This window comes from Anabrus simplex, chromosome 2, assembly GCF_040414725.1.
Source record: "Anabrus simplex isolate iqAnaSimp1 chromosome 2, ASM4041472v1, whole genome shotgun sequence".
Lineage (NCBI taxonomy): Eukaryota > Metazoa > Arthropoda > Insecta > Orthoptera > Tettigoniidae > Anabrus > Anabrus simplex.
The window spans coordinates 831849545-832137902 of NC_090266.1; the positions used below are offsets into that span (position 1 = coordinate 831849545).

General features: G+C 39.6%; 1 protein-coding gene across 1 annotated transcript; it reads left to right on the forward strand.

Annotated features, from left to right (window-relative positions):
* Positions 1-37263: 37263 nt before the first annotated feature.
* Trp1 (translocation protein 1) lies at positions 37264-231793 on the forward strand. Its single transcript, XM_067141537.2, has 8 exons — positions 37264-37422; positions 60509-60632; positions 147709-147814; positions 164771-164945; positions 165022-165209; positions 184526-184712; positions 201235-201362; positions 231485-231793. Exons 1-8 carry the CDS (start codon positions 37387-37389, stop codon positions 231621-231623), a joined length of 1083 nt encoding a protein of 360 aa, XP_066997638.1. The 5' UTR covers positions 37264-37386; the 3' UTR covers positions 231624-231793.
* Positions 231794-288358: the final 56565 nt, after the last annotated feature.

Genomic DNA, 288358 nt, shown 5'->3' on the forward strand with positions numbered 1-288358 from the left:
CAGTCTGCTCAGTGAAGATTTTTGCTTTAATTGGTTGGAGAGAACCGATACGTCTGTGGTGTTAATTTCTGCGGGGTTTGTTCCCCTGTTGCTTTACTAACTTCTGTATTTTATGGGGAGTTGTATTTTACTTAGTCTTTAAGAGTTTTTAAATTTGGTATGTGAGCCCTCCTGCAGCCCTACCTTGCCTCCTACCTCCACGCCCGGCGCGCTGACCCAGGATTGTCTCCCTCCACCTTGACTCTTCGATCTTATCGGCTCTTGTGAAGACAAAACTGCTGGCCTTAAACTTGAATGTTTCAGCATTATGGAGGTTCCATCTTCGCCGTCGCTCCGTGAGAAGGGCCCCTCATGTGGGCGTGTTTTGGCATGCGCTGACTGCATCGGCCGTCTTCCCGGGCCGTTTTTCTGCATGTTGTACGTTCTGCGCTGACTAGCATCCGCCGCCAGTTGTGGCACGCATCGTCCATCTGGCTTATTGCATCTTGGTGTGCCTGGTTGCCGCGTGTTCGGCTTTCGTCATTCATTTTGAGCCATGCCAGTTTCGTCGTAACTTGGACTTGCAAGCCGGTAGCTCGCCCGGCGATTCTACTCCAACTTATTCTAATCTTGTTATTGAGATGTTCATCTTGAAATATGGATCTTGTTATTGAGATGTTCATCTTGAAATATGGATTCTCACGGACTGGCTTTTATTGCCTTTGGCCAAGCTAAAAAGTGTTAACCTAATAAAATGTTAGGCCAGTTGTTGGTGTATCCTAAGCAAAGACTCTTTCTCCAAGTGTTTTTTAAATTGCTCAAGCAAACTGTTACTTATTTGTTTGAAAAATGAACCTTTTATCAAGAGCTCTTGTGGTGTCTAAGTAAAAGAAGAAAGACTTTTTCCAACCTGGTTGGAAACTTAAGGAGGGAGGTCTGTACTAAGAGGAACTCTCCTTCGCAGTATTCTCTTAAATCTTCAATTGATACAGATCGATCTGCGTATATTGCATATTTGTAGTTAGTATGTTTTTCCTTGTATCTTAATAAAATACACATGTTGTCCCGTCCCCCTTATGGCCCCAGGGAAAAACGAAAATTAATTTCCTCCCTGGTGGCACCTTCCATATTATGTTGGCAAGCCTTCCTCCGCCCTGCGCACTTGTGTTGACGCCCCACCTTGCCCCTCCTCTCCCCTGCAGAGGGAGGGCGCGGTGCTGGGTAGTTCTGAGAGAACTTGGTTCAGTTCGCTTGGAGCGAGCAAGCTGCTTAGTCGCCTAGCCGTGAGCGTGGAGGTAGGAGAAATGCTTGTGAACCAACTTCAGGCTTAGGGAGGGAGTTGTTTAATATTCAGAATGTAACATATTTGTTCTCTTGTCAGTAGAGGCTAAGCGCCTCGTAAATAGTAAGAGGGCTTATTTCTGAAAAGGCTAATGTGTTAACTTGGGTTTTAAGTAATTTAGTATGTTGCCATTAAAGGACATTTTTCCCGAGGCTGAGCCTCGATTTGTTGGTAAAATGAGTGTAGCCCTCATGATAGTTGAATCGGTATGTGGCCTAAGGCCCCTGTAATTGCTAAGACTCGAGAATTGTAGTATTTGAATTGTCGGAGGGCAGGTCCCCCAATGAACACGAACTTTAATCTTGTTCGCACTTACTACTGTAATAAATGTTCGGCATTGTACACGACTCGGTTTTCACTGACTGTGTTATCGCTTCCCTTGCTCGTTACTGGTATTCAGCCTTCGGTCTTAAAGCATGCACCTTCCTTACTTCCATATCGCTGCCAATCCTTGGTGCAATAATAATAATAATAATAATAATAATAATAATAATAATAATAATAATAATAATAATGTTATTGGCTTCACGTCCCACTAACTACTTTTACGGTTTTCGGGGACACTGAGCTCCCGGAATTTAGTCCCGCAGGAGTTCTTTTGAATGCCAGTAAATCTGCTTACAAGAGGCCGACGTATTTGAGCACCTTCAAATACCACCGGTCTGAGCCAGAATCGAACCTGCCAAGTTGGTGTCAGGAGGCCGGCCAGGCCACTCAATCTGGCGAGAAAATCTCTTCTGTGTCATCAGCTCAAAGAAAATAGGCGTAGTGAACAAGCGATTGCGAGAAATAGTGTCCTAATTTAGGTTTCTGTACAATCCCCTGCGGCAACAGTATGGCCATAAGAAGCTTAACCCTTTTGCTCTCAGGCTATTTTCACCGGTCAAGCCCAAAACACTCAGGCCATTTTTCATGATTATGCATGTTAAAATGTAAAAAATTGCCGTATAAAGAAATCCCCAGTTACAAAATTGAAAAAAATTGCAGTAGTACACTATTTAATATCGTTTTAGGAAAAAAATATCCCAAAATTGTTCATGGCATATTTTACTTCAAAATAAATTTTTAAATTTGAAAATATATTACAAAAAATAAAAATCTGTTTTTAAATACTAAAAAAGTAATATGTTCTTTAGTGATATTGTTGTTCAGTCATTCTGAAAATAAGAGCATTTAATTCTGTATAACATGATATAATTTTGTTTTTTGTATTCTTATTTAGTCATGAGTTATAGCACCTGACGTAAAGAACTGTGCACGTACCTACCGGAGTCAGCATTTGTGTTTTGGAAAACATTCTCCTATCATCAGTACCTGTAAAATCCGAATCACTTCTTCTTTATCTACAGCTTTTCCCACACCTGTGGGGTCGCGGGTGCGAACTGTGTCGCACATGTGGATTTGGCTGGTGGTTTATGGCCGGATGCCCTTGCTGACGCCAACCCTATATGGGGGAGGTAATCACTATCGCGTGTTACCGTGGTAGTTTGTAGTGTAGTGTGTTGTCTGAATATGAAGAAGAAAGTGTTGGGACAAACACAAACACACAGGCCCCGGGTCAGAAGAATTAATCAATGGCTATTAAAATTCCCGACCTGGCCGCGAATCAAAACCGGGCCCTCTGAACCGAAGACCTCAACGCTGATCATTCAGCCAATGAGTCGGACTGAAATACGAATCAATATCGGCTATAACGTCACCGTCATCGTCTAAAGCATCTAAATAATCCAAAACATCGGAATTATTTAGCCTAGAACTTGGCCCAGCCATGTAAAAAAATGAGGCCTAATCGTGGCACAAAAATCTAATAACACGAAATGTTAAACTAAAATTCACTTGAGAACACTGATAAATGTAGAATATAAACAAAATATAATTAACAATAATCTATTATTAAAATGGAAACAATAAAACGAAGGAAAACACGTATTTTGAAGCTTAAATGACACTGTACTGGCAAGCAGCACACTTCAACTCGTCATGCGGTGAACATACGCGGTTTGATAACTTCATTTATTCCAAACAGGTGAGCTTAGTGTCTCTATCTCTCGAGAAAAGTGTAAACTAAATCCAAAAGCTACTATTAATGTCTTTTCCTGACACCTGGGGGTCCATTAAGGTACTTATACAGCCATCCGAACACAAAGCCGATAGATCGGCACGCTGAGTGTTTTAAGCAATACCACCCGAGCCGATAGATCGGCTCGCTGAGCGTATAAGAGTTAATTTCCTCCTTGTTTGTTCGGACACGGTTTTGATCTCGATTCCTACCTTTCGTTTTACTAAACTAGGTTTAATGTGCGATTTCCTGCTCGGCATCTTTTGTCTGTTCAGCTATGTTCTGTCATATCTCGTCATCAAAAAGTAATTAAAATATTTCGCTCAGTTTTGTTTTCCCTAAAAACACTCTCTTTATATCGCGATGGAAATTTGGATCAAAGTGGGAATTTCTTTGTCCATTTTCAGTATAAGTTGATGAAGAACTTGCAATGGTTAGATTGTAATCAGTATTATCGTCACAACTCTCACTGTCATGATCGCTACTTGAACTGGAATCGAACATGTGTTGTCTCTGTTGCGACTGCTGAACATTTGCATCAGCTACGCCCAAACACTGTATATTCGAGCCTGCAGTACTCATTCCAGGCAATTTTCTGTCACTTACGAATTCCCCTTCGGCAGAACTTACTTCACTAATACCACAATTCTCGCCACTAAATTCCAACATTTCGTTTATCATGACCCGTAAATCATCTTCCTCTAACAGTGGGGGCCGGTAATTCGTTATAGATATTTTAGCGGAAAAAATGTAAGAAAAAGGATCAAATAGAACCCTGGTCTCAGCAGTTTGTGAGGAAATCATAAAATATTACGGATGCGTACGATAATAAAATGTCTTGTAACTCGCGATAAACACACACTCCAGTCGTGAAGGAAGGGGATAATAAATCAGGTCACAGTTCTAAATTGCCAACAGAGATGTCTTTTCAGTGTCATAATCACTAGAAATCCCTACAATAGCAATATTATTACATCCAAGGGACGATTACACGATGAGCTAAAGCTTCAGCGCGGAGCTATTAGGCCTTAGGTCGTTCTTGCCCGAACGTCAGTTGCGTTCTTTATGTTGCAACTCATGGATGACACATTGGTATTGGGAGAACATAGTTGAAAAAATTCACATCGGAGGGCAGACTCATCCGGAATACGCTGCAGAAAAGAAAATAAACTTTTGCAGGCAGGCAACTGAGAAAAAAAATATAATTTGAATCGGCAGATATATCCGCGTTCCCCACCGAGCAAGAGACTTGTAGCCGCGGATCTCGCCGCATCGCCCACCCAACGGGTTAAAGATGACAAACATGAAATTCTATGTGTAAGGCTCATCTCTAAATATAATAGGCAACTTAATGTCTTAGGAGTGTACAGACCGGGAAAGGGTAGCGCTGACGCAGATTCAGAAGTATTTGATAAGATAATCAGCTATGTGGGGAACGATATGGAAAGGAACGTGGTTGTAGCGGGTGATCTCGATTTAACAAATGTTAATTTGGAAGGTAATGAAAATGACAGAAAGCATGCCAACAGATGGCAAATAAGTCAATATGGGAAGGGGTATCTGATTCAGAAAGTGATGAAACCAACTAGAGGGAAGAATATTTTGGATATGGTGCTGGTAAAACCAGATGGGCTCTATAGAAAAACCGAAGTAATAGATGGCATTAATGATCACGAAGCTGTTTTTGTGGTAGTTAAAAATGAATGTGAAAGAAAGGAAGGTATTAAAATTAGGAATATTAGCAGTACCATATGTCTGAAAAAACAGGCATGAGGGAGTTTGTAAAACGTAACTATGATCGGTGGAAAACGGTAAATCAAAATGTACACAGACTCTGAGATGGGTTTAAAGCAATTTTTGAGGAATGTGAAAATAGGTTTGTACCTTTAAAGGTGGTAAGGAATGGTGTAGATCCACTATATTCTAACAGGGAAGTAAGGAGACTAAGAAGAAGGTGAAGATTGGAATGAAATAGGGTTAGAAATGGCTGTGGATGAAAGGAGAAATTGAAGGAACTTACTAGGAAATTGAATATAGCAAAGAAGTCAGCTAAGGATAACATGCCGGGCTGAGTGGCTCAGACGGTTGAGGCGCTGGCTTTCTGACCCCAACTTGGCAGGTTCGATCTTGGCTCAGTCCGGTGGTATTTGAAGGTGCTCAAATACGACAGCCTCGTGTCAGTAGATTTACCGGCACGTAAAGAACTCCTGCGGGAATAAATTCCGGCACCTCAGCGTCTCCGAAAACCGTAAAAGCAGTTAGTGGGGCGTAAAGCCAATAACATTATTATTATTAAGGTTAACATGATGGCAAGCGGTCATGCAAATTTTAGTGAAAAATGGAGGAGTATGTATAGGTACCCGTACTTTAAGGCAGAAACCGGTTCCAAGGAGGACATTCCAGGAATCATTAATGAACAAGGGGAGTGTGTATGCGCTGATCTTCAAAAGGCAGAAGTATTCAGTCAGCAATATGTGAAGATGGTTGATTGCAAGTATAATGTCCAGATAGAGGAGTTTACTAATACTAAAGAAGTATTGAAATTTACCTATAACAACAATGACTTTTACAGTAAGATACAAAAGTTGAAAACTAGAAAAGCTGCTGGAATTGATAAGGTCTCGGGGATATACTAGATAATGGGTTGGGATATAGTACCATATCTGAATTACTTATTCGAATATTGTTTGGATGGTGGAGCTATGCCAAATGAATGGAGGGTTGCTAGAGAAGCCCCTGTGTATAAAGGAACCGGTGAACGACATAAAGCTGAAAATTACAGGCCAGTCAGTTTGACATCCCTTGCATGTAAGCTTTGGGAAAGCATTCTTTCAGAAAATTACGGTAGTTAAATTGATCGGCAATATTAAAGGGAAGTAAGGTAAACTTTACGTGTGGAATGGAAAGATATTCAAGAGGGCGAATTCGAGTGCAGCCGTTATTTGTATAGATCGCTGTCAGAATGGATCTGGTACGTCTTTTCTCATGTGAGTAGAAATTGAACTATTATAAAATGACTTTCAATTACTATAATAGGGAATAAACAGGTTATAGGGAGGTTGATTTAGAGAACGTATGAACATGAAATTTAGAATGTTTGGGCTTCTTCTTCTTATTTTCCTTCTCTGCGTTTTTCCAATTCATCAGGGATAATTGTTTAGAACTAAACAGCTGTTCTGGAAAAGAATGTATATTTTTCATACAGACTGTGTATCAGTATTACAAATTTGCTAAACCTGGGTCTAGAATCCGTAAGATATGATTGATAAAGCTTGATTAATCCCTTTTAATATTAGGGTAAGGTGTTGCTTGAAACTATTATCAATCTTCTGAAAAATTATTTATTGGTATGTTCTCCATTTTCTCACACTTGCTTTATAATAATGAATACAATTGTTAATACGCTATTCCAGAATATTCTGACAATATAAAGTCCAAATAAAGCTCATTAAATTGTTGTCAATCTTAGTCTGTATTAGAAAACGCTGATCAAAATAACCGTTTAACCATGATATTAAAAATTTTTCAAGTGCTTTAGGCCTACTTTCGACTTCCTTTATTTTCTTTCTTGTGTAAATCATGGTGCTCATGTTAGAGAAAAATTAGAACATACTCTCAAAATTGATTTGCACTCAGATAATGTAAATTCCCTTTGAGTTTGTAAAAGCAGTAATATTTAAGAAGCTAATAGTCTATTACGGGGAGGGTTTTATATCTTAAATTATAACATTGCTACTTAAGCCTAAACAACTCAGTGAAACTCCAACTAACCCTAGACATTTATTTTATTTTAGGAAATACACAATAATGATTAGCACCATTGTAACGAATCTCAGGCAGCACTTACCTAAATCCAAATCACACAGAAATGATAATTTAACTTCTACTCATCCAATTACGTTATTTCATATCGAAACCTATCCAAAACCCATGGCACAACAGGCCAGAAAGCCATGGCATACCAAGCGACAGTTACTCAACCTGAAGGCCTTCACATTACGTAATGCGATCAGAATGACGAATCCTCTCGCCTGTTATTCTTGGTTTTCTAGACCGGAGCCGTTATCTCACCAGCAGATAGCTCCTGAATAGGGATGTAGGCAGAGAAAGTTCGCGCCAGATAGCGTTCGTGTACTACTGGGTAAGCGCAAGGCGATTGTCTTATGTTTCTCCCAGTCAGCTGCGAGTAATGTATAGAATGTGACCGAGTTTTCTGAGCTAAAGCCGATTGTATCTTCTTTAATTTTACTCCAAGACTATATTAATTAGTTGTATATGTATATCCTCTAGTATATTACGGAATATTTTCAGCGTTTAAGCGTTAAACGGCTGCAAAATGAGCTACGGACCAGAGACGCTAAAACTAGCGGGAGGAAGGAAGAATTAGTAGGTACGGTACAGCGGAAATTAGAAAATTATAACACGCTTTATTATCCAAATAGTGAATAGGAATCAGCATGTCTTTTCCTAAATATTACAATTCAGTATTTTACATTGATAAATATATAAAATATACCTCCACAAGACTTAAATCATAAATAGAGATTTAAATACGCACTTTCTCCCCTTGCTTATAGACTTCGATTTTTGTATTTTTTTAAGGTTGAAGGCTTTCACGAAATGGCAAATACAGCTTTGTCCACCACCAAAGGCATGTTAATTTCTTGAGTTTCCCAGTGCCGGTTCCTTTGAAGATTTGACCACCAACCATAAGGTGAAGATCATTATCACAAATTGCATTTGATGGATTATTTCGTATATAAAAATCGGAAAAAGATGGAGCACCTGTTTCCAACTACAAATGATTGTGTTATGCTAGATACAGACTTTTCAGTGAGAAGTTTGTTTTCTTTATAAAGGGTTAATTTCAATCGGGTGAAATTCTAAAATGCAGTGCTGTGAAATCCGAGTACAGAAAACATGAGACCTATAATTTGAAGCTTATTTTAGGAGTACCTGGTGACATTATAGGAGGGGAATATGAATGTTTTGCTGGAGCAGGCCCCAGGGCATGTTGTAAGCATATTGCAGATGTAAGCTATGCATTAGAGCATTTCCCCAAGACTATTATTTATTGTTCAGAAACATGCAGCCAAAATTTATAAACTTTTCAGTGTCTCCCTACCAAACGGTTGAGGCCAGTTAGGCCTATGAAAGTGGAATGTTTGCCCTTGGAACATGTTTTGCTATTATAATCTAATTTGAACCAGTTATAACACTAGTCGAGGGGTATTTCTGTCTAAAAACAAGGGGGCTGTTTTCAAGGACATTTTCTCTATCAGGCCAAATTTTCAACTGGCAGTACATGAAATGAGTCAAAACATTAAATATTCTCCCAACAGTAGTTTTATGGATTCCGAAGTTAAGGCCTAGTTCCTTGTCAGATTTGTCGGTCCTTAGCTTTATAACTGTCAAAAAGAAACACAGTCTGGATTCGAGAGGGAATATCTGTAAATTGTATCTGTTTTCTCCCAGAACAGCAAACACCAAATTACAGTTTTAGACGCCTACAAACCCTGTAAAAAGCAATATGGCATCAGAATTACGCATTGTTTGCTCTACAACCAAATTACCTGTAGTTTTGTTTGAGTGCTGATGTCTTTGAAAATGGGAGTCACAAATGTTACATTCTTTCTTCGGGTATAATTAATTATTTCTTCCCGTACTTCAAAGAATATGATTTCTGCAGATTCCGATATTGTAGGCTTATCTTGGTAATCCGGCAATTTTCTGGTGTATGGCCTCTTCCTTATTTTTGTTGTGTTCATGGTACACGGAAAAAGCGATGGAACAGCGCCTGGTTTTAATCTTGCTCTCTCATCTTTAAATACAAACGCATAAATTCGGTGGTTGTTATCGAAATGCCTACTCAGTTTACAGGTAGAACATAGGAATTATTTCCCTTCGTAAGTCGCACTTACCCAACAAAGTTTTCGTGAAGTCACCGGGTTGAAAATAATGGGAACACACAATATTTTCCGTCAGATTCTTCTCACCGAAATGTTTCCTTCTAATAACATTTCTCTATTTTGTGGAAACTGGTGGAACGAAAATGGGCTTCCCTGATTTTTGCAAAGAGGAACACTGCAATGGCTCGGCATAGTCACGAAAATAACAATTTAAACAACTTAAATTCGTGGTTATTTAGCGGCATGAGTACACAGGAGACAAATGAAGAGCGCATTGCGCTTACCCAATACAACAGCAGTGCGCTCTATCGGTTCTAGTTCTTTACATCCCTATTGTAATCACATAGGCTGAGTGGACCTCGAACCAGCCCTCAGGTAAAAATCCATGACCTGGTCGGCATTGAACCCGGGGCCTCCAGGAAAGAGGTGGGCACTTTACCCCTACACGGCGGAGCCGGCATTTCATATTCAGAAAATTTTAAAAACGTATCTGGATTTCTACAAAGATTTCTGCAGTCACGCACTTTTAAACCAATCTGTCCATGCCTAAATGGTTAGGGTGCTGGCCTTTGGTCTCAGGGGCCCCGGATTTGATTCCAGGAAGGGTCAGGAATTTTTAAACATTCCTAGTTAATTCCACTGGCACGGGGGCTGGGTGAATGTGTCGTCTTCATCATTATTTCATTCTCATCACGACGCGCAGGTCGCCTACGAGCATTAAATCAAAAGACCTCCACCTGTTGAGCCGAATATGTCCTTGGACACTCCCGGAATTAAAAGCCGTACGCCATTTCATTTGAACAATCAGTTCATAGAATTGAGTAAAATTTGCTCTCTTGACTTATTAGAGAGGAATTATAAGCTATGAACCTTCCATAGAAAGATTTTACACTATTTCACAGATTTCCTTTTTGTTGATATTGAAGATTATTGCTATCAATACTGGAGTTTGTATATATTTAATTAATGTGTTCTCCAGTCTTCTGAGAGACGGCAATTTTTATCTCACGGTATGTAATCATACTTAAGTTGTAGACTGTTGTCATTTGAACATGTATTCCTATTTTCAATACCAAGCTAAAGTGTAGAGCCTGGATTTCAATTACTTGTATCTCTTCCGAATTTTCAAACATATCAGTTATACAAACATGCCCGTTATATTAAAATGAGCGACATGATTATTTTTGAGGTACCGCTAGGCCTATATACTTTTCTGTTCTGTTTTCGGGGACTGAATTTCAAATATGTGTTTATTTATATAATATTTATTTTTGTTGGTAGTGCATTTTTCTCTCTCCTTATTCAGTCTGCTAGAGTTCTCTTTATTTCATTTTTCATTTTTTATGTGCGCTATCTAAGGGATTTGTGTAGAGTGTTCAGTACCGGTACAGTGCAAAATGTGTTCAGTTTGTATACATAAGTATCTTTTAATATTACCATAGTCTTTATATTATGCAAATTCATTGCGTGTGTACACAGTAGTAGCCTTAGGCTGACATTTATTTGCTAGAGCGGGTGTTTTCATATGTACGAAATGTAAGTTAATGCTTGAATTCCATACGATCTCCTCGTGAAGCTGAGGAGCGCCTACAACATGGCGGAACGCGCATGGACATGTCTTCCCCATTCACACGCTTCTGCGCAGCCAGCGGTGTGGGGCCTTGTATTAGACATGTTTGAAAAATGAATCATTGTTAGAAGGCAGTTTGGGTTTAGGAAAGGTTATTCCACTGAAGCTCAACTTGTAGGATTCCAGCAAGATATAGTAGATATCCTGGATTCAGGAGGTCCAAGAGTCTGTATCGCGATTGACCTATCTAAGGCATTTGATAGGGTCGATCATGGAAGACTGCTGGAAAAAAATGAGTGCAATTGGACTAGAAAAAATGACTGAATGGGTGGCATGTTTCTAGAAAATAGAACTCAGAGAATTAGAGTGGGCGGGGCTTTGTCTCTTCCTGTAATAATTAAGAAGGGGGTCCTCGAGACAGTATATTGGACCTTTATGTTTTCTATATACATCAGCGATATGTGTAAAAAAAGTGGAATCAGAGATAAGGCATTTTGCAGATGATGTATTCTGTACAGAGTAATAAATAAGTTACAAGATTGTGAGCAACTGCAAAATGACCTCGATAATGTTGTGAGATGGACAGTAGGCAATGGTATGATGATAAACGTGGTTAGAAGTCAGATTGTGAGTTTTACAAATAGCAAAATGCCCTCTGTTTTAATTACTGCGTTGATGGGGTGAACGTTCCTTTTCGGGATCATTGTAAGTACCTAGGTGTTAATATAAGAAAAGGTCTTCATTGGGGTAATCACATAAATACGATTGTTAATAAAGGCTACAGATCTCTGCACATGGTTGTGAGGGTATTTAGGGGTTGTAGTAAGGATGTACAGGAAAGAGCATATAAGTCGAGCCCAACTAATGTATAGTTCCAATGAATGGGACCCTCACCAGGATTACTTGATTCAAGAAATGGAAAAAATCCAAAGAAAAGCAGCTCGATTTGTTCTGGGTGATTTCCGACAAAAGAGTAGCGTTACAAAAATGTTGCAAATTTGGGGTGGGAAGACTTGGGAGAAACGAGACGAGCTGCTCGTGTGAGTGGTATGTCATATCAATATTTGGTAATGAGACAAATAAAAGTCTCTCATAGTGCATTGGCACTGGCGGTGGCTCAAGTAGCTTACGCAGTGGCCTCTACTGTATGCACTAGCCATGCGTCTTGGTAGGTGTGTTATTTACCAACTGATGAGCCCAACTTAGTATACTGGGGAGAAACGCTGGCAACCAGGAATGAGTTAGCTGGAAAATTTATCATGTCCAATAACGCACCATTTATCTCGGTATTATAAATGTACTCATTCGAGACAAATATTTCAGGTTCCCTATGGGAATCAATATCTGTATCATGTGATGGCCAGACAGGCATCAATTTTTGGTAATGACACAAAATGTCTCATAGTGCCGGTAGCTCAACGTAGCCTACACAGTGGCCTCCACGGTATGCACTAGCCATACATCTTGGTAGGTGTGCTATTTACCAACTGATGAGCCCAACTTAGCACAATGGGGCAAAATGCTGGCAACCAGGATTGAGTTAGCTGGAGAATTTATAATGTCCAAAAACGGACCATTTATATTGGTACAGTATTATAAATTTACTCATTCGGGACAAATATTTCAGGTTTCCTGTATCATAAGTGGTATGTTTCGAGCTTGTGATAGTACATATATCACACCCCAGAATTATATGTAGAAGTTAGAGATATTACTGTCAGTATTCGATTTATTATTATTATTATTATTATTATTATTATTATTATTATTATTATTATTATTATTATTATTATTATCAGCATTTCATTTGTATATTTTGCCATTTATATTGGTAAGCTGGAAGATATCCACATATGTAGGTATGAGTAATTTGTTTTGCATGAGTGGGAAAACATTGCTGTAATAACTCTGGTAATTTGAATGAGTCATCTGGCTACCCCAGTGTGTGTTGTGATGTACTAGTGTCAGGAAATTCCATTAGTCATGTATATATCCCAGCCTGATGAGATGAGCTTGTTGTACCAGGGAAAGTTTGGTGATTCATGGAATATACCCCAGAATTTGTTATTGTCTTGGGAGGAAGAAGTAGTTCAGGGCTTGGTCTTGACAAGTGGTTCACTCATGATTGGTGGGCAAGCACCAATCCAGACGTATCATCTGAGAGGAGGGGGATGTTGATGTCTATAAAGGTTGATCATACGGCGGCAACCAGGGACATTGTGAAAAAGACATGGTATGAGACATTGTAAGGGTGATTGTAGAGGTGATTGTATAGGAACGAGAAGGAAGATAACTACAACTACAACTACAAATGAGGCACTGTACGGGAAGGAAGTAGTGCTGATACACGGTACTGGAGTGACACGGCAGCAATGGACTGGACTTCAAACGTTCGTGGAGCGTAGTCTTGTTATGTTCGTGGAAAGTGACTGATTGTGGAGAGTGTTTGCGCATTAAGTATTGTAGCACTTGTGGCGGCCTAGCATTATATGTTGGTGAAAGCTATCTCAGACTTTCCATAATTTATGTTGAGGATCGACAGACGTGTGTATATATCTTTACAAGTGTTAAAATATGCGAACACAGTAGTACAAGGTACAGTATCTGTGTGATGTGATAACTGCCGATTATGAGAATCGGTAAGTCGAATTGATATAGAGACAGTGAAGGGTATTTATCTTCATACATGTACATTGTTCATCGGACTATTTACAAATGGTAACTTAGTTCTCGCTTTCGTTTTCCCACGATTTTCATTATTGTTGTTGTTGTAAATATGGAGTCTTCCAGCAATATTTTATGTGTGTATTATATGTATAATGTTGTATGTTGATGAGGTGCTCATGCACGGAATTTGTTCAGAATATAGTTAGCTATTTTAGAATCAGTGTTATTGATAAACCTAGGTGCAGTTCCTACCTAATTAGTCGTTTTCAGGAGGTTGGGTAAGGCCTGCAGCAGATGTACCAGTACGCAGCATTATGTACACGCCCTGGGATATAAAGTTTATCATGCTCTTATCTAAATTCGAGGGATCCATTCTGGTGAGCTCTGGCGCCCATACTACGGACATTTTGGTTAATTATGCTTATTAATTTTATTAAGTTTTTGAGTAATTTTATTTATATATTTTATTCATGATTTTATTTATTATTATTATCATCAAAATGTTACAATTGGCTTCCCAACGTGTGGCTGAATGATTGGTACATCTGTTAGGCTTATTAGCGTAGGTGCACTTGTCAGGTGTGGTTGGAATTCTGCGAACTATGTCAGTGAAGTGTTTTATATGTACGTGATATGTATGTTGGAGTATGAAGAAATGTTGTAGCGAGTCGAGTATTATAAAATTAAGAAATAGAGAGGTTTTTAAAGTTGCTGGTACTAAGAATCAGGAGAAGAGAAGGCAAAAGAATCCCACCACATTGAGTTTATCTAATTTAAGTGAGAGTAGCAAAATGGCTGATAGTAGGAAAGATCAATCGGCAACGATATGTGAGGAACCGAGTAACCCGTCTCAAACTCAGAATGTAGGGGATCAAGACGAGTCTTCAATGCTCAGTATGCTTAAATCGCTACTTGATAGTCAGAGTAAAGAGTTGAAGAGTGAATTGAATTCCTTAAGTAATGAAATATGCAGTATTAACAGTAAAATCGATAATAATAATGTTGAATTGTCCAGTAAAATCGATAATAATAATAATGTTGAATTGTCCAGTAAAATCGATAATAATAATGTTGAATTGTCCAGTAAAATTGATAATAATAGTGTTGAATTGTCTAGCAAGGTTGATAGTCAGAGTAAAGAGTTGAAGAGTGAATTGAGTTTTTTAAGTAATGAAATATACAGTATTAATAGTGAATTAAATTCAGTTAGTACGGAACTGTCCAGTAAGATTGAGAATCAGAGTAAGGAATTAAATTCAGTGAGTGTTGAATTATCTAGTAAAATTGATAGATTAAGTAGTGCTGTGAATGGTAGAATAGATGAATTAAACCAGAAGTTTGACCATCAAAGCAGGGAAATTCAGGAAGTCAATATTAAGGTAGAATCTCAACGCTTGGAATTGACTGAGAAAATCGAATGCCGATTTAATGTAGTTAGGAAGGAATTTGTTGAAAACAGCAAGGAATGTGATAAAAGAATAAAAATAGTGGAAGATAAAGTCGAAGAAATAGATAGAATTAAAACCAGCCAGAATGTTTTAGCGAAGCGAAGAGATGAAAAGACTGAGAAACTGGAGAAAGACCTCAAGTCAGTAGAAGGAAATGCCAGAATGGTAGTTGAAGAAGGAATTAAAGCATGTCATGTGAAATTAAGGCAGGAGATCAGTCAAATCCAAGTAGGTAGCAGTATATGTAATAGGTACATATCTTGTACGAAGGACTTTGAATTACCCAAGTTTAATGGTCGGCAGTTTAATCCGATGGAATTCTTGAAAACGGTGGAGAAACGGTTTTCCAAGAATCTTGACGATGGTTTGATCGAGTGGAGTATGGTTGATGAGATGTTGGATATTGCATTTGTTGGAGAAGCGAGATCCTGGTTTCAAGTTTATAGACAGGGTATTTCGAGTTTGGAGGAATTTAGGGAGAAATTTAGTTCTAAATTTTGGAGTGATGCTATTCAGGGAAGGGAAAGAGATCGCGTGCTATTTGGCAAATATAGACCTCAGGAAGGTGTGTCTATGACGGAATATTTCTTAGCGCATGTTCTGATCAGCCAGAATATTGAAGGTCTAGCATCGGAGAGAGATACAGTCCGCCAAATGTTGAGGCATTTTCCTGAGAAGGTCGGATTAGCTGCATGTATGCAGAATATTGTTACGATCAAGGAATTAGAGCAGCTGTTAGAGAGGTTTGATGCTTTGGAAGGGCAGGGGAGGACTACGCAAAGTGAAGGTAGGAATTACGGGGATAATGGGAGACAAGGTAATCAGCTAGGGGGAGATAGGAATAATCAGAATTTCAGTCATTCTAGGCAAGGGAATCAGGGTGGTAATTCCGGAAGGGGAAACAGACAGTCTAATCAGGGAGTTAATCACCAGGAATATTATGGCAGAAGACCTAATCAAGGGGAATCAGAAAGTAGGGGGCGTACGGATCAAAGACCTCCAGATCAAGTGCAGAGACATGATAATAGTGAACAGTCCATGTCAAGTAATTTAAACCGGAATCGGACTTCTTAGTTGGGTCAGATAGGCAGTCCGATACCGAAATTCCTATTCACGCGATGAAACAGGTAAGTTACGAGGTAGACGTGAAAGAGGAATTATTGTATGACCATGTGTTTTGTGTTCAGGGAGATTTTGAGAATAGGGGGCGTGATGAAGGTAAGAAAGCTGTGTCGGATGACTTACTTTGTGCTAGTGGTGATGGTAATAGCGGTGTTGCGATCGATAATCTTGTAGAAGTTTCTGAAATTGAAAGTGAAGTTTTTTGTGAAGTTGATGAAGGTCGTTTAGTAAGTGTAGAGAGTTTACGGAGTATACATCATGAGGATGTTTTTGTTGATTTAAGTGTACGTGAGGAGAGTAAAGTTAGGTCCATTATGTGTGAAAATGGTGACTTTAAGAGTAATGAAACTTCTGATAAGAGAGTCGAAAGTAGCAGTGTTGTTGGCATGAAAGTGGTGCAAGTGGGAGCTGATATGGAATGTGGTGAAGATGGATTAATTGTTGGGTCATTAAGTAGTGTATTATGGTAAGAATTTCAGTAATCGAGTGAGCGTGAGTGAGAATGAAGTGCGTATGTTTGACAAGCGAGTGCGTAATGTTTTATTTAAGTCTGAGACTTGTGTGAATGATTTGAATGACGTGCTGTGTGATATCGATGTGGAATGTGTGAAAAAGTATGTGATCTGTTTGCTTGCATTAATTATGGTTTTGTGGAAGAGTAAACCTAGTGAGATCCCCGCGCATTTCAGAAAGAGGGATTTCCTTTTTATGAATGTTCCGAATGAAAGTTTGTACAATTCTTGTGTGACTGGATGGTATGAATGTTTGTGTGTGAGATAGAATGTATTCTAGAAGTAGTTAGATTTTATTGCGGTACGCATTCCTCGTCTATCGATGCCAATCTTAAGTTAATGTATAGTTTTTTCATTTATATTAGGGTCCGTATACTGTGGACAGTAGAATAGGCAAGTGTGCTTATAGGCTCCTAACGGCTGAAAATAAGGTTCTTGGGACATTTAATATCTATAGCGTTCGCAGATATAAGAGATAGGATCTGCACCTTGGATGCATATATTATCAATTTTAATGTATGTGTACAGTAGTAAGAAGGGATTGTGTTCAATGGTATATGAAACAATCAGAGTTTTGTGTATATAGCCATATTATTATTATTGTTTGGACAAATTGTATTTCGTGTGTGCGAATACAATGCAGTAGACGCAATGTATATATTATTATTACAGTAAATTATGTGTTCAGTTATGTCATTATAAGGTTATGTATGAAGTTCTGTTTTATGGTGAATCATAATATGTGATATCATCGATTCACCAAGGGGGCGTTATGTGATAGTACATATATCACACCCCAGAATTATATGTAGAAGTTAGAGATATTACTGTCAGTATTCGATTTATTATTATTATTATTATTATTATCATTATTATTATTATCAGCATTTCATTTGTATATTTTGCCATTTATATTGGTAAGCTGGAAGATATCCGCATATGTAGGTATGAGTAATTTGTTTTGCATGAGTGGGAAAACATTGCTGTAATAACTCTGGTAATTTGAATGAGTCATCTGGCTACCCCAGTGTGTGTTGTGATGTACTAGTGTCAGGAAATTCCATTAGTCATGTATATATCCCAGCCTGATGAGATGAGCTTGTTGTACCAGGGAAAGTTTGGTGATTCATGGAATATACCCCAGAATTTGTTATTGTCTTGGGAGGAAGAAGTAGTTCAGGGCTTGGTCTTGACAAGTGGTTCACTCATGATTGGTGAGCAAGCACCAATCCAGACGTATCATCTGAGAGGAGGGGGATGTTGATGTCTATAAAGGTTGATCATACGGCGGCAACCAGGGACATTGTGAAAAAGACATGGTATGAGACATTGTAAGGGTGATTGTAGAGGTGATTGTATAGGAACGAGAAGGAAGATAACTACAACTACAACTACAAATGAGGCACTGTACGGGAAGGAAGTAGTGCTGATACACGGTACTGGAGTGACACGGCAGCAATGGACTGGACTTCAAACGTTCGTGGAGCGTAGTCTTGTTATGTTCGTGGAAAGTGACTGATTGTGGAGAGTGTTTGCGCATTAAGTATTGTAGCACTTGTGGCGGCCTAGCATTATATGTTGGTGAAAGCTATCTCAGACTTTCCATAATTTATGTTGAGGATCGACAGACGTGTGTATATATCTTTACAAGTGTTAAAATATGCGAACACAGTAGTACAAGGTACAGTATCTGTGTGATGTGATAACTGCCGATTATGAGAATCGGTAAGTCGAATTGATATAGAGACAGTGAAGGGTATTTATCTTCATACATGTACATTGTTCATCGGACTATTTACAAATGGTAACTTAGTTCTCGCTTTCGTTTTCCCACGATTTTCATTATTGTTGTTGTTGTAAATATGGAGTCTTCCAGCAATATTTTATGTGTGTATTATATGTATAATGTTGTATGTTGATGAGGTGCTCATGCACGGAATTTGTTCAGAATATAGTTAGCTATTTTAGAATCAGTGTTATTGATAAACCTAGGTGCAGTTCCTACCTAATTAGTCGTTTTCAGGAGGTTGGGTAAGGCCTGCAGCAGATGTACCAGTACGCAGCATTATGTACACGCCCTGGGATATAAAGTTTATCATGCTCTTATCTAAATTCGAGGGATCCATTCTGGTGAGCTCTGGCGCCCATACTACGGACATTTTGGTTAATTATGCTTATTAATTTTATTAAGTTTTTGAGTAATTTTATTTATATATTTTATTCATGATTTTATTTATTATTATTATCATCAAAATGTTACAAGCTGTCAGTGGAGAGATGGCGTGGAATGATATCAGTAGATGAATAAGTTTGAGTGGTGCCTTTAAAAGTAAGAAAGATAACAAGTTGGAATTCAAGAGAACAAATTTGGGCAAATGTTCGTTTATAGGAAGGGGAGTTAGGGATATGTTCAATAAATTTCCAATTTCTTTGAAATGATGTAAGAAAAGGCTAGGAAAACAATAGATAGGGAATCTGCCAATTGAGCGACTGCCCTAAATGCAGATAAGTAGTGACTGATTGAAAAAACCTTTAGGTGAGCCTCCGTGGCTCAGGTGGTAGTGTGCTGGCCTCTTCTATTATGTAACAACTACCACCTCTTGATTAGGCATTATGTACTATACAGAAGGGAATAAAGGCTTTTTTGCTAGTGGCTTTACGTCGCAACGACGCAACAGATAGGTTTTATGTGACGACAAGAATAAAGGCATAGGTATAAAAGTCGGTACTCTATGCTTATAAACTTAGATTAAAAGTCACTCTCCAGTACATTTGCGTATTTTTTGAACATTGGAATGATTTGCTGCAGTGGAAATTGTTCAACAACAAGAATTTCTTAAACTGGCCAGTTTGGCTGGAATAACATTGTCACCGAAGATTTTGAGGATAGTTTTTGAACTGTTGGAGCTCAATGCTTATCCAGTTACGGTGCATGAACTTCTACACAAGATATTGAGTCTTCAGAGGAGGAGTAACCGGAGCAGAGACTCCTCCCTTTCGGGTAACACTTGCAAATATTACCATTCTTGACAGGAAGTAAAGAACACTTGAGTATAGGAGGGAAGTACAATATCAATTTCGCTACGTAGATCGTCAAATAAATGGAAGGGTGTGTTTTGTGTGTTATTAGGCCAGTAAGCATCTTCGGATCTAAATCATACATAGTAAATCAAAGATTAATCCAATTAATGTGGATGAAATTGTTAAGAGGTCTTGGCGTTTCACTGAAAATTTGACAGGAAGTAAAGAAGAAGACTATGCAGCAGTCTTTGTTATTGTTATGGTCCGAAGCTTGGAGCTAGTGTGTATTTGTGTCAGAATTGAAGTGGAGAGTGGATTGTATTGGGTTTAATGTATCGATCATGCATAATAGAAAGATATCCAAAGATATGTCACTCCTGGAAAGTAGTTTCTTTATGCACTCATCTCGAATCCCCAATAATCATTTAATTTCCTCTGTCATTCATTAATCATTTGCCCAGAGGAATGTGACGAGCTTCATCAGCCGGCGCAATTCCGATCCTCGCCGCTAGATAGGGGCTTCATCCATTCCATTCCTGAACAGCTCGAATGACTGGAAACAGGGTGAGGAATTTTTTCATTCTAAACTTTTAAGCAAGGCGTTGAAATGTTTTCTGCGATGCCGGAGTATGTGAGCAGTGAGATTGTCAATGGAGTGGGGAGCTTGCCTGCAGCAATTTCTGAAGGTCAATGACAAAAGTGGGGATTGAGGAATTTATCTGGACGTCAACTCCGACTAATGAAGTGTCCAAGTGACGCCAGAGATCTTTGAACAGATTAAGAGCTTCCAAAGTGAATGCACTTTTTGTACCCTCTGGGCGAAACTTAGGTTAGAGTTCGAACATGCCGCGGACGCCACCTTTAAATGAATATAAAATTTTATTCAAGTATGCTATATGTAGCATACACCAATTTTTTAAAATTTTCTTCAACAGATTATTTTAACACCGTAGATGGATCTTACGTGGATATTTCCTCCCTGTCAACATAATTAGGAATTATGTACGTACCTAACCTCAAATTATATTGAAAACTCAGCCTATATAATCAGTACTATCGATGAACATGAGCGTACGAGTTCGGTAAAATATATATGGTAATCATGCAGAGGAGAAAATAACATGGAAATCTTAATCTATCTGCAATGTCACCGTTATTTATAAATAGGGTCATTATATTAATCGTGTTCTTACAGTTGGACTGGATAACATAATACATGATATTCTATTCTATTTGGTTCGTTACGACACCTGAGGATCACGAGTGACTTGTTCGGCACGTCTTATTACTTCCCTCTTCATCCTCTCACTCCTCTTTCTCTCTGCTTCCGTGATCTGAATCTGAATCCTGGTGTCCGTCCATCTGTGACCTCCCACAATCTTTATGTATTTGGACCTATCCTGTACAGTCATCAGTGGATATTTTTCCTTTATGCCAATAGTCTCCCAATCTTCTCTGAGGGGCCGATGACTTTCGATGTTAGGCCCCTTAAAACAACAAGCATCATCATCGAGCAATCTTCTCTGATTTCCTTCATCCACTTATTTCCAGTTAAGCAGGTTGCATTCCATATCTTCTTCGTCAACCTACTGCCATCCATCCTCATGTGATGTCCAACGAACCCTAACCTTCTCTTTCTTATCACACTTGAGGTTGGTTCTATACTCTCATATAGTTCCTGCCTTGATCTGTGTACCCAGATTTCACCTTGCTTTTTGGTGCCCCATATATGTCTTAAGATTCTTCTTTCCTTCTTCTCCAATTGTATGCATGCCCTTTTGCCCAATGTCAGCGTTTCAGTTGCATACAATACAGCATTACTGATGGTTATCATGTAGTGTCGCAGTTTGGCGTTCCTCGAGAGGTTCTTCTTTCCATATGTAGTCATGGCTGCATATCGTAGTTTCAGCAGCAGTTGAGCTCTGTCCGTGGTACTTTTGTTGCTTTGTACTTTACCCGTCATTTTCTCACCTAGGTACCGGAAGCTGTCAACTCTCTCTACCACTTGGCCTTTCACATTCCAATCGGCCTTCGTATTCAGTACCTTTGTCTTGTTGTAGGCTATTTTTAGACCAACCTTTGCTGCAGTCTCGGCTAAATTTGCTAGTGCCAACTTCGCGTATTCTTCCTTCTCATGTAACAACACCATATAATTTGCGAAGGCAAGGCAATCTACTATGACATTGTTTTTGATCTTATATCCCATCTGTACACCTTCAATTCCCATGGTTCTATTCAACTGTCTCCACTGCTTCACCACTTCATCCAAAACTAGGTCAAATAGTATTGGCGACAGACCATCCCCTTGTCGGACTCCTGTCTTAGTTTCGAAGCTGTTTGACAACATACTCCGGTATCTTACTCTAGCGGTTGTAGCCTTCAATGTTTCCCCCACCAATGCATGTGTCGCGTAGGATGTTCAGTAGTGTGTTCCTGTCTATCGAGTCGTAGGCTTTTGTGGCGTCTACAAATGTCACTATTGTGTCCTTTCCTTTCCTGTGTCTGTGTTCTATGATTCTCTTGAGTTCAAAGATATGTTCTACGCAGTTTCTCCCTTACCGGAAACCACTCTGGTATTCTCCTATGGTCGATTCAAGCTGTGCTACCACTCTGTTCAGCAATAATCTTGAGAGTATCCTGTACCCACTTTTTAGCAGTGAGATACCTCTGTAGTTATCCAGTATTCTTTTGCCTTATTTCTTATGTTCTGGTATAATTATGGCTTCTTTCCAGTCGCTACGTATCTTGTTATTTATCCAGATGTCTATTATTATTCTGTACATACTTTCTTCCATTGCAGGACCACCCTATTTGATCACCTAGGCGCATATACCATCATTACCTGCCGCTTTGTTGTTCTTGAGATCCTTGATTGCCTTCACAACTTCTGTTCTGTTGGGTGCTCGTCCGTGGTTGATGTCTCTGCTGTATTGTAGAGTCAGATTCCCTGTGGGTGCTTCTGTGTTCAGTAGATCTTTGAAATATCTTGCCATTTCCTCGCATACGTTTCACCTATTTTCAACTCGCCATTTTGTCCTTCCACAATAGGTTCTTTCACCTCATAACCCTTTATCGTGCTCTTCATCTCCTTAAAGAAGGGTCGTGATTTGTTTTTCTTAAATGCATGACCAGCTTCTTCCAGCCTTTCACTCCACCTTTTCCTTCCGGTATTCCTGATCGTCTCGGCAGCCATCCTTCTCGCTGTCTCAAATGTTGGCAGGTCCTCTTCCTTCTTGGTAGTCTGCCACCTTACCCACATCTTCCTCCTGTACTCTACCGCCTCTTCACATTCTTATATCCACCATTCATGCTTCCTTCTCTTGTTATTAGTAGCCAATCCTTTGGATTCTTCCCTAACCTTGCCCTTTAAGTTTTCCCATTTACTCTCCACTGTCAGGTTCTTCATGTATTGATCTCTGTTTTTGTTCAGCTGTTCTCTGTCGATCTGGTGTGAGTTTGTGTTCGTGTTTCTCCTAGTTCTGTTTGGTATACATCTACATTTGATTTCAGTGAGCAAGTGGTCAGACTCCATTCTGCTGTTTTTCCTTACTCGGGTGTTCATGATCTCCGCATGGTTTTTGTCTCGGATCGCTGCGTGGTCTATCTGCCTTTCACCAATTCTATTGCCCGGACTTACCCAGGTTGTCTTTTTACTCGCCTTGGTGTTATAGTGTGTGGTCATGATTCTCATATTGTGTCTTTTGCACAAGTTCGCAAAAATTTCTCCATTCTTATTTGTTCCCTTGTGTGCAGTGTAACCCCCTACAGGGCCTTTGAATCCCCTTTCAGTGCCTAGATGTGCATTGAAATCCCCCAGCAAGATCGTGACACCTCTCTTTTTTTTGCTTCCGTTACTACCTTATCCAGTGCGTTTCAGAAGTTCTCTGTCCCTGCCTTGTCTTTTTTGTTCTTATCATTTGTCGGGGCATGGGCATTGTCAAGTGTATAAGATTTATTGCCAATTTTCATTATCAAATACGACAGCCTCTAATTTCACACCCCTCCAGTCACTGATACTACTCAAGAAGCTTCGATCTACTATAAACGCCGTACCAAACCTAAATGGCTGTTGCTTCATCCTGATAGACGGTTTTCCCTTCAATATTACATATCCTTCTGATTCCACCGTATTTTCATCTCCGAATGTCGTTTCCTGTAGAGCCAGTAGCTGTGTAGTGTATTGTAGCGACTTATTAGAAATTAGAGTGCTTATTCCATTATTTTGAGTAGTCTTGCGAATTTCAAACTTTAATTGTAATTACCATTTCAGTTTGTGCTTAGTAATAACTTGTTGTATTATAATTAGGATACGTCTGAACATAGTCTAAATCATTGTAGAGTATTATAGTAGGTATCTTATTATAAATTAGTGTGTTTATTCTATTACTGTGAAATATTTGTGTAGTATAGTATCTGTAGTATCTATAGTATCTGCTGTATCTGTATTAACTCTCTTACTAGAATTCTGTTGCAGTAATTAGGGTAGACTTAACTGCAGTTTAGAATTGTGTAGACCTAACTCTTGTGTATTACTTTCGGTTTCCAGTAATTAACAGCAATTTTCATTCTGCTAGGGTGTTGTAGAAAAAATCGTACAACTAAGTAGTATTGTAGTGTAGTAGTAGCTTATATTAATTACCTTGTTGTTGTGTGATCTTTGTGAACTATCCTAGACAACATTTCTTTCCTTTCACTTTTATTTGCACAGAATAAGTTATTTTATTTTTCCTTTTCTTCCCATTATTCCGTAAATAATGGCTACGCAGTGCAAGTGTAGGAACTGTGGGTGTGGTCAGGCGTCAGGAAGGTAAGTAGGCCTCCCTCAAATAATGTACAGGACACAGTAGATGTAAAGGAGGTATGGGAAGGAAATGGGGGAATTGTAGAAGACAGGTGGTCTAATGTTTAAGGGGAAGGAGATTGCAGGCTAAGGGCTCTGTTCAGGATCAGAATTCAGGACAGGTGTCTGTGAGAAATCGGTACGAGTCACTGCAGGTAGAACAGCCGAGGGAAGATGTGGAATAGGGAACCGTTGCTGAGATGTGTGGAAGTAGGAGGAAGGGAAAAGGTAGGAAAGAGAAATGTAGTGTAGTGGAAAGGAAAAGACAGGTGGAACAGGGTCATGGGGTGGAGAAAAGGCAGGAGGAAGTAGCTTCTGCAGCAGTGAGAGAAGATAGGGCTGACCAAGAGGAGAGGGGTTCATATGAGGTGGGTAGAGTTGAGGCTCTGGTCATGGGGGATTCCATCGTTAGACATGCGGGGAAAGTGTGTGAAGGAAAGGGAACCAGGGTAGAGTGTTAACCAGGAATCAGGTTGAGGCAGATGTTGAGGAAAGTAGAGGAGAAGGAAGAGGGAAAGGAGAAGGTAGTAGTGTTTCACGTTGGTACTAACAACGTAAGGCAAGCACGTGTAAGTACCAACATAGTTGGGGATGTGTGGGATCTGGTAAATGCAGCACGCATGAAGTTTACGGAAGCGGAGATTGTTATCAGTGGAATACTGTGTAGGAGGGATACTGACTGGAAGGTGATTGGGGATTTAAATGAGACTATGGAGTGGGTATGTGGGAAACTGGGAGTGAGATTTCTAGATCCTAATGGGTGGGTAGTAGACAGTGATCTGCGCTCAGATGGCCTTCACTTAAACCGCAGTGGTACATATAAGTTAGGAAACTTGTTTAGAAGGGTTATAGGCAGGTACATTCAGGGAAACAGGGTGGCCTAGGGAGCGGTGTTAAGGGAACAGGGAACTGGAAATCAAGTAGAGATGACATAAAAATATTAGTGCTCAATTGTAGAAGCATTGTAAACAAAGGGATCGAATTAAGTAATTTAATAGATATATACTTATCAGATATTGTAATAGGAGTTGAATCATGGCTGAGAAATTATATTGTAACGTGTGGGTGGAATAAGTGAATAATTGAGTACAGGACCTGGTAGCGTCCTATTTCTAAGATTTATTAACTTAGCACTACAATTACATATTTACACTCACACAGACGATAGCCGAAATTAAAACTTACACACGTACACGTTCACACACTTACACTGTTCGCGCGCTCTCTCTCTTAGTTTCTCTTATGTTCCATCTACAATGACACACACTCAAAGAGTCATCGATTACGTACACCACACTCACACAGCCACACTCGTTAGCGCTGTCACGGTCCACAGCCTACCCGTCAGTCTCGCAGGTCGGGATAGTATCCGCTGTTCACTCAACCCGTCGAACTCCGTTTGTAGTCGGCACACGTAGGCACCCAGCGTTCCCTTCGCTCTGCTCCAGAACACCCAACGTTCTTCTCCAGCAGCCGGCTTCAAGGGACACACACACACACACGACATCAGGGAAACAGGAACGAGTCCTCGGCTCCAACAGGCAGATAATTCATCAGGCTGCACTCTCCCAGGCCATCACTGACTGCGCTCCAGCGAACTCAATCTCGCTCTCACTCACTCTTACTCGCTAACTCCGTCTAACTCTCGCTGACTATCACTCCAAGTTACTCCTCTCCTTATATACCTGCTCTGGGCCTTCCAGAACAGTCCGAATGCTAGATGTATCCAGGAACATCGCGAGATGGAACACTCCAGATTAATAGTCGAGTAATTCCCATCGTCTCAAGCGGTGCGACCACGGATAGAAGAGAGAAGGGCCGACCCAGCTCTTAAATGTTGCTCGCGATTGGCGCGTTCGAGCGTAAGGGGGCTGGGGCGATGGGTGACGAACTCGGCCCACAGCCAGTTAGCATGGCGGACGCTATAACCATTACAATATAATGGAAGTAGGAAAGATCACAGTATGAAGATAAACTTGGTATTCAAGCGGACAAACTGGGGCAAATATTCGTTTATAGGAAGGGGAGTTAGGGATTGGAACAACTTACCAAGGGAAATGTTCAATAATTTTCCAATTTCTTTGCGATCATTTAAGAAAGGGCTAGGAAAACACAGATAGGGAATCTGCCACCTGGGCGACTGCCCTAAATGCAGATCAACAGTGACTGATTGATTGATTGATTGATTGATTGGTTGATTGATTGATTGATTGATTGATTGATTGATTGATTGATTGATTGATTGATTGATTGATTGATTGATTGATTGATTGATTGATTGATTGATTGATTGATTGATTGATTGATTGATTGATTGACAGTATGCCAATTCCATGTTCTTTCATTGCATCTAGGACTTGTTTCAGTTTCGCCACTGTGTGTTGATGGTTCCTAATTTAAAGGTTCTCTTGAGTCTGATCTTTTGTGTCCGGTGTATTGAGGACTTTGATTTATTGGGGAGCTCCGACTCTCCCTCCGCACACGATGCAGGTTTCCCAGAATCCGACAACCTGCTTGCGTCGACCGATGTCGACGGAAGATTAACCCCCTGGGGTAAAGTAGTGATTATCATGTGCTCCATGGTTACTTCACAAGCCGAAGTGTTAAGCCGGGCTACCACAGTATCGGTAACTTTGTTACAACTGAGACAATGCGCCCCAGAGTGCATTTTATACCTTCTGCCAGGATAATGTTCACCCCAGTTGGTCAGGGCTGGGAGTAGGCATTTCCTCCATACCCACCCATAGCTATGGTTTTCCCGCCAATACTCGGGTGGCTGACTGCAGAGGTTTCCCACTGGGCGATGGGGTCGCCACATCCCTACGCCAACATAGTACTTAATATGTATGGTCGAATAATAATAATAATAATAATAATAATAATAATAATAATAATAATAATAATAATAATAATAATAATAATAATAATTGTTACGGAGCTTTCCGTGGTAGGTAGAGGTGAAAGAAGGTGCGGGTGTGAATAGGTCTCCAGCTACGAAAGTAAAATTAATTTAAAATTTAACAAGGTTATATTTTCTTTTCAAAATAAGGAGATAACAAGCATGGCAGGTACAAAGTCGCAAGTCAAAAGGGTAGTTACAATATTTACAGGATTTGGGCTTCGCGCCCTGACTTCACAATGCTTGGGCAATCAGCTCAGTTTTACCCCAAACACAAGTTTCAACAGAGGGGCAGAAAACCCCATTCATGCCTAGGAGCCCTTGCTCCAAATTACACTGAAAAGCCTCCACGAGGCATACAACACTCAATTTTCAAAAAGAGCCACTCGCTCTCAACTCTAAGCCTCTCCCAGGCCACACCAAACTCCACCTTCAAGTTGTCCTCACTGGACATAGACACAGGGGTAAAATACCCAACCTACTGAGGTCTATTAAATGAAAAGAAGGTTGATTACATGACCTCCAAAATAATAATTTGAGAGGAGGCGATCTGCACTCCTAATACACTTTGTTTTTAAAACCTACTTGGCACTAGGCCATTAATACAAGGGCTAATCCCATACTACAGAGGTGACTTCAGGAAAGAACAATTTACATTATATTAACGAAGAATAGGTTGAGAAAAATAAGTTCACCTCAAAACATTATGATTGGGAGCTCGAGAGGGTTAAGCACTCTCTATCCCGATATGCAGTTCAAAAGATGAAATAGATACAAGTTTCTTTACATTTTAAGGAGGGTTACATAATGGAAAAAGCTTCGGACCCGCCCCGAGAGTTAAACTGCTGAGCAAGCAAGAAAATAAGTAATTAATCGGCCATTACCTTGTTGTTGACCGCCGCCGAAGAAAGAGGCGCTACCCGCCCCCTGCTATGTACTTTACACACTGAAAGATGGAACAGAAGTGGCACAGAGACCCTAAAATCAGCAGTTTATATACTCTCGCGGAAGGTTCTAGGCGTTAGGGGAATGAAAACACCCGCCCACAATCACTTTATTGGAGAACAAAGAGAAACCCCTACACAAGATGAAGAAGAAACACATTATTGGTGGAAAATTAATTTCAGAAATTCGGGATTGGCTAGATTTAAAACAAGGGGAAAGAAAGGGGTAATATTGCCAACGTAACCAATGACTGAAAGAAATTTAACAAAGAACAAACTTTTGAAATAAAATTTTCTCCAAAGAACAGTTCTTTTTCTTCGCACTAGGGTGCACTATTGTAGTTCTTCAGTAGTGTCCTCTAGAAGAGAAAGTTCACACTTCTTACTTCAAGCAAAACAAAAACACATCAAAAATGACACAGTTCTAAAACTCCAAAATTTACAGGTAGTGACATCTTCTGAGAAAGTAGAAAATTAATACCGTCAATCAAGTTCAGACTTCCTCCAGCAGAGGAGTTTCAACTGGCGCACCTTTTGAATTAGCGGCGTGGAGGTGTACCGCCCGGTACAATAATAATAATAATAATAATAATAATAATAATAATAATAATAATAATAATAATAATAATAATAATAATAATAATAATAATAATATATGGCATTTTTGCCGACTATTGCCGCCATTCCAATAGTTAAGTTGAATACTGAAGCGACCGATGGCACATACAAACCACACCTTTAACTCGCACGGCTATTTCTAAACTAGATACGCCTTACCGTTCCTTACAAGCATTCCCTTTGCTTTCAAGTTATGCAGCGAGGAATCCTGCTGGCCGATTGTTGGACTCGTATACGCTAATATATCAACTTCACGTCACCGAATAGATCCGTTGCCTACGAGATACACAAGGCAGGGAAGTGGACCGATAAAAATGCTGGTCGCAAGTACTTTTACGAACGTCCGCTAGAGGTCTCAACATTGTGCTATGCTGCTCCCGCGATATACATTCAATTAATAGTATATGTTGGTTTTAAAGAAGTAAAACACTACAGATAATGAAGTTAGGACTATCTAAATGAGATTTCGAGTGATTGGATGTAAAGTAAAACATATTTAAGTGGTATTTGGAATTATTTTAGGCGAAGTCAAGTGCAATAAATAATAACAGTAATACATTAAAATGACTTACCATGATCACTGCTCGTATCACTCACATTTTTAAGATCTTCCAACTTAAAGGCTTTGTCCTGAAGTTCTTTTCCAAATACAGGATCTGTAATTTTATGAGCTTCATTGTCGAGTATTGGTTTTAAAAGTTTTGTAATGGGAGTTACAGTCAGTACTCTGTGATCACGCTTGTCACATTTGAATGCCTCAATGAACTTTGGAACATCAAAATCGTTAAGTTTTTAAACTAAATTCGTATTTCTCAGATAATGTAATGAGTGACGCATAAAATTCAGCATATTTTACAGGAAGTAAACAATTTTCTTTTGAGGGACACGGTAGCGTAATGCTCCACGATCTTTCATTCTAATAGCCGGCCATACACGGAAAGGAATTCTGACAGGCGAGGTCTTTTGTGACGCATACCGACAGGTTAGGGCTGCTCGTTAGTGAGCAACAACGAGCTAGAATAACATAGAGGGGCTGTATACCTGACATCAGCGCTCCCTGCTTGAAGCAAGTTGATAAGGGGCAGCCATGTTATCGGTTGTCAAAACAAAGCGAATTGGCGCGAGAGCGTATGTTGAGGTGACAGGGAGATCGTGCTTGCCAATTTAATTCCCTAAGTTTTAAGAAGTGAAAAGATAGATTCTCGCTTTCAAGAATGCCAGCCGTAAGCTCAGTGTATGGTTGTACTAATCGGAGTAATAAAACCAAGGATATGTCGTACTTTAAGTAAGTATTACTGAATGATAGCCGAGATTCCTTTTTGTAATAAAATCCATTTTATTGTTTACTTAGCGAAAGTACGGATAGCCACGGTAATTATTTGTCGAATTTTGTTTCAGATTTCGTTTAAAGAACAAGGAATTAACTGAACAATGCGTTGTGAGGGCGAAAAGAGGTAAATGGTATCCCACTCAATTCAGTTGCTTATGCTCTGTACATTTCCAGCCCTATTTAATGTTCATTCACATTTACAAATAAAGGAAATGGAACGCCCACCACAAACAATCACTTATTTCGTTCAAACGTACACCAAGTATGATAAATACAGCATTTTACTGCTATTTTTGAAATGTATGCAGCCTTTATTGTAGATGTCTGTTGCCTTGGTTTTTAAAACTACGCCACACTTCATAATGGACAACTTTCAAGCTAGTAATCCCAGTATGATATGGTAATGGGAGAAACATGATATCCCCCCTTATATTATAATAAATAATTACACTAAACAATTATTGTGGTAAAGTATTCATGGGCCGCCTCTGTGGTGCACTGGTTAGCGTAGGCAGCTGACACCCCTGGAAGCCCGAGTTCGATTCCCAGCTCCGCCACGAAATTTGAAAAGGGGAACGATGGCTGTAACGGGATTCTATCAGCCTGGGGAGGTCAACTGAGTAGAAGTGGGTTCGACTCCCACCTCAGCCATCCTCGAAGTGATTTTCCGTGGTTTCCCACTTCTCCTCCAGGCAAATGCCGGGATGGTACCTAACTTAAGGCCACGGGCGCTTCCTTCTTCCCCCCACAAGGCCCCTGTTCAGCATAGCAGGTGCAGCCCTCCCTCACAGTTGTATCCCCCGACCCAATGTCTCACGCTCCAGAACACTGTCCTTGAGGTGGTAGAGGTGCGATCCGTCGCTGAGTCCGTGGGAAAAACCAACCCGGGAGGGTAAACAGATTAAGAAAGGAACACAGTACTCATGAGGATGCAATAATTTTAAAAATATTAACAGAATGAGGTTGTAACATATTATAGGTCCCTATGATTTTAAGGTTTCCTGTCATAAATATTTATGTCCCTCGTTTTTATTCTAATTTACGCTTAACCACAACAGCCAAGCAGGGTAACGCTCTTGTTCCGATTTCGAGGCCTATTCGTATGTCACTGTGCGATGATTTCGAACTACCCTACAATCAACTGATCGTGATGTTGGCCCCGTGCCGCAATATGATGAAGTGGCGGTATTCGCTTTCATGCTTCAAGCTTTCGGCAACGGACTTTAATTCTCCCCCAGCGATTCTAAAAGGCGCATTTTCTACACTTTTCGTCATTTAAAGGCCATGCCCCCTTGCTTGTGTGACAACAGGAAACATGGCGGACGTTCGTTCTATTAGGTTCACCCAGGCAGCGCTTCCGCCTCTCTATGTTATTCTAGCTCGTTGGTGAGCAAGGTCAGTTTGAGGCGTTATCCGCTACAGACCAGATCTGTTGTCAGCACCTCAACGGAAAGACCTCGCCTCACAGATCAAGCCTCCTGTAAGGAAAGCATGGAGTGGACAAAGGCACTGCTAGGGAAATTTATTGAAATGTACAAAGAGCGGCTGTGTCTCTGACAATTAAAACATGAGGTGTCGCAATCAAGCGTTCTTCAGTATCCTCCTTTCCTCCTTCTTCAGCTTAGAAGCTACAATATCCACAGTAAATACGCTTTCAACTAGACTGTTCTCCAGTAAGAGCTACGCAAAACAAGTCATTTTTTTACTAGTGGCTTACGTCGCACCGACACAGATAGGTCTTATAACGACGATGGGATAGGGAAGGGCTAGGAGTTGGAAGGAAGCGGCCGTGGCCTTAATTAAGGCACAGCCCATAGCATTTGCCTGATGTAAAAATAAGAAACCACGGAAAACCATTTTCAGAGCTGCCGACAGTGGGATTCGAACCCACTATCTCCCGGATGCAAGCTCACAGCTGCGCGCCCCTAACCGCACGGCCAACTAGCCCAGTAAACAAGTCCATTATGTATGTGTTATGTATGTTTGGTATTCAGTTCGAAGGCTGGTCTGATCCTCCACAGTTATGCCAACAGCTGTCATAGATAGCCTAGGCATCACTGGAAGAAGCGTACTAGGGAAATGAGGAGTGAGATAGCTTCCCGTTGCTTTCCTCGCCGAGCCAGAAGTTGCTTGCATATCAGTCTGCCAAACCCACTGAAATGCACGCACCAGCTGACCCTATGCGTGATATTTTCATACCATTCATAACAGGGACTGGCTGCATAAGGAATGGTATTACTAGCATCGCTCGTACCTCAGTCACTTTCATATTGTCAAAGCCAAGGATAAGACTGAGAAGGATCAAACATTTAACGTAATAATGAGAAAAATCCATTCGTGCTTACCTTTTTTTTGCTAGTTGCTTTACGTCGCACCGACACAGATAGGTTTTATGGCGACGATAGGATAGGAAAGGCCTATGAGTTCGAAGGAAGTGGCCGTGGCCTTAATTAAGGTACAGCCCCAGTATTTGCCTCTTGTGAAAATGGGAAACCACGGAAAACCATCTTCAAGGCTGCCGACAGTGGGATTCGAACCCACTATCTCCCGGATGCAAGCTCACAGCCGCGTGCCACTGACCGCAAGGCCAACTCGCCCGGTATATGCCTACCTAACATCATATCATAATCGCTGTGGTCCATTCGCAAGTAATTCTTGTAATCGTCCGGTTCATTTTCTCTCAGGTGTTGTATCAGACTCATGTGACTAAAGCTGTCTCGCTGTCCTATCCATGATTTCATCCACTTCGATCGATTTTTTTTTTGTTTGCATGATTTAACATATAGCAAAATGCACATTCCAACAGTCCCAACAGCATTTTTTCCCCTCTGGACACTGTCTGCTTCGATGTCCATCGCACAGTTCTAAGTTCGGCAGACCCGACCGGCAAGGATTTCAAACTAGTTTGAAAGGCCAGCGGATGAGGCTTGGCCTGCTGAGAACAAAGGGATCATTCCATTAACGAGAGGGTCTGGAATGTTGACAGATTATGTTGCACAACACGACAGGCTTGGTGTCACAGTTGATGGCGAGCAGCGGGCCGGGTCTCTGAAGGTCACGCCTGGCAGGCGGTCTGTCGGATCTGGCCCCAAAGGCGAGGCCTGCCAAATAATCTGTCCGTGTATTGCCAGCTAATGAGGCACATCAGCGGACTGTCAGTACTGGCCGAGGATATCTGTTCCAAGCATGATTCATAGTTGGAATTTTCTTCCGCCACTCGAACAAGATAACCACCTATCATGGCCAAGGAAGACAACTCCAGAGTGACAGGCTTTTCTGAAAAGGCATGGTGTCATTCTTAATATCAATAACGTCTAAAATAATATGAAACTTTCAGATATTTTAGCCTATTAAAAATAGTACATCTGAAAGAAAATACAATCATCGCGAATTGATTACTTAGCTCACTTTCGAGCGTCTCATCAAGTATTTCCAGAACTGTTGTTGATCAGGATTACGATTGTAGTGTACTCTGGGCTTGATAGCCATTTCATCTATGATAAATGTTTCCAACGTTTCCTCCACGCATATCAAATTCATGGCTTCGTAATGGAGGTTTACCTTAATGAGGTGGTGGTGGTGGTGATTATTGTTTTAAGAGGAAGTACAACTAGGCAACCATCCTCCATATAACGCTAATCTGAGGGGGAAAATGAAGGGATCCGACACTTCGAAAAATGAAGATATCGGCCAAAGAAAGACAAGGGCCACGAAGGGCGTGAAAATGAAAGACTCTCTAGGCCTGGGGATCCTTATACCGTCGGGGTCGGAAAAGAACAACAGTTGAACAAGAGAAGTCGGATAGGATAGATGAAAGTGAGGAGCCTAGCACAACTAAGTGGAAGCAATGCCATGACTCAGCTAAGGGCCCCATGGTCGCTAACACACGCTCCAAATTTCAGAGCCCTTGCGCCCCTTTTAGTCGCCTCTTACGACAGTCTGGGGAAACCGTGCGTGTTATTCTACCGCCCCCACCCACAGGGGATCTTTAATGAGGTATGTTATTCTAGTCTTTTTCCATTCGAAAAGCCAATATAATTCTTAAGTGTCTTTTGATGCGGTAGTCGGAGGCAATGAAGTGATCTAATGAGTCTGCAGCCCATAATCTGAAGTCTCAATATTTAAAATGTAAATAACAGACTCTAGATGACGTCCCAGGCGACCAAAGCGAACTTAATTTGCCCCACTCTCCCTGTCTGGATGTAGCAATTATCCACTTCTCCTTTAAAACTGGATCGGCTGGAAATGATTGAAAACTCCAGTTGTTCTTCTTTCTTTGACGAATTGGACTTACAGTACGATATACCATATTTTATAGTGTATATCAAATTTACTTGGAGTTCATTTGAACACTAACAATAAGTGAAATCTATACGTAAACGTATTAAAAACACTTTTCTCCATATGTTAATACACTACAACACATGCAAACTATAGCACGATGTTGAGACATCTGGCGGCGGTACCGTTAGGCCTACTGCGAACTTATTTGGGGACGGTTTTTATGCTCAGAACTAGCGCACACTTCCTGGCCTTGTATACTCGTAGGCAACGATAGATCACAATCAAATAGCATACAAGGAAGTAGGCAATTCAAAGAATATTTATCATACTGGTTTCTAACAGCGTTAGCCAGGAGTGGTTAAAGTGTATCCGGCCGCAAAAATTGAAACCAAGTTCCTGTGAACCGAAGGCAACAACGTGGACATTGGACATTTTCAGCCAAGGAGCTGTATATAAATTATAAACAATCAATAAAAAGAATGAATAACATTTTATTAAAATTAATAAATACAAATTAAATTATAATGAATGTCGTCGTAAAGCTCATTTCAGAAACTTTATTTTTCCTAGGTGTACGCTTATTTTTTGGCCGGCATTGTATTTGTATTTCCTTTATAATATCGTCCATATGTAAAAAAACACTAATCGTCGATAAAATAATGTTTGAACATTATTTTGTTTACTTTTCTTCTGATGTTTACTTTCTGTATCTACTTCATTATTGGCGAACGTCTGTTCATCTTATCTTCAGTGGATTTTTAACTATGTAATTAAATAACATATCCGCACTAGACGCAGTAGGTATATCTGAATTACCTGTTTGGTAATCGTTCCGAAGAACATTTAGTAAAATTTGTAGCGTCGTAAGCAGTGTTCTGAAACGCAGCACTATACGGGTGTTTGTGCGTACACAGTAGTGTGCTATCACAGTATCACAGTTTTCCCACTTTCCAATGAGAGGCAATTCCGTTGCAAGTAAATGATTTGACTGACAAGGGGGCATTCCCTACATGTCACCACCGATTTCGCTCAAATTTATAGAACATGCAGGGCTTGGCTAGAAAGGAAAGTACCCGAAGTGGGAACTCCAGATGGCCAAGCGTATCGAAAATAAAAATGTTGAAGTGGCTCTCGCACCGTATAAGCCACTAACGTAAGTGCGCACGCCGAGCAGTAGTTCGCGTAGCGGTAAGAGCTGGGACTGGTAATCGGATGGTCGCTGGTTCGACACCTCGTGTGGAGACTTTCTTTATTCTATGGAGACGTTGAAATAACGATTTGGTTGTAAAATGCGGCGTTCATGACTTGTGCTAGATGCAGAACTAATTATTGTTTCCCCTGTTTCTACGATAAATATCATCCCGACATACTGTATGTAAAGCATCGAATGTCAATGAATAAAGTTTTGAATTTTCATGTACAAAGTCTTTTCGTACGCGCTTTAATTACAATCCTTTGTTGAAAAGTCTGATAATAAAATCCCAAATTTTTACCCGTTCTATGCCTTTTGAGTATAAATAAATAAATAAATAAATAAATAAATAAATAAATAAATAAATAAATAAATAAATAAATAAATAAATAAATAAATAAATAAATAAATAAATAAATAAATAAATAAATGTCCGCCTCTGTGGTGTAGTGGTTAGCGTGATTAGCTGCCACCCCCGTAGGTCCGGGTTCGATTCCCGGCTCTGCAACGAAATTTGAACAGTGGTACGAGGGCTGGAACGGGGTCCACTCAGCCTCGGGAGGTCAACTGAGTAGAGATGGGTTCGATTCCCACCTCAGCCATCCTGGAAGTGGTTTTCCGTGGTTTCCCACTTCTCCTCCAGGCAAATGCCGGGATGGTACCTAACTTAAGGCCACGGCCGCTTCCTTCCCTCTTCTTTGCCTGTCCCATCCAATCTTCCCGTCCCTCCACAAGGCCCCTGTTCAGCATAGCAGGTGAGGCCGCCTGGGCGAGGGATTGGTCATCCTCCCCAGTTGTATCCCCGACCCACAGTCTGAAGTTCCAGGACACTGCCCTTGAGGCGGTAGAGGTAGGATCCCTCGTTGAGTCCGAGGGAAAAGCGACCCTGGAGGGAAAACAGATTAAGAATAAATAAATAAATAAATAAATAAATAAATAAATAAATAAATAAATAAATAAATAAATAAATAAATAAATAAATAAATAAATAAATAAATAAATAAATAAATAAATAAATAAATAAAATGGATTATTCACCTCTTTGCTTAATTGGAAAATGAATAATATAAAAGTGGAGAGGAAAAAGAGAAGTCTCTACACGGGAAGTCGACCTCACAAGCACCGAATTATTAGCCCGAGCTATTACCGATACGCCAACTACTAGTCGGCGTGCGCACCTACGTAAGTAGCCTATACGGTGCGAGAGCCACGTCAACATTTTTATTTTTTATTTTCTATACGCTTGGCTATCTGGAGTTCCCACTTCGGGTACTTTCATTTCTAGCCAAGCCCTGCACGTTCTATAAATTTGAGCGAAATCGGTGGTGACGAGTAGGGAATGCCCCCTAGTGAGCATAGATGTCTGATAACTTAGCGCAGAGATAAGTATTCATTAGTTGGCATTTTGTTTCAGCGGCAACACGTGTTTTAACTAAAACGTCCAGATTATTTTGAGACCTTCGTAAACATCTTTGGAAAAATTGCTTCGTTCATTTTCTACATACGATTTAATACTTATCTTCTTTGACTGTTCGGTTTGACAACTGTCCACGATTATTTTGCGGAACTGGATGTGAAGGCCCAGGAACTTCGTTGTCGGTATTTGTCAACGGACTTAAGTTAAATTTGACGTGCGTAGTGAATGTGAAGATGGCTGAGAAGAGGAAGGGAAAGAAGCGCAAGGAGGTTTGTTGATGGAAATATGACGTTTGTTGCTCGTATTAGGGTTAATACGTTAATTATTCGGAAGCTCCAGTTCGTTTTTCGGTTGTAAGATATAACCTTTTAGGATTCCTGTGACAGTGACGTAGGCGAGTTTCGATCAATTAAACATTCCTCATTTGAACATAAAGAGCGTGTCTTAAATGCGTAAGCAAGGTGTGAAATTCTAACATAAGTTGCATTCTTAACTGCTTTGTTTATAAGTCGATCAGTATTCCGGTTTCAATGCTGGTGATATTTTGTGAAGTTGGCATGTATGACTACTTATGGTACTACTGTTTATTGGCTGTGTGTCTGTAACAGTGTGCCATCTCTGCACGTTTGTTTACGTGCAGACTAAGGAGGTGCATGATGGCAAGCATAATTGGCAGACATACAAATTTTAGTGAAAAATGGAAGGGTATGTATAGGTACTTTAAGGTAGAAACAGGTTACAAGGAGGACATCCAGGAATCATTAATGAACAAGGGGAGTGTGTACGCGAGGATCTTCAAAAGGCATTTAGTCAGCATTATGTAAACATTGTTGGTTACAAGGATAATGTCCAGATATAGGTGACTAATACTAATGAAGTATTAAAATTTATCCATGATGATAACAAAATTTACAATAAAATACAGAAGTTGGAAACTAGAAAAGGAGCTGGAGATAAGATTTCTAGGGATATACTAAAGGCAATGGTTTGGGATATAGTACCATATCTGAAGAAGGCCTACTTATTTGATTATTGTTTACATGAAAGAGCTATACCAAATGAATGTTAAAACTCTTTACTATGTTCTTTTATGATTCGATCCATGGCAATGATGAACAAGAATTGAGACAAGGAACTTCCCTGCTGGAGTTCTCTTTTGGTTTCAAACCAATCTGATCTTCCATCCCCTACTTGGACACAGCTAAGGCATTTTTGATAGAGCATTTTTACTTTATCAATCAGGAAGTTTGGCACACCTATACCTTTTAGCCATTCCCAGATTATCTCCCTACGCACACTGTCGTAGGCCTTCTCTATGTCCATAAAAACCATCATTAAGTTCTTACCATATTCCCAGTGCTTCTCTGTTAGCATTCTGATGGCAGATATCAGGTCTGTAGTGTTTCGGCTCTTCCTGAACAAGTGTTGGTCCTCCTCCCATAATGGTTCTACTACTACAGTATATTCCTGATTCTTCTTTCAATTATGGCTGGCCCTGTGGTATATGGGTAGCGCCTGCCTCTTATCTGGAGGCCCCGGGTTCATTTCCCGGCCAGGTCAGGGATGTTTACCTGGATGTGAAGGCTGGTTCGAGGTCCTTTCAGCCTTTGTGATTATGATTGAGGAGCTCTCTGACGGTGAGATAGCGACCCCGGTCTCAAGATAATACAGATGTTGATTCCCATAGATCCAAGCATAACGGCCGAGAGGATTTGTCTTACTGACCACTCATCACCTCGCAATTTGCAAGCCTTCGGACTATGTACTGGTCGCTTGGTAGGCCAAGGCCTTTCACGGGTGGTTGTGCCATGGTGTTTGTTTGTTCTTTCTGTTGTCTTCTCCAGAAGTTTGAGTGCGAATGTAGAGTTATGCCGGTATAATTTCTACATTTCTTCCTGTTTCCATTTTTATACAGGGGAATAATGATACCTTTCATACAGTCCACTGGTATTCTGTTCTCTTCCCAGATTACAGAGAGTACTCTGTACAACCATGGTATGCCTTGTGCTCTATCTGCCTTTATCATATCAGCAGTGAGGTAATCAAACCCTGGGGACTTACCATTTCTGGATGGTATAATACAGAATATGCAAAGAAAATTACACTACTTATGAAGGCACCTAGGAGATGTAGCATAGATAAAGGGGATGTAGCTAGGAACAAATTTTGTGGAAAAAGGAAAGAATACAGAGACATGTTAAAAAGATGAATTTTGAGTGGCAATAAAAGATGGCTACAGACATGAATAGAAACTGTAAGGGCAACGATAACCAGGAAGTGTGTATGTGTGTTTAGTTCTCAGCCCGAAGGCTGACTGGATCCTCAACAGCTCCGCCATTAACTGTCATTTGGTGGTAACTCACCTGAACAATTACAATCACCAGAATGTGAAACTGAAAAGACAATGCAGATGTTTACATTCTGGAAAGAGAAGTAGTTGATGCGTTGAATGTTAGCATTTCACCGAGCTCGATAGCTGCAGTTGCTTAAGTGAGGCCAGTGTCCAGTATTCGGGAGATAGTAGGTTCGAACCCCACTGTCGGCAGCCCTGAAAATGGTTTTCTGTGGTTTCCCATTTTCACACCAGGCAAATGCTGGGGCTGTACCTTAATTAAGGCCACGGCCGCTTCCTTCCAACTCCCAGCCCTTCCCTGTCCCATCGTCACCATAAGACCTATCTGTGTCGGTGCGACGTAAAGCAATTAGCAAAAAAATGTTAGCATTTCTGCTATAGACCCTAACATATTCCCCCTTTAATGAACTAGCAAGATAAGAAGCACGAGAAGAAAACAGTATGTAAAAGGAAAGGTGAAAGAATTTGGAACAAGTTATATACAAGAAACATCTTCAAAACTTTGCAAAGTGTATAATGTAGATGGTGCAGAACCTGACGACATTGATGTGTGCACGCAATGTGATGTGTGGTTTCAAAACCTAAATACAGTGGTCTCAGCAGTCATTTACCCTGAGAAGGTACAATTACTGAGAATGTACCAGACAGCTGCTCCAATCAGCAGTTACAGAAATACATGCCCACTTCTCACATTACTTAATTTCAAAAGCCTGTAAAATAAAAAAGGAAAAAGGTATTTGTGTATGCCTAGATTCCTACTGTGGACATCCATTGCAGGATGATACTCTTAATGCTGCTCTGGAATATTCCCTGAGTGATGACAAAGATTATAGCAGGCAAAGCTGTATTCAGGCTGATGTTATCTCTCTAAGTGAAAAAGATATGTGACAAGATCAGTAAGAGAAACATATCTCTTAATATAGAAAGGAAAACCCAAATTTAAAAATTCGTCTTGCAAAATTCTGCTCCTTACAACCAAAATGGATAAAATGACAGTCAGTCAAGGAAGTATGCACATGCATTCACTGCATGTAACAGTCTCCTTTATGGCACCACATGGTCCAGAAAATGCTTTCAAATGTCCATCATCAGTGTGCAGTTCCCATTTTTCAAGTGCTGCACTTGTTGGATCATCCTTGTCCACATGCAAATTCAGCATGGCTACACAAGTTCATTGAGGAGCAGATTTAAGAAAAGAAAAGGAAAAAAAAAAAGAAAAATCATCTGTTTTCAGCAGTGCAGTGGTGATACAGTGAGCCTCTTTCAGCATACTTCTTATCGAGTAGTTATAAAATACACTCAGAGTAAATGAATCTTGGACAATCAATTGATTGCCTAGTAAAGTTTACATTTCAAACCTTGAACCAGTGTAGGCAATTCCAATTCATGGAATGTCATAAAGAAATAAAATCAAGACAAAAGAGAGTAAAAATTCGTGAAAAATATCAGAAACAGAAAATTGCGTGAAGCTAACATATTTTCTATATCTAATTTTGTTATAAAATGCTTCAACAAAATCAGAAATTGTTTTTCTACTCACTTGGAGCACTGTAAAATATACTTATTCTGACTCAGAAATAAACATTTTGCATTACATTTACTCAACATCAGCAAACATTTTAAGTACTTAAGTACCCATGTTTTTTTGACTTTGATTGTAGATAGGCCTAACTTAAAAATATCACATATTTTGCACAAAAAATATTGCCCACTCTGATTATACCTTCTATAATTACAGTGACCAAATAATATCTCTTACAGATTTTATAATGTTCAGGATGGGGATATTAGATAAAATAATACCTAAGGAATCGAAAAATTTCAGATTATCTCATTTTTATGTAGAAACATTTTGATAATTAAAGTTTCCCAGTTATCATTTCTCAAGACAGTTACCATCCTATGACTGTTCATATTTTCAAAACACAATTTTGAAGTTTGCAAAAAGTTACAAATTTTCTTATTTTGTTTTTCCAAATTATGATGACAAAAAGCTCAGAAGTGTGTATATGTCAATCATATCTGATAGTATTGTGAATAAGGTTTCTATTAAAAATAATTTCTGCGCGTAGAGGCGCACGGCTGTGAGCTTGCATCCGGGAGATAGTAGGTTCGAATCCCACTATCGGCAGCCCTGAAGATGGTTTTCCGTGGTTTCCCATTTTCACACCAGGCAAATGCTGGGGCTGTACCTTAATTAAGGCCACGGCCGCTTCCTTCCAACTCCTAGGCCTTTCCTATCCTATCGTCGCCATAAGACCTATCTGTGTCGGTGCGACGTAAAGCCCCTAGCAAAAAAAAAAAAAAAAAAAAAAAAAATTCGGATCTCTATTGCATTTAGTTTAATTACAATTTTTAAAATTTCCCTTCTGTTAAGAAATTTTCACAAATACCCTAATTTAGATAGGCCTATAACATTTTTAACTAATCAACAGAAAATGAAAATTTTAATTTTTGGTAGACCTTACATGGAACTTCAATGTATATATATATATTTATTCAGCAAACTTTTGAAGTACTGATGACACATTCATTCTTCGTCTGTTTGATTTGAGGTGAAATCACCCCCACACATGTACGACACGCAAAATTCTGACTCAGAAGTGTAGAACTGTATTAAACTCAAGACAAAAATGATTATGGTTGATAATAATTATACTTTTAGTATCTTGTTTGATGGTTCGTTTTAGCTGTTATAGGAATTTGTCTAATACTCTCTCCTCTGTTTCTGGTGGTCCAGAGCTGGGAGAGGGGAATATTCTATTATACTTATTCTTTCTTTATTCGTGTCAGAAGTATCAACTTTACTTACAGATATTTAACAAAAAGCAACAAGATATCTACATTCCTACTATACATATATACAAGTCTATTATACATCACAGATAGAGCAACAATATTCGAGATCTAGAAGATGATGCTTGCCCAGTTTTGGGCGACGTCAATAGCGTTGGGGGAGGCTGCAATCAAGTCTTTTATAGTGCACATTGAAGGTCATAAAACACACTGACATAGATGTTGGATCGTCTGCTGCTCTCCGCAATCACAAAGTGATGATTCACTTGAGAAGCCCCACTTCCGCAAATTTACTTTTGTTCTGCCGACTTCCGTACGGAGTCTGTTAAGGGCTTTCCATACTGTCCACTTCTCCTGGTGTCCACATGGAAGACTTTCCTTCGGCTCTATCCAGTTGGAAAGGTGGTGGATTCTTTCTTTCCACATTGTGACTCTAGCATTCTCTGCTTTCCCCTCAAGGTTAACTGATGTGCGGAGAAAACTTTTTCCACCGGGCGAGTTGGCCGTGCGCGTAGAGGCACGCGGCTGTGAGCTTGCATCCGGGAGATAGTAGGTTCGAATCCCACTATCGGCAGCCCTGAAGATGGTTTTCCATGGTTTCCCATTTTCACACCAGGCAAATGCTGGGGCTGTACCTTAACTAAGGCCACGGCCGCTTCCTTCCCACTCCTAGCCCTTTCCTGTCCCATCGTCGCCGTAAGACCTATCTGTGTCGGTGCGACGTAAAACAACTAGCAAAAAAAAAAAAAAAAAAACTTTTTCTAGATTTTAGCCTCTGTGTGGCTGGGTGGTATCCATAGAGAGGATGTGATTCTGAAGATGATGACTGGAGCCTTTCTTTGTTAGCTGCTACCTCCCTACGAATCTCACAGGGAGCAATACCAGCTAAAAGTTGGACCTTCTCAATGGGTGTAGGTTTCAAGCATCCAGTAATGAATGATCCTGCAGCTTCGTTTAAAGTGATGTCGACCTGTTTCGCATGAGCTGACCTGTACCAAACCGGGGAGGCATATTCTCCTGCAGAATAGCATGGAGCTAGAGCTGATGTTCTAATTGTGTGTGGTTGTGTTCCCCAACTTGTTCCTGATAACTTTCGTAGAATGTTGTATCTGGCAGCTATCTTTTGTTTCAGGTTTTGGCAATGTTTCTTATATGTTAATGTGCCATCCAGCATAACTCCCAGCTGATTCCTGCTCGTGGTGCCCCTGCATAGGTACCTGGATTAAAATTCCAGTACTGAACTGAACGTCAGCATTCCAGAAGTATCTACCAGTCAATATTATACTTATTGAAAACCTTCAACCTGTTTTCCAGTCATTGACTGGGTCAGGGATGTAATGAATGAATCATAGATAAGCTATTATTACAATGGGGTCGCCGCTCGCAAGGTGATCATTAATGTCTGATAAATGCTATGAAACGATAATGGAGAGTGTTGCTGGAATGAAACATGACAGGGAAAACCGGAGTACCCAGAGAAAAACCTGTCCTGCCTCTGCTTTGTCCAGCACAAATCTCACATGGAGGGACCGGGATTTGAGCCACGGAGGCTACATTCTACTTATTGCGATGTATAAAATAAAAAAAAGTGGGTTAGTTGCTCTAAAGTCATCTGTATGAAATACTAGCTCAGGATCTCTGATAGAATATTGTAGGGACTGGGCTGAGTGACTCAGACGATTGAGGCGCTGGCCTTCTGACCCCAACTTGGCAGGTTCGATCATGGCTCAGTCCGGTGGTATTTAAAGGTGCTCAAATACGTCAGCCTCGTGTCGGTAAATTTACTGGCTCATAAAAGAACTCGTGCGGGACAAAATTCCAGCACTTCAGTGTCTCTGAAAACCGTAAAAGTATTTAGTGGGACTTAAATGAAATATTATTAATAATATTGTAGGGAGTTCTTAAGATATGTTGTTGTCATTGCACAAACAACATTTGTTTTACATTCATACAATGCATATAGAATTATTAATGATTATAATTTTGGTGGACACTCACAGTAGACTATAATGCCATCAGGGTTCAGTCTGGAAGCCTTTGTGTGTATACTAAGCATACCATAATCCTTACTGCATAGCTAGTGTCAGGACCTTTGCTGTTTCTGTGCCCCTTACCTTGAAATCATTCAGGTCGGTTCTTAATGATATGTACGCTACTTGAGGTCAGTATTTCTCTGACAGTATCATCACCTAGCAGTCTTTTCAGATCCAAGGATGATATGTACACTATGTGATCAAAAGTATCCGGACACCTGGCTGAACATGGCGTACAAGTTTATGGTGCCCTCCATCGGTAATGCTGGAATTCAATATGGTGTTGGCCCATCCTTAGCATGGATGACAGATTCCACTCTCGCAGGCATACATGCAATCAGGTGCTGGAAGGTTGCTTGAGGAATGGCAGCCCATTCTTCACAGAGCGCTGCACTGAGGAGAGGTAGCGATGTTGGTCGGTGAGGCCTGGCACGAAGCCGGCGTTCCAAAACATCCCAAAGGTGTTCTATAGGATTCAGGTCGGGACTCTGTGCAGGCCAGTCCATTACAGGGATGTTATTGTCGTATAACCACTCCGCCACAGACTGTGCATTATGAACAGGTGCTCGATCGTGTTGAAAGATGCAGTCGCCATCCCCGAAGTGCTCTTCAACAGTAGGCAGCAAGAAGGTGCTTAAAACATCAATGTAGGTCTGTGTTGTGATAGTGCCTTACAAAACAACAAGGGGTGCAAGCCCCCTCCATGAAAAGCACGACCAGACCATAACACCACCGCCTCCGAATTTTACTGTTGGGCACTACACACGCTGGCAGATGACGTTCACCAGGCATTCGCCATACCCACACATCAGATTGCCACATTGTGTACCGTGATTCGTCACTCCACACGTTTTTCCACTGTTCAATCGTCCAATGTTTACGCTCCTTACACCAAGCGAGGTGTGTGGCTTATGGGCAGCCGCCCGACCATGAAATCCAAGTTTTCTCACCTCCTGCCGAACTGTCATAGTACTTGGAGTGGATCCTGATGCAGTTTGGAATTCCTGTGTGATGGTCTGGATAGATGCCAGCCTATTACACTTTACGACCCTCTTCAACTGTCGGCGGTCTCTGTCAGTCAACAGACGAGGTTGGCCTGTACAGCTTTCGTGCTGTACGTGTCCCTTCACGTTTCCACTTCACTATCACATCAGAAACAGTGGACCTGGGGATGTTTAGGAGTGTGGAAATCTCACGTATAGACTTCTGACACAAGTTACACCCTATCACCTGACCATGTTCGAAGTCCGTGAGTTCCGCGGAGCGCCCCATTCTGCTCTTTTAATGACTACTGAGGTCGCTGGTATGGAGTACCTGGCAGTCGGTGGCAGCACAATGCACCTAAGATGAAAAACGTATGTTTTTGTGGGTGTCCGGATACTTTTGATCACATAGTGTATATTTCAGGTTAGCAAATATTTTTCTCCCTATTTTTGCTATCAGTGGGTTTTTTCTACCTAAATAGCAGTGGCCATCTTCTTCTTTCGAGGCTTCATTGCCTAAACTGACGTAACTTACATCATTGACTTAGAATACATTCCATTAGTTTTGTTTTAGATTTATTTTTTCATCTTTTACTTCTTCGTGAAGAATGTGCATATCAGATTCTCTGTACTAGGACAAAATATCTGACTAATTCTTTCTGTATAATTTCTTATCTTTCATGTCCCTCAAATGTTATTATCACTTGCAGTTTAGATAGTTATACAGACTGTGAGTAAGCACTCTTTGTATGTTCTTGATTCCAGTCCCCTTCAAAATCAAGAGCTTGAGCCAATCAGCATTATCAAATGGTTTTTCCAGATTTACAACTACCAATTTTGCATGTTTGCTTTCATGACTAACAGTATGGAAGCTGCTGAGGTCTGGGGTGATGCTGAGTAATGACATTCAGACTAGTGCATGACTAGTGCATCTGGATGTTATGAAAGGTACTACTCATTGAGCTGCGATAGCAGTTCATGGCCCAGTGAGGAATGCAGTGGCAAACCACCTAATATGATGATATACATGTTGATTCCCATAGGGAACCTGAAATATTTGTCCTGAATGAGTAAATTTATAATACTAATATAAATGGTCCGGTATTGGACATTATAAATTTTCCAGCTAACTCATTCCTGGTTGCCAGCGTTTCGCCCCCCGTGTGCTAAGTTGGGCTCATCCGTTGTACATAGCACACCCACCAAGACGCGTGGTTAGTGCGTACCGTGGAGGCCACTGCGTAGGATACTTGGAGCCACCGGCAGTGCCAGTGCACTATGAGAGACTTTGTCTCATTATCAAAAATGGATGCCTGCTTGGCCATCAGGTGATATAGATGTTGATTCCCATAGGGAACCTGAAATATTTGTCCCGAATGGGTAAATTTATAATACCAGTGTAATTGGTCCGTTATTGGACATTATAAATTTTCCAGCTAACTCATTACTGGTTGCCAGCGTTTCGCCCCCGTGTGGTAAGTTTACTTATAACTGCATAACTTTTAGTTGTGCTTTCTGAGGATGAAAGGAACGTCCAGCCTGAAGGCTTACAGACTTTTTTGTTAAGTATTTAATTAATAATAATAGTAATGTTGGTTGTATGTCCTAACGACTTTTATGGTTTTTGGAGACACCGAGGTGCCGTAATTTAGTCCCTCAGGAGTTCTTTAACATGTCGGTAAATCTACCAATATGAGGGTTATGTATTTGAGCAGCTTTAAATACCACCGGACTGAGCCAGGATCGAACCTGCCAAGTTGGGGTCAGAAGGTCACCATATCAACCGTCTTGAGCCACCCAGACCGGCTGTTCAGTCTTTGATCAGAAGTAGTCATGTTGGGTGGAAGTTCGTTGTTCCCCCTGGTTATTATATATATCTTAGCATGCAGTATCTTATAAATCTTTCTTCATAGGAGATATAGAAGAGATAGAAGTGTTCATTGCCACTGCAGAGGACCCACCACCCTGTTCTAAGAAGTAACTTTACTCTTACAGTGAAATATAATGAAACTGCCAACATTTTCAGAAGTAGGTGGATGAAGAAACACTGCTATTGGCTTCTTTATAGCCCGTTATTGCATTACTCCCATAATTCATTGCAACTACTTCCTAGATTGATGTCATTGCCAATTACAGCACCCAGGAGATACTGGAGGCTTGTATGCTGCCTTGCGGCAGCTAAGCCGAGTGCATACTCCCCCCACCAGATCTCCTTTGCTTTCCACAGGATTTACCTGCATATGTGGTAGCATTGTCTCAGCAAGTGACACTCCAAGTGATATAACCCCCTAAGAAAGTGTGTTGTCTCCCACGTCCAGTGCCGCACGCTCTGCTGCGGTGCGATACTGAACTTCTGCCTCAAATTGCTTTGCATATTCCTGCATTTTTTTGGGAATCATATGTGTAAGAAATTTACTTTCATGGAATGCTAGACCAATTGTTAGTCTTCACACATGTCGGTATCTGCTCTCTTATGTGTAGGGATGTCAGTGTCATAAGAACGGTCTTATGGGCATGTAGGTCCTGGTCCAGGAGGTTTTGAGACTTCCTAATCGACCCTGACCTACTAACTGCAAGACCTCTCTTACAACGTTAGTGATGGCTATGAAAGCAATTATGGCTGTTATTGTGATAACATTGTTTCAAGTATTAGATAGCATTTAGAACCATGTTCATCCCGACTTGTGCCACCGCTGGTACATGATTTAAAGAAAAATTACCTTTCAAAAATTGCTTTGTATTTAGCATTGCATTCCTTAAAAGAAGACATTGAGTTTTTATACAAACAATGTTGTTTTTCACATGAAACCCCTTTATCTTTGTAACCATTTTAGAGAAATTTTACGCAGTTTATTTTGTGGCACACAACGATATTTGGTGAACATGTGGCAGTCTCATGCCGTCATGCGCCACTGTTGGTACGTGGAATTTCATAGTCGTTGAAGTAGATTTTGATGCTTTGTAATTTCCAAAAGTGCAAGCATGGATGCAACCACTTTAATAAGTAATCAGAGAGTGCTCTTTCAATGTATCTGTGCATCTCTCATGTTCAACAAATATTGAAACGATTTACTGTTAATTTTTTACGGGTTGCATTGTTTTCGTAGGCCTATAGCATAAAACTGTACGTTTTGCTGGAACAGTTTTAGAAAGAGTAAAACCACAATCGTATTTTAATTTGTGGTAGGCTTAAATATTAATTATGGATCCTGATGAGATTGATGAAATTGTAAATGAAGACGTGTGTTTATGAACTTATTGATGTATCAGTGTCTGGTAATGAATATTTACCATCAGATACCAAAAGTGATAGCGACCCTATAAGTGTGGTAGAAGAAAGTAAGAAAGAAGGATGTGATGCAGGAAGGAGTGGCGGTGAGCCAGTACAAATGGTAGTAAGTGCTATTCATAACGTTCACGTAAATAATATTTTAGTGTGGACTGACTTGAAAGCCACGTGCGGTAATTTCCTTTTTCTGGACGGCCAGGGCTGCAGTATAATTTGGATGTAACAGACCCTTTTACAGTATATAAGCAGTTTTGAGATGATGAAATCTTAGATGCAATTGTTTTAGAAACCGACAGATATGCAACGCAATACGCCACCTGTAGAAGAGTAAAAGGACTCTCACCAATGGCTGATTGGAAGGACTGCACAAAAGACTAAATGAAGAAGCTGCTTGAAGTTTGCATGGTCACGGGCATTTGTCCTTTTCCCCAAACAAAAATGTACTGGTCTAACAATCCTATGTATGGACATGAGGTTATAAGGAAACTACGACAAGGGACCGATTTGTTAGACTTTGATTTGCAACTGCTTTCTTTTCTTAAACATTTTATTTTTGTCAAACCTGTGTATTCTTACTCTCTGAAAGTTAATTTGCATTGGAATGTAATAAACCAACCTCATTGTTATAACTATATGCAATTTTGTAATCTTACATCATGTTTAAATGGATAAAATGCTGGGTTTTCGTAATTTAAGGAGGTTATTGAATAACCGTTATTTAAAAGTTTTGTTATGCACCAATTTATGTTATATCATGTGCCACCGGTGGTACACAATGTATACAGTCCTAATAAAGCCAAAGCATTACTCTATTACCTTGCACAAAACGCCGACTGCAATATAAAGCGATATGTATCTTGAACAACATTGTGTGCCACCGATGGCGCACGTCAGGTTTCATAAAAGGACAGCTTGTGCCACCGGTGGCGCACATTGGAATTTAGGGAACTCGATGGTTGTTCACCGTCGGGCTGAATGTGTTAAATTGTGCCTTTTTTTTTTTTGCCTATTGTGCATGCATATTGAATGCAGTAGCTGTACTATGCTAACTTATCCCTAGGCAACCAGTAATCTGTGGACACTGAGCAAAATTGTCTGTGCTGTATGGTTTGTGTAGCTGTAAGTAACATTGTGTGCCACCGATGGCGCACGTCAGGTTTCATAAAAGGACAGCTTGTGCCACCGGTGGCGCACATTGGAATTTAGGGAACTCGATGGTTGTTCACCGTCGGGCTGAATGTGTTAAATTGTGCCCTTTTTTTGCCTATTGTGCATGCATATTGAATGCAGTAGCTGTACTATGCTAACTTATCCCTAGGCAACCAGTAATCTGTGGACACTGAGCAAAATTGTCTGTGCTGTATGGTTTGTGTAGCTGTAAGTTTGCTTATAGCAAAAGGAGAGTTCAAAAAACACTATCGGCAGTCCTGAAGATAGTTTTCTGTGGTTTACTATTTTCACACCACAGAAATACTGGGACTATGCCTTAATTAGGCCACAACCTCTAGCTTCTTGGTTCTTGGCCTTTCATATCCTGTCATTGCCAAAAATCCTTTACGTGTCAGTGCAACATTAAACATAGCATCTCATCAGCCACCATAGCTGCTTCTCATCCTGGTACTTTATCATGTACTTCTTTCCCTTAACTCTGTTCCAATGTGTTCCTGCATTGCTGTCTTTAGTCATGGCCTGGCCCACACTATGTAGCCACATCACACAGGGAGTTGGTGGCTGTCCTACACAGGCACAGCTGTGGGGATATAAACATGATAAATTCAAGACCCAGCTACTTGTATTTCAAAACAGTGATGAATGATTGTAGACCTATATCACTGTCAACATTGCACTGTACTTTTAAACATAATATTTAAGAAGTTCAGTCAATAAAACATACACATACAATGTCATTAAAAACTACTTTATTTATAATACACTGTATTACTTCCTTAATCTTTAGTAAGCTCTTGAAACTTAAGGGGATCGGTACAGTAAACAAACTTCAAAAATTTGATTTTTCAAAGTATTTTTTAATGTTTAACTGCACTCCTCTAGTGCATTTTGGAGAAAGAATTATTTAAATATCTGCATTAGTTTAGGAGTTATGACTTAAAATGTTAGACATTGCATAGGCTATTTAGAGAACTCTGAACGTTCTGAGATAACATATGGCGTAGGGTACATAACATACATTGGTGATGGTGACACAAAGTCATTCAAAGCTGTGTCAGGTATGCAAGCATATGGTCCTAGTGTATCAATCACCAAACCTGAATGTGTTGCTCATGTTCAGAAACGTATGGGCACACGACTGAGAAATCTTAAGAAAGAATTCAAGGGGAAAAAACTATCAGATGGCAAATTGCAGACTGGCAGATTCTGCAATAAATACTCTGTTGACCTACTGTGGAAATGCCAGAAGAAGTAATTCAAGATCAGTAAATGGTATGAGAACTGCTATCTGGGCTAGTTAGTACCATAAAAGCTCATCTGATGAAAATCCCTTCTTTACTTCTGCCCAAAAGGAGATAATTCCTGGTGCCCGTACCAGTGATCTGTCACTGCAGGCACAGTTCAAGAGTACAAACACAAAAACATATTACCTTCAGCTGTTATGGATGTGATTAGGCCTGTTTTCAAAGATTTAGTTGCTACTGAACTGTTGAAAAGGTGTTTAGGTGTTTATACACAGAATGATAATGAGTCTCTCAATGCTGGGAGTTGGAAAGTGGAAATACAATTGTGAAGATTGCCATAAATGATGCAGTTATGACATTTAATGATGGAGTGAAGAGCAGGTTGGCTGTACTGAAAAAATGGGCATGAATCCTGGTGTCTTTTGTGAACGTGCAATGCTACAAGAGGACGTGATGCGTATAAATTCTGCAGACGAAAGGGTACAAGAACCCACAAAAGAGGCCAGAAAAAGCAGAAGAAGATAAAGACTGGAAAATGAAGCTGAGAGGTCTGCTTTAGAGGGAACATATTATGCCCCAGGAGTTTTTTAGCAGCCACTGGAAGGCTGCTGTGTCTTTACAGGGGTCATATAACTTTGCAGCTCATTTTCTCAAAACTATATTTTTCAAAACCGTTTTCCTTGTAACTCTTGAATTGTAGGGTGTATAACAATGCCACTTTTCTCTCATAATCTTGGTGATAGTGTCTACAAAACTGACCAAATTCATGGGCCTAGGGTTGATAATTGTTTGGAAAAAAATGTTTACATGCAAGAAAAATGACCAAAATATGCAATATTTAAGTAACACGAAATTAAAAATACTAATTTTGTGAATATAGTTCTGGAAGTGGTCAGTTTTGTAGCTGTAACTTCAATATATTTAAAAAAGCAGAACACTAAACTATCGATAAAAGGCCCAGCTATGAAGGAAACGGCGAGCACAGACACACAAAGAGCCGCCATTTTGAATAATTAATTGGCGAGTTTGTTAATGCCAAAATCGATTCTTAGATATGTGCTTGCATAGTAAACATGTAGTATGCTTCATTTAGAAAGTTTCATTGTTGTACATACAGTAGAAGCTGATATAAAAGTGATTTAAAATATCCAAATTTTGAAGGTTGTTTACTATACCAATCCCCTTAACATGATTCACTCTGTTATTATGTTCAACACAATGTTTTCATTCCTTATAAATGTATTTCTTGTAAGATATTTTGGTATATTGTTGCTAAATCTGACCCTGTAAGTTGTTTAACCGTAGTATCTTATTACCTCTTTGAAATGAACAAAGGCAGAAGAAACTAAAAATGATACAACACATTTCACGAGATTTTGTTCACCCTGAACAATCGTTCATTTTTACAGTTTAGAGTTCCCTTTACATGTATTTTATCAACTTGAAGATTCATAATTTTGTTACTCTCAAAGTCAGCAACTTGCTTAAAGAAATATGCATTCTCATTTACTAATGAAGGCGAAACTTCAAAAGAAGCAGAATGAACTTGTAATAGTTGACACACTGTTGCCTAGGACTTTCATGAATATTAGACAAAACTGATTACATAAAATATATAATTTTTTGAGGCAGCTGTCATCACAGTTCTCATTGTTTTCCAACCGTAATTTCAATTTTTGTAAAGAGCATCAATTAGAGATGTTCTTGTTTTTGTTTGAGTCATCAGTCCATAGACTGGTTTGATGCTGCTCTCCATGCCACCCTATCCTGTGCTAATCTTTTCATTTCTCTGTAACTAGTACATCATACATCTTCTCTAATCTGCTTGCCATATTCATACAGTGGTCTACCCCTACCGTTTTTACTGCCTACACTTTCTTCAAAAACTAACTGAACTAGTCCTGAGTGTCTTAAGATTTGGCCTGTCATTCTATCTCTTCTTGCCGTCAAATTTAGGCAAATCGATCTCCTCTCACCAATTTGATTCAGTACCTCTTCTTTCATGATTCGATCTATCCATCTCACCTTCAGCATTTTTTAGTAATACCACATTTAAAAGCTTCTGTTCTTTCTTCCTGAGCTAGTTATCATCTATATTTCATTTCCATACAATGCCACGCTTCAAAAATATCTTTGATGTTCGAAGTGACCAATTTTATTTTCCTGGGCCGATGACCTTCGATGTTAGGCCCCTTTAAACAACAAGCAAACATTTTATTTTCTTAAGAAAGGCCTTCCTTGCTTGTGCTAATCTGCACTTTGTCATTCTCACTTCTGCCACTGTTATTTTACTACCCAAGTAACAATATTCATGTACTTCCTATAAGACTTCATTTCTTAATAAAATATTTCCCGCATCACCTGACTTTGTTCGACTGCACTCCATTACTTTTGTTTTGGACATAGGTCTACTTATTTTCATCTTGTACTCCTTCCTCAAGACTCTGTTCATACCATTAAGCAATTTTTCTAGATCTTCTGCAGTCTCAGATTAAATAACCATATCGACATATTTCAGAGTTTTGATTTCCTCTCCTTGGATTGTGATTCCCTTTCCAAATTTCTGCAGCATTGCCTTACTCCTTTCTGGATTGCTCCTGCTTTTTTCAAAGCCCTCGATTCTTCTCACTGTAGACTGATTTTTATGCAGATTGTAGATAATTCTTCGTTCTTGGTATCGGATCCCGATCGCCTTCAGAATCTCAGATAGCTTGGTCCAGTCAACATTATTGAATGCCTTTTCTAGATCTACTAATGCCATGTACGCGGGATTGTCCTCCTTAATTCGGTCCTCTAAGATCAGACGTAAAGTCAGGATTGCTTCATTTGTTCCTACATTTATTCTGAAGCCAAGTTGATCTTCTCCCAGCTCAATTTCAGCTTATCTTTTCATTGTTCCATAAATAATACGTGTTAAAATTTTGTAGAGACACTAAACTAATGGTGCAGTAGTTTTCACACTTCTCAGCGCTGGCTTCCTTGGGAATAGATACAACATTCTGCCGGTAATTGGATGGCACTTCTTGTGTATCATACATCTTACATACTAACTGGAATAACCTCGCTATGCTGGTTTCTCGTAAGGCAGTCTGTAATTCAGAGGGAATGTCATAATTTCCAGGTGCCTTTTTCCTATTTAGGTCTGAAAATTCTGTCGAATTATGACCTCAAAATTGGTTCTCCCATTTCATCAGCATCAGCATCCATTCCTTTATACAACTATTGGATATGTTTCTGTCATCTTTCTGCCTTTTAAAAAAAAGTGGTTTTCCATCTGAGCACTTAATATTCATACATCTAGTTTTCCTTTCTCCAAAGGTATCCTTGCACTTCTCTTTCAGCCATTCTTCCTTAGCTGTCCTGCACTTTCTATGCACTTCATTCTGTAATCACCTGTATTCTGTTCTTCCCTCCTCATTGTTTACATTCCTGTACTTCGTTCATCGATCAGCTCTAGTATCCTGAGTTGATCTTTCCTTTATTCCTAACCTTCCTTCAGCAGCCCTACTGACCTCATTCTTCTCTACTGTCCATTCTTCTACTGTGTTCCCTTCAACCTTTTCATTTAGTCCTTGTGCAACATGTTCCTTGAAACAATCTCTCACACTCTTTTCTCTCAACTTGTCTAGAGCCCATCTCTTTTCATTGCTTCCTTTCTTCAATTTCTTCATATTGAGATGGCATTTCGTGACCAAGTTGTGGTCAGAGTTCACGACTGCCCTTGGGAAAGTCTTTCAAGTCAACACCTGGTTTCTGAATCTCTGTCTAATCATAATGAAGTCTCTTTGATACCTTCCAATGTCTCCAGGTTTCATCCACGTATAGAGCCATTGTTAGTGGTATTTGAACCAAGTATTAGCAAGGATTAAATTATGACCAGCACAGAATTCAAACTGGCAACTCCCTTTTTCATTTCTTTGTCCCAATCCAAATTCTCCAGCTGTATTACCTTCTCTTCCTTGGCCTACTACTTCATTCATGTCTCCCATCACAATTAGATTATCGTCACCTTTTACATAATTCATTAAATCTTCTATCTCTTCATATATTGTGAGCCTCCGTGGCTCAGGCAGCAGCGTGCTGGGTTCTATGGTTTAGATTCTGGTCCTTCCGTGTGAGATTTGTGCTGGATAAAGTGGAGGTGGTACAGGTTTTTCTCCGGGTACTCTGGTTTTCCTTGTCATCTTTAATTCCAGCAGCACTTTCCAATATCATTTCAACTGTCAAGTCATTAATGCCCAAGATGAATGCGACAGGCTGTGGCAGACGGCACATTTTCTATTCTCGCCGCTAGGTGGGTGCTTCTTTCATTCTATTCCTGACCAGGTCGAATGATTGGAAACAGGCTTGTGGATTTTCTTCATATATTCTTTAAATTTCTTCTTCATCCGCTTTACTGGCAGGCTATATGCCTACAATATTGTGATGGGCATTAGTTGGGTGTCTTATCTTGACAACAGTAATCCTTTGACTATACTGGTTCAAGTAGCTTACCTGGTGCCCTATTTTCTTATTATTAACCCAACTCCTGCATTTCCCCTTTTGATTTTGTGTTGATAATTCTGCAGTCGCCTGACCAAAAATCCTGTTCTTCCTGCCAACATATTTCACTTATACCGACTACGTCTAGCTTCAGTCTATCCAGCTCCTTTTTCAGATTTCCTAACCTGCCACAATGATTCGAAATTCTAACATTGCTCGCTCCGACTTGCCAAATGTCAGTATCCATCTTCCTGATGATTGCTGCCTCTTGTGTAGTCCCCACCCAGAGATCTGAACCGGGGACTATTTTACCTCCGGAATATTTTACCTGGAAGGAAGTCATCATCAGTATATCATTCATGCAGAGTGTGCTGTATGTACTCAAGAGTTAATTACGGCTGTAGTTTTCCATTGCTTTCAGCTGTGGAGCAGTATCAATACAGCTAAGCCATGTTAACTATTATTACAAGGCCATATCAGTCAGTCATCTAGACTGCCACCCTTGCAATATCCAAAAGGCTGCTATCCCCCTTTCGATGAACCATGTGTTAGTCTGGTCTCTTGTCAGATAAGTCTCTCGTCAGATACCTATGCGATACGGTTGCACCTGCTACTCGGCTATCTGCTTCACTGGGATGTACAAGACTCCTCTCCGTGGCTAGGTCACACGTTTCGCAGGGGAGGATTAGAGATATACAACTGCTTTTGTTATTGATATCATCTGGTAAGATGTATCACAAAAATTTGAGAGAGATGAAAGCTGACTCCATACTGTAAGTAAAGAATTTCCACAGATTACTAAATGGGAAGTTTTATCTCTTAAAGCTTTATTGGTAGACATCCACTGTTCACATGCATTTCCACACTAAAATCACTTTTTATTGTAATACTGAAAGTTGTTTTGGGGGGCGTAGGTTATGCCTAGTTTATGCACTAAGCAACAAGATACATTTTTAAATACTGACCAGTTTTTTTGGAGATATTTTGTTTGATACATTTTCTGAAAATTTGGAACAATCTTTGACACAATTTACTACATATGCCTGCCTTTCTTGGACCACCTCTTTTTTTTTTTTTTTTTAAATGGTGAATGTCGATTTCTTCTCTTCTTTCCTTTTTGTGTTTCATTTGACTTGCACCAGCCTACATAGATATGAGAGCAAATTTGGAAACACTTTTGGAATTGCAACTTCACTGAAAAAGGGGTGATTGCATTTAAGGAAATACATCTTTCCATCCATATCAATATATTTTTCAATAAAGCTCAAGTCACCATCTTGAAAATATTTCATACACACCACTGATCTGTTGGCCGGTGATCAGTCTGCACGTTTGAACAAATCCATTTACTAAGATGATCTGGATCCTTAGGAAATCAAAAAAGCAATTTGCGTATCCTTTTAATTATGCTGACTTATCGCAGTAGCTTACACATTCCAGCACTACACATCTGCCAGGTATGATTATGAAACTTTCTCTTTCATCTGGGAGATAGAGGGTTCGAGTCCCACTGTCGGCAGCCCTGAAGGTGGTTTTCCATTTTCACACCAGGCTGTATGCTAAGTAAGGCCACGCCTGCTTCCTTCCAATTCCTAGGCCTTTCCTACCCCATCTTCGCCATAAGACCTATCTGTGTCAGTGTGATGTCAAGACAATTATAAAAAAGAAATTTTCACATCAACACAGACACTATAATAATGGAATTATCGGCACAAATACCTATATTCATTATCTGTTTAATTTCAACAGTAAATTACAGTATATACAAAGTATATACAAGTGTGAACTGTGCTTTACATACATTTATACGGCACCCTGATAATTTTTTAGCACAATCCGGCCATGGGGATTAATGACTGCTATGGTTCCTGCCATCAGCATCTTAATACTTGTCTTTCAGACCTACTACCTTACCTGCTTTGCATTTCTAATTCATTCTTTAGTTGCATATACACCATTTTCCTTCTTTATTTTTCTCATTCTCATGTTTCCATGATTGGTCATTTAAGTCTAATCTCATGAGTTATACAGTGATTCCTACCTGATCCTTCTTACTTCAGTTCTTCGTTACTGGTGGGGGTGCATGTTCAGCAAAGAAAAGAATCGTCCAAAAATGTTGTGAATTGAAACCCGTAAGTAGCAGAGATGAGATATTCTTCCTTTATGCTTGCCAGAGATCTATTGACCTATCCCTTGAAGTACTTTTACTCATATAGAGAAATTAAAATGGGAGTCCATACCAGCCTGGGAAATGCAGCCATTTTCTTTGTTCCTATAGGTCGGAGCAGTTTACTGTTGTCCCCAATAGAGCTTGCATCATGTGTGGTCACAGTGGTGCCACATTCTGTGAAAATAATGAAACCACGATGTTCGAAAGTATCGTGGTGTGCGCCGAATGTATTTGTGATGTGAATGTATTAAGTACAGAAGGAGTGAAATACGCAGACTTTTTAAAAAGCCAGATCAGTGGTCTTGTCACTAGCCAGTGGTCTTATCACTAGCCGATACTGTTGCAGGGGATGCTGGAGGTCTTCGGGCCGCTTCATGGCTCTAAGCCCATTTGCTTGTACAGAGACTAATGGGTAACCTATCCAGATAGGTGGTTTTGTCACTAGCCACACCTAAGCTGACAGCCTTGTGTCACGTGTTATGCCATGCAAGTCTCACCATGTTAGATATGTAACGTCTCATCTGTTGGCCAAGCAGGCATCAATTTTTGGTAATGGGACAAAGTCTCTCATAGTGCATTGGCACTGCCGGTGGCTTCAAGTGGCCTACGCAGTGGCCTCCACGGTATGCACTAGCCATGCGTCTTGGTAGGTGTGCTAGGTACCAACTGATGAGCCCAACCTAGCACACGGGGGCAAAACGCTGGCAACCAGGAATGAGTTAGCTGGAAAATTTATGATGTCCAATAACGGACCATTATATTGGTATTATTAACATTCCGCCTGTAACTGCCAACGGTCTTGCCCTTTTCATCCCATATTGTAATCAGTTCAATAAAGGCACATGGTCTTTCAGCATACGTAGTTCCATTCACTTTCAACCACTCCTGGGTGCTTAACCTTCTTTGTCAGGCAGTGTATATGGGATAAAATACTAATCAAGGAAAGGACAGTGGCAGAATATTAAGACATGTAATACAGAAAATGAGGTCAAGGATTTTTATTGATGAGTAATATTTATGAAGAAAAATGATGCAGAACTTAAATATAGCTTGGATGGAACAGACAGATATTGTGATAGTTTTTGTTGTTGTTGTTGTTGGGTAATTATGTTTTAACTTTACATTGTTATTACACTTCTGTAAGTGACCATTGCCACAGGGATATTTCCCATTTGCGATGTATTTAATAATAATAATAATAATAATAATAATAATAATAATAATAATACCTGAAATTTATAATCAGCAGTGAGACTTCTTTGCAGGATTGGATGCATCATATGTGGCATAGTTACTTACTGTCAAGGGCAACTACTTAGATAATGGGCTTCTTAAAACAGCAATGACACAGAGCAAGATGGCCGTAAAGTTAGAGTCGAGTAGCTGAGAGCTTGCATTCGGGAGATGGTGGTTTCAAATCCACCCTTCAGCAGTTCTGAAGATGGTTTTATGTGGTTTACAATTTTCACACTAGGCAAATGCTGGGGTTGTACCTTAATTAAGGCCACAGCTGCTACCTTCGTATTCCTAGCCCTTTCCCTTCGTTGCATTGCCAAAAACCTCTGATGTGTTAGTGCAATCTTAAACTACTAGAAAGAAAAAATTTGACACATACGCCTACGTTAGTTTGTTCGTCTGACATCAACGTACCAACGCACAAAAGTTGAGTCCGCCAAACACTAGCGTCTGTGTTGTATTGTTCAGTGATCATGTCAATGTTTGTGCCTGAAAAAGAACATAAGCGCCACGCATTGCTTTTGTTATTTAATCAAAAGAAAAAGGCTGTGAAAACTCATTGTTTCCTGGTAGAAACATATGGTGAACACGCTCTATCGATTAGAACATTTGAGACAAGCTTTCGTCACATTGTTTCGGCAAGAAGACCGTGCCTTGTGTCTGGTGGGACCAGAGAGGATTGTGTATTATGAACACTTGAAGCCTGGCGAAACCGTTAATGTACAATGCTATCATAAAAAAATGATTAATTTAAATCATGCATTGATTGAAAGATGACCGGAATAGGCCAGAAACTTGGGAAAGTGATTTTGTTACATGACAGTGCGCAGTCTCATACAGCAAAGTTAGTGAAAGATACCTTGAAATCCTTGGATGGGACATCCTTCCGTACCCGTCATACTGCCCCCACCTGGTGTCACCCATCACCTCTTGCATCAATGGGGCAAGCGCTCGCAGAGCAGTACTTCAGCAATTTCGAGGAAGTTGGAAAATGGCTCGACGAATTGTTCGCTGCAAAGGACATTGAAAATTACAAGTTTTCTTTACCACAAAAAGTGGCAAGAAACTTACGCGTACACCTGGTACTGTTATTTCATTTCACAGAAATTGAAATTACTTCCTCTATTATGGCAAAAGCTATTCATGTGAGTCCAGTTTTGTCAAAATTTGTTATTAATATTTTACTCATAAAATATTTCAAAAGGTTTTTTCTGTGTAATGTTGTCATTAAATACGTTCTTCATGTAAATAAATGAGATCTAAAGAGATTAATATTTGTATATTTAATGAATTAATCGATGTAGTAAAGTTTGTATGTTCGTCGTGTTCTGTCGCGTAGAATGCCTCTGTGGAAGTAATGAAATAATTTGCACTATGTTTTCATTAATCCAGGTATAGGGACTTTGAATTTATCATATGGTGCAATATCCCATAATGTAGAGTTCATGGTACTTTGTCATGTGTTGGCTTTTTCAGAATGTTCTTTCTGAGGCTTGTAGACTGGATGTGAAAGGAAACTGATTTATTGTAACTGTGTGCCTGAGAGAGTATTATTTGCATAGACTTTAACTAGGTACCGGTATATATTCATGTTTACAGGAACTGACTCCAGATGAACCCGAAAAGCCCTCTAAGGAAGAATATGCTGTGGCTAAATGGCTTCGCAAAAATGTGCCCACCAAGAAGACTAAGTTCCTGAATCATAATGTGGAATACTTCACTGGTTAGTGTTATTTTATGTGTTTATCGTATTTTCATGGAAATCCTACTATGTTGTATATGGCACACTTTATTTGTATATGGCATACTTTATTTTATGACTAGCAAGATACCCATGCTTCGCTACGGTATTATACTGAAATTTATAATTGAATGCTTATTGTTTTAGATATATAATCCGCCGAAATTCGTGATCTGACTCGTTCTCTGCGAGAATCCACCAAAATTCCCGATCTATTATTTTACGGCACGTTTCCTCCCATTTTTAAATCTTCCTTTCCAGCAATCGATTTCGTACTTCCCGGGTTAGGCTCAGGTATTCCTCCAGGTCAGTTGGGTCCGTAAATCTTTGCCATCTTTTCCTATAATATTTTTAATACGGATATAATCCTTCAGGAGATCCGGCGTGCTGTCATACTGGGTGCCTTGGCGGCACTGAACCCGCGACCGGACTGCATTCTTAGTCATTATCCGTCCAGGAGCCGTTTCCATTGCGGTCCGCAATTTGACGACGGTCCGGAATATTATTATTATTATTATTATTATTATTATTATTATTATTATTATTATTATTATTATTATTATTATTATGTGTTGCTGGAATGGCTGATGACAGGGAAAACCGGAGTATTCGGAGAAAAACCTGTCCCGCCTCCGTTTTGTCCAGCACGAATGCCACATGGAGTGACCGGGATTTGAACCACGGAACCCAGCTGTGAGAGGCCGGCGCGCTGCCGCCTGAGCAACGGAGGATCCTTATAAGTACATTAATAACAGTAAAATCAATTGGTCTCACCTCCTTCTACACCCCACCGCCGTTAAGTTTATTTACAGCCACCCCCCCCCCCCCCCCCCCCCGAAAAATAATTAAAAGGATGCTTGTTTCTTTATGTTTAAGGGAGATTCCAAACACCAATGTTCACGTCTATTAACTTCAGTTTTGAGATATAAGTATCCACATAAAAATAATTTACTTTTTTTCACTTCATTTCACAATAATCTCTCCTCCCCCTAAATGAATTTTCCCGCAAAAAAAAAAAACTTGTTTCTTGAATAGTAAAGGATGTTCTAAATACCAATTATCACGACTCTAACTTCTTCAGTTTTTGATTTATGTGTCCTCATGAAAGGAATTCAACTCCTTTACACTCCCGCCCTCCAAGATGGTTTCCCCACCAAAACGCCTTTTTCTTTGTTTTTAAAGGAGATCCAAATACGAATTTTCACGTCTGTAACAACTTTAGTATTAGATGTATGTATTCTCATACAATTAAGTCAACTAATGTTTCAATCCTCTCACCCACCCCCCCCCCGTTCATTGGATTTTCCGAGAATACGTGTTTCTTTACTTTTAAAGCAGATTGCAAATATCAAATTTCACGTCTGTAACATCTTCATTTTTGAGATATCAATAGCCTAATTAAAAGAATTCATCACCATTTTCAGTCACTTTTACCCCCCCCGCCATCCACCCAAGTGGTATTTCCGAAAACTAAAAATACACTTTTCTTTATGTTTAATAGAGATAAAAAATACCATTTTCACTTCTATAACATGTTAAGTTTTTTAGATATCCGTAAAAATTCTCATTTTAAAATTTCACCCCTTTTGGGTTCCCCTTAAGTAGAGTTTCCAAAAACAAATAACCTATATTTCTTTACATTTACAGGAGATTTACACCCACTTTTTACGTCTGTAACATTTTACGATTCCAAGATATTCTGTAGATATAGTCTTTCAAAAAATTCACCCCAATTTGTCACTCCTGTTTAACCGCCATTAATTGGCTTTTCCAAAAACTAAAAAATACGTGTTTCTTTATTTTTAAAGGAGATCACATATGCGAATTATCAGTTCTGTAATATCTTTCGTTTCTGAGATATGTGTATCCTCATTAAAGGCATTCAACCCATTTTTCACCCTTTTAAACTCCTCCTATTAGGACTTACTGGAAACAAAAAAAAATACGTGTTCCTTTATTTTTAGAGGAGATTCTAACCACCAATTTTTACATCCGTAAATTTTAAAGTTTTAAGATGTAGACACACTCATTTTAAAAAATTCACCCCCGTTTTCACCCCCAATATTTGGATTTTCCAAAAACGAAAAAATACCTGTTTCTTTATTTTTAAAGTAGATCCAAAATACCAATTTTCAGGTCTGTAATATCTTCAGGTTCTGAAATATAAGTATCCTCATGAAAGGCATTCAACCCATTATTCACCCTTTTACACCCTTCCTATTGGGATTTTCCGAAAACAACATATACGTGTTCCTTTATCTTTAATGGAGATTCTAAATACCAATTTTCACATCTATAAACTTAAAAAGTTTTGAGATATAGATACACTCATTTTAAAATATTACCCCTTTTTACCCCCCTTAGTTGGGTTTTCCAGAAACAAAAAATACGTGTTTCTTTATTTTTAAAGGAGATCCCAAACACCAATTTTCAGGTCTATAATATCTTCAGTTTCTGAGATATAAGTAGCCTCATTAAAGGCATTCAACCCCTTTTTCACCCCTTTTCACACCTCCTATTGCGATTTTCCGAAAACAAAAAAATACGTGTTTCTTTATTTTTAATGAAGATTCTAAATACCAATTTTTACATCTGCAAACTTTAAAAGTTTGGAGATATAGATTCACTAATTTTAAAAATTCACCCCCTTTTCACCCTCCCATTAATTAGATTTTCCAAAAACAAAAAAATACGTGTTTGTTTATTTTTAAAAGAGATCAAAAGTACCAATTTTCAGGTCTGTAATATCTTCAGTTTCTGAGATATAAGTACCGGTATCCTGATTAAAGGCATTCAACACGTTTTCCCCCATTTTCACCCTTTTTCACCCCTCCTATTGGGATTTTCTGAAAACAAAAAAATACGTGTTTCCTTATTTTCAAAGAAGATTCTAAATACCAATTTTTACATTTGTAAACTTTTAAAGTTTTGAGATATAGGTGCACTCATTTTTAAACTTCACCCCCCCTTTTCACCCCCTTAGCAACGGAATATCCAAAAATCCTCTCTTAGCGAGCACCTACATCTTAATATGAATGTATCCCCAAAATTTCATTTCATTATGTCCAGTAGTTTTGGCTCGGCGATGATGAATCAGTCAGTCAGTCAGGACAAGCTATTTTATATATATATAGATTACATTATGGAAAAAATTGTTTTGTATTCCATTGATTTCATTGCTAAACCGTCTTACTAATAAACGGTGCATAACTTTTATACAAGGTTTATACACCGTTTATGTGAAATTCATTACTAATAAACCGTGTATAAGCCTCCTGTATATACATCTGTTATAGTTATTCATTGAATTGCTTATACAGACCAGGACCCTTGTATAAGCGCTGTATAGCAGCGAGTAGCTAAAAGGAACGAGTGAGCAGTTTATTTTCGTGGTATTTATTGTCTACAGTAATATAATCGTGGTGAAATATTCGACTTATCCATTTAACATTGAACACACATTGAAAGAATGGACGATAACGTTGATAATCTTCACGGTGTTTTAAACATAGAAGACATACACCATATGGAGGCTAGACATCTTCGTAAAGTAAAACACTTTAAAGAGACGAAATGACAATGAATGACTATAAAAGAAATGATGGTTGGGCGTATTTTTGGGTAATAATGTGTTACTGCTTAATAGACTTTTGAAATTGCGAGTTTATTATACATTATCTGCCTCTACAAAGATCTTTATCAAATTTGAGTACCCTAAAAAGGGACATTTTCCTCGACATAAAAAATTGTATAACTTGAAAACCGTACGTAATATGATTTCCATACTTTGTAGTTGAATATGCAGAAATATGCTGTATAAATGCCTAATAGAAACTTTTTGATCAAACCTTTCTTTTAAGCTACAAAACAGTTTTTCCTTTCTCCTGAAATGTAAGGATTTTGGAATGTGTACACTTTTCCACTCGCCGATTCAATTACAATTTCTTACGTTTTCCGTACTATCCCAGATGGGAACTTTTGATCTTTTCTTAAGCTTTTCAATTTCTTTTTTTGGCGTTTATTACACAAGCAAGCTGAAGAAATGTTGATATTAATATAAGCTCATTTCCAGCTGTCTCACGGAATGACAATGAATAACGATAAAAGAAATGATAGTTGGGCGTATTTTTGGGTAATAATGTGTTACTGCTTAATAGACTTTAAAAATTGCGAGTTTGCTGTATTATACTGTACCCACTCAAAGCCTGAGTCCTAACCAGCATTTATCTCAGGGGGTGTTACGGTCTGAAGCATTGGAGGATCATAATGAGATCAGGGAAAGACTAGTGGCAGGACTCAATGAAATCACGACCCAGATGTCAGCTGATTGTGATGAGTCAAAAGCACAGAATGACAAGATGCGAGAGGAGTATCAGCAAGGACGCGAGGAGATTTGGTCCCAGATCCAAGGCCATATTGTCCAAGCTGCACGGAAAACTGACGAGATTGTGGAAAACATGGAAACGCCAAGTACCAACCACAAACGTACAGAAGCAAAGATTTCGGTTCTGGAGTCAGAAGTTGAATCCCTCAAAATTAATCGAGAGGTTTCAACAAAATTAGAGGATGTGGGAGTCCGGATCGAAAGCTTAGATCACAGGTTGGAGGCTTGTGAAGAAATAACTAATAAGCTGATCAAAACAACCGAAGCACCTGAAATACGGGAGCAGGAAATCGAAGAGTTGGAACGAAAACTAGGTAGTAAACTGGAAGAGTGCGTGGAGAGACAGTTTAAAACTAAGTTCATTGCGGATGTCAACGCAGACAAGATAGATGAACTGAGAAAGGAAGTTGAACTGTTGATACGCACAAGGACAGGTCCGGTACTCGAGATTTTAACCTCGAGTATAGGGAGTTCGAGACCCCAGAGAACAGAGGGTTGAACAGGATGGAGGAGGAAAACTTGGCAGCTGATACGACAGGTACTGAGCTCGATAGCTGCAGTCACTTAAGTATGGCCAGTATCCAGTATTCGGGAGATAGCGGGTTCGAACCCCACTGTCGGCAGCCCTGAAGATGGTTTTCCGTGGTTTCCCATTTTCACACCAGGCAAATGCTGGGGCTGTACCTTAATTAAGGCCACGGACGCTTCCTTCCCACTCCTAGCCATTTCCTGTCCCATCATCGCCAAAAGACCCATCTGTGTCGGTGCGACGTAAAACCAGTAGCAAAAAAAGAAAAAGATACGACAGGTTCGAAACTCCACATGGGAGACGGATCATTGTCGGCCTCTGCGAACCATGCTACGTCTCCGGTAGTTCATTTAATTAGGATGTCAGATGACAAACCTCCCAAGTTCGATTCTCGAGGACAAATCACGCCAAAATGGTTCATTAGGGAGATCATGAATTATATCAAAGAGCATAGGATACCTGCCGAATAACAACTGCGGACAGTAGAAAAATTCTTGGACAGAGCGCCAGTGATTTGGTTCCTGGCGTTTCTATATACTTTTGATGACTTCATGGGGTTCCGCCAAGCCTTTTTACAGAAGTATTGGAGTATGGAATCACAGCAGAACCTCAGGTTAGAGTTATACTCTACATCTGCGCCAACAAAGTACTCCGAGTAATTCACCGCACAGTTTCATAAAATGCGTGAGTTGGATAATCCGGTCTGTGAGACCGAGCTCATAAGTGCCATTGTGAAGCAGTTGCCGTTCGAAATTCAGCGAGTGCTGATTGCTTCTAATGTACTCACGGTGGTACAGGCGAAAGGTCTGTACTGACAGCTTGACCAGACGACCCATCATGGGAATGGTAGGCACCAAAGATCGTCAGAGCCGCAGGTTAATAACATAGAAATAGGGACAAGCCCGAGAACCGAGTCCACTAGAGGCCAGAGCACGAACACCAGTCGTGAAATGACGAGTATAAATCGGGAAGGCAAGAGAACGTATGAGCAAAATTGGCAACATAGACCGTGGAACCACCGAGGGGAATTTCAGGATAAAGGAAGACCGCAGTACCGGGGAAACTTCCAGAGAGATGGGGATACCGTGGATATGAGGGAAGGAGGAATGACAGTCGGCATTACCCGTACCCAGGACGGAACCCAGCCCAGTACAGAGATCGTCAGACCGGGCGAGTTGGCCGTGCGTGTAGAGGCGCGCGGCTGTGAGCTTGCATCCGGGAGATAGTAGGTTCGAATCCCACTATCGGCAGCCCTGAAAATGGTTTTCCGTGGTTTCCCATTTTCACACCAGGCAAATGCTGGGGCTGTACCTTAATTAAGGCCACGGCCGCTTCCTTCCAACTCCTAGGCCTTTCCTATCCCATCGTCGCCATAAGACCTATCTGTGTCGGTGCGACGTAAAGCCCCTAGCAAAAAAAAAAAAGAGATCGTCAGAATGCCAATAATGAATTGGAAGAACGACATCAGGAGAGAAGGCGGTATATAGATGAGCTAAATAAACGAAAATGGAAGGATGCTATCCAAAATAGAAATCCAGATGAACAAGTTTCCGGAGCTGAAAGCTTACAGCTACAGCAAGCCAGGTCGGAGCGCAAATTGAATCCGAACGCGAGCCAATTCGAACCTGAACAAAGGGTCGGGGCTACAAAAAAAACGTCAAATTTTGGAGGGGGTATGGACGATCGCGAAGATCGATTCATGGATTGCGACCCCAGAGGAATTGATTGACGACCCTCAGCCTCTGATCGCCAAGGGCATCAGACAGTTACCTATCATCTTCACGCTCACTTACTGATACAGGCACTAGCATCTCCGTAGTTTTACAAAATTTAATGGAAGAGTTGAAATCAAAATTTAATATCCCTATTATTCCAGTTTCAAGTATCAAAATTCGAGGGATAGTTCCGGACAAGAAAGTCATTTGTAAGTAACAAGCTTTATTGGATATCGAGATTGGACAGTCGACCTTTCCACATTCATTCGTGGTGATGGCTAAGATTAACTACAATCTTATCATTGGGGCTGATTTCATGACTATCACGCTTTGACTGACATGGGAGACAATACAATCAAGTTTAAGTGTGAAGATATTACAGAGGGCACATCAATGGACCCTCAGGAGGCGACAACTAATAACGAAGAAACTGTATGGAACACAGAAGTTCAAATTCGGGAAAACGAACTAGTAGACGCAGCCAGCATTGACACAGAAGAAATTGTCAGAACGATGGGAGAAGATGATGGGAATTGTGAAAAGAACATTCAGGGAAAAATTAATGAAGCAACCATCGATTCAGAGGGAAAGGCAACATTAGCAGACATTTTGAGAACACATTTGGCACAAAACCAGGAAAGATCCAAAATTTTGAGTACGAATTAAATGTTAACGATTGGTCCCCTTATAAGAGAAAGGTATATCTGGTCGCAGAAAAATTCTATCTTCAAGTCAGGGAGGCCATTAGGGACATGGAGAAGGAAGGTCTTATATCTAAGTCCCCTACTCCTTTCTTGAACCCGTTAGTGGTGGTCAGAAAACCCGATGGTTCCGTGCGTATTTGTTTGGACGCATGGGCCATAAATGAGAGACTGGTACCAGAATATGAACAAGCGCCAGCCATTAAAGATTTTTTAAAGAAATTCAGGGACATGAGGTTCTTCTCTACGTTTGATCTGACTTCGTCCTTTCATCACATAGTATTAGAAGAAAAATCAAAATTGTTAACTGGATTTTTATTTGACCAGCAAGCATACGTTTTTAACAGGCTTCCTTTTGTTATTAAGAACGCTGGATCAGTTCTTATCCGCACTCTTGATCGAAACCTCAGCCCTAAAGTCAGAGACACAACTATTCGGTATGTGGATGACATTTTAATAGCCACAAAAACTCTAGAGGAGCATTTAGGAATTATCGTTGAGGTCCTCACAGGTTTGGGGGAAAATAATTTCAAAGTAAATCTACCCAAATCCAATCTGTGTCAAGAAGTAGTTCTGTTTTTGGGTCACTTAGTTGACGGAGAAGGGGTACGATCTAATCCCTTGAAGATCGAAGCAATCAGGTTATTCCCAAAACCTACCAAAATTAAACACGTTAGGCAGTTTGTGGGTATGTGTCAGTTCTTCGCGGATCATTGCCCGGAGTATACGTCGGTCGTGGCACCATTGCAAGACCTCCTCAGAAAGAACAACCGTTCGAAGTGGGATTCGGCATGCGAAGAGGCTTTCACTCAAACCAAGCAGAGGCTATTGCAGAACGTAAAACTAGGATATCCAGACTACGAATCAAAATTTATCATTCAGACTAACGCTTCCACCATAGGGATCGGGGCGGTCCTATTACAAGAAGAACCAGAAAACTCTAGCAAGAAAACATACATTGCGTTCATGAGCTGAAAATTGCGGAAACTTGAGATGAAATACACCATCACTGAGTTAGAGATGTTGGCCATCGTCAATGCCTTGCAATATTGGAGGAAGATAATCTATGGTTTCCCCGATTATCATTAGTACAGATCACAAGGCATTAATGTTCATAATGAAGGCAAATATGTTAAGTGAGAGGGTCAGCCGCTGGGCTTTGTTTGTTCAACAGTTTGATCTTACCGTTGAACACTGCCCAGGGAAATTGAATATCTTGGCGGATACATTAAGTCGAAACCCCAGCCCAGATGATTTCGCGATACACCGTTTGGATTTGATTGATGAGGATTGTGAGATACTAGAAAAGCTGAGAGAAATCGGAACGCTGCAGAAGAGAGACGAATTTACCAACTTAATGATTGACTTCTTTACCCAGAAACTTCAACTTGGCAGTCCCGAGTTTATTAGAGTAGGGAAGATGGCTCCAAATTACCATTACTTCAATGGGATCCTGCACAAGTTCGTGGATGAGAACAATACGAAGCTGAGGTTAGTCGTGCCTTCGGAGATCCAAAAGGCACTTGTAAATCATGTTCACCGAGTCATAGTCCACGGTGGAATCGGGAAGGTTTTATCCACGATCCAAGAAACTTTCGTATGGAATAGAGTGAACAAAATTGTCAGAGATGTATTGCGAACATGTGACATCTGTCAGCGAATTAAGCCGAATCCATTCTTGCTCAAACAATCACCGCGTCCGTTGTTACCTACTGGGCCAAAAGAGATGTTCGCAATGGACCTATACGGCCCTTTGCCAAAGGCCCGCATGGGAAACAAATTCATTTTAGTAAGCTTAGACGTGTTTTCCAAATTCGTGGCTCTATATCCCATGCAGAAAGCAAACTCTAAACTGATATTGAGGGGAATGATATCTCACATAATCCCAACCATGGGAAAGCCGAAATTCATCCTGACTGACCATGGAAGTCAATTCATGTCCTTGGCATTTGCAAACAAATTACCCCGGCTAGACATCAAACGTACTGAGCTCGATACAGCATCCTGAAGCTAACCTGTCAGAAAGAATCATGAGGGAGATCGCCAAGTTCCGTAGGATTTACTGCTCAGAAGCGCATTGGCGATGGATTGATGTGGTACCTATAATCACGGAATGTATCAATACCACTATGCACGAAGCTACGGGACGAATACCTACGGTGGTTCACCATAACCAATTTAAGGCCAGACCATGGCATGAAGTCGTCGATTGCCTGATGGATCCGCGAGAGTTGCAAGAGATGTGCGTGACTAAGACGCGTGAACACCTACAAGCGCAAGCTGATAGAAGGTTGAGGAGGCTGAGGAACAAGCGGTTTCATCGCCCATTGAGGGTAGGCGAGCTTGTGTTAGTCAAGAAGCCGACGCCATCAAATCCAGAGCAAAAGGTGTACCACAAATTTTCTCGATTTTATGTGGGACCTTTCAAAATTATTCACACTTACGAGAATAATTTCTACAAAGTCCTAAGCATGGATGGCACCACAGAAAGTGTGTACAACGCAGCGAATCTTAAATTGTACCACACGGCAGCCGAGGGTATGGGAGAAGACGAAGAAGAGGGGGAAGGAGAAGAAGAAGAAAATGCTGAAGGAGAGGAAGAAGCCATGGAATTAGATGGCCAAATGATCCAGACCATGTTCGGAATGTGGAAATCCAGACAGCGACGTCCTGGAATTCATAGAAATGATTCGTAAATTAGAACAAGAGAATAAGGCACTTCAAAGAGAGAATCATCGACGACGGAATGAGATTGTTAATGCCAAAGGACTGATAGAGTTTAGAGGGATGTCGGAAACAAATTGATGACGCTATATTGATTCCAAAGTTATTAAAAATTTCATGTATGCACAAAATGTTTAAACGTAGCGTGGGAAATAATGCGGCCTGTGGGGGTGTGATAGGCGTCATTCAATTATAATTAATTATTGAGGAATATACATTTCATTTTCAGAAGAAAGAATGTCTTACTTTGCATATAGTCGTACAGACCAGGCCGAGATGGTATTGTGCAACCTGCCACAGGCTGTTGTCTCCACTAAGATTAAGGAATACAATGGCAAGCAGAATTAGAATTCTCAGAAATTGTGACGAGGGGAAAGAAATAGGCCAGAGTTATTTCCAAGTAGTGGAAGGTTTCAGGCCCGCGGGCGAAATTAATGTGTGACACACTGGAGAGAGCAGTGTGCAAAATTCCTAGAAATGACGGCAGGGTATCTCCAAGTTACTAGCAGGAGTTGACGCAAGGTTGGCACTTGAAGAAAAAAATATGAGACTTCTCTGTCCCGCGCAGCTTGGACCAATCGTAAAATTCATAGACCAGTAGCAGGTACGCCAACTTCGTATTGTAAGAAGCCCTAGCAACCTTAACTCCACGGATTAAATTTATAGAAGGAAGTGAGTTATAAATTTGGAATAAGGTGGAATTTAGAAGCATAACTGTATAATAAAAGTTATTAACTGAGGGTGATTGATTGGCGTAATTCTGAGAATTCAGGGATGCTATCCGTTGATTGGTTGCAGGCAAAGGACGCTGAAAAAGAGCGCGAAATCCCAGGCCGGGATACAAGAGCTGAATTCGCAATTATATCAATTATCAGCGAACGATATTAGTTCAGAATTGGCATAGAGCCTTTGAGAACATAATTACATCATTGGATCCCATATTTAAGCCACTGGCAAAGGCGCAAATAGTTGTATGAGGATATCGGAGGTGCGCGTCGTAAGATGACCTTTCGTGAACTCGGAGGAGAGGGGAGTCGAATATAAATATAGGGTCGTGGAGACAGACTTACTTCTGATAATGTCTTCGAGCTGTTACCACGCCAGCGGTGTGTAACTTACTTGTGAATATTCCGTGCTGTTACTACGCCAGGGAGCATGTGTGTATTTACTCGTGGAGTAGTGTTCGAAGTGTTAGAATATTACGTAGCACTGTGATTCGTGATGTGTAGTAGTTCATATTACAGTCTTGAACAGTCTACTAGCGGGAAGAGTTCCAATATTTACAGAACTCGTTAAATTAAAACCTGCAGGTAGGAGTGTGAGATTATACAAAAAGAAATTAGGAAGTACGTGGTGTGAGAACGATCACGGGTGTTCGACGTATTTCACCCAGTAAACAGTCAATCATCAACTGATACCTGGTCAGCTGCACGAACACGCGACGGGAAATCGAGTGTGCGTCCAGGCCGTTGTAAAGGGGATCTCGAGGTATCCCATGTTCCTAGTGTCCGGTAAAGGAACGAAGAATGTATATTTACATTGAGTGGGCTAGATAAAGGACAAGGAATGTAAAGTTTCAGTTCAATATTAGTGTGTGTAAAATTATTAAAATGTTAAAATTTTAAAACTTGAAATTTAATATGTGTAAATCTGAAAAGTGCATTGGATTACCTCTTCAAGCTGGCATGAAAACCAGTAGGATGCAGGACTAAACTGGACGGGGCCTGTGCTCCTCGTCCAGTTTAGCAAACTACAAGGCTGAGATGAGTACCCATTAACATACACTTGTAGATTGCTATCGTTAGTGGGAGGAAATCATATTCTTTCATTATGATAATTTGATTGTGAAACGAACCGTTTCCGGATGGTATAAATTCAAAGATAGACAAAGGGACAAATGAATATGTACATAATTAGATCAAGCACTCATCATAATTTTGATTATTTAATAGAGTAGAGTAGGGTTGATTTGTTTATGCAAGTTCTTGAATTGTTTGAAATTATATGGAGCACATTTCACGTAAAGATAAGATTAATATTCATTTTATAAGTGCTCAAATGTGTTTTCCGTTATCGGAAACTATAGATATTAAGGCATGTTGTAAGAGTATCCAGAGGTAGAGGGTTGCCGAGTGATTTTTGTTCTTATGGGACGGAATGAAGTCCATTAAATTGTCTGTAAATATCGATGATTATTGGTGCAGCGAAGTCGCCAGTGGACAGAAACATAATAATCAGTAGAAGTATTGGAGTGATAAATGAACATGGGTAATGTGTAAATGCGTGTTTATTGCAATGCTTTGTGAATAACGGCACGGGCCTAAGTTAATGGTATGTTTGCAAGTTAAAGTAATTTCAATGTGGAGATAAAATGTGGCGTGAATATTTTGATTCATGCAGTAAATAGGATTTTAACCTTAATTGTTGATTTAACGTTTTTTTGACTCCATAATAATCATAAATATTTGTTTAGAAGTGATAGAGGCACGTGTATAGTCTGGTCATGATGTGTTGAAAGCCCAGAGTGGTTTGAGCCCATTTTTGGGATCGGAAGTCGTGCGGGATGAAAATCCGGCATTAGGTGAGAATTGAGCCGTTCTTTTTTTGATGATGAAATAGATAAATTTCAATGCCTACGTCGATATAAAATGAAGATTCGGTGTCATGAGTGGCAGGAGTCTACGCACCGAAGATTAATGAATGGAATTAAATGTTTGAAGAGTTCCAGTGAAAAAATAGACTTCAAAACAAAAATGGAAGGAATAATTTAGCACTTGCAGAGATTGGATGTATCTGCCCAACTGCGAGGTGCCATGGGATTTGATATTTGTACTGAGAGGACATGGTGTTTCCCTGAATTAACGACAGTACAAAAATAAGGTTGCGGATTCAAATACCTTTATGATGGCCCGACCGATGTGAAATCGGATCTGGGTGGTTCATATTTGGGAGTTAACATATGTGACTAAGTTCTAAAGATGGGAAATAAAAATATAAAACTTCGAAATAATAATAATGATAATAATAATAATAATAATAATGATAATAATAATAATCCAAGTAAGTCATGTCTTGATTAAGTGCCAAACTAGACTGGAATTGTAAAAGGGGTTATGCGTTAAACATAATAATAGTCGACTGCCACGTATCAATTGAAATTAAAATATAAAATTTCGAAATAATAATAATAAAAATATAAAATATTTGAAGTGGCAGAAGAAGAATTTTTTTTTTTTAATTTCTGAACATAATAATGATGGTGGGAGTTGAAATGAAAATATTGAAATTTTCAAACTACTTTAATAATAATAATAATAATTCTTATTTTTTAAATTATTTTGGATGATGATGAATGATACTAGGGAAGTCAGCTGGCAAAATAACGTAATAATGTCAAGTTGTTGTAAATAATAAGTTAATATTTGTAATATGAAGGCAAATCCCTACATCTGGACCATTAGGTTACAGTCGCTTTGTTGTTTCATTCAGTTAACGATTAGAATATCTTGGTTAGGAACCCGGATAGAGTTTGTAGTGTCCTGGGTTGGTCTCATCTCAAGAAAAGTAGAGGCGATGACATGGGTCATGTGATAGCGCCCACTTGGCCATGACCATCAATGGTCATTGTGTTAACGAGGGTAAATATGATACCTTCAGATATCAATGGTTCCACCATCCAAATGGAGGGGTGGTCAAAAGTGTCAAATATTGTGTAAAACGTTTCTGGAATAATTTGCCAATACCGGCAAATTAAGGATCAACAGATTTGGGTTGTGTGTAAAAAAAATATTTTGTTTACTTAAATAAAATGCTCCTTTAGCATTTGCAAGGGAACAGTTCCAGGTTTTTGTTCTTGTAGAATAGTAAACCCTTGGTGACCGTTTAAATATCCGTCCCCATTCCTAGGACGGAGCCTTCATATTTTTCCCTTAGATCTGATTTAATATATTGGTTTTTTTTTTGTGTTTTGATGATGAGCGTTAAAGTTAATGATTAGAGTGTCCCGTTCAACCCTGTAGTACTAATTGGATGGTGCTCATACATTTAATTGGAGATCTTATATTTTCATAAATTTTTTATTGTTTATTAGTTGCGATAGATTCGGACCATAACACCCCCTGAGATAAATGCTGGTTGGGACTCAGGCTTTGCGCGGGTACAATACATTATCTGCCTCTACAAAGATCTTTCTCAAATTTCAGTATAAAAAGGGACATATTGCTCGACATAAAAAATGGTATAACTTGAAAACCTTACGTAATATGATTTCCATACTTTGTACATGAATATGCAGAAATATGATGTCTAAATGCCTAATATAAACTTTTTTTGATCAAACCTTTCTTTTAGCTACAAAACAGGTTTTCCTTTCTCCTGAAAAGTAAGGATTTTGGGATGTGTACACTTTTCAACTCGCCGATTCAATTACAATTGCTTACGTTTTCCGTACTATCCCAGTTAGCAGCTATTGATCTTTTCTTGAGCTTTTCCAATTATTTTTTGGCGTTCATTACACAAGCAAGCTGAAGAAATTTTGATATAAGTATAAGCCAATTTCCAGCTGTCTCACTTCTGTGTTGCCACTGCCTTTTCAATATGCCGTGCTACTGCGTGACTTTTCGGAAAGTTTTGCTCGTAGACAACTAGCAGAAGCGATTATAAAAGGCGGTGAACGTGCGAAGAACGCCAGTGAACTCCAGGAAGAGATTCCTACGCCTTGGAACGAGTGTATACGTGCTGTATAGTAATACAATGCGTATACCACGTTTATTAGTAAGAAAAATATAAAACTCTTACACAGGGTTTATTCACTGTATTACTATACAAGTGTTAAACAACTGTACAAGGACTTTTTATTAGTAAGACGGTTAGTATACAGCTTGTGTATAGCAATGATATAGAACAGATTTTATTTGCTATTGCATGTTTAAAATTTTTGGTAGACTTAATTGTTATGAAAAATTTTTGTTTTTGTTGCCAAAACTGTAATTTTCCAATCCATACCTTGATGTATCATTTTTTTGTGTTCACTAATTTTTATTCAAGAACATTCTTTCTTCAAAATTGCTTCATGATACATGGACTAGGTTAGAGGATATTATAGATTTTTCTTTGCATTTTTCCCTTTCTTCCTTAAATGCTTAGCTCTTCTTGCCCATTAAATGATCTAATCATTGTATTCAGTTTCCCTCTTTCCATGTACAGCCAAGTTGGTGCAGATGTCATTCTTATAGTTTTATCTTTCCATCACTCCTTGTCCAGGGTCTGTTGTCAGTATAATCTGGGTTTTGCTCTGCCCTTCTTTTGTTCCATTTATGAGTGTCTAATTTCAGCATTTCTTCTTAGTTCATTCTTTCCCTAATCCTAATTTCATCAACATGCCTCTTCTGGCAGGACCTAGTGTTCACAGTGCACTACGTCCTCTGGTATAGGCTAGAGCAATTTTGTTACTTTCATTGATCTGTCTCTGTCTTATCCTTGGCTTTGACAATATGAAAGTGACTGAGGTATGAGCGATGCTAGTAATGCCTTTCCTTATGCAGCCAGTCCCTGCTATGAATGGTGTGAAAATGTTGCTCATAGGGTCAGTTGGTGCATGCATTTCAGTGGGCTTGGCAGACTGATCTGTAATTGCAATTCCTGGCTCGGTGAGGAAAGCAACGGGAAACTACCTCACTCTTCATTTCCCTAGTACGCCTCTTCAGTGATTCCTAGGCCATTTATGACAGTTGATGGTGGAGCTGTTGAGGATACAACCAGCCTTAGGGCTGTGGACTGAACATATATAATTTCATCATCATATGAACAATTTTTTCATATCCTGTCCATATGTTGACTTTGTTTCCTTTCGAATTTCATCCATAACCATTATAAATATAAGTAGAGACAATATTGTGGTGACTGTTTTGAGACTGGCATGCCACAAAGAAAGTTTCAGTTTGTGCAAGCTGGTTCGACCAGTGAGCAGTCAGCTTCGCTTACGTCGTCACTGAGCACGGTATATAAAGAAGAGGCACAGCAGGAGAGAGCAAATAGCTGTCCAGTGGTTGACTACACTGTACTCTGCAGATGCGTAGGGCTACTCCCTATTCTAAAGTGTCTGCACACGTGGACGAAAGTCAACTGAGAGTTTTTACCTCATGGTGTGCTTATCGGCAACAATAAATAACCTTATCTTTCTAGATTTCATCTTGATCTGCAGGCTATTTTCAAACATCCAGTCAAATGTTTCCTTTCAGAGACTTTATACTTTTGCTACAAAACTTTAGTTCATGTTCTGGCAACATAGAATTGTGTACATTGCATATAAATATGATTAGATGTATCACAAGACAGCAGTTTGTGTCACATTCATAGAACCTTAATTTTTATATAGAAAATAAAATAATTGTTCATGTTATACTTTGAACATTTGTATACAACAAATACACTTCCCTGTCTTAGTCCAGTTTGGTTTCTGAAACAATCTGTTTCCCCACTGGAGTATGGACACAACTGGAAAATTTTTATACATTGCTTTTCACACCTTTTCTCTATTAACACTACCATGCATCTTCTCTAGATCAAGGAATACCATCACGAGATCTTTTCTATATTCCCACTGTTTTTTTGTCAGTAATCTCATGGTAAATATAGGGTCTATCGTTGACCTGCCCTGTTGAAATCATTGTTGATCTTTTTCTAATTTTTTTCCCCCACCCGTTCCTCTCATCCTCCTTTCTGTTATTCTCTCCATTATTTTGGCTACTTGTGACAACAGTGTAATGTTACATACCTTCCTGTCACCTTTCTTAAATACTGGTATTATTACATCTTTACACCAATCATCAGGTACTTGCTTTTGCCTCCGTATAGACCTTAGCAGCCTATATAACCAATGTTGACTAATAGGCCCTGCTGCTTTTATCATTTCTGCACATACAGTATTTCATCCATCCCTACTGCTTTTCCTGTTTTTGTTTGTTTAACCGGCATTTCCACCTCTGCCATTGCAATATCACTCTCCATTTCTGGATCATCCTCATTTACCACTACACTCTCTTCGGCACCATTTCTCACATTCAGGAATCATCAAATTATACTTTCCATGTACTTTTTCTCCTCTAGGTCTGTTAGTACATTTCCACTATCTTCCTTCTCTTGGTTTGTGCAGATTTTTTTCTTTTCTCTTATATTTTTTCAACCCACCATTGATATCCTTTTCCAACTCTTCTGTGAATCTCTCCCAACATTTTTTATTTTCCTCATTTATCACTTTTTTACACTTTTAATTTCCTGATATTCTTACTTCCTTCTTTCATATGATAGATAAATGTCTTTATTGGTGTAGTTAAGGCCATTGGGCCTTCTCTTACACTAAACCAATTAGTATACATTAAAGTCATATGTAATACTACCGTAATTAATTCTAGAAGACACAATTTAAACACAATCAAAATATAACTGAAATAAAATTCTACCACAGTGAGACGTACATATAACAGTAGCAATAATAATAATAATAATAATAATAATAATAATAATAATAGCTAGTAATGATATTGTAGTAGCACGATCACTGAAGGGCCAGAAATGCACAGGTCACTCGCATCTTGCTGTACCTCTTAATGCTCTTTTAAATGACACTGTAGTTGTTATTCCTCTGACGTCGTCCGGTAAACTATTCCATTCTCATGCGGCAAATACCGAGAATGAGCTGTTATATGCGGCAATTCAATGGTGAGGGATGATGAGCAGGTTGGATGTTTGAGCCCTTGTATGTCTGTCATGAACATTTGAGAAGTAATGGAAACGCGAAAAAAGGTAAGATGGGGGAAGATGTAGTAAGAACTTGATGGAGGAGAGACAAAGTATGATGGTTACGACGAACATGGAGTCGCGACCACTCTAATTTTAGGAAATATGGTGACACGTCATATTTTCTTAAATTGCATATATATCTCAAACATGCAGTTTGAGCACGCTGTAGCCTTAGGGAAAATTGCGGCCTCACGTTATTGAAAACAACATCACAATAGTCAAAATGTGGCATTACAAGAGCCTCAATTAATTTCTTTTTAAGCTTTATTGGAAATATATGTTTATATAAAGAATGTAATGCTGAGTAAACTTTTTGACAGGTCCATGATAACACCGAGATTCTTAACTTGTGATACAGAAGGAATTGGAACATCCTGAAGGATTACTCTTGGCAACGGATGTTTAGTTATACTCATTATTTGACTTTGATGGCCAAGAAGGATTACTTGCGACTTTGTAGGGTTCAATTTCAAGTCGTGCGCAGCAGACCAATCACTAACAGCCTGTAAGTCAGTGTTTAGTAAGTCGATATTTTCCTGGAGGTCTCGTGCTGTAGAGTTTGTGTAGAGTTGAAGATCGTCAGCGTACATATGGTAGTTGCAGTGTTTTAAATTCCATGATATGTCATTCACAAAGAGTGTGAAAAGAAGAGGACCAAGTACAGAGCCTTGAGGTACTCCTCTGTTCACGTGGCGCCACGAGGAAACTATTCCATTATTACCTTTCACACATTGTTGACGTCCGTGAAGATAAGAATGCATCCAAGCAATCGTACTCTGAGAAAAATGTAGAGCCTTCAGTTTTACAAGTAAAATGTCAATGTCTATGCTGTCGAAAGCTTTACTGTAATCTAGTAGTACCAGAACTGTGAATCGTCCTGTCTATTGCTTGTTTAACATCCTCAGTCACTTTAAGGAAGGCTGTAGTTGTACTATGTCCTTGTCGGAAACCGGACTGGAGAGGATTAAGGAGATTGTGCGTTCGAAGGTACTCAGACATTTGTGTATGGAGTACATATTCTAAGATTTTAGACAAAACTGATAAAATACAGATTGGACGATAGTCTTTCTCGTTCAAAGGCGTTTTACTTTTCGGAAGAGGTAGCACAATAGCCTTCTTCCAAAGAGGTGGGTATGTGGAGTATTCCATTCTTGCCATGCTTTCTTCTTTTGTTTAACAACCTCCTTCACCTTTTCATTCCACCTTGGTGTCTGCTTTTCCTTCACTCTCACCAAATTTCTGCCACAAACCTTCTCTGCACAGCTTACAAACATGTTTTAATTTTGGTCCATTCTTTTTCTGCACTTATTATTTCTGATTTAGGAATGTGCTGTTTCAATTCCTCCTAAAATTTCTCGTTAGTTCTTTTATCTTTTAATTTCCATACTTTTATTTTCTTGTCTTATTTCTTTTACTCTCAGTTACATCTATTTTTAATTTTGCTACCGCTACTCTGTGGTCTCCATCAAATGCCTCACCTGGTAGTGCTGTTACATCAATTAACTGTTTATGATTTATTTTCTCAACCAAATAATCCATAACTGTTTTTGTCCTTCTTTCACCCAGCCATATCTAGTAATCTTTCTACTATTTTTCTTTCTAAACCGAGTGTTACCCACAATCATTCCATTTCTCTCACAAAAATCAATCAACTTATCTCCTTTGCTGTTTTATTTCTCCATATCTAAATGGACCAATCACTTCTTTACCAATTCGGTCATTTCTAACATGCACACTTTGGTCTCCCATGACTATCACTTTCATGTTGGTGATTACTTCCTCAAGAGTCTCCAAGAATTCCTCTATATTTCCCTCACTTTTTCCAGTTGGGAGTGCATAAAATTGGATGCGATCTTTCACTCCTTCCATCCTCAGTCGTACTCCAATTATTCTGTCACTAACATAGTCTACCCTAACCACATTTTCATCCAGGGTTTTGTTAACAATCACTCCTACTCCATTCTTTGCCTCAATTCCACTCCAGTAGAGGGTGTACCCGCTACTGATCCACTTCATTCCCTTCCCCCTTTACTTGATCTCACTCAGTCCTATCTTTGCAACATTCTCTTTCTCTATAAAATCAATCAACTGTCCGACTCGTTGGCTGAACGGTCAGCGTACTGGCCTTCGGTTCAGAGGATCCCGGGTTCGATTCCCGGCCGGGTTGGAGATTTTAACCTTAATTGGTTAATTCCAATGGCACGGGGGCTGGGTGTATGTGTTGTCTTCATCATCATTTCATCCTCATCACGATGCGCAGGTCGCCTACGGGTGTCAAATAGAAAGACCTACACCTGGCGAGCCGAACCCATCCTGGGATATCCCGGCACTAAAAGCCATACGACATTTCATTTCATCAATCAACTCCTCTGATTTTCTTTCACAGTAAGCAGTTAAGTGACATTTCCCTTCTCAGTCCTGTTACATAGCATCCTGATTTGCCCACTTCAGTCTGCTTCTAATATTTTCATTGCTTCTTCAAATCATTTCAGAAAGAATATGTTTAATTATCTCATATTTTGCCTCTTAATTATCATGGGCTTCAAAACTGTTGTTCCAGTAATTATATATTTTTTTGGTATTCTTTTCATGATTTTGGTAGCTCAGAATATAATTGTAATTCCTCTATAATAAATGGAAACTTTTTCTTTTAATTCCCTTTTGCCAATCTTCTTGAACTTGTTTCTCTTACCGAGCTCGATAGCTGCAGTCGCTTAAGTGCGGCCAGTATCCAGTATTCGGGAGATAGTAGGTTCGAACCCCACTGCCGGCAGCCCTGAAAATGGTTTTCCGTGGTTTCCCATTTTCACACAAGGCAAATGCTGGGGCTGTACCTTAATTAAGGCCACGGCTGCTTCCTTCCCGCTCCTAGCCCTTCCCTGTTCCATCGTCGCCATAAGACCTATCTGTGTCGGTTCGACGTAAAGCAACTAGAAAGAAACTTGTTTCTCTTTATATGGCCTTGAACCACCTGTATGCCTACTTCAAACCAAAGTTTCAACTGCTTTAAGTAAATGTTCTAGTATCATTTATAAACAGTTAAATTGACCCCATTAAGCTTCAAAAGTAAATTAATTCCCTTGTTGGAGTGCTTTCAGTTATGTTTAAACACTCATCCTTATGTAATCTACTGCACCAGTGAGATCAGCACTTGCGCTTTAAATAATGTATTCCATAAAAAAAAACTGCATACTTAAGTACAGCAATCTCCTCATCTTGTTGTAAGATACTAGTAACAAAATAATAAAGAAAGACCTTTTATTTCTTCGTGATGGTATTATAAATTGTCTGCTCTGTGATTTATAACCTCTAGCATTTGGAGTGTGATGCCTACATAAATAATTATTATTTCGGACATTCTTCAAATGTTCTTCCTTAATAATGAACATTTCACGTGTCCACATAGCAGTGTGTTCTGCACATGTCAAGTTTCAGAACATTGCTTGACCGAGCTCGATAGCTGTAGTCGCTTAAGTGCGGCCAGTATCCAGTAATCGGGAGATAGTGGGTTCGAACCCCACTGTCGACAGCCCTGAAGATGGTTTTCCGTGGTTTCCCATATTCACACCAGGCAAATGCTGGGGCTGTACCTTAATTAAGGCCACGACCGCTTCCTTCCTATTCCTAGGCCTTTCCAATCCCATTGTCGCCATAAGACATACCTGTGTCGGAGCGACGTAAAGCAAAAAAAAAAAATAAGAGAACATTGCTTGTGGCAAAGTCTTGCAGTATGTGCACAATAAAATCATCCTTCTGCACTGTGTGTATTTTGAACATTTTTCAAAGTGAATGACATTGTTCAATCTTTGCTATCTCTTAATATCATATTGCACTCCGAGGTTTTCACAGAGAAGCTGGATGTGCTCTTGTGGTTCATGCTTAATTTCAGAATTCAAGTTTGAGTTATCAAGGTAGCAGCACCAAATTTGTTTGACGAATATATTGTAACCATAAAAGCTTATTTTGACGACTAGCTCTACATAAGACTTGGCCCAGGTGGAGACCGGTCACTATCTGAATGGTTACAGGTGAGAGGGAAGCAAATAAGTATAATGGAGCAATAACTTTTTTTTTTTTTTTTTTTAAGTTTATTCATGAAAGAAAATCAGGTTTCAACATCACCTCAGCTCTTCAGTTGTAATGGATACCTCTCCCTGGGGTGGAATTGACTCTGATGCATTGTGGGTCAGAAAGTCTACTTATGGTGCCACCATCTTCGGAGCTGGTCTTGAACCTCTGGAAGGACCTGAGTGTCTCGAAGTCCGGATGGTCGAGGAGCAACTGAAGTTTTAGTTGTAATGTGGTACTAGACAGGAAATAGACCCTAAGAAACTGGCCTGCACAGAGTAGATAATGGTTAGTAGTGGTCTGCACATTTGACTTCACGGTGGGATCCATTAATAAACGCAGTTATTGCTGATGAACTGAACTCAAAATTACATCTGTAAGGTCTCAACCACGGAAATAAATAAGCCACTTTATCAAACTTAAAGATGAAAATTTCGGTGGAATCGTGACATAGGAAATACAACATTCCACACAGTTAAAGTGCGAATTAGAAACAAATGAAATCAAAGAATTTATTCTGGGAGGAATTTACTCCCGCTCTCGATAAATGAAGAAACACTGTCGAACCGTCCTGGGTTTGATACGAGAAATATTAACTATATCAGTTATTTAACCACAGTCTTAAGGCTGGAAATAAATCTTAAGTTCAATGGCATTGTTAATTTCAACTACCTGTGTCAGTAGCTTGTAAAAAAAAAACGTATAGTATCACTGTCACTAAATTCAATCACCTGTACTGAATTACGTCTTACTATCGGCACAGGTTTATCACTCGTTAGGACCAAAGACAAAATTATGTACAGTCGAAGTTTCTCGAATGACACGGTTCTCTCACCATTAGCAGTCAATGTGAAGTTTAAATACTGTCACTAAATTCAATTTCTATCATCACTGGTAATTTAAACTTTAAATTACATTTAAGTACTTGGTGACGTAGTATCGTACTAATTCAAATTGCACTGTTCCTGTTAAGAGTTACACGCCTAAATTGTTCGCGTCTTAACTTGTACACAACTCCTATTACCACACACAAATCATACTGTAATTTTTTCTAAGTCTTGGAGATGCGTTCGTAGAATCAAAGTCCACTGATGCGCGAACTTGAACTCCCATCGGAAAGTCGAACTGGCGACGAGCATCACGGTGACAGCAGAACCAACAGCCGATCGACCGGCCTCGACTGTGGTACAAGGTACACTGATCTGACGAGCGCAATGCTCGCCTATTTATCCAGTGTTCCCTGGGCGTCGTGAATGCCAATATCTGTCGTATCGTTAACTGGATTTCCATAAAATTTAGGGGTTATAACTATAAAAATCAGGCTATGCAGTGATGTTGTTCATTTTTTTAATACCATTAATCTGTCTGAAAGAAATTGATGATGGAAGGAAATGGAACATTCCACCTGACGTAACACGACTCTAGAACATGTTACTCGGTCGTGACGTTTCACTTCCACTACGCGCAGCTGACATGGCCGCAGGGGAACGAGTTTGGCGGGTAGCATAACTCCGCATTCATCGGGACTTTTAACGAGAACCATGTTATGGGTATATATTCCCCTCTCTCCAAGGAAAAGAAAATCCGATCATGTTTTTCTTTTCTTTTTTTTTTTTCTCTAATGGTCTCGATGATAATATTTCTTCAAATTGGCGGAGTTGTGAATTCCTTCCAAGTCCCCATTTAATTTACTCACTTCATAAGCCCCATTATCAAAGACTGCAGTAATCCTGTAAGGTCCTATGTAGAGGGGACAAAATTTAGCGTACACACGAAGTTCTGGTCGTGAGACAGCGGGTTTCCTAATTAAAACCATGTCATTTACTCGAAGTGGTGGTCAAAATGTTCTGTTTCTCATCCTCCTCTCTTGGATTTGGGCTGCATGTCGAAGTTGTTCCTTTGTAGCTTCCACGCGTGCCTCGTGAGTGATTACCATGTCCTGGAGAGGCGGTAACAGTTGATCCCATGGCCTATCAGGTGTGATATCCTTATGGACCTTCACGGGAATATCACGAATAGATTCATGGACTGTTGAGTTTATTACCTGCTGCATTATGGGTAGCACCTCGACCCACTTCCATTGTTGAGTCCCACAGTAGAGTCTGCAGAATCTGGCGATTTCCCTCATGATCCTTTCGGCCGGGTTAGCTTCAGGATGACGGATCGAGTTCATGATATGTTTGATGTTCATGTCCTCTAATGCTACTTGAAATTTGACAGAGGTGAATTGAGTACCATGATCTGTAAGTAAATATTCCGGTTTGCCCATTTCCGGAATAATATTCCGTTTTATTCTGCGGAGAATATTCTTAGCATTCGCTTTTTGTATTGGAAGTAGCATGGTGTACTTGGAGAATACATCTACCACTACAACAATGTGTCGGTTGCCACGGGTTGCCTTGTGCAAAGGGCCATACAAGTCCAAAGCCAGTATTTCCTTAGGTCTCTCTGGTGTCAATGGTCTAGGAAATTCTCTCATTAACCTATTGTTAGGTTTGATTTGTTGGCAAACGTCACAGGTGCGAATAACATCTCTAACTTCTCGCCTCATGTACTCCCATACACATTTTTCTCCAATGAGGGCAACCACCTTATCAGTGCCGACATGTCTAGATAGAGAATGACAGTGCCGCACGATGTCTGGTCTAAGTTTAGGAGGGGCGTAAATTCTACGCTTACTCTTTGCTGGATCCAAGTACTTATAAATCAGTCCATCTTTATAGCAAAAAGATCGCGCGAGGCGGGAGATTCGGTCATAATCATAATCATCAATGGGAATCAAACCCTTGAAGAATCTAAGGAGTTCTCAGATTTTGACATCTCGCACTTGGGCTTGTGGTAAATATTGGAGTCTTCGAAGAAGCTCTTCATCTTCCCTGTCTAAGATTTCAATTGGATGAACAGTAATAGTACTGACTGGGTTGCGACTTAGGGCGTCGGCGAGGATTTTTTTCTTTCCAGTTTGATGAACGACAGTGATATTAAATTGTTGGATGAAGAGTGCCCAACGGGTTACTCGATCACTATTAATGTCAGAAGACATGATGAAAATAAGCGCTTTATGATCGGTGTAAATGATCACAGGGTAGCCGAAGATTATTTTTCTCCAATACAGTAGGGACTGAACTACGGCAAGTGCTTCAAGTTCCGTTACTGTGTAGACTCTTTCGTGTGGTCTCAACTTTCGACTCATAAATGACAAGAATATTCTGACATCAGGCTTTCCTGGGTTCACTTGATAGAGGATGGCACCTGCTCCCACGGAGCTAGCGTCGCATTCAATGTAGAATGGCCATTCAAAATTTGGATAGGCAAGTTGCACACTATCCCGGAGCATTAACTTTGTTTTATGAAATGCTTCGTCACACACTTCCGACCATTTCCATCTATTATTTCTCTGTAACAGTGATTGCAACGGTGCTACGGTTTCTGTATAATTGTAGCAATGTTGTGAAAAGAATTGGCACAATCCGAGGAATTGTCACACGTGCTTGACTCTGGTCTGTTTAGGAAAATCTATAATACTATTGATCTTGGCTGGATTAGGTTTAATCCCTTCTCCACTGAGGAGATGACCCAAGAATAACACCTCAGTCTTAAAGAATTGACTTTTACTCATGTTGATTTTGAAGTTCTTTGCTTGAAGTTCACTTAAGACAGTACTAACATCCTCAATATGCTTCTCAAATGACTCTGATGCTATGAGAATATCATCAACATAAATGTTAGCAATATTTTTGACTTTGTCAGATAGTTGACTCTCCAACGCTCTTATAAGCACGGCTCCCGAGTTCTTAATTCCAAACGGAAGTCGGTTGAAGGCATACGTGATGTTTTCAAAAATAAATCCAGTGAACTTTCGACAACTTTCTACCAGCAAAATATGAAAGTATGATGAAGTCATATCCATTGCAGAAAATATCTTCATTCCTTGGAACTTCCTAAGGACGTCCCAGAGCAATGGTGGACGGTCGTATTCTAATACTAGCCTCTCATTTAATGCACGCCCGTCGAGACACAGGCGCAAACTGCCATTTGGTGTCCTTACGATCGCCAAAGGGTTTGAATAAGGAGTGATACATTTAGAAATAATGCCATCGTTCTCCATCTTCCGGATCAAAGTCCTAGCTTCTTCTCGATATTTTTCGGGAACAGGATACGGTCGCTTTTTATATGGTGAAGCATCCCTGACATTCAAACAGTATTGAAAATTCTCGATTACACCAGGCTTATCATTGAAGACATCTGCGTACGCCTCTGCCACCTGAGAACTGAACTCTGGGCTTTCAGTTACACTGTTGAAAAATACGAAGTCATTACTACCCAAGTCGAAATCATCCTCAATGATGGGTATTTCTTGGCCTTCGACGGGTCCCACCTCATCGGGTCTACCCTCTTCCTCGATAGGCGGAGCATCACTCTTATTGCCTTCGGAATTAACTATAGGGGCATTTAGACCCTGGCACTTCATATCTTCACTATTTAACAGCTGTAACTCTACGGAGTTAGTATTTGAAAATTTTAAGGTATTGGCAGAATAATCAATAACACCACTATACTTAATTAGAAAATCAGACCCTATAATAATATTAAACTTCATTGGAGTAATTACAAGGAATACGTGTTCAAAGTTGACACCTTCGATTTCGATTGTCAAGAATGCCTGTGTCTTACATTTGACGAATTTGTCAGGTACAATCCCTTTAACTTTAAGTTGGGCGACTGGCATTAAGGGTACCTCCTCATTCCTTGTTAACTCATCAATTAATCTGTCGGAAACTAGTGAGGCCTGAGCTCCGGAGTCGACCAAAGCAGATGTAATGAGATGGCCTAGCTTAATGCTAATGACTGGGAGACTACGTTCTATCCTGGGGTTGGCAATAGTAGGCTCTTCGTACAATAATTCACTATCATCTAAGTGCCAAGAATTAATGTTAGTGGTGCAAGGAATTGCTTCTTCATACTGGTTTTCAGGCAAACTTATTGCTGGGAAAATGAAGTTTTTTTTAATCGCGCCTTTCGATTCAGGATTTGGCTCGGACGTCTCATTTCATCTACCAACATTCTCTTGGTATTCTAATGAAGCGGTGCCTGGTAATCCATCGTCCTGATTTCTACGTTGGATATATTCACGTGTGTCCCTCCATCTTTTTTCGAGTTCAGCCCCATGTGTATTTCGATCTTGGAGAGCTGATTCAGTTGGCTTCTTCCAATTTTGATTACGCCTGTAAGGTATTTTATCCCCATATGAGCGTCTTCGGAATCCACGGAAACGAGAGGGTGTATCTCTCCTCTGTTCCGTGTCCATGGGCGGTTCGAGACTCGGCCTCTGTTGTGACCTTATTTCCACGTGGTTATTCGTGACTTCTTTCTGTTTGTTAGTCTTAATGGGATTCTGCGTGTGAGCGGTGTCCAACCTCGTCAAGCTGTTCTAAATCTTGGACATTAGCCGCAACAAGAATCTCTTGAACATGCGTAGGAAATTGAAGTATTACTACTTGAATTAATTCATGTTCGGGTAGTGGTGGATCAAAAAATTGCATCTTTTTTAATTGTGATAGTAAAAATTTGGATTAGCGTGAGGAATTAATTGCTGTGTTGTACTTTCTTGAATATAGTTGTAATTTAATTAAATGTTGAATCTCTGAATTCCAAAATCTTTTCAAAAGTGCTTCTTTAAAATCATTTCAAGTTTTAATATTAAACTTGAATGCCGAGTACCATGTTAGCGCTCTTCGAGTAATCGGGAAGCTATTCTTAACTTACAATCAGATCTTACTTGATTATCTAAAAAATATTCATCAAGATTGAGGAGAAATTCCTTTGCGGTATATTCTTCCCTTCCGGAGAACCTCGCAGGTTTGTCATCAGACATTCGTATAATTTGGGAAATGTGAGAAGTGCTTCCGCTAGTGTCGAGATTGCTTGGTGCTGTCCCGTCCTTTTCCACTTGAGAAACTCTTATCACTGAGTGTTTCAATTTTACCTTGCAGATCTTGTTTAATGACTTTGACCTGACTACTAATGGAAGTTTCTACATTTTTAACTTCTTTTTCGAGATCCTTTTTGACTTCGACCACGTGATGACTTATGCAGGTGATCTGTGTGTGTGCGTTATTTAATTGGCTTTTAACATGTTTGTCAGTTTCTTCTTGTTTAGTTTTCAACAAGTCTACTTCACTAGTTAGCTTGTGAATACCACTCTTAAAAGACTCACGAATATTATCCTGTATTGACGCAATCTTAGCTTGCGCTTGCGAAAGATGTGCATGCGATTCTTGGAATTCCGCTTTTAAACTCCCTACTTGATCAATTAATTGTTGGGATGTAGGAAAAGCAGTCTTTAAATCCGCGACAAGTTGTTTCTTTATGTCCTCTTTTACTGTGTCTGACTCACGGTGAGGCGTTCATTAATCTCTGTAAATTGAGAATTAATTTTAGCATTGGTATCAGAGAATCTGTTTTCAATCTCTGAACCAGCCTTGGCGAGTCTACGTTCAAGGTTTGTATTTATCTCACAAAATTTACTATCTACATTTTCCGTCATTTGAGTAATACGAGTTTCAAAATTGGTATTAGACTCGTTAATACGTGCTTCCAAGTTAACGCCGAGTTGAGTAGTAGCCGCGTTTGCTTCATTAATGCGAGCTTCCAAGTTAGTGTTTGACTCATTAATGCGAGCACCTAGGCGAGCTTCTAAGTTTGCATTGGACTCCTGAATACGTCGTGATAAATTGGTGTTAGATTCTGAAATCTTTTCATTCACGCTAACTTTTAAAACTTCAATAGCTGCTAATATACTTTCCATTTTGACAATATTATATTGGATCAAGTACCATAGACACGTAATAAATAAGCACTTATAAAATTTGCAAATATCACCATTAATGTTCAATGGTAGACAGTTTGTAAAATAATCACCGAGGCAAATATTTCACATACAACATCAAAATCACACTTTGAAGAGAGAGAAAAAAATATTTGTGGTAGTTCAGTGACCGAATATAACCAAGTATTGACTTTTGAATGAATCCAACTAAGTTCAAAATTAGTCCGTTAATTTAAGATTGCTCTCATTATACAGCACACGATCCATGTTAATATTTCTATCACAGCACTTCACTAAACTTAGTACGATCTGAAAATTAAAGTTTCTGTACTTTAACATGATTGTAAGATCGATTCAGGTCAAGTTCTGAAAGTCTGATCTTCATCTAAGTGTTCCTTATGTTATACTTGTACGCTGTAGATAATTCCTATCACATCTGAGTGTCATTTACACTTATGTATCCTGATATGTTATTCAGATCGAGCCCCACGTTGGCGCCATTTATACTTATCTTCCCTCTCTGTAACCGTAAAGCTTAATTTGATGACTAGTTCTACATAAGACTCGGCCCAGGTGGTGACCGGTCACTATCTGAATGGTTACAGGTGAGAGGGAAGCAAATAAGTATAATGGAGCAGTAACTGTTTTTTTTTTTTAAAGTTTATTCATGAAAGAAAATCAGGTTTCAACATCACCTCAGCTCTTCAGTTGTAATGGATACCTCTCCCTGGGGTGGAATTGACTCTGATGCATTGTGGGTCAGAAAGTCTACTTATGGTGCCACCATCTTCGGAGCTGGTCTTGAACCTCTGGAAGGACCTGAGTGTCTCGAAGTCCGGATGGTCGAGGAGCAACTGAAGTTTTAGTTGTAATGTGGCACTAGACAGGAAATAGACCCTAAGAAACTGGCCTGCACAGAGTAGATAATGGTTAGTAGTGGTCTGCACATTTGACTTCATGGTGGGATCCATTAATAAACACAGTTATTGCTGATGAACTGAACTCAAAATTACATCTGTAAGGTCTCAACCACGGAAATAAATAAGTCACTTTATCAAACTTAAAGATGAAAATTTCGGTGGAATCGTGACGTAGGAAATACAACATTCCACACAGTTCAAGTCCGAATTAGAAACAAATGAAATCAAAGAATTTATTCTGGGAGGAATTTACTCCCGCTCTCGATAAATGAAGAAACACTGTCGAACCGTCCTGGGTTCGATACGAGAAATATTAACTATATCAGTTATTTAACCACAGTCTTAAGGCTGGAAATAAATCTTAAGTTCAATGGCATTGTTAATTTCAACTACCTGTGTCAGTAGCTTGTAAAAAAAAAACATATAGTATCACTGTCACTAAATTCAATCACCTGTACTGAATTACGTCTTACTATTGGCACAGGTTTATCACTCGTTAGGACCAAAGACAAAATTATGTACAGTCGAAGTTTCTCGAACGACACGGTTCTCTCACCATTAGCAGTCAATGTGAAGTTTAAATACTGTCACTAAATTCAATTTCTATCATCACTGGTAATTTAAACTTTAAATTACATTTAAGTACTTGGTGACGTAGTATCATACTAATTCAAATTGCACTGTTCCTGTTAAGAGTTACACGCCTAAATTGTTCGCGTCTTAACTTGTACACAACTCCTATTACCACACACAAATCATACTGTAATTTTTTCTAAGTCTTGGAGATGCGTTTGTAGAATCAAAGTCCACTGATGCGCGAACTTGAACTCCCATCGGAAAGTCGAACCGGCGACGAGCATCACGGTGACAGCAGAACCAACAGCCGATCGACCGGCCTCGACTGTGGTACAAGGTACACTGATCTGACAAGCGAAATGCTCGCCTATTTATCCAGTGTTCCCTGGGCGTCGTGAATGCCAATATCTGTCGTATCGTTAAACGGATTTCCATAAAATTTAGGGGTTATAACTATAAAAATCAGGCTATGCAGTGATGTTGTTCATTTTTTTAATACCATTAATCTGTCTGAAAGAAATTGATGATGGAAGGAAATGGAACATTTCACCTGACGTAACACGACTCTAGAACATGTTACTCAGTTGTGACGTTTAACTTCCGCTACGCGCAGCTGACATGGCCGCAGGGGAACGAGTTTGGCGGGTAGCATAACTCCGCATTGATCGGGACTTTTAACGAGAACCATGTTACGGGTATAATATATTCATCATTTTGATGGAACAATACATTTTTTTTTAATGCACCTTCCCATCTTGTGAGTTCTGAATTGATTTTGATTTCAAATTGACTTTTTTCTAGCAATAGTTTGTTTTACTCCTTAATGGGCAATGAATATTTAATAATACTGCATTACAAAACCGTCTCCAATTATATCACTGTGAAGATAGCCTGCCTGGTGGCCTTCATTGTTAAGCTATCAAGTCTCTGGTTTGACACCATGGTTAGCTAGTGTGAGTCTTGTTTATAGAAAAAATTTCACCAGAAAGTTGGCTGGTATGGTAATCACTAGATTGTGTGCCTAAAGCCTGGATTCAGTTCCCAAACTCTCTGCAGTGTTCATATGATGCCTTCGGTGATGATTCATCTGTTGGATTAGGATGTTAAGCCTTCAAGAGACCACTCGGTGCTGTTTTAAAGGCATGAACTTTATGCCAGCACTGGATATCGCCCTCTCCCTACCTCATTATCATTGTCATTGTCTCGCATTCAAACGCGTAGGTCGTCCATTGACACCAAAGAGAAAGTCCTGCACCAGGCAACCCAACATGTCCTCAGACCTTCCCAACACTAAAAGCCATATGCTAAAAAAAATTACGAGGATAAAACTAAAAGTTGTTCATTCACTGTAAGTGTAAGCATTGTAATAGATTGAGATTGTGTGTTCAGCTTTGTTGAATATTGCTACTGTAAAAGTATTGTATATATTTATAATTTAGTATTGTTTATAAGATCTGTGATACTTTCCTTGATATTTTCCTAAAATGTGTGTTAATTCTTATTTTCTAAGCAGTATAACTTCTAAAAGTTGCACTTTAATCAAATATCAGTGAAAGGCACAGAGTGTCATTGTAGTGAATAGGAACCTTTTTAATTTGTTTGTACGTAATAGAAAATTATCAAATTAATGTTGAAAAGTCCAATAGGCCAATTTTGTATTGGTATATTCTGTTTCCCTGTAGCTCAACATATAGAGACTTAACATTGCTGGGCTGAGTAGCTCAGATAGTAGAGCACTGGCCTGCTGACTCCACGTTGGCAGGTTCGATCTTGGCTCAGTCTGGTGGTATTTGAAGGAGAACAAATACGCCACTCTTGCGTAAGTAGATTTACCAGCATTTAAAAGAACTCCTTTGGGACAAAATTCCAGTACCTCGATGTCTCCGAAAACCATAAAATTTGTTGGTGGGACGTAAAACCAATAACATTTTTCTTTTTTTTTCTTCTTTTTTTTTCTTTCTTTTCTTCTTTTGGGTCTACTTAAGATGATGGGGCTCGGTTTGACTCTTTACATGGGTCTTATGTTTCTTCTGGGCCCAGTAAGCTTTCATTTTCTGACTGTGTGCCAGCTGCCTCTCCCCTGTCCACTTTGGTCTGGTGGTCCCTGTGCACTTGCTGGTGAAGGACATTTGGTGAACCTCCACTGGTCCATGCAGGTCAAGTGGCTGTAGAAGTCTAGTCGTCTTTTCCTCATGGATGTGATTATATCTTCCTGATGTTCATAGAGCTCCTGATCCTATAAATGCCACTGTCCTCTCTTATGGGTTCTAATATCCTCCTTATGCCGGGCTGAGTGTCTCAGATGGTTGAGGCGCTGGTCTTCCGACCCAAACTTGGCAGGTTCGATCCTGGCTCAGTCCGGTGGTAATTGAAGGTGCTCAAATAGTCAGCCTCATATTGGTAGATTTACTGGCACATAAAAGAACTCCTGCGGGACTAAATTCTGACACCTCAGAGTCTCCGAAAACCCTAAAAAAAATTAGTGGGACATGAAACCAATAACATTTTCTGTTCCTTGAGGTCTATTTTTCCTGAGTGGGCCCTATGTAGTCATCAAGAGACATCGAGAGGCATAGAGCATAGAGGGTCTTATTGAGTTGTAATGTTTAAGATTCTTGGAAAGGTATTTGGATGTGTAAATACTCTTGCAGAAGTGTAAGACTCTCTCCAACTTGGCAGATCAGGTGCCTGTTGCCAGTGTTTCACTCTCATTGGCTGATATCCACTGTCTTAGGTACAAAGGGCACTAGGAAAGTTTTGCAATGTGAGTGAATGCTTTAGACTTTTTCAAAATAATTTCCACCACACTCAATACACTTGTCCATACCAGTCACTGAATCAACTCTGCCACTTTCCTTTGGTTACGTTTTCGCACTCTTGATCCCATGCTGCCTGAAGCTCCTCGTCGGTTGCAAAACACCGCCCTTTCAGCTTCATCTTCACTTCTGGGAAGATTGCGAAGTCACATGGGGGCAAGATCAGGACTGTATGGAGGGTGATCAAGCACAGTCAACCCTGATCCAGCAAGAAAGTCCATTGTTACATTAACACGATATGCTGTAGCATTGACGTGATGCAAGAGCCAAGTGTTGAGCCGTGACTTTGGATAGAGCTGCTTGAGAGCCTGGATGACCTGAGGCAGGCAAGTCTCACTGTACCACTTCGCAGTAACTGTCCTTTGTGTTTCTAGCACAACCTGAGTCAGGATGCCCCATTTAGTGAAAAATACTGCAATCATCCTTTTCTTCACTGACATTGACTTTCGCATAGTCACAGGAGTACCCTCATCTTCAAACAGCCACACCTTGTTCTGGAATTTTGTTGGGACATCGTACTAATGAAGCCAAGTTTCGTCACCTGTAAAGATGCTATTGACATTACGCAAAGTCCCATTTTCAAACTGTTTTAGCATTTTTTGGCACCATTTCACTCGATGTGCCCTTTGTTCCTCTGAAAGTGAGTGGGGCACCCAAAGGGAACAAACCTTTCTAACATTGAGATGGTCGTGTAGAATTGAATGAATAGTTGGTGCAGGGATGCGGAGGGTCTCTTCTACTTGCCGATATGTCAACCGCGTCTCTTGTTGCAACATTTTCCTCACAGCTTCAATGTTTTCCTCAAGTCACTGATTCAGATGGTCGCCCAGAATGAGGATCGTCTTCAACCCCAAACTCTTTCTACGAGTGGAAAATTTTTGTCCAATGTGGACAGTCTTTCCCCAGCGCAGGAGTCATTTCCTCCAGGCACTGGTCAACAGTTAATCCACGAGCAAAATTGTAGCGGATGATTGCGCGATATTCACATTTAGACCACACTGACATCTTAACTTGCTTTCAGTCCCACTGATTAGTAGCATGTGGTGTGAAGGTCGCGCCTTGCTGTCTTCTAGACCAGTTTTCACCCCTCTTTTTGTCCTTCACCATAACAAGGGTGTCCAGCCAACAGTTTTTGCGTATTGCAAAACTTTCCTAGTGCACTTTGTACTTCACTGCAGGAACTTTACGAATGGTGGTGCCTTTTAGTGGGATTGTGAATGGAGCTTCCTTAACGTTAGTCATGACTCAGTTTTTTCTATACTGACGTATAGAATGGTCTCAACTGCAATGTTTTAAAGTCTCTGTAGTTGGTGAATGGCCTCCTCTGTGTTGTTAGCTTAAAAGGTAAAATCGTCAGCAAAGGATAGGTGAGATACATTGAAGTTGTGTTTCTTGTATCCAATCTGTAGTCCAGTTCCTGATGGTAGTGTGGTAGTCCATTCCCTGTTAATCATATAGTACACAGTTGAATAGTATGCAAGAGAGGCTGTAGCCTGGATTAGTCTGGAGGTCTGCTCATCTAGGCCTGATTCCCATAAGGTGGAGAAGAGTGTCTGTGTATTGAATCATATGCCTTCTGGAAATCCTCTAAGATGACTGTCGAGGGGCGTCCACCATGACTCTGGTATGCAAGGATGGTCTAGATGTTTTCTATCAGTTCTGCACAAGATATACCAGTGCAAAAACCAGCATGATATTCACCGAGCTGGGAGTTGATAACCTCAGTTTGCAGGGGTTTAGAGAGGATCTTGTTTGTGACAGATGTTAACACATTGGAGACGGCCATATTTGAATGTGCTACCATCCAGAAATCGCAAGATTTTAAATGGTTTTTGAAATTTTTCCAATGCTAGGTTAAGCCATGATTACAACAACTTGTGGAATTTTTAGAAACATCACACATTCTTCTACACAAAAATGAGTTTTAATTATCGTAATAGTGCAGCAATTTTTAAATATAAATTTATGAAGTTTTACAAACAAAAAAGATACTGATGCAGCTCTGGATGCTAGTTTGGTCAATTGGCACCGGTATCCTTGTTTACAACCAGTAATTTGCTTTCCCACTGTTTGTTGTTTGACGACGGGGTTGCATAGAGTTGCTACAGGTACACGGGAAACACCCACAATTTTAGGAAGCGGTTTAAAACAGTCTTACAGATCCCACTTCAGGAAGCTGTATAAAAATACGTTACACTGCACACCAATTTGAAATTAGCTCATTATCTACATTTACTTGCCTGAAGCACCAGAATCATCATGTTTACTTAGTGTGTAATTGTTATCCTAATCCTCATTTTCAGAACTCATATCTTCCATAAAAACATCCATTATGAATTCGTTGTTGAAATTTTGTATGGTTGAATTAGACATGCTAATTATTCACAAACCGGGCGAGTTGGCTGTGCGCGTAGAGGCGCGCGGCTGTGAGCTTGCATCCGGGAGATAGTAGGTTCGAATCCCACTATCGGCAGCCCTGAAAATGGTTTTCCGCGGTTTCCCATTTTCACACCAGGCAAATCCTGGGGCTGTACCTTAATTAAGGCCACGGCTGCTTTCTTCCAACTCATAGGCCTTTCCTATCCCATCGTCGCCATAAGACCTATCTGTGTCGGTGCGACGTTAAGCCCATAGCAAAAAAAAAAAAATTTCACAAGAATTACACAAACAAGCCTGCCTCTCAAACACACACACACTTCCTGTTCGCATGTACCATACGTACTTTCCCGCCCATTTCACAGCTGAGGGCGAATGATGACGCACCTCCAGGTTATGTAGGAATTTGGCTGTGTTATCAATGCCTCGAAAGAAGAGCTCCCGACTTACGTTCATAACTAGTACATTTTATACTTACAGAAGCATTCAACAAGCCTCCGTGGCTCAGGCGGCAATGCGCCGGCCTCTCACCTCTGGGTTCAATGGTTTGAATCCTGGTCACTCAGTGTGAGATTTGTGGTGAACAAAGTGGAGGCAGGACAGGTTTTTCTCCGGGTACTCCGGTTTTCCCTGTCATATTTCATTCCAGCAACTCTCTCCAATATCATTTCATTTCATCAGTCATTCATTGATCATCGCCCCAGAGGAGTGTGACAGGCTTCGGCAGCCTGCACATTTCCCGCCGCTAGATGGGGCTTCATTCATTCCATTCCTGACCCGGTCGAATGACTGGAAACAGGCTGTGGGTTTTCAGAAGCATTCAACAGTATTCTAGTGAAGTCGCAGCTCGCTGAAACGGCAGCTACTATTTCTTAGCTACAACGAAAACCTGCCCGTAGATTCTGAGATCCGTCAGCAGTAATGAAATAGCACTCACGTAGTTTCTACGAGTGGTGTCTCCAATGTGCTCAAGAGATGTCTCTGTAATTGTCAAGGCCAGTCTTATTACCTTTCTTGTGTAGAGGAAGGATCACAGCTCAGGTCCATCCCTCTGGTGAGATCTCTGTTACCCATATGTCCTCTATAATCAGATGGATGATATGGAGAGATTGTTCATCTGCATGTCTCCACATCTACACTACTATGCCATCTTCACCTGAGGCGGCGTTGTTCCTGCAGTTCTTGAAAGTATTCTCCACTTCTTCTCTAGTTGCTGGTATGGATTCTAGATTCCTAACATGGGGCTCATGGAAGGTGAGTTTCTTTACGTCCTGCATTGAGAATTTTGTGGAAGTACCCTGAAAGGGTACTAGTGCATTCCCTATTTTTGAATTACCGGGCGAGTTGGCCGTGTGGTTAGGAGTGCGCAGCTGTGAGCTCGCATCCGGGAGATAGTGGGCACTGTCGGCAACCCTGAAGATGGTTTTCCGTGGTTTCCCATTTTCACACCAGGCAAGTGCTGAGGCTGTACCTTAATTAAGGCCACGGCCGCTTCCTTCCCATTCCTAGGCCTTTCCCGTCCCATCGTCGCCATAAGACCTATCTGTGTCAGTGCGACGTGAAGCAAAATTACAAAAAAAAAAATTGTCAAATTGTAGCCTTCCATGACATCCATTAAGATGAAGGGTGGGGGCCACCTACTGTGTCGTCTGCTTCTTGAGTTTCCTGTTGAAGTTTTCCACTGCCTGTTGTATTAGAGTCCTGTTCTAGTTCCTCTTTGTTTTGCAGATAGTGTACTTGCTTACATACATACATACATACATACATACATACATAATCGTTATAGACCGTTATGCCTTTCAGCGTTCAGTCTGCAAGCCTCTGTGAATTTACTATACGTTTCCACAATCCTCTATTTGCAACTAGTGCTGTGGCCTCATTTAGTTCTATATCTCTTACCTTTAAATCATTAGAAACTGAGTTTAACCATCGTCGTCTTGGTCTCCCTCTACTTCTCTTACCTTCCATAAGAGTCCATTATTCTCCTAGGTAACCTGTTTTCCTTCAGTCGCCTCTCATGACCCCACCACCGAAGCCGGTTTATGCGTACAGCTTCATCCATCGAGTTCATTCCTAACTTAGCCTTTATTTCCTCATTCTGAGTACCCTTCTGCCATTGTTCCCACCTGTTTTTACCAGCAGTCATTCTCGCTACTTTCATGTCTTGCAAGCTGTCCCTTTCATAACCATATAGATGAGTTAAATCAACTTATTAGATTAAATTGCCACCTAATCGATACTTTATTACAAGCCTTTTGGCAAAATTATGAAATCATTAACAATCACAGTACATGTTTCGACCACTTAGTGGTCATTTTTAGCGGTATCCAAAAAACCCTTAGATGGTAATACATGAATAGCAAGCATGTTAAAAACCTTTCTAATTTTTTCCCATGGGAACTTTTAAGAAACTATTACTATTTAATATTGAACGAGGAACGGAAGGGGGGGGGGGGGGTGAGGGTTAGATAAGAAAGGATAGATGGGGTATACTTAAAATTAAAATCCGTGTCTACAATGTGTTAAAACTTATTCTTCCAAATAAGCATTTTTTGAAAACTTCTTTTGAAAGTCTATTGTGAAGCTCATCTGTATGATCACTGAATGACTTGAACTTACGTACAATAAAAGTCCATCCGTATTGCTGTCCTCAAGTGTTTAGTGTTTGTATGGTGTGTTGAAAATCTTCCTTGAGGGCTTCATTTAAACTGTACTGGAAGGCTGTTTGAAGCTGTTTGATTTACTGTTGTTTCAAGGTAACTTCATTGTTGTATTGGGTGGAATAGCGGACTTCTAATTGGGCAGGTTGCCTCACGATCTCTGCAACCAGCAGAGGATGCGAAAAATTATTGAAGTATGTCAACAAACTTAAAGTGATTTCAAATGTAATCTGTGTCGTGGAAGGGATGGAAAAGAAAGCTTACATTATCTTAACTTGCGTCTTTCTAGAATGGCGTCTTTTATTCACTGCTACTTCGAGGATGTGTCAGTGTACTCGACCTGGTGTAACAGCGATGTGTCACAGCCTGTTTATGCGCACTGTTTGGCGGAGAGAGGGGAGGCAAGGCTGTGTTGTCATTTATTGCGTCCATGAACCTACTATGCCGGCGTAGCAGGGGGAGAGGTGATACTCCCAGGTGGCAGTTGGGGGGGGGTCCTAACCGGCTTCCTGGCGGACTTGAGGGAAATAAATTACCTCTCGTGGACCAAACACACAACACCCTGTGGGTGAGGAACGCAGACGAAGAATACACCCACGGTATCCCCTGCCTGTCGTAAAAGATGACTAAAAGGGGCGACCAAGTGATGATTATATTAGAACCATGAAACTCCTTGTGATTAGTACCACCACGCGGGGAACAATATGGGTCTCCTTTCCTTGCATGTAATACCATTATGTTAGGTACCAAATAGGTTTTTGATTAGTAGCAAACGAGAGCACGATGCCTTTTACAGTACGTGTGATTAGTAGCACTATCTGAGCGACGCCATGGGATGATGGAACCCATGGTTCTGGCTTGCCTATGATTAGTACCCACTATATGAGGAACACCAGGGATAGTACGAGTCCCTGTGGTTAGTACGCTTATGTGTTGAACACCATAGGTTTGCGTTGCCTGTCAATGGCGCCGTAATGTGCGAAAAGTCTGTAATACATGTGCAAATTTCATTACCTGTGAGTAGTACCATAATGTGTGGAATACCACAAGTTTACGCTACTCTTGATTAGTACCGCAACATGACAAATACCATGGTTCTACTTTTCTAGCGATAAGTACCATTATGAGGGGCCGATGACTTGGATTTTGGACTCCTTTCGACTACAAGCATCATCGATTCAGTATCGTGCTATAGAAGCAGTCCCTTGGTCAGTGGTACTATTGTTTTACGCCAGTTTCTGTGCATGTGAGGCACTGTGGGTCGGTTCCACTGATTGTTCATAAGACTTCCTTTATTAATCCTGCTGATAATTTGAAGGTTCTGTTTGATATTGGTAAATTTATGATCTGTCTCTTTCATATGAGATCCTATAGCAGAGAATCTCCTATACTTTTCTGCATTGACGTGCTCCTGGTATCTTATTAAGTAACTCCTCCCATTTTGTCCCACGTATGTGTTTTTGCATTGAGTACAGGTCAGCCATAAATACCTGATTCCTGAAATTCATCATCCTGAATTTTATTAACTTTATTATGATTGAAAAATCTGTGTTTAGTGTTGTTATTTGTTGAGAAAGCTACTTTAGTGTTGTGCTTCTTGAACAGATTTGTAATTTCGTGAATCCTCGGGTTATTAAATGTAAACTTAACGTACTTCTTTACTTTCTCCGACTGTTGCGTTAAATTTATTTGTTGTTTATTTTTGTGCTTAGTGATAATTTTATTGATAAATTCCAAACTGAAACAGTTGAATAAGGCTTGTAGGCAAATGTAAGTTAGTTCCTTTTTTCTGTCTGTTTCTGTTAATGGAATTTCAAAGGCCCTGTTAACAAAACTATAGTATGCAGATTTTTTCTGTGATCTGGGATATAGAGAGTCACTTTTTATTGTAGTCGGTGTAAACGTAGGTTTTCTAAGTATTTTAAACTGGAACTGGTTATTTTTCTGAATTGTTTTGGTATCTAAAAAATGTAGCAAAACTTCTTCTCTTCTTCTGCTACTGTAAATTTAATATTAGGGTCCAAATCATTTAAGATGTTCAGAATATTGTGAGCGTCATTGAATTCCTTATTTATTATGGCATAATTATCGTCAGCGTAGCGTAACCAAAGGTCCAGTACTTTGATGTGATCTAATTTTCAAGTGTGTTCTAGATGATCTAGGTATATGTTGGCTAAAATCCCTGAAGGTGGAGCTCCCATCGGGAGCCTTTCTTGTTGGTATATTTTATTATTGAAAGAAAAGAAGTGCGGTTCAGCACGAACTTCAGGATAGTTATGAAATCTTCTATTTCCGGTTTACTGATACGTTTGTGATCTAATAGATTTGTTTTGATAATCACGATGGTGTCTTTTATTGGAATATTAGTATACATATCTTCAATATGAAAGGAACATGTTACATGAGAGGAAGTTAATTTAAACTCTTGAATTATCTTGCAAAATTCACTGGAGTTCATCGGATATTTGGTGTAAAAAACGTTATTTTGAGTCAAAAACTTATGGATAAATTGAGAGGTTTTATATGCAGGACTTTCGCGAAAATTAATTAAATCCCTAGTAGGTACGTCCTTTTTATGTAGTTTGGGCATAGCCCTTGCCTTTGGAAGTCCTGTGTTCATATTTGAGTTAAGTTCCTTTGTATTCTTGAGGTGGGATCTTTCTCTGTGACCTTAAATTTGTTGTTGTTGGAAAAGGTTTGTTTTTTCGACATATTCGGTTTTGTTTAGTATTACTACTGTTCCACCTTTATCTGCTTTCGTTACAACTATGTTATTTTGCCTAATTTTGCGCTAGAGTTCTTTATCTACCTTTGTGTTGTTGGGGTTTGATTTGAATCCTTTAATTAAGGAGGGAATTTTTTTCCCTAGCTTCGTACCTAAGATCATTTTGAATATCGACTGGAAGGGTATGTATGGCCGCTTCGGTTTCTGCTAAAGTTAGTATTAACTCTTGACTTTTGTTGGTATTGTGCCAGTTGTGATTTGGGTCTTTACCTACCACTTCTAACTCTTGTTCTTTAAAAGTCGTGTTCGACAAGTGGTTGAAGGTTGCTTTAAATTGTCTTACTTTGTTATATTGGGGCATTACTTTTTCGGTTTTCTAATTTCTTATTCAATGTTATCTGTTTCTTTTCCATTAGACTCTCTACTTTATCTCTACTGTATTTTAACACGGAGTCCCATTCTAACGGTACTAGGGTTGTTGAAGCTGAGAAGTGCGCTAGGTAAAGCTCACGACTAAGGCCTATACATAAATTTGATCTCTCTTTTGATCCAAAGACGGTTTACTATTCTTTGTGTTGTGGATTGGAATACTGAGCGTATATTGTTCCTTTGGGTACCTTTGAAGAATTTTGGTATCAGGTCCTTGTTCAAACATTTTTAAGTTTAAGATAGATAGATAGTTTAAGATAGATGTTTGCACTATTTCTTGCTTGGTTAGCATTTGTATTGCAAGCTGTCCACTTCATGACTCCCCTCTCTTCCTCGTTTAATGTTAAATAGTAGTAGTTTTTTAAAGTTCCCATGGGAAAATATTACAAAGGTTTTTAACATTCTTACTATTCATGTATTATCATCTAAGGTTTTTTGGATACGGCTGAAGATAACCACTAAGTGGTTGAAACGGGTACTGTGATTGTTAATGTTTTTATAATTTTGCCAATGGCATGTAAATAAAGTATCAATGAGGTGGTAATTTAATCTAATAAGTTGACTTTCATGTCTGTTGCTTCTAACTTATGAATAAGATATCCTGAGTCCACCCAGCTTTCGCTTCCGTAAAGCAAAGTTGGTCTGAAAAGAGACCGATGTAAAAATAGTTTTGTCCGGGAGCTGACTTCCTTCTTACAGAATACTGTTGATCACAACTGCGAGCTCACTGCATTAGCTTTACTACACCTTGATTCAATCTCACTTATTATATTACCATCCTGGGAGAACACACAACCTAAATACTTAAAAATTATATACCTGTTCCAGCATTGTATCACCAATTGGACATTCAGTTCTGTTGAATTTCTTACCTACTGACACCAATTTAGTCTTTGCGAGGCTAATTTTCATACCATACTCATTGCACCTATTTTCAAGTTCCAGGATATTAGACTGCAGGCTTTCGGCACAATCTGCCGTTAAGACCAAGTCGTCAGCATAGGCCAGACTGCTTACTATTTCCACCTAACTGAATCCCTCCCTGCCACTTTATACCTTTCAGCAGATGATCCATGTAAACTACGAACCACAAAGGTAAAAGATTACAGCCTTGTCTAACCTCTATAAGTGCCCTGAACCAAGAACTCATCCTACCATCAATTCTCACTACAGCCCAATTGTCAGCATAAATGTCTTTGATTGATTTTAATGATATACCTTTAATTCCGTAGTCCCCCAGTATAATACCAATATAAATGGTCCGTTATTGGACATTATAAAATTTCCAGCTAACTCATTCCTGGTTACCAGCGTTTCTCCCCAGTGTGCTAAGTTGGGCTCATCAGTTGATAAATAGCACACCCACGAAGATGCATACCGTGGAGGCCACTGCATAGGCTACTTGGAGCTTCCAGCAGTGCCAATGCACTACGAGAGACTTTGTCTCATTACCAAAAATTGATGGCGAACATCTTTTCCCTCAGTGCCCTGTCATATGCTTTCTCCAGATCGACGAAACATAAACACAGCTGTCTATTCCTCTAGTAACATTCTTCAGTTACCTGGCGCATACTGAAAATCTGATCCTAACAGCCTTTCTGTGGTCTAAAACCACACTGATCTTCATCCAACTTCTTCTCAACCACTGATCGCACCCTCCCTTCAAAGATGCCAGTGAATACTTTGCCTGGTATACTAATCAGTGAGATACCTCGATAGTTGTTGCAACCCTCCCTGTTCCCTTGCTTATAGATGGGTGCAATTACTGCTTTTGTCCAATCTGAAGGTACTTTACCAACACTCCATTCTAATCTTACTACTCTGTAAAACCATTTCATCCCTGCCTTTCCACTATACTTCACCATTTAAAGTCTAATTTCATCTATTCCTGCTGCTTTATGACAATGGAATTTATTTACCGTCCTTTCTACTTCCTCAAACGTAATTTCACCAACATCATTTTCCTCCTCCCCATGAGCTTAGCTGTTCACAACGCCACCAGGAAGATTTCCTTTTACGTTAAGAAGATGTTCAAAATATTCCCTCTACCTCTCCAGTGATTCCCTGGGATCTATTATGAGTTCACCTGAATTACCCAAAATTCTGTTCATTTCCTTTTTACCTCCCTTCCTAAGATTCTTTATTACTGTCCAGAAAGATTTCCCTGCTGCTTGACCTAGCCTTTTCAGGTTATTACTAAAATCTTCCCAAGACCTCTTTTTGGATTCAACAGCTATTTGTTTCGCTCTGTTTCTTTCATCTGCATCGGCCCTTGTTTGGAGCCATTTCTGATAAGCCTTCTTTATCGTTTACCAGCTGCTCTCACTTCATCATTCTATTATTTAAGTTTCGCAGAGAACTAGGCTCTGTGAAATGTAAAGGATTTCACCTTATTTTTCTGACACGGCATAAGCTCAAATACCTATATCATGTCTAGAAATTATGTCGCGTGCAATGGTATTCCTGATAAACAGCCCTACTCCATACTATGCCCTTCCCTTTCTAATACCTGTCAAGTACATTTTATAATCTCTTGTCTCTTCCTCATTATCACACCTTAACCCGAATATCACTTACTCCTAGCACATCCAGATGCATCCTCTTTGCTGACTTAGCCAGTTCTACAGCCAGTGCAGATGGTGTTGGCAGTTATTTTTCTTTGCGTAAAGTAAGCCTGGTGATTTGAATAATTTTGCGCTGGTTCAGCCTGACCCATGCTTTGCACCTTTCTTCTCTAGCCTGGCCAGAGTCTGAGTTCCACCAAGGATGCTTGCCTTTGTTGGTTGAGGCAGGGATTCTTTCTTGTGTGGCATCCAGTAGAGCCTTTTGTAGGATGGGCCACCCTGTTTCATTTTGTTACAGTCCACATCATGTAGTCGTAAAATGTTGAACTTGGGTATCTTACAGCCCTTTATGGTATTATTTGATCTCGATGGTTGTTTGTGACGCCTCCGTGGCTCAGGTGGCAGCGAGCCAGCTTCTCACAAGTGGATACCGTGGTTCACATCCCAGTCACTCCATGTGAGATTTGTGCTGGGCAAAGCGGAGGCGGGACAGGTTTTTCTCTGGGTACTCCGGTTTTCTCTGTCATCTTTCACTTCAGCAACACTTGCCATTAACATTTCATTTCATCTGTTAGTCATTTATCATTTCCCCAGAGGAGTGTGACAGGCTTCAGCTGCCGGCACGTTTCCTATCCTCGCCTCTAGATGGGGGCTTCATTCATTCCATTCCTGACCCGGTCTAATGACTGGAAACAGGCTGTGGATTTTCAGTGGTTGTAAGTTGGTTTTTATTAGGGAGAGGTAGTGGTTAGAGTCTAAGTTAGCTTCTCTTAGTACCTTGACATTTTGTACCTTCATTTGTCGCCTCTTGTCTATAGCCACATGATCTTTCTGGAATTCATCTAGCATGGGATTTGGGCTTCTCCATGTTTTGGCCTTTCTAGGAAAGTGTTTGAAACCTGTTGACTTCTGGACCAGGTTATATTTGGCGCAAAGGTTTATGAGGCATTCTCCATTCCTGTTTGTCCTGTTGTGGTCTGGGTAGAGGCCCACTGTCCTCTGATACTTCTTCTCTTTGCCGACTGGTGCGTTGAAATCACCCATGAGTGTGGTGGTATGGTATTGTGGGATCTTGTCCAGGATTTCCTTTAGAATGTTCCAGTAGTGATCAGCCATTTCTAGGTCTCTCCTGTTTGTGTTGTTTATGGGTGCATGGAAGTTCACTATTTAATATGCTCTGTTGTGGAATCTGAAGGATAACGAGGTGGTCTTGCCTTTAGGTGAATTGAATCCTATTACGCGATCAACCATCCTGTGATGTACAGCAAAACCAGTGCCCAGGTGTGGCATAGTCATCACCCTGACAACTGGTTTCCCTTTATAGATCCTGCATTCTTGGGATTCCATTATATCTTTGTCCATGAACAGAGTCTCTTGTAATGCTTTTATCCCTTTCAGACCTGAAAGAAAACTGGCGGTGTGAATTTTTGTTTGTACGTCAAAAACTGACTAAAATGCTCTTAAATACATATATTTTTAGTTTATTCTGCAAAATAAAAATTAACATCTGAAAAAAAAGCACCCGCACAATTGTGCGTGTCAGGACTTAATTCACTACTTACAAAAAAGGAAAGTTACCTCATTGCATGTGAATATACATATGTACATGATCAGTGTTCTATTTTACAGTGGGGAATAATTTAAAACAATTAAATCTTCATTCAAACACAAGTAAACGTTGCATTTTCTACATTGAGGAAGAGTTTTGCTTTTACTGCCCTTTTGGCAGCAGCAACTTGTCGCCAGACCTGAAAGAAATCTGGAGGTGTCAAAACGTCAAAAACTTACTAAAATGCTCTCAAATACATGTTTTTATGGTTTATTTTACAAAATAAGGACTATCGGCTGATAAACAGAACCCACACAATTGTGCGTGTCAGGACTTCATTCACTACTTGCTAAAAAAAAAAAAAATTCAACTCGGTACATGTGAATATGCACATGTACATGATCAAATGTTCTTTTTTACAGTGTGGAACGATTTTAAACAATTAAAATCTTATACATTACATTTCTCATGTAGAGTACGAGTTTTGCTTTCACAGTCCTTTTTGTGACAGCACCCAGCACTCCTGCATGCATTGCCTGTAAGGAATCCTAGCCTGCACATGTGTGTGTATCAACATTCAAAAGCTAATGGTATTACGTACGATGTTGTAAGTTCACAATTTACGTTTGCTACACAATTTACACACTTCATTGATTATATTCTGATATTCAGTAAAGCTTCTAGATTAATATGAATGCAGTAAATAAATACTTACTTTAGGCATTACTGTTTCCTTCCATCTTGCTAATGAACTGCAGTTTTAAACTTTTCTTCCTGCCCCGTGGCGGTCAAGTACTAAATAAAAACAGCTGAAGAACATACTACGTGTCCTGCACAAGCACTGCAGTTCAGTCTAGCACCAAGAAAACGTCAAATAAGCTCAGACATAAAGAAAATACGGCTGTGAGCTTGCATCCGGGAGATAGTAGGTTCGAATCCCACTATCGGCAGCCCTGAAGATGGTTTTCCGTGGTTTCCCATTTTCACACCAGGCAAATGCTGGGGCTGTACCTTAATTAAGGCCATGGCCGCTTCCTTCCAACTCCTAGGCCTTTCCTATCCCATCGTCGCCATAAGACCTATCTGTGTCGGTGCGACGTAAAGCCCTTAGCAAAAAAAAAAAAAAGAAAAAAAGAAAATACGAACCCACACAATTGTGCGTACACGGTCTGAAAGGGTTATCTTGATGTTGTACTTGTCCAGTACATCTAGGATGGAGTTGATGTTGATTGTAGCTAGGTAGGTTATATTTCTCTTATTGTTTATATGGAGGAGTACATGAAAGTGCAGGTTCCCCAGAATCTGATGACCTGCTTGCCCCATCACAAGTGGGGGCTGGACTGGCTAGTCCTTCGTGTTGATTCCAACGAATATATGTGAATGCCGGGTTGTTTACCTTCAAGGTGGTTAGCCCTGAGGGTTACAAGTGTTTGGTCCATGAGAGCTATTTTATTGTGCTCAAGTCCACTGGCAAGCCAATTAGGACCCCCGTATCTGCCACCTAGAATGGGCTACGTGGGAGTATAATCTCTCTGCTACATCTGTGCTCTCTGGAACATGATGATGATGATTATTGTTGTTGTTGTTGTTGTTGTTGTTGTTATTATTATTATTATTATTATTATTATTATTATTAAGAAAAAAAGTTCTGTTCTTTCACTGTAATCGTAAACATTCCAATAGATTGAGATTGTGTATACACCTTTGTTGAATATTACTACTATAAAAGCATTTGTACTTGTTTGTAAGACCTGTGTTACTTTTTCTGATGTTTTTCTTAAATGTGTGTTAATTCTTATTTTCCAAGCAGTATCGCTTCTCAAAATCATACTGTAAACAAATATCAATGAATTGTACAGAGTTTCTCTGTAGTGAATAGGAACTTTATAAATTTATTTGTACATAATAAAAAAATCATCAAATTAATGGTGAAAAGTCCGTTAGACAAGTTTCTATGTATTGGTATGTTGTAATCCTCTAGGTCAACATAGAGTTCTAAAATAGCCGGGCTGAGTAGCTCAAACAGTAGAGCATTGGCCTTTTGACTCCAAGCTGGCAGGTTCGATTCTGGCTCAGTCTGGTGGCATTTGAATGTGCTCAATGATGCCAATCTTGTATCAGTTGATTTACTGGCATGTAAAAGACCCCTAGCCAGACAATATTCTGGGACCTCGGCGTCCCTGAAAACCATATGTCGTTGGAGGTGCATAAAACCAATAACATTAGTATTATTGTTGCTGTTGTTTGAGTCATCAGTCCATAGACTGGTTTGATGCAGCTCTCCATGACACCTTATCCTGTGCTAACCTTTCCATTTCTGCACTACTGCTGCATCCTACATCTGCTCTGATCTGCTTGTCATATTCATACCTTGGTCTACCCCTACCGTTCTTACCCCTACACTTCCCTCAAAAACCAACTGCACAAGTCCTGGGTGTCTTTAGATGTGTCCTATCATTCTGTCTCTTCTTCTTGTCAGATTTAGCCACAACGATCTCCTCTCACCAATCTGATTCAGTATATCTTCATTCGTGATTCGATCTGTCCATCTCACCTTTAGCATTCTTCTGTAACACCACATTACAAAAGCTTCTATTCTTTTTCTTTCTGAGCGAGTTATCATCCATGTTCCACTTCCACACAATGCCATGCTCCAGACGAATGTCTGTGAATTTTTTTTTTTTTGAATTCCTATATCAATGTTCGAAGTGAGCACATTTCTTAAGAAAGGCCCTCCTTGCTTGTGCTAGCCTGCATTTTATGTCCTCCTTACTTCTGCTATCGTTAGTCATTTTATTACCCAAGTAACAATATTAATCCATTTCTTGTAAGACTTCATGTTCTCATCTAATATTTCCTGCCGAATCCCACTGTCGGCAGACCTGAAGATGGTTTTCCGTGGTTTCCCATTTTCACACCAGGCAAATGCTGGGGCTGTACCTTAAGGCCACGCCCGCTTCCTTCCAACTCCTAGGACTTTCCTATTCCATTGTTACCGTAAGACCTATCTGTGTCGGTGCGACGTAAAGCCACTAGCAAAAAAAAAATTCCTGCATCACCTGACTTTGTACGACTGAACTCCTTTACTTTTATTTTGGACTTATTTATTTTCATCTTGTATTCCTCACCCAAAGACTCTGTCCATACCATTGAGCAAATTCTCCAGATCTTATGCAGTCTCAGATAAAATAACAATATCATCAACAAATCTCAGGGTTTTGATTTCCTCTCCTTGGATTGTGATTCCGTTTCCAAATTCTTCTTTGATTTCCTTTACTGCCTGTTCTATATAAACATTGAAAGGGATTGGGGACAAACTGCAGCCGTGCCTCACCCTTTTCTGGATTGCTGCTTCTTTTTCATAGTGCTCGATTCTTATCACTGCAGACTGATTTTTATATAGATTGTAAATAATTCTTCTTTCTCGGTACCTGATCCCGGTCACCTTCAGAATCTTAAATTTACTTGGTCCAATCATCATTATCGAATGCCTTTTCCAGATCTATGAACTCAATGTACATGGACTTGTCTTTAATTCGATCCTCTAAGATGAGACGTAAAGTCATGATTGCTTCACATATTCCTACATTTCTTCTGAAGCCAAATTGATCTTCTCCAAACTCGGATTCAACTTGTATTTCCATTCTTCTCTAAATAGTACGTGTTAGAATTTTGCAGGTGTGAGATACTAAACTAATGGTGCGGTAGTTTTCACACTTGTCAGCACCGGCTTTCTTGGGAATAGGTATAACAACATTCTGCCGAAAATCGGATGGCACTTCTCCTGTCTCGTACATCTTGCATATTACATGGATAAACCTCACCTTCTGGTTTCCCTAAAGAAGTCTGTAAGTGAGAGGGAATGTCATCAATTCCAGGTGCTTTGTTCCTATTTAATTTCCTCAAAGCTCTTTTTACATGTTGTTTTAACATATATGTAATATTTGTATCTTAAACTTAAAGATTGTAAAGTATTGGAATGGTGGTTTTTTATATTAATTTGTTCTCTCAAAACTCTATCGAATTCTGACCTCAAAATTGGGTCACCCATTTCATCAGCATCAACAGCCTCTTCTTGTTTCAGAACCATATCATGTAACTTGTTACTTTGATACAGCTGTTGGATATGTTCCTGCCATCTCTCTGCCTTATCTTCTTTCCCTAGGAGTGGTTTTCCATCTGAGCTCTTAATATTCATACACCCAGTTTTCCTTTCTCCAAAGGTTTCCTTGATTTTTCTGTATGTAGCATCTACCTTTCCTAGGACCATACAACTTTCAACATCCTTAAACTTCTCCTTCAGCCATTCTTCCTTAGCTGTCCTGCACTTCCTATACACTTCATTCTTTAATCGCCTGTTTTCTTTTCTGCCCTCTTCATTTTTGTTGTTCATCGATCAGGTCTAGTATCTCTTGAGTAATCCATCGATTCTTAGCTGATCTCTCCTTTCTTCGTAACATCTCTTCTGCAACCCTACTGGTCTCATTCTTCATGACTGTCCATTCTTCTTCTACTGTGTTTCCTTCAGCCTTTCCATTTAGTCCTTGTGCAACATGTTCTTTTCTTTCAACTTGTCTAGATCCCATCTCACTGGATTCCTTCCCTTCTTCTCTTTCTTCAACTTCAGATGGCATTTCATGACCAACAAGTTTTGATCTGAGTCCATGTCTGCTCCTGGGAAAGTTTGGCAATCCAACACCTGGTTTCTGAATCTCTTCCTAATCATAATGAAGTTATTTGATACCTTCCAGTGTCTCCAGGTCTCATCCATGTGTACAGCTGTCGTTTGTGGTGTTTGAACCAAGTATTAGCAATGACTAAATTGTGATCAGTGCAGGATTCAACCAGCCGACTTCCTCTCTCATTCCTTTGTCCCAATCCAAATTCTCCTACTGCATTACCTTCTCTTCCTTGGCCTACCCATCCCAATTCAATTCTCGCCACGTTTTACATATTGTATCAAATCTTCCATCTCGTCACATATTCTTTGAGTTTCCTCATCATCCGCAGAACTAGTAGGCATATAGAGACGCACTAATGTAGTGGGCATTGATTTGGTGTCTATCTTGACAACAATAATCCTTGCACTATACTGGTCGTAGTAGCTTACCCGCTGCCCTATTTTCTTATTCATTATTAAACTAACTCCTGCATTTCCCCTGTTTGATTTTGTGCTAATAATTCTGTAGTCGCCTGACCAAAAATCCTGTTCTTCCTGCCAACGTACTTCACTTATTCCAACTACATCTAACTTTAGTCTATCCATCTCCCTTTTCAGATTCTCTAACCTGCCACAATGATTCAAACTTCTAACATTCCACGCTCCGACTCGCAAAATGTTAGTATCCATCTTCCTGATGATTGCCCGCTCTCGTGTAGTCCCCACCTGGAGATCTGAATGGGGTACTATTTTACCTCTGGAATGTTTTACCCGGGAGGAGGCCATCATCAGTACATTATTCATACAGAGAATGGTGCATGTCCTTGGGAGTTAGTTACGGCTGTAGTTTCCCCTTGCTTTCAGTTGTGCAGCAGTATCAACAAAGCTAAGCCATGTTGAGCATTATTACAAGGCCATATCATTCAATCATCTAGGCTCTATCTTCCGAAAGGCTGCTATCCCCCTTTCGATGAACCATTCCTTAGTCTGGTCTCTCGACAGATACCCATCCGATATGGTTTCACCTGCGGCTCGGCTATCTGCTTCATTGGGACGCGCAAGCCTCCCCATCGCGGCAAGGTCACATGGTTCACAGGGGAGGTATTATTATTATTATTATTATTATTATTATTATTATTATTATTATTATTATTATTATTATTATTATTAGATGCAAAAAAGACCAGAAAACTGATCACGCAAAGCTCACTTAGAAGTTGTGCATTTCCTTCTTTGCCAGGCAGCCTTCAGTTTTTCTCTCATCGTGGTTCTTCGTTCTTCTGTCCACTTAGCTCCTGTCTTCTTGTGGTTTCTCTCTGACTCTACTTCCCACTTGTTGATTTTCATTCTGTAGCTGGTTCGGTTTGCGATTTCGGCCACTTTGATTCCTGATTTTTCCAGGTCTTGGCGGATTTCCGTTGTCCACCTATTTGTTTTGATGTTTTCTGTTGCCTCAAGTAAGATTCTTGTCAGTCTGTTTTCTGGAAGGCGTTTGATGTGTCCGTAAAATTTCAGGCGTCTTTTTCTGATGTCGGCCGCAAGGTTTGAGAGCTCCTCGGTTTTTGTACGAGATTGCAGTCTATATCCTTCGTCAGTCAGTTTTGGGCCGAGAATTTTTCTGATGATTTTACGTTCCTCTATCAGGATGTCTTCGAGTACTGCTTTCCTGTTGAGATCCGCGGTTTCACTCGCGTATAGTATTTCAGGTTTGATCACAGTGTTGTAATGTCGAATTTTGGTGAAGATTGAAAGGCATTTTTTGTTGTAAATGTTTTGCGTTCGGCCGAGGGCTCTCTTCATTTTCTGGATACGGACCTCGAGAGCCTTCTGTTCTTTTCCTGTTGGTACTATAATTTCTCCGAGATATCGGAACTCAGTTACTTTTTCGATTGTGCCAAATTTCGTGTTTAAATTCTGGAGGCTGCAGTGGTTGCATGACCTTGGTTTTTGAGAAGGAGATTTGAAGGCCGAATTTTTCTGAGCATTCCTTGAGGGTTTCGATTTGGTTGATTGCCTGTTGTTCGTTTGTTGCAAGGATTGCGAGATCATCTGCGAAAGTGAGACAGGAGATTTTTACATGTTTTCTTGTCATACTTAATGGTTGCCGATTTCCTTGAGCTTTTAGAGCTTGTTCCCATTCTCTCATGATTTTTTCCAGGGCTATGTTAAAGAGTAGTGGGGGAAGTCCATCTCCTTGTCGGACACCGGTTTTTATCTGAAATTTTTCAGATATATTTCCAATGAATTTTACTTGGGAGGTTGTGTTTGTGAGAGTTAGTCTGATGATTTTTTGAGTCTTGTTGTCCAGTCCGTACTCACTCAGTGTTTGGAAGAGGGATTGCCTCTCAATGGAGTCGTATGCTTTCTGGAAGTCTACGAAGGTGCAGATTGTGGGTTGTTTTCTTGTATGTCGTAGTTTCAAGATGGTTTTCAGGTTGAGTATCTGTTCTGCACAGGATCTGTGGGGCCTGAAGCCCGCTTGGTATTTGCCTAAGAGTGGTTCTAGTTGTTCCTGTGTTCTTTGGAGGAGGACTGCAGAGAGGATTTTGTATGTGACTTGCACCTGGGAAATTCCCCTGTAATTGTTCACATCTGTTCGGTCACCTTTTTTGTGAAGTGGAACGAGGAGGGCGTTTGTCCAATTTTCTGGTAGTTTTTCCATTGTCCAAACTTTTTGTATGATTTGTGTGAGTTCTTGAAGAGAATTCTTTCCTAGATGTTTAAGAAGCTCTGCTATGATGCCGTCGTCTCCGGGTGCCTTGTTTTTCAGTCGTTGTATGTGTCGGTGTATTTCCTCTTGTGTAGGAGGGGATGAGTCGGGGTTTGGGTTCGGGTGGGGTTTAAGTGGAAACCTTTCCATTGGTTCTGGGCAGTTGAGTAGTGACTCGAAGTATCTCGTGAGTTCCTTGGTGTTTTCGTCATCTGTGAGTGCCAATTTTCTGTTTTGTTTTCTGAAGCAGAGGTTCTTGGGCGTGTACCCATTTAATTTGTTGCGGAAGACGGTGTAAAAATCTCTGGTGTTGTAGTTGCGGAAGTCCTGTTCGGCCGACTTCAGTTGGTCCTCCAGGTATTTCCTCTTGGTTTGTCTGAGTTTAGAGGTCTGTCTGCGGACTTCGCGGAATTTTTCTTCGTTTTCAGGTGTACGGTTGCTGATGAACTTCTGGTGTGCGTTTTTTCTATTCAATATGGCTTGGTCACATTCGGTGTTCCAAAATGGGTGTCTGCTCTTTTTCTGTAGTGGGATTTGCTCTGATGCACTCTTCATGATTTTCTCATGGAATTCGTTCCAAGTTTTGGCTGGGATTTTTTCCCACGTTTTCCTGAGATTTGATGTTTTTATTTGTGCTGTGTCCAATTTTTTGTTTGCCTTGGATTTCTGGTAGAAGCGTTTTGGGGTAAATTTCACTTTGATTCTTGTTAGGTGATGGTCCGAGTCAATGTTGGCTCCTCTGCGGACTTGAACGTTGTGTACTTCTTTTTGTGCTGGGAAGGAGATGGCGACATGATCAATCTGGTGTTTGCTGCAGCAGGTGTTGGGTGATTCCCATGTGAAGAGCTTATTGGGGTTTTTCCGTAGGGATGTTGATATTATTTTCAGGTCGTGTTGTTGACAGAGCTCGATGAGGCATTTGCCATTTTTGTTGATCTTTTCGTGTGCTGAGAATCTTCCTGCAGTTTTTCTGTAGCACTTTTCTTTACCAATTTTACCGTTGAAATCGCCGAGGAGAATGATGGTGTCTTTTTCAGGTATTTTGATGAGTGTGGTTTCAAGTTTGTTCCAGAAGTTTTCTGTTTGTTTCTGATCTTTGCAGTCATTGGTGGGTGCGTGGGCATTTACAAAGGTGTAGTGGCGATTTGCACAGCGAAGTCGTAAGGTCATTAGTCTGTTGTTTATGGGTATGATCTCTTCTACGGAGTTCACGATTTTTTGTGTACGAAAAAGGCCATGCCTAATATTGGTGTGGCTTTTCCTACTGTTCGTGTAGTTTTGCTCTTGAAAATGCGGTAGTTACCATATTCTGACATCTCCGACTCGGTGAGTCTGGTCTCTCGTACGGCGAGTAGCTGGATTTTTTGCTGATCTAATTCTGATGTTAATCTGTGAAGTTTTCCTACTTGTAGGAGTGTGTTTATGTTTAGTGTGCCGATGTAGAAGGGCGTTTTAGTGGGAAGTTTGCCAGAGAGCTCCGACTCTCTCTTTCGTGTCAGCCCGGCTCCTCCAGAATCCGAGTGGCCGGTTGCCGCCTTCGTTTTCAGTTGGCGGGTGGATTGGTTACCACCTGGAGTAGTGTTGTTCTTACTTGCACGAATCATGGTGTGCTTGTTCTCAAGCGATTGGGTTGATCCTGAGGGATCGGAGTACAATCAGGTGGGTGAGTTCCTGAAGGTTTTCTTAGGCAGCCGCTCCGACGCGGAGTACAGACGCTGACCAGTTGCCGCACCAAATAGGTGAACAGACGCTACTGGATTTATTATTATCCTATGCCGTTGGCCATCTAGTGGCTCTTCCGCCTTTAGGGGCAGTTTCCCACCCCAAGGGCAAGAGAGTGCCCTGAACCTCTACCCGCTCATCCGCCCTCCGAAGAGGACGTTGGCACTTGCTAGAGGAGGACCACTTATACCGGTGGTCACTCGGTTTGTGGACGCAGTTTTAACGTCATGCCCGGGACATTATTATTATTATTATTATTATTATTTCTAACATACCCTAAAATATTTCTTTGTGCTGACATGCCATTTTTGAAGTTCACATTTTCATATTCTCTTGGTAGGCACTTGAATCTTTAAGAGCTCCATATAGAACTTGACACATCCTTGTGTGCTCCTTCGTATTCTTGTTGATATTTTGGGGTGGATAATCTGTCTTCTCAGAAAGGAGATTCTGTCATGTAATCCTGAGGATTATTTTATCTTGATGCTTGGAGGCTTTATGTTCTATTGAGTTGTCAATGTTACAAGCAGCGTTGAAATTCTCCTTAAAGATGCACCACTAAAATTCAGCTGTGCTAATTGTTTTATTTTTAACATTGCCTTAGGTTTCATTGGGCTGGTACAATTGTCTTAATTGCAGCTTTTGTATAAAATGCAAAACACATGGAAAATTTTCCTGTCAGGATGTACACTCTTTAAGACTATGACCTACCAGAATCTGTTTTTCATAGTCTTGTGTAGAACAAACTCCTATATCTTCAGGCAGTTCCTGATCATGCAGAGAATAAAAGGAAGTTTCGTTGCAAGATCAGCTGGACCAAATATTGGAATGGTTCTTCGCGACTCTTCTACTATTGGGCAGGTTCAACCTAAGGACAGCACCACCACCCATTTCTAGTGCCTTTCCAGTTCGAGTGCTGAGTGATGTCATGGTGTCCGCTATTTCAGTGTGGTGTGTGATATTCCCCCAAGTTGTCCTGCTGAATTTGAATATTGTCTGCCCTCTTCTGAGGAATTATCCTCCTCATTTTGTATGGAAATGTAGTGGTTAGGCCAGCATTATTGGCAGCACTAGTACCCTGTCATTATTGCAGTTGAATAAGATATCATTTGCCATTCATGTTTTCCTTGTAGATCCCTCTTGATAGGGACTTCTTGCAAACTACGGTAAGTATGTTTCTTTGCACAATACTGATGTGATATAAAATTGAATTAAATTATTATAGTATGCATGGTAGTAATATAGTACTAATTGTTATAGAACATTCGTTACAATTAGACACATCCCTTGTGTGCATAAGTTCAAAGTGGTTTTCATAATGTTGTTAAATTTTCTTCTGATCAAAAGTTATATGTATTCATTTTTTCTGGTTGAGTAGTATTATTACACTTTCATCGAAATATTATTTCTTTGGACTGTTCATCTATATGCCAGATCATCTCTGTTGACATTCCTCAATGACATTTTATGATATATATTCTGAGTACATTCTTTCTTAATGTTCAGTCTGCATGCCTCTGGGTGAAGTCTCTATAAACCTCTTGTCACAACTGGTGCTGTTTCCACTTCTGCTTCAATTCCTTTTACCTTAAAATCATTAAATGATGGATGTAACCATTGTCTCTTAAATTCCCCTGTTTCTCTAATCCTTTATGGTCCAAATTTGTGTGTCTGTAGTAATACACCCTTCTTCACCCGCTTTACATGATTTTACCCCAGAGGCTGGTTCATGTGCTCACTTTAATCCACTTTGTTAACTCTTTCCCACGAGTTGCATAGTAAATCATACTGGACTCGCATGTTGTCTCCTGCAGTATTTGTAGTAGAGTGTACTCTAGTTTCACACTGTCTTCTGCCATCTATGAGGCCAAGCATGTAACTTCTTGACACCAATCAATTCCCTACACTTCCTAGATAAAAATGACCTGCACAGCTTGCTGAAATACAGTTTTTTTTATAGGTTATCTTAGAGAAAATCCGACAGCTGACCACATGTAAACACATCTTAGCAACATGGCTGCATATAGTGAGTTGAATGAAGATGATATTCGTGACAAATTGGATCAGTACGTTGATGAATGCTGTGATAGAGAGTTCAAAATTTGTAGTGAGGATAGTGAAAGTGAGGTGGAAGCAGTTGGCACAGAAGATGAACCTGAGGTACTCAAAATACATTGGATGGGACGGGAGATGCTCATTCAGGTACTGTCCCTGTTCAAACTATTAGGCCTACTTGGACAAACAATATTAGTTTCAATTCCCCAGTTAATTTCTTTCAGACTATGGACCTGTACATAATCTTTCAACTCGTAGCATTGAATTTGGTTATTTTGAGGACATGATTGGTGGCAAGTTTTTTTCTCAAAATTTAGCTGAGACTACAAACTTACAGGTGGCCTATAAGAGACAAAGGCATTTGATAATAGAGACAGATTGGGAAAACGCCACACCTGAAGAAATAGGCATATTTAGGTATTCTTATTTATATGGGGATATTCTTTTTCTTCCAAGCTCATTCAGTGCGATATAGTTTGTAATTGCGTGTCTGAGAGGTGGTATGACTTGCTGTGGAAATATCTTCGTCTGATGGACCCAAAAGATGAAATAAAAAAATTGGGACATTATGATTGTAAATGTACAGTCTATTCAAGACCGAATATCTAGATTTGATGAAAAATTAAGACCAGGATGTGAAGTTCCAGGTGATGAAGTTATGATTGGCTTCAAGGGAAGACATTTTTGAAGCAATATATTCCTAAAATATCTACTAAGGCCCGTGTTCACCAACATCAATTACTTTTGCTGTTATCTTAGATTTCCAGATCTCGGATGTCATTATATCGGATAACGCTCACTTCCGTATTCATCACAGAATTCATTATCTTGGTTTACCAAAACTAAGTTTTCATTTCAATCTGAGTTTGAACTGGAAATTTTTCATACTGACACACAGAAAACAAATTACTATGTGCTTCCATCACTATCGAAATGTAAGCAAGTTTTTGATTCCATTCGGGGCTTGTAAATGATTTGCATAAATTATGTTGGCTGTTGAACAGAAACTGAGAAAGAAGCCTAATATGACTTTCCAAGATAGTGAATTGTTATTGAATTTGGTGGCAGGAAGCATTAACAACATGTAGAATAAGAAAACAAATAATAGCCTACACATTGTATATTTCACTCAAAATATAAGGCAGTGTTCCTGAATTCTTCATTTAAATTGCCCAGTTGCGTACAGTACAAGATATAAGCTATAATCGAGAATTCATTTTAGCATAAGAAATTTCATCTCTTATTTGATCTGTATTGAACCGAGATCACAAATACTTATAAAGTTTTTAGAGGTCCCACCTATTCAATACATTCAGGCAACATTGTTTTGTATTGAATGGGTGGAATGTCTAAAACTTTATAAGTATTTGTGAATTCATTTTAGGCCTACCTATGTGTTGGGAATTCCAGGTTATGTTCCATCATGGATAACACTTGACAGTGTCGAAGCTTTAGATAACTTAAAATGTGTCTCAAAATCATTGTCATCGTAGCCCTCGAAATATGTCGCACATACTTTTATCTACCCAGGACTTTTATTAATTGCATAATCTTGATCATATTAATCGTCGCTGTGATTTTCTGTAACAATTAGATAATCCAGCCATCTACGAGCAGCCATGTTGGAAGGCTATTATCCTAGATTACCCATTTTACCGGCCAACCAATCTCCGGCAAAATTTTAAACCGAGATAATACCTGTTATCCGAGATAATGTTGTTGGTGAATATAAACTTAACTGTTATCTCGGTTTATGTAGCTTTAAACTAAGATAAAAGTTTTTACTCGCGTTGGTGAATACGAGCCTAAAGGGGTTTCAAAATATTGGTTTTATTAACACCTGGGGGCTATGTTTTAGAGGCCACTGTTTACTTGAGATAGAAGGAAAATTGCTATAAGTTCTTACTACTTGCAGGACAAGTTGTGCTAAATCTGATGAAAAACTATTTGCATTAGAATCACCATGTGTGCTTTGATAGCTTTTTCACATCTGTTCGACTCATGAATGACCTCTATATCCTTGGCATTTATTCATGTGGTACTTTAAATACCAACAGAAAGGACTGGTCAACTGAACTGAAATATCCCAAGAAATTGAAAGTAAAGCAAGGGGAATGTAGAAGTTAGCAGAGTGGAAATATGTTTGTAACACTGGGGAAATACAAGCAAAACATTATCATGTTGTCAACAAATACAGACCACATGGTACAGTTTGAGGTGCTGAGGAAAGTGGGAAAATCCAATGAATGGGTACAAGTGCAGTGTCCTCTGTCTGTACAAAGTATTGTGAGGGGTTAATTGAACAGACTAGATGAGGAGTTACTACACAGTTTGGAAGGCCTTGTAAGAAATAATGGAAGTATATATTTGTCTTTGTGATCAGTGTGTGTGTCATAAATTATTTTACCTTATTTGATGCAACTAACTCTCCATCTAGGACAATGCATGGACATACACAGCTGAAATTCAAGAAGAGTCTCACACAGGAAATCATTGGACATTTTTCTGCATTGAAATGGCAGGGCAGGAAACATTTGGTCCTCTTATCATGCATTTTACAAGCAAATAATCACACTCTTATGGAGATTGATGGGAGGGTAAAGTTCTGTGTTCTCTGTATGGCCAAGGAAAGGAGAGCCCCATCAGGTGGAGCTATTTGGTTTGCCTTTAAGTGCAAGCAATGTGACATTGCCTTGTTCTGCATTGGATGCTTCTTAATGTATTGTACTGAACTAAGGGTTCCTATGTGTAATTAGGTAATATCATTGTATGATTTTAGCATTAGTATAGTGTATTTATTCCTCTTCAGAATTTTCCAGGAGATATCTTGAGTGGTTTTTACAAAATAAATTATTTATTGTTCTCACAAGCAAATTATTACTCATGGCTTTGCCAGATAGTGAGTCAAAGAATATCCATGGGAAGGGGTTAATCAAATTTAACCTTTATGTGTGTAATGAATTTCTTCCTGCTGTTACCATTGCTTACACCAACAACAATTCTCTGTTCATGTCTGTTACCTATTATTTGTGAATTAGGTATTCTGAATTCACCCAACTTTTGTTCTTGTACAGGAAGATTGACATGAAAGCAAAGCAATATAGGGTTTTCTTTTCGCTATTTGGTCACAGCGACTTGTACAGGTCTCACGATTTTGATGGGATAGGACTGCGAAGGAAGCAACCATGGCCTTAATTCAGGTAGAGCGCCAGCATTTGTCTGGTATGAAAATAGGAAATCGTGGTGAAACATGTTCGGGGTTGCCAACACTGTGGTTCGATCCAACTGTCTCCTGGGTGCAAGTTCGCAGCTGTGTGACCCAAACTCCACAATCAACACATAAATGCCCTATTTCACTGATGTCTGGTGTCTGGAAATATACTGTAAGTTGCATATAAGAGAGAACATACATTTTCACAGGAAAAAAATATGTGACAAACCAAAGCCAACATGGATTACAGAGGAATCTTATATAACACATTACAAAAGTCATCATTGGCAGCACCCCTTGAATAGGAGAGGTATCTCGAAAATAGACTGCATGACTTTCGACTGTAGTAATGGTTTTGAAAAATGCCACATCCCAAGGTCTTGTTAAAACTTGCGATTTTGATTGACCAAATGTAGTATATTATGTTCAAGAGGGCTAAGTTATTTTGTTCAGTGTACCTTTGACTGAAATTTGACAAAGCCATCAGAAGTCATTACGATAATGCAATTATGATTGTTTTAAGGAACCTTAATCTCTTGGTCATCGGCCCTTACGATGATATAATGTACTGGAATATCTTGATAGTGTATCTATAGGGTGAAGAAAAGAAATGGCACACTCAGAGCACGCCATGCAATTCCTTACCTACCTTTAAGACAAAAGTTTATCTAGTGAAAAAAAATTGGGTGCATTTGAAAACACACGCATGTGAAAGACAACCTGACAAAGCTGCCACAATGTGCAGCACATCGGAATTTAATTAGTAGCATGCATCATGATCTAATACTACACCAGCTGTAGTATCTCAGCGAGTAGACTGCGGGATTAGCAAACCAGCTTACACCAGGGAGCATGGATTCAAATCCTGGTCTATTAGTCTTTTTGTTTTTTCTTCCACCTTTGTTCTAGTCGTTCGGTAGTTCAAATCATTTAGGCCTACAAGCAATACAACAACTTGTTATTAGGTCAAATGACGACAATAGCCTATCACATGACAATGGAAACCTGATTCCCTGTGACATTAGGGTCCTTTAAATTGGGTATATTAGTATATGAACCTACAGTGCAGTACCATAACCGGCTCTGTGAAGGTCACATAGTGTGGCTATGTGATAGAATAGACACACAATGAATATGTAGATATGCTTTTAGTGCTGGGTACATCTCATAACCAGGGTGCTGTTGCTGCTCACGAGTATACTATACGATACGCTCAAAGATGTCATCCCAACAAGAATGTTTTTTGTTGTCTGGGCAGGTAATTTTTGTCCACAACTAGTGGATAGATGTCATCCAAGGACTACAACTTTTATTATAATTTGGGTCCACCTTATTCAGTATATAAAAATTGTTGCGTAGATTTAATTACAACATATATTTCAATCAGTACTAGTTCCGACGCCCCTCTGCGTCCATCATCAGCTGATAGAAGTTTGTAGAAAAATTGACAATCATATAAGTTTATCAACATCAAATTGATCACAATTTAAAACCATATTAACAACATGAAACTGTGTTAAAAATATACTGTCTTTAATTTCATTTTTTTTCCTTCATATTTTCTACAAGTCCAAGACTTGCGAGTCTTATGCCATAAACTGATAAAAACATATGCAAACCAGTTTGCTCACTTATGATATAAAGTGGATTTAAAAGAACAACAAATTAAAATAGAGTAGTCTTGAAGCACTATTTGCTTAATTTATCGCACTTCTTAAAACTTGACGTAGTATCGTAGTAGGTATAATTCAATAAAAACTACAGTGTTCCTTTAATGGAGCAATCTTAATGAGGTGGAAACGAGCGCTTCGCATGGACAGCGACCTTTTGAGGTCCGCATTGAACTGGGAACGTTGTTCTTGATAACATCTCAAAGGACTTATTACTCGTTTTTGAAAGAATTGAGGACAAATGTCGTGAGGCAGGATCCGTGAATTCACAGATTCCAATACAACGCGTATATACTTGAAGAGTTACAACACAGTCAAGCGGAGCGGTGGCCGAGTGGTTACCGTACTTGTCTACAAACTGCGACGACGTGAGTTCGAGTCCTCCCGTGGCTATATTTTTTAATACCATTAAATTATTATTTGAGGGAAGGATCGAAAATAATACAAATTTATTTTTACTTCTACAGTATTTCTGTTACGGGGTCGATTCTTCTTGAATGTCTTTTCCGCCAAGGATAATTAAGGACAGTAATTGGAAGTAAGTCGGCTGCTGTCTATCAAGGGTACCGCCCCGGCATTTGCCTGGAATTGAGAATGGGAAACCGTGGACTCTTCTGAGTTTCTTGACACGTGCACGCATTCCCGGATGCTCGGACGTAGATGTGAACGACGTAAATGACTGGTTGAAAATGACTGTAATTCAAGCTATGGCATAATGACAGATGAAATAAATTATTGCCTCTTCTTCCTCGGCAGGTAATGACGAGAGTGATGGTGAATTCGAAAATGAAACCGGCGCTCCATCAAAAGGAACAATGACTCATTGAGATGCAACAATGCAGCTGGACAAACTGATGGCCTATTTAGAATCCAAGACTGAAAACACATCGGCAGAACTGATCCTTGGATGTTAGTAAAGCGTCTTCGTGATCATGCTGCACGCAAACGCTATACAAATGTAAAACAGAAAAGGCTCACACATTATTTTAGTGCATAAAACAGTCGTAAATATAAGAAAAGTGTTCTTATATTTTTTGTAGGATTGAGAAAGGTATTACTGTATAACTTATGTTAATATATTATATAGCCTGTACTGTATTTGTTTTTAGTTTTTCCGGATTATCCGGATTTTCAATCATCCAGATCAGGTCTGGTCCCACTTAATGCGGATAAACGAGGTTCTTGTGTGTTAGGCAAACTGCAGTGAGAGAGAGAGAGAGATCCAGTAGTAACTGTGAGAACGTTTAAGCCTATATATTAATTACAGGTAGAAAATTAAGTGTACTGCAATTTGCGTAATATTTTTGTTCCCATTTTTATCTTCATGTTCCCTCAAATATTAATTTATTTTGTACATGAATTATAGCTGCGATGAGACTCAAACTCGCATCTACGAGGTTCGCGGACAAGTACAGTGACCACTAGGCCACCATTCAGTTTGACTGTGATGTAACTCCAAGTATATATGCATTGCATTGGAATCGGGGATTCATAAATTGTTCAGAAATTATTAGGTTGCGGGCCTGACATGCTTAAGTAAACCTTGTTCACGTTTTAGTGTTCTATCACCTCCACTTCCTCCGAAGCGGATCCTGTATCATGACATTTATCCCCTCCACTTTGTCCGAAGCAGGATCCTGTGTCATGACATTTATGTACCTCATTCTTTCAAAAACAAAAGCATATTGACCTAAACCCTTATACACGAGTTGGGTGTCCTCCCCCACAGGTACACTGAAGCTTGTTGAAATCGGTTGACTGCAGGGTCTGGCTTCTGCTTGTTAGATATCATGCTTGAGACACTTTTCGTGTAATTGTAGGCGACTAAGTTCACGAGTGCAAGACAAGAGTATGTAGGATTCTGTGAAGAATTCCTGCTGCCGTTGCAGCATTAACAAGGCATTACATTAATTTCCCCGCAGTAAAAGAATGCCCGAAAATCATTCAAAACATATCAATTATCACATTTTCCTGGTGATGTAGTAGCCTTAGATTGCACTCATATAAGAATAATATTGAATGTTGTGATATAGCAGTCCATTCTTTCATTTTCAAGCACACTCGCATACTTTCAAATTAACATTTATAACAACATTTGTCCCGCATTATCATAATAACGCTTTTGTTGCATCTTACTACACATGTTCACGTCTTAGCAGTCTCTGCTAACCATGTTGTATGTTGGGTATTCAGCCCAAAGGCTGGTTTGATCCTCCACAGTTCCACCAGCAGCTGTCATAGATAGCCTAGGCGTCACTGAAGAGGTATACTAGGGAAATGAGGAGTGAGGTAGTTTCCCGTTGCTTTCCTCACCGGGCCAGAAGTTGCTATTACATATCAGTCTTCCAAGCCCACTGAAATGCATGCACCAACTGACCCTATGAGCGATATTTTCGCACCATTCATAACAGGGACTGGCTGCATAAGGAATGGTATTACTAGCATCGCTCATACCTCGGTCACCTTCATTTTGTCGAAGCCAAGGATGAGACTGAGACAGGTCAATGAAAGTAACAAATTTATTCTAGCCTGTACCAGAAGACATAGTGCACTGTAAACACTACATCTCGTCAGCAAAGGCAACTGCTAACCATAACCTATAATTAATGTCAAGCATGTGTGACAAAATACTATTCCAGCATACCGCTAGGAACACTTTATGTAAAGAAACAAAAAGACGCTCACTGCCAAACGCGTTAAGAAAACTCACGGAAATGTGTTAATTTTCTTTAACAATTGTTTCATAACACATGTTGGAAATGTGTTTGTGAAACAGGGCACTTTTAACCAAAGTGTTAAATTAATAACATTTGTTACGTAAAATTTAACACAGAGTTGGAGAAACTGGGCCTTTATGTTCAGTGCTGACTGTGGTTTCAATATAATGGTGCACTCCCACACTTTGGAGCGAATGTGCAGAGGTATTTAAAATTAGCCTTTGCAGGGAAGTGGGTTGGTCGTGGAGGTCCAGTGTTCTCACCAACTGGACCTTAAATCCACTTGTTTTTCAGTTGTGCGAACATTTGTAGGAACTGTCTCACTGAATAAAAACCTGGACTTCAGAAGTATAGAATGGAGTTGTATTGTAAAGCGTGTCTCAATTTGTGTAATGTACTGGAGCCTACCTACTGTATTTCATTTTTTGTACCTCATTTCATAGAGCTGATGTTGCTCTATTCCCTATTCTTCTCCATTGGATTTGTTTGTGTTTTGAAGGTAAAAGTGTGTTGATTTAAATTGTAATAATCTTTTGTTTCAATATTGAAATGAAAGTAATGGTAAAAGTATGAAATACATATACAAATACAGCATTGTATAGAATGAAATTGCCGTGCGGTTAGAGGCGCACGGCTGTGAGCTTGCATCCGGGAGACAGTGGGTTTGAGTCCCACTGTTGGCAGCCCTGAAGAGGTTTTTCATGGTTTCCCATTTTCACACCAGGCAAATGCTGGGGCTGTACCTTAATTAAGGCCACGGCCGCTTCCTTTCAACTCCTAGGCCTTTCCTATCCCATCATCGTCATAAGACCTATCTGTGTCGGTGCAACGTAAAACCACTAGCAAAAAAAAAAAAAAGAATGAAATTGGATAAAATTTGGTATATTAGCTAAAAGAAAGACAAAAGAACATTTGTGACTGAGACTTGAGCACTGGTGTTTGTGTTTAATGCTTTCGCAAGTCCATCATTCGTCTCGTGGAGCTAGTCAGACACCTCATTTTGTAAATCCCTGTTCTATTAAACTTATAGGCCAGACAACATTTTATTAAATCACTTGTTTTGCAGGGTGATACACAATCTTATGGTGTACTGAGTGTGCCATTTTTTATTCACCCTGTATATGGTATGAGATAAATACGATGTCCCTGAGTATAGATATATACTGTATAGATATATCAGTTTAAATAGAACCAAGCCACCTGCCTGTAATAGCCTTTCATTGCAAAACTACATTCTTACTGTATGTCATGTGTTCTAAAAGTACGCTAGTTATTTTCCATTTTTAACTTCATGTCATTGTTAAGTCTATATGTATAAAATAGGCTTTCTGTCTGTATTTTTCGAATATTGAAATGATACTTGGTTTTTATGCCGGACAGGACACAATAATATCCTATGTCGAGTTTAGTTAAATTTTGCTTGTTACAGCATAATTGGAAAACGTAGGCCTATAGGTGGATTTTCATGAAACTTAGTTTTTATGTTTAGGATAAGGATGAATAGGATCTTAGATATTTATGCGTTTCAAAGAGGAGGGGGGCTTCAGAGGGGCCCTACAATATAAAACTCAATGTACCTTTCTTATGGGTGGTTTTAGAGGAAAATTGCTCAGTACAAAATTTGTATAGAATCTCATTTACAAACTATTTCGTGTCTACCTTTTTCTGATTCATTGAAACATAAAGAAAATGTCAGTGGTAATCATGTGAAAGTTCAACTCCAAGAGTTAGTAACTCACTCTATGAAGGTTACTATATAGATCATCCCAGCAATATAGTAAAGGCTTTGTACATCTATCTGCACTGTTTTAATATTAACCTTTTATTTGGTTTTTATACCAGAATTTTGCAGTCTCTGTGAAAGAGGAGGGCCTGAACAAAAGGAGAACCAAATATATCCATTTATAATATCATTGTAATCATTACATGTGTATTAGTAATGCTGTAGGAAATGTTATTTCTCTTGTTTATTTCTTGCTGATTATTGGTTTTAGAGTCACTGCTGAGCTGAAAGGGGAGTGGAGTTTGGCAGACACACCTTGCTGTTTATCTAGCTTCCTGCCCGAGTCATTGGTATAATTTGCCCTATCATGGCTGTTAGCTGAGCAAGCCTACAAAAGATGTTTTTTTTTTAAGTTATCAAGTTATTGTATTCTCCTGGAGCATTTATACTGGCCTGCTTGTTTTGACCAATACTGCTCCTGACAGCTTTGCCATTATGTTGCTGAGTAAAGCTGGAGATTTCCTGACATCTGTTAGTTCATGGCAGTTTTTACTAATTAATATTCACAGGGAAATTTTGTATTTCCTTCGATATGTCCACATTGCTCTGCATTGTGATTTATTGTTGTACTGATCGGAATGTTTTTTCGGCCTGTTACTTTTGGAAAATATTGCTCTCAACAGTTTTACTGACTGGGTCTCTCCAAGGAATGTCACTGGCTGAAAGTAATTTTGGGATACTTTCTGTTCCACTTCTCAGATTTATATTGATTTCATTTTCACTGCTGAATTACTAATTAATCATGCCTTCTTGCAAGTGATCAGATTTTGTTAAGAGCAGCAATAATGCAAAAGGATGAAACTGCAAAGAGTCAGGGAAATCCATGTAGCGAATATGGTGTGTCACTACAAGCCACTGACTGGGAATGACATGCTCACCTTCATACCTCAGAATCTCAGGAACAGCATAAGGCGTCAACAAAAATGTAATGGTGCTAAGTGATTGTCCCGTTAACAACAGGTACAACAGCTAGTATACCATAATTTCAGGGTCCATGCATATGGTGTTATGTCTTACTATTTGAATTTGAGTTCCGTGTAATTTTTAGAGGGGATCATCCCTATGAGAAATACACATTGAAAGCTCACTGTTATCACATCTGAATTCCAAGATGTCTGCGTGGTGTCATCAGAGGTCAGAGGAAGAATGAGCAACAAAGAACCACCGATAGCTGTGGGTTTCAGATCTGTATGTTCACGGAAGAGGTTTCTTGTTTAATCTATATATATAAAATTGGATGTTGGTATGTTTGAAGCTAATAGACTCAAAAACTACTGGACTGATTTCGCTGAAATTTTCACAGTTTGTTCTTATTACATCTGAGAGGGATTATGAAGTGGTTTGAACGAAATCTGATTGGCAGTTCGGCACTAAGGGGTGAAAAATAAAATAGGGGAAGATAAGCAAACCACAAGACAAGTCTGATCAGCAGGTTGCCTACCCAACAGTATGTGAAGATTATGATGTGTTCCTTAAAACTTATTTCTGCTTTTATCAAATAGTGTGGGGGCAGAACACCCCTCCCAGCCCAAGGGGAAAGGATGAAATGTAAAAGAAATCGAAAACGACCGATATTAGTGTCGTATATGCTGAGGTAAATAAATGTACACAGGCAGAACGTCTGTCGGGTTTTGCTAGTGCATTATATATGCATAAATATGGAACAAATTTTAATTCATAATATTTTCATTTTGAGATATGATTTTCTCCTACTGGCTCACTTATTGTTAATTCACAAATTTTCTCCAGTAACATGCTATGTTCGTTGAAGTGTATTGCTCTGTTATAGTGACAGTTGCTAGTAGTAAAACATAAAACCCCAGTGGCAGATCCTCGAGCGAGTGAAAATATTTAAAGGTTTAGTGGTTTGAATACCTAAGAGCAAGAGAAGAAACTATGATGTGAATTATTAATTGTGTGTATCGTGTGGTAGTAGCAGAATGATCGGGAAGCAGAATTGAGTACAGGAAAGAGTTGCTGGACTTTTGCAAGATAAATGGATTGCTAATTTGGAACTCGCGGTTCAAGAAAAGAGAAAACCGCAAGTCAGCGCACCACAACAGAGATTAGTTACAGAAATCATCTATAGTAGACTATATGCTCTACAACTGGCAAATGAACACCATAACAGATGTAAAAGCAATACCATCAAAAGCCATAGATGGTGACAGACGGCTGCTTGTAATGACCCTAAAAGTGAGGAAGGAAAGGAAAAAGACTGAACACCAGGAAAGCCAGGCTGAGTGGCTCAGACAGTTAAGGCGCTGGCCTTCTGACCCCAACTGGGCAGGTTCGATCCTGGCTCAGTCCGGTGGTATTTGAAGGTGCTCAAATACGTCAGCCTCCTGTCTGTAGATTGACTGGCACATAAAAGAACTCCTGCGGGACTAAATTCTGGCACCTCGGTGTTTCCGAAAACCGTAAAAGATTAGTTAGTGGGACGTAAAGCAAATAACATTATTAACACCAGGAAAGGAAAATCATAGCATGAAAATTGAAAGAGAATAAAAATGAGAAGTACCAGGAACTGGTCAAGGAGAAATTACCAACAGAGGAACCAAAGTCAGAAGAAGAATGGTTAGAATTCAGAAGCACAACAGTAGAGGCTGCTGAAGCATTCTGTGGCAGGACTAATAATAGAAAAAGATGGAAGGTGACACTGTGGAGGAGAGATACAGTAAAAGACACTGTTGAGAAGAAGAATCAGGCCATTTGGTAATGTTCCCAGCACAGAACAGAAGCAGCAAGAGAGAGACAGAAAATTTGTCAAGAAAAATACCTTTGCTGGACATGCACATACTTATTTAGTCTTTTCATAACAGAACCTGTTTATCTTATCTGTTGTGGAGTAATATTAAGGAAAATAATGTTCTTGTTTGTCCTTCACAATTTCACTAATGTGCATAACATGTAGTACACACTGTATGTACCAGCATGCTCAATCAGCAGAGTTCATGCTTGGTTTGCCGCAGACAGGGGAAGAGGCATCACATTGACTGCATTCGCACAAGACATACAGCGCCAACTCAAGGCCTTATGGTGTGGGGTGCTATTGGGTACAACCACGAATCACAGATGGTGCTTGTCCAGGGCACTGTGACCAGTTTGACCTATGTGAATGACATCCTGCGACCCATAGCCATACCCTTTCTGCACGACATCCCAGACGTCATATTTCAGTAGGACAATGCGCGACCACATGTTGCTGCACGAATATGTGCCTTCTCATTGTCACAGGATGTCAGACTGTTGCTCTGGCCCGCCCGATCACCAGACTTGCTAATAGTAAATGTATGGGATATGGTGATACGACGGGTGCGGCGGTGACCCAACGCCGACCACCAAAGATGAACCAGGTGAATGCAGCATGGATGGCTATACCGCTGGACACCATTCGCGCCTTATATGTACAATATACTGTACTCGCATGAGAAAATAGCAGATGCGCTGCTGCAGCTGTGATGTATCAGAGACAAAAATTTGTCTATGGAAACCTCTATTGAGCACACTGTGCACTATTACCATTTACCATGTTAAAGTTAAGAACAACACACAAGTTTTTGAAACTTTAAATATGTACATTTAGCAATCTCAAGTAAAACATTAGTACTTGAAAAAGTCTTCAGTGTCCGTTTTTGTCCACTTTGGTTTAGCAATGATATTTTCGCTATATGCAATTAAATCCTGTGTCACATTTACACCTTTTTTACTGTTTTGTTTATAATAGAATTCTTTGAGTTTCTTAACAAAGCCGAGAGCCTCACTCTATGCAATTATTGGCAGCACATTAATTTCCATGTTTTCTTCAAAGTTCTCATTAGCATCTCCTTCACTGGCGCTTTCGTCAGAATCTTAATTTTTGTCCTTCCCTTGGATTGACTGAGGAATTGTTTTCATGTCTCCACTCTCACTGTCTGTTGGAATATCTGAATGAATTTTGATATATGTGTTCACTTCTACCCTGTAACCTGCTGCATTAAGTAACTGTTCTGTTGCTTCCATGCTGTCAGAAATATCAGATTCTATTTCGGGACGTCCACCACTAGCAGGAGAGACAGCTTTCAGAAAGCAGTTTTGAATTGCTGAAGCTGTAACGTTTTTCCATGCATTGGTTATCCACAAAATTGCTTGGAGAACAATTAGTCCCTGTATCAGTGTTTGAAGGGTTACTTCATTCTTGTTAAGTTATGATATAATGTGCTTCATCACTAACTGCCTGACCGGGCGAGTTGGCTGTGCGGTTAGTGTCACGTGGCTGTAAGCAGCCCTGAAGTTTATTCCGTAAGACCTATTTGTGTCGGTGCAACGTAAAGCCACAAAAAAAAATAAAAAATATATACAGTCCAGAAACAGAGGTGGAAAAGGAATTTTGACAATAGGCTGGAATGAATGGAACATCCTGGAGGATTGGGGGAAGGGAGTAATTGTACGCATCTTTAAGAAGCGTGATAGGAAATATTGCCTGCACTATGGGACGTTAACTTTGACGTGACACTGGGTAAAAATTTATGAGTAGATTCTGGAGAATGACTAAGGAAGTTTGTAGAGTGGATTAAGAGAAGAGCAATATGGTTTCTCACAAGGTAGACCATCGGCGCATCTCATATTGGTGGTATGACAACTGCAGGTGAAACATTGTGAATATTATATTGATGTGGTGTTGGTATTTTTTAATATAAAAAAAGGGACATGATAGTTAATGCAGAGTTAATGTTTGGAAAGCGCTTGGAGAGAAAGGCATGAATAAAGAAATTATTGAGAGGGTTGAGAGCATGTATGAGGGAAGTGAGTGGTATGTGAGGAGAAAGAAGACAGCCTGGATCAGGTTAGAAGGTGGTCTTAGGTAAGGAAGTGCTCTATCATCTCTGTTGTTTATTAACACTATGTACAGTGTATTGATTGGTGAAGATAAAATGATGTAATGTTATGCAAATAACATGTGAAGTAAAACTACAGAAAGTATATTTTTAAATATCTGGGAACGGTCATTGAGAAAGTGGGAAAAACAGGAGAGATACAAACAAATAGGACAAAAAAGGCAGACCAATTCTTTAAATGTTTTAGAGGTTTAATGTGGAGCAGAGTAGAGATGTACCGTGGAAGTGCAAGCAGATTTTACATAACACCTACCCTGATGCATAGCGTTCAGCTGTCGGCTTTGTGAGTAAAAACAGCATGGGGTAAAAATTATAAGAGAGACTATTATAACAGGGTTTAAAAAGCACCGTTCCTATCACCATAAGGACAACATAATGGCGAAGAACCCAACTTTTGTTTCTTCTTCTATAATAATAATAATAATAATAATAATAATATGATGACTTACACAACAATTTATTTCTGATTACTTAATATATATATCTTTTATGTTGAAATAATTTTTTAAATCTTAGCATGGTACGGTACTAAGAAAATATGGCAAGAACGTTGCAGCATATGTAATATTTCAGGTTAGTGTGCTGAAGTTAACATTGAAGATAAGCTGTGAGGTCCATTTTATTCATTAATTATTTATTTTAGCAGGCCTTGTAGATGTAGAACATGTGATAATGGTAAAATTCATAAAATTATAATTATCTCTGCGTATGGCTTTCTCGATAGGTTGAGTTATTCAGAAGAGTGTGAGAACACAAACCTGCAGTGTGGGTATACATATCTTTTGTAGTAGTAGTATAAATATGTGGTAATAATTGTGAAAGCAAGAGCTAAAAAGTTTCCCACCTTTTCAAAAATCAATCGATCAATCACTACTGATCTGCATTTAGGACAGTCGCACAGGTGGCAGATTTCCTATCTGTTGTTTTCCTAGCCTTTTCTTAAACGATTTATTGTAACAATAATTACATATATTTGGAACTAGTTTTGGTGTCTCTGGAGACCATTTTCAACCAAAATTATAATGTTAAAGATAAGCCGTGGCATTCAATAATAAAATAAGTGTTATACAAGCTAGAAATCACAATGTAAGAGTGTATTGTCGAAGTTCTATACGTGGCAATTAAAAATATGTTGAATAGAAGACATTCTTGATAAATAATGTAGGTTTGTGTGTCTGTATGTTTGTTGAATTCTGGTGCTAGGCCAGATTATTGAAATGTTTATCACAGTTTTAGTCAGATATAAAAGGTTTCATCTCTTGAAAGCTTCATTTTAAAAACTTGAAATATTGACACCTAGAAAGTTCTTCTTAATACCAAGTTACAATTGATCAGATGTGACTAGAATCAGTACAGTAATATTGAAATGGGGTACTCTTGCTTACAATGTTGAATGTTGTGTTTGCTTTCCAAAACGGATCGCTGGAGTTGTTTGAAAGAGCGAGAGCAAGGAATTAGAAGAAAAATAAAGACGAATGAAGAATAAGAAAGAGAACACAAGACTCGCCCCAAACATGAAGTAGAAGCATGCAAACAGTGTTGAGTTTCAGATCACACTGACATGACAGGATGGAACTGGGTTGAAATGAGGATGGAAGAGGTGAGGGAAAGGCGTGACATTGCCTAAAGCGGGGCCGAAGGATGTGGAATGGTGGATAATTGCTGGACAGGTGATTTGAAAACATTATGGTGAAGGGGTTTTTGATTACTTATTTCTTTCTCTTGAGAATAGGGATTATTAGATCAAATAAAGAATTGAGATTTTTCTGATATGTCCCAGTCCCGAGACTAATGTAATATTATTTACTTGATATATTGTATTGAAAAGGTTGTATTTCTTATAATTGCACTTCAATATGGAACAAAAATGAATTTGTAGCTTATAATGAAGGACCTACTTTTCAGCGAAAAATTAAAAGATTACGTATTAGATTTTAAGGAAAACTGCTGAAATCTTCCCCTCAGAACACACGCCGGCACAATCACATATTTAGATAAATTCTGCCATTACCTGTCAGGCCTGGATCTTCTTCAAGCCGGCCGCTCTCTGCCTCCTGGCCCCTCTAACCTCTGTCAAGTCACACTCTGAATCACTGGAGCAAATCAGACAAGACGGCCCTAATGTTCTCATGTTAAATAGACACGCAGGGTAAAGTTCCAGAGCGCTGATAGGCTAAATTTCCATACACTCCCCAGAGTACTGATTGGTTAGAGAACTGAGTTACAGGCATGTGATAGGCAGATTACATTAGAGGAGGAACCAGGTGAAGTGGTGACAACTTCTGCACAGAAAAAACCCTATAACCAGTAAAAAGGTTTACCAACTATAACACATAACATTTCTCCGGTGATAAACTGGGACTTAGCCCACCAGAGAGCGCAAAAAAGTAGATGCTAGAGCCATCTAACCATTGGAGAAGGCATTAGAAAGTCTTAAAAGTTCTCAATCACTGCCAGAGATGACCATAGTGCAGAAGGCACACAGTTCGAATAGCTGGGGAAGGTGTACCCCTGGTACAGATAAGATTAAACCAAATTGAAATTAAAGCCAACCACTCCATCCACTCTTTTGACAATGTTAATATGTATCCCCATATCTGAAGTTTGTTTCATTGTCCAAAATAATTTAGCAAAACACAGTAGATTAATCCAGCTTGAAATTCTTGAATTTGTTTGTATATTAATATTTCTTTTGAAAAACAATTATTTCATTTTCAATGACACTATGTATCAACAGAATGGTTGGGTATCGTGTCGCTAGCCTCAGTGATTTTGCTTGAAATCTATCTCGATAATTTGGAATATACCAACATTTTCAATAACATCATTTTTAATAATATTCAGTTCTGGGCCAGATATGTGAATGACACTCTAATGGTAATGAATGAGAGCTTATGCTATGCCACTACTACTCTCTGAAACTTGAACACACTTGATCCACATATCAGGTTTACCTTAGAAATAGAAATTACCGGGCGAGTTGGCCGTGCGTGTAGAGGCGCGGGGCTGTGAGCTTGCATCCGGGAGATAGTAGGTTCAAATCCCACTATCGGCAGCCCTGAAAATGGTTTTCCGTGGTTTCCCATTTTCACACCAGGCAAATGCTGGGGCTGTACATTAATTAAGGCTGCGGCCGCTTCCTTCCAACTCCTAGGCCTTTCCTATCCCATCGTCGCCATAAGACCTATCTGTGTCGGTGCGACGTAAAGCCCCTAGCAAAAAAAAAAAAAAAAGAAATAGAAATTGAAAAAGAAAATATTTTTTTAGATTTAGATTTAGGCACTCTTGTTCCTTCAGCTACAAGATCTACAGAAAACCTACGCAGACTGTCAGTACTATTTACCATGACTACACACCCAAGTCCACAAATGTGCCGCTTATTATAGCATGGTATACAGTGCTTTCAGTATTCAATTATCAAAAAGGGACCTCATACATGAACAAAACATAATTCGATACATAGCCAAGATCAACAGATACAGTAAACATTTCATAGAAGGAATAATAAACAAAGTAAACATCTACTTTCTACCACCCTCATTAGGGAGAGGGCAAATAAAACCTCATTTTCTGTCTTCACGTTTAACATCACACATGTACACAAGATTTCCAATATTTTCAAAAACATGACATAAAAGTAGCTTTTAAGACAGACAATAGCACGGTAGGGATAGACCAAGGTATGAATATGACCACCAGATTAGAGCAGATGTAGGATGTAGTAGTTACATAGAAATGAAAAGGTTAGCACAGGATAGGGTGGCATGGAAAGCTGCATCAAACCAGTCTAAGGACTGATGACTCAAACAACAACAACAGGTCTGTAAGCAACTAATGTACATGGGGCTTGCCCTTTTTCACTGGACCCTCCTTGATTTGCTCCAGTGATTGAGAGTGTGACTTGACAGAGGTTAGAGGGGCCAGGAGGCAGAGAGCGGCCGGCTTGAAGAAGATCCAGGCCTGACAGGTAATGGCAGAGTGCTGATAGGCTAAATTTCTGTACACTCCCCAGGGTACTGATTGGTTAGAGAATTGAGTTACAGGCATGTGATAGGCAGATTACATCAATTGTAACTTGGTGAAGTGGTGACAACTTCTGGACAGAAAAAAACTCAATAACCAATAAAAAGGTTTACCAACTATAACACATAACATTTCTCCGGTGATAAACTGGGACTTAGCCCACCAGGGAGCGCAAGATGTGACTAGAATCAGTACAGTAGAATCACAAATGAAGTTATACTAAATCTAATTGGCAAGAGAAGATCGATTTGGCTAAATTTGACGAGAAGAGATATTTTCGCTGAAAAGTAGGTCCTTCATTATAAGCTACAAATTCATTTTTGTTCCATATTGAAGTGCAATTATAAGAAATACAACCTTTTCAATACAATATATCAAGTAAATAATATTACATTAGTCTCGGGACTGGGACATATCAGAAAAATCTAATTCTTTATTTGATCTAATAATCCCTATTCTCAAGAGAAAGAAATAAGTAATCAAAAACCCCTTCTCCATAATGTTTTCAAATCACCTGTCCAGCAATTACCCACCATTCCACATCGTTCGGCCCCGCTTTAGGCAATGTCACGCCTTCCCCTCACCTCTTCCATCCTCATTTCAACCCAGTTCCATCCTGTCATGTCAGTGTGATCTGAAACTCAACACTGTTTGCATGCTTCTACTTCATGTTTGGGGTGAGTCTTGTGTTCTCTTTCTTATTCTTCATTCGTCTTTATTTTTCTTCTAATTCCTTGCTCTCGCTCTTTCAAACAACTCCAGCGATCCGTTTTGGAAAGCAAACACAACATTCAACATTGTAAGCAAGAGTACCCCATTTCAATATTACTGCAGCCTTGCCTCACTTCTTTCTGGATTGCTGCTTCTTTTGCAAAGCCCTCGATTCTTATCACTGCAGACTGATTTTTATTCACATTATAGATAATTATTCGTTCTCGGTATGTGATCCCAATCACCTACAGAATCTTAAATAGCTTGGTCCAATCAACATTGTCGAATGACTTTTCTAGATGTATGAATGCCATTTACGTAGGCTTGTCCTTCTTGATTCGATCCTCTAAGATCAGACGTAACGTCAGGATTGCTTCACATGTTCCTACATTTCTTCTGAAACCAAACTGATCTTCTCCCAACTCAGCTTCAATTTGTATGTCCATTCCTCTGTAAATAATGTGTGTCAAAATTTTACAGGCATGAGATATGAGATACTAAACTAATGGTGTGATGATAGTTTTCACACCTGTCAGCACCAGCTTTCTTGGGAATAGGTATAACAACATTCTGCCTATAATCCGATGGGACTTCTTCTGTCTCATATATCTTACACACTAAATGGAATAGCCTTGCCATGCTGGTTTCTCCTAAGGCAGTCAGTAATTCAGAGGGAATGTCATCAATTCCAGGTGCCTTGTTCCTGTTTGGATTGGTCACAGCTCTATCAAACTCTGACTTCAAAATTGGGTCTCCCATTTCATCAGCATCAACAGTTTCTTCTTGTTCCAGAACCAAATTATCTACATCTTCACCTTGATACAACTGTTGGATATGTTCCTGCCATCTTTCTGCTTTGTCTTTTTTCCCTAGAAGTTGCTTTCTATCTGAGCTCTTAATATTCATACACCTAGTTCCTTTCTCCAAAGGTTTCCGTGATTATCCTGTATGCAGCATCTACCTTTCCTATGACTATACAACCTTCGACATCCTTGCACTTATCCTTCAGCCAGTCTTCCTTAGCTACCTTGCACTTTCTATCCACTTCATTCTTTAATCGCCTATATTCTTTTCTGCGCTCTCCATTTCTAGCATTCTTGTATTTTCGTCGTTCATCAATCAGGTCTATTATCTCCTGAGTTATCCGCTGATTCTTAGTTGATCTTTTCTTCCTTCCTAACATTTCTTCAGCAGCCCTGCTGACTTCATTTTTCATGACTATCCACTCTTCCTCTATTGTGTTTCCTTCAGCCTTTTCATTTAGTCCTTTTGCAACATGTACCTTGAAACAATCCCTCACACTCTTTTCTACCAACTTGTCTAGATCCCATCTTTTTTCATTCTTTACTTTCTTCAGCTTCAGATGGCATTTCATGACCAACAAGTTGTGGTCAGAGTCCACGTCTATTCCTGGGAAGGTTTTGCAATCCAACACCTGGTTTCTGAATCTCTACCTAATCATAATGAAGTCTGTTTGATACCTTCCAATGTCTCCAGGTCTCGTCCACGTATAAAGCCGTCATTTGTGGTGTTTGAACCAAGTATTGGCAAGGTCTAAATTATGATCAGTGCAGAATTCAACCAGCCGACTTCCTCTTTCGTTCCTTTGTCCCAATCCGAAGTCTCCTACTGTATTACCTTCTCTTCCTTGGCCTACCACTGCAGTCTAGTCTCCCATCACAATTAGATTCTCGTCACCTTTTACATATTGTATTAAATCTTCTATCTCTTCATATGTTCTTACGATTTCCTCATCATCTGCTGAGCTAGTAGGCATATAGACCTGCACTAGGTGGGCATTGGATTGGTGTCTCTTTTGACAACAATAATTCTTTCACTATGCTGGTCGTAGTAGCTTACCCGCTGCCCTTTTTTCTTATTCATTATTAAAGCAACTCCTGCATTTCCTCTGTTTGATTTTGTGTTGATAATTCGGTAGTCGCCTGACAAAAATCCTGTTCTTCCTGCCAACGTACTTCACTTATACCAACTACATCTAACTTTAGTCTATCCATCTCCCTTTTCAGATTCTATAATCTACCATAATGATTCAAACTTCTAATATTCCACGCTCCGACTCGCAGAAAGTCAGTATCCATCTTCCTGATGATTGCCCCATCTCGTGTAGTCCCCACCCGGAGATCTGAATGGGGGACTAGTTTACCTCTGGTATATATTACCCAGGAGGAAGCCATCATCAGTACATAATTCATACAGAGAGAGCTGCATGTCCTCGGGAGTTAGTTACAGCTGTAATTTCCCCTTGCTTTCAGCCGTGTAGCAGTATCAATACAGCTAAGCCGTGTTGAGTATTATTACAAGGCCATATCAGTCAATCATCTAGACTGCCACCCTTGCAACTTCCGAAAGGCTGCTATCCCCCTTTCGAAGAACCATTCCTTAGTCTGGTGTCTCAACAGATTCCCATCCAATATGGTTGCATCTGCGGCTTGGCTATCTGCTTCATTGGGACACGCAAGCCTCCCCACCGCAGCAAGGTCACATGGTTTTCGGGGGAGGTTTACAGACCTACTAAGCTAATATATAAAATAATTACATTATTCATGTATTTACACTCGTACAATAATCCATTCACATGATGACACTTTTTCTTGCTTTCACTCCCGTCAATGTACACACAGAGATTTACATCTTTTTACATGATTTGTAAACTGCGTTACAGACAAGGCCTTTATTTTAGGTGGCAGCTCATTCCAGAGATGTGCGGAGCGGCCGTAACAACCGGATTGATAGGAGGTGGTACGGGCAAGTGGGACAAGATTAACGTCTCTGCAGACAGAGCGATAGGACAGGGAATGGCGGCAAAACAGGTCAGGGTTAATAGAGCCGGCGAGGGATTTTCGGAGGAAGACAGAGGTGCCAACTATTACGGATTTCACCTCATGATTACGAAATTATGGTCAAAAGGGAAATTATAACGGAAAAGGTGACGTTATCAGGAAAAAATAATTTTCTACAGAAAAAAAAAGAAAAGAAGGAAAAATGCTCAAAAGGATTGAACATTTCTCCTAAATCGTCCTCGTTTCAATGCTTGCGAGTTGGCAACGATACTTATTCGATCATGACTTACTTTTGCTGCCCATAAGCGTTGTAAAATTCATTGTGAATGAAGGAACTCAGGTGCTGCTGTTCTCCACTATAAATCCTTCAGAAATGTTGCATACCTGCCGAGTATTCCAATTTTGTCTGTAAAATGTATGGATTTTGAATGTGTTTTACGGTTGTATGGATGAACGTTATTGTACGGATTTTGAATATCTGCGCTTGGTTTCGCTCTCTGCGGTCAAATCGGATTTGTTTGACTTTCGATGGTAGGTGGTAATATGAGATGCAGTGTTTGAAATTCGACCGATAAATGTATCAGTAATCACATTATCGCTTATCACTGTGCTTTTGTCACCTTGTTTGACCTCAACTGCTACTTCATTCAATTAAATGTTCCCAAGCAAGTAGCAGGCTGCGATTTTGAAGAAAAGAAATCCATGAAAAGTAGCAGGCTGTGAATTTATATAAAACAACTTCAGTAACTGTGTCTTGCTTCATAGCAGCTGAAAGGCTTTCTTTGTTTGTGTGCGTGTGTAACATTGGCGGTAGTTCTGAAACTCGTGGAATTCTGTGACGAATGTCTAAGCGATTTAGTATTTTTATTGGTGTTCGTAATGAGTTCAACTAAGAAACACTATTATCAGTCTTTTCGGGAGGCATACATATTGTGCTTAATTTCCTTGTTTTATGCGATCACGGAAAGTGTTCCCAGTGTTAAGTGAAAACAGATGAGCACTCATCAAGATCTAAATTTGTGTATTAAATTTCAGGGGTGATCATAACATATACAGTCAAACCTCGATGTATCGTTTTTCAGAGGGCAGGGGGAAAATGACGACTGATGCGTGAAAATTATGAATGCGGGCAACATAAGAATTAGGGGGAGAGCAAAATAATAAAATACGGGTACTGTATTGGGACATTTTTCGTTATGTAAATTTAATAATATTATTATAAAAACAACAGGAGACTTAAATTCTAAGGGCATTTATTTAGAATGGATGAGAAGAGACTAACGAAAAGGATTTTCACAATACTAGACAGCAGACCTAAAGTGTCAGACAAATGGTTCAGGGAGATGAGAAAGGATCTGACAGGTGGGATTAAATTCAGAAGACATCTCAAACCAAACAGAGTTTAAGTCAGTGATCGACAGATTTCAGGGATTCCATGACGAACCGAAACTTAACCGTGGATGGACGGAAGAAAGAAGACAGGCTGCCAGAGAGAGGATGCTGAAGTTCTGGGCTGTGAGGAAGGCTTTCAGAAACATGTAATTGTTATCTAACGTGGTCTCTAATGGCTGTAAATGAATATATATATATATATTATAAAAACAACAATAATGGCGCGTGGTCTCCGGAGCCGGGTGCAGGTTTTTCAAGTTATTGCGTGATGGACGATCTACGCGCATATGAAAATGCGGCCCTACCTAAGATGAATTCTAATGTTTAATTCGGCAAACAGACAGTCCCTAAACCGTTGGAATTGACCAAGGAAAGTTAAAATCCTTGACCCAATCCAGACCCCTTGAACCAACAGCCAACACGTGCTAACCATTTAGCTCATACTATACATAACGGTAACAAAATTTCGCAACCACGATATAGGCCTACGAGATGGGGAAAAAAAAAAAAAAAATACTTTTATGCCGTTTCGTTTCACTTTTTTTACACATTTTGTAATAATTGAAAACCTTTACGTTCAGCCCTCTTATTGCAAATTAAAGATATACGTGGATATTACGGCGATAACCTGTATTCAGGAAAAGATTCTGTAGACCCTTTGCGAATGTTAGAGCTCCAGCAGCTCAGCTCAGACTATGTCACAGAGATTAGAAATTCAACGCGGCACGTCTCAAGCGATGTTGCAGCGGCTTGTGCGAAGCTGCCAACTTAGGAACTAATTACAAGACTAGGCTATGAGAAAAGATTATTGGTCTTGGCTTGGGTAGGTTCGGCTTGAAACAAGACTTTTGGGCAGAGGGCAACAAAGCGGTTAACAGGCCTCTAGCATCCCACACACTCCACAAGGTACAACGCGATTAATCACCCTGTGACTAATTAAAACGTATCTGGCGCACTGCACGATTTTCTCTTTTTTTTTTCCAACGAAGTTGGCATCCCTAGCCAGCCTATACCAACACAGGAAATGGTGGCAAATTTGAGTTTTACGCTGTCTACGTTTTAATTCTTGTAAATAAAAATACTTCTAGGGGTCGGTTAGTGGGTCGAGGAAAAACGTTGACACCAGGAGGCTAGTAGTGAGGTTGCGCGTGAATAACCTGCGCACAGCACTCCAGCTTACCAGATCCTTGTTCAGGACTAGCAACTCCGAATCGCTCATACATTCTCGCGTAACAGGTTGCCGCTATTATATGGTTAAGAGTATTGAGCAGTCCCTCTAAATTCAAAAAATCTTTTGCGTATATTTTTCTTACGTCCGATCAATCAATGCGGGAAAATTGTGACCAGGGACAAATAATTTTTCGATGATCCATGCGATAAAACGATAGTTTGAGAAATGATAGATGCGGTTTATATGGAACATTTTTGGGACCGAATAAATTCAACGATGGATACGGGAAAACGACAGTTCTGGGAACGATGCATCGAGGTTCTACTGTATTTGACTTGTATTAGTATTATTTATAATCTCCCTCCCCCCCCCCCACCTGCTGTCCTTTTTCATTATATCTCAAGACTGTTACGCATGCGCGTGTTGTAGAAAAATTTCCGCTTAAGGATCTACTGGATTTCTCTTTTCGAAAGTTGGCAGGTATGCTGTTGTATTTGCTGTGTTAAGTGTACCTGACAGTTGACAGAAAGATCCAGAAAGAAGTGAGGCCTACATTAAGCACATCTGCACTGGAATTGCTTATGGTTCAGAAGACTAAAATGTCATCACAGTGGGAAGGATGCTTCAAGAAGAACTACACTGAAAAGCAGCTGCTGTGTGAGAAACAAGCTACAAGGAATGTTTTATCACAGAACTAACAAGTTGTGTGGAAATCTTATTGTGTAATATGATATACTTTCGAATAGATTGCTAGAGGGATGGGCAAAAGGGAGGGAGGGAGGAGCATGCTTTGGATTCGACTTAAAATTTTTCTCGGGGGTGGAGAGAGATTACTGATAGTCCACTTCAAAGTTTGGCACCTCTGGAGAAAGGTCAAGTCGGTCCTTTTGAGAGTAGTTTCAGTTGACGGGAGGTTAGCCGAATGAAGGTGGGAGCAGTAAGTTATCAGCCTTTCCCCTTGATTCTGTATTTTCTGAAGTTTGTTTAGATTTGTGACTGTGGTGGGACTCCAGGCAGGAAAACCATAGGTTAGTGTAGTTCTTTTTTTTTTTTTTTTTTTGCTAGGGGCTTTACGTCGCACCGACACAGATAGGTCTTATGGCGACGATGGGAGAGGAAAGGCCTAGGAGTTGGAAGGAAGCGGCCGTGGCCTTAATTAAGGTACAGCCCCAGCATTTGCCTGGTGTGAAAATGGGAAACCACGGAAAACCACTTTCAGGGCTGCCGATAGTGGGATTCGAACCTACTATCTCCCGGATGCAAGCTCACAGCCGCGCGCCTCTACACGCACGGCCAACTCGCCCGGTAGTGTAGTTCTTACCTCACTTGTGGACTGTTGGTGGGGCCCCTGATTTGACGTTAGGTTCCTGCTAAGAAATCCCATTACATTTGCATACTGCGGTATTACATTCTTATTTAATTCATGTTTGGAATTTGCTCTTCAGTATGGATCATCATGAAGTTTGTTGCTTATGATTAAATATGCAGTGTCGCAGGGAATGAAAAGCAATTCCTCTGAATTAAATTTGTAAGAAAATATTAGTAATATAGATGAGGCAAGAATGAAATGGCTTGGTAGAGTAATAAGATTACTCCCTGCGGGTGGGGGATGCACATGTAGAATACACCCGCGGCATCCTCTGCCTGTCGTAAGAGGCGACTAAAAGGGGCAAACTAGGCGCAGACATGGATTGCGGTTTGGTATAATGTGTTGGACCTCCTGTGGATGGGAGAGGCTGACTACATCCACAGGTAATCCCTGCCTGTCGTAGAAGGTGACTAAAAAGGTCATGTGGCCATGGTCCCCTCCTTATTTATTATTGTTTTTCCGAGGGTCAGTTGTAGACCATTTCAAAATTTTTGATATGTGTGCTGCTCGGAGGTGGACCTCCTACGTGTGCGACTACACTCGAAAGCCCGTGTCAGTAACCCCCCAGGAAGCGGCGAGTGGGAGTGTTGTACCCGGGCAGTAGTATCCGCCTGACAACACAGGTCCCCGCGCAACCGAATGCTGGAAGGACATATTCTTATTAATTATTTTTATTTATGTTTACCTATATTTAGTGCTCTGTACACGCTATGGGGTACATGCTATTGCGGGTGACTGGAGGAAGGGAGTCCTAGGCTCATTGCCTCAGTCCTCCCGTATTAGGCATCGTCCAACATCGGACCCCAGGCAGTACCGGCTATGACCAGGTGGGTGTTGCCTTGGTTGCTTGGTTTGGCTACAGAGACCCTTGATCGGAGTGGGTGGCATTTGGGGAGGATGATTTCGGTCATGGCGTCGAAACAACTTCCGCCTGCCTCCTCGGGTAGTTTGCTACCGAAGTTTTTAACTTTTGATTCTCTGAGGGGGGGCAACCGCTTGGGAAGAAGCGCAGCGTATTAGTCTGGGTTCCAGCTTCCCTAGGTTGCTGGTTGCTACCAGAACCGATGGGCACGATTTCAAGCTGGTCAAATCAATTCTCTTCAGTCGACACATCAAAGGTGTATATGGTGAACTTGAGGATCTGAAGAAAATCCACAATGGTGGTTTGCTTCTGAAGATGAGCACCGTGCTCCAAGCAGATCGGTTGCTCAAGTGTGACCACTTTGGCGAAATCCCCGTCAAAGTGGAAGAGCACAAAACCTTGAATCTGGTTCTCGGAGTTATTTTCCACCGTGATCTCGTTCTGAACACTGATGATGAATTGATGGAAGACATGAAGCACCATGGCGTGACACACGTTCGGCGTATCACACGCAAAGTCAACGGTGGAGATGCCACGGTTGCGTTCATAGTCTCCTTCAAATTGTCAGTGTTGCCAGAGAAAGTCAAGGTAACAACCTATCGTTGCGATGTGAGGGCGTACATCCCGCCTCCCATGCGATGTTATCAATGCCAGAGATTCGGACACATGCCATCCTGTTGCTCGAATCAGTCTGTGTGTGGTACATGTGGAGGAGTAGCTCATGGCGCAGAGGAGTGCACAAACTGCTGTGGTCTTCATGCTCCTCGAGATTGGAACTGTCTGACCTATCTGAGTGAGAAGAAGATCCAGGAGATCAAGACCCTGGATGGTCTTTCCTTCCAGGAAGGGTGCCGTAAGTTTAATTCTCTGAATGCACCGGCCAAGACACTAGACTTCAGCAAGATAGCACAGTCTCTCCTAGGTTCCTCGTTTTCAACTGGAACACCTATCCAGAAGATCGCTGCGCCCAAGGCGGCAGTTGTTCCTACGAGCAACGCCGCAAAGAGAACGAGCTCGAAGGCGGGTCCATCCCGGCCTTCGACCGCCAATCAGCCTGTGCCATCTAAGAAACCTACGACAGCACAGCAGGGGAAGAAGACGTTTTCTTCCCTCACGAGGTCGGTGAAAGCTGCGCCTAAGCCGGCGGAGGCGGTCTGTCTAAACAAGAATCGACGGCAAGGAAGAAGAGTGCCCTTACCAGGCGTTCAACATCTCCTACAAATGGGGCCTCACGCTCTCCACCCGGAGGGTCTGATTCTGCGCCAGCCGGTTTTTCTCCTGGAAAACCGGCTCGCTCCCCTTGTAGGAAGAAACCCTGCCCCTGAACTACGTCAAAGAAATTCAAGGCATTTATCTTCATCTTCGGATGGGGATGTGAGTGTAGGTTAGGTAGCATTACGCTGCTTCTAACCTAAACCTCAGAAATGCACACCCACACTATGGCACTGTTACAGTGGAATTGTAACAGTTATGACAGGCATCTTGCTGAGCTACATCAGCTCATCAGTGAGTACGTTGCGAGTATAGTATGTATTCAGGAGACAAACTTCAGACCAGGTCATCATACGGTCTTGAGAAATTTCAGACTATCTTCGACAGAACGGTATTATGCCCACCGGGCGTCTGGTGGCGTGGGTATTTTTGTCCGTTCTGATACTTATAGCGAAGAGGTTCCCCGGACCCCACTGGAAGCAATTGCGGTGTGGGTACCGCTGCCTGTCAAAGCAACAGTGTGTAACGTTTATTTTCCACCAGGCCAGCCTCTTAATATAAATGTCACTGATCTTACAGATCAGCTTCCACCTCCCTTCCTCTTATTGGGTGATTTTAACGCCCAATCACCCCATATCGGGCTCTGAGATGCCTTGCCCCTGGGGACGAGAGCTGGAAAGATAAGTAACAGAGCTGGATTTATGTATTTTGAACACGGGCACCAACTCACTTCAGTGTACGTTAAGGCACGTATTCTCGCATAGACGCAAGTCTATGCAGCCGAACGTTCGATGTGCTGTTTCGGTGGAATACACACAATGATCTCTGTGACAGTGACCGTTTTCCCATCATCCTTACTTTGTTGAAACAAAAATCTGTTGAGGCTTCACCTGGATGGATTCTTAAACATGCTGATTGGCCAAAGTACACATCACTAGCTGTCTTTAACGACAATATCAGGCAGACTGTTGGCGAGGAAATAACTTACATCACCCAAGTTATTCTTGCTGCTGCTGCTGAGGAGTCCATTCCGTCCTTCTCATGGACTCCTCACCGTAAACTCGTTCCTTCAAGGCCACTCCTCTTCCAAATAAGCTGAGAGCGATAAAAGGTACAACGAAAGTATGGAAGACTTCCCTGCGGGCTTCTCAGAGGGAAGCAGTGGTATTATGTAGTCTTCAAATCGGCCATGGTACCCTGACTCACTCCCATTTATTGAAAGGAGAACCCCCTCCGGTGTGTACTTGAGGCGATCATCTTTCCGTGGTACACATCCTTACGGAGTGCGTGGATCTCGTCAATCTGCGCCGTAGTCTAAAACTCCCGTGTACCAACTCCCTCATCCTGCGCGATGACGAGCAGTCCGCAGACCTCGTCATCTGTTTTATGAGGGACAGTGGTCTTCTTTCTCATGTGTAATATTGTTCTTGTCTTAGTGTATTTTTGGTCGTCTGCGCTTTTATCCCATTGACTCTATTATAGTTCGTGTTGCGTATTTTAATGTGTTATTTTAACTCATCCCATGAATTATATGTATATATATATCTGACTGTCCAGGCAATGCCATATTCCATTATCACCTCTGTTTTCTATCTTTTATTAGAAATAAGGCATTGCGAATTAGATCCACTGATTGTTTTAATCTCATAGTAAGTTTTTCATCACCATTTCTTTTAAACTCTAGTCAGTGGATGCATTTTAATATTTTAACTTTTAATTTTTTATTTATCATCACAGGTCATCCATCTTGTACCATTAGGGGCCGATGACCTTCGATGTTAGGCCCCTTTAAACAACAAGCATCGTCATCATCATCATCATCATCATCATCATCATCATCAGTAATAAGATTAGCACCAGATTTGAGTAAGAATGATTACAGATACACACCGTTCAGAACAGGAGGAGGCAGTAATGACAGCTTGGAAGAGTAATAAGATGAGCATCAGATTTGAGCAAGAATGAATACGGTACACACAGGTGGAAACAGTGGCGGGACAAGTGCGTTGAAGAAGGATTATTAAGTTAGGAACAATGATGATGATGATGATGATGATGATGATGATAAGTGGGTTGCAGACTTTTTTGGAGTGGTGCCATCTAGGCAGCCTGCCTACGAAGTTTGGCATTCTGATTGGTCACAGGTGGTGACAGTTGGGTTCAGATTTCGAGGTACAGTGTATTGAACCTGAAGATGCGTCAATGCTATTTGCAGATGTAGGATTGTAGAGGTACTTCATATACTGAGATATGCAGTAATTAATATAATTAAGTTAAAAGGGGGATGTCCCATCTGATTAATACACAAAGATTTACAGTTGTAAAGTTAGAATCTTACATTGTATACCTTCAGATAACTAGTAGTAGTTTCGATCCTCATTTGCTTTATCCTCAGCTAGACACACGTATAAAACTCAAGAACTATAAAGTAGCACTAATTAAAATAGCCTGTAGAAAGATTAATATAGAAAACATTATTAGATGTTAGATGTTAGGCCCCTTTAAACAACAAGCATCATCATCAAAACATATTATAGTTCTGTTACTATCTGGAAAGTGTTCTTATGATAGGTGAATTAGACTTACTCTTGCTGTTGCACTAGATGAGTGTTAAAATGAGAGATGAGATTTGTAGGGTGAATGCTAAAGGGCATAACAGTCTGTATTGAAGTAAGTTTATATGATATACTTATTTTACATATTCATTTCTGATCTATATATTAATTACCTGTTTCCTTCTTCCACAGCGATTAAGGCTGTAGATGCTCTCATGGGTTCTCATTGGGCTGCTCCCAGGGACGGCGAAGATCCCGTTTTCCCTAGTCGAGTGGACGTTGTGGAATTCATGGATATGTAAGTTGATTACGATGGCAGTAACTAATTCAGCATTATGCTTATACCTCTTTAGCTATAATTTCAGTAAAAACTTGTTTCTTAATTGAACTTCAATTATTGTGAATTTCATATTCTGTATTATCTTTACAAGATGATCAACATATAGCCTGTGACAACTGGAAAGCTGTTTGAGTTGCAGTCATTTTCATGAATTAGAAATATGTTGTCCAGGTACAAGTGATATTTAACGTTGTGAAAATTTTGAAGAGCGCAACATGTTAAGTGGGTGGAATAACGCGACAATATAGCAGCCTCTTGGTTGGACAATTCTGAGTAGTCCCATCGTCGCCATAAGACCTATCTGTGTCGGTGCAACGTAAATCAAATGGCAAAAGAATATAAAAAATAATTAAATCGAAACATTTCTTTCATCTTTTTGAAGAAATAAGCATATTTACAAACATGAAACAGAAAGAAGTGGCCGAATTTGGGGATGAATACTGGATGTGGGATTTAGCGATACTCGCAGATTGAACGCAACATTTAAGTGTTTTGAATAAGGGATTACAAGGGGAAGGCATGCTCTTAAATGAAGTGTATAGTTATTTGTTAGCGTTCCGAAATAAATTGATATGATTTTGACAACAATTAGAGAAGGGCATGTTCCCACACTTTTCATCTTGTACTGAGCTTCAAGAAGTGAACTCACAGTTCACTACCATATGAATGAATGAAAACCATAACGGTATAAGTAGCATTTTGTTCACTCAGAAAAAAAGGCATTTAAACATCTTAACACTCATATAAAGCATGCTATTTGTAGTTATACCACCCATCACTAGAGCACAAATATTACCGCTATCACTTGTATCTCTTTGCTGGTGAGAGGATACATCCTCCCAGAGTTAGATCCAGCACTTAACTCATTTTTTCAAAAATGTCACTTATACCGTTATGGTTTTCATCCATTCATATGATCAGTTTTATTAAGTTGATTGGCTTAATGAAGAGTGAGTTTGAAAACAGTTTTAAAAACCTTTCTGTGAGTGTGTTAAAAAATCATTTGTTTGAAAATCCATTTGCAGTTGATATCGATGATGTACCTGTAAAACTATAGGTTAAATTAATAGAACTTCATGTTGTTCCCAATTAAGGGACAAGTTCGCGGAGGGTAATATAACCTTTACAGGGTGCTTGGTAATGAATATTTTCCAGTTTTCTTAAAATTTGCGAGAAAATACTTGTGCATATTTGAGAGTCTTACATTTGTGAACAAACATTTTCAAAAATGAAGTTCATCCCTTACAGACCTAAAATGAAACTAATAAAAATTTTACAGTAACTTTGTGATTTTTATTGTTGTTCACCATGTAAATGACATAGTATCTGGTTTTCCTGAAAACATTTTTACAGTTTTACAGAAGATATATCCTCACAATTATGAATGTTAGGGCCATACTCCTGCTGGAAAATATACTCACTTTTGTGAGGGTGCATCAGTAACTTTTTTTCATACATGAGTAGTACCTAATTCTGGGTATGAAATTTAGTGAAGCAGTTGTAGTCTCTATACACAAATAGATATTGCACTTCTGGTACCTCACTCGTGATCGACGTGAACAACGCTTGAGCCAGCAGCACAGTGGGGCTTTCAACTTGTCAACTGCGGGCCAGTTGTACCCATCCAATCAGTTATCGACTCTGGGTATGGCCCCTGATCGATTCACTCTTTTTTGATACAGCGTTATCTGTATCTCCAGACTCAAAATACTCAGCTGATCTCTTTCTTTTTGGACCACCAATCAGATATTCTGCAGTGGCTAATTTGAACTCAAGAAGATCCATCACCTCCTTTTGTTTCATTCTCAGCTGAGAACAGTCATGACGAAACTCTTGCCAGGCATTTACTATGGCACAGTCAAAGAAGTTAATGATATCACATGGTAAATCCTTGGATTTAAATGGAGTTTTTGTCCAGGCCACTCCAGAAACAGCTTCTCCCTCATGACTTTCATTCTCCTCCTCCGAATCAGAAATTTCCTCATTGATGTTGGTATTTGTATTACTCCATTTTCACTGTCACTAAATTCTAGTTCAGATACATCCTCCTCAAGTATCCTCATCATTCCATCCGTGTCATGAGCATAATTAAGTCCTGCCATCATAACAAAGTTTAGATGACAGCCTTAACCCAAAAATACGCTGCTGTAATATTAGGGATGTACACTCATGTTTGTGATGGTGAGAATTTTGGATCAGATTTACTCATGGATTTAGCAAATTTATGCATTTTTGCTATATATATTATTAAAACAATAATTTTAGTGCATAATTCAACAACCTACTTGAACAAATATGTTATATATTTCAAACAAAACAAAACTTGTTGTGATGCGGCGCGGAACAATTGACACGTGCTTACCGCCATTATCAGAACTCGTGCTACCACCCTGATGATTGGAAATTCATCCAGGAATTCACTGCTCCTTGAATCGTAAGATGCTCATAATCATGCAACATGGTCACCAACATTAAAAGATTAGGTCCTGGTACTAGCATGCGTTTGAAAGAACCCTCACAAACATGAGTGCCAGGTCTGTAAAGGTTATAAAATCAAAATTATGTTCTAATATCAGTGACGAACACCTACAGTACATTCCATTCTGAGGGTGGCTATCTCCAGACATTTCAACACTGTCAGGTAATTGGTAAGTTTATACGAAGTTACAGAGTACCGTTTACTTTTCTCAATTTGTTTTGTATTGTGTGTCAGGTTATTGTTCGGGTTGTCGAATAGCTGTGTGAGATGTTGGTTGGTTAATTGGTTGGTGATTGAAGAAGGGGACGTGTGTGTGTGTGTGCGTGCGTGCGTGCGTGTGTGCGCGCGCGCGTGTGGAGGGGGGATATTTGTGTGTTGGGGAAGGACGCTGGGTGGGGAAAATTATGTGGCCCGCAGTTCATTTAGGAATCTACTGTTTGGCCTGCCCGAAATTAATTTGTGCTTTCCTTTTCTAGAAAACCAAGCAGTATGAGTGAAGAAGTTGTCATTACTGATTTCGTGACACTACAGTATATGCAGGTCATTTGGCTGGCAAACAGTTTTCATGGATGATCCAAGGCCTGCACGTTTTGGTATTGATGTAAATCTCATAGGACACTATATGTTGCTCCCACAGGAAATAAAATGGTAGCTCGCTGAAATTTCATAGACCAAATCAGCTACTGGGCTAAACATCTCACTGTTTCAAGACTTTCATTGACGTCAGAGTAGATCATTCAGGATCTAATACAGCAGTATTTAGCAAATACACATAATATTTGTATATTCAAGTTGGTAACAATGCATTATCATGAGTAGGGTCAGGATTTATAGACATTAAGGACAGTTAAAATAGGTAGGCAAATAGACATTAAAAATAGCCAAAATAGGCATGTAAACAGGCACAATAGGCAACCAAATAGTCATGAAAAAATTACTTATAATTTAATGGAACACTTGATGACATGGAAGGAATTTACAACAAACAACTTTTCAATACTTTCAGGTGACAATTGCATTCTTTTGTCAGGAAGAATGTTTCTATGTTGTGAGAAGGAGCTCTCATTGCATGAAGTGATCGGTTTAAAACTTCATTGACTGTGTGAGTGGCCATGTGGTTAGGGGCGCTCATCTGCGAACTTGCATCCGGGACATAGTGGGTTCGAATCCTACTGCCGGCAGTCCTGAAGATGGTTTTCCTTGTTCTCCCATTTTCACTTTGCTGGGGCTGTACCTCAATTAACACCACGGCTGCGTCTTTCCCACTCCTAGCACATTCCTATCCCATCGTCACCATAAGACTTCTCTGTGTCGGTGTGACATAAAGCAAATTCTAAAACAAACAAAGCTTCAGTGAAGCTAGTTCATCTGGTTTTAGGACGAGTGCTTCACCTACCTAACCTCACAGTACATTGACTACTTTTACTCTCTCTTTACTCCCTGGATTTTGTTTCAGGACCCTATAAAACTTTTCCCTGACAGAGGCTACTTTCTCAGATGCTCGAGTTTTTGCAGTGGGATATTGTCTCCCACCATTGCAGTACACAGATCTGAAGTAAATTTTTTTCTGGTCGCTGTTTACATTGTCATGGTAGAAAGTCTGCATTGATACGGTCTTCAGCAGTCGTTTCAGATGCATTTTCCCCCCGTGGGTGGGGGCGGTAGAATAACATCCATGTTATCCCTGCCTGTTGTAAGAGGCAACTAAAAGGTGCCCTAGGGGCTCTTAACTTGGCAACGTGCATAAGCAACCACAGTGCCCTTAGCTCGGTCCTGGCATTGCTTCCAGTTGTCCCAGGCTCCTCACTTTCATCTATCCTATCCGGCCTCCCTTGGTCAACTCTTGTTCTTTTCTGATCCCGACAGAATTAGAGCCTTTGAGACCTAGGGAGTCTTTGATTTTCACGCCTCTCATTGCCCTAGTGTTTCTCTGGCTGATACCTTCATTTTTAAAGTGTTAGATCCCTTCCATTCTTTCCCACTGATTAGTGTTAATAGAGGGTGGTTGCCCAATCATGTCTGTTTGTCTGTTAGGTCATCAGCCCAGAGGCTGGTTGGATCCTCAAATAGCACCACCAAAGGTTATGCAGTTATAAGGAAACCACAAAAACCAATGGCAGCACCAAAATGAGGCATACTAGGCAAGATGAGGAGTGAGGTAGTTTGCCATTGCTTTCCTCACTGGGTCAGAAAGTGCTATTGCAGCATGACTGACCCTATGAGGAACACCTTTCATAACACTCAGATGCACTAGTCATGCTCTGAATGTCATTACTCAGCACCACCCATACCCCAGCAGCTTCCATATTGTCACAGCCATGGATGAGACTGGGACTTCAGTGGAAGCTACACTATACTCTGTCCTGTCCTGTATCCATCAAGAAATGGCAGCAGATCATACTTCCTCTTAAAATGATAATCATCACCACCACTTTCAGATGCATCACTATACTTTTGTGCTGATTTATGTGGTATTTTTTTCACGCTTGTCTGGAAAATAATAAAATTGACAAGTTACTCTGTTCATATGTCTATTGTTGAGCAGCTAATTTGCAGTAATACAACAGTTTCATCAAAGAAATAGTAAGGATAATGTTTCCAGCAGTATTAAACCATAAAGTGGGAACAAGGGAATTCATTTGTAATTTACATGGAAATATGTCCTAAAAAGATTTTTCATTTATGTTTTGGCAGTATCTTGTAGAGTTCACTAGAGCCTAAACATAATGCTGGTGAAAATTATTCACATCTTTTTTGAAAGGGAGTTTTCAAAATTGCATTACAATTCTAAATCTCTATTTTCACAGGAAATTGATCACAGTTGAGATTACCAATTTTTAATTTTTGTCTACTCTGTGGCAAGAGACAGCTGCGGTGGTCTCGAGGTAGCATTCTAGCTCCTCGTCCAGTAATTAAATGATTGAGAATTTTGTATTGCTAGAATTAAATAAAGTTCACTGCATATGAAGCGTTGAAACAAAAACAACTTGCCAAAATACATAAATTAATATGCCTATAAAAGCTACAACAAAATGCGACCATAATCCTCAATCGCAAACTTACATCCTTACTGCAAACTTTGTTAAAAAGTATCGTTCCATCAATAGTGAAATTAGGATCTCAAGTGATCCGCTGCTTCAACCAGTAGGACTTCGAGGATTTTTCTTTAGGCATTGCCGAACACACTTCTTCAAAGTAGATTTCAGCATAATTTCAAGACAAAGCATCCAACAGTTTGCAGCAAGACGGAGGTAGGGGTTATGGGTGTGCACAACATAGTTCGACGTAGAGATTTGTTCTTGTATATCATCTTACGAGGTACGAGGGATGGAAGGGTTCGAGGTAAAATTATTCACAATTCTTATAATTGTGAATGTTTGTCAATATGGATCATAATGAAATTCATATCAGGTTCTGAAGGAAATTCCCCAATCACTGTTTCTGGAGACTTTGTGGAGAATTCTCCTTATTGTTAGTGGGTAAACAGATGTTAAGAATCGAAAAAATAATTCTATCGACCATGTCAGCTAGAATGAAAGAAAACTGGCTTCTTCAAAAGACTGACAAAAGGCATTAAATTGGCAATTATACATCAAATAGGCATGAACCCGTGAAATAGGCTTTTATAGGCACAACAAAACAAATGAATTTTTGCTAAAAAGAGTCAAAATGAATTTATGTCTTAAAAGCCTATGTTTCCATACACAGGAATAAAATAGGCATATATACATTTTCATTAAAGACTGTTATGCCTTTCAGCGTTCAGTCTGCAAGCCTCTGTAAATTTACTAAACGTCACCCTACAACTCTTTGCAACTAGTGCTTTGGCCTCGTTTAGTTCTATACCTCTTATCCTTAAATCATTAGAAACTGAGTCTAACCATCATCGTCTTAGTCTCCCTCTACTTCTCTTACTTTCCATAACAAAGTCCACTATTCTCCTAGGTAACCTATCATCCTCCATTCGCCTCACATGACCCCACCACCAAAGATGGTTTATGCGTACAGCTTCATCCATCGAGTTCATTCCTAAATTAGCCCTTATCTCCTCATGCTGATTAACCTCATGCCATTGTTCCCACCTGTTTGTACCAGCAATCATTCTCGCTACTTTCATGTCTGTTACTTCTAACTTAAATAAGATAAGATATCCTGAGTCCACCCAGCTTTCGCTCCCATAAAGCAAAGTTGGTCTGAAAACAGACCAATGTAAAGATAGTTTCGTCTGGGAGCTGACTTCCTTCTTACAGAATACTGTTGATCACAACTGTGAGCTCACTGCATTAGCTTTACTACGCCTTGATTCAATCTTACTTATTATATTACCATCCTGGGAGAACACACAACCTAAATACTTGAAATTATCGACCTGTTCTAGCTTTGTATCACCAATCTGACATTCAGTTCTCTTGGATTTCTTACCTACTGACATCAATTTAGTCTTCGAGCTAATTTTCATACTATACTCATTGCACCTATTTTCAAATTCGAAGATATTAGACTGCAGGCTTTCGGCACAATCTGCCATTAAGACCAAGTCGTCAGCATAGGCCGGACTGCTTACTACATTTCCACCTAACTGAATCCCTCTCTGCCATTTTATACTTTTCAGCAGATGATCCATGTAAACTACGAACAGCATAGGTGAACGATTACAGCCTTGTCTAACCCCTGTAAGTACCCTATACCAAGAACTCATTCTACCATCAATTCTCACTGAAGCCCAATTGTCAACATAAACGCCTTTGATTGATTTGAATAATCTACCCTTAATTCCATAGTCCCCCAGTATGGCAAACATCTTTTCCCTCAGTTCCCTGTCATGTGCTTTCTCTAGATCTACAAAACATAAACACAACTGCCTATTCCTCTTGTAGCATTTTTCAATTAGCTGGCTTGTACTGAAAATCTGATCCTGACAGCTCCTTTGTGGTCTGAAACCACACTGGTTTTCATCCAACTTCCTCTCAACTACTGATCGCACCCTCCCTTCCAAGATGCCAGTGAATACTGGTATACTAATCAATGAGGTACCTCGATAGTTGTTGCAATCCTTTCTGTTTCCTTGCATATATCTTTACATTGGTCTGTTTTCAGACCAACTTTGCTTTATGGGAGTGAAAGTTGGGTGGACTCTGGATATCTTAAACATAAGTTAGAAGTAACAGACATGCAGGTAGTGAGCTGGTACAAACAGGTGGGAACAGTGGCGGGAGGGTACTCGGAATGAGGAGGCTAATTTTGGAATGAACTCGATGAATGAAGCTGTATGTATAAACCAGCTTCGGTGGTGGGGTCATGTGAGGCGGATAGAGGAGGATACGTTACCTAGGAGAATAATGGACTCTGTTATGGAGGGTAAGAGAAGTAGAGGTAGACCAAGACAATGATGGTTAGACTGTTTCTAACAATTTAAAGATACGAGGTATAGAACAAAATGAGGCCACAGCACTAGTTGCAAATAGAGGATAGTGGCGACGTTTAGTAATTTCACAGAGGCTTGCAGTCTGAACGCTGAAAGGTATAATAGTGTATAATTATTGTGTATGTATGTATGTTTAGGTCGTATTGTAGACCTTAACAAGTGTTATGGTACTCGTAGAAGAGTTCCACTTTAACAATACAAATTTAGTTTTTCCTTTCAGAAGAGCATCATGGTACATGTTTCATCCTCTTTGGAAGACCTCTTCAGCCATCAAAGTTCAGAAAACAAATAAGAACAAGGATATATATTGAGACTTTGAAAGATGCTGGATATTCGTGGTATCTGGTCCTGTCTCTGTACTCTCATCATAATTTACTGCATTAAATACAGTCACATTATTATGCATGCATCTAGAATTAAAAGTCTAGTCAAAAAACACCATTATAAAAACATACAACTTCTGTAACGCACATTTCACACATATGAGAAGACATTGTGGTGTTAAGTTGAGATCTGTCGTTATTGGACTGTAGTTGACTGCAGATTTTCACAGAAAGATCGTATTGTTATATGTAATAACACTTAAAATATAGGTTAGTACTTGTTAAAATATTAAGGTTTTTTTATTTTTATTATTTTACAATTGTCTGAAAACAAGCCTTAAATAAAGTAAGTTCAATGCTTTTGCTGAAGGCTGTGGTTCCTGTTAGATTGGACTGTTCTTGACGGGGAACCTCTCTTAAAAGTTTTGCAAGCTGAATGCCGGACTTGATTTAATATAATAAAATAAAGTCTGTGAAACGAAGAAACAATTATTTTAAAAATGATTCAGAAAAATTATTTAATAATGCGATATGGAGGAAGTGTAGCCTGTGTGCTGCCTTGTGGACAGCTGATGATTGCTTGTTTGGAGTAGTGAACGTGTAGAGGGAGGAGTTGAGGGGAGTGTGAAAGAAGAGCATTAGCATGTAGGTTGTACGTACTTACTGCAGAGTTTCTTACAAAAAAATTTGTAATGATCTCTTCAAATAAGATGTTGATTCTTTAGGATATTTCGTTCAAAATACCATTCACATTATTCCTTTGGACTGTATTGTTGAAAATGTTCTCAGATATGTTCGATAGAATACCTTAGGATCCTTTTGGTAAAGTTGATGATTATAATCGCAGGGCGCACTGGGTGATGATCCGGAGCAATGTACAGAGAGAGGCCCTGTCTACAATGAGTTTAAAGTCCTCTTTTGAATTGAATTTTATTGAATAAAAGTCATTGTGTATCACCCGACAATCATGATGGTTTCAGTGGTGTTGTCTCCTAAAGTGATCATTCAGACAGCTCCCAGGCCATTGCATCATGATGCCTCGAAGGCAGCAAACCATGGCATCTTGTTCTCCCATAGGCAGCAGCAAACCATGGTACCACGTTCCAACGTTGACAGCAAGCGGTTGTCGTACCACGTTCCTAGTTGTCGACTAGAAGATCTTGTAGAGGGGCTATCACTCACCAATAGTATAATTTTAACAGTCCCTCGAACATCAGACTTCTCGTTTACATTTATTGGAAACACCACTGCATTTGTGAATCGTAACACAATTGTTTTATCACCGGTTTGATTCTTAGAACCAGAATGTTAGTTCAGAAAGTAAAGTTACTCTTGCGGTTGTTCTCCACATAAAACTAAACAAAAAACAAAAACTAAGTTTGAATTCTTTCGAATGTGATGGCTTTCCATATATTTCAAATAAATCACTGAGAATTAGCACAGTTTCTTTGCTCTGACCAATGCATTGTTTGCTCCTGCTCACAACCGCACTAAAATAAAATGTCTGATGGAACAACTTCACTTTAAAATTTTGTTTCAGAATATTTCATAACTCTCAGTGAAATCGAACTGAATGTCTAAAGTGACCTACTAAAGCACTCGTGTTTATGAAGGGTCTATTAGCAAAATATCATTCACTTTGGTGTATTTCTTGAAATTACAGCATTCTAAAAGTTAGTGTTTACTTAGGAATGTCAATCACTTCGAGAAAGAATTTCAATGTTACTGCATTCAAATGTTTTATCCTTCATAGCGTTAGAGTTTTAACTTACATTCACTTTGTAAACATTTTTGACATACTTAACACACAAGGGTAGTGGTTATTCTGTGATTCACTAAAATGCACAAGTCCAAAGTCGAACTCCTTAAAATGTATAAGTCCCTCAACAAAGTATTGCTCACCGAACATTCTTCTATGTCCAACATGGAGATAAGAGTTCGCACTGAACTTGGACAGAATTTCGACTTACAGGCATGACTTTGGTGTTTCACGCGGTGAGCCAACATCGCTGAGCTCCTGGTGTAGACTGAAGTATAGAGGGCTGTATCAGCTGCCTTTTTATAGAGTACAGGACCTACATCATGTGTTACATCATGTTGAATATCTCTGGTTTCCCTGGATGTATTTCAGTGAAATTAATGTGTGTTGACTTTTAAGAAACACACTACATAATGCCATTATTCCCGTGTTGATATCTTAATTGGTTCAAAAGTCAGCAAAATTATCTGTATGGAGACTTCCATATCATGCAACGCATTTCGCTCTTGTCTACTCGCTCCTGCGAGACTTTGTCATCATGAACGCTGTAGCTGCACTCGGTGATACATAGAAAATATTTGCATCGTAAATTAAGAAATATTTCTATGTCAGGCCATTCTTGGTACAATATCCTTCAGCAAAAATGTTGAACTTATTTTATATAAGATTTGTTTTCAAATATTGTTAAAAACACCTTATGATTTTAAAAAGTACTAACGTAATTATGTTTTATGTGTTACTACATACATTGGTAAGATCTTTCTATGAAGATCTGCATTCAACTATAGTCTAATCATGTTTTTATAATGGTGTTTTTTTTGTCTGAGTGTTTATATTTTGGTTCTCGTTTTGTTTTTTTGAACTTTGATGGCTGAAGATGTCTTCCGAAGAGGACAAAACGTACTATGGTTTAATGTTGTTCTGAAAAGAATAAATTTAATTTGTACTATAAATGTGGAATTCTTCTAAAAGTACTATAACACTTGTCCTGTAGATTGTCGAACATGTTGATGTGGTCAGGTTGCTGCAAGGATATATAAAATGATTGTATCTTCTCTCATAATGTGGAAACATTCCATGGCGTGTGATCTGACTGGAAAACAGATTCTTTCAGCATGTTGTATGAAGGCATCTGGAAATGCGAGGTTCAGGAATTGGAATGGGTACAGGAAATGAAGCGATCGCCAAAGTGTTATTGCAGAAGTTCAAGTGACCCCTTTTTGGTGTAGGCTGTAGCTGCTTCTTACTGCATCCATAGTCATTGCAGTGGCAGGTTTCTAGCAGTATTAATTTCTATTTGATGTTCAGAGCGTGTTAGTAATTTCATTACTGTTTATTTTGCTGCATATTGTGTATGTATTTAAGAAATAAACTTTTATCTGCTATTTATCTTACTTTTCTCTTTTCCTTTCTTGACTTGGTGGGAGCTTTAGGATGGGCTCTCTAAGACGGCTCTCTTTCAAATTTAGCATTGTATTCTTTGTATTTGCTAGGTATAATCTTCTGGGTTGAATATTTTGGAATTTTTCTACAACTGGCTGGAGTTTATATCCCAATGGAATTATATTTAAGGGTCATATCATTAATGGAATGTCTGTTGATGCAGGTTTTTCCTGACAAGGAAACAGTCTCCATGTGGTAATGATATAGTTTGATGGAGTTTGCACTCGTGCGAGCAGCCATGAGAGGTTTTTCAGGTGGCAGAAGATCTGGGCATGTTTTCAACATTTTTTTTTTTTCAAGAACAAGTAAAAATATGACAAACTGAGAAATACACATCTAGTTGGTGCGTTGGTGGCATGTTCAGTAGGAATTGGTTTGAGGATCAGTTGGGCTAGGTTTGTGCCACATGAGGAAGTACAGAACAGAACTTGGGCTGCTTACATCCGGAACTAAGGAATGAAGCTTGAAAGGGCCGCTTCCCTAACTAGGATGGGCTCTCTAAGACTGCTGTGTCGAACAAGCTTATCGAACTTGCCCCAGTTGTTGCGTTCAGAATGATTTAAAGGCCTACTTTCAGCAATATAGTATGACAGATCTTAACTGTCATTTGCCTATACTTAATTCGTAGATGTTTTCAGTCATGGTTTAGAATGACATTTTATTTACTTACACACAGAACCCTATTTACATTCCTATATGGGTAACAATAACGATAATTAAAGAGATATGTTCATCACCCATTGCAACTATCACCCACCATTTGCAAATATTTTCACTATTTCCTTATGCTTGGTTGGGTGACATCAGGGCCAGGAACCTCTTTTTTTTTTAACTTATAGAAAATAATACACAAAACATTGGCAGCATTAACAACGATACGGTTTGTAAATTTTGTTTTGTTTGATTTGTAGCTTTTTTTTTTTTTTTTTGCTCTACCAACACAGACAGGTCTTATGGCAATGATGGGATAGGAAAGGGCTAGGGGTAGGAATGAAGTGGTCGTGGCCTTAATTAAGGTACAGCCCCAGCATTTGCCAGGTGTGAAAATGGGAGACACGGAAAAATCATCTTCAGGGCTGCCGACAATGGGATTCCAACCCACTATCTCCCGGATGCAAGCTCACGGCTGTGCGCCCCTAACCGCGTTTTCAGGGTAACGTAAGAGCTAATTGAAATAATAACATTGTTATTTATTAGACCACCTAATCAATACAAAATCGTCTTGGATGATTTATATAAATTTGTTAGCTAATAGTGGTACATGTTTCGCCTTCCCTGAAGGCATCATCAGCCATAGTCTTAACCTTAAATTAAAAATAAGCGTCTAAATAACATGTAGTAATGAAATGAATTTTAAAATCTTGAAGAGATTTGAAGTAAAATAACATTAAAAATAACAATGATGGTTTGAAAATACAATGTGATGAGATATAATAGTGGAAGTATTAACAAAATTAACATTAGAAGGCTGCTGAAATAAGTACAATGGATAAAACAACATATTGTTATACAACAAGTAGTAAGATTGCATAAAAGTAAAGTTGATGGTCTGGCGGTTATAATTAGACGATGGCGAAAAATCGTATATAATCAAAGTAAAGAAGAGAGAATAAAAGTCAAAGTTAGTCGAGAGATCCGAAGTTAATCATGATCTTGAAGATAAAAGACGAAAGTCAGATGCATATGGTGAAGTTGTAGAACACATTGAGGATATGAAGTTGGTGAATAGAAGTTGAAGAACAGTTTCAAATAGGATCACTATGGACCATCTCAAAATTTGAAGTGATGTTCAAATGGTGTAAATTGTGAGTTTGTAGATATTCTAGTTGAAAAAGTATATAAAAGTGGAATCTGTAAAAGGAAGCAAGAAACGTAGAGTTAATTGTGTGAAAAGATATTTGAAAAATATTGAAGTAGAATCGTGTGCACTTACCATTTGACGGTGACAAAGATAGCTTGTAACATCAATTAGAGTTCCCACCTCCCCTACAGCTAATATACCCCCCTCCCTTCCCCCCGCCGCTAGTACCTCTAATTCAAATACAACCAATAAACCCATAGCCACACCCACCGTAACATCGCTCCCTCCAGTAGCCTTACACCGTTACAACACGCGCAGTAATACACTCTCTTCCTTCCCTCCCACCAATAGCAGCCCCCCTCCAACAGTTACGTCAACGCAAACAGATCCCCCTCCAGCACAAAACTTCAGTTATAACACACGTAGCAAGAAGTCTACTGTTGCAAATACTTCTAACTCATAATGTTACAAGCTATCTTTGTCACCGTCAAATGGTAAGTGTACACGATTCTACTTCAATATTTTTCAAATATCTTTTCACACAATTAACTCTACGTTTCTTGCTTCCTTTTACAGATTCCACTTTTATATACTTTTTCAACTAGAATATCTACAAACTCACAATTTACAACATTTGAACATCACTTCAAATTTTGAGATGGTCCATAGTGATCCTATTTGAAACTGTTCTTCAACTTCTATTCACCAACTTCATATCTCTCTCTCTCTCTCTCTCTCTCTCTCTCTCTCTCTCTCTCTCTCTCTCTGCATCATTGCCAAGTTGAAATTGGTCTTAACTGGAATGTTGACTATTGAAATGCCACTTTACATTCCAGCTCTTAATCAAAGCAACTCTGTGATTGCAGATTAAACATGTTCATTTTGCATCTGTATGTTCAGGCAAAACTAAGAAGACTTGCAGTTCCCATTCAGGTTTGAAGATGTAATTTTCAGAGTCTACTTTGTCTTTTGAAGTCACTCATGACAAAAAAGTTTACTGACATAATTGACAAATTACACTGATGTATAAACAATACATTAGTTTTTCATTTGTGTGCATAGCAAGGTACTGACTGAGGTAGAGAAGAGTCTGCAGACTGGATAAAAACAAGGTAAACACTCGTTGCCATCTGTGGAGCAGATGGGAAACCTGTTCAGTCTCATAACTTCAAAACACAATACTGCCACCTGTTGAGCAAATATGTTTTTTTTGCTAGTTGCTTTACGTCGCACCAACACAGATATGTCTTATGGCGACAGTGGGACAGAAAAGGGCTAGGAGTGGGAAGGAAGCGGCTGTGGCCTTAATTAAGGTACAACCCCCGCATTTGCTTGGTGTGAAAATGGGAAACCACAGAAAACCATCTTCAGGGCTGCCGACAGTGGGGTTCGAACCTACTATCTCCCGAATACTGGATACTGGCCGCACTTAAACGACTACAGCTGTTGAGCTCGGTCAAATATGGTTTTAGGCAAGGGGACATAGGCCTATAAGTCATACATTACTTACTAAAATACTTTTACTGTTTTTAACTCTAATACCTTTCCTTTCTTTCTCTTGTCATTGTATAAACCGATCAGGTCTGGGAAGGAAGGCATCGGGGTCCAGATCCGGACTGGAGTCTGCAATTTGAAGACCCTTGGCCTAGATTGTTGTAGTGCCTTTTCTCTTGATGTTAAATACTCATTTTCATTAAATTCTGTTCAGCCATTTTCTTGTGACGTGCTTACAGGCAGACATAATGGAAAATTAAAAATGGCCTTTCCTTTTTTAGTCTGGATGTGACCAACACACAAATACAAAATTTTAAAAATTGTGTCCAAATGTACAGACAAAAATCTTACTTTATTTTTATAGACATCCATACAAATGAAATGTTGGAAATGATAAAGGCCAGGAAAACCCTATTAGGTGTAAAGAACAGTAACATTCATTACAGGTACAACCTTGTGTGTTGGATATGGCACTTGCGAGGGTATGGCTTGAAATCTGATTGTCTGTGTAACAGAAATGCATAGTCGGTTGCTGTGCTTCTTTCGGCAGCATGTTGGGCTCGATCCGTCTCTGCACCATTGTAACTAGTGCAAACCTCCCTGGGTACCAAGCCATGCTGCAAGAAGTCTTAATGACCTGCAGGACAACCTGGTCTACTTGAAATCCATGGAGTCAGCCATATTGTCATTACATTTAGTCTCATTTTGTACCATAGCGGCTGATGACCTAGATGTTAGGCCCCTTCAAACAACAAGCAGCAACACCATCATATCAAGGAACAATATTTCTTGCCATGTCTCGGTAAACTGGGCTGCTGGTATAATACACCGCGTGGCTCTCTACACAGAGGTACCTTGCCACATGGCAGGTAGATTGGGTCTTCGTGCTCATATTTCCCCTGGTTTAACATGAAACATTAAAAAAAAGTCACATTCTCTCTCTCTCTCTCTCTCTCTCTCTTTTGCACGTTATCAATTCTGCTAGTTCATCAGAAAATAAATGTTTGAAAATTATTCTTCTTCGTTCTGTATTGGCCTTCTCGTGGTGCTATGTCTGAATGCTCAAAGATATCTATAGTTTCATAGTTATCCTCAAAATGTACATACAAACAAGCTTTGGTGGTAAATAAGAACCTTTCGTACTATTCCAGATTCTGTCTAATCTGTTTGAATGTCTGTAATGTCACCTGCTCCACCTTCTGCATCATTGCCACCACTCAGATCACTACAATAACTGTAACTATCAGCATCACCGTCTTCTGAATCTAACAACGTGTGCACAATATTGCACAATTTGTTTTTTCCTCCAGAACTGCTGTAAGTCACCATGGTGATAGCACTGCGTACTAGATGCAAGAACAGTGAGCTATTGGCGTAACAGACGTAGATCCTGAAGGCAATTTCTCCATCCCCGCTTGAATTCCGTGATCAGCAAGACATACAGTCAACACCCGATAGTCAGCAGAAAGGTTCAGAAAAGTTTCTACGCACAATATATAGTGCTAATTTGAAATGGCTTGACGCTTCAAAGTGGTTCACGCAACTAGTGGACAGTATGTCATGACTCGTAGTGGTTGAGGTGGCTAAGCAGTTAAGTTGTGTAGTGTGTTCTTGTCCTTGAATGTTTTCATGTTTTCTGGTTTTTTCTTTCTTTTGTTGTTCCCAATTCTCGTGATATTGTATTTATGTATTTTTATATCCTTATTCGTAGCTTTTTCTATATGATTTTTTTCATAGTTTTTCTTTTTGTTACAAGTACTTCAGATTTGTATTCTTCCAGAATGGTAATATAATACAACAAATTGAACAAAGGAATCTTAAAGCTAATGTCAGGTTCTATTTTTGGTGATGTGGAAGAGAGTTCAAACAGAATTGAAGACATTAGATGAATCTGTGCTTATAAAATGATCAGGTGTGTGGGTGCAAGTGAGGTGTACAGAGGAGAATAGATTAGAAGAACAGTAGTGAACTCTGTTGTGCTATTTGAATGGTATAATTTCAGGTAAGGGTCATAGAAGTAATAAATGTGACCCTGCTACTAATTGCAAATAGAGGGTTATGAAGACTTTTAATTCACTAAAAATCATAACAGTTTATGAGGAATATACAGTATGTGTAGAAGTTCGAAGAGACTGGCTAGAATATATGTGGTATCAGTTGTTACCATATTTGTGTGATCTCTTTCTTCAGGATGTTACGACATAAATTTTTCCACCGAGCCAAGAAAGTACCTGTATCGGAGCAGGAGTTGAAGGCTAAACTTAAAAAGAAGGATAAGGATCGCAAGAAGGTGGATGTTGGCGGTGACAGGGCAGAAGATGCAGAAAGCAGTCATGCGGAGGGTGATAAAGTTTCTGGAACATTGGTAAGCTGATATATATCTTTCTTTTTATCATTGATGATGTGATGGGTCTTTACTGAAGGAGGTCTCGTTGTTACAGGAGGAGAAGGAAAAGCGCAAGCGTAAAATTCGTTTGGAGATGCATCTGGAACAGATATTTGTGGATGGTTTAGATGCATATGTATGGATATATGATCCCATCCCTGTGTATTACTGGTTTTTTGGTACTCTGCTTGTGCTTGGTGCTATTGCAATATGTCTCTTCCCATTATGGCCTCCATCAGTACGGTGAGTTATCTTTTTGATGAAGTATAAATATGAACTCATAAAAGTAAATGCTTTATGTACAAAGGCCTTCTTCTTTTCTTCATGGGGCCTTTAAATATTAGTTCCTAATTAGCGTCGACCGCTAAGATCTTTTGCCACCATGTTTTTCCTTCATACCTGCTATCTTCACAAAGCTGCAGGTTGTTCTTATTGGGTCTTCTTGGATTTTTTTCTCTCTCTTCACCTGGTAGTCCTAGAGTGGAGAGTCTGATTCTACCCAGCGCCTCAGATTTGAAAAGTATGTGTTCAGCTGATTCCTCTGCCTCATTGAATTTCGTACATAAATTGTCTTTATTACTCCAGTTCTATGTAGGTGTTTGTTCAGATAGCAGTGTCCTGTCAACAGTCCTACTACCCATCTTATATTTTCTCTGCTGAGTTTCAACAGTTCTTCAGTATGCTTATTATTTGGTCCTTCTATCAGTTCCTTTGCAAGCCTGCGTCCTGGAGTATTTTTCCAGTTCTACATTTGTTTCTTTTGTACCCATTTTCCTATGTAGTGTCGGGCTTGTCCATAGGAAATCCAGCGTACAGGTTCTGGGCGTACAAAATGTGTTTCTGCCCCTTTCCTGGCCAGTTTATCTGCCTTTTCATTTCCTTCTATACGTGCATGCCCTGGTATCCATATTATTTTGACAATGTTGTACATTGAGAGTTTCAGGAGAAGTGAATGGCAATACCAGACAATTCTGGATATTATCTGGACTGCTTCTAGTGCCTCAATGGTCGCTGGGCTGTCTGTAAAAATTAAAATGTTCTTATTCCTATAGTTCATTCTCAGATTTTCTTCAAGACATGTTGTGATAGCTATCCCTTCTGATTGAAAGGGTGTAGTATGTTTGCCCAGGTTCATCTGGATTGATCCCTCAGGTCTTCCCCCGTTGATCCCTCCTCCTGTGCCATCCCCAGTCTTTGAGCCATTTGTCCACCACACTGTATCTTCTTTTTCAGTATTCCATTTGTTGATATCGCAGTCTTCCTTTTAATTATCTGGGTCTCAAACGGTTTTTCAAAGTTGTACTTTGGTATCATATGATCAGAAGGCATGTGTAGAACTTCCTCTGTTATTACTCTGTTAATTTTACAGTGTCCTAGATTGGGTCTTTGTGCATTCCAGCACTCTGATTGTGTCAATCTGTATGAACTCATTCTAGCCTGTCCTTTTATAAAATTGCATAGTACTGAGCTCGATAGCTGCAGTTGCTTAAGTGCGGCCAGTGTCCAGTATTTGGGAGATAGTAGGTTTGAACACCGCTGTCGGCAGCCCTGAAAATGGTTTTCCGTGGTTTCCCAATTTCACACAGGCAACTGCTGGGGCTGTACCTTAATTAAGGCCATGCCCGCTTCCTTCCCACTCGTAGCCCTTCTTGGTCCCATCATCGCCATAAGACCTATCTGTGTCGGTGTGACGTAAAGCCACTAGCAAAAAAAAAAAAAAATTGCATAGTGATGGGAGGTCTAGTAAAGTATTCAAGGCTTCTGTTGGCATACTTCTCATAGCCCCAGTTTTGGCTATGCATGCCATTCTCTGTAGGCTATCCAATCTACTACTGACTTTTCCTTGGCATACTTTTTGCCACCAGATGCTTTTGCAGCAGAGGCCATCATCAACGGTCTAATGATCATTTTATATATCCACATGACCAATGATGGTCTTAGGCCCCATGTCTTTCCGACAGCTGTCTTACATGCATACAGCAAGTTCTTGGCCTGGGTTATGTTCCTTTCTATATGTGGATTCCAGGTTAGATTTTCATCATACACGACACCTAGGTGTAGTGCCTGTTCTTTCATATATGTATCTTGCCCAAAGAGCTTCAGTGATCTCTTTTCCTCTAATTTCCTCCTCCTTGTAAAAGGGACCAGATTTTTCTTGTTCGGGTTGACTAATAGTTGTTCTTCCCAACACCAGTTCTCCACAAGGTTACATGATCTTTGCACGAGGTCCTGGATAACGCTCATCACCTTACCTCGTACCACAATCACTAGGTCATCTGTGTATCCTTGTGTATAAAAACCTTGTTCGTTGAACATAGCTATGATTTTGTTCACCACAATGTTCCACAGCAGAGGCAAAGAACTCCTCCCTGAGCACAGCCTCGGGTGGCCCTAACCGTCAGCCTTTCTTCAAACAGGGTTGGTTTTATCTTCCTTCCATCTAACATGGATTTAATCCATTTGACGATGGTTTTACTCGCCTTGCTCTTTTCCAATGCTTTGATCATTGAGTCATAGGTTGTATTGCTGAAGGCTCCTTCTATATCTAGAAATGCTGCCGGTGCATACAGAGGCCTTACTTTTAGGTGAAACAAAATAGTTAATTTCTGTGTTAAGACTGACACTATTTTGGTGGGTATTTCATGAAATTGTCATACTGATCGATGATCCTTGTGGAATCTTCCTAATAACATACCTAATTTCATGATGAGGGGTTTTAAACAGAAAACACATAATATATGATATCCTAGGAGTAGGTGAAGAAAATAAAAGCTAGGAATGATTTACATGAGAGTTAAAATAGGATGTGCACAACGATAAAAGGATGCTTTGTGGACTTGTAACTGTAAGCAGGTGAAAGAAGGCACACACAAAAAAAAAACGAAGGATGATAACAACCAGAGGTGGTAAGGAAAAGATATAAGGATTACTTTCATGAAATCCTGATTGTGAAAAGGGGTGTAGATGAGATGATACAGATAGTGTGAAGTGGCAGAATCAGAGAGTAAAATCACAATAGAAGAGGTGGAAACTACTGACAAAAGAATGAAAGCAGGGAAAGGCAGTGGGAGTGAATGAAGTGTATATGAAAATGATTGAAGCAGCACGACCCATTGGCGTACAGTGGCTGGATAGGCTACTTTCATGTATTTGGAAAGAAAAATTGGTACCAAGTGACTGGAGCAAAGGATTAATAATACCTATATTTGATAAGTGGAACAGGAAGAGTTGGTATAATTATTGACGAATTACACTTATATCTCGGATAGAAAAAAATATTTGAAAGGGTAGAAAAGAGAATAAGAAGACAGGTGGAAGGGACAATATTACAAGAAGAGTAATATAGCTTTTAAATTTGACCACATCTTCAGCATGAGGCAGGTAATGGAAAAACATTTAGAATATGGAAGAGAAATGATGATGGCATTCTTTGATTTAGAAAAGGCTTACAAGTGTGTCCATATGGCCTTGGAATCTCTTCTCTTCTCAGTCTCTCTTCCCACTTGTGTGTTCATTGTTCATATATCTCATTATAAGTACTTCCTTGCCTTTTATGTATTTTTCCTCTTCTTCCAGGAATTGTTCTGTAACCTCTTTTAATTTTCAGTTTGTGGAGCATACACCTGGGGACAGATCTCGTGTTCGTGTCCCAAACTGTAACGTTGCCATGATTACTCTGTCACAGATCTTCTTCACCTCCTCCACATATTCCAGGACATCCTTTCTAATGATAATTCATCCTCCATTTACTGCATCCTGTCCTCTGCTGTAAAGCCTATAAAACAGCTTGTACCCTACCTTCAGTTTTCTTTCTCCTTTTCCTCCATTTTCTTTCACTAAGACCAAGGATGGCTATGTCCTTCTCTTTCATGAACTCTATCAGCCCTTCGTTCTTGTCGGTCAGGGTTAGGATGTTGACTGTCCCAATTCAGATAGACTGTGATTCTGGTCGCCCACTTGGGACAGCTCCCCCAGTACCTGAAGAACTTCCTGTCGGCTATAGGGGCGCCCTAGCATTTTCTGAGGCCACACTGTATTTGCACTCATTTTTAGGCTGTTTTTTACAAAGGGTTTGCTACTCCCAAAGGCATTTTAGAGCTGCTGCCAGCAGGTGATGAGGCCGCTCCTAACATGGAGTACAGACTCCTTTTGCAGCCGCTCTTAACGTGAGGACAGATGATGCTTAATGGGTTCCAGTGTCATTTCCTACATTGAGGGGATCATCACCACACCTAAGAGAACTCATCCGCCTGAAGCCATTGGTTCTCTTAGCACTCGGGTTATTTCTCACTGCTTGACACTTGGCGCAGAGTTGCTGGCTATATGGTTTACTCTATTACCATAGCGGACTGGACCGGCCAGATTTTAATCACCAGTCTGACTTACAAATCTTCTGTCCAGGTTCTTGGGATAATGAGAGTGCTCCTGCTGTCAAAAGATATTCGCTCCCCAGACCATAACTCCTGGTGTAGGTCCAGTGTGTCGACGCCGCAGACAGCTTCGTCCCAAGCGTTCACCTAGCCCTCCTTACCAGCCTGCAGCAATCACTGGGATGAAAACAGAAACGGCTCTTATCTGAGAACACAACAGATCTCCACTCTGCCCTCCAATGAGCTCTAGCTTGACAGCACTGAAGTCGCAGATGGTAGTGGTTCGGAATTAGTGGCATGAATGTTGCAGGATGTCTGGCTCGGAGCTCTCCCTCAAGTAATTGATTTGTTACAGTTCACTCTGTTACAATGGTGTTAACCTGAAGTTCTAATGGCTGCTGTAAATGCAGTACAATCCACCACAGCCAGGTGGTGATTATGGCAGTCTTCCCTTTCCATAGTGGCTTGTGTACAGTTGGATCCCAGTCTTCTTGAGAAAGTGCCTTCCCTTGACTATTGTTGCCAACATGAGACTGTGGATACATCCTTGCCAAGTCTTTCTGCAATATTACAGAAAGAACATCCGTCTTCTCATAGCCGTATTACAAGGCTGATACTGTCCTCTTTGTCTCCTTAATGGCATGTTCGACTCACACCTACCTCACAATGTCAACACCGGATAGTGGCTAATGCTCACAGTGTACAGTGTGTATTTAAAGCAAACTTTCTTTGCAAGGTCATAGTGACACTACTAGCACCACTCTTAGTCTACTAGCACACAAATTTGAATACGTGTCATCCTCCAGATGTGCAAACACACCTCCCGAATTTTGTTTATCTAGCACAACACCTCCTTTGTGTTAGGATTTCATTTTCTGCCAGTGTAATATGTATAGAGGATGAAGAGAAACAAGTATTCGCATAGGAGGAGGCTGATTAGTCGATGAAGCAGTTAGTGATTTTTTATAGTTTAATACAGATTAGAGTAGATGTAGGATGTAGTAGTTACATAGAAATGAAATGGTTAGCACAGGATAGGGTGGCATTGAGGGCTGTATCAAACCAGTTTATGGACTGACGACACAACATGATTTAATATATTCAGTTATTAGGAATAGTGTGCCTTTGGGGACAGTAAAGAAAAGGCAATTCCCAGCATGGTATGATCATGAACTAATGAACACCCTAAAGGTTAAAGAAAGGATAAGGAGGAAGGCTAGAAGAGCCAGCTTCCTCAGTGATTACCTGAAGTACTTGAGAATGCTCCTAATAACCAATGAATTTTTGGAATTTTACTAACTAAAGAAGTCCGGCCCCGCAGTGTAGGGGGCAATGCGTCCGCCTGTCACCCGGCGGCCCCACGTTCGATTCCCGGCCGGGTCAGGGGTTTTTAATTGTAAATGATTAATATCCCTAGCCTGGAGACTTGGTTTGTGTCGTCCTTAATGTTCCTTTCCTCACATTCAATACTTTACACTTCCGCAATTTCTAAATATATGCAGATTCATAACATATGGTGCAAAGTAGGGGCAAAAGATCTTTCTAGGTCGGCGCCCCGAATAAATAACTTTTTTTTTTTAAACTGTAAAGAACAACTTCACATTTGGCTCCTGTAAATCTACACAGTGAGACTGAAATCCATTAGAAACAATATATTTCAGATCTGTTTGCCAAGACATTTTGAAACTTATCATTCTACTCCAATACCTTGTAGTTCAAACTTTTATGCTGATACAATCAGTCTTGGACATGTTGAAACTTCTGTATTTGAAGTATCTGTTATGTTATCAGTGGTGGATATCATGCGGCCTGGATGAAATACAAGGTATCTTCCTTAAGGAGTACATTTCAGAATTAGCAGTGTCATTGGGTGTGCCATAATAAATAATTTGAAACTGTGCATTTTCCAACCGAATGGGAAAAAAGGATATGTAATATCCATGTTCAAAAAAGGTAACAAATTGCTGTTTGAGAATTGCCGATCCATACTTCTGCTGTGTCTCCTATCGAAGGTGGCAGAAAAAATCATGTACAGTAGATTATACAATACATTTCATTCCCACCTTAGCCTGTTACAACATTGTTTCAGACATAAACATTCAACAGGTAACAATCTCAGTACTTTTTATAAATTTAATTTCTGAAGCATTAGAAAACTGTCAACATATCGAAGTGTTCACTGACTTTACCAAAGTCTTCAATAGCATGCAGTACGAATCCTTATTTGGAACCTATCAGCTTATGGGGTCAGAGGAGCTGGCATAGAATGTATGAAAAGTTACCTATCAGACAGCATTTGTGTTGTTAAATATGAAGGTTGAACATCAAATCCATACTCCCCAACTTAGATGTTCCTGTTGGGATCCCTGCTGTTCATTTTATTTATAAGTGGTATCACTACTGCCATCCCTGATAGTGAGTCACTCCTATTTGCTGATGACTTAAAAATATATGAGATCGTAAAAGAAATAAACAGTGCTATTATCTTCCAGCAGGACCTAAATAGATTTGATACATGGTGCAGAACATGGGCTCTGAACTTAAACCCATCGAAGTGTAATTTTATCATTATCTCAGGTAAGAGGATTCCTAAAATTACATTTAGAACTTAAAGTGTACACCCCTAAACCATGTGCACATTAATAATGATCTTGGTCTCACTCTGCATGCAAAGAATGCTTCATCGTTTGAAAATCATATGGACAGAGTAGTATTGAAATCATTAAAGTTACTTAAAAACCAAACTAAACCCCATGGCACAACAGCTCCGAAGAGCCATGGCCTACCAAGTGTCCGCTGCTCAGCCCTTAAGGCCTGCCGATTACAAGGTAGTGTTTGGTTGGCACAATAAATCCTTTCAGCCATTATTGTTTGCTTTCTAGAGCGGGGTTGCTATCTCACCATCAGGTAGCTCCTCAATTGTAATCACCATGGCCTGGATTCTGAGGACATGTCATCTTTTAAATGGTTAACCACAAACATTTCTAACTTATATACAAATCCTGTTCATGGTCCCTATATTACAGAAATGCATATTAAGTCTTTTTCGTCATTTTTCTGAGGATTTTATTTTTCGGCCATATTCTCGCTTTTCGCATCATTGTCATTTTATGGAATTTATTAGAATATTTTATATGTTTTGAGTCATTTTCTCACATTCTTCATGGTTTATGATTCATTTTTTGCATATGGTACTGGATATTAACGGAACTGAAAATGAGGATGAATGCGAAGACAAGAGAATCTTCACAATTTTGTTCAACCCTTATTTCTTGGAATATCCACATTCCAAGAGACACACCTGCACTTGAAGCTAATCCGGAAGCAATGTTGAAATCGAGGGGGTAGGAAGACATACTACAGTAGGCCCAGTAATGCCAGTCTGGTTAAGTACCTCAGTGCAACCATACGTGTGCCAAGTGGATTTGTGTTATCAGCCGCGATTGTTTTTAGAGTCTATTTAAAATGCCGAAGTTAAAGCTATCTAGGGCTGTTCATTTCAAACAAACAATTCCAGAATTCGGTGAGGATATTTTACCATCAATGGTGAAATTCTTTTCTGTAAAATATATGAAGTGAAAGTGGCAGGAGATAGGAGATTTACCATTCAGCAACATATTGGTCGAAAGAAGTACATACGTGGAGTCCAAAATAGTAGTAAATGACAAATTTCTCTACTGTTACTCTCACAGTCATCCTCCGATGGCGGTACTTCCTCTGTGTTTTATAAAGACTTGTGTGAAGCTTTGGTATCTTTGAACATTCTACTCTGGAAATTGAACAATATTAAACTGAGAGATTTCTTAGAAAGGTATACGGGCCATGTAATTCCGGATGAGTGTACTCTGAGAAAGAATTTTGTATCCCAATGCTGTGACAACGCAATAAGGAATATCAGAGAAGAAGTCTGCGCAAACAAAATATTTCTTTCAATCTATGAAACCAGTGATACAGAGGGCCATTACATTGCCAATGTTACCGTGGTTAAGTAAGAAGTAGTTAGGCCTGGAAAAATATTTTTACTTACTACCAAAGTTTTGCAATCTGTGAACCATTCTACAATATGTCGCCTCTTTGATAAATTGATAGGACATACAATGGCCTGAGGGTGTAAGGTATGATGATGATCTGCTCTTTGTGACTGATTGAAACCTGCCAATGCAATCAAAACATTTTACTAAAAAAAATGGTACATGTAACCTTGTAACCTGCCTAGCTCACGCTTTTCACAGAGTGGCCAAAGAAGTCAGATCAAATTTCCTTGAAGTTGACAAGTTTGTGTCCGTAACTAAGAAGGTATTTACAAAGGCTCCATCACAGAGGGAACTTTTTCTTTTTTGCTAGGGGCCATACGTCGTGCCGACACAGATAGGCCTTATGGCGACGATGAAATAGGATAGGTCTAGGAGTTGGAAGGAAGTGGCCGTGGCCTTAATTAAGGTACAGCCCCAGCATTTGCCTGGTGTGAAAATGGGAAACCACGGAAAACCATTTTCAGGGCTGCCGATAGTGGGATTCGAACCTACTATCTCCCGGATGCAAGCTCACAGCCGCGCGCCTCTACGTGCACAGCCAGGGCAACTTTTCAGATCCCAAGCACCCGACATTCCATTACCATCACAGCCTTGCATCACATGGTGGGGTACGTGAATCGACGCCTGTATTTACTATTGTGACCACTTTCAGACAGTGAACCATGTAATCGATTCTTTCGATGTAAAGGATGCTGGCCATTCAGATGGCTTAAGAATTCTTTTCGGATACACAAATGGAGGGAAAACTGGCGTGCATCAAAACAAATTTCATTTCCTTGTCATCAGTTATTCAGGAGAGAGGCATGGCTCTAAAAAAATGATCAATTTAGTCAACAGCCACAGACGAATTAAAATGCATTCGTGGCGATTCAGGTGTGGCAGTGTCAGACGAACTGAAACGTGTTCTTGCGAAGAACTTGGGTTTTAATGTTTTGTGCTCCATCTCTCAGATTTTGGCGGGTGAAGATTTCAGCATTATTGGCATTGAAGAAGAGCTTGCATCCAGTGATTTAGTGCACTTCAAGTATGCTCCAATAGCATCCGTAGATGTTGAAAGGAGCTTTTCAAAGTACAAAAAAGTGCTGGTCGACAGTCATCGTTCTTTTTCCTGTGAGACTCTATGAATGGTCAGTCATCTACTGTAACGTGGAGTGAGGTAAGCCTGTATAGCCTGTCATGTACTTTAAGTGCACATTTTTTCTTATTACCTCCAATCCGATAAAGAATACGAGTACCTAACGGCAAAATTCTCTATTTTTTGTCCTTCAGATGTTGCAGCATTTGAAGTTCCACATACCATCAACACAGAACTTGATGTGCCAAACAATAGACTGAAATATTAACCAGTATTTGTGTGGAAATAATTCATATTTGTCAAATAATAATTAAATTATATTAGGTACCTATTAAAATCATTTCAACATACATTTCAACGTATAGTCTGTTTGCATTTTTTGTGTGATGAAATTGTCAGTTTTATTTAAATTCTTAGGTTTTTTTTTTAAGGTTTCAGGTTGTTTTATGGGATATTTGCAGTCATTTTATATGTCTTTGTTTAAAACATTTTTAGGTCATCAAAATCCGGGCCCTGGTTATCACATAGGCTAAGTGGACCTTGAACCAGCCCTTAGACCTGGCCGGGAATCAAACCCGGGGCCACCAGATAAGAGTTAGGCATGCTACCCCTATACCGTGAGGCCGGCTGTTAGTCAGTTGGCATTATTAAAAGGAACCATAAGAATTTTCAATCAGTCTGATTTATGAGATCACTTTTCTGCTCCATGGTGTGCCCCAGTTTCGAATACTGCTCTGAGGTATGGTTAGCATCCTAGCACTACTTAACTGAAAATCTTGAACAGATACGATTTATGAGATGGATAAGCTACAGGTATGAAGGCCCATCACTTTCGCCTGAATATCGTGAGGCTTTCTGCCGAGCATTGGACAAAGACACACTGCAAGCACGCTGAAGATGTGTAAATGCCATGCTACTACTCAGATGTGTAAGTGGTGAAATGAACTGCACATATGTGCTAGGGCTGATACTGTTTCATGTTCCTGGCCATAGAATGGGAAAGAAGTACGCATTCCATCTTCCAAAGTGTAGGACTGAGTCATTTCGCAATTCTTGGACTTACATTTATGTATGGATAGCAGTCATCAGTGGCGTATGCTGAGTTCAAGGTGTGGGCTACCACTAGACTTAGGTTAACCCCTTTTCAATTGTTTGTTTAGTGAATGTTAAGCCCTAAGCATTCTGAGCTGCAGCCAGTAGCCAATGGAGTAGCCTGCTGTTGTCAAGGTTGTTTCACAAACTGCTGCCCTGGTCTCTGCTACTGTCAGTAATCAACACCTGATCAGTGGAGATGGTAGCCTAAGGTTTAGCAAATTAAAGTCTGGCGTTGTGGCTAAATAGATAGAATGCTTACCTTTGGTCCGATGGCCCCGGATCAATTCTCAGATTCAACCCCCTCATACTGTCAATTCCCTTTGCTTGGGGACTGGGTGTTTATGACGTCTTTGGCCTTCTCTGGTGCTGAAACGACAGTGTGAGCAGGCAACATATGCCAAAACAGGCCAGATTTGTCTGCATTATAGAGTTATTCTATACTAAGTTTTTCTTCTCTCATGAGTGCTTCAAATTCTTTGAAATGGTTCTATTGATTCCTGTTTACTCATGAGTTTTTCACCTGTAATTTTGAGACATCTTATGCTACAAAGTTTGTATTGAAATTGTTTAATCAACCTTTAATCGCTCTACAACCTATGTGCTTCTTCGTCTCTTGACGGGGAAGATTTTTTTTTTGCCATGTGCGTTATCTTTGGTCCTGTTGATGTTACTAATCATTGACTTATTGATCCCTAATTTAGCAGCGATCATAGTGTAGTCCTAGCTGGTCCCTGTCTTGATCATACTATAATTTCTGCCTTTTGTCTCAAGTTCAAACTTTTATGATTGCGTGTGGCCATTCTACTTGACACTCAGAAATACTGTACGAAAAAACAAGAAAGATTATACACAGAAAATCTGAAAATGGCTAAAACCAATGCGATAGTACTTTTATGCAACGTGCTGTAACCTGCTACATTATATACTGTACCTGGTCTAAGCAGCCTTCATGTGTTACAATCATATAGTGTGTGTATGTTTGGTCTCTCTAGCCTGTTTGAACTTCTGTGTCCTTCGGATTATGAACTGTTTGGATTATCGAGTCCCTACTCTATGTGCTGAAGTTCCTTCTGTTGGCCGATTCCAATCGGATAGTGTAGACTGATTTTGGCAGTATTGATTCCTAAGAACGTTTGGTGTGACTAGCTGCCTTGACATTAACGAAATACCTCCGTTACCTGAGACGTTGTACTATTGGTTTGAGGCAGCCAGAAACTGCATGGTACATATCGTTCAAAGCAGTATTCACTTTCTTGGAATGGGCAGAGTTGACCCACTCAGGACAAGCATACTGAGCTGTAGAGAAAATTTGTTTCAAACCTGTAGTTCATACAGTTACAGAATGTGCTGGCCAGGGTCCTGTTTCCTGAACGAACTTTGCAACTTTTCACTTTTCAGTTCAGATTTTGTTCCAACATCACTTTTCAGATTTTGCTTGCAAAGTGAAAAGTGAAAAGTTAGGAATCTTTTCTGTTTTCAAGCCTGTTATGTTCCTCCATTGGTACAAAAATGCAAAGTGCAAAGAAGTGAAGTGAGAAGTTTTCATAAATCTTGCAAAGAGATGATTCCCTTTTCATGTGTTAATTAACAAGTATGTACATTAGTTTCTCAGCGTAGAGTTTAGTTTAGTGATATAAACATGTTAGGACGAGAGCTTTTGTTATCATCGAGTACAGTGACGAAGAATCCAACAAGAGAACCTATAAATACAGGATAAATTTTCATAACCTCGCTTCGACAGAATTTTGCGAGTATTTTTGTATTACTCCAACACGGGCTGACTATGTTCTTGAAATGATCGGTCATTTATTGAAACATGCAACAAAAAGTCAATCCCATTCCAAAAAGGAACATATTCTTATATGCTTACATTGGTTAGGAAATGGTGCCCAGCTGCACAGTGTAGCAGCAATGCATGGGACTTCGGAATCAATTACTTGCAGAACTGTTACCAAAGTCCTAGATGTTACAGTAAACATAATATTTCCCAACATATTACATTGGCCTGAAGATCCACACAATACAGGGCGGCCCACATAAACCTTTCACCGCAGATATATCTGGAACAACAAGAAATATTGAAAAATGACTTTGACAGACATGAAGGAAGGGAAGGGGCTAATTAAAGCAAGTACTCTGAGCCAGTCAAAAACGTAGGAAAATAGTATTTTCACCATCAACTTACGTTTTTTAAATGGACACCCTGTATTATTTTGTGCGCAAGTGTTAACATGAAAAATCACTTAAGTAATGGGGTTTGTTTCATCGCAATAGGTCAATTACATCCCGAGATATTGCAACGTGAAATTGACGCTTGAGATAAACGAAGCGCGCAGCAGTTGCACATCCTGAGAGTCTAGAGCGAACCTCACGGTCCTCTTACTCACGATATGATTGCCATACTACGATGCGACAGGCGCTCTACTTAATGTTATTTGTGCTGTTATGAAGAGGCTTGAAACAATACCTATTTCCAGTAACTCGCAATGTAATTATAAAGAAAGGAGTTGTTCGTTTGTGTTCTATTGATCTCTACTACTGTACAGTACTGGAATAGACATAACAGTAACGAAATCGAATATCACCGGTCAGGGTATTACAAAATCAATCGCTGACCGAGGATCTAGCAGAGGGGAAAAATGCTGATATACTGTACGTAGTTGAACGTCAATTACATAATGTTACGTGACAAGTACAGGACATGTTACTGAACATTTTTAATTACTACATTACACATGAAATTTTGCACATTGTGAAGTGATGACATAAACGTATGTTCGTACAGTAGTACGTACAAAACAAACAAAGTTCTCAGGAACACACAAACATGTACGCCGGTATGCAACCGGATTTCTCACAACAGAAACTCTACCAAGCATGTTCGAAGAGATCGCCATTTACATGGCAACACAGCTGTGGACACTCCAACACTGATCGACTCACTGCTGCCAGTGTTCCTAATGTTATTGCAGCACATGCAGTGGTAATACGGTCTTTCATGTTGTCCCTTGTTCTTGGAACCTGCTGATACACCATATTATTCACATATCCCCAAAGAAAAAAATCTAATGGGGTGAGGTCCGGCGATCGTGTTGGAAATCTCTGAACAGGACTGCCTCGTCCTATCCATCGATTTGGGAACTGTTGATTTAGTGTATTTCTTGCCACTATGGCATTATGCGCAGGGCATCCATCATGCTGATACCACATTATTTGACGCAAATTTAGGGGTAGGTCTTCCAGTAGTACAGGTAAGGTACGTCTCAAGAACTGCCTGTACTTTCGCCCAGTCAAAGTGCCATCAATGAAATACAGGCCAATGATGTGCTGTCCTACAGTACCACACCATACATTGATGCTCCACTGACGTTGATGGTCTACCTGACAAAGCCAATGTGGGTTTTCCGTTGCCCAGTAATGCATATTGTGTAATTTGACGTTCCCATGGTTTGTAAACGTGGCTTCATCAGTAAACAGTACCCTATGCATAACGTCATGGCCTTGCTGCAGAACACACTGGCAGTATTTCAGACGAATTTGAAAGCCATCGCCGTGAACCTCTTGATGTAGTGACAAGTGGTATGGGTGGTATTTATGACTGTGAAGAATGCGTAGCACGCTTGTTCGAGGGATTCCAATCTGTCTTTCTATTTCATGAGAACTGGCAAGAGGATTTATTGCAACGGCTGCCAGAACAGTGACTTCTGCTGCTTCATGTGTTACTCTCTTGCTTTGGACCCGCGGTCGTGGAGACAAGCTTTCTGTTGCGTGAAGTCTCCTAACAATATTAGTGAAGGTAGGATGGGTTGGGTGATGTCTATTCGGGTAACGCTGTGCATACAGTTGTGCTGCTCATGTGCCATTTTGGCAACATTCTCCGTAACGTAATAAAATATCAACCATTTCTTCTTTAGTGAAACCCATGTCAAATGCCTAGAAAAGATGGACAGTTACATTAATGCCAAGTTTAAAACATTGATACCAATTACTGTGTACATTACACCACTGTCATTTACCCGAATGTACCTCCAACAAGTCAACCTTCTTCATAGAGAACCTTTTGCACAACACAGTGTCATATCGTTCCGTTCCAGTACAGACCTTTAGAGACGAGAGGTGTACTGGGTAGTGTAATGGGTCGGCTTACATTGACCGGTGACATTAAATTTAGTTACAGTAATTTTGCTGTACGAATAATGTGCATTCTGAAGCAGTACACTACAGAGTACTGCACTGTACTGTGTAGGTAAATAAAACACGCAAGAGAGAAACCGTTATTTACATATCCTTCGGCTGTGGCAGGAAACCCTTCTCTTATTTTCATCCCTCTTGATGAGAGTGCAAATAGCATTAAGTACAGCACTTGTCGCATCATAGTACGTTAATCACATCGCGATTAGAGGCACGTGAGTTTCGCACTTGACTCTCGGGATGTGCATCTGCTGCGCGTTTCGTTTATCTCAAGCGTCAACTTCACATTGCAATATCTTGGGATGTAATTGACCTATTGCGATGAAACAAACGCCATTATTTATGTGATTTTTCAGGTTAATGATTGCGCAAGAAACAATACAGGGTGTCGATTTAAAAAAACGTAAGTTTATGTTGAAAATACAATTCCTACGTTTTTGACTGGCTCATAGTACTTACTTTAATTAGCCTCTTCCCTACCTTCATGCCTGTGAAAGTCATTTTTCAATATATCTTGTTGTTTCAGATATATCTGCGGTGTTTAAGTGGGCCACCCTGTATAGTGACGGAATTTGTAATGAAGGGTGAATTTCCTTCTGTGTGTGGATGTGTTGACGGTATTCTTATTAATATTGATACTTGTCATCATTTGAGAGGTTATTTTTAAAATTGCCAGAAAGGATGTCCCATTTCTCCTTGGCAACTTCTAGCACAGCCGGCTTCATGTAATCATCTTTCTTTCCCATGATCAAAACTTTAAAACTCCTGGTACCACAATTAGGCTTATACTGTAAAGTTTGCCATGAAAAAATAAATCATTAAAAACATGGAATATTACAGTTTGCCCATGGAATAAACTTGATCGGATTCACTTTGCAAAGATATTGAAAAGTAGAACCTAGATCATGGTGGAACAGAAAGACTTTGCACTTTGCAAGAATTGAAAAGTTGCATAGTTCGTTCGTGGAACAGGCCCGAGCTTGAGCCTGTTAGCATGCATAGTAAACTCTCTCTGGCTATGTCATTCTGCCAGTATGAAGATCAATGTGCTTTAAGATTAGGAGATGGATCAAGCTGAACTCCAAGGTATTTGACAAGAGATGAACTAAAGTTGCCTTTCTTCACAGTTTATTATGTTTGTGATTTGCTGCATGATTATGCAGATGGAAATGTGTAACCTGTGTATTGCTATGATTTACCTTAAGGTACTTATCCCAGTCATTCTTAGATAATCCATTGAGGCCATTCTGCAGCTTGAATTCTACTTCTGAAAATGATCTGGTCTGAGCTCAGCACAAAGATCATCAGTAAATACAAAAAGCCTGATAGTCAATGCAGAAGGTTGGTCATTAGTGTACATATTTAAATGCTGCGCCAAGGACACTATCCTGTGGGCGACCATCTTTCTGGTTCCTCCAAAGACTTTCTTTACCGTGAACTATCACTTAGAATCTTCCATTCTGTAACAAGCATTGAATAATTCTTGTAGGACTGTAGTCTTCTGTCATTTTAAACTGCTTATGCGTTAAACATCAGTGGTTGATCTTTTCGCAAGCAGCAGTCGTGTGCCAGTTAGAAGACCTACAATAACCTCAAAATGAAATGATACAGGTTCCAGTCATTGGTATTGAATAAGTTGGAACCAGAATCATTCCCTTTCAGGGTTATTGCATTCACTGGTCAATATGGAAAAGCAAATACTAGATTTATAAACTGCAGTTACAAAAGACCCTTCTGAAATCCATCCTCAATATACTGAGTAAGGTTCAGGACTTGATCTGTGCACGATTGTCCCGGTCTGAAAACTGTCTGTTGATTAATCAGCTTACTATCCTCTGAAGGAGTCATTCTGTTAAGTATTAGGCATTCGAACTGTTTTAAAAGGTGATGCAGGAGAGAGAGATAAGCCTGAAGTTCTTGGGGTCATCTGGTGTCTTACTTTGTTTCAAGAGTGGTACCACTATTGCCTTAAGACAGTTCTTGGGGATCATCTCAGTCCGAAAGCACCAATTAAAGAAAGGAGTGAGCCAAGCCACGGTTTTTGCACCAGAATTCTTGATTTGTTCATTTTAATGTCATCTGGTGGCTGGGCCATTGGAAAAAAGCTCGAGTACACAAATATTAACACAGTAGCTCATTATAATCTTCTGGGAAAACTCCAACTAAAACAATAACAATAATAATAATAATAATAATAATATATATATATATATATATATATATATATATATACACATTTTCAGTAATAAAACACAACTTCAACTCAAGATTTCTATTAAGAAACAAAGCAACAAATGACAAACTACTATTACATTACTACGTACATTAATGTGATGGTGTACTTTGCATGCACTTGACAAACTGAATTCAGTCATAGGAACTTTCCAATAGAATTCTACTTCACAGTTATATGGCAGTAAACTGGAATGATGAAATTGGTCCACAGGCTTCCTGGATGGTACTGCTTCAGTAGCCCTGCAATTCAGCATCGGAGGTCATTGATTGTCGTCATCATCATCATCAATAATAATAATAATAATAATAATAATAATGATAATAATTGAACCATGGCTATGCAAATCATCCGCCAGTTCTACTGAGGTGTAGCCTACTCATGACTACACTGATGGAAAAAGTTTAAACTCTAAGGAACAGATGTCACTACTGTTGATTTACTAGCACAGCCTAGTATTCAAAGACTGTGGAGAAAGTTTTTGTTTTTAAGTTTGAACAATTTTTTGTGTGTGTGTGTGTGTGTGTGTGTGTGTGTGTGTGTGTGTGTGTGTGTGTGTGTGTGTGTGTGTGTGTGTGTGTGCGTGCGTGCGTGCGTGCGTGCGTGCGTGCGTGTGTGTGTGTGTGTGTGTGTGTGTGTGTGTGTGTGTGTGTGTGTGTGTGTGTGTGTGTGTGTGTTGCCATCCCTGCTAAAGGGATCCTCTTATCATATTGCTTCTCTCCTAAAAACGTATCTTCGAATCATGTCTTCTTTAGTTTTCCATCTGGTAAGTTCGGCTTGGTAGCTATTTAAAGAACGGGTTTTGCTGTATTCTTGGTCTTGTCTGGCAACAGTTAAGCTTATATTGTATGACTGAGAGGAGAGTCCCTCCGAAAGGGGAATTACAGAGGCGAGGGACCGGCCGGTCTAAGAAAGGTTGTTGTAAGGTAGGCAGAATACCAAGTGTGTGATTGATATGGGTACGCAGGGAAGATTTCTACAACCCCTTTTACAGTGTAATTTTCAGTTTCAGTTCACTTTTAAGTTTAAAATGTAGGGGTTTTCTCTGGTAAACTTTAAATTCATATAGGCCTCTGTTCTCAGTTTCGGACTTTTAATTTTACTCTGATCGGATGTAAAATATAAGGTAACACAAGTTATGTACCCTTATTGAACTTCTCAGTTTAAATTTGGTGTTTAAGTTTTCTCCAACCGTTAAATTTAATTTATCCCTTTCGGTTTTAAAATTTTTTCGTAAGCTAGTCACAGAGTAGTATGGATTAGCCTCTGCTTTGTCGGGCCTTATGCACAATTGGGTAATATGTGAATTTTCTCGGGAGTGCTTTGTTTTTGGCTCCATTCATTTTGGTTTTCGGCCCTTCTGTAATATTTAACCTTTCTAGTTCTTTCTTCTGTATTTTCGCAGCCATGTAGCATAGGCCGCCTTTGCCTGTTAACTATGGATCATTAGATCCTATTTCTAGTGTATTTCCCTGTCCTGTAAATAACGAGTGTACGTACATTTTTCAAGCTACGGGATGTTACCTTTCAAGTTATAATTTAAACTTCTAGCCTATTTATGGGCATCATTTTAAACTTTGTTATATGGTCTCCTGGGTTTAAGACCCTTGTAATATTTTGTAAATGTAACTACTGGGTTCGTGCCCCACCTTTCTAAATAGTGTCAGAAACTACGGCTTCTTTTGTGAATGGTATTCAACATACCTTAGCCAAACAGTACAAGTTAGTCTAACCCCTTGTGTTATGGCATGTAAAGTCAAACTCCTTGTACGTAAATCTGTAAGGTGTGTGAGCTGTGTTCGTGAAAGTAAATTTCTCTGAGCTATTGAGATATTTCTTATAAGTGAAATTTGAGCTCTCCTTTGGGGTTTCAGTTTCCCAATTTCATAATAATAATAATAATAATAATAATTTCGTGTGGCTATTTCTAGCCGAGTGTAGCCCTTGTAAGGCAGACCCTCCGATGAGGGTGGGCGGCATCTGCCATGTGTAATTAACTGCGTGTTATTGTGGTGGAGGATAGTGTTATGTGTGGTGTGTGAGTTGCAGGGATGTTGGGGACAGCACAAACACCCAGCCCCTGGGCCATTGGAATTAACCAATGAAGGTTAAAATCCCCGACCCGGCCGGGAATCGAACCCGGGACCCTCTGAACCGAAGGCCAGTACGCTGACCATTCAGCCAATGAGTCGGAAATAATAATAATAATAATAATAATAATAATAATAATAATAATAATAATAATAATAATAATAATAATAATAATAATCTATCTCTTGCTGAAGCTTTTTCTTTTTTGCTAGCAGGAAACACTTAAAAAATGCATGGTGCTTAAATTTTCTCACATGAAGGTGATAAGTGAGTTTATGGAACTGGAGGTAGTCATTCACTCTTGATTTTAGTTGTGAATTTTATATTAACTCTTCTTTTATTTTAAATAGTGGTTTGTTCATTTTGTATATTTATTATTTTCATGTTAAGTGAATTTAAACACTGTCTTTTGTTAGATTACTTGTTGAGTCAACTATATTAACGTGTAATTTACTCTGTGACATTTTCAGGAAAGGTGTGTATTATCTAAGTATTGCTGCTGCTGGGTTCCTAATCTTCATCATTGCTCTGGCCTTAGTGCGGTTGATGGTATTTTGTTTTCTTTGGTTAATAACCTTTGGAAAGCATCATCTGTGGCTCTTTCCTAATCTGACTGAAGATGTTGGTTTCCTTGCATCATTTTGGCCTTTATATCAGGTGAGTTGTGAACTGTTATTATGCTCAATGTCAAAAAGAATGTCAAGGAGGTATTGGAATCCCATTTAATTTAATATGAGTAATAGTAAGCGTGTGGTTCCACATGTGGTTTGCATGAAAGATGTGATTCGGGAGGGCATGGAGACATAAGTGTTGTGTGTGGTATCCTGTGGCATATCTCTCCATATTTTTAACACATTAATATTAATAATAATATTATTATTAACAAATACATCGCAATTGGGAAATATCCCGGTGGCCATGGTTACTTACTGTAGTGTGATGATAAAGTAAAGTTAAAACATAATTACACAACAACTACAACAAGAGTACATCAAGCATTTCCGTGGAAAGAAAATATCCCAACAAATACTATTAGTTTAACATTCTAAATCCAGCATCATCATCTACAATTTCATATATAATTTAAGTATTTCCAGCGCTTCAGACTACAGCTTACAATACCATAGGTCGAACTTACTACTAGCTTAGCATTACAATTGATAAGAAAGTAAACTACCGGGCGAGTTGGCCGTGCAGTTAGGGGCGCGTGGCTGTGAGCTTCCGTCCGGGAGATAGTGGGTTCGAATCCCGCTGTCGGCAGCCCTGACGATGGTTTTTCGTGGTTTCCCATTTTCACACCAGGCAAATGCTGGGGCTGTACCTTAAGGCCACAGCCGCTTCCTTCCCAGCTTCCCACTCCCAAGCGTTTCCTCTCCCATCGTCGCCGTAAGACCTATCTGTGTCGGTGCAACGTAAAGCCGCCAGCGCAAAAAAAGAAAAGAAAGTAAAAACATAAATACACAACAGCAACAACAGTGCAACAAGCAATTACATGGAAAGGAAATATTACAAGAAATAGTATTAGATTAACATTCTAAATCCAGCAGAAAATCACAAATTCAGTGCCCGTCATATACAACTTTTACTTTACACTTGTACTATGATCTTCTTAAATGTTTTGAGACCAGAAGAGAATCTATCAAAGACTACTGCAGGTAATTTATTCCAATCCCTTGTGTTCCTGTTTATGAAGGAAAACATGCCCATATCCATATGCTGGCTTCTGGCACTAATTTTATGCTTGTGATCATTTCTTGATAAGTACAAGGGAGGTTTCAACCTATTCCTAATACTATTTCAGGCAGCCCTTCCCGTATAGCTCTTAATAAGACCACACAGGCGAGCTCTAGTTCTTCTACATTCAAGACTTTCCCAATTAATGGTATTCCTCCTATTCCAGTTTACAAAATGAATCGCTCTTCTTTGAACTTTTCTAGGGAATTTATTAAACCTACCCTGTATGGATCCCAGCATGCAGATCCATATTTGAGAATCTGTCTTGCAGAACATTTATTAACTTTACTTTTGACACCAGAATGAGCTTTTTTGAGATTCCGTATAATAAAATGGAACAATCTCCAGGATTTCTTAACTACCGTATTTGGTCGCATATAACTCGCCACCACATATTATCTCGCACCCCATTTTTCACATTTGAATATGCAGAGGAAAAAATCTGCGCGCATAACTCTCATTAATTTCTAACGTTTTAAAGACATATGGTACATACATGAAATAAAGTTGGGGTATTCCGTGGACGTGTCTCCATTAAATATCGGGACTGTACCAATTGCTGTTACAGTACTTTGTACGTGACAGTACAAGAAGAAGCTGCATTTCTTTCTACCTGTAGAACGGTTGAGGCTAGCTGTTGTAACAAAAATACCTAACTCACAAACCCCCGTCCCAAGGCTGCATTCCTAGTCAGTCAGTCACACTCAACCATCCCTTCCGTCTTTGTCAGTATGCTTATCGCTACCTTTCCGGCAGAGCTGATCACGTGAATGGGGAGTGTTTCCCTGCCAGTCAGTCAGGTGATCACAGTATTAGGTATCATCCATCTGTTGTATTGTCGACAAGTACCAGTATTCTGTCTTTATATATTTCATTGTTGTTTCTCAGTTAAGTTTTGTTGTGTAGATCGATCTTTAAGTTATGGAGAAATGTGGGAGTTACACAGTTGGGTTTAAACTCAAAGTGATAAAATATGCTGAAGAACATAGTAGCAGACCTGCCGGTCGAGAATTCAGTGCAACTGAGTTTAATGTTCACTACTGGCGTAAACAGAAATCTGTGCTAGAAACCACCAACTGAACATGTAAGGCATTCAGAGGGCCGAAAACTAGTAAGTTTCCTGAAATGGAAGACGAGTTGCTTCATTATGTTACTGAGTTGCAAAATGATGGCATTTTAGTATCTCTCACGAGATGCTACATTTAAAAACGCCTGAACTAGCGATTGAAGGAAGAATCAGCTGTTCGGATCTGAAAGTGAGTCGGTGTTGGGTCCTTAAATTCATGACACGAAGGGGATTGTGTTTGCGTAGGGGAACATCTCTCTGCCAGAGAATGCCAAGCAATTTCAGCGATAAAATCATAGATTTTCATCGCCAAGTGATAGCAATGCAGAAAAAAAAACCAGTTGCCTCTTATCTCAGTTTGGCAGTGCAGATCTGCCCCGATAAACTTCGACATCACATGCAACATCACCATCAGCAAGAAGGGAGAATCTAGCGTGCTTGTACGTACAACTGGGTGTGGAAAAACTGCGTTGCACTGTCATGCTAGCAATAACCACAGATGGAAGAAAATTGCCACCGTACGTTATTTTCAAAAGAAAAACAGTGCCTAAAGTGAAGTTTCCCGAAGGCATTCATGTATGGGTTCGAGAGAAAGGTTGAATGGAAACAGCTCCTGTCCAGGACTGGATCCGTACGGAGTGGGGAGCATGGTGAGGGGCGCTGCTTCGACGCCCAGCAATGCTAGTGTGGGACAGTTTCCTTGGACACTTGGTGGAAGACACGAAGGAACATTTTCAGGAAATGAAAACTCATCTCATAATTCCTGGTGGACTTGCACATTGTCTACAGCCTGTAGATGTTTCCATCAACAAGCCCTTCAAGGACAACATACGTAAATTGTATGCCAAATGGATGGCAGGAGGGGAGCATGAGCTGATGCCAGCAGGCAAAATAAAGAGGCCATCAGTTGAACTCGTGTGCGATTGGGTTATGCGGGCATGGGTTGTGGTGTCGACAGACGTTATTGTGAAGTTTCTTGAGGATGGGCATCTCAAATGCATTGGACGGAAGTCAGGATGATGCCGTATGGGATGGTGTCCAGAATGATGCACGCGAGAGTAGCTCTCAGATTAAAGGCAGTGACAGTGAATAGGGTAAGTATGCCAGTTGTCTCGTTTCAATAGCCTAATGTAAATTTTACGTTTTTTTTTCTTTCAGGAATACGATCTTTTGCACACAAATCCCTGCATATATCACGCACCAAAAATGTTTAAACTTGGTTCTTGTAAAAAAAAAAAAAAAAAAAGTGCGACTTACACACGAGCAAATACGGTAAATTTTCCACTTGCTCTCACCAGTTTGTCTTTTCTAATAGCAACGCTTAAATACTGCACCTATCACCTGCAACACTCCCCAACACCCCCCCCCCCCCACCAAGTTCGTAATCCCTTTTTCGTATCTTTTTTTTTCCCCCATGTTTTTTTACTGAAACGCAATTTCTTGGTTTTTCTGCTATGGATTTTCATTTGATATTTACATGCCCATTTTTCAATCGTATCTACATCCTGTTAAAGCAATAGTTTGTCCTCATCACAATCATCAGCAAAGAGGCGCAGTTCCGATTTTATTGAAAAGAATCGGCCCAATAGTGCTACCCTGAGCAGGGTTGTCAGAAATCAACGGGCTCATATTCTACAAGTTACAAACTTAGTTTCAAAATGATATGCTTATTATTATGTTGAAATCATGTTGCATTTTATTAATGAATGCTTTTTCATACACAGTCTGAAACTTACAGCACCAAACAAGTTGGACGTGTGGTTTGGGTCATGTAGCTTTGAGCTTGTATTCGTGAGATGATTTGTTCAAACCCCACTGTCGGCAGCCCTAAAGATGGTTTTCTGTGATTTCCCATTTTACACCAGGCAAATGTTGGGGGCTGTAGCCTGTTTTAAGGCCACGGTCGATTCCATTCCTAGCCCTTTTCTATCCCATCGTCACCGCAAGGCCTGCCTCTGTCGGTGGTGCGTAGAACAAATAGGAAAAAATTATTTAATTATTCATACAATTTCTTTCAGTTTCAGGATATTTTCATTTCTCTGAATTGCTGTTAACAGTTTGTCACTCTTAGCAGTTTCATAAACATCTCTGCTCGACAATGAAGAAAAATTTACAGAAACGAATAGCTCAGACCTAATCAAGTAAACAGAACATAATACCGTATTTACTTGTGTGTTAGACCCCCTCGCGTATTAGACCGCCCTTGGCTTTTCGAGACGAAGAAAATGGAAAAAAAAAAAATCTCGCAGAGAACGATTCCGCTTCGAAGCGGGTACAAGCCATACTACAGCTGTGATGACATACTAATTTGTGAATAGTTTCATCCGTACGACGCACACAATGAAAATGCGCGCCAAAGTCATGCGGTATATCTGTGTTCCATAGTTAAGAAATGTCCACCTCGGTAACGTAAGCCTACTGCAGCTCTGATGACGTCACACAGACAGTTGAATAGTTTCATGTCCGACCCACGCATTGCAAGCATGCATCAGTCATGTATATACATCTTTGTTTTGCAGTCTGCCAGTGTAATGGTTAGCACAATTAGCTGCTGTTCTCAGGAGCCTGAGTTCAATTCCCGGTACCATATTGCCAGAGATTTACGAATGGCAGGAAGGTTGATATGCGGTAAAAATGGTACATGCAACTCTTTCATTGGAGGCTTGTCTAAAAAGAGCTGTACCACAAGTGTTCGTTTAATATCTCGTAACTCAGGCTAATAGGGATAGATTCTTTTGGAGAGAAGTAGGTTTAATTCATAAGTTATGAATTTCATTATGGTCCGTATTGACAATTGATCGCTATCAAAGGGTAAAGAAGAATCCACCTATTCAATACCATTAGCTTATATATTGTCCTATATAACTGGGACTAGTTTTGACCCCATATATATTGGGTATCTTCTGCCATGCTCTAGTTGGAAGACATATGTTCACATATGATCAGTAATAAAGTAAACAATCTGATATGCCACAATTTACAATCCCAATTTTAAAACATTGATGAAGTCCTAACAACACATCCAAACTTGAAACCAAATGACACATGAATACATACTGTGGTTGGTGCCGAACTATGTCGTCGCTCCTAAGCAACCAAACGCTGCTGAGTCGATCTGGGAGTTGGCATTCCCACCTGTATAGATGAGCCACTTGATTTATAAATTATGTTTGTTCAGTAGTAATATGAGTAATGATTTGTATATAGATTGAAGAGGAACATTCTTAACTAGAATAGGTATTCCTTTTCATCAGAGGTAGTGATCTATTGTTTAATTTGGTTTGAAGTGAATGTCTGAACAGTAGGTTTAAAACGTGATCAAAAAATCCAATCATAAGGATTGTTTTACTCGCCTATGTACCTCACGAATAATAATACTATGCATAAATAAAAAATGGAGACAACGATCGTACGAAATTAAACATTATAATAAAACGCATTATTGCCACACCTGTAAATATCCATAAATGCGGTAAACTTTCCTGTTATTTATTTTTAATCTTCCTGTCGTGGAACTTCTGGTACTATGTGTCAGTTGATAGCATACCTAACCTAAACAGAGCAGTCTCTCTCTCATCTCATTTACAGCACTTTAGGTAAATTCTGATGTGATAAATGTGGAATATACTTAAAAATAAGGGTTTGACTTTCTATAACAGCAGTTATCCAAAGAACGCTTCCTGTCACTATGTATTACATTCGGAAGTACAACTCGTAACATAAGCTAGTTATCAGCTGGTTGTTTGGCACGCTTTTTACAGCACGGCTTTATTCAGAAGGAGTGGCTTCTGCTACACATGCACCAACTGAGAATATCAGAGACTATCTCCAGAAACCACTTGGGAATAGATTCTCTCTGTTTGGACTCTACAGTCAGGAACGAAACTATTTTTTTGAAGTTGCAGAAAAAAGGCAGGACCTCCAATGTTCTCAATGCATGGCTGTCAAGATGGCAGTAAAGATGATGTCATTTGGAATGAAGGCATGCCAGTAGCAGGGAAGTTCGCGGCACAAGACAATAATTCAAGTGAAAGCAGTGATTAGGTTTACTCAGATTTACTGTGTGGTAGGCCTACTGCTCAACTGACAGAGACAAATGACTGGCTATTAAGATCTTTTGTATCAATATTGCATAATATGATAATACGATACCCTTATCCCTTTTCTGTACGGGGTCGAGTATGAAGTGAGACGAATCTTCGTAGCGAGTTTTAACAACCGCATGCCCATCCTGACGTCAAGCTAATCAGAGGAATTAATGCGATGAAACGAATGATGTGATATGAGTAACTAAAACTGACTATACACTGATTTAGCAAATGTCATGGGATAGTCACCTAATAGCGTGTGGGGCCTCCTCTTGCCCTGCGAACTGCAGTGAGACGCCGTGGAAGTGAGTTGACAAGTCCCTGGTAGTCCTCTGGACGCAGCTGACACCAAATCGTTTGCAGAGCAGCCACCAATGCTGGTCTGTTTGTGGGTGCAGGATCCATGGCACGGAGCCTGCATTCCAGGACATCCCAGATATGCTCGATTGGGTTCATATCGGGGCTCCTGGGTGGCCATGGCAGTCGTTGGACCTCTGCTGCATGTTCCTGGAACCAATCCCAGGGGATGTGGGAGTGATGTGGCAGCGCGTTATCATCTTGAAACCCCGCAGAATCGTCTGGGTGCTGGAGGGCCAAAAATGGGTGGAGATGGTCTGCGAGCAGCTCAACATACCGCGTACCATTCAAAGTCTCTTCCAGAACAACTAGGGGGCCCATTCCGTACCAGAAAAATGCACCCCAGACCATAACAGACACATCTGCGCCCTGGACCACACCTGTGGCCTGCGCCATACATGGTGCAGTTGAAATCGTGATTTGTCTGACCATATCACATTATGCCATTGTTCCAGTGTCTATCCCTGGTGACTGGCGACAAATGCGCTTCGTTGTGCCGGATGACGTTGGGTTAACAGTGGCACCCGTGTGCTACGCCGGCTTCCATACCCCATAGAACCAACACCACCTAGATATAAGGCCTGTGCATGGTGTCGAGATTAAAAGGAAAATGGCGGACTGTTGAGGCAATGCCTTGTGAAGGTGATCCATAATTTTGTCATACAAAATACAATAATGGTCTACAAATGTTGTGTGCCTAATTGTAGGGGAAACTACAGTGCCAATAGCAAAGTACAGATTTTTAGATTTCCGAAAGATGAAGATCTAAAAAAGAAATAGATATGTGCAATAAAGCGCGAGAATTTCGTTCCAACGAAGTATTCAGTGGTAAGTAACTAGATAGCCTACTAGGTTATGCGTTTTTTATTCGCAAATGTTTTATTTCATAGTGTGTTCATATATTCATATAATCAAGAGATGGTATTATAACATATCTGAAAAAATGGCTATTAGGTTAGACGGGATCTAACCTCTAACATGCATGGTGAAATTCGTTCAGGTTAAGTTAACTGATTGTCTGTAATTGCAGGTTTGTGAATTACATTTTAATCCATCCGAAATAAGGAAACATACTGAGTTCCACTGTGAGGATGGACAGCTTATAACTCTACCACTGAAGGTTCCACGACTTATCCCCAGTGCTGTTCCTTCACTTTTGCCAAATTGCCCAGCGTATTTGAGTAGTTCAAAAACGTATCGAGAAGGTCCTGAAGAGAAGAGAAGAAGAAGAGAAAATGAAAATATCCAGGCAGCAATCGAGGAGAGTGAAGTAGAATATAATTTACACAAGAATAGAATAACATTTTCTAATTTCATTGACCTGAAAGACAAGTTAAATAATCTGAATGTAGGTGAATCATGGGACATACTTCACAAAGGTGTAAATATAGTAATAGTTAAAATTGTGTTGAACCCTGAACCTGAAATAATTAGTTCTATAGTTATCAATGAAACTTTGGAGTTAAGTGTATACTATAAGAACATAAAATTAGACAGTATTGGTTACTTTCATTTCCCACAGTCTGTAAAGGACTTGGATGAAATTTCAGTGCTTCTTGAAAAAGTTGACACGTTAAGTTCTGAGGTTCACAGTGCAAACAGCGCTAATGACATTTTAGGTTTAGCAGCATACCTTTTGAAACAAGTCAGCATGTTAGAACCGAGACTAAAAGGACCACTTGAATTCATGATTGAACAGATTGCACTTTGGTCACACGAGAGGAGGAGTTATAGTCCTTCCTTTCTGATTTTATCTTCAATATTGCAGTCCATTTCACCCCATTGCTATGCATACCTCAGACATCTCAATTTATTGTATCTGCCTCATCCATGTACCATCAGGAGGCTTTCTTCTTCTTTAAAAGTAGATCCTAGAATAGAACAGCACGATAACAATTTCCTGAAGTATATAAGGGATAAATTTTCTGGCAATGATAGTGATAAGTTCATTGTACTTATGATGGATGAAATTCATGTTAAACCATTAATGGACTATAACCCTTTCAGACCGAGTACGCACAATTGTGCGGGTTCGTATTTTAGTTATCCCTGACCGTATTTGATGTTTTTTCGGCGCTACACCGGACTGCAGTGATTGTGCAGGACACGTGGCGTGTATTTCAATTGATTTTAGTATGCGCTTGACCGCCAGGGCGAAGGAAGAAGTGTTTAAAAAACACAGTTGATCGGCGAGATGGCAGGAAGCAGTAGTGCCGAAAGTAAGTATTTATTTACTGCGTTTATATTAATCTAGAAGCTTTACTGAATACCGGAATATATTCAAGGAAGTGTGTACATTGGTTAGTGAACGTAAATTTTGAAGCTACACCATCGTACGTGATACGAGGTTTTGAATTTTGATACGCACAATTGTGTGGGTCCTGTTTTTCGGATGTTAGTTTTTATTTTGTAAAATAAACTATTAATATGTGTATTGAGGAGCATTTTAGTCAGTTCTTGACGTACAAACAAAAATTCACACCTCCAGTTTTCTTTCAGGTCTGAAAGGGTTAAAGGTGGTAATGTTGTTGGCAAAGCATTCAATGATGAGCAGTTAGCAACAGGTGCTTATTGTTTTATGGTTTCAAGTTTGTTATCTGATTTTAAGGAATTAGCTCACATATTACCTGTAAAATCAATTACTGGAGAATATTTGCATGGTGTACTAAGAAAAGTTATTGTAGGATTAGAGGAAACAGGGTTTAAAGTTGTTTGTGTTGTTAGTGATAATAGTTCTGTAAACAGAAAATGCATGTAAATATTTTCACCTGAAAATGAATTGAAATGTGTTTATCCGCATCCTGCTGATGAAAGCAGACCACTTTTCTTTGTGTTTGATAGTGTTCACTTGCTCAAATGTGTTCGCAATAACTGGCTAAATCGAAAGGATGAGAATATGTGCATGCACTTCCTTGATTTTGAAGATAACAGTGCAGTGCAGTGTGCTTCTTTTCTTACAATTAAGAAATTATATGATCTTGAGCATGAAAAAATATGGTTAAGGTCTGTCTCTCAAAGCATTAAGTCCTTCATCATTTGAAAGGCAGAATGTAAAATTAGCTCTGCAAGTGTTCAATGACAATGTTATAGAACGGCTGAAAGTGTTAGGTGAAAAGTGTAAGCTACCATATTATAAAGAAACAGCCTCATATATCAAAATAATAATAGATTGGTGGGCTGTTGTCAATGTCAAAACACCAGGTAAAGGGGTAAGGCTCAACAACAGCTTAATGTGTCCAGTCTCTTTGAATTCAGGGGAAGGGCTTCAATATTTGAAAAAATTCCTACAATGGCTAGTGAAGTGGAGAGATCTAGGTGGAAAAGGTTTATAATCATCTGAAACAATGGCTGCTTTGATATTGACAACTGAAGGATTGTTGATGTTGATAGAATATTGTTTGTCAAAACTTAATTTTGCATATGTCCTATTAGGAAAATTTCAAACAGACATATTAGAGGACAGGTTTGGGAAATATAGGCAGGTTGCAGGAGGGCAGTACAATATTTCTGTGAGGCAGTTGTTTGAAGTTGAAAAGAAGTTAAGGTTACTGTCATCACTGACTCTAAAGATAAGATCAAACGCATTTGGGGAGATTGAAGTAGATGAGTTCTCTGACCCGCCTGCTGAATCCTCTGCCTTTTTGGATTTTGATAATTCATTGTGTAAGAGCATAGATGTACATATAAGTTTACACGGTATTGAAAACTGTAACAATGACATGCCAATTTTAGTCTATTTAGCAGGTTATTGTTGCTATAGTGTCTCAAAATATTTGAAATGTGAACACTGTAAAGGAATTCTTGTTACTGAGGACTTCATTGATGCTGATGATGAGGCATATAATCTAATTAGAAATAAGAGTAGGGGTAGGCTTTTGTTCCCTGAAATGTTTGTTATCAATGTAATAATACATAATTATCTGGTAGTAACAAAATTATGTACAGATTTTGAAACAGAGTTTCTTTTAGTAAATGATCATAGGGAGGTTGCATGTGAGAGTACAATGAAAGTTATTCATGATAAAGAACTTTTGTGGGAGCCAGATATGTGCAGTAACAGACATACATCAGAACGTGTTTGTAGAAAACTGGTATGGACTTCAACAAACATTCTTTTGAATAATTATTGTAAGAAAAAAGTTCCATGTCAAAGAATGTATTGACGAGGAAGAAACGTGTTATTTGTCAACAGGACTGAATTTCATGCAAATCTGCATTTATGTAAATAAGTGTGTTGTTGCTTTCAATTTTTTTTGTGGGTGGGGGGACAAAATAAAACATTTATTATGAATTTCGGTATTCTGCCATTCCCTTAGTTCTTGAACCTCACTTGAGTTTCAGCATTATTTAGAAACCTTGTGTATCAACTATCCCTAATTGTTTCAGAAATAGTTTCTTGAAGGTGTAAGTGACTTTTATATGAAAGAATGAGGGTTTGGGGTAATTATTTTGAGGTTTAAGTAGCCAGATCTATTAAAACATATGGTAAGATGCCATAGTGACATTATGATGATTGCCTCTATTGTCAGCCATCTTGGTTTCGTGCTCAGGCCTTATATCTAGGTGGTGTTGATTAGAACCCATGTTCCTACGGATTGTCCACTGGGAGACATGGCTAGCAAGGCCTGTGTTCAATTGAGCCGTGATTTGTTGCACGGTTGCCCGCCTGTCACTATTGACAATCCGTCTCGGATGTCGCCGGTCACGGTCATCGAGGATGGCTGGACGGCCGGTCGTTCGTCTGTTGTGGACGGTGACACCCGCATTCAGCCATTCATGATACACCCTGGACGCGGTTGATGGTGTGAAGCAGATTCCCGCACCACTTCTGAAATCGCACTTCCCATCCGTCGGGCACCGACCACCATACCTCGTTCGAATGGTGTCAGCTCACGATGATGTTCCATGTTACACCTGTCACATGCACAGCCACTGCTCACAAGGTCTCCTATACAACTGCCACTGGCACAGGGGGCGTGTGGTGCGCAGACAATACCTGCGCATCAATGCTCCGCTATCCCATGACATTTGCTCAGTCAGTGTATTTACGTTATATGTAGGCCTAAAAGTCGTGTTCACCATTTATTGTCTTTTTACATTTTGAAATACTGCATTCTAATGAAAATAGCCAGTATAACCTAAATACATTCATAAGTTTGTTAAAGAATAGTGTAGAATGATTACATGTACAATTTATAGCTCTTTATAGCCTAGAAGCCATGTGTTCACTGCACAAAATTTGAGGTTATCGCATATTGGACACCCTCCCTTACTTTTTTTGGCTGTAAAAGTAGGGAAAAACAGGGTCTAATATGTGAGTAAATACGGTATTTCTCACAGCTGACAATTTCACACGAAAATGCAGTGGACTCGGACTACTTCAGGTAGCTGTCCTCTATTGCAGGTCTTATTCGCTATGATGGACGACCTGAGAACTGCAAACAATAAAATAAAAATTTTTAAAAATCGATAAACTCTCACCAGATAATGAAACAAAGAAGTGAAAAAATCTATCCTCTTTGAAAGAAAGAAGATAAGCCCTTGGTACTTATCAGAGGTGGAAACACTGGCGTATTTCTCTTGAGGTTCGAAATACGGGACAATTGCCATCCCAGATAGGAACTGTCCGGGATGCGGGACATTTAACACGAATACGGTACTGTCCCATAAAATCCTGACCCTTATCCGCATCAGATGTCACATTTATTGGAGACAGTGGGTTCGAACCCCACTGTCGGCAGCCCTGAAGATGGTTTTCCGTGGTTTTCCATTTTCACACCACGTAAATGCTGGGGCTGTACCTTAATTAAGGCCATTGTCGCTTCCTTCCCAGTCCTAGCCCTTTCCTGTCCCATCATCGCCGTCAGACGTATCTGTGTCGGTGCGACCTAAAGCCAATAGCAAAAAAAAAAAAAAAATATTGGAGAAAGTCGTGTTTCTCCCACACACACCCTCTGAGATCTTCCATTGAGTTGTTCTTGTATCTATTTCACCACTCTGGTGTCAATGTTAAGGAGGATGTCATATGCCACAAGATCGAATGCCTTAGCAAAATCAATTACTACTGCATCAATCCTTGACCCATTGTTTAGCTTATCCAATATATCTTGACATACGGAACAAAGCTGGCTTTTGCAGGAGAAGCCTTCCCTAAATCCATGCTGCCCCTTAACCTTTAAAGCGGTAATGATGGAATGAATTGTCATAGCCGCATGGCTTCCTAAGTGGCCATGACGAAATATTCAGTCATCACAATGTAAATGTCTTTCGGCGACTTATATTCCGTTGTAGGATCTGAGATCGCGTTTTCGAGCCTTGCCTACAGCAGCACTCTTCTAAAACCACGTGACCAGGCGAAATTCTTTCGTTTGCGCCCAGCTGGCAGTCAGCCAGTACCGGCCGCCAGGCTGCTGAGAGTGGTAGATAGTGCATTATGGCAGTTGCAAGCGGAGTTCGGAAATGTCTGAGAGAAGAACTGTTTCATTTATTACACTGTGACAGTTCGGAGAGTGATGTGTTATCTGATAGTGAGACTAATGTTGAAATATCAGGAGATAGCAAATGCAATGTTGAAAGCGATTCAAGTGAACATGATGGTAGCACTAGCGGTGATATTCAGCTCCGTGTATGGACAAACATAGGATCTGAACGGCTGAGATTTACATTTACAGTGCAACCTTGACTAAATGTACCAATTGAAGACGTAAATAATCCTCTAGAATATTTTCATTGGTTTATCACTCCTGAATTAGCGGAACTAATAAGTAGGGAAACCAACCTTGAAACTATATTCGAAAGTGAATCAGTGGACTGACACGAATAAAGACTTTACTTGCATTCTGTCTCTTGCAAAGATATTCCTCAACTACCTGACAGCAAGAGCTACTTCTCTCGTAGACAGATATTAGAGACCCCAATATTTTTGGTGCTGTTCTCTGAAAGAAGATTTAATCTCCTCAAATTCTTACACTTTGTCGATAACGAAGCATACGATGAAGCCACATGTAGTCTGAAGAAACTCTACAAATTGAAACCTATTCTGGACCACTTGAATAGCAGATTCCGAAGTGTGTACAAATTAGAAAGCGACGTGTCTGTAGATGAGTCTCTTATGCCATTGTAGGTTTCCCCGTTGCTTTCCTCACTGAAGTGGATTCTTTTTCCTTGCCCTTGGCACTGTAATCATTTTAATAGCTTGAAAGTGAGACTTTGTTGTTTTAAACCTGATGAAAATACCTGACCAAATAAAAGTATCTCACTGTAAGTTCCCGTTGCTTCCCTCAGTGAGCCAGATGCCTTGCCCTTTGTACTATGATCATTTATAACAGCTTGATACATATTCTCTACTTTTTGAACCTGATAAAAATACTATACTACACAAGAGTATTTCACTGTATGTTGCTTCCCAGTACCTTATGGAAAATGTGCCACTGTGTTAGTAGCTACTCAAAAGAAATGTACCACTTGAAAGGTTAAATATAATTCCAGAAGAGTCCCATTTTAACCTCAAATAATCTACTATTAATTGCTCCATTTGTTTGCATACAATTGACGTCAAACTTACTGGTCTGTGGTTATTGAAGGCACTCTTGTTTCCTGTTTTGTGAATAGGAACTACAATGGCAGATTTCTAATCGTCTGGAAACTCCTCATTGTTCAGTAATATATTAAAGATTCTTATTAATTATGATAGGATCGCTTCACCGCTGAGTTTAAGTGCCTCTCTGGAAATAGAATCTAGTCTACAAGAGTTATTTTTTCTGTTTGGAAAGACCTGTATGCAATAATGAAGCTTTAATTTGGAAATGATTATTAGTTTCCTGAAAATTGCCCCTGAATAACTGTGCCGTCAGATTAAAAACCTTTCCGTAGTGCTTATTTAATGCTTCAGCTTTATCTATATCCGTTGTCTCCTATGAATCCTCTCCTGTACAAAGGGAAGGAATTGACTTGTTCTCTCCCTTCAATCTTTGCATATATTAAAAAAGGGTACCAGGAATTTCAGTTTTCACTTAGGATATTGTCAAGATGTTTCCCTTCAGTCACTTTCTTTTCTGCTAGCACATGCTTCACCAAACTTCTTTACTCCGCTTTGCATGCATCATCATTATTTCTTCTGTTCAACGCTCTCGTAGTCTTGTGTTTAAGCTTCCTAATATTCGTAGTGTAATACGGCAGATCTGAATTTTCCCTAATTATCTTTTTGGGAACGAATGTTTTCAGTCCAGTATTTAAAATGGTTTTGAAATTCTCCCAAATGTCACCCATCCCTTTGCCCTCCTTTAACCAGTTACTATAGCACAATCTCAAATAGTTTTGTAAACCTACGGAGTCTCCTCCCCTCACTTGGTACCAAATAGTACATGCCTCGTATTACAAGTTCCCAAGAGAGATTGACTACCACTGCACTGTGGTCACTAATCCCCTGAATTACGTCACAAGATATAACTATGTTGTCCGATCTGGCTAGAAAAGCATCTAAAAGTGCTCGTTTACGTGTGTTCTTTGTAATGATTTGGGAAAAGCCATTATTCCGCACTAATAAGTTAAACTGCTTTCTGTGATAGCTGCCGCTCCCCCTCCCCCTCCCCCTCCCCCTCCCCCGTAGTTGACTCAGCCCAGTTTACTGACAGTTGATTTAGATCTCCTGCAATTATAGTTCTTTTCCCGTGGCTTATATTTGCACGTGTCAGTTCTGAAAGACGAGTGATCGTCCATATAAACTAAGGAGAATGGAAATTGCATCACCATGAAGGGGTGTGCTAAAAACACCCCATGTGTACATGTTATAAAGCAGTGATGCTATTATAACATATTCTTATGCCTCTGTATACACACATCTGTCTGTACAGGGTGCAGCCATCATGAGCTGAAGTATATTGCTGAATCCTGCATAATATGGAATCAGTAAGGCCCTGGATCATGCCCTGTTGAGCTGACCCTTGAGGGTCAGTTCCACGAAAGTTCGGGGTGACAGGGAGTTTTGCAGGAGACTCCCCATACCTTTTCAATAGGTTATATTCAGGGACCTGGCAGGACACCATAAAAGTGAAATGTCTTGCAGAGCTTCCCTGGGGATGCTTGCAGTATGAGGTTGAGTATTGTCCTGCTGAAACATCATATTTGCAATGGACACCATTAGTGGAACAACCCTGTTTACCTACTGTTGAACAATCACTAATGATGATTTCACATGAAAGCCGACAGTTCCCCAGACCCTATTGCCTGGAGTTGGTGCTGTGTACTTTAAGGCCATGGTCGCTTCTTTCCCAGTCCTAGCCGTACCTTATCCCATCATCACTGTAAGACCTGTCTGTATTGGCGCAACATAAGACAAATAGCCTGTGTCACAAGTGAACACTTCACTGCACCTCACAGACTTTACATCAGCCAAACTCTGCTGGGCTTCACAGTCAGAAGCTGGTTCATTCATGACCAATCAGGTGGGAAGGGCCATATGAGCTATCTGATTGGCCTGAAATCAGTGCAGTTATAACTGGCACTGTTCCATATCTCCAGTATCAACATAATTGACCCATTCCTTCATAGTGTTGCAGTTTCTATTTTCCCTAGTGTATATTCCAGTAAATAGGGCTGGTGGCAATGTTATTCTTTCCTTCAAATATATTTCACTATTCACCACCACTAATTTCTTTTGAGAAATTCTAAGGATAGGTCTTCACATGATCTTGAGATGTTTAAAAGTGAAGAGAGTTTAAAATTGGTTAAATCTGCTGTTTATTAAGTTGTTATATTTTGAAACTTAAGCCTTTACACTTTCTGGAGGATCACACCTGACTGATACTTGTAACAGAGGACAGAGCAGTTTTCTTTTTGTTCTAATTACTACATCTCCGAAAAGCCTTCCATCACACCTGTCACTTTGTAATAGTTGTGAATGGTACTTAGTATCTTTAAAACATTTTTGTTTCAGTATGAGTACAAAGGAGGTGAGCCATCGAAGAAGTCAAGAAAGAAAAAAGATAAAGATTCGGACAATGAAGAAGAAAAGCAGGAGGTTAATGGGAGCAGAGAAGATGAAAATAAAACTGAAGGTGAAAGGTGAGTGAATGAATGGACAGAGTTAGTTGCCAGTGAAAACTTTCAGCTTCTATGTGACAGTTGTCTGCTTTTAAAAGTCTTTTTTTCGAAGTTCTCCGCTCTTGTGAGCATCACCCATATGGCTCTCGTCATACTGTCCATTCTCCTCTCATATAAATACTGTATTTATTCTATTGTACGCCGACCCCCGGTAAATCACAAATAAAAATATGAAAGATACAAATTTTCTGCCATTTAAATGTTTAGTCAGTCATTGCGAGGAGATGATTCAGATTCACAGTCACTTATTTCTTTGTCACTGTCTTTGTACAGAGAATCATCATTTTTGCTGTCAAGTGCATTTGAGATTGAATACATTTTAGATGCACAACGAACGATTTTTCATGTAATGTTTGGAGAGACTGCTAGAATTTCAAAAGCTTCAGTTCGAGTTCTTAGCAGAATTTCTGCAGCAATAGCATCCATGAGAAGATTACTTACCTTTAGTAGAATATCAATAGGTTATCCATGACTTCTATGAAACATGCCATTTAGCTGGTGTTTTAGGTGCAATGGACAGTACACTCGAAAGAATCCAATCACCTGAAGGCAGTGGAGCTGAAATATGCTGCAATTGTAAGGGATATTTTTGTCTATGAATGTTCAAGTGATGAATGATCCTAACCGCCAAGGGAGTAGTTCTAGCCAGATTCTGTAAACGAGAGTATAATATTTAGTAACTTCCATATCCGAAAACGGTTTGAAGTGGAGAAAAGTTATAAAGGGATCCTAAACACCAAGGAAAGGATGATAGAAGTGTGAAAAAGACTGTTTCCCATTCCTAGCTGGGGATGGTCGCAATTCAAATGTTGAGACCAACCTGAGTGTTTATGCTGAGTTCACACACTATGTACAGTATAGCTGTTGTATTCAAACTAAATCACTTTGGAGTGTGTTCAAAAACCGCTTGGTTCTGCCACTGCCTTCTATATTTGCATTATTCATAACTTTCGCGAGAGCTAACTTGACGTGGTAGCTAACATTTCTGAAGAAAAAAAAAAATTGAAGAAACACAAGAATCTTAAATCTTCGCAGGTGGAAGCATATATATACTCTACTTTTCTTTCTCTCAGGGCAGAAACACATATATATGTTCTGTTCGAATTTCGCTGCTTTACTAGCCGAGGAAGTACACAAATATGCTGATAGATGGCAGAAGCTGTTCCTTCAAGTCTACTGATGAGGGGAAATCCCATCAGTTTCTTGAAATGTTTCTTCTCCCATTAGTGGGAGTTGTGTAATACTCTTGTACCGTGGCATAGTTTCTTGTGCGCGTACTTATTACGTGTTTGTTTTTTTTTTTTTTTTTTTTTTTTTTTTTTTTTTTTTTTTTTTTGCCAAAACGGCATTGCAAAAACAGATTAGTGATACCGATAATTTGTCAATATTGGATGATACAAAGAGGTATTGAATTTTGGTTTATATGACTCTGAAGGTGAAAATTCTTTCTCCAGCTCACGTGAGACCAACCACCACACAAGTGACACTTGCGGCGACAGAGGAGATGAGACCTTAATAACAACAGTCCTGTAGCTAAGACTATTATTCCCATTTGTAATATTGATCCATGGTCAATATTGCCATCAAACTTTGATAAACACACTCTGTAGAATATTTAGTATTTTTTTATGCGGATCATGGGTTCAACTGCTATGACTATTCTTAGACTAATTTTACCACTTTTTTATGAACGAAGACATAAAAGAAAGGCAATATATCACTGAAAGTATCCTTTAGGATGTATATTTCATGATAGTGGACTAATATGTACCCAGCAGAGTAGTCATGCTATTGGCTATGGAGCCAAGCTCTGCGTTCAGGAGACGCGCAAATTTGATCCCCGCCATTGGCTGTCCTGAGAGTGGTTTTCTGTAATTTGCCATTTTCACTTCCAGGCAAATGCTGGAACAGTTCCTATTCATAGGCCACAGCAATTTCTTTCCACCTACTTACGCAATTTCATTCACCATCATTCATTTCATCTTCATTAGCTCGTTAAATGAGGTTGACGTCAGGAAGAGTATCCGGCCGTATGAACGTGCATCATATACATTCATGTCACCTCATCCCCAACTCTTTATCAGGAAGTGAGACAAACAGGTACACATACGGATGACTAATTTGCACTTAGTTAACCATTGTCAGATCATATTATAGTGTATTCCTTGTGCAATTCTTCCAGTGAAAAAATTATGTGATGATATTTATTTTGTTCTCACACCACTTCGAAGTTGGGTTTTCGCTCTTAAAAAAAGGTATGTGGTTAATCTATATAAAGTAACATGTCCTGACTGACTGACTGACTGACTGACTGACTGACTGACTGACTGACTGACTGACTGACTGACTGACTGACTGACTGACTGACTGACTGATTCATCATCGCCGAGCCAAAACTACTGGACAGAAAGAAATGAAATTTTTGGGAATGCATTTACAATATATTGCAGGTGCTCACTAAGAGAGGATTTTTGGATATTCCATTGCTAAGGGGATGAAAAGGAGGTTTAATTGTTTAAATGAGTATACCTATATCTCAATCTTGACACTTTAGAGACGTAGAAATTGGTATTTCGAATCTCCTTTAAAAATAAAGAAACGTGGTTTTTTTTTTTTGAAAATTCCCTTGGGGGAGTGGGGGGTGAAAAGAGGTGAAAAAGGGGTTCAGTTCCTTTTATGAGAATGCTTATATATAAAAAAACTGAAGATATTACAAACATGAAAATTGGTCTTTGGAATCTCCTTTAAAAATAAACACTTATTTCTTGTTTTCGGAAAATCCACTTAAGGGGGTGAAAATATGGGAGAATTTTTAAAATGAGTAAATCTACAGTATATATCTAAAACTGAAGAAGTTACAGACGTGAAAACTGGTATTTGGAATCTACTGTAAAAATACGTTCACACGTTATTTTGTTCTGTGAAAATCCACTTAAGGCGCGGAGGGTGGAGTTGAAAAGAAGTGAAGGAGTCAAATTCTTTTTATTAGGATACTCATATATCTAAAACTGAAGATGTTACAGACGCGAAATTTGGTATGTGTCTGTATAATAGGTAAATGGCACTCGCTAAGGAAGGGTTTTAAAAAAATGCCCCCCCTTCCCCCAAGGGGATCAAACGGTGGTAAAATCTTCCAAGACCAAAATATCCATTCCTCCATAACCATTGACCACACAAAGTTGAAATGGCACTCAATGATTACTTCTTTATGTACTTGATGTTAAATAGGACAAGTTTAGAAATAAATTCAGCCCTTAAGGGTAAAATGGGGGTTAATACCTGAAAACAAATATATTCCTTTCTCTGAAACTGTTTGACATATGAGGTTGAAATTTAACATGATGGCTCCTCCTGTATGTCTTCGATTTTCAATAAAATGTAGCCTTAAAATAATGCACTCCTAAGGGTTTTTAACTAGGGGTGTGGGCTGGCAACATAAATACTCTTTTCTCTCCAACCATTTGCCATGTGGGCTTGAAATTTCACATGATGGTTGTCCTATATGTAATAGATTTTAAAATAAAAAGTGGTCTTAAAACAATGCACCCCTAAGGGGTCTTGACTGGGGGTGATGTCCGATGACAAACATATTTATTTCTCTGAAACCGTTTAATATAAGAGGTTGAAATTTCACATGATTTTTGCTCCTATATATCTTCGATTTTAAATGAGAAGAGGTCTTGATGAGAGGGATTTTGACTGGAGTTTGGGGCCTGAAGACAAAAATTGTAATTTCTATGAAACCTCTTGACATACGAGGTTGAAACTCCATTATGATGATTGCTCCTATGTGCATTACATTTTAACTAAAATGTGGTCTTCACCAACACACCCTTAAGGATTTTTGACTGGGGGTGAGTTCTGATGAAATAATATCCATTTCTATGAAACTGTTTGACATACGAGGTTAAAATTTCACATGATGGTTGCTCCTATATGTTTTAGATTTTAAACAAGAAAAGGTCTTAAAACATTACACCTCTAAGAGGTTTTGGCTGGGGGAGGTGACAACTTATGACGAAATTATTCATCCCTCCAAACCATCTGATGTATGAATTTGACATTTAACACAATCTATGGATGTTGTAGGTGTCAAATACGGTATAATTCAAAACATTTCACCTATAAGGATTAGGATTGTGTTGAAGTTGTAAAACTAAGTCTCCACAACAGCCGACGTACTCGACCAAATTTCCGACTCCTTTCCTTTCTTGGCAAAGAAAGTTATTTGTAAAACTAAGGGGTTTAACTGAAATAATCTTGAACATACACACAACTGGAGGAACATATTTTTTGAGACTGCATACCATTAATGGTACCTACTAATTATTGCACTCGTTGAATGTATAATATTTAATCTCTCAAAATTACTGATCACTTTCTACAAGCTTAATACATATAATAGACCTAAATATTAAGAGGTTTCATCTCAATTTTCATCATATATTGGTGCTGCACTCTATACACACTAAATTCTATGTCTTAGATTTTAAATGAGAAGTGGTCTTCAAACAATACACCCCAAAGGGTTTTTGAATGGGGGATGAGGAATGATGACAAAAATATTCACTTCTATGAAACAGTTTGAATTACAAAGTTAAAATTTCAAATCATGTTAAATAATAGAATGTTTGTGACAAATTTAAATTTAAATGGGGGTTAAGATCCAAAGGGCAGATATAACATTCCTTCCTCTGAAACTGTTTAACTGTGAAGAAAAAATTCCAAATCGTGATACGTATTTTAAATCCTTGGTGTGAATTAGTAAATATTGTGAAACATCCCATTCTTAAAGTGTTAAATGGACTTATCTCCGCAATCAAAATTAATCATCCCTCCAAAACCGTTTGATGTACAAATTTGTAATTTTACGAGAAGTTTCTTCGGTTATGTCCTGGATGTAAAATATCATATACTTCAAAATATTTCTACCCTATGGGAATTCGATGGTGGTTGACTCTCAAAAACCACAATATCCAATCTTCTGAAACCATTTCAGGCACGATCTTAAAATTTTATGTGAAGGGTAGTCTTCTATGTCCTAGATGTTACGTGAAATATTTAAAACATTCACAGCCTAAAAAACATTCATTCCTCCATTACTGTTCGACATACAACATTTAAATTTCACAGGTTGGTCACTTTTACATCTTAGGAATAAGTTAGGGTTTAAGAGCATTCCAGTTCTTCTGTACAGGGTTCAAGTATCTGATAGATAAGAAAATTAATAACACTAGCCTGCAAAATAAAACTTTTTTTGTGCGGTAAAAATGAAACTAGGTGGGTTTTATGAATTTCTTAACACAGAATTCGAGAAAAAAATTAGTTTTGGCGAATCACGTCTGGTTTGGTGGCAATTTTACAAAATATTATTTTGTTCTTACGTAAAATTGTTGATACTTAGTATTGATTAAATTTGATGTATTAATGTAAATTTCAGCTTGCAAAACGTAATCATATTTTGCATGCATTGAACATACACAAATGCTGCTTTGTAAGCAAGTAGATAGTATGTATTATATTTTTAATGTATATTGAAATTCGTGAAACTGAAGCATAAAGCGCCTATTTAGTTTCGACTGTACAGTTGCTTTTAAATTAATATAACCGTACCTTGAATAAAAATTACATGGTTAAATATACATAGTTTTGTTACTTACATTATGTGCAGGTTAGATTCATACCTCCGTCTTTTCCCGTTTTCCGTGGAATTTCCGGGTTTTTGAAGTTCTTGAACGATCTCTAGAAGGTTTGTCTCGTGCAATCGACCAAGAGTAATCGGCCATCATATTCACATCCCAACGTCCCTGATAGCGTCGTTCTGCATCTTTGAGATCCTGGTGAAACCTTTCACCTTGTTCTTCACTGACAGCTCCTAAATTATAGGGAAATAATCCAGAAATGAAGCTTAAGGCTCATAGTACAACAGAGTTCCTTAAACTTTACCAACATTTTCCTTACAATTTCTTTGTATTGAGGGTCCTTAATGTTGCCAAGGAATTTAGTCACTACATCTTTGAATGCGTTCCATGCCTCTTTCTCAATTTTGGTCATCGTGTCTGTGAAAATTTTATCCTTCCTCTGTTTACGAATCTGTGGTCCATCAAATACGCCTTCTTTGATTTTTGCACCTAATAATGAGGGAAATTTAGTGGATAAATATTGGAAGCATAGGCTACTTTTATCTAATGCCTCGACATACAGTTTCATCAATCAAAATTTTATGTACGAGGGTGGAAGTAGAATTTTTTCATGGTCAATAAGACTTACATTCAAGACATTTTTGGATTCTGGTTGTAGTTGTTTCCTTTCTGTTCAATTCACTGTATCCCAGTGTTTATCCCGTGCTCTGCTATCCCATTCGCATAGGAAACAGGGAAATTTTGTATAGCCTTTTTGTTGTCCCAGCAACAATCCAATGATCTTCAAATCACCGCAAATTTGCCACCCTTGCTCATGATATTTAATTTTTTCAAGCACCAACTTTAAGGTCTCGTATGTTTCAGACATTTTTGTGGAGTGTGCAAGTGGACGGATGCCAGAACATTTGTATTATGAAGCAAAACAGCCTTTAAACTTATTTTGGAAGAGTCAATAAAAACACGCCAGTTACTAGGATCATACTCTTTCTCTCCCAATCGACGTAGAAGATTTGAAATATCCGTACAAAATAGAAGTTCATCTTCTTGAGTATAATACTTTATCTTTAAAAGGAAACTGCTTTATCAGTCCATCATAAACTTTGCATAAGGGCTGGGGCAACACATCTGATTATTCAAGTGGTCTAAGATGAAAGACAAACTCTCAACTGTCTTATCTTCAATCCTACATACCTCGCGGTCTATTGCGTATCTGGGGGAGTTTGTTATGAATTTACCAGGAAATCCCCAACTACAAAATGAAAATTTAGACAGCAATAAACCTATAATAAAATGCAAATAACAAATCAAATCACATAATTGTATTCTAAAGAAAGTTGCGCGAGAACATCTCTCAACATTACATCTTACGAATTCATGCAGATACTAAAACACCGAATTGCATCAAAACTAGACGTGATAGGAAAAAAATAGCATCATTTTCGGAATCAGGGCAGCGATTTCCATAGGAATTACATATTCTCTATGTTACCGCAAAATCATATTGGCTAGTGTAATCATTCCCCCAAAACCGTTTGATGTATGTACGAACTAAGCGTGCATTTTACAGATTCAGTCGACAGTAGACTCTCCAAAATGAAAAATTTTGAAAAATAAATTTCAATTTAAAACCATAGCGAAGCACGGGTGTCTTGCTAGTATGTATGTATGTATATATATAAAATAACATGTCCTGACTGACTGACTGACTGACTGATTCATTGCCGAGCCAAAACTACTGGACAGAAAGAAATGAAAATTTGGCGATACATTTATATTATATTTTGAAAATGCTCGCTAAGGGCGGATTCTTGGATACTCCCTCGCTAAGAGGGTGAAAAGGGGGGCGGGAGTGAATAGTTTTTAACTTTAAAGTTAAAAGAAGAGGATCCATTTCAATTCCAGACGAATGCCGATTAAAAAACTTCTCACCAATATAAATATATACTTTTTAGACAATATTGTAAAGTTGTACTACAATAGTTTTAACTTGTGTTTGTAACATTCACATCAAACTTTTTAATCATGATAACGAAAATAACTTTTAACATCACAACATCTCATTCCAATTTTATATGATCAACAATTGTAAACAGTGTTAATTGTAATTATTTGTTTTAAGGTTATCCATTGTGCTGATGATGCCCATTAAGAAGGGCGAAACATGTTCACGATCTTTCTATTTTTTGTAATAATTTAACCACAAAATGTGACTAGGTTAACATTAAACGAATATTTTGTAAATTGTATGTAATTACCTAAGCTATGTAAACAGCTGAGGATGTTTTAAAAAAAGAACAAAACATGTACTGTGTGTAATAAATTTGCTAAAATGCAAATATAAGTATCAAAAAGGTGGAAGATTTTTATTGTTTTAAGTCTTTGTAAATAGGATTTGATACGGAAAATGAAACTGATTTCTTGCAATAGTCTTCGAATGTCGACGAGAAAGTTCGCTAGTGGATATAGCGAGGAAACGATACCAAAGGTGATTGATCGCATGCAACATAATCGCTGGGATGCATAAATATCGGTAACGGAAAAATTTGCCCTCTCTTAATTGCTCGTAATAACGGATACGTCAGTGATAGGGCTCTCACTATAACTGATGGATAATATACAGTTTAATACAGGAATTTTGAAGGAACCGACAAGAACTGTCGTTGTAACGGGGTTCTCTCTATAGCGGTCTTCTACTGTACTTCCCTGTGGTTATCCACCTCCCTGCCATGATTCCTATTTTCCTGCTGCCTATTTTCATTCCCTCCCCAATTGTTTCTTCCCTGCTCATACTCCCTTCTTGAAAACCCTGATTATTCTGCCCTTGACATCTGTAGTTATCCCTTTGCCCCTGGGATCTCCAATTACCTCCCCTCTTATATTGCTGTGCATTTGGAACTCTCTGTAGACCCAGTGCATAAAATCTTTCCAGTAGTAGTTCCATCTACTTGATAGTATCCACTTTTCGCATGCATGCAGCCAGCCTGACTTCCTCTTGAAAATGTTCCAACATTCTCCTAACTACAGTGGAATCTTGAGTCTCTGTTTTTGGAGGGACCACGCAAAAAAAACCACGTTCATCATGGGAAAATGGAAAATCCGGAAATTAATGAAAACCATTAACAATTTGGCTAAACTTAAAAAATGTAATATAATTATAATCTTACTAACACTTCTAAAACAAATAAAACTACAGCCTCAATGGGCCGTTGCCTGCCAAGCGACCGCTGCTCAGCCCGAAGGCCCGCATAATCACGAGGTGACGCATAGTCAGTGTGACCAAACCTCTCGTCTGTTATTCCTGGCTCTCTAGACCGGGGTCGCTATCTCACTTTTAGATAGCTCCTCAGTTAAAGGTAATCACACAGGCTGAGTGGACTTGGAACGAGCCCTCATATCCAGGTAAAAACCTGTTTTCAGCTTTAACCATTGCTTTAAAGGAACTGGATATTGGCCTCTACCTATAAGCAGCTTCAGGCGTGATCAATCCTGTTTGAAGTATTACTACTCCATGTTAACTACAATAGTTGATTTCTCTTACCCGACTCACGTGTCTGTGCAAGAATGATATTTAATTAGTTAACAATTCTAATTACCTTCTTCATTCAAAAGAATATAATAATCATTTTGTGTTATGTATGAACATTCTTATTAATTGACTGGTAGCAATGATTTTAATTACTTCACTACCAGCTCCATGTTGTACCTTATGTTTTTAACCTCTGTCAACACGATAGTGTTTTTCTCTTAGCCGTGATGAACATTCTATGTTTTTCACACTAGTTTTGAGCCTATTTGATTTTTTATAATGTAAACATTGAATCTTAGGGTACCATATATTTTAAGGACACTAGGTTCGGGGCCCTGACCTAACTTTAGGCTAAGATTTATTTCGGCTGATGAAGCTTACGACAGTTAAGCGAAACATGTCCCAAATTACAACAAATGTTGTAATATTTATATACTAAATATAAGGAAAGATAAGTATTGGAAAGGTGGTGTAAACTATTATTCTTATTTGTTGTACATAATCTGATATCCAATACGGTCTACAATGAGATTTATTACTTGTAATCATGAAGGAGATCGTTAATGGGCCACATATTAGAAAGTGGAGAATTAGGAGTAGAAGCTAGCATCAATGAAGCAGGCATTTGCTTATGACTCTCATGGACAGCAGTATTAAAGTCAAAAGACAACCAATTGAGCGATGAGTCCCATTTTGAATGGTCTGCCGAGTGATAGGCAATAAGAGCAGATTTAAGATTTTGGTTAACTCTTCAGTGTAATTAGGCCTGGATAATATGAGGTGATGGTTACATGAGAAATTGATAAATCAAAACAAATTACATAACTGAACAGCGGTGAAAGCTTTGACGTTATCGCTCACTAGGAATTGACAAGGTCCAAAAGAAGCAAAGATCTGTTTGAAACAAGAGATGGTAGTATTAGCACTAGCCATAAAAGTTGGGAACAGCCACGTAAAACACGAGAAGGCATCAACACACACAAGTATGAAACATTGGGTGGTCCGTGACATCAGGAAAGGAACAATGTAGTCTTTAAATAATCTCTCCATAGGACGAGAAGCTTGCTCAGATGACAACAGACCTATGCGGGTATTAGGTGCAGGTTTACTAATGTTACAAGTTTTGCAAAGTTTGACAAGTGTATGGATTTCTCCGTCCATGGATTTCCAAATGAAATTTTTACGGATTTTCTCTCTAGTTTTGAAAACACCAAGATGATAGTTTTGCCCTATGGTATGAGAAGCAGGCTGTGCAACCAAGGTAGGTTGACACTGAGAATTGGTAGAGTTACAAATACTAGGTGCCACCGAAATATTATGGCTGTCATGCCAACATGTGCAGAAAACACATTACATGCGTAAGTTATTGGCACAGATGTGCTCGTAAAGAGAGCAGGAGGAACTTGGGAAATGTTACCCACATTAGAATCGTACACTCGAATAATACTAGGAGGATTGAATATCTGAGTGGCATGATTAGAAGAAGTAGTAATATTACCTACGTGTGAAAAGTTAGGACGTTATTCCTGAATAACATCATTAGCACATGTGACTACAGTACATGCTTGAGAAAAGGTAGGCAAAGAGGATTCACATGATTGTGAAACGCTAGAAATGACGGCTTGAGAAGCTGTATAATAGAGATATGAGTAAGAGTTTCACTTACTTAAGGAACAACTGGATATTCAAGCAGTTGGTTATTGCAATCACTTTCCAATGATTCTGAAGAGATAGGGACTTCAACATCAGATATCAAATTAGACAAAACATGCCCTTCAGGCAAACTTACAATTTTATCAAATAATTCAGAAAATGTCAACAATAATTCGCACTCCTGCTGTTCATTTTCCAGCAAATTTAAAGACAACAAATTCATTCGTTCATTTCATTCATTTATTTAGCTTCCATAGACTGTACAATTACATATTTTGAAATATGCGAACAGTATAGGAATTGATGAGTGATTTCTTAATACTGACAATAATATATGCACAATAATGAATAATGAACATTTTGAAAAATAAGAAAAAGGAAAAATCCAAGAAGACCAAATACCTCAATATTAGGACAGCACATCCTAATTTTTAAAAATAATAAATAATATTAATAATCAGTATTTACAAGACAAAATAAAAATCTATGAGTGTGGTTTTAATAATACGTACATAATCAATGTGACATCAACCTATTTTTAAGGCTATATACGAGATATTAAGAACGTTTACAAGTTAATAAGTAATAGCATCATTACCAGCACTTCATCATGTATTATTTTGTACTATAGAACCAGCTACTTAGCAGGAGATTTTTTAAAGCTGTCGTAAATGAACTGAAGGGACTAATACCTTTAATCTTATTTGGAAGCTTGTTGCATAATCTGATTCCAACAGAGTCTACATGTCTCAAGGCAATGGTTTTACTCTTGTGCTTGATAAAAATCTTATTTCTTGTTCGCGTCTGGTAATTGTGATTGTCAAAATTCTTTCTGAAGTGATCAATTTTTTTTTTTCACGTATAGAATGCATTGCATGATGAATATGCTTGGCACTGGGATTATCCTTAGTCTCTTAAATAATGGTCTGTAGTGATCTAACCTGTTACGCCTCAATATAATTCTGATAGCTCATTTCTCTATTCGAAAAATAACATCAAGATTTGATTTGTAGCAGCCCCAGAGACCAATCGCATAAGGCTGCTCATCCACTGGAAGTGACTGCATGCAATTACGAGATGAGACGACTACAGGCGAATTTGATTCGTGCGACTATACGTGACTGGGATCGTCCACTGCAGGTGACTTCATGTGCGGCTGTCAATTGGCGTCTGTACTCCGTACAGGTCTGTGAGAGTTTCTGTAGTAGGCGTTGTCAGGTTATTGAGATCATTAAATATTCTGTGAAATGGATGATAAGGCTTTAGTGTATTTTTTCGAGATTCACTACCTGATAAGCCGTCCAAGGAAAAATCGCAAAAGAAGACATCGATGTTAACACGAACCAGTAGCGTAGCCAAGATCAACTAATGGGGGTGAGGAGTGTTTATAGTTACAAAATGACAGAACATAATGAAGGTACTTGTGAGTGTGTGGTGCGCGCGTGCCAGAGTGTCGTAAGGACACTGATACAAGTGAATTATGTTGATATTCAGATTGCAGTACACCACAAAATCCTACAATAAAATGTAGAACAAGAACAATATGATCACGGTCAACAGTTTACATTGAATGGTATGTTCAGGTTACAATTTAAAATCCAACTTTTGAGGCGTGTTAGAAAATGGATTCAAGAGTTATGTTGGTTTTACAATTATGACTCTGTGAATGTTCAAAAGAGCAAACACTTTGAATTGACTTTCACTTGTTTATAGTCAGTTTCCGTTTAATTTCTTTTGTTAAACATCCATGGGTGTTCTAACCCCCCAGTAACCTCCCCTTGGCTATGCCTCTGACACTAGGTGAAAGGAACCTAGTGGGAGATTCCATCATCTGTTCGAACGGTTTGAACAAAGAGCACTAAAAGTTCTTTGATTATTATCAGATGCGTCCAGAAACATTCAGGCCGATGACCTTAGATGTTAGGCCCCTTTAAACAACAAGCATAATCATCAGAAACTACAGTATGAATGCAATAGACCAAGAATAGCCAAAATGCCACACTTCAGTGAGGCAATAACGCCTCTGAAATGTTTAACTGACAATCGATAGTAATCAATATGAATACTTTTTAAAAGCTTTGAATTAAAAAAAACTGAAGGTCGAATTAAGTATATAATTTAAGATATCAGTGAAACACACAAAAAATAAGGAAGGTATATATCCATCAGTAAGATTCACATAAGAAGATTTAAACAGAAATATAATTTCAACAGTCTCTACACATTGTGTATTATTTGAACCCCACTGTCGGCAGCCCTGAAGATGGTTTTCCATTTTCATACCAGGCAAATGCTGGGGCCACTTCTTTCCCACTCCTAGCCCTTTCCTATCCCATCGCCGCCATAATACATATCCGTGTGGTGCGATGTAAAGCAAATTGTAAAATTTTTAAAATGTCATGTTGTTTTCAACCATTTTCCTTTTATAATTTTATTTTATAATCCTCAAGAAACGTTGGTTGTAACTCCACAATATGTAACTCTTTAACATTGTGTTTGTTACGACGCACCTGAAAAGTTGCCCAACAATTGTCGACGGGAGACAACCAAGTGTTTTTAGGAACCGTAGTGTACTGGTGAATAGAAGCGGCAAATCACACACGACGGGGATCTGTCGTCGCCTGTAGTCGCGTGATGTTGGCCGCTCGAGGTCGCTTGCAGCGGACGCAGTTTCGTTTAACTGTACGCAGTGGGATCAGTCGCACTAGTATGCATGTAGTTGCCTTATCTCGTAATCGTGCGTAGTCGTTTCCAGTGAACAAGCAGCCTAAGCGATGACTGAAAGGAAATATCCAAAATTATTCACTGCAACTATTAGACAAAATCCCTACGGCAAAGCAAAGAGAACTCTGAAACTTCCCAATTTTTTTTTAAATATGACAATCACATCTTAATTTTTCATCTATATGGACACCTAAAAATTTTGTGGTCAGTGTATTTTCAATTGCATTTGCATTTAATGTAAGGTTTTTTGCAGTTTTGTCATGGTAGTTGGATGCCTTGAATTCCGTGTATTGTCTTTTTTAGGTTCAATGTTAATTTGTTTTTCCTGAACCGTGATTCTAACCTAGACAAAACTACACTTGCTGCAGTTTCTATAGACATAGGGTTAGAATTATTAATAATTATGTTTGTATCGTCAGCATACAGAACTGCTCTTTCTACTTGATTATTGTGAGGAAGATCATTCACATAGATCAAGAAAAGAACAGGCCCCAAAATACTACCCTGTGGAATACCCAATTCTATGTATTTCACCTGAGAGTGACATGTCTCATTATGCTCTTTACTGTTACATGGTGTAATTTCAACAAACTGGGATCGTTTATCCTGGTATGATCTAAACAATTCCTCTAGCACCATTCTGATATAATTTGTGCAACAATATTTCGTGATCAACAGTATCAAATATCTTTGAAAGGTCAAGAAATAATCCTATCCCAGTTTCATCATTATCAAGAGTGTTTACGACCAACTGTGTAAAATGCGATAAAGCAGACAAAGTACTTCTGCCAGCTCTGAACCCATGATGTGCATTATTTAACAAGTTATATTTGATTTAAAAAAATTAGTAAGCCGATCTGTCATAGTACATTCAAATATTTTTCAAATAACAGTAAGTATTGATATTGTTATCTGTAATTATGAAAATAGTGTGCGTTTCCACTTTTAAAAACTGGGATAACTACAGATTTTTTAAGAGATTAGGAAACTGACCACTAGAAAATGATTCATTGATGATATAAGTTAAAGGCTGTACGGAGCACATTTTTTGACGAGTTTCGTGGGAATTTCGTCCATACCTGTGGAAGTTGTATTCTTCAAAGACTGTATGATTTTAAGAACGTCCAATTCTGTTACTGGAGTTAATTGCATGGAATTTTGCACAAAGGTTGCGAGTTCAGGTAATACATCTGATTTATTTGAATTTTCTAGTTTGTATGGTAAGGATAGAAAGAAATCATTTATATAATTAGCCAAATGATGAGAGTCATTCATTTGTATTCCATTATAATTTTTTATGGCAGCAACTTTATTTCCAACTGCGTGTCTGTTGGTTTCTCCCTTGATTACATTCCATATGGTTCGTGATTTATTGCATGACTCTAACTTTCTTGTTATTGTGCGTTATCTTAGCCGCCCTAAGAACTCTTCGGTAGACTGATTTGTAGTTTTTAGCATACTTGCAAAAATCCAGGCCACAACTCTGCTGTGCTAATCTACTTAGTAATTTACATTTTTGACTTGAAATCTGTATACCCTTTGTGATCCATGGCTTTTTTGAAGTTTCATTAATTACTGCAAGTTTTTTGGAAAATGTAATTGAGATTGCATTTAAAAACTTCCTAAAAACATTCTATACTTTTGGTCAATGCTATGACCAAGTGTTATTGGAGCCCAGGTCTGAAGTTTAAGACTTTCAGTGAAACTGCCACATGCAGCTGCGGAGAAAAAACAGTTAATTGTGCTTGCTTCATTTTGGTTGATTGCTTGTTAACATTCTCAATTTCTAGTGCAAAATTTGAGCATGATGATCTGATAATCCCATATTCATATTGGATGCTTGCATTTTAGAACAATGGAAATTAATACAAATGTTGTCTATCATTGTAGTTGAGGTGGCAGTTGTCTGGGTGAATGTAAAAATGAAGTGTTTTAGATTACAGCTTTAAAGAATGTGCAGTAGTTTTGATGTTGACGGAAGGTTTTCTTCAGCGAAATCTATGTTAAAATCACCACAAAGTATTACTTCTGCACTGCTATTTCTACCAAAAATGTTATGAAGGACTTGATCTAATTTCCCTAAGAAAATCTCAACATCAGCATCTGGTGAACAGTACACAGTTAACAGAATTACTCTTTTACCATAGAGAAGCTTAAATTTCACTGAAGTTAGCTCAAATTTTAATTCAGAATTATGCACTTCAAGATCCTTCCTTTCTTTACATTCAGTTTCTGACTTAGCAAAAATTCAAACTCCCCCATGCTCTTTATTAACCCAGCTGAAACTACTTGCCAGATTATCTTTAATACTTGGAATGTTCTGATGAAATATTTTGAACTGGCTAATCCCATCCTCCGAGTCATTATTTAATTCTGGACCCACATGCTGGGTTGAAATGTTATTGGCTCCAGAATCTAACATATGTTTCCTGGACTAGGTAGTTCTAGAACAGTCTTTTCCTGATCTTTACTTGTAATGATGTTACTTATTAACTTGCTTACATAATTGCTTCCCCAGTCTATTCAAGTGCATGCCACGATTCGTGTGAAAAATCTGGTTTAATTTACTGATGTCTGATAGTGTAGCATTTTTGAAATGACTGCATATTTGCCTGAATTTTTCATTTGTGTCCTTGACAGCTTTATTCACAATTGACCAGTCAGTTAAATCATGTCTATGGGGTACATTTGTCACTATCACAATTGTATGGGTTAGCTTACCTAGAGTCTTTTTCAGAATACTTGTAGCCTGATGACCTTCATTGCTCGCTACGTCGTTGGCTCTGCCGACTATAACTATGACGTCCTTTGACGAGAGTTTATCAGCATTCCTCGAGGGGTTTCACTGCTTCTGTAAGGGGGGCGCCTGGTTGAATAAAACCTGTCACTTCACGGTCGGTTCACAGTTCTGCTAGATTCGTTGAAAGGCCTCAACCGTGACTGTCACCAAACAGTTTCACTTTCTTCTCTTTCCTTACTTTCTTGATCACGTTATTGCCGTGAATTCGGTGTTTGTGTTTTTTTTTGTCAGAGAACTCTCGTCTTGGGAGAAAGGAGTGCTTCCTTGCTCTTCCCGAACTTCGTAAAATGCTGAATCTGTTCGTTACTGCAGGATGATTTCCAGATGAATTAGGCCTAGTTAGCGACACTTTCCTTTGCCCCAACAAAACCTCACTCCACAATGCGCCAACACCATCGCAAATTTTTTCAGTTTCTCCACCTCTTCAATCACATTCTCCTTTTCAGTTTGTAACTTTTTAATTACAAGGTTTGTTTCTACCAAATCCTTATTCTTCTATTATTTTGTGTAGTGATTCAACAGTTTCATGGACAGATGAGGCATCATTTTAGGCCTACACACACACACTCGCATTCATAAATATTACTGGTACAAATGTCTTTTTCTGGAGAGATGTTTTCTTACAAAATGTGGGAGCACTCATAAGATGCTTGCACTGCCGATGCCATCTTGAAGGTTCACTCTGGATACGGTCCATGTAATGCTGTAATTGACCTTACCCGCATTACTTGATTATCTGAGGGCTCAGAAGAATGAAGTAATGAAATTATAGGATTAAACTCAGGCAATTTATCCTTAATCACAGCCAAAGACTTGCCCAATTCATCTGCGATTAGCTCAGGAACAGTCACTGGTAGGTTAAGAGAAGAAGCTATAGTTCCATTTCTATGAGTTTCGACTTGACAGTTAGCTGGAAGTGAGACATTGGTGCCAAATTGTTATGAGTACAAACAGCTGATTCACAAAACAAAACAGGAACGGAAATCTATATCCTCGAAAATATGTCCAGAATCAATTATTCTTTGTAGCAACATGCATAGTTCACATAAGGTTAACAATAACACATAACATATTTAGGATAAGGCTATAAGATAAAAATATACCAATGCTCGAACAGATGAAACGCAAGAAAATGAAATTTATACTCACCATCTAGAACAGCTCGCATTGCTAATAGATGCTGTTCGTCCTAAGGAAGGAAAAAGTCCTACAAAGGAAATACACCACTCATTTCTGAGTCTCTATCGGCATTGTCATTGTTTGTTGAGATTTCATTCTCGCTTGACCATAATGAGATTACGTCTTCAGCATAATCGTCTGTGATACTTTCCCTCTCCCATACTTCACTTATCTCTGATTGTGTCTCATAACTGCAGTTACATGGCCTACGACTTCCCACAGAAGTCTTTCAACATCCAAAACTGCGGAGAGTTGGTTGTTCTCAAGTACATAATCCTTCACCTGAGGCCAAATCAATTAAATGGCATTAAAATGGCAGTGGTATGGTGGAAGGCGAGCAACTTTATGCCCATGTCTCCTGGCTGTTTCATCCACCATGTAAACAGGGTACTAGAGCTTATTTTATTTCACGAGATGCACGAAATCCCCCCCTTCCTCATGTTATAGCGAACTGAAATTTTCTGCTCCTTGGACCACTCAATCAGCTCATTATTTCTAGCCGCTAGTGTTGGTGCTTTGTCAAGAATGACCAATTGAACTGACAAAGACCGCAAAAAGAACTGAGCCCCGCTGTCGGCAGCCCTGAAGATGGTTTTCCGTGGTTTCCCATTTTCACACCAGGCAAATGCCGAGGCTGTATCTCAATTAAGGCTACGGCCGTTTCCTTTCCACTCCTAGCCCTTTCCTGTCCCATCGTCGCCATAAGACCTGTCTGTGTCGGTGCGACGTAAAGCAACTTGTAAAAAAAAAAAAAATACTGAGCACAATACAACACAGAGCTGATAGATAGCACGTGGTTTCAGAAAACAACAGATTGACAACACTGGTAACCAGAACTAGAGTCTTAACACGCTCTATTGAAGCAATCGACTGCCTATGATTGGCTGTTTATTAATTCACTTAGCCTCCGCTAAAAGGCAGTGCTCAAATGTCAAGTCGAAACTCATAAGAACTGTACCATAATAGACTCATATCGTTCCTAATAGTCCTTGCTGAATTTATGTTATGAATCCAGAGTGCATGAGAAGGAGTAGGGACGGCTCGAGACATCGTGAAAGGAAAGAAGAAAAATACAAGATTAGAATTTCGTAAGGTGCATTTACAATCTTGCTTAATTTGTAGGTTAGTTTGGGTCAATTACCATCACCTAATCATTCGTTCACAAAACTACGCACATGGCTAACAATGTAACCATGATGGCTGATTACACAAGTAATAATGATAATAATAAAATAAATTTAAACCTTAGGAGAAAAACCTTAAGATTCAACAAAGCATCGCAGCACAAAATGTAAACAAACAGGTTAGGAAATGTGACAACTACAGAATGGATGTGGAAAAAGGCATGGAACCCTGAGAGGTAATGGAACTTAGCCTTTTGCTATAAAAGAAAACGGAGAGGGTAATTGCCCTTGGATTACAACATTTCTTTTCTTTTTTAAAAGAGAGACAAAATCAGAAATTCAAAATTGAAAGACCTTTACAAAGGGAAATTAAGGAGTTAAGCATGCCTGCAGATGTGTGCAGTTCACTAAAAGAAATTTAATCACTAAATTTAAACCTATTGAAACATTAATCCAACAATACATGTCGAGTAAAATGAGGTCTAGTCCCATTCTACACAAATATAGAAATAAAGCCAAACACAGAGATACAGTTAACTTGCATCAATATCTAAAACTCTTCAGGTAATGTGGCCAGACTTTTCGTACTTATGCGAGGTGACACAGAAAAACCGGGAGGAAACGCAGAGGGATTACAACATTATCGAAACAAGTAGTATATGATCTTGCTGAAAAGCTGTCATTTGGACAAATTTAGCAGTGATCGTGAAACTCGAGGACAAACTCCTGTAAAAAATATTTAAAAAATAATTACATTTGAGTGAAGTTAAGAACCGAAATAAACGTAGAAACATTGCTTACCCTGAGATCGGGATTCCCACGAGGGGACCGAAGGACGAGCAAGTCCGCTTGCGAAGATGGTCAGATAATCAAGAGAGACAGATTCTACCTCGGTCCCACCGAAGAAGTGGGGTAAAATCGAGAAACAAGAAATGGTGCAACCACCAAAGAGAACCAATCAAAATGCAGAATTCACTGTCGACTTTCACATTCACCAATTACATTTACTTTTATTTTCTCCAGAAGTCTCTTCTTTCTTGCTGACACAGCGATAATAAATGTTCGGGAAAAGTCTTAGTTTACGCAACAGGAAACACTCTTCAGAACTGCGCGTGTAGTATAGTACAGGGTGACACACAATAATTGGATCAAAAATGAAAATATTAAAATTCACAGATTAATGAAATTTTTTTATATAACCCATAAATAAGAGATTTTAAAACAGAATTTAAAATGATCTGGATAGGTCCAGGTTTATGAGATTGAAACAGTTCTTCAAAGTCCAAAAGTCCAAACAGAATAAAATCTTGTACAACAAAAAATAGTTTTTAATACAATAAAATAAAAATTTTCAATCAATTCCCACTGCTGTCTTTATACTGCCACAACGCAATTAGATACAACAGACACTCAGCCTTCTGCGAACACATATATGACAATGCCCACCTCTTCCGACATCTGCACACATCGAAAATAATAAAAAAATCTTTATATCTAAAGGAGTCCGTGGGAATTCACATTGCAAAAAACAGCAACCAGAATAATCTCAATATTCACCACTCTTCACTCTGCTTACTTAAATCAATCTGTATTCTATAAATCACAAAGTTTCAAACTCCGTTAAAATATGTAATTTATTAATACTCATAAAACAGCCCCTAAAATATTTCCTCATCAGTCTAAAGCATGATGAGGATAATGGACTACAATAATGGTTGTGTGTGGGCTGAAGACGTCACCAGAGCATGAAGTAATAAAAACCTCAATGAATGAAAAACGTACATGCGCGCAGACACGCACGAACGTGCGCACACACACAAGCCACCTGCAGATTTAACAAAGCACATTTGAATTTACCTGCGAAGGGATGTGATTGGCTAACTTCAGCAGCTGATAAAAGACAACGGTGCCAGATATACAGTTATTTTTTTTCAAACTATTTATCGGTAAGACCAATCCTCTAATGGTCATGTACCTGGTTCACGTTGTTTCCAACCACACTGTATGAATGTGTTAGCACCATTTTCCCTTAATAACTGCCACTAATTCCATGCTTCATACAAATATATAATTTCCTCTGGAAACAAAAAAGAAACTTCACCTTTCTGGCATAAGAACTCGGTGAGAACTTGCCGCTGACGGGGTTAAAATATGACTGCAGCAAGTTAAATTTTCAAATACTTGCAGCTTACAGGTTTTCTCACTAATTTCCTAGAAATATCAAGGTCATTGCTGATGACCCTTGCATGGTCATTTAGGACTAGTGTTAAAAAGTTTGGCACTATAGTGTTTTATAATTTGCTTTACGTCACACCAACACAGATAGGTCTTACGGTGACGTTGGAATAGGAAAGGGCTGCACTACAGTGTCGCTGAGAATTACTTCGTCACATTCGCAGCACTTAAAATTTCCTCTACCTTCGATGTGTTACGCGATGTTAAATAAGTAGGGGGAAAAAATTTTCTTTAAATTTAGAGAAGAACTTCCTGAAGAATCGGAACTTGAGTTGTCTCTTGAACTACTCGCTGTGCCTTGATCTCTAGCACCTGGGTATACTGAGCAAGTGGTTGTGCGGTTTGGGTCACGGAGCTGTCAGCTTGCATTCGGGAGATAGTGGGGTTCGAACTACATTGTCAGCAGCCCTGAAGATGGTTTTCTATGATTTCCCATTTTTACACCAGGTGAATGCTGCGGCTATACATTAATTAAGGCCACGGTCGCTTCCTTCCAACGCCTAGCCCTTTCTTATACTATCGTTGCAATAAGACCTATCTGTGTGGGTGCAACATAAAGCAGATTGGAAAAAAAAAAAAAAAGAACCTGCTTGGGCATATTTCAAATGCCTCAATGCCACCATAGTGAAATTCAAAACATTTTTCATAAAGTGCACAAATTTTCTCGAATAGTCCAGGCTCCCTGACCTGTCTTAATGAGGCACATCAATGGACAGCTGATGACAGAAACTCTAAGCAATAAGAGCATTCTGTATTTTCTTCCACCACTCAAACAATATAGCCACCAATCATTGTTTAAGTTGAGAGTTTGATAATAACGGACGTTTCTGAAATGAAGGAAACAAAATAATACTTTTCTGCTGATTAATTGGATAAACTATCAATTGTCTCATAAGCATAGTTCGATAATGCTAGATGTTATCAATTGAGTTGGACTCTGTATAATATTTTTGAAATGAAAACTTGTTCATTTCGGAAAATGCTGTCTGTAACCTACCTTCAAGAGATGTGTTTAGGAGTGTTAAAACTTCCTGAAGAATCGGAACTTGAGTTGTCTCTTGAACTACTCGCTGTGCCTTGATGGAATCCAATTCCTTGAAAGTCTGTCTTCTAGCATTAGAAGAAAATCCACAGCCTGTTTCCAGTGTCAACTGGGTCAGGAATGGAATGAATGAAGTCCCCATCTAGCAGCAAGGATAGGAACTGTGCCAGCTGCTGAAGCCTGTTTCACTCCTTTGGGGAATGATTAATGACTGACACATGAAATGAAATTATATTGGAGAGTGTTGCTGGAATGAAAGATGTTAGGGAAAATTGGAATAGCTGGAGGAAAAACCTGTCCCACCTCCATTTTGTCCAGCACAAACCTCACACAGAGTGACAGGGATTTGAACCACAGATCCCATTGGTGATAGGCTGGCGTGCTGCCACCTGAGCCACAGAGGCTACAGCATTAGAAGAATCAGATGAACATATCATTCCTGCTTTCAGCATTATTTCCAGTGCACAGAGGCAAGATCTAACGTCTATCATGTCGTTGAAACATTTTCTTCGAAAGTTGCAGGAGAGGAATTCTATATCATTGCTAGATTATTTTCTATTCTACACATAATGAAATCCCACTGTCAGTAGGTACTGAATTCATTTTATTGTGGACTATGTTGTGGTGACTAGTGCTTCATATGTTTCCTTTCTGATTGTGTTGTTGTTGTTGCTTTTTTGCTTTGAATTTCCTCAACACATGGCAGAACATCATCCATCAACCAATTTAGTCTTTTGTCATCTACCTTAGAAAATACAGATTTGTCTTAGTTCCCAGATATATATGCTTGGTTCATATTGCATATATATATCATCTGTGTCATGCTGTTTTCTAAGTATCTCAAGAAACCCTATGGTCATTTGTAGACTTTCTTGATCCTTCACCAACTCTGGAGCAACAGTACACAAACTCTTCAACACACCTGTGACAATACAGAAAATGTGTATTTGGCCTTTTGCACATTCTTCCTCCCCCCCCAAGTTAGTCGGAAACAGGGTTCTCCTTGTTAGGCCTCTAACAGTTCCACAATTTGACCCTGCTGTCTAATGTGTAACTGTTTTAGGTGTGAGTTGGAAATTAACTTGCCTTCTTGGATGAATTCTTTTGCCAAGAATTCATTTAGTTATTCTTGCTCTTAGTCTTCAATATCCTTTTCTTAATTGTTTAATACTGCCTTTGCCTAAGGACAAAAATGAAGCATGAGTACCTATCTTGTGAGTATTCGTTATCGATCTAGTTGGTTGTGCATTGTTGAACTGTATCTCAACATCACCACTTTGTTCTTGCACTAGCCTCCATCTTTTTGGCGTCAAAGAACTGATCTTGGTGCTTCTCTCTCTCTCTCTCTCTCTCTCTCTTTCACTCCTTGGGGGAATGATTAATGACTGACACATGAAATGAAATTATCTTGGTCTCTCTCTCTCTCTCTCTCTCTCTCTCTCTCTCAAGATAAGGGTAACCACGAAAAATTGAGGGTAAAGTGATAGGCAGCAATCTCTTTTTAGTTGTATGGATATTAAAGTCTCTTTGTTTAAAATGGGCACTGCAAATTTACAAAATTCCCTGGCAATTTGAAGAGTACCCTACTTACCCCTGCCTAGAAATAGCTGTGGTCCATTCATCTCTTGGTTCAGCATCCCTGGGAAGTTTATGAAACATGACACTCTTCCTTTTTGGAATCTTTCCATGTGCAATAGAGGGTGTAATAATGCACCATTTTAAAACTATGAAAATGAGTTACCGTAATAAAAGTGAAGTAGTACCTAAAACATTCAAGACTAATCCTCTCTAGTTTAATTTATTTACAAATCTTATTAGCACAATTTTTAACTCTACAATCTCCGAAACAATTGATAATCTCTGCTGGAAATATTAGCACCCACAGATGATCAAAGCGCTTTTTCTTTTCTTACAGAACTGTTATTACATTGTACACTGTTTGCATACAAAGCAGTGTAAACTAGTTGCAAAACAGGTGAAAAGTATGACATTTAGCGGCTGTAGTTGAAAATTCTTGGCCCGCATTCTGAGATACCAAATCTTGGGCTTGTCACAGCTGCTGGTGTAATGTCGGCAACAGACTTGTGTAAAGTTTTCAGTGCATCCAGTCAGACATTAGGTTGAACTGCAAAACGGTAAAAATGAACTGTATTTTGTGATGAAAAGGAAAGCAATAAAACACAATGAAGACAGGGCAAGTACTCATGTAATAATACCAGAACAATAATGAAAAATTGGTATATATTATTCAGTAGGCATATCAACTGTATACTTTTAACTAAAATAGTTATTGTAGACATCATGTATGCTTTTTGGACTTATGCCGTGTCAAGAAAATAAGGTGAAATTCTTTATGTTTCACAGAGAACATAACTCCGTTCAAACCTTCATCATTGGAGATGTCTTCCTCGTGAACAGTCGAGATTTCCTTCTGAAGACGCGGAGCAAAGTTCTCTGTGAAACGTAAATAATTTAAACTTTTTCCTTGACACGGCATAAGCTCCTAAAGCATACAGGATATCTACAATTTCGGGCTATGGAAATATCAATGGTAACATTAAAATTAGTTATTCTTTAGTGTACATTTAAATATTAATTGTGAATGTTCCATAATTTCAGGTTGGGTTTTCACTAACTGTTGGTGGGACTGATGATTCAGAGTCTGATGATTATGATTAAGATTATAGCTGCACTGATAGGACAATTTGAGCCCAATGAAAATCTTTCTGATTCAAGTTCCATTTTATTTGATGATTCAATTAACATATTAGAAGATATGTCTGCAGTAGGGACCTAGTGCTCCAGTAATGTCATAATAGAAACCGCTGGGACTGATGATGACATAGACTGATGATGACATATAAATGGAATCAGTCACTGAAGCCAGTAATAATGTGAAAATAAGCGTACAGAATTATGTTTTGTTGACTCACACACACTAAACCAGCTCCGAAAAGAAAATTATTTCCTGAGAGTGTCAGTAACAGTGCAGTGAATAGAAAGAAATAAAAAACTATGCGAATGGCTGCGTGGTTTAGGTTGCATAGCTGTCAGCTTACAATTGGGAGATAGTGAATTCGAACCTCACTGTCAGCCGTCCTGAAGATGGTTTTCCGTGGTTTCCCATTTTCATATCAAGCTTAAGGCCACGGACGCTACTTTCCCGCTCCTAGCCCTTTCCCATCTCATTGTCGCATAACACTTATCTGTGTTGGTGCAGTGTAAATAAAATTGTAATAATATTTTTAAGAAACATGAATTTGAAATTAAGAAACTGGGTTACAAAATGAAATGAAAAAATTTGAAATGATGTAAACATTTTTTTAAAACCTTACTAGTTTCTTTTTTTTCTCATAGCATGTTAATCTGAAAATTATACTATGTCAAGATATAAATGTTTGATATTTACATTATCTGAAGATGCCCTTCACAGTTACAGCACAAACAGCATTACCCTAATTATCTTGGAGGTCTCTGTAGGTTGTTGTAATCAGCTTCCATTTCCATGAAAGACATATTCTCTTTTTCTTTTACTACCTAGTTGTGCAATACAGCAGCTGCCATTATTGCTTTTAAAATTGTTTAGAGTTTAGTGTGAAATCCCAAAGCCACAATAGGGAAGCTTATATTGGGAACAGCAAAGCACCATTCAGTGCAATTTATTGTTCATATATATATATATGCTGAATAATATTGTTCTCACTAATTATTCTGAGGGTTTAGAATCTGTGTAAGGTTAAATTTCTTCTGCTGGTATGCACTATCAGCAAGCAAGAAACAGTTTGGAAATTCTCCTGGAACAAATCTGAGATTCAGTGCAGATGCATTGAAGATTGCACTGTCATAGGTGGAGCCTGACCAGCGCACAACTATATTCGTGATGTGCAGATTTCTATCGCACATTTCTGTTTCGGTACCGTTCTATATTTTCACTGCCCGGAGACTGAATCTTCATGTGTGTCCCATCAATGCCTTCTATTACAGATGGAAATCCAGCAGTGGTGTGGATCTTTTTGTTCCTGCAGTTTCTGTTGGTTTTTTTTTTGCATGTAAATAAATTTGTCACGTAGGGCAGCTGTTTGTGAGACCACCTTCTGCAATATACAACATGTCTATTTATGTAGATTGTCATCACCAAATTTGGAAAGCTCCTGCTGCCAGAAATCTTAGGGTAATCAGAATTTGATTTAATGAACCTACACATTTTTTCAGGTCTAATATTTTGACGAGTTTGATGTATTAGCCTCATCACTTACTGTTTTCTTAACCTGTTCGTCATTGTAAATAGTTCCATTAAAGGTTTTGAAAGGATTTGCCAATTCCAGCCATTAAGTTAAAGTTTTCATGGAGAATATTTCCCTTCACTTTTTTCTCCCCTTGGTGCATACTTACTAATGATATTGCAAATTTATCTCTTAGTTTTAATTTTTAGTTATTTGGTTGCTAATCTAACTGTAGCCTAATATCCTATGTTTTAACTTGCACCCACTGCTACTCCTCTTTTTACCTTTCAGTCTACAGAATAAAAGTCTGGCTCCATGGCTAAAAGGTTAGCGTGCTGGCCTTTGGTTACAGGAGTCCTGGGTTTGATTCCCGGCAGGGTCGGGAATTTTAACTGTAATTGGTTAATTCCGCTGGCAAGGGGGCTAGGTGTATGAGTTGTCTTCATCATCATTTCATTCCCATCAAGATGTGCAGGTCACCTACGGGCGTCAGATCGAAAGACCTGCATCTGGCGAAAGACCTGCATCTGGCGAGCTGAACTTTTCCTCAGACACACCCGGCACTAAAAGCCATACACCATTTCATTTACAGAATAATGGAATATGTAGTAATCAATCTCCTCTGAGCCTCTACCTTTCTTTGTTTCTTATAGAACTGGTATATCTATTTTGCTCAATTTTATTTCTTTATTTCTGGCTCAGTCCGGTGGTATATGAAGGTGCTCAAATACGTCAGCCTCGTGTCGGTAGATTTACTGGCACGTAAAAGAACTCCTATGGGACTAAATTCCGGCACCTCAGAGTCTCCGAAAACTGTAAAAGAGTAGTTAGTGGGACGTAAAACAAATAGCATTATTATTATTTCTTGAGTAATCTCTGAAAGCTTCTGTCCAGTATCTCTAGTGTTCCGCATGTTAATTCTCATAAAACCTTCCTTGGCCAGTGCTGTCATCAACTAACTCTGTCAGGCTTTTTCCTTTGTTATGCCGAGTGTAAAGATTTAATCAATGGTGTTGACCTTAGCTCTGTTCGGTGACATCTAAATATGTTTAAATATAGCTGCCTATTGTAGGTAATTCAACTGGCATGTAACCTTTTGTTGGACAGCTTTCTCATCCTAGTGACAGTGAAGACTGCTAGCTGCTAGTTTTTATTGCTATTCTATTGCCATTTTAACTGAGTCGACACTGGATTTTATGGCTTCCTTCTTAGCAAAATTTTATTTGTATCAGTTGAAAAATGTATTACGTATTCAAAATCAATATGCTAATGCATGGAAGGGGGTATTGGTACATTTATTTATTTATTTATTTATTTATTTATTTATTTATTTATTTATTTATTTATTTATTTATTTATTTATTTATTTATTTATTTATTTATTTATTTATTTATTTATTTATTTATTTATTTATTTATTTATTTATTTATTTATTTATTTATTTATTTATTTATTTATTTATTTATTTATTTATTTATTTATTTATTTATTTATTTATTTATTTATTTATTTATTTATTTATTTATTTATTTTTGGACTAGGAACATTGTAATCACCACTCTGTAGGCTTAACATATTAATTTTTTTTAATGTTTCTGAAATATTAACCTACCGATCAGTGTAGTGTGGAGCATACTTTAGGGGGTAGTAGTCATGAGTTTGAAAGTGTGGTGAAATACAGCGAGAACACTTGAACTAAGAACTTGCCATGCAGTGTTTTTCCTATTGGTATCCAAACTAGGACGGATATCACTAAGGAACTTTCATTATTTATAAAAATGAGGTAGTTTCTCTTACATATGATAAAAATGATAAATAATGAAATATACTGCATTTAAAATAATCAAATGGTGTTGCTGGTTCCCCCTGTAGAATCTTATTAATTGAAAACTTTTTCCATGGCATATCATTTTAGTTTTTTTGCGTTGCACCAACACAGATAGGTCTTATGGTGACGATGGGACAGGAATTGCCTAGGAATGGGAAGGAAGCAGCCGTGGCTTTCAGGTACAGCCCCAGCATTTGCCTGCTGTGAAAGTGGGAAACCACGGAAAACCATCTTCAGGGTAGCCGACGGTGGGGTTCGAACCCACTATCTCCCGGATGCAAGCTCACAGTCATTTTAGTTCTCTGTTAATGCTAAAATGATACATTTTCCAAATCCATAGCTACTTCTTTCTTGATCTTAGGTATCATTTATTACTGTTTCAATTACCCATTATCAGACAGAAATCACTCTCATAGAGAAAGAACTTGGGACTGCTGAAAACATTTTTCCTTAATTAAGTCATTGAGGCTGACTTCTGAAACCATTGCTTACACATCTGGCATGGGCCAGAAGCTGACATACAAAAACATTCCATATGCATTTTTAAAAACATGTAGTTTGCGTGACAGGCAAGAAATGGATTTAGTTACCCTTCTAGTTTACTCCATATAGTTTAAAGAGCTTCCTAAATGGAATTCACCCTTGCAAGTTCAAGGAAAGTTATATAAACAATCAAAGAAGATAGACATCTGTTATTTTGTAAACAAGTATGGCAGCTAGTGAGAATTATATTGTTATGTGGTTAGAAAGTGACTGATGTTTATGTGGTAGGGGATGATAGGGGAAGGCATGGGAACATTTTCCAACTCCCATTCCACCAACAGCGAAGAAGCAACACCTTTCCTGGCCATGTAAAGTGTGGAAAGCCCTTAAAATTAGTTCAGAAATCCAGAGTCTGTGTGAAAAATGTGGTGGTCCACTTTATATGGAGAGCTGTTTCAAAAACTACCGTATCCTGGTTCGCTATTTAGCTACTAAATGACACTGGACATTGAGACATTGATCTATACAAAAGAGAATACTATGTAAATTTGTTCAATTTATAACCAGTATATTCTGTTAAATTACCACATTTTCCAAGAAATTCATGAGTTTGCTGAGTCTGCATGTGAATAATTTATTAAGGTTCCAATGGGTTAAAATATTATTACTTGTGTGTGTGGAAAGGTACAGGGAATTTTACAGTTTTGTTTTTGAAGAATTGTTCTCTACCAGTAACAGAGCAAACTCCCGATTATCTGGGTGCGGATTATCCATATATAGTTTGCCCATTTAAAAAAATTAACGAAGCCTGGAGTACTGTATTCTGTTATAATTAAAACAAATGTTTTTCTTCAGAATGCACTACTGTGCACATGACACATTTTACTGCTGGAAGATGCTAAGGACACCATTTCCACCCTCGGTCGTCCCTGAAATATATTCCGTTGTTTCCCATTTTATCTTCAGGTGAATTCCATGACTACTCTCGTAACATGTCCGCAGCAGATTTCTTGTCTGTATCTTTGTGAAACCATTTCTCTAGGAGCTAAATGTAGATAATTTCCAGTGCTTTAAAGTCATAGAATATCCGGGACAAAATTTGTTTGACTACACCTACTCATGATTTGTCTCTCTGGAAAATTAGGACTGTCATCAGGAGAAATGTGAATGCAAAAGATAAAATTGGATGATTATTTCCTGAAAGTGAACTGAAAGCAAATCTTACACACTATAGTGTAGTTTTAAATGTAATTTTGTAAATAAATGGTCAGTTTCCAGCAAGCTACACATAAGTAATACAATGGGCTTTCAAATGTGATATGCGGCATGTTTTATAAATATGGTAAGCTACAGTAAATGTGCCGTTTCTGGTAAGAATATGTGTATTTTGGATTATCCATATTTTTGTTTTGTTTTTGTTATCCTTACAGTCTTGGATCGGCATTAACCCAGATAATTAAAAGTTTGCTGTAATTTCTAAACCATGCAATTTACCTAGAGAAGTGTAGGATACCAGTACTTCTTTGTAATGATTATGTTATCTTCCTAGAATGTGAAGATCTTGCTACGTGATTATTATTGTTATTATTGTTGTTGTTGTTATTTATTATTTTTTTTTTTCAGGCCCACTGAAACATCGGATGGTGCAGGAGACAACATTGACAAAGAACCAGATAACTCTGAAAGTGAGTCTGAGAGTAGTCAGAAGTCACAGACTGGCAAAGATTTTGAAATGGTGGAAAGAGAAGAAGTTGAATCTTAACAGTTGTAAATGTGGTAATATTGCAGTGGTTACTGTAGATACGGCCCAATGGTGCATTATTGTTTACATTTTTACTCGATGCCCTGAGAATATCTTATATGAATATTAAAGAAGCTCTTGTTATAGCTACCAAAGTAAAAAATAATAATAATATCAAATTGTTTTAAATACTATGCTAATTTTGCAATTGGCATGTTTTATTCATACACAGACTAGATTTGTCACTAATTTAATTGGATTAATTGAATATACCGTACAACCTTGATTATCTGTTGCTGTGTCTAGAACATACAAAATGTAGTTGAAGAGATTGATTAACCTGTACCTTCAGGTGAGGGTTGTCAATGATGGACTGCTGTGGAAGCTTATTTCTGTCACTTATCATTACGGTAAATGCTCTCCCCCTCCTACAAACACACACACACACACACACACAATAAATTGCAGAAAAATTGCAGGGACAGATAATCAATGTTATAATGTAGTTCAAAAATTTTGATGGTCAATCCTTCTTTGTGTTGGGAAATTACTTTGTTTGAAGTCTAATAATAGCAGTCTTTTTATTTCTACAGTTAGCAAGTTAGTAGTCTTAATTCATGATTTTAAGGGTGTCTAGACATTTGGCTGAAATTATTGAAGTCTTGCTGTAATTGGATTGAAATTGATTTAGGTTTCTGAAAAGGCTCCTTTTTTCTTATGTGGTTTTTATTTAAGTATGAGTAAAATGAGTTACTCATATTCAATACGGATATTGCGGAAGCATGTGTATTTTATAAAAATTAAAATTTGTACAAGAATGCGGTTTGGCACATCACATAGTTTTTAGAGTTAAAAGTTGTGTTTGGGAATGTTAGAACTTGTGTGCTGGGCCCTGTATGGATATTTGGAATCTATTCTTCTCAGTAGTTCCACTCAACAGCTTTTATGTGGGTGACCTAAAAACCAAATGGGAATATGGAGCATCCTTCCATTGTTCTGTCCAGAGAGGAAAAAAATCATTTTTAGAATCTTCGTTCGGAAGAGCTCCATGTGAAACTGAGGACCTCATGAACAGCATTCAGACACTAATGCCTTGACCATTGTGCAGTTATTACAAAGTAGGTGGGTATTATTTTCTTTTTTATTTCATTCTACAGTTGAGTTCAAAATGCCTGACAATTGAGTAATATAGACATTAGCACTGTTTCTTGGCAGTCGTATAAAAGCAGTTGAATTGTTGATTTGAGAAATGTCATATGTCAGCACTTCTCTCACAATGTAAGTTTTATTTTACTCTTGGAAGATGGAATCATCATTGGGTTGAGAACATGTCTTACCTTGAAGGTGGTTACCATGCACCATGTAATTTGTCTGAATGCAATTCTGTTTACATGTGAAATTTAATTTATTTGACTCATGATGTTTCAAATCAGTGATTCAGCCAGTTTAATCTCTGAATCAAATAAATAAATTGTGTGCACATTGGGGATTATACATGTGGTTGGAAATATATATGTAGGAACTAAAATAGTATTTTTATCCATGGTTAACTCTCTTGGTGCCAGGCGGTATGCGAGCATCCGCCCTTTAAATTGCCAGAGCCGATCTGGTCGGCCGTTAACAATCCAGTCGGAAGTTGCCAGAGCCGATTACATCGGCCGGCTAAACATTCTGTCATGTACGTAATTTTGAGGCAACCTATAGTGACGTGCATTCTTTTGTTACAACCTGTAGTAAAGGGGCTACACGTTATTGTGTGCCTGGCCTTGCTTTGGCAGTTCTAAGAGGGTGTTATACCTTTCACAAGAGTCGTTTCCTGTGTTTACAAATACCGCTAACTGGTCAGTAAGAGGCTCCTTGCAGTGAGTGGATTTGTGACAGGAAAATGGCATGTTTTTCACGTGATAATTTTTCAGCAGGTATTGATGACAATAAATTAATGCAGTATTTAGAACAGTGCGAAGTTAACGCTGATGATTTATCGGATAGCGATAGGGAATTTAGTTCAGAGAATAGCGACGAAATTATACCGGACACGTCCGCGGAATTACCGCAGCTAAAGAAGAGATGTTTAATTGTGTCTAACAGCACTAAAGCTACTCTGAATATGGTGGTAGATGAAACTAGTGATAACGAATATGATGATGATGATGATGATGTCTCTGGATAACATTTTGTGGAAATTTGTCCCAATGAACCTGACAACATTCCTCAACCTCTTGTCTCCTTCAAGGAAGTTCTTGGACCTAAACATGCCCTACCGTCTGATTCTCCGCCCATATTACATTTCAATTTACTTTTCACTTACTCTCTGCTAAACCTTATAGTCACATATAGTCTTCTATCATTACCTAAATGCCGGTCTCCGCGGGCCAAGTGTAGCGTGCCTGCCGCTCACCCGGAGGTCATGGGTTCGATTCCCGCCCAGGTCAAGAATTTTCGCCTGGTCCTGAGGGTTGGTTCGAGGTTCACTCAATCTAAGTGACCCTAAGTGATTGCAATTGAGGAGATATCTGAGGGTGAGATGGCGACCCCGGTCTGGAAAACCAAGAATAATTACTGAGAGGATCCGTCTCACTGACCATGATTCTCCTCGTAAACTGCAGGTACCGAACTGAGCAGCGGTCGCTTAGTAGGTCAAAGTAAATCACGGCTTTAGTGCCATACATTTCTTAATTTCGTAAATTCTGTTGTATTTTAAAATTATTTCTCTAATATATACTACAACCGAAAACGAGAAACTATTTTATCTGAAAACAAAAACTATAATATCAACTACTATTTTTTACTTATTTAATAATACAGAATTATTTTAATACTGTGTTGTCCGCACGTAGAAAATTTGTTGTCAGTATTTGCCAAACATCGATACATACACACGAATTTTATCGGTGAGTAAAATTGTCTTGTTTTTATTAGTGACATATGTTTGAATTTTTATTTTTACGTTTTTATTTTTCTCGTTCAAATTAGTTATTCTATAGAACTCTATTTAGAAATACATTATACACAATTACGTATATTCTTTTGTATCGTAAATTATTTTTTCAAAGTAGATATTGAGAGAGAAAGTGCGAAAATATTTTTCTCTTCCTAAAAATAAGCGTTTTCGACAACTATAAATCAACAATAAAACGTCTTTGACTCTTTATATCACTCCAAACCAGTTTCTTATTCTGCGTAATCGATATGTAGAAAATTTCAGGCTGGTATTTGCTATACACCGGTAGATATACGCGAATTTTAAAATACATGTATTTCCACTGAAAACGGCCTGGCACTTTACAGTAGTAGAGTGGAGGCGGAGCTCTGGCCTCTTCCAGCTGATGGGGAGCGGCCGACCAGATCGGCTCTTGGCTCCAAGAGGGTTAAGTTCCTATTTTTATATCAACTGAACAGTGGTCACCGTAATCTTCCATGTCTTATTGTCATCTCAGATATCTTCTAGTGACATCATTGGAGACAAAGGTTAGAACTTTTTCCTAGAACAATTCTAACATTAGTTCATAAGAAAGGACCATTTATCAGACTGCTTTATTGGAAGATGTGGGCTGTCATGCTAGAGTTGCTCTGTATACAGACCTTTTGAAGACATTCCTGACTATATGTTATAGAGGGTGAGTCTCTCCTCCAGTGGCATGTACTGAACCCCATCTGCCCCAGCGCTGCTGGGGTTAAATAACTTTGTATTTATATTTTCTCACTATTCCTTTGAACGCTTTTTATAAAGTTAAAAAACTGCAAATATATAAGCCAAATACAGCTGTCTCGACGATCCGCTCGCACTACCACATTTCAGCTTCTCCAACGGGTTGGGTTTCCTTGCCGGCGTGAAAGAGAGCTACCCAGCAAAATTTAAAGTCACTTGGCGCACACATGCACTTGAAGCTTCCTTGTCCTGGGAGTGGGGCGGGGCTGAGGGCTCTCCCCCAACAGCAGTTTATGGTGACGGGCCAGTTAGCTTATGTAAGGCATGTTAGTTTTAATACTTGACACTTGAAGTGTTAAGTGCCACACACTAGAGGCTACAAGAAAAATATTAACATGTTAACAGTACTGTATAGCCACTTGCACATTATCTTGCTGATGAAAATGAGCCTTTTTATGAAATCAATTGTAATATAGAAGAACATAGTTTACTTCTAGATTTCGGCATGTATAAAGTTTTTTCGAGCAATTCATTGATGGCACGTGTACAGTACGTTTTTCGATAGCAGCAGAAAAATATTTAGGTTGCCCAGCATGAACACAGAGCTAAGCGCGAAGTAAAAGAATTTTGTATTTGGTTGTCTAATGGTGGTATATAGTGAATATTTGTAGTGTTCCTCTTGGATTATAAGTGAAGTTAAGTTTTTGTGAGTTCTGTGCCATTATTCATGAATATAACGTGTTATGTGTTGTGACGAGTATTTTCCCTCATTTGTCATTCCACGTACACTCTGTAAGCGAGTGAAACTATAAAAATTCGGCAACAGAGAAATACCAGTAAAATTTTGCTGATTCAGTTTAGGTTAGGCTTTTAGAGTTAAAAACAAGTAGTCCCAGTGTATTTTTTGAAAACTATGACTGTACTATCACCAGGTGTCACTGGGTGAAACTGTAAGTATATTGTTTTAAACCTGCTATAGATTAAGTTATGATGTTGTCATCACTGCTGTGAATATCAATGTGGAAATATGTGCGAGTGTGTAGTTAAAAATATTCTTGAAAGACCTTTCTCAGGTAGACATTTCCACGAAAATTACAGCCTTATAACAGAAGGTAGGCCAACTCCAGATTTTCCAGGCTTAACAATACAAGTACGAGGTTTCACTAGGCACTTCACTGCTTCTTCATACGAAAAATATATTTGCTTGTCAGGATGCACCAAAGTGAATGCTCTGTTCTGTTGGTCTTGCCTTCTTTTTGATAAAGACAGAAACACAACCTGGACTAATACGGGGTATATTAATCTGGGAAATTTTACCAAAGCAGCTGTTTCTCATATGTCTATAGGACATATCAGAACATATTATCTCTTAGCATAATTTGGTAAAGTTAAGGTGGACACACAACTAGATGACCAGCTCAAACAGGGAATCACATTTCATAACGAGAGGATAAAACAAAACAGAGGGAACTCTTGAAGCGCTTTGTTAACGTTGTGTGCTTTTTATGTAAGCAACGACTTTCTTTCCGAGGGCATGACTGTAAAACCTCATTTAATAGGGGTAACTACATCGAGCTGTTAAAATACACTGCATAATATTACCCTCTCTTGAAAACCCACTTGGAGACATCCACAGTTTTTAGGGGTATGTCAAATAGGATTCAGAATTATTTAATTTGTTCAGTGGCAAACTCGTTTCTGGAATAAATAAAATCTGAATTGAAAGAAGCCAAGTTTGTTTCAGTTTTAGGGAACGAGATGACTGATGTTTCCAGCACTTCACAACTCACCGTTGTTCTACGTTATGCTTACAATGGGCAAACACAGGAAGGATTTGTAGGGTACAGCGACGTCAGTGAAAACAGAACAGCTTTAGGCTTTTCAGAAAACGTAAAACAATATTTGACTGAGTTTGACTGTAATAACAAGTTAATTGTACAGTCTTACGATGGAGCTGCTTCAGTGGCCGGGCATATGAATGGAGTGCAAGCTTTAATTAAAGGTGATCATCCTGAAACTTCATTTATTCATTGCTATGCACACTGCTTAATTCTAGTTTTGTCCCATTCTGTGAACAAGTTGTCTGATTGCAAAATATTTTTTAGCTCTCTTAATGGTATTGCTGCTTTCTGTTCACGTTCATCTAAACGGGCTATATTGCTGGAAGAATATTTCGAGCGTTTTATTAAAAGTTTTTGGGTTCCCCTTATTCAATACATTACAATTTTGTTGTGTAGATATAATTACAACATATTATGATTTCATTCAGTACTAGTTTTGACGCTATACTGCGTCATAATCAGCTGAACAGAGGTTTTTAGAAAAATTCGCAATCGTATAAGTTTATCAACATCAACTTCATCACATTTAAAATCATATTAATATCAAAGAAACTGTGTTAAAAAGTATGTCTGTTTGTCTATCCTTATTTTTCAACAAGTCGAAGACTTGCGGGTCTTGTGCAACAAACTAATAAAACAATTTCGTAAAACATCACGGAGAATCGTAGTAAAAATAAGTTTCATAAAATCTACAGTGTTCCTTTGACAGTGTTGTTGAATGGAGCAATCTTAATGAGGTGGAAACTAACACACAGAGACTCTGATCACATCACTGCTTGCTGTGCTTCTTTGCGCTTTGCATAGTCAGCGACCTTTTGATGTCCACATCGAACTGGAAAACGCTGTTCATGATAATACCTTAAAGGACTTGTGTTTGTTTGTTTTTATTTATTTATTTTTTTTTTTTTTTTTTTTTTTTTTTTTTCCACTTAGTTATCAAGTGAGTTCATAAAATGGTAATGTTGACTTTAGAGAGTGTAGTGGGGCTATGACCCCACGCCACTGCTCTCCTCTATGGCAAACAGCAAGAAGGTGATACAGGAGATAACAAATCCAGGATGTATAATGTTACTCACTTCTGTTTTTGTACTACAACTGTATTCGTCTAAGACAGCAATTGTGCATGCAGGTCTCCATCTGAGAACACTAGAGCGCCATAAGACCTATCTGTGTCAGTGCCACGTAAAGCAAAAAAAAAAAAAAAAAGGAACACTAGAGCAACTCTCAGTCCTTAGTAATACTCGTAACATATTCGATTTAAGGGTAATTGTGAATAGTGGGTGAGTATGAGACCTTTTTGTACTCTAATTTATGGGCAGACTGTAGATTGGTGCATCTCATGCAACAGGGTCTTTGCTCTTCGGCGAGAGACGCCATGGCAATTACTCAAAGTGACTTCTGTTGGCATGCTAGAAGTAGGAAAACACAATGCGTGTTCCCCTCCATTGTGATAAACTGTAATTAATGAAAAGTAATAATGCATTGGACCCTAACTTCTTGGCCTACTATCCTCTTCAGTGCCCCAGTCACCTCCGTGCATCTTGCCATAGAGAGACTCGCCCTGTATAATCCAAATATGACTACCATGTCTATCTAGTGATTAATGTTGACTTCTAATAAGATCATTAGAAGTTAGAATGGGCATTAAACAAAGAAAATTATTATTGGCTAATATGAGTAATGGAAAAGGAACAAACAAGTGCAAATCAAATCTGTATATGGTTTTATTATTGAATAGTGTTGTTGATTTCAGAACACACAGGTCTGGGCTTGATTCTCAGTGAGAAATTGAATGCAGTTTTGAGAGTCTGGAACTGAATTCCACAAGTCCCTTGAAGCCAATCTGTGGAAGTTTGTTCAAATTACATCCCAGTCATTGCTTTTGTGATGACTTAATCTCTGGTTCAGAGAGTGATATTTCTATAATTGGGTTGCAATAAACACTATAGACATACTAAATTAAAATAACAGTTCAATTTGCCGGGCTGAATGAGACATTGGCCTTCTGAACCAACTTGGCAAGTTTGATCCTGGCTCAGTCCGGTGGTATTTGAAGGTGCTCAAATACATCAGCCTTTGTCGGTAGGTTTAGTGGCATGTAAAAGAACTCCTGACCGAGCTCGATAGCTACAGTCGCTTAAGTGCGGCCAGTATCCAGTATTCGGGAGAAAGTAGGTTCGAACCCCACTGTCGGCAGGCCTGAAAATGGTTTTCTGTGGTTTCCCATTTTCACATCAGGCAAATGCTGGGGCTGTACCTTAATTAAGGCCACGGCCGCTTCCTTCCCACTCCTAGCCCTTCCCTGTCCCATCGTCGCTATAAGACCTATCTGTGTCGGTGCGACGTAAAGCAACTAGCAAAAAAAAAATATATATATATAAATAAGTAAATAAATAAATAAATAAATAAATAAATAAATAATAAATAAATAAATAAATAAATAAGTATATAAATAAGTAATTATTAATATATATATATATTTCAGTTTTTATATTGCACGTTGGGACTAACATTTTAAGAAGGAATTAAAAAGTCCCTACTTCCAGAGTCGACAAGTAGCAGCTTCCACCAGCTTTAGTATGTTAAATTACCCTATTTGCATCGAAGAGTTTCTTTAACAAATACACAGTGAATTTCTCTCATCGGTCAGCCGGCACTTCTCACCTGCCGTTGGCTCATCGCTCTCTGCTCCTCGGCGTAACAAGCCTGACACTTCCCTCACTTTGTCTGTGCACGACATATGATATAACAAATAATATTATAAAGATAAGTACATGCCTTATGACAGGAGATGTTTGAAATATTCTCCTACATCCATGCATTTTAGGCATCATGTTAGGAAACTTCAATTCACACGTGTTAGCCTCATTTACGGAAGACAAACTATTTCTCTCCTGATACGTTTCGTAGCTCACCATAATGAACTTTGAAACCCTGGTTTCTTCTCCCAATTCTCGTAAGGGTTTTGTAGGTTTATGTCCTAATTTTTGTGCAATTTCATTTACTTTCTACTCATTAAGCAAACTATGTGATCAAGTAAAGAACCTGTTCCTCTCCATTTGTTTAAGAGTCTCCACACAGCATCTCGTGTGTGGAAGGCATATACCTGGAAACTGTGTTGTGAATCGTCTAAAGACTTCCCTGCAAGACTGTTTTCACATAACTACCCTTTTCTGTACTGTGTGCACATGTGGAGGCATTATGAGAATTATACCCTGAACAAACACTTCATAACTTGAGAACAGGCGGAGCGAAAAATAGACACTTATTAAATGTTCTAAGCTTGCAACACTACTGAGAGAGAGAATTGCCGTGCTTGTTGCTATGCCGTGGAGGGGTATTGGACAGTCAAAGACTGGCAGGCCTGGCGCGTCTGTCGACCGACCAATGAGAGAAACTCACTGTAGTTTGATAAGGGCAAAGTGGCGATTTCCCTTCCTCCTCATCCTCATCTTCACAGATTGACCTCGTTCGACTAAACTGGTTCAAAACACTCGCATCGTGATGAAGTACCTCGTAGAATTGGTACTCAGACTCAGGTCCACGAGTTCCACAACAGTGATGCTAACAACCAGACCCACAGAGTGGACATTAACTGTCTGAGTGCTGAGTTCTTTCCTAAAATTCTGGTGAAAAATGCCGGTACTGCTGTCATTTAGAAGAATAATTCTTCATCAATTGTCATAAAAACATTGAACCTCAAATGAAGACACATTATTCATGCTGTATTCATAAACAACACTTCGTGGTTTAATTGCAAATGCTTATAAAAAAAATACTTCCAAATTATTTTAAAATTGTAATCAATTTTACAATTGTATATTTGGTTCATGTTTGTGGGTTACTGTAGTCACGTCCTAGTTCGTGAACCATGGGCAATGGCTGAGTGGCCTAGTAAGTGGTCCTGAGAGTCGGGATACCAGTTGCTACGGAATGGGAGTGGGCATCTCGGACATATTCTGAGTCCTGGCCCTCCTTGTGCTCAGGCGGCTAGGACTATACAATCCACCGGTGGTCCATAACCCGTTAAGAGGATAGATCCTCACTTGGACTATGTGCAAGTAGGGTAGCATCCTGCTTCATGAATCTACCGAGCTCAGAACACTTTAAGCAAGCCTCGGACCTATGGGAGTAACGGAGTCCCACTCCCATTTGACAGGCGAGGGACTCCTTGGAAACAACTTGGCGAACGAAATGGAATTCGATGGGGAGCTATCAATATTAATGGGGCTTATGGAAGAAAGAAAGTAGAACTGGCTGAGTCAGCAAAGAGGATGCATCTGGATGTGCTAGGAGTAAGTGATATTCGGGTAAGGGGAGATAACGAGGAAGATATAGGAGACTATAAAGTGTACTTGACGGGTGTTAGAAAGGGATGGGCAGAGTCTGGGGTAGGGCTCTTTATCAGGAATACCATTGCACGGAACATAGTTTCTGTTAGGCACGTAAATGAGCGAATGATGTGGGTAGATTTGTCATTTGGAGGAATTAGGACTAAAATTGTGTCCGTGTATTCACCATGTGAGGGTGCGGATGAGGATGAAGTTGACAAGTTTTATGAAGCATTGAGTGACATCGTGGTCAGGGTCAACAGCAAGGATAGAATAGTGCTAATGGGCGATTTCAATGCGAGAGTTGGGAATAGAACTGAAGGATACGAAAGGGTGATTGGTAAATGTGGGGAAGATATGGAAGCTTATGGGAATGGGAAGCGTTTGCTGGACTTCTGTGCTAGTATGGGTTTAGCTGTTACGAATACATTCTTCAAGCATAAGGCTATTCACTGCTACACATGGAAGGCTAGGGGTACCAGATCCATAATAGACTATATCTTAACAGACTTCGAATTCAGGAAGTACGAGTTTTCCAGGGATTTTTCGATGATACAGACCACTATCTGATCTGTAGTGAACTAAGTATCTCTAGGCCTAGGGTAGAGAAAGTGAAATCTGTCTGCAAATGAATAAGGGTAGAAAATCTCCAGGACGAGAACATTAGACGGAAGTGCATGGATATGATTAGTGAGAAGTTTCGAACAGTAGACAGTAAGCAGGTTCAGGATATTGAAAGAGAATGGGTGGCATACAGGGATGCGGTAGTAGAAACGGCAAGGGAATGCCTAGGAACATCTGTGTGTAAAGATGGGAAAAGGCGAACATCTTGGTGGAATGATGAAGTGAGAGCAGCTTGTAAACGTAAAAAGAAGGCTTATCAGATATGGCTCCAAACAAGGGCCGAGGCAGACAGGGAGTTGTACGTGGATGAAAGAAACAGAGCGAAACAAATAGTTGTTGAATCCAAAAAGAAGTCCTGGGAAGATTTTGGTAACAACATGGAAAGGCTAGGTCAAGCAGCAGGAAAACCTTTCTGGACAATAATAAATAATCTTAGGAAGGGAGGGAAAAAGGAAATGAACAGTGTTTTGAGTAATTCAGGTGAACTCATAATAGATCCCAGGGAATCACTGGAGAGGTGGAGGGAATATTTTGAACATCTTCTCAATGTAAAAGGAAATCATCCTGGTGGTGTTGTGAACAGCCAAGCTCATGGGGAGGAGGAAAATGATGTTGGTGAAATTGTGCTTGAGGAAGTGGAAAGTATGGTAAATAAACTCCATTGTCATAAGGCAGCAGGAATAGATGAAATTAGACCTGAAATGGTGAAGTATAGTGGGAAGGCAGGGATGAAATGGCTTCATAGAGTAGTAAAATTAGCATGGAGTGTTGGTAAGGTACCTTCAGATTGGGCAAGAGCAGTAATTGCACTTATCTATAAGTAAGGGAACAGGAAGGATTGCAACAACTATCGAGGTATCTCATTGATTAGTATACCAGGCAAAGTATTCACTGGCATCTTGGAAGGGAAGGTGCGATCAGTCGTTGAGAGGAAGTTGGATGAAAACCAGTGTAGTTTCAGACCACAGAGAGGCTGTCAGGATCAGATTTTCAGTATGCGCCAGGTAATTGAAAAATGCTACGAGAGGAATAGGCAGTTGTGTTTATGTTTCGTAGATCTAGAGAAAGCATATGACAGGGTACCGAGGGAAAAGATGTTCGCTATACTGGGGGACTATGGAATTAAAGGCAGATTATTAAAAGCAATCAAAGGCATTTATGTTGACAATTGGGCTTCAGTGAGAATTGATGGTAGAATGAGTTCTTGGTTCAGGGTACTTACAGGGGTTAGACAAGGCTGTAATCTTTCACCTTTGCTGTTCGTAGTTTACAAGGGACCGGGCGAGTTGGCCGTGCGCGTAGAGGCGTGAGCTTGCATCCGGGAGATAGTAGGTTCGAATCCCACTATCGGCAGCCCTGAAAATGGTTTTCCGTGGTTTCCCATTTTCACACCAGGCAAATGCTGGGGCTGTACCTTAATTAAGGCCACGGCCGCTTCCTTCCAACTCCTAGGCCTTTCCTATCCCATCGTCGCCATAAGACCTATCTGTGTCGGCGCGACGTAAAGCCCCTAGCAAAAAAAAAAAAAGTTTACATGGATCATCTGCTGAAAGGTATAAAATGGCAGGGAGGGATTCAGTTAGGTGGAAATGTAGTAAGCAGTCTGGCCTATGCTGACGACTTGGTCTTAATGGCAGATTGTGCCGAAAGCCTACATTCTAATATCTTGGAACTTGAAAATAGGTGCAATGAGTATGGTATGAAAATTAGCCTCTCGAAGACGAAATTGATGTCATTAGGTAAGAAATTCAACAGAATTGAATGTCAGATCGGTGACACAAAGCTAGAGCAGGTCGACAATTTCAAGTAATTAGGTTGTGTGTTCTCCCAGGATGGCAATATAGTAAGTGAGATTGAATCAAGGTGTCGTAAAGCTAATGCAGTGAGCTCTCAGTTGCGATCAGCAGTATTCTGTAAGAAGGAAGTGAGCTCCCAGACGAAACTATCTTTACATCGGTCTGTTTTCAGACCAACTTTGCTTTGCGGGAGCGAAAGCTGGGTGGACTCAGGATATCTTATTCATAAGTTAGAAGTAACAGACATGAAAGTAGCAAGAATGATTGCTGGGACAAACAGGTGGGAACATTGGCAGGAGGGTACTCGGAATGAGGAGATAAAGGCTAATTTAGGAATGAACTCGATGGATGAAGCTGTACGCATAAACCGGCTTCGGTGGTGGGGTCATGTGAGGCGAATGGAGGTGGATAGGTTACCTAGGAGAATAATGGACTCTGCTATGGAGGGTAAAAGAAGTAGAGGTAGACCAAGATGACGATGGTTAGACTCGGTTTCTTTAAAGATAAGAGGTATAGAACTAAATGAGGCCAGAACACTAGTTGCAAATCGAGGATTGTGGCGACGTTTAGTAAATTCACAGAGACTTGCAGACTGAACGCTGAAAGGCATAACAGTCTATAATGATAATGAATGAATGAATGAATGAATGAATGAATGAATATTTTAAAAAATTCTAAAATTTACGTCCATTGCAAAAAAAAAAAAGTCGTATTGCATTGATCCAAGAACATAGATGAAATCTACCCTCAGTTCTTAACAAAGTGAGATTATATACAATATATTTGTTAAACTACACTACAACCACACTAAAAAGTCATATTTTGAAATCTACACATACCTGTTTCTTTTCTGAATATAAAGTTTTCCTGTCTGTCACACCAGGTATTAAACATTAAGTTAAATTACATCTTTTTTATAGTACATCCTAATCATTTACAAAAACTGCAACAATGAATATTTCAACAATATACACCCTTAAATTCCCATCTATAATTGAGAGAAAAAATTAGTCATGGCCACCAGAGCACTTCATCTACATTTTGCAGTTGTGTTCTTATATATTCAAATTATTATTAACACGTCATCACACGCTCCCGCGGCAGTTTGCCGCGTATGAACAATAATGCTAATATCTTCCTTTGTTGTCTCCAAGAATGAGCGGGCAGTCAGGTATTCCTCCCCCCACATCTATGTATAATGACCGTAGCCTAATTCAGTTTCTCACTGCCTCCTCTCTACGTCAGTTCACATTTGTGTTGGTGGTGTCACGTTGTGTGAGCAGATTGCTAACGTGCGTGCTGTCGCGTACAAACATAAGTGAGCATATTGCTAACGGGCGAGTTCTCGCGTATATTTAATATGATTCAGTTGTAATATTTCTGTTTTATTGTTTGCGCCGTTACCTGGAAATGGATCCGTACGACGTACGACAAGCTACAGTGAGAGATTTAGTGGACAGTGTTCCAGAATGTCATTCAAGTGAATTAGGTGAAGATACTTCTGATTATAGTGACGTTGATGAAACAGATATTTTAGAGCATGTTAATAGTGACTCAGAGGAGAGTGTTTCAGAAGAAATAATGCAACCGTGTGAGGTTGGTAACGAACAACACACCCCACCGTCCAACGAAGAGGCACTGAACCTTTCAGTAGGTGCTCAGCAAGAACCTGAACGTCGTGAGCCTGTTCTTATCAATCCAACCTACATTGGTAGGGACATACCAAATCCAACCATATGGTCAAACACGCCACAGAGGAAACAATCCAGAACCAGAAGGCATAACCTCGTCACACAACTTCCGGGTCCAGTAAGAGAGGCGAAAGAGGCAAAGACTGAATCAGAGTGTTGGAGCTTATTTTTTCCTGACTACATAATGGAGAAACTAGTTAAGTATACCAATATAAAAATAAGACAAATTCAAAATAGGTACAGTCGCACTAGGGATGCTAGGGAAACTGATGTTACTGAAATGAAAGCACTGGTTGGATTGCTTTATATAGCTGGTGTTTGTCAATCATCAAAACAAAACACCCTAGATTTATGGAGAGCAGACGGATTAGGGGTAGAAATTTGCAGGCTCAGTATGGGAGTGAATAGATTCAAGTTTCTATTACAAAACCTTCGTTTCGACGATGTCAGTAGTGAAGATAGGCAACAACGACGATCACAAGATAGGTTCTACTGCCTACGGGAATTTTTCGAGGATTTTTGTCGACATTGCCAGGAAAACTACAGTCATTCTGCTTATGTGACAATTGATGAAATGCTTCAAAACTATCGTGGAAGGTGCAGTTTTAGGGTTTATATGCCCAAAAAACCTGGAAAGTTTGGTATTAAGGTATGGGCTGTAACAGACTCAAAAACATTTTACACGTCCAAACTGGAAGTGTATATACGAAATCAGCATCCAGGACCTCACTATTTAGACAACTCAACCCGTGCGTTGGTGAACAGACTAGTCTCAGGGATACAAAATACTGGACGAAACGTAACCTGTGACAATTTCTTTACCTCAATACCTGTCGCCCGTGATCTCTTAGAAAAACGACTTACTCTTGTTGGGACCATTAGGAAAAATAAAAGGGAAATACCTGTGGAACTCGTCACTGAAAACAAAGACAATCGAAGACCAGAAAAGAGTTCGATATTTGCCTTTAATCAGACAGAAACTTTAGTTTCCTACAAACCAAAGCCTAACAAGCTGGTGCTCTTGCTTTCCACTCTGCATGACAGTGATGACATCGAGGAAGAAAGTGGCGAAGAATACAAACCTTCCATAATCACTTTTTATAATGGACACAAATGTGGGGTTGATGTGTGTGACGGTATGCAAAGAGAGTACAGTGTGGCTAGGATCTCAAACCGGTGGCCACTCACAATGTTTTATTTTGAACTGAATATTGGAGGAATAAATGCATATGTTATTTGGAAAGCAAACAATCAAAACAATGACCGACCTGCTGCAAGTGCAAGAAAGGACTTCCTATTCAATCTTGCTCGTCAACTTCTTGTTGATAATGCAGAACGAAGAACTGCAACAGAATTTCCTATCCCCAGACCAATGAAGGACAGACTCATGGAAATTTTTAAAGTGAGACAGCAACAACCACATGAGAGGCCCCTGCAACCAGGTCAATATGCTATCTGTGGTATCTGCCCTAGAAGAAAAAATAGAAGAACAAAGGCTATTTGTTGCGCATGTAACATTCCCATCTGCCGAGAACATACAGTGCCAACGTGTTCGAGATGTTCAACCCAACAGGAGGATCCAGCTGAAAATGACTAGACTGGCTGCTGTTGAACAGAAGTAATATGCTTACGACGTTTCTTAAATCAATCATATCTGTTTATATTTCATATTTTACTAATTAAAATAGACTTGTGTTAATGCAACTTATTTTAAAATGCCTAAAATATAGTATGCGGCAATTTGCTAACGGGGCGTGCTTTGATGTAAGGGCACAGCCTTGGAATTGCGGCAGTTTGCTAACATAGCGTGTTCTCGTGTTGTACAATATTTTAAATTGCTAACAATGATTTACAATTCTAAATATAATGTTTTGGTAAGTAAATTATGTTTCTTACAATGTTGTTAACGTTTTATGATGGTTTTCTTCACTTTAAAATCAGAACAACAATATATAACATGCGTGAGCAAATTGCCGCGGGGCGTGCTGTCATGTAAAAATAAGGGGGCGTGTGACGACGTGTTAATTAAAACTGCAAGACAGCAGTGTGTACAGTGACATACCTTTCAAGTTTCTTTGCACTGCTGATAAGAAAATAAATTGTTGGCACCAGCTGATTTTGCCTATATTTTGCACCAGCTTTGGATGCAGTAATGAGAAATATAAATACATTATTAGAGCTCATACAGTGAAATGTACTGGAAATGGGATTTTCTCTAGTTATTGTTATTTACATATTTTATATAGAACTATGATTTTTGGAGATATTTGGAGACTAGTGAACATCCGATGTGCAGGGACTGGAATGGCACTCCCTCTTCCATACTGCTGATAATGGCAGCGTTCCTGGTATCACAATTACTTTTGGGATCTAGTTCATCCTCTGTTGTATCATTTTACTCTAAATAGGCTGTTAGTTCATCACCCATTCCTGCAATAAGACCAACACATCTATAGCTTACCCTGTTGTCAGCAACTCAGAACTTGTCAGCATCACATATTATAAACTCTCTTCCTTCATGTTAAAGATCTCCAGGGAGGAAACTATGCAAGCTTGAAATCTTGCTAGCAGAATGAAATACCCACAGACATGTATCTGCACAAGCCTTTAACCCTTTTAGTACTAGTTGCTTATTGGTGGTATATGTGAAGAATACCAGGCTTCTTTTTAAGAAATGGCAGAGTTTCAATAAAATCATTAAAACTTTCTTATTCTTGAACTTATACCCCTGAAATGTTTACTCATCATAGAAAAGGAGTTGCGTTACATGTTTTCTAAGTCACATAGTGTGTTACATTAACATTACAACATATAAAAAATATTGGCTTAATGATTATCAAAATAAAAAGTGAAATGTGAATATTGAGAGAAAGAAACACAATTCAAAATAAAAATTATGCACTAATGAATATTATTGTCTGCAGCTACATGGCATTGATTTACTCTTTTGAAAGTTTCAATGTCTTAGTCACTGTAGTTTCTATTTTTTTTTAATAATGTATTTCTTTACAATTTGCTTTATGTGGCACCAACACAGATCTTATGGCACTGATGGGATATGAAAGCCCAGGAGTGGGAAGGAAGTGACCGTGGCCTGGTGTGGAAATGAGAAACCACAGAAAGCCATCTTCAGGGCTGCTGACACTATCTCCCGGATGCAAGCTAACAGCTGTGCGCTCCTAACTGCACGACCATCTCGCACTGTATATTGTATTTCACCGTACACGACAAATTCACAAGGGTACCTCTTCGGTAAACCCCATTTTCAAATAGGTACTGGGCCAAAGGAATGCTAGTAAAAGAAAAAACAGAATTATTTGTGTACCTGTTAATTTTTTTCACAATTAAATTCAAAATATTGAATTTTTAAAAAACCAGTTTGAAATACTGCACAGGCTCTGCATCAGCAGGAGGGGCATTTTTAGGACCTAAACCCTGTATTATGCATATAGGCATTGTTGTCATTACTGCCTATGACACAGCCTAAACTGTCTTCATTGGCATTACTTTCCAAATCAGTAAAATCATCGCTTTCATTACTGTGAGTACCACAAGGTTTACGGTACTGTGGAATGTCATTGCTACTCTTACTTCCTGTCTCAGAAACATCACCACCCAACATCACTACTACATGACCCTGATATTGCTACATCTTCATCAGAGTGAGTATGACCATCTTTGGCACAGACTTACATATTACCGAGTGAGTTGGCCATGCGGTTAGGGGTGTGCAGCTGTGAGCTTTCATTCAGGAGATAGTGGGTTCGAAACCCACTGTCAGCAGCCCTGAAGATGGTTTTCTGTGGTTTCCCATTTTCACACCAGGCAAATACTGGGGCTGTACCTTAATCAAGGCCATGGCTACTTCCTTTCCATTGCCTAGCCCTTTCCTGTACAATCTTCGCCATAATACCTACGTGTGTCGGTGCGACGTAAAGTAACTCGGCAGAATAGTCATCATTTTCAAACACATCCCATGCGGCAGAGGCCATTTTCCTATTCGCAACCTTGCATGGTATACAAAATATTGGGCGCTTTGAGAAATCATATCTCCATAAATAAAGGGATTAGCATGATTGTTATTTTAGATTTGCAAACTGCAGGCTTCACAGATCCATCTGCTTTGTGCTGTTATCTGTCAGAAAATTGAGAACTACAAGCATATACAAAACTACTTGTGTAAGGAGCGTTATTACACTCCTGGCAATTTATTAGTGTGTTGAGGAACGCTTTTGCGCCCTGTGGTATTCTAAGAGTTAAAACACTGAAAAATCATTGCTCTGGCACTTTCTGCACAAGGAGCAAAAGCTGATATGATTGGCATGTGCACTAAAGTGGTTAAATATAATGTACATCTGTAAATAATACTTCAGAAGACAGAATCATACTTCAGAAGACAGAATCTTGTGCCTTGAGGTTCTGCGTTAACGGCTTGCTTAAACTTCTTTATGATCATATCTCTCATTACTTCAAAGTGAACTAAAACAGGGTGACTAATTTATGACCCCCTCAAGCATTAGAGAGAAGTAAGTATGCCTCAGAATGTCATTTTCTCATGAGTTAATACTGCTATGTACTAGGGAATTGTTTTTAAAGAAAGTATAAACTTATTCTGTATCTGTAAATTGGCCACTAGAAATTTCTTGAAGCAGTGGTAACCTGTGAGTAATTAGCAAATTGAAACTGCTCTGGCTTATCACACTTGCCAGTTTCTATCAAACTCCTGGAGGTGAACAACATGTGTAAAGATAAGTTTTCCCCTCTCATATGTTAATTAAAATGTTTTCTCTCCTAATCACACGTAGAATCTCAAGACAGAAATCTTGTTCAAGTGCACATGGAACATAATTTATAATTTTACTCAGTACTCTTTAATGACGTCAAGAGGTTTGAACAAATACGCTAGAGACTAATGAGGACAGTCTGCCAGATACCGAGGGACAGTGAAGCAAGCACTATCTTGTGGTACAATGTTGTGCAGCATTGAATTGACAAGTCATCTGCTGTACTGTGTACCATCCATCTGCTCTTACAGTCCACGCTAGCCGATGGCAACCCCTGTCAGCAACCCCTCACACACCATGACAGTTGATTCTGGTGGTTGTGGTTTTGCCTGAATCCACATACACTCTTGATGCTGTGGCCCTTGCAAAGACCAGTGCCTGCACATCTTCAGAGACGGAATGGTCCATATGTTTGGCACAGACAATCTGGGCACGATCAAGTGCACTGAGATCTCGTGTCATACCCATCCTGTAGTCAACTGTTACTCATTCAGCCTGTATGAGGTGTAATGTCCTTGCTGTTGCATGCCACGCCTTCCTGTTACACTCGTCGGGCCGAGCACAGCGCTATTTCCCCACTGCGGCAGCTATCTCTAATTCATTTGCTCACAAGTATATGGTAATTTATTCATTCAGCATGCAATTTTGTCAGATAGTAAAGCAATGAGCAAACCTATAGTTTTACAATACTACAATACAATACTAGTGATATTGTGATCATAGCTACAGGAACTCCAGTTTTATGTGGAATCTGAACTACATGGACGTGACTTGTCATTTCTAAAATCCCACATGCATTGGCCAGAGTTAAAACCATGGCCATCTGTGTGAAAAGCTTGCACTCAGGAGATAGTGGTTTCAAACTCGACTTTGAGCAGCCCGGAAGATTGTTTTCCATGGTTTCCCATTTGCACACCAGATATGCTAGGGCTATACCTTATGTAAGGCCATAGTTGCTTCCTCTCCAGTCCTAGCCCTGTCCTGCCTCAGAGTAAAACCATTATTGGAAAAAAAATGTTTGTGATAAAAGCAGTCCCTAACAATTACGAGGAGGAAATTCGTTTAGGTAGCTGTGGCGACTTATGAAATAATGAATTTGAATTTAAACATCTCAATAGTTTAAAAGAATAATAAGCGAGGGGGTGTATTATCTAAAAGCTGGTGTCTTCATACATTAAGTGTACCATGCAGAAAGAAACAGATTTGAAGTTAGTGATTTTTTTTTTCATTGAATCCACTAGAGGTCTTTTGCAGGGCACAAAAGTTTAAAATATTCCTACGGTAATGTAACCTAGTGATGGGCAACGCTCTCGCTCGAGACTCTCGAGATTGACGTCTCAGATCTCGAGACCGACCCTCCTGTGAACTTAAATAGTATATCATTGGCAGTTATTGCGTGAAATAACGTTCTCATATGAAAACGTGTGAGCCAATACATTTTGTCAAAAGCCTTGAAAAGTACTGCATGGTCAACTATGCACCCCTTAATACCATTAATGAAAGTGAAAACAGAATGTCAGTATCTTAAACTGTTCACGACTTATTTGGAGTGGATGTCTTAGCTGCATAATTTGTGAATAACTGTAGATGGGATGTACACCTACTTGGATACTGGAGGCGTGCATTATTCGAATCTGAGACGGGGAAGATGTGTTTTGCTACATATGCAACCTCTATTACACACGAGTGGAATGTGTAATCTAATATGCTGGACTTTGCTCCAATTCTTTCAGCAGGGCTGATGGGCAACGCTCTCAAGACATATTCTCGTGTGCTGCGAGCTGTGCGACGTCCTAGTAACTAAGAGTGTAAGCTTGATAGTTATCATCAGCAGTTCTCATATGGAAACGTGTGTGACGATAAATTTTGTCAAAAGCCTAGGAAAGCACTGCATGTTGAACTATGACCTCCTTAATACCATTAACGAAAGTGAAGACAGAATGCCAGTATCTTAAACTGTTCACGAGTTATGTTAGGTGGACTTCTTAGCTGAATAACCCGTATAATTTGTTAATAACTATTATTAGGATGTAAACCCACCTGGATGCCTCACAATCGTTGTCGGCAGGGTAGCTCCTTGTGATTCAGACCGGGCCGGAGGTGTTCTGTGACTATCCCTCCTCATTTATATTATGTGTTTTTAAGTGTCGGATCATTCCAGAAGTATTTCTGCCGACGTCCTATGTGACATCTCTTCAAAATAACGGACATCCACGACTTACGTTGCATTTTGGACATCGTCTTCAAGTTGTCGCGTACAACTAGACACAATTACAGAGTCATATAGCGAAGTACCTAATTATGACGCGAATACTTTATAACGTAAGGAATTATTTCCTTCGCCACCAAAATATCGGTAAACACAAGCAGTGGTCATATGTTATTGAATGTGGGGTCTGTTAACGATGTACACCTACCTGTCGAAAGAATTGGAGCAAACTCAAGCATTTTAGATTACACATTCCACTCATGCGTAATGGTGGTTATATAAGCAGCAAGGCGCATCTTGCCGCGTCTCGAGTTCGAATAATGCACACCTCTAGTATCCAAGTCCGTGTACCTACAGTAGCCGTCAGGTTCTGTACTTAAACCACTCATTCGTGTACCTACCAGTGCATACAATGCCAGAATGCGTATCCTTTATAAGTGTGTTATACTGCGTCAAAATAGACCTCGGTAAAATGAACGCCCTAGTCGCTTGTTGACACCTATTTACGACATTGAGAAGGCCCGTGGTTGGCAATTCGTATACTCGGAACAAACATTCAGCTCCGACTACCTGCAGGCCTTGTGATACAAGTTTATATGTTAATAAATATATATAAACATCATAATAAATATGTAAGTTTGTAATATATTTTTATTGTATTGATACGGTGGCAATTGGCAAAACTTCAATACGGACAAGGAAAATGAAGTTCATAACCTGCAATACCTGTAGGCCTACGACACGCTGCTTGCCACACAATACGGGGACAACGCTCTCGAAATTTATCGCGAGAAATAGTGCCTGCGCTAGTCTCGAGAAATCTCGAGACCTAGTCTCAGACTGCCCATCACTAATGTAACCTCTCAAGCTTAATTTTGGTTTCTTATTTTAGGGTTGAGTTAGCACATTGTTCATGGTGTGACATCAGTAGGTATGGGAAAGAAATTAGTTACGTATAAACTAATGAAGCTAACTAAGGTTAAATGCAGAAAATACATTGTGATGGATGAATAACGATTATATTCTTAAACTGGGTGAGTTACAATCGCCATACAGAAGGGGAAATGTTGGATATTATCTGTCCATCAATTGGAGAATCTTCCTCTTGGATTGAAGATAATGTTATTTCAAAGAAAGGGAAGACCATGAATTTGCTTTTCAAACCATTGTTCTTGTACCTTGTTGTTTCCTTCTAGACCAGAGGTCGCCGAACTTATAAAGCATCTGAGCTACCATACCATTTTTAAATCCTACTGTGAGCTATCAAAAGAAACTAGAACAGAAATAAGAACTTTAAAAAAAAAAAAAAAAATCCTTACATTTGTTTATTGTATAAACTTAATATTATGTGCCAGCCGCATGGTAGCCCCTTTCGGTACTTCCAGGAAGGGGCTAGTGACTCAGATGACCTGGGATCTCCCAGCCGGCTTGTCTGGTGGGGCCGGCCTTTCCATGTATTGTTTTCATTGGCCGGCTTACCAGTGAGTTTCTTAGAGATTCAACAGGAATGTTCTGCCTCTAGCCACCTCACAAAAATTCTTGCCGAAATCACCCAAGCTATAAAAAGGGAGGCTAGCTGCGGACAGTCAGAGTTGGACTCCGTGGTGGAGTCAGTGTGACGCTCAGTGTTTGTTTGGTGGGCTGAGGGCGACAGAGGTGTTGGCTGTTACTAGTGTCTCGCAGAGGTCTGAACGAGGAGCGGTTGTTGTGGTGTCAGAGAGACCAGTGAGTGGGTGGAGATGACAGAACGGAAGACTGTACTGTGTGTTTGTGTATTTCTGTGGACTGAGGCTCATCGAGGGAAGCCACTATCATGAGTGTGAAAGTAAATGGACCTGTGTTATTGTCTGCTGTTGTATCATCCTGCTGTTGAATTCTATTGACCTGTTTAGTTGTTAACTACATGTGACTGTGTGTATTACTGGGCTGTCTGTAGAATCAAACCACCGAACAGTAAATATGTGTCGAGTGGCCCGTAACCCTGTGTTCAAATCCAGCTGTCTACACACAGCTGCTGTGTGAGGTGGCTGGACTTGGGGAAAGTGAAAGTAAGGGTTAAGCGTCCGCAGGTATAGCAACGGGCAGGACCTCCTACTGTGCCGTAAGGAAGAGGGACTTGTGAATAGACTTGTAATTGGCAAGTGTGGCCATTCATAACTGGTTAGAATTGTGTGCAATTAAATGTGTGTGTGTTTATTAGGTCACCCTGAAATAAATTAGAATAATGAAACAGATGAAGTTTTATTTGTAACATTACATTTCTAGTAAATATGAAATTAATTTTAATTAAACTGTATATAAGAAAGAGAAATTGAATTGTACATAAGAAAGAAATTTAAGTGTAGTTAGTAATAAATTACAAATGTAAGAACAGACTTTTTTTTATTGGACTTATTTTTAATGAGAAGGTTGGCACTCTTTTTGTCATCAAGTTTTTTAATGTTGGGAAAGTAGGTAGTTGCTGCTCTTCGAATTCAGCTACCTTAAGTGTTCATCAGTCAGTCTGTTTCTGTACTTGTTTTTTATAAATATTGTACTCGAGAAAGAAACCTTACACAGATATGTAGAGCTGAACATTGCCTTCACTTTGATAGCAACCTGGACCAAAACTGAGTATTTTTCTTTAGGAACAAGAGACCAAATATTTTCAGAGCTTGAAGAAAGCAATTTTACAGATAAATGAGCATTGTCTTCTTGAAAATCAAAATGCTCCATGACATAAGCGGAGAACTCTTCGGCATCATTCTCGATAGAAGGTAATTTGACAAACTGTGCAACAATTGAAATGCTTTTGAAATCTTGGAAGTGTTTTTTGACTTGACTCCTCAAATATGAAAGAATTTCAACGTATTGTTTGCTGCTGTAAGGAGGTGTTGAAGAGCCTTGCTTTTCAAGTTTTGTTTCAATCAGGCAAAGTGTTTGTATTCACCCTGGATTAGATTCTTTCCCTGCATTTCCTGCTATTTTTTAGAATGAAACATCTGAAATTGTTCTGCCAGTATCTTTATCCTTACCTTGAAGCTGCATTACAAGATTATTTCCATCATGTCCCTTTTGTTTTTTAATTTGTTCCTTCATTGTTTTTTGGCATATTTTTAGCTTGTATTATGTAAATTTCTTCACCCCACCCCTTTTCACTGAAGATGGCTCAAACAAGTCGAAATATGTTTGAATTTGATTACTCCATCTGATGATGGGATTATATGATGTATTGAATTTTTTAGGAAGATACACTTAATTTTGCCTTTGTAAAGTTGAAGCTGCATGTTAAGGATATTTAATATTTTGGTGTTGTCTGGAGAAAAACAAAATCCTGTAGCCAAAGCGGATCTTCTAGTTCACGGAAGACTTCACCTCTTTCTTTCAAAAATTCTACTAAGGCAGGAAGCAACTCTTTAAAAAGTTGTAATACTCTCTCTGCCTGTACTAAGCAAACAAAGTTCTGTACGAAGCAGTAGATCACCATACTGGCAATCTAGTTTGTCAGTCAATGCTCTGAACAAACATCTCTGAATTGCATGTGCTCTTAACTATGTTCACTACTTTTATGACTGTTGTGAAGTAAAATCAGAACTCATAACCTCAACCCTCCTCATTAGTGTGTTTGCAGAAAGGTGTACAGATTTAATAGCAGACATTAACTCAATTTTATTTTTGAAACCATCAAATAATTAATCTGCAGCTTCTAAATATGCAGTTTTGATTAATTCACCGTCTTTGTACGGTTTGTTATTCTGTGCAATAATTTTTGAAACTCTGAATGACGCTTCAGTTGCTGCTTTATTCTTGCCTAATGGTTTTAAAAAAGTTGACTGTTGAGCAGTAAGTTTGGAGTTTAGCTGCTGTACCTTTTCTTCCCTTAGGGCAGAATCCAGTGGCATTTCTTTTCAATCCCTGAGTGAACAGTTGTGAAGTGACGTTCGTCTTTCCCTTTCTTCCCAACTGATAAACTTGCACAGCACAGTTGTCCTTCACCTGGGTAATGGTTTCCCATTCTGAATGAAAGTGACAAGTTTTTTGCTCTTTGCCTGTACACGTCCCTGTTAGAACAAAAAGAGCTTAGTATCAATGTGTAAATCAAGCTATCAACGTTAGCAAATGTCTGATGTACACATGAAAAACATAACATTCACAGTCTCGCGTATCAACTATGAGGCTGGCAACTGACAATGATTGACAATGACTGAACTCAGTGCACTAACTCCAGGTTAGCCAACATGAGTGTTACCGCAATCTATTAATAGCTCATTATCGATGGTTTGGCGATCACTGTTTTAAACCTAACTAATGTTTCCCAATAATTTCTTAAACCACCTCGTGATTTCCTTTCACATCTATAATTCCTTGTTGGTTTAGCTTACTTTCTTTTACTACATATTGCTCCTTATCCACATGATTTTGTTTCAAGCTAATTTCTCTACTGATCTAGGTGGCTCAGATGGTAGAAGCGCTGGCCTTTTGAGCCCAAGTGCAGCCTTGTGTTGGTAAATTTACCAGCACATAAAAGAACCCCCATTGGACAAAATCCTGGCACCTCAATATCTCGGAAAACTGCAAGAGTTGTCAATGTGTGTTAAAACCAATAACATTGTTATTATTCAGTCTCTGGTCTCTGTGTGCCGATTTGATTCTTTTGACCAGAGTGTTTGTCATGCCCAATTTCACATGCTGTTGTACTGAGGAAAAAAAGGCCTTGCAGTTTCTGATATTACATCCCTGCACTCTACCTTATCTATATCATAACCCTGAATCCTCTTTCTTTTAATTCTACTGACTGGTAATCCTGTCTAATATATTTTTACCCTATCACCTTCTGCCATTTGAAGGTTGTAATAAACAGTTAGTTGTAGATCAGATAAGGATTGATATCACTGAAATATTCAGCGGGCGAGTTGGCCGTGCGGTAAGGGCTGTGCAGCTGTGAGCTTGCATCTGGGAAATAGGCTAGTGGGTTTGAACCCCACTGTTGACAGCCCTGAAGATGGTTTTCGGTGGTTTCCCATTTTCACACCAGGCAAATTCAGGGGCTATACCTTAAGGCCACGGTCGCTTCCTTCCCATTCCTAGGCCATTCCTATCCAATCGTCGCCATATGACCTATTTGTGTCGGCGCGACATGAAGAAAATTGTAAAAAAATAAATTATTAAATATTCCTTGAATTTTATCTCATCATCCAGGATATCATTGACTATGATAGTTGTATTATTAACCTTATATTGCTATCCACCCAAGTATATAGAGTTCTTGAATGAACGTTCGCTTGAATAAATCTCCATTGGCTAATATTTTAAGCATACTAATCCATATAGTGAGTGGCACAAGTCAAGACAGTGAAATCATAAACTTTTTATTTCAAAACTATAATGCCGGATTTTTATCTTGGAAGGAAAGTGGGAACACTGAATATCCATTGCAGTATTTTCAGGGATTACATTACTTGTTTACGCTGATAAAATATATACACGAGTATGGTTGTATGAATTGAGCTGTGTATCAACCGAACATTCTGAAACTTCAGAACAGAAAAACCAAGGTAAGGTAAATTGTCTGTACTCTAATCAGAATAAGATATTCTAGTTTTTCTGTATTAATTGCTTATAGAATCAGCAGAAAGCATCATTATATCCTTTACATGATACATTTGAGCCCATCCTGTGAAAGTGGCTCAATTTGTTTCTACAAAACTTGGTGTGTAGGCTAAGGAAGATCTCTGTTGTGTATTAGAATATATTTTGTTTTGAAATTTAAATTCAAACACTTGAGGTAGCATGGGAAAAGATGTGAGTTTTGCCCTACAACCCTTGATGGCCAGGACCTTGTTCACAGTCCCCCTTCATTTAATCTTCAGCTCACTTCCTCTGGTTCTGAATGCCAATTTCACATGGGTCCCTTTCTGTTGGGCCATCTTTTGCATGATTGACGTGTGATTCGGGGCCATCTGACGCAAGTTTCCAGGCTCAGTGGTTTTCAGTCGTTCATTCGACGAGGCTGGGCAACCGTAACAGTGCTTTTTTTCATTCTACTGTGATTGACGTGTCTACACAGTGGATATAACTCTGTGTTTCTTCAGCTCTTCCATTTTCCCCTGTATCTTCTTTACAGGATTTTGCGGTTTTAGATGTTCAGAGCAGTCTCGTCCTTTATTGTGATTAACCATGTTTCAGCAGCATACATGATTGACCATAGGACTGTATTGTATAGGGATTTAATTTCTTCTTTTGATCGAGTTTCGAGGCTGACAGTCGAAATCTGTCCCTCGCGAGAGGTGTCGAGAGATCTCTAGACCATTGTCGGCAGCGTGTAGTGGCTAGGTGAAGCTGGATGTTTTTTGTGCATGGTACGCGAGTAGTCAACCACGAGCCTTCTCCATTCCGTAAATACGTGTTGGCGAGCACTAGGCCGTTCAGTTCTATAGAGGATTCTGGCCCTAAAAGGCAGTACAGCGTAGATGGAGCCCACTGTTGCCAAATCGACTTGAGAAGATCACGCTCAAGTGTGGCTCGAGCAGGGTGTCAGTTGCACATCTGTCGTTTAAGAAATGGATGAAGGATGGTAAACTAAATACCCTGTCTTTTCTCTTTGATAGCGGATGTACACCTTTGATTTCTGCAAGGTCTGATGTTCCTGCTTTGGATGAACCGTGTTCAGGAGATGATGTGGATGATAAGAAAGTCTTACTAAAAACTGTTTCTCGTGCTGCAATTCGTCTGCTTTACAAAATTATTTTTCTGTATATGTTGTTCACACAACGTGCCCAGTTGTCCACCGTAATATTCCTACACGCATAGGTTATTTAGATTTTCCACATCACTTTCCTTGAATGTTACCGGATGTAATTTTTCATGTGGGCCCGTTCCATATCAGTAGGGTTTAACTCGCAGTGATACGTAGGGAGACGTAGAATCTGCTGACATGTCATTGCTATTTCATATATTCCCTCCTTACTATGCAGGGCTTTATATTGAGCAAACTTTGTGCAGCAATTCCCACTTTAGCATCCCATTCGCAAAAGAGATTTGTTTTTTACGTAACCATTGTACTATGTCGTCATCTCGCCTAGAAACCACCTGCAAAGGTTCCAACTTAAGGGAATGATGAGCAGCATTACCAGCACAATCACGGCACATTCAGGAGTGTTCGGTAACAGTTGTTCTGCGAACCACTTCTCATAAATTACACCAGTCATTTCGTGGACGTCTACCGTGTTTTTTTTTTTTTTTTTTTTTTTTTTTTTTTTTTTTTTTTTTTTTTTTGTCACAAACGTTCTACCACCAATGTGTAACTTCCATGTACCCTGTGAGGGTTTCATGTAGACTTGTGGCTTGCTCCGATTTTGCTGACAAATCATACATATTGGGATAAACGAGACCCTTAACAGCCAACATTCACATGCCAAGGAGGGATGGGTAAACGTGGTCTTGGGAGAAGTAGGATGCAGGATCTTTACCGATAGTGGGATTTAGCGTAACCCAGGGAAAAACTCGTGGAGGTACCCACGTGACCGCTCCTGTTGTCTCCTGCTGTCCGCATGGTGTACAAGGACCTGCGGACTCGCACGTCACTTCCTGTCCACATAGGTTATAAGCGGGTGAGCACCCTTGTCTAGGGAGTGGCGGCTAGGCTGATTTGTGGAAAGAAGTGAGAAGCTTGGGTAACATGGGGAGAGAATGTAAGGTAATCTATGAACCCATGGTATAACTTCAAAAAGGAGGCGACACCTTCATAAATATCCGTAAACCCCAGACCGCATTCTGGCCAACACCCTTCAGGGTGACGTAACCCAGGGGAAACCCTAACCTATGGCCACGCCTGGTATAGCCTCATCACACTAATCCTCCCCATGAGGGAAGGAACTCCTCGCTTAGCAGTAGTCAGTACAATTTTCGTCATTGCCCATCCCGGAAGGAAGCGATCCACCATCCCCGCAGCGGAGCAGTAAAAACTCGACTGCGGGGTCCCTTCCCCGTTTGCCTGGCCATGTTGAGTTGGGGATCACCCAATCCCGCAGAACAAGCAGTGGACTAGTCACCTGCCTGCATTTCAAGCCGAGAGTTTGGATTTTATCCGCGTCCGGGTGGCCTTGCTCATGGGCCGGATCCGCAGGTAGGTATTGGGGTGGATGACGGGGGATATTCTGCCCGCAAAGCATCCACCTACTTTAGCCATAAGCTGGACGGAACCACCAGGGAGGAGCAAATGGGTAGAAGCTCCGGCTGGCTCAAAAGCTTCGTCTCGTACTAGGACTTACATGCCCGACACCAAACGATGAGCAATTAAGGTACGCTTCATCTTGGATATTCTGTCTTACATGCCCTACCTCTCAAACGACAAGCTTTCTGGAGCACTACAACCTATTGAAGAGAGAGTGACTTTCCTCGCGTGAACTATCGTGGTCCTTGGCTATGTTCTGAGCTCACCCCCTCGATAACAACCTGCCGTGCACTTTCACCGTCATATCCTACCATTCGTTTGTTGCTGTCTGCCCAACATTTTCACAGATTTGTAAATTATAGATTATATCGCCTTAAATATCTACCGGCATGCGTTGAGTTAATTTCATTGCTTTTAATTAAAACTGATTGATTACCCCGCCATAAGAAATGGAAGCCAATATCTTTTAGAAGTGATACAATGTAATTTTAGAAAATTGTGCTGAAGAATCTTCTCCATTTACCAGACTCAAAATCACGTTAAATGTTGGTGGTATGTTTGCAAATAAAGGAATGAACTATCCTATGCACTCCAATTTGCACAGTAGCATTTATTTTTTCTGCCTTTTTTTGGCAGGTATTTTTTCTGCCTTTTTTTTTTGGCAGGAGTTCGCAAAATACTCTGTGTGCGTGTGCCCGCGCGCGCGGTCTTCTCCGGTTCCTTGGCTAAATGGTCAGCGTAATGCTCTTCAGTTCAGAGGGCTCGGAGACTGGGTGTTGATAGTGTTCCGAACATCCCTGCAAATCGCACAACACAATCCTCCACTACAATAACACGCTGTTTCCTACACGACAAATGCCACCCACCCACCCACAAGGGCTGCACCAGACAAGAATACGTACACGAAGTCAGGGATGGCTCATGAGGTGGTGTCGGTGCACCATGGCACCGCCAATGTAATGAAGAAAGAATATGAGAATGTTTTCTCCTCAAGAACCGTCAGTTTTAAATTTCAAGAAAATGTATGCATCATCTTATTTTGGCTTAATTTGAACGAGAGAGCTATGGCTGCGCCGCCTCCGCTCGTAAAGCCGCTGTTTAGAACAGGTATAAAAGACTGTTTTTGCTTAGGTTCGTGTGTGTTCTTAAGGGTTGAGGCAGAGCCAGTGGCCGCGTGCCTCAACGCTTCAGTTTTACTCGCTACCTTCACTAGAGTCCAACATGTAACAAGCACAATGAAGATAACACCTATTGTTACCAATGTAGTGATTTTGTCACTGCATGTGACTACTATCGAATCCTGTATCTCTTAACAAGATATTCTTAGTTCTTTCGTGTTGAAACAGATATAGTGTGACTTAAAAAAACTCCTGTTAGCGACATTAAGGCATTTAGTTAAATTCATTTACGCAGGAACTAAAATAGTGACGAAGAGCTTGTGTTGGCGATAGCAGGGTATTTACTCCCTGGACTTCGTTTAGATTGACACTCACGGCTCGTAATTGTAGACAGGATAATAAACGTTTGGGCTTTTGCCGTGTCAGGAAAAAAGGTGAAGTACTTTACATTTCGTAGAGAACTTTGCTCCGTGTCTTCAGAAGAAAATCTCGTCAGTTAACGAACGATGCTTCACCCTTAGTCTATAATTATACGAGGGCCATCCGGAAAGTAGTACCCGTTAGCGTCGCATGAAGCGCTGACGACTCGGATAGCCGCTGGGCAAGGTCAGACCGCGTCAGTGGCTTGTCTGCCTGCTCTGTGCGAGGTTGCGTAACACTAGCATTGCCTGTGTTGTGTCTGTGATCGTTTAAATGTTTAAACAAATTGAGAACTCCGCCAGTTGCGAAGTGAGGGCCGTGATTAAATTTCTTAATGCACGAAACGTTCGACCTTGTGATATTCATCGCCAATTAACGGAGGTGTGTGGAGACAATGTGATGGACGAGTCGTCTGTTCGGTGTTGGTGTCGCAACTTCAACCTGGGGAGGGGGAATACACACGACGAGGAGCACTCAGGGAGACCATCTGTCATTACAGACCAACTGCTGAGCGCAGTAGACGAATGCGTGAGGAACGATCGGCGCGTCACAATTAATGAACTCTGTGAACATTTTCCTAATGTGTCTCGAACAATTGTTCATGAAATTGTCAAAGACCATCTGCATTATTCAAAAATCTGTGCAAGGTGGTCCCTCGCATGTTTACAGAGGAGCACAAAACCAAGCGTATGGCTGCAGCACTGACGTTTCTGGGACGTTAGTCCGATGGAGACTCTTTCCTGACTTGCATCATTACTGGGGACGAAACATGGGTTTGTTATGCATCACCTGAGAATCCGGATTTTCATCTCTTTACGAAGCTTAAAGACTTTCTGGCGGGAAAAAGATTTGACGGCGATGAAGGACTTGAACGAGCCGTGACTACGTATCTCAATACGCTGGCGGCGGAGGACTGACGCTGGAATACAAAAACTCGTCCCACATTATGACAAATGCCTAAATTTGCTTGGAGATATGTGGAGAAGTAGTGTAAAGAATGCTCTTTCCAATAAAAATGTGTATATTTGTTAATATTTACTCCTGTGTCTTTATTGCGCAAACGGGTATCACTTTCCGGATGGCCTTCGTAGTAAGTAGTACTAGATGTCTATTGTACGCTAGCCTTCCGAGTGGTATGTAACGTAACCATCTTGGCTCCAGTTAAGACGTTTCTTGTTCCGTGGTATGTGCGTGCGAAGTATACAGTAAGGTCTTCAGACGAATGTGATAGGAAAAATAAATAAAATGAAAAAATAATAAAATACAGTGCAATGAAAGACCGACGGGATAAGAGAATAGAGTAGATCTGAAACTGGAAAGAAATGTGCGTGGCAGCAAGAAGCGTGAAAAAGGTGGGGGGGGGGGAAGAAGGACGTAATACGGGAGTAAAAAAAGAAGCAAGAATAATACAGTAACAGTTGTGTAAAGGTTATGAATGTATGAGCCATAGTACATAGCGTAGAGTGAAGCATTGAGAGTACGAATTTGGAAAACACCGAAACGAAATAATAGTGAAAATACGGAAATCCTAAATGGCTGGCAACCATGTATTAATTGATAGCCAGTGTCCCTGTTCAAATTGTTAGTATTTTTACGTATTTCCACGGCTTCCCATATAATCCAAAACCTGTAGTGTTTAGTTTGCGTAAGAGCTCGAACATCTCGGAACACGACATCATGACCCGTTGATAGGGCGTGCTCAGGTATTGCTGGCTGGTTGAGGCGTATATTTCGTTGGTATTCCTTGATAAGAGTACTAATGGACCGGCATGTTTGGCCGACGTGTATTTTGTGCAAGTACAGGAAATTTCGTAGGGGTGTAATAGTGGGGTCAATTTGTCCATGTTTTCACCTAAACTATGAGCAATTTTTGTGACTGTGCCAAACATGATTTTTATATTGTTCTTGCGGAGGACCATGGCAATTCAATCTGTGGTACTGTGGATGAAAGAAAGGCAGGCAGTTCCCTTGACTTCTTCGTTCTGAGAGTTAATTACCCTGGAACGTGACTGTAAGTGTGTCCATCAGCTGGATAATTTTTTTGCTCAAATTCTCATGGTGAGTGTCATAACAATGCCCTTGTTTTGTGCTGGATGGTGGTGAGAATCTGCATCTAGATAGCGATTTGCGTTTCGACTCACGATAGACAGAGTTCCATCAATCGCTTAAGTGTGACCAGTATTCGGAAGATAGTGGATTCGAACCCCACTGTCGGCAGCCCTGAAGGTGGTTTTCCGCGGTTTCCCATTTTCACACCAGGCAAATGCTGGGGCTGGTGCCTTAATAAAGGCCACGCCCGATTCCTTTCGACTCTAGGCCTTTCCTGTCCCATCGTCGCCATAAGACCTATCTGTGTCGGTGCGACGTAAAGCAAATTGTTTTGAATTAACTTACGATAGACGGTGTGCCCTAAGGAGCCGTCTTGTTTCTTACTAGAACATCCAAGAAAGGAAGGTATACGTCCGACTCCATCTCCATAGTGGATTTAATTGAAGGATGCTGCTGATTTAGGTACTTCAGAAATAGGCGAATTTTCTCGGCACCGTCTGTCCAGACTACAAATATATCGTCAACTTACCTACAGACGGGCGCCGAAGCAATAGCCTCCTCAAAATGCTCCATAAAGGAATTAGCCACTACCTGCGAAAGTGGACTTTCCACAGCCACGCCATCCGTCTGTTCGTATATTTTCCCAACCCACAAGAAATAGCTGGCAGTCATGCAATAGTGAAATAGTTTAGTGATGTCCTCGGAACAGATGCTGAATGAGACATATCACAAAGTCTGTCGACACATTACACAGTGGACGAGAATGCTATTCTAGAGAGACAAAATTACTGAGCATGAAATACAATATTTGAGTAGGTACTATGATGTTTTAATATTATATGATGTGATTAAATAAGGCTAGGTAACAAAATTTACTCAAAAAGAGAGAGAGAGAGAGAGAGAGAAAGAAAACCAACCAATTCCCCATAGCACATTGGTCAGCCATCACAGATGTCACATTTTAGAAGTAAATAAATTTACCTTTTTGGAACTGTAATAGACATCTGTGGCACTAGTAATTTGTAGGATGGTCGTTTTTATAATCACTGTCTTGATCATAATCGTCACTGTGCATGTCTCCTTCCTGCATAGATATGGCACTTGTTATTATTGGCTCCTTAAACAAACAACGGACGTCCAGTAGTAATGATCCCTTCTTGCTCCTTGATGCTGCTGTTAGCTGACAAATTACGGGGTCAGAACGTAGTAACATTCCGTATGGCATTTTCTCACGGCTCTACCTGTACTTTCGGAAGTGCTTATTTCTTGCTTCTAGGGCTTCTTCTGATAACATTCCAATCGGTAAGATGGCGGCTTGTATTACTCTTACTCCATGAATTAGAATATTGTGGACAGGAGAAGGCATGTAAAACCATGAATATATATCTGAATGTATACATTTTTGAAAGCTTCCAGGTTTACTTCGTAGCCAATTGATATGGTACGTAATATTGTGAAAAAAACGTTTGAGTAGTTCTTCACTGATACGAGTAATCCAGACCGATAACGCATAGTTCGTAAAAAATATGCGAGCCGTATCGCCGTCGTTTAAAGTGCTACTGCCTCCTGCTGTTGGCTCATCAATTATCAGTCCCATTTCGGATCGAAATCTCTCAATCTCTGCTCATTTTCCCTGCAACCATTGCTTTTTCTTCGGCGTTCCTTTCCTTTTTCGAACATGGAGATGGAAATATTGTATCCTTGAACGCATGTGACATCAGCTTATACGTAGGTGGATCAAAAGGTTAGTTGCACTAACGCGCCGCAGCAGCGCGCTGTGTGTCGCAAACGTGGGCACAGCGGAGAAAGGGACAGAGACTGTCCACACGTCTGTTACGCAGGTCGCTGTGGTGTCTCGTCTAGTATTGTGTGAATAGCGGCCAAATGCAATGGCGCGTCAACTGGACGTTCACTCCAAATATGAGGTGCGTGTGACAATCCGATTCCTATGGTCTAAAAGGAAGAATTGCACGGATATTCATCGTGAAAATAGTGCTGTGTATGGAGAGCGGGCCATTTCCCGGCAAGGTATCGTAAAGTGGTGTCAGCAATTCGAAGCCGGACGCACGGATATCACGGACAAACATCGCGAAGGCAGGCCCGCAACGTCGAGGACCCGTGCAGAGGTCAACAGTGTGAATGCGATCATTAGACAGAACCGGTGCATTAAACTGAGAGAAATCGCGACGCAGCTGAACATGTCGTATGGCAGTGTGTTCGCCATTGTTCACGAGGACCTTGAATATCGTAAGCTGTTTCGAGGATGGGTCCCACGTCTTCTCACCGATGAGCACAAGGGACAACGTTTACAATCCTCCCTGGCATTTTTGCAACGCTATGCCGCAGACGGCAACAGGTTTCTGCGGCGAATCGTTACAGGCGACTAAACGTGGGTCCACAACTTCACCCCCGAAACGAAGCGAACATCAATGGAATGGGTGCACCCCTCATCACCACAACGAAAGAAGGCCAAGGTTCAACCTTCAGCCGGTAATTTTTTGGCGACAGTGTTCTTTGACATGGAGGGTTTGCTGCACGTGAAATACATGCCGAAAGGAACGACGATCATCGCGGCGTCGTATTGTCAAACGTTGCACCGGTGGCGTAAAGCGATTAAAGAGAAACGCCGGGGGAAATTGAGCGCCGGTGTGATTTTGTTGCACGATAACGCAACACCTCACAAGGCCCGCCAAACGAGAGAACTGCTGCAGCGTTTCAAGTGGGAGGTCTGGCAACACCCACCCTACAGTCCCGAGCTAGCGCCATGTGACTTTCATCTGTTCGGTAAGCTCAAAACGGAGCTCGGTGGTCGACGTTTCCAGACCGATGAGGAGGTGAACGCCGCTGTCTCCGAGAACGCTGGAGGAAATTTCTATGCATCCGGCATCGACAAGTTGGTTGTGCGTTCGCAGAAATGTTTGGAGTCTCTTGGAAACTATGTGGAAAAATGACGTTGCAGTGTGTGTCGTTATAATCGTGTTGCTGTTGTATAGGTGGTGTAATAAATGGCCATAACTGGGAAGTGCAACTTATTTTCTGGTCTGCCCTCGTATTTACTGTGTCTACTACCATCGCAGACCCATTTATAAATAGCGCAATCTTATTATTTCTTATGACATGCAGAGGATGAGGTTACAAATATGAAGGTAAAACTACATACAACTAATAAATATCTAGTAATATCAACTCATGGTCACTAAAATCACAATTTTATGTCCAGAGAAGTAATCCAATTCACTGCATCGTCACTTGCATTCTGAAAGTCTTTATATCCTCCGTTGAAGGACCGTAATGGGCATTCCGTCACAATATGGTGAATTGTCTGCACTGAATCATCACAGTCACACTGAGGGCTAGGAGTTTTCCCCCACTTGTGTAGCGAGAAGTTACATCTTCCATGACCGGTTCACGTTCTGTTCACAGACATCCATATCCTTGTTGTGAGATCGAAACCAGGAGGTTTCCTGCAGGGATCGGTGATCAATCCTAGCTGATCAAGGTTTATGTAGTCCATTCTTCCCGCAAAGTTTCGTCCATGTTGTACTTAGATTCAATCAACCACCTGCCTAGTTGCCATGAGAGATGTCGAGATTTTAATATCCCTTGCTTCTGGGATATCAGTCGTGATGTATGGGCAAGAAATCACTTGCAGTACATTTTAACCATTTCTTAGAGCTGTTAGCCTACTAAGGTGTGGAGGTTGAATGTTGGATAACACTGGCAGCCACTTGAGTGATGTGGATTTGAGTGTGCCTGATATTGTACTCATTGTATCATTAAACTGGACATCAAATTTTCCTACGTGTGCACTGTTTATCCATACGGGACTCCAATATTTAGCAACCGAGTATACTAAGGCGAGAGCAGTTGTACGAAGAAGAGTCGCCGTTGCTCCCAAACTTGTACCACAGAGTTTGTGAAGGATGTTATTAGGTGTCGTGATTTTAGCTGCTGTTCTGCAGATATGTACTCTGTATGTCAAAGAGCGGTCCAGCACAACACTCAGATATCTTGATTGAGGGCAATATATTGCCTGTTGACCTCTGAATTGTACTTGAGGAATGTAGTGGATCCTCCTATTATCCAGATGATCCTCTGTTTTTCTGGCGTTGGGTTTCAATAGCCAAGTGTTAAAATAGCTATCCGGTGTTAATTGATCTTGAGTGAGAATTGTTTCAGCAGTCTCAAAGTCTGAGGGCTATGTCATCAGCATATATGAACTTCCTGCAAGCTGTAGGTGGAAGATCTGCAGTGTAGAGATTGAAGAGTAGTGGAGCAAGGACTGAGCCTAGTGGTAATCCATAATTTAATCTATAGGACCCGCTTATGTTACCATTTAGGTGTACTTCAATTAGTAAGTTGTTGAGCAGTGAAGCTAATGTCTTGCAAGGAATGATTTTCAGAAACTTCAGGATCATTCCTTTCTGCCATACTGTATCGTACGCTGACGATAGGTCTACAAACACTTCAAGGGTTTTCTAATTTTCTTCAAAGCCCTGTTCAATAAGAGTGGCTAGTGCTGAAACCTGATTGCAGCAACTTCTTTCAGGTCTGAAACCTGCCTGTTGGACTGGGATGTGCTGTAGTACAGTAGCTCAGTCTAGCTTGAGCAGGCGGCGAGAAAGGACGTGTTGCGTAGTGCGTGCCGTGAAGTATGGTGGCAGTTGAACAGTACCGGGCCGCTATTGGGAGATGGCAGTGGAAGCAGGGGAAGAATTCTAAGGATGGTTTGGAGAGAAAAGAATAGCTGTGAAAGATAGGTTAGGCGGTACTAGTGGCAGCAGCGATAGCTGTGTTTCTGGTCACTGGGGGGTGGAAATAAACCCCGGTATGAATATCAGCGGCAATTTCAGCTGCGAAGACGTGTCAGCAATTAAGGAGATAGTGGGGGGAAGTTATACAAGAAACCTGCCCTTGGGACCAGATGAAAGAGAAATCAACCGAGATAGGGAATATCAAGAAATGGCTGGAAGCAAAGACAGAAGAAACGATGATCAAAACATGTAGCAACGAGAAAGAAGTAGAGCTGTTAAAAGGGAAAGTAAAAAATCTAGAAGAGTAGGTGCTGAAGTTGAATAAAGAAGCAGAAGTAAGCAAACAGGAGAGGATAAATAAATATATATTTGTATATGGTGTTCAGAAAGATGAGAAGGAAGGCAAGGTGGACGTAATTTGTAAGGTGGTGGAGGTCATTCAGAACAAGATGAAAATAAATGTTAGTGAAGTGGATATAGACGGTGTGAAGAGAGTGGGTAAAGCTAATGGTCGCAGACCAATTCGAGTAAAATTGTTATCTTCTTTAATGGCAGAAATAGTTTTAAGAAACGCTAGCAATTTACAAGGACAAAATCTGAGCAAGGAGAGATATGGGTAAAGAAGGAAACGAAAATATGGAAACTGAAGCGGCATCTATGGAGGGCGAGACACCAAGTTCTGAAGGCCCACATAAGGGAGCAACGGCTAGTGGTGTCAAATAGAAGATGGTTTCGAGAGTGGCCGGTTTCAAATCTGAAAGTGATGGACGATTATGCCAGAACGGAGGGAGTGATGGCAAGGCAAGATGGAAGGAAGGACGCAGAGCGAGTTATGGAATGAGTGGAGGTAAGTGAGGGGGGCAAGCCAGGAGGAAGTGGGCAGCGCCGTGCGGATGTGGAAAAAGGGAGTCGGGAATTGGTGAACGAGGGAGAGTCTCAAGGACCTTTAAGAGCAGAGTGCAGTGGACAAGTGAACAATAAATGTGGTGATATGCGTAACGAACAGAAAGGAAAAGGAGCTATGAGCAAAGGAAAAAGTATGAGTCTAAAAGACTTGTGGGGTAAAAGGTATAAAGGTTTGGAGAATAAAGAGGCAAGAGAGCGACAAAAAAGTATTAAGAAAGGGAGAAATGAAGTCAGAAAATGAGTGGGATGTGGTAACGAGAAGTAAGAAGAGTGGAGGATATCTGAATGGGGAGGATAAAATTGGAAAATAGGGTTCGTGAATATTGAGGGGCTGTTAGCCAAATTAGGTAATAAAAAGGTTAAATAAGTAGTGGACGGTTATGACATTGTGGCACTCTTTGAGACATGGCTTGAAATAAGGAAGGAGATAACATGGAAGGTTTTGTGGTTAAGTATAAATCCAAAAGAAAGGATCGGAATAAGGCAGAACCCCAGGAGAAATAGTGGTTCTGATAATGGAAGAAATTAGTGGACTCGTAGAGGATATTGAGATCGAGATGCAAGAAGTGATCTGGATTAGATTTAATTAGGGGAGGGAAGAAGGGAGGCATATGGAGCTAAGTTTAGCATTTGCATATTGCCGCGCTAGGAGTTCGTTATACAAAAATAAACTTTTTTAGGGATTTATTGCTGGAAATTAGTATACCGAGAGGTACATCTCTACGCCGCACTTTTAAATCTTGCGCCAATAAAACCTCCTCTACAGGAGAAGCACTGAACTTGAAACTAGACCTACTTAAACTTTTACTCAGAAGATGTCACCACCTTAATTTTGTGATTTTTAAGTTTCCAGTACTGTAAGAAATTCTACGTGTTTTGTTTACCATTTATCAGGAAGTTTGAACTTTCTGCAACAGACGTCACTACAAAAACTATGATCATGCCCCCTGGTGCGAAGTGAAGGAACTTTATTTGAAGAAATGTTATATTCATAAGTTTGTTCTTTACTAAATTATGTTCATTCATTTTTGGGTTGGCAATATTGATCTTTTCTTTCCGCCAGTTTTGAATTCAGCCAATCCCTAATTTCTGTAATTAATTTTCGGCCTATCACAGGCTTCTTCGATTTGGTGTGTAACTTTACGCTAGCCAATAAAAGTAAGAGGGTGTAGCTTGGTTATTCATGAAAGGTCTCGAACTTTCCCCGAGGGTTTATAAACTGCGGATTTTCACGGCTCTTGGCCACTTGATCAACATCTAACTAAGTGTGTGTATGTGAAGCAGGAGGCGGGAGGTGCCTCTCATCAGGCAGCAGTCCTTCAGCAAGGTAATGGACGTTTAACATCTGTATTTCTTGCTCGCTCCGCAGTTTAACCCGAGGGATAAGTCCGAAACTTTAATATGTAACCTACTTCTCTAAAATGTAAGTTTCTGCCGGCTAATGTGAAAATTTCCTAATATCTGCAATTGTAACTCGGGGATAAAAAGTTATTTACCCTCTCGAGCTCCCCCTTCATATTGTTTTGAGGTGTCTACGTTTTATAACTGGTTTTCTTCCTTTCCGTAATGTCTTAAATTATTCTGATACGAGTCACCTCCATAGTCTGGGAATAGCCCCTGTTTCATCGGCCTAGTGCCTTTTAAGTTTTAGAATGCATATCTAGGAGTGCAAGTACTCGCCTCCATTCAATTTGCTGTTTCGGGCCATTTACTTAACGTGTTCTTTTTCTGCTAAGGCCCAGTAGGTTGGGTACAAGATACCCCTGTTTCATTTCTGTACGTTATGCCTTGATGGCCAGTGATTGTAAGGTTCTGATATTGCCTTGAATAAGCTTGAAAAACTGAGAGCGGGTCAGTTCTTATCTAGTATTGTAAAAGTGCCTCTGGGAGGCTTGATATTGTAATTAGGAGCATGTGTTCCATGTTTTAGAGGATTTCTGCCCTTTGAACAATTTAGTGTGTTGTAATGTCCAGCTAGGAGCTCCAAATTTGAAAACTAGGGGTTTGTAGCCCAAGAGTGTTAGAATTCTGAAATCTTGGATCCTTCTAAGTTTTGTTTCCAAATTGTTATTTCACTCAGTGAAACGTTGTTATAATTTAGTTGTTTCTTCTGAAAATATAACCTTTGTTAAAATTTTTAAATTAACTTTGACCTTGTAGTTAGACCCATTCATCCCGGCACCTTCTTTCACCTCTGCGTTCCACAGATACCCCGGAACAATTAGTATGAGAAGAGGGAGGTTTGAAGAAGAAAATGGTGTGTTATTATTTGGGGAGGAATGCGAGAATAGGGGAGCAGAGTCCAGCGTACAGTAAAAAAGACGGAAGGGTATCTAATGAGAAAAAGTAGAAGTGAAGATACAGTCATAAACAGTTATGGAGATAAACTTCTAGAAATGTGTGCAGCGGAAAATTTATATATTCTACATGGTTGGAAAGAGGGCGACAGGAATGGGAAGCTGACTTATTTTACAGAACGCAATAAGCTCAGAAGATATGTTAAGAGGAAATAATAAGGATGAAGGTAGTAGATTGGCTTGAATGACATCACTTTCCAGTGTGGGTGATGATAAAAAGGAGTGTAGGGAGGGACAAGGAGAGTGATGAACTGGGGAGATGGTATATTAAATATAAATGGTGATCGAAAGCAAAACGTGAATTGGATACGATAATAAAAGAAGAATTACAATTAGTTAGGTATGGGTGGGAGGTTGCGTTGGAGGAACTGAGTTTATACCCAATCAAAAGGGTAGCACGGATTGACAGGAGAGAGGAGGAAGACTGGTAGAGTAAGGAGTGTGAGGAATTGCGAATTAGTGTTATGGGTGCGTTAAGAGAGTACAGAAAAAAGGTGGGAGTGCAGGAAGAGAAGTTTTCCGTAATTTAAGGAAAGGCTACAAAAGAGAAAGCAGTGAGAGAAAAAAGTCATGTAGGAAAGAACAAACGGAAGCGATAAATAATGAGTGCAGAACGAATAAAACGGAAAAAAATGGAGAGAGAATAAACAGAATTAACATGGGTGGAAGGAGATATGAGAAACCAAGTATTGAGGATGAGCAGTGGGTGAACTGTTTTAGTGAACTACTTGCGGGGGAGGAGAGAATGGTATAGAGAGAAGTTATTTGGAGTGATAGAGGGGATATCGATATTTGAACTGGACAAAGACATTCCAAAAGAAGAAGTTATGGAAGTGATAGGTAAAACTAGGGGTATTTCTGCGCAATAATGCAATGGTTTTAACAATAGGTTTTGGAAAGAATTAAACAAAATTGGGCTGATGATAGAGGGCATAGTGAAGCTATTCAACAAGTTTTTTGATGGGGGTAAGTACCCAAAAGAATGGGAAACAGGAATTGTATATCCAATATACAAGAAGAAATGTAATAAAAACAGCACGAATAATTATAGGGGTATAACGCTGCTAGATTCTCTAAGAAAAATTTATACCGGAGTTTTAGCAAACAGATTAAGAGACTGGTCTGAAAAACATTCGGTTTTGTCAGTTTTCCAAGGGGGCTTGAGAAAAGGAAAAAGAACGACAGACACTATAATAGTAGTGAAGATGATTTTAGATAAATGCATGAGTATGGGAAGAAGCATGGTGTATGTGGTGGCAATTGATTTTGAAAAAAACGATGGATACGGTGAACAGAAGTTCGTTAGTAGAAAAGTTGGGTAGGCAGGGTTTTTCGGGGAAATGATACGTGCAGTGGATGGGATATATAAGAAGGGCAGGTGCTGTGTTAAGTTGGAGGAAAACAGGTGAAGTAGGCCATTAGAGTGTAAGGTGGGTTTAAAACAAGTTTGTAAATTGTCCACGATATTGTTTATTTTATTCATTAACGACATTTTGGATGGTCACGGCGGGAATAATTGGGCGGCACCGGTTCTTAATGGGATGGAGATACCGGGACTGATTTTTGCGGACGACGTTGTTTTGCTGATTTTAACTGTTGGTAGGATGCAGTGCCAGAATATGCAAAAGAATGGGCCCTGAAAATGAACGGGAATAAATCTAAAGGTTTAATAATGCAGAAACATAAAAATTATTTTCATGGTCCAGGGAGAGAGGATAGAACAAGTAAATAAGTTAGAATATTTAGGAGTGATTTTAAACAGAAGAGGGAAATGGGAGGGTCAAATTAAGAGAGCAAAGGGGAAAGGCGCTGGCAGCCTTAGCCGTAATCAAAATTTTAGTGGCTAACTTTCCTGGAAATAGGTATAAAACCTTGAGGTTAGTTTTAAGATCAGTAGTATTTGGCAGGGTAATGTATGGGGCAGAAGTATGGGGACGGGATGAATAGACGGTTAACTTAAGACGAATTATGAGTAAGTTGGTAAGGCAGTGATGGGGCTCCCTCAGTGCACAGCGAATGCTTGGGTGGAATTAATGTGTGGGGAATAAATAGAGGTTGAGTGTGTGAAAAAGTAGTCAAATACTGGATGGGTTTGAAAGAGGGGATGGAGGGAGGGTGCTTCAGGCTGCGTACGAATAACAAAAGAAGAGCATGAATAAGGGGTAAAGCAAAGCAAAGAGCAAAGTCATCTCCGTACAGGCCATGAAGGCCCTTGGAGGGGTGGAAGGTAAAGGCTTCCACTATCCGTAACCTCGGCACTTGATGGGGTAGAGTGGTTAGCTCTACGCTCGGCCGCCTTTGCCCCCAGGAATTAACCTGGTACTCATATTTTGTGTAGGCTGAGTGAACCTCAGGGCCATGTGCACCTCCGGAAGTGGAAATCTCGTTTTTTTAAGTTTTACGACTTCCTGACGGGGACTCGAACAAACGTCCTTCCGGGCGAACCGAGCACGCCTTTACCGCCTCGGCCAGGCAGCCCCTATGAGTAAGGGGTGCTGGCTAGAAAATATTGAACTATACTTGGAGAGGGTGGGAATGGGGTGCATGTGGGAAGAGGTTTGGAGGGAGAAAGAAGTCAGGGGACAGAGGGTGCTCTTAAGGAGGGTTAGAGATATTCAAAGACAGAAACTGATAGAAGAGTGCAGGAACAGAGGATCGTTTAGTGTTTTTAATAAAGTAATGGAAGTGACAGTGTTAAATACTAGGAATATAGATAGTTTGAGGATTACTGTGGTGGCCGATGGGGTTGTACGAGAATAAGGGATGGACAAAGGGTAAATAAAAGTCACTATGCGTATTATGTGGGGCATCAGGCAATGATCTGCGCTTAATAGGTAATTGTAAATATGCAAAAAAGTTAAGAAATAAACTTTTGAGTGCCAATAAACGGGAATTATTAGAATAAGGGGATGAGCAAAAAATCATAGGTTGGATTATCAAAGAATGGTAGAACGGGGGGGGGGAGAAATTAAACAGGTATTTATGTGCGGTAAGGAGAGTTTGTGAAATAATGTTAAAAAAGGAAACTTCATAATGTTATTTTGGGTCTGAAAAAAGTTAAATGACGGCTGTGAGGTTTTATTGGGTAGTCAGGAATGTATAAGTTTTGAATGTGGATATGAAGGTAAGTTTAAAGAGCTAAGGGTGTAAAACGAGAATGAATTAGATGAATGTGTAAGAGTGATGAGTAAACTTTTGATGTAAGGATTTGTAGGAATTAGGTTTGTTAAGAGCGGTTAAGTAAAATGAGTATGGTTTAATGTGTGTGAATTGTCAGCAAAGGATTGCTAAGACAAGGATCAAAAGTTAGAATTAAAATTGGGGAAGTGGTAAGATTTGTAAATTTGGAAGGTTTAAGTGATAAAATTAGGGCATGTTAATATTGATTTGGCAGGACATGGACGTATAAATGAAATAGTAGTGGTAAGTTAGATGAGGAAAGACATGGTGCAACTGTTGACTCACAAGCGAACTGGAATTTATCTGGAAGTAGGTCAGTAAATTTGTAATATTATGAACTGCAAACTCAGTTGGTGATCAAGACGATAGGTAATAAGAATGAAGGCACAAGCGCTGCGGATGACGAAATGTTAAGTCAGGGGTTCTGGAAAGCAGTGCTCTGCTGAGGACGAAATGTAGAATCTAAGATGATTGAATATAGAAGTGTGTGTAAGAGTTAAGGTAGATGTATAAGAGAGAGATGAATGGGTAGTATTACTGTAATGACGGGGCGGACGTGTCTTTCCAGGGGGTCTTTATCCTCTCCAAGGGGGGACGGCACGGACGGCCAGTAGTTTTAGGGTTGGCATCTCACATGTGGTCAGGTTGCCGCCGGTGTGACGGGTCACAAAATTAAGTTAGGAGTTTAGAGTAAGTTTGTTATAAGGGTTGCGCTTACATAAAGCATGGTTTTCCGCCCATGTGAGTGACCACGTAGTAGATTGTAGTTTATTTCTAATTTTGCTTTGTAACGGGAACATATATTTGGGCGGAAAGCCTGTAATTTTCACCAATAAACTTAACTTGCTTCTTGGCTTGCTTTTTGCTTTACATCGCACCGACACAGATATGTCTTATGGCGACGATGGGATAGGAAAAGCCTAGGAATTGGAAGGAAGCGGCCGTGGCCTTAATTAAGGTACAGCCCCGGGATTTGCCTGGTGTGAAAATGGGAAACCACGGAAAACCATCTTCAGGAGTGTCGACAGTGGGGCTCGAACCCACTATCTCCCGATTACTGGATACTGGCCGCACTTAAGCGACTGCAGCTATCGAGCTCGGAAATAAACTTAACTAGTACAGTAGCTAAGATTCTGTTATAAATCAATCTCCCTTAACAGTTTATAACAGGTACTCAGTAGGGCAATAGGTCGGTAATCTTCCGCGCTGCGGCCGCTTTCACCAGGTTTTAGTATGGCAACAATTTTAAATCTTTTAAGAAGAGATGGAAGTCTCTCCTTCCTTAGAATGTCACTAAAGAATTTGGCAAGCCATTCCAGAGTTCTAAGACCACAGTGTTTCAGAAATTCAGGTTAGATACAGTCTAAACCTGCTGCTTTTCCTGATTTTGTTTCCTTCAGAGCACGAGAAACCTCCAAGACAGAGAAGTCGTCTGAGAACTGAAGCTATACCAGATGAATGAAGAGTTGCTATAGTAGCCCCTGTGTATAAAGGGAAGGGTGATAGACATAAAGCTGAAAATTACAGGCCAGTAAGTTTGACATGCATTGTATGTAAGCTTTGGGAAGGCATTATTTCCGATTATATTAGACATGTTTGTTAAATTAATAACTGGTTCGATGGAAGGCAGTTCGGTTTTAGGAAAGGTTATTCCACTGAAACTCAACTTGTAGGATTTCAGCAAGATATAGCAGATATCTTGGATTCTGGAGGTCAAATGGACTGTATCGCGATTGACCTGTCTAAAGCATTTGATAGGGTGGATCATGCGAGACTACTGGCAAAAGTGAGTGCTATTGGACTAGACAAAGTGTGACTAAATGGGTTGCTATATTTCTAGAAAATAGATCTCAGAGAATTAGATTAGGTGAAGCTTTATCTGTCCCTGTAATAATTAAGAGGGGAATTCCTCAAGGCAGTATTATCGGACCTTTATATTTTTATGATATGAGTAAAGGAGTGGAATCAGAGGTAAGGTTTTTGCGGATGATGTTATTCTCTATAGAGTAATAAATAAGTTACAAGATTGTGAGCAACTGCAACGTGACCTCGAAAATGTTGTGAAATGGACAGCAGGCAATGGTATGTTGATAAACGGGGTTAAAAGTCAGGTTGTGAGTTTCACAAATAGGAAAAGTCCTCTCAGTTTTAATTACTGCGTTGATGGGGTGAAAGTTCCTTTTGGGGATCATTGTAAGTATCTAGGTGTTAATATAAGGAAAGATCTTCATTGGGGTAATCACATAAATGGGATTGTAAAAGGTACAGATCTGTGCACATGGTTATGAGGGTGTTTAGGGGTTGTATTAAGGATGTAAAGGAGAGGGCATATAAGTCTCTGGTAAGACCCCAACTAGAGTATGGTTCCAGTGTATGGGACCCTCACCAGGATAACCTGATTCAAGAACCGGAAAAAATCCAAAGAAAAGCAGCTCGATTTGTTCTGGGTGATTTCCGACAAAAGAGTAGCGTTACAAAAATGTTGCAAAGTTTGGGCTGGGAAGAATTGAGAGAAAGAAGAAGAGCTGCTCGACTATGTGGTATGTTCCACGCTGTCAGCGGGGAGATGGCGTGGAATGACATTATTAGACGAATAAGTTTGAGTGGCGTTTATAAAAGTAGGAAAGATCACAATATGAAGATAAAGTTGGAATTCAAGAGGACAAACTGGGGCAAATATTCATTTATAGGAAGGGGAGTTACGGATTGTAATAACTTACCAAGAGAGATGTTCAATAAATTTCCCATTTCTTTGAAATCATTTAGGAAAAGGCTAGGAAAACAACAGATAGGGAATCTGCCACCTGGGCGACTGCCCTAAATGCAGATCAGTATTGATTGATTTTGATAAAGCCGAGAGTTTGTTTCTGCTGTAGATAGATTGGTCTTCATCTCATTTATTATTGGTCTTGTTTCAGTCTTGTTTGTGTCTTGATGTTCTGGCTACGCCACCAATTCTCCTTGCTACCTGTTCGGGCTTAATTTTTGAGGTCTTGCTACAGTAGTTTGGGGTACTACTGTCCAGCTTCCTGAGCAGGGACCATGACTTCCTGCTGGAATGTTGGACGTTCATACTGTATCTTCCTGGCAGAGTCTAAGCAGTGTAGTAATTCATCAGTGACCTCCGTCTGATTGCTGAGTTGGTATTCTTCATAGAGTTCATTACACTTTGCACTCCATCCTGGGATATATTCTTTCCTAAATCCTTTGGGGATGTGCTTCTTTGCTATAGAGCATATCAGTCCAGTAAACGTGTTTAATTTTCAAGAACAGGCGGTATCCATTGGATATTGTGTTCCATCTCACTGGTGAAAGAATCCCAATTAGCTTTTGTAAATTTCCACCTAGGGACAGGGTTAGATCGTACAATTGCAACTTCAGTGCCAATTTTTAAAAGAACTGGTCTATGCTGACTTCGTGGAAAATTGTCCAGTACTTTTCTTCTACACGGGAGCGCTCTACCCTTTGCGACTTTGGAAACAAAACAATGAAATGTCTGGGTTATAATCCTGATTCCATCTAGCGGAATGAAATGTTCCCTTTTATTTGGCATCATACACTAGAAAGACATCTTCAACCTCTGCCCATTCTAGTACACTATCACTATCTAAGCTGGTATAATTATATACCCAGGGCGTATGATGGCTGTTTAAATCTCCTAGGATGAGAGTAGGGTGCTGTATGTTCTGAATACATTATATCCATTAACCCAGGTTTGGGTAGATGGTTTATAGATGTTAATAATCTCTATGCCATCAATCCTGGTTTTGATGATGAACGTATTATTATCAGATCTTGTACGTAGAACTTTCACCTGTTCGGTGTTGTTCTTAGCGTAAGTTGCTGTGCCATAGCTCTTACGGAAGGTAGCTGAAATAAGGCTGTATCCTAGTAATTTGCATCTGGACAGGGGTTGATTCAGTTATTCACAATGAGTGTCCCGTAAGAGTACTACATCCACTTGGTTGTCATTCAGCACTCTTGTAAGTACAGCATATCTTTGACCGATTTGATTATGCTCTCAATATTTAATTGCAGTATTGTCATTGAATGCCCTAGATCCTTTGTTGTTGTTTGGCTCTGAGAATTGTCGTTTGTGGTCATGATTTCAGTTGTGCTGTATCCTCTAATTGCTGGGATATCCGCAAGAAAATTCTTTTGGCCCAGCAGCCAATGCTGTTCCTTATTTAGCACCACCCGGGGACACGTGTAGGGCAATTTAAGGTTACACCTACGGACGTAAAGTATTAATACTTGTAAAAACTTCTTATGCCAATACAAGTCGTTTAACTGTGTGATCTAGCAGTGAGTGTAAACCTACTTCGGCTGAAACATCTGTGTTTTTGAGGTTTTCCTTCGATGGATAACATCTGAACTTCGCTTCACTAACTGTGTTGGACGATAGATATGTCACTATGCCTCTGTTTAGCTCCCTTACGTGTATTGTTATAACGAAATTTAGATAAAAACGATTGTCTACAAGAAATGGCAAAGCCTCTCCTGGAGAATATGAGACAGGTAATTATTGCTGTGACTCAAATGGCTTTCTATATCCAGACATCCTCAGAATGGTAATCTCAGTAATGTCCGTACTCACATTTGCAGCATCCCTTTTACTGGACGCTCGAAGTGAGATTTGAGCTGCCACTGTTAACTTTGTTGCGATCGTTCTTTAATTAATCTAACCTCCGTTTAATTCTAAATCCGCTATCTTCGAAGAGTTCTTTAAGTCTTCCATCCCTCGAGGTGGATGGAAATGAACCATTTATTTGAAGATTGGATAGTGCACCTTTATACGCTTCTTCAGAAGTATGTAAACCTTTTGCTAGCCAGTTGTAATTTTTTTTTTAAACTTTCTTCCATCTTATAACTTTTTTCAGTCGCTCTTGAAATTTGTGTTTGAAAGTACTCTCTCTCTATTTATGGTAGCGTAAAGCATCTGGAGAGCAGTCCTGAATGTTCATCTTAAATATTACATAATCCACTAGCTCGTCTCCACTCTATTTCTTGTCCCACAACACTTCACTCAGCCCACAGTGTGTTATTACGGGTCGCGGCACAGCACGCGCCACTGCAAATAAAGATTATTTTCTAAGAAGAGTGCAAGAAAGTGCATGTACTGAGACATTATCCGTAATATTCATTAACTTCTCTATATTATGGTACAAAATGCAGGCAGAAATGCTTGGAGAAAAATGTGTAAAGTTAGAATTTCATGCGCTATTCACATTACAGGATATAAGTCTTAGGTGGGAAATAGTGGTGGATATAATTATATTTCAAGTAAATTAATATGAAGTTGCATACCTGTAACATTGTTTTCCATACTTTAGATAGCGACCGGCGTAGTTCACTGCTAAAACACAACTAACAGTGATCCACACAGCCTCTTCCAGGAAGGGGAGGTACAGAGTGTTATTTCTTGCGATATATATTTACACGTTATCACTAGCGTTGAAATTCATTAGCCATGGTTATCTGTCTACTTTTTGGGAAGGAATAAATGTTGAGAGAAAAAAATGTGTTTTTAATTTTTTTCCCGCTACATTGCAGTTCTGGTCCACTGTGCATTAGTGAACAAGTGCGTTGGGATGAATGGTTAGGGTTGAAAACTTTCTCACGCCCCATCATAAATTGTAGACCAAGTCCATTATATAAGCTATCACAATTCATCCAGAAATTTCTAAAAAAGAACTATAATTTTCTGTCAAATAAGTCTGTGAAAAATACCATTGAGTTAGTTAAAAACTAAATGACTTTGAAGTGCAGCCTTTCCACTCAATGCATTCTTTCGACATAACAAACATGTATCCGAGCATCAATAGTAAGGAACTTTTTCCCATAATCCAAAACAATCTAAATAAATATAGCAACCTCAGTAAACATGAGATCCAAGATTTCACGGAAATTTTGAAACTAGTAGTTAAGAATAATTTCTTCAGTTTCAATAATTACATATACCAGCAGGATGACTTAGCTATGGGATCACCGGCTTCAGGGATATTAGCTGAGATATACACTGACTGAGCAAATGTCATGGGGTAGCAGAGCACTGATGCGCAGGTGTGTTTTCTACGCACCACACGTCCCCTGTGCCAGCGGCAGTTGTATAGGAGACCTTGTGAGTAGTGGCTGTGCATGTGACAGATGTAACATAGAACGTCGCCGTGAGCTGACAACGTTCGATCGGGGTATGAAGGTCGGTGCCCGACGGATGGGAAGTGCGATTTCGGAAGTGGTGCGGGAATTCGGCTTCACACGAACAACCGTGTCCAGAGTGTATCGTGAATGGTTAAATGCGGGTGTCACCGTCCACAACAGACGAACGATCGGCCGTCCAGCCACCCTCGATGAACGTGACCGGCGACATCTGAGACGGATTGTCAATAGTGACAGACGGGCAACCGTGCAACAAGTCACGGCTCAATTCAACACAGGCTGTGCTAGACACGTCTTCCAGTGGACAATCCGTAGGAGCATAGTTTCTATGTGGTATGGGAGCCGGCGCCGCACACGGATGCCACTGTTAACCCAACGTCATCGGGCACAACGACGCGCATTTGTCGCCAGTCACCAGGGATGGACTGGAACATTGGCGTAACGTGATATGATCGGACGAATCACGATTTCAACTGCACCATGCCGATGGGAGGCGCCGTGTATGGCGCAGACCACATGAAGCGATGGATCCCGCCTGCCCCGAAGGTGTGGTCCAGGGCGCTGGTGTCTCTGTTATGCTCTGGGGTGCGTTTTCCTGGTATGGAATGGCCCACCTAGTTGTTCTGGAAGAGACTTTGAATGGTACGCGGTATGCTGAGCTGCTTGGAGAACATCTCAACCCATTATTGGCCTTCCGGCGCCCAGACGGTTCTGCGGTGTTTCAAGATGATAACGCGCCTCCACATCGCTCCCACATCGCCCGAGAATGGTTCCAGGAACATGCAGCGGAGGTCCAACGGCTGCCATGGCCACCCAGGAGCCCCGATATAAACCCTATCGAGCATGTCTGGGATGTCCTGGAACGCAAGCTCCGTGCCATGGATCCTGCATCCACGAACAGAGCAGCATCGGCGGCCGCTCTGCAAACGATTTGGTGTCAGCTGCGTCCAGAGGACTACCAGGGACTTGTCGACTCACTTCCACGGCGTCTCACTGCAGTTCGCAGGGCCAGATGAGGCCCCACACGCTGTTGGGTGACTATCCCATGACATTTGCTAAGTCAGTGTATATTGATCATTTAGAGCATACAGCAATTAACAACAATAGTGACTTCGCGATCATAAAATTTTGGGCCAGGTTTGTAGATGACACGTTATCCTTGACGAAAGAACTACTGATGCAACCACAACTGCCTTGTCAATCTCGAAGCCTTTGCTAAGCTCATCTATCCGTAATATACTCGTACTGACTTCCAATTCAAGCGAGCCGCGCGAAGTCCTGGCTTGATACTCGTCTGGAATGCACCCCCCATGCAAGGCCACATCTCCGTCCGTACCTTGGCGAAGGGTATGGTGAGGTGCGGGAAGATGCCGACCAACACGTAGACAAGACCAGGATATCGCAGAAACGAATATCCGTGATTTACGCATGCGCAATATGCCACTCTCTCTCACCCGTCTTCGTAATCGCAAGTCGTGTTGTTGGGGTTAGAAAACGGGTACACGCCTGCCATCTGTTGCCCTTACAGGAATTTAACTACAGCAGCAAATAGTTAACACTAGTATTGGAAAGCATCATTACTACAAAAAGTCACATTAAACTGCCAAATTCCGATTGATATTTTGTCCCAAATATATTACAAATACTTACTGAACATCTATTCATTTGCTTTCTTTGGAGTAATTACTTCTTGGAGAGAAACATAACTTAAAAATCATTGAGGCAAAAAAAGCGGGAAGATAATACCAATGAAAATGCTAACTGCCTAGCCCACACGAGTTCGTAAAATTAAGTTACCAACATTGTCAACAGTGCGAACACACATCCCTAAAGTTTCCTTCTGTTTTTCAAATGTGATACTAGTGTTTATAAAACTTTGCAGTATTTATCATAATTCGTTATATTATTGTACGCTGTGCAAGCGTGTCAGTGTACTATTGTGTCGTACAGGAACTTCATTTTCAGAACATAAAGAAGTTACAATCTTATGTCCGTGTGTGTGTTTTTGTGCATTGTGGTTGCGTCCACAATCTTTGTGCTCGGGAAAGGTAAGGAGCTACAAAATGAGTATGAACAGTGTCCAGATACCTAGAATGACAAAATTTTCTTCTCTCTCTCTCTCGAGCGCAAACTTGAGATTAAGAATGCCGGCCGCCCACTGCCTGATCTTGATATAACGATGCAGATTAAAAGTAAAGAAATCGTGCGTAAATTTAGAATGGATATCGGCCCTCTGCAAAAGAATCGAGTAGATGTGTGGGTGCGAAATTACCAACAGGATGTTTCGTTTTCCCTGTTTATTTTTTGTGAGTGATGAAAGCGAAGGGACTTGGACCAAAGTCGGAGTAGTAGTATGTCTGGGGCGAAGGGGAGAGGGGGTGCTGCGGCACAAGATTTCTTCCCTCTGTTGAACCCCCAGTGACGAAAGTCACGCGCCGCCACTGTCACTAAGGGATTCTGGGATTTGGCTAGGCACTGTACCACAAACCGTTCGCACATTCAGTTTGCCACACCTCGGCTGTTTTTATTTCATTTTCTTTTCGCATTGCTCATTGTTACTTTCTACAAATTCAAAGGGTTGTAGTAGTTTTTCAAGGGGTGTTTGTACATGTTTTTTATTTATTTCATTTCAATATAGGCACCTGAGCCAAGGCTATTCTTGGTGCAATACAAATAAATTACAATGGCAGCTATATTCACAATGTAATTATAAAATAAAATACAGTAAGTATATAATTAAACATGATGTAATAGATAAGATAGGACAAAGCTTCCTAACCATAATTACCATACTACTTCAAGAATTTAGTTACGTTACTCTTGAAGATAGATAAGTTTGGTAACATTTTTATACTTTTTGGAAGCGAGTTATACATAGTTATGGTCAAAATTATCTTTGGCATTTTTCTATAACTAGTGGAATGAATCTGATTGTAGTGAATATTATGAATAATTCTTGTTTCATAATTATGAACCTGTGAATTAGTAATTACTGATGTATTTGAGCGGACCAATTTGTTTTGAATTTTATAGATCATAATTATAGAAGCCTTTATGCGGAGGTTTGGAAGTGATATTATATTACAATGTTTATACAGATCTTTAGTTGGTGTCAGAATGGGCAGTTTGAAAATTATTTTTAGTGCTCTCTTCCTAAGGACCTCAACCTTTCCAAATAATTCTTTATTACAGCATGCCCAGACATGTATCATATAAGAGATGCGGCTTTCAATAAGAGCATAGTAAATACCCTTCAACAACCCACGAGAGAACTTATATCGCAATCTAATGAGGATACCAATCACAGGGATAATTTTATTACAGATAGTCTCCACGTGATTACTCCACAACAGATTTCCATCTATAATCAGTCCTAAGAATTTAGTACTGTCTTTTCCTCCTGCAGTCTTACTAATAAAATATCCTTACACAGTTGTGTAACACTTGTATAGTTATACATTGAATAAACCCTGTATAAGCGTTGCATATTTTTCTTACTAAAAAGGTGTTATACACATTGTATTACTATACTGCACGTATACATTCATTCGAAGCCGTAGGAATCTCTTCACTGACGTATTTCTTCACGTTCATGGCCGCTTTTGCTGGTTAGGCCTATCTGCATATAAATCTGAATGTTATCGATTGAAATAGATGAATATCCAGTTATGTACAGAATTTCAAGCCGAACTAATGCCGTTAACGAAAATACTGTTAAAAAGTAATCGAGTGTGAAAATATTAATTTAATGGAAAATTACGTCAAATAAAAAATCTCCATTGCATGGGACCTACCATGTCATAACTCCCGTTTCATCCTAATTATGTTTGTATTTTTTTCACTGCTGGTAAAGAAACATGTATGATAAAAAAATTAGTGTGAGTCTTTCCTTAAGTCATGTTTAGATACTGGTATGCGCAAACACAAAAAAGTCAGTCGCTGACCAACGTCTTTACTATTAAGTTTACACGCGGGTCAAAGTGAGGCAAATGATCTTCGAAGACAGAAGTTATTTTTAAAGAAAACCTCAAGTCTTTATCTCGATTAGTTCTTAATTTATGACGAGAAGAACATCTCGTTTGTTTACGTTTCACGCGTGACACTGTTGGCTGGCTAATTTGGTAGTAGGGAACTCCCAAACTGTGCGCATTTAAATCTCCAGACCGTAGTATGCAGTGCAGTTTTCATTTTATCGGTAGGATAATATTGATCAAATAAAAATCAATGATAAATGTTCGGTTCTTGAGGACAAGTGGATCGTGTTTGTGATGTCCGTGTAGTTTGCGAATGCGTGCTTGTGTATGGGGATTCTTAGTTCAAAGAATAATGGCAGAAGAATGCACAATGGATCCTCAAATTAAGAAGAAACGTTCCATAGTAATAATTGTCAGTGATGGTAATTACTAACCTCTTTCCGCGCTAATGTCAGTTGTGCTGTGGGGGGCCTGAATTTCGCAAGATATAAAACCACCTCTAGGATCTTTCATTACCGGTAAGTCATTTCTGACTGTGTTAATGGCTATTCGAGCATACTCCTACGTAAATCGATATTTAATTTCAAAACTTCTTCCACCTAAGAGAAATGGGTCATTTCACCTCTTAGAAGTGTTTTATTTGACGAATATTTCCAGCCTCCATAACCTCAAAATATTCTGTCTTCTACTGTATGTTAAAAATAGTATGGATATTATCAGCGTTAATTTCAGTTCATTCAATGTATGGTTAATGGATAAGTCGGATATTTCACCATGATTATATTACTGCAGACAGTAAATGCCACTAAAGTAAACTGATCACTCGTTTTTTTCCGTCACTCGCTGCTATACAACCCTTATAAAAGGGTCCTGGACTGTATAAGTAATTTAGTGAATAACTAACAGATGTATGCACAGGAGGATTATACACTGTTTATTAGTAACAAATTGCATATAAACGGTGTTATCGAAAATGAGAAATCTGTTAATTTTTTCGTCATCCATATTGAACTACAAATGATATCCTCGCCGCACGAAGTTCTTTCATATTCTACTTGTAACTCATTTTACTGTTTATAACAGTAGATACTTTTGGATGGTTCTAGAGCCACCACCACGACAGGTCCCCCGGGAGAGGCCTCCACCACCCGGAATGTGCTGACAAAGTCTGTATGCTTAACCTCACATGACGTCACTAGAGCGGTTGGCTAAGAGCACGCTCTTAACCTTACACGACTTTACTCTGGCTTCGTCTCCAGGTTTAAACTTACAGACCCCGGGTTCGACCCCAGGCTTAAGGGCGTTAACAGTAGAGACCCAAGTTCGAAACTTTACGAGACTCAAAGTTCAACATACAGGCTAACTGCATACGAGTGGAAGCTTAACCTAACATTCAAGTTCGATATCCGGGCTAACTGCATAAAACTTCAGGCCTAACGTTACGCTGACCAGGCGTTAACCTAACATAACCTACCAGCACTTGGAGCTGAACTTGGAACAAGTTGGCGGCTATAAGGCTTAATACGTATGCTTTATTCATAGGGGTGTAACATTGGAAAGCGACTTAAGTTAGCTTGGAGCTGAAATTGGAACAAGATGGTGGCTATAGGGCTTAATACGTATGTTTCATTCATAGGGGCGTAACATAATAAGAGAAGGCTGACGCAGGGGCTAGTGCGCAAGTTGGCCGCTATACAAGGGCTCTTATGGGACTAACTCCAATCAATCGCAGCTACACGCCATATCTAGGTTCGATTTCATCATAAATATTTCAACATATTGCCCATATGAACCATAACGACAGGGCCATCAGCCATGAAAATTTACTATCAAAGTTGTTTACCATTTTTTCATCATCAATATCAAGGTGCCACTCGAAAGATGAACCCATACTTCGATATTTCTATCGAAACAGATTGACCATTTTTTCATAAACTTCAAGGCTATCAGCCTTCAAATTGCTAAAATGTTGACTTCAACACAGTTGCAGCTAAAGCACATTTCAAGGTGTCAGTCGACACAGGAGGGTCGATTTCATCAGAAATATGTGAACATATTGCCCATATGAACCAGAACGATAGGGCTCTCAGCCTTCAAAATGCCAAAATGTTAACTTCTAAATTGCAGCTTCACCCCATATCTAGGTGTCAATCGATGCAGGAGGTTCTATTTCATCAGAAGTATATCAACATATTGCCCATATGAACCATAGCGGTAAGGCTGTCAGTCTTCGAAGTGCCAAAATGTTAGCTTCTAAAAAATTGCAATAGACCCAATATCAAAGTGTCAATCGACGCAGGAGGCTCGATATCAAAATTTCAACTGCTATTCTGCTGGTTATCTATCATTATCATAAGGTACCCGTTAGCAATATCGCTCTTAACACATTGACGACGGGTGCCGAACGGGGGCTGCTAGCCAATGCAGACAGGATAGTTCAAGCCTCCCAGAAAGAAATTACATTGCTGCACTCAAACTCTTGTAACTGGAAACGTATTCAAGATATCAACCTCAAACTTGGAACATATACCCACTAGGTCTGTACGTTGTGATGCCTTTTGTATGAATGCCGTATTTGTGCCATCGTATACTCATTGTTTCCAAGTATGCAAGGATTTCTCTTTACGTCTACTCCCCGTTTAGTGTTAATCATTAGAAATATCTAATTCACTGTAACTCGGTACCTGTTATAATCGGTCTGTACAAAATGAATCACAATTACGCGCGCCATATTGACATCTTCCCGTTGCTCCAGGGAATAT

Excerpts from the sequence above, each read along its gene's own strand:
- Trp1 (XM_067141537.2), top strand. The coding sequence starts at position 37,387 with ATGGCTGAGAAGAGGAAGGGAAAGAAGCGCAAGGAG. Across the intron at positions 165,210-184,525 it reads TTATGGCCTCCATCAGTACG|GAAAGGTGTGTATTATCTAA; the intron begins GTGAGTTATCTT and ends TGACATTTTCAG. Across the intron at positions 184,713-201,234 it reads CATTTTGGCCTTTATATCAG|TATGAGTACAAAGGAGGTGA; the intron begins GTGAGTTGTGAA and ends TTTTTGTTTCAG.